Here is a 234,625-nt window from a genome sequence, read left to right on the forward strand (position 1 = left end):
CACAGACACAACACTAACCGTTTATTAACAGCCTTTCAGCAGGAGTTCAATTCCAATTTCTTCCTCTGGCTCGTTGTCAGTGTGGGACGTGGTATTGTAGCTCTCTGGGGTCTCTGGGGAGAGGACGGAGCCACACAAAGTGAAACAATGGTTTCCTTTTACCCACAAGCAATTTCGGTATTTTGGCTTTTGTTGCCGTGCCTGTCAAAAGCTATAAAAGCAGCTGGCTGGCTGGCGAAAACTGGTGTCGCTGTCACTGCTTCTGACATTTGTAGACCCCGTCTTTTGTTTCCTCCTTTTAGACGGTGCTTCTTACATTTCCCTGTTGTGTCTCCATTGAGTCTCTGCGTGTTTGTCTTCCTCTTGTGACTAAAACTCACTTGTGTCTCTATTCTAGTGCTGCACCTCAATGTCTCCTTGGGTCCCCCCTGAGCTCCACAAGTCCCTTAATTGACTTCTCCAGGATTATGAAAAATGAGCCAGGCTTTCAAATGGCTCATTTAGCACAACTGCTATCACAGTGCCTGTTACTTTATCTTCAACATATTAAAAAGGGCTAGGTGCTCTTGATTAGGAGCGATGGGCTGCAAAAGCCCAAGCTACCGGCATTTGACAGCTGGCCACTAATTTGCCAATTCATCACTGGTGAATTTGAGCTATTTGGCCGCTCCTGTGGGAAAACACAACATATATTAAGATATAAATGCTCCACCAGCATTAATAAAAACCGAGAGATGGAGTTATGGGAGATGTAAGGAAGACACACACATGCCTGCAGGCTCACAGCGGGTTGATTTAGTGCTAACAAAGCATTTTGGTCACAGGTTTATGGGCTGTGACAGTTACTGGGAGACAGCCATGTGTCCCAAGCAACATATCAAACTCAAACATGCTCATTAACTGCAGGTTGCTCTGTCTGAAAGCATCAGCATCCACACAGCACACGTAAGAGCAGCAAACTAAACACTCGCTCTCGCACACAACAGGTGTTAAGGCTCATTATGCCATTTTCACTCAAAGACACTTATAGATCATCGTTGAACAACTAGTAAACTAAATTAGTGTGCACCCGCCAGGTGACCATCGTCATGGTCAGTAAAAGTCAGTAAAATACTGCATATGGTAGTGAGTGAGATACTATGCTGGATGGATTTAAACATCTTTTCAGTGTATTGTAGGAATGTTTTAATTTATGGTTCACACTATGCAGGTGGCATCCTTTATACATTATATTACGTTATATGCTCTGTATTCTATATTTTCATGGGAGATTTTTTGTATTTCAAACTCAGACTGTCCAGAAGGAGAATTTCATTGTGTAGATTCCTGCTGCTCCTATAGATGACCTTACAAACTTGAACTTGAACTTGGTCAAAAGAAGTCAGGGCATCTAAGACTTTAAACTAAGACTAATTTGGCTGAATTTGCTGTAAAAGTGAAAATATTGACGATTATTGTTAAGTTTTTCACCAAACCAGTGCTTTCTGGTTGCTGCTGCTTCTGCCACATGAACGTGGACGCATGGACACAGACTTCATAAACTGGACAATGCCTTGAGCACAGCTTGGGTCCACTTACACCCACCGAAGGAAAAGCCTGAACATTACCCATAATATTTTCAATTACTTTCATATCCTCCTGACTACCAGGAAAAAATATTGTCCAATCACATTTTTTTTGAAATTCCCCAGTCTTTGTAAGGTAATTAGAATACTGAAAACATTTTTTAAACACTTAAATACTATGCTAAAAATACAGTTAAAATAATTCAGACAATGTTTTAATGTGTTGTTAAGAGACTTATCTAAAATATGCCAACATTTCAAGCCAAAATTTGGTCAATAAAAAGTATTATGTGCTTACTTTTCCTGTTCCCATAAAATGCACTTGTACTGATGGACGCCATTTTCCTGAATGAGAAAGAGAAAGGTACCAAAGCCCCACCCCTTCACATTTTGTATCATCGAAAAGCCCTAAATGTTCTCTGTAGATAGCAAAAGGAGTTAATTCAGTAATATGCAGTGGGTGGGAGATATTCAGGTTTACAAATGTCCTCCGCAGAGGACAAATTTGAACTACTGGAGGTCAGGAGGCTATATGAGGACTTCACCATGTATTATCTCATAAAGTGTTGTATTTGACACGTCCTACCAACAGCCAACATGACACATGACAGCTCTTAAGTGACTCTTCACTCACAGTTTTCTGAGTATCAAACACTTTCGGGCCTAAATGATAGCTTTGCTCCCTCATGATGGATCACAGCTGCATTTAGTCAGCTATGGATTTAAATGCTGACAGGTTTTCACTGAGGAAGAGTAGCATCCATCCCAAGATATGTCTAAATTCATTACTGTGAGTTTTTTCTATGGACATTTTCATTTTCATTTAAAATCTTGTCACCTTTGGAATCCTCATGTGATTGACCACAGCCTCTTCTCTCAGTCTATTTTGAAACTACAGTTTGACAGCTTTTAAACCTACCTGATACTCAGGAGATAAAATGGGATTTCAAAGGTCAATGACAACATGTCAGAAGGTCAAGTAAGAATCGGCTGACTAAAGCTGATGAGCTATGATGCTGTCACAGATTTAGTACCCTCTTATTATTCCTAAAGCTAGCAGTGTCAAACTTCCTGAGATGTTCTGAGGAGAGAGAGAAAAAAAAAAAGCATCTACCTGTGAAGCCAAGTTCTGCTTGGCTGAGGCTCCTCGGCTCTAATGCAGGAGGACATGGCCCTGACGGAAGCAGCATGTCCTCTGAGCAAGAGCAATTATGATAACCATGCAAGCGGAAAGGCAGTAGCCAGAAGAACAGCGATACAGGCTTTGATCCGGCAGGCTGCCTATTTAAATCACAGCTCACCTCCACTACAGACGCCGTCCTCAGCTAATGTAGATGGGCCTTCAAAAAGGAGTCCGAGACCTGGGCAGGCTCCTGTGGGCTCCTCTGTCATGATATGCAGCTGTTTAAAACATCGTTTGTTTCTCCTGTCCTTCCTCCTCATCAAAGGTGAATGGAGGCGCTTTTGTTTTAGGGCAGACTGCTGAGTGATGTCTGCTTTCATGGTCATTTAGACGGTACGCCTCAGAAGCTCAGCCTGTGGAGGCACATTGAAGCACCATGAAGGCGCTGAGGGAACAGTTAGCTCGATTAAGTTTTTATCAGAACACAATCCAAGTCTTTCCAAAACTGAGCTTTGGATCTACACTGCACCGACAGTGCTGGACTAGCGAGCAAAAATGTTTTTAAACAGGAAAGGACTGAAAAAAGAAGGACGGCACTCTGTTTGACCCATGTCTAAGGACACCAGAGTGTAGCGCTGAGGGGAGGAATTAATGAACTGAGGCACATCGACTTGTCAGATGAGAGTAAAACGCACAGATTGCACAAATTTGATTAAAGCTCTTTCCAACTTAATTCACACATGTAGCTAAGAATAAAAAACAGCAGTTTACAATGTGAAAATTGAAAATTTCATCAAAGTCTTCATCTGTCAGTTATGCAGATGTTGCAGTTTCTAACATGCTTCATGTGCTGCCAGGCTCTTTGTTGAACGTGTAGTTACTTTCAGCCAATTTTGTTTGGTTTTAGGTTGTATTAAACAAATATCCCACTATATCTGTATATTTTAAGTAGCAACACTCATTGTCTGTATACACACACATACATATATAGTGTACATAAACTGTATCAAAAACACATCAGTTAGCTACACCATTGTACTGAATGACATTTTCCTTCATTATTTTGAACATGACCACTGAATTTTGTCTGAGTCAATCCCTCATACAACGTCCTGTTACCAGAAATATTCACTGCAGCGCCCAGTGTGTATTAATCCGCAGTAAAAGGCAAATTAGTCAGAGGTACACTAATTATCTTTCAAAGTTCATTGCTTTCTCCTTCATAGAAAACATATGCATGACATGTATGTCAGGGCTTTTGGCAGCTTTCTGTTTGGAGAGGGGAGTAATGTATGTGTAAACACCATCTTCAAATATTGTGGCCGTGGATGTTAGGAGCAGTTAATAAAGGTTCACGTGACAAGTGATTACGTTACTTGTGCAAAAATCATTGGTTGGTTAAAGGAGCGACAACAAGTGAAGAACGCTTTCCTCTGAAATCCACATGAGCAATAATGCTGCATGAATGGTTCCAAGATGAAGGAGCAGTTCGTGATGGATTCTGGTTCTGGCACAGGTAAGTGACGTCCTCGTTTTTAATACCGCCTACAAAGCTCTGATTGGCTTGGAGTTTCAAACTGGGGAAACAGCCGTCAGTATAATCCACTCAGTCTTGGTTTGGCTAATGAACACAGAGGTTTATTCCACTCATTCAGTCCATTTAATCTGTCTGATTTTGGTGAAAATATGAGTGCTGCATCTCCTTAAATTAAAGTAGAATTTAAGCGTTAGATTAAATTTTATTTAATTTAAGCATATTGAAACATAGGGATACACCTGCATAATCCTTTCTAAATGAATCATATCAGTAACAGGGGATTGCAGTAAAAAAAAAAATTTAATGTGCGAAAACAGTCAGAGTGTGACAGAAAACCTCTGGCCTGAAGCGGTGGTTTAAGTTATGATGAGGGTGTTTTGAGTGCTGGCTGCAGGAAGAAGCTCTGCTGGTACTTGCTTTCCTCCTGCTCATGCTGGGACATCTCTTATTAGCAGGGTAATGGCCACTTGGTGGTTGCTGCTGCTGCCAGCCCACGCAGAGCAGATTCCACATAACTATTATGTTAGTTTATTCAATATTAAGCTGATCCTAAGAATTGGTTTCAGGGCCAGTTTGAGCATATTTTAATGGATTAGTATGGACAGCGGTAAACCAGATGAACAGCACATCGTTTCTTTACTGTACTCTACAATGTGTGATCCTCCTCAGCCAGTGAGTGCTGCAAAGCTGCTCTCCTTTATGACAGCAGGGTTCTACTTACACATGCATGTCAATGCATATAAGTGAGTATTAGAGTGTGTGAGTGAGAGTCTGTCTGACCTCTCTCTGTCATAGAAGCAAACGGCTGTGTCCAGTACATGGAAGGAGCTTGACTGACAATGGAGTCAGCTGTCACTAATTAAAATAAAACCTTGATGAAAGGCCAAATCTAAACTTGGTTATTGTTGGGTTTGTGTGTTTTCTGCGACCTGGTGTCACAGAGTGATACGTCTTCTTAAGTAAAACAGTCTAGGTGATCATGTCACGTCAGTTTTAAGAGTCACGTTCTCTTACAGTTAAGCTGATCAGCCAAATGGGTTTGAACTAAGAGCAGCTTGTGAAAAACAAGGTGTGCCAGTCAGTAGGCTACCCCTGTAATTTCAATGTGTCACATATATAATTACATAACATAATTAGCCAACTTTGCAATTTGCTGCTGTATATAGGGATGGGAATCCAGAACTGGATCCAGTTGAGAACTGCTTCCAAAGTGTCCAATCCATCTGAACCATATGCCTCTGAGCTTATCAGCTCCTTTTCTGGATGCTGACATGTTTTTCTGACAGTTCCACTTTGCAACACAGTGGTGTCAAACTCATGCTGCAAACTTGCGAGGAAGTAACAGTCCAAAGCTTAATTTCTCACAGAAGGAAGCCAACATTGCTAGTTGTAATGTTGTAATATTACACATAAATTCCAGGGTCATGCATTTGACACTGTATGCATGAGTGCACTGCACGTCATTACCAAGGATAACCATCCTGTGTTATAATAACATTAGTGCTACACAGGAAGGTTTAGCAGATTTTGTCTTTCACTCAGAGAACCTAAATGAAAACGAATGCTGGGCAAATACTGTTTCACTTCAGATGACAGAGTGTTGCTACAGCTAGCTCTCAGGCTACAGAACAGATTGACTTGTCCATCAGCTCCCAGCCAGCAAAACTGTTTGATGCTTGCCTGCCTTTTCCGTACTGCATTTCTACACAATAAAACAGCAGCGTTGATGCTAACAACCTGTGCATGCCTACTTGTTTTCCATTGGAATCAATAAAATCTCACCAATTCCTATGCATATGTTATTTTTTACTGTACATACATACTGAACATTAAGGTCTATCTGATGTCTGTCTGACATTTTTATGTTTTAGTGTGTGTTGGGAAATTGTATCATTCAAGTAAATACACGTACATAACAACAAACAATACTTTTGTCAGCACAACGGTGACAGACCATGTGAGTTGGCAGACTGAATTATGAGGATCTGTGTCAGTGCCAAAAGCAAAATCAACCAAAAATCACAGTGATAGTCACCTCTCCGTGGTTGTCCTGAAACCTGTGAGTTTTGCCTCTGTGACCCCACTGGGCAGAAAATTAGAGGTGCAACCTGTTGTGTGTCCAGGCTTGTTCTGTGGTTTCATTAACCATCCCTGAGCCTGCGGTGCGCACAACAGCACCCCATTTGATGCTGACAGATGCCATCGACAATCAGCAGTCTGAGAAGTCTGTGACGTCAGAGAGCTGCAGCAAGATGCCAAACAGCCACATGGCAGAGAGATGTGTGGCGTGTTGGTGAGAAATAGATAACAGTGTGAACGTGTGTGTGGGTGATGAATGCTGAAGGGAAAAAAAAGAGAAGAAAAGAAAATTAAGGTTCAGTTTAGAGCCAAGTGACCCACCCAAAATACACTCCACTGAGTCTTAAGAACTGGAAATGCTGGAAAGAAGAAAATGGCTGCATAAAATTGGCTTTTTTCCTTAATTTTTTCTTTTGGTGTGAGAAGTGAATGAAACATTTCATTGCATACACATTACTGTTTCAAGCACATTGCTTCTAGAAATGTAGAGGTATAAGGAGAAGATCTTTAAGGACAGAATAATGGAAACATATCACAACCTTTGGGCTTTAAAATTACCAGAGCTGCAGTGAGTTGACTATTTTGATAACTGATGCAAAAGCATTAAATTTTCTGTGCTTTCAGCTTCTCAAACAATTCAGTGTGTTGTCATGTATGATGTAAGTTGTACATCTTAAGCTTTGAACTGTTGCTCAGACAAAGAAAAAGAAGACACCATTGTTTTTTTCTCCAGTATTTGTTTTCACATTTCATAGACTGCACAATTAATGGAGAAAACAACTGACAGATTAATCTGTAATGGAAGTAATTGTTAGTTGCAGCCCACAAGTCTTCCCTAAACCTGAACGTGATTTTTATTAGAACCCTAAGATTGAGCCCTAATCCACAAAAAGCCCTTTTGAAGTCCTCACTTTTCAAAAGTCTTCAGTCTAAAACTTGAAGTGGTCCTCAGAAAGATAGCGGTGCCAGAGAACAGACACACAGCAGACAGTGTGCATTGGTCTAAATTCATTTCAGTGGTGCAGCTCTTCATTTTCACACCCTCTGCGCTGACTTCACCACAGTGTTCAGTCTGTTCCTGTGAAGGTGCTGTAAACCTGTAAACCTCCTGATCCCTGCACCAACAGGCAACTAGAGCAGAGCATAAACATGACGAGAGACCTTGTAACAATGAACCTGTTCGTCGTGTTTGGGGTAAACACAGTGGAGCCCCGGTTTGCCTCCGCCGCGAGTGCCACAGGCTCAGGGAGGGCTTTACCTGGGATGGAGGCGGGGGTGCAGAGATGAAAGTTGTTGCCAAATCTTCCCCAAAAGCTTGCAGCTATTTTCCGGATTGACTGATTTCACAGCTGGGATGCAGAGCAAAAGTGCGCTCAGCCAGACTGTAATTCTACGCATTCCTGGCTTCAACGCCCACACGCAGCGCTGATCTCACAGGAGCGCTCATGAACAAGACCAAAAAATAAATCTGGTTTTTGTGCACTTTCCTCCGCAACACCCAGTTCGCTCTGCAGCAGGTACGGAGATGCACCATGACTCATTTCAACTGATTACTGTACTGAACATTTGAGTTATTGGTTTGGAGAGGCGGCGGAGGAGGGACGCTAAAGTAGCACTGGAAGTAATGATGCCCTGAGGCTGGAAGGAAAGAGAGATGTTGAAAAATTACCTGCTAGTGCATTCATTAACCCGTCTATACGCAATGTTGTGTCGCATTAACACAAGCCATCCTATGTTCCTGTTTTTAGGGTTAGGGTTTGGACAGGATATTCAACCAGGGAACATCAGGCCTGGGTAACGCAGATTCACTTACATCAGAGGTCAGTACAAGCGCTGCTTTCCGCGAAGACTCAAAAAAAAAAAAATTTCCTTTCTTTCTTTCTTTCTTTTTTTTGTTTTTGTCCTTGTGGACTCAGTATGATTAAAATGTGCCTTTAATCGGTTGTTGTCTGCCGTGGTAATGTCTGAGTTTTGAGGGCACAGACGAGAGAAAAGTTTTCTAACCCTCTTACGGCGGCTTTTCTTTGAAATAAATTGTGTGCTAATGGAACACAATGGCTTTGATGCACGTGTGTGTGCTTGCGTTTCAATGACATTGCAGGCAAAAGGCATCAAACAAGCACAAGGACAGGGAAATTGCTTAAAAGCCTGTCGGAGCGTGTGGCGAACGAGCGGCCTGAAACTGCTTTGCAGTTACCTTGTCACTTTCTCTTTTTTTTTTTTTAATTTTAATACCCATGTTACCTTTTTTTGTTATTTAGGCACTTTTAAATTCCCATGCTTCAGATGCGGCCCTACATACAGACCCCGTGATACAGCTCAGACTGTATTGTAAAAAGCGAAGCCCCGGGCTGTATAAATGATTCATGCTGAACAACTTGATCTGGAAAGCAAATGTGAGTGTAAATGGCTAATCTCGGAGTGTATTGTGTTAACCCTGCTGCAAGGAGAGTGGGCCAGTGGTCCACATTGCACCACAAACCTGCCACGGTATTGGTTCAAATATAAATCAAGGAGCATTTACTGACGACTGCAGTGTGTTTTTGGAGCACATGTCAGATGGCATAAAGAGACCACTAAGCCTTATGGGCTTATAAGAGCAGGCAGGGTGTAATCTTAATGTTTTAGTGTGACGATGAAAAGGCGGTGGTCTCCTCCTTTACATGACTCTGACACTTCCGTAAGCTGCAGGAGGAGCTGCGATGTTATGTTACCTTGCTTCACACTCAGAGGTTACCCATGTCCCCATCAATATTTCCGTGCCATCAGCAGTTTTATTTACGACACTGTCATCAATATTGCTTCCACTCAGTGCGGCTGCCAGCCTTTACAGTCTCCGTCAGCTGGTTAAGTAGATTGAATAAAAATTAAATGGCTCACTCAAAGCTCTGCGCTGCACAACTACCATAAACCCCAATGGTCGTCAATGAGCTTCTTGGAGACAGCCCCCCAACTCTGTAGCGGCTACTTTAACAGCCAAATGTGGAGGCTTGGCTCTGTGTGAGAGGGAGGTGTTGGAGGTGATTTAACATCGTTTGGTCTCTCCTCTCTGCTTTATTAGGAGGAGGAGAGGACCCTCCATCACTGCCGGCTCCATCGCTCCCTCTCATCTCTCTCTGTCAGCCGGGGTTAACTAGTGGCACCATTAACCCACCCTGTTCTCTTACAGGGAAATTCAAGGAGAGCATTCCAACTTCTCCTTCAACTACATGACCTCATGCCTGGTTTCACCTCATATACTCCTTCTGACAGTGGAGGCAGAATTAGTTTTGTTGTTGCAGCTTGTTATATGTCAAAAAAGCCAGTGTCCTATTCAGAAACTGACTACTGCACTCAAGATGGGATGCATTCATTCCACTGAAAGTTGCTCACCACATGTACATGGCAAAAAAGTTTCACTCTGCATTGTGTGGCACAGGCGCATTAAGTGCAGCACACAGTTCAGCTGCGTCATGTAGCTCTCCGTTATTTCATACCCGTAGACACACCGGACAGACACAGCTGAACTGGTGCTTTTCTCATGAGTTGACATGTGGGAAATTGGCATTCATACGCTGCCAATGTGTGGTGCCCTAAGGGCTCTATTTTCGTGAACTCTTGCAGCTCATTAGATATCATTAGATATCATGCGCTCCATTCAGCATGTCTACAGTGTTTGGTGGACAGGCTCACCTGGTGCACCTGTGGCACAATGCATACAGAGCAGAACACAGTGAAGTATAAGTATAAAGTAGCACAAGTACTTACATCAAAACTGTTCTTAATTACAACACTTGAGTAAATGTACTTAGGTGCTTTCCACACCCACCCATTGTTCATGCTACGAACTGTGTTTCCATAGTAACAGTTAATGCCACCTGCTGAGCACAACAGCCCAAATTGTAGCTTGCAGACATTGTGGAATAACAATTTGTAACAGCAAATTTTAGCTGGAAACAGTTTGCTGGAGTCAGCTGTGTTAGTGCTGTTAATACAGCTTTTTCTTTCTCTTATGCACGAATGCTGTTTTCTGAAGTCTGACTCTTTTCTGAGTCACACAGTACTGCCTTTGTAAAACATCCCCAGCCTGAAGAGAGAAGATAGAGAAATAAGGAAGGTGTGGTGTCTGTGTGGCTGCTTGTTTTGTTGGTCAGTGAATGAAACATCAACAGTATCAGATTAGAGGGACAGACCTGAATGGACAGCTTGATTTTGCTCTACAACAGGCTGCACTTTGGTGCCTTCTTGACTCCTTTGATTACATTTCCAATACAACCAATTCCCTTGGAGTTCCTCCCAGGCAGGCTTTGCCCAGACCACACTTATACAGACAGAAGAACTGGCCAGTGGATTAATACTAAGCTGATGAATCATATCAAACAATTACCCTGTTTTCCCATTGAAGAGGATGGAGCGCTGGGATGGCGGAGGCGACAAAGTCTCAGTCCCTGCAGACGATGAGAGCATTTTCTGGCTGCAGCTTCAGACGCCGTGTGATCTGCCCATCCTGCCTCGTTGTGCGAGAACACAGACAGTCTGTCTGCCGGACGCCTCCTGGGACGCTGCACAACACACAGCAAAAACACCCGGCCGCTCCATCTGTAAACACGAAAACAGGGAATAAACATCAGCTGGTCGTATTATGTAACTGTGATCAATGCTGGGTGCTGGTAGTGGTTGACGTTTCTCAGATCAGCGCTGGGCTGCTGCTGTGCTGGCCGTTAAACATCAATGACCTTGATGAAGACCACAAACCGAAACACGCTGCTCTGACAATAAAGTTGTTTTTATACTACGCATGCTGCTGGAGTTTCAACCTCTTCAGGCTTGCTTTCCCCATGCAGCTTCTAGGCAGGTGAAATTGATCAAGCACATTCATGCTTGATCAGCCAATATCTGGCCACAGTTGAACGAAGGCGAAGTCTGACTTGTGAGTCCGCTGGAACCGAATGGAGCTCACAGGGTGCAGTAGAAGTGAATGAGAAATGGAGCGAATATTCAGAGGACAGAAGTGTAAGGTGGTGTGGATGCTCCCATTAGAAAACCCATTATAAAGTATCAGTTCTGTTAAAAATGCACATAAACTTCCATCCTCGAAATGTTAGCAGATTTGTAAACAATGGCATTCAGGCATCCAATAATTTCCCAGATAATTCATGATAAATGTGAATCTCAGTGCAGTGCCCTCTTTGAGATGCTGACTCATTTTTCACGTAGCTGCTATCTCTGTTTTAACAAAACTCTCACTAATATCAGTGATCATCACAAAGACGAAGCCGGCGTTTTCTTCAGCGTTATTCTCATTCCTCACTGTCTCACAGAGGGTGAATTATAAAGCCGAGCGTGCGTCCTTCCCAATCCGTCTCCTCCCTGACTCCTCTACCATTTTATCTGAGCGGCCTCCTCCAGCCCACAGCCTCCTCCTGGTGACCTCCTCTTGGCTGCCTGCCAGATTGCCGATCGCTGCATCTGTCCGTCAGCAGAATACCAACTGATTAATGCTTTCACTGCGACCATTAATAAAACTGCCGAGAGGCTGCGCTCTCTAATTGAGAGGTACAGCTCGAGCTGCATTGAACCAAATGCGAAGGACACGTACAGTGGGAACATGTGAAATCAAGGGTGGGTGCTTGTGTTTTAGGGGATGAAGAGTGGGCTGCTCTCGCTTCTGACAACCAATGATGTAGTTGCATCAGTGTGAAATACAAACAGTGCGCTCGGTTATTTATGTGAGCACACACTGAATGTTTTATCACATTTTATTAACTGTCTTTTCCTGTCCTGCGTGACAGCAGCTTTTCTCGGGCTTTGATCTTGATTTTCCGCACAGCAGCAGAATCATTGTGGTGTAGTGATAAAGCACTGGTGTCTAGCCCACTGGCACCAGCAGTGATCCACGGGCACTCTGCTGGACACACCCTGACTACTTGGCTCGTTTGCCCCATCCATCTCCCCCGTTCTCATACAGCCAAAGATTCTAGCGCCGCAATCATTCGTCTTGGGGATGAAGGGAGAGGATGCACTTCTCTGACAAGTGTCCAACTCAAAGTGTGACTCTCCTGGCCAGGTGTGTAGTATGGGATGTACACAGGGTAGCTTCTTTTTTAGGAGTACAATGAATTTATCCTCTGTGCAAGTATTGTCTGTAAAGCTATAATGTGAACTCCAGTGGTCTAAAAATTCCTAAAAACACATGAAGCCATCCTGTTGCACTGAATTATCACTTCACTGTGATAACCATGGTGTTGATTGTTCTTCTCAGCTCGTTCATCTAGCAAAGCTTCGATGAGCATGCTCAGTTCTGAGTGCGCCGGCCCAACGCTGACCTACTCTCCACAGATTAAAACTACTGAAACAGTGCTGTTTCAGAGCAGTCGACTAGTTTATATGGCAATGACAATAAAGAAATACATCACCCAATGCAGCAGTGGCTCATTCATGAGTTTCAAAAGCTGGCATGAAGGCATAAGCTACAACAGTCCATCACTACTCAGATACTTTGCAGCAAGATAATTTAATTGTTGGTCTCATTAAAGTGTTGAACACCAGCCTTAGCCTTCATTTCTCAACTGGTATTGATGCATATGCCGTAGCTGCCAACAAATGTAATGTAGGCTCTCACTCTTATCATTGCGGTGTTAAGAAGGTAGCATGTGGCTCAGATGAAGTAGCGACTAAAGAAGGAGAGTAAAGAGAAGTTGTCTTGTATCTTTACTAGATATTCTCTGTTGACTTGCAGTGGCATCAACTTTAAACACTCCTGTGCAGCTGAAGGATTTCTTCCATAGGCTACTGGCAGAGTGTAGGACACATCACTTCAAGAAATATGAGTCTCACCACACACCAGCTCCTTATTTACATATTTTCTGGAGTGAACAGAGCTTTTTCATCCAGCAAATCTGTCGTAGCTGGATGAAAAACACACGGTTTATTCCCCTGAAAACTCTGTTAATAAACCTGTCTTTAAGAAAAACTTGTAGAGATCTGGAGAGAGGTGACCTGAGCATCTTTCACTCAATTTAAGAACATCATGAATCTCTCAAAAACCTCAAATCCTCCCCAGGAGTGTATTTCAGATAGAGCCCATTGGCCATACTGTTGTGTTGGCATCAAGGTTTATTATCCTTTATAATGTACAATATACAAAAATATAGGGTACCAAAAAATTCACAGTGTCTAAAAGGCAGTGATTACAGTCTACATGACAGGTCTAACAGTACACCTGGTAAGTTGCATAGAAGGGCACAGAGCCTCACATCGCAGGGGACAGAGCTCAAAATTGACCAATCAGATGACTGGCTTTCAGATCAGGCCAATAGAAGCTTAGTTAGATCAAAACAACTTCTTTTAAATTCATTCCTCCATAATATGTGACTATTTGCAGTTTATAATATTTGATATGATCAGTGCTACGCTTGGTTATTTTCATTCTTGATTCATGTGTCTCTGGAAATGTTTGAGCAGCTGGGAAAGGTCATAAGCCACAGGCGGTCGGTCTCATTGTGGAGCTCTGTCCCCAAACAAACCTCATGGTTGGTGTGTACTTAGCTGCTGCACTTTTTTTAAACAACTATAAGGCTTTTTTTTAAACAAACAGTGTTAGCTATACAATATACAGATACATTTACACGATCCTCTGCAGGGTCATTAAATGGGCTGCAGAAGGCTGCTGCTCCTATATACAGATAGAGCTCTCATCTCGTGCATGTACAGTAGCTGAACTGAAAAGCATTGCTGGGTTAGCATTCATTGATCAGGCAATAATAATAAAATATATGTGTGAAAATGCCCTTTATAAACCAAGCTTTGACTATAAATAGTGTCCGTCCCAACTCCGCAGGAACCAGAGGCGCAATGCTTTAACTTACAATGATTAACATCTCATACATGAAATATAGAAAAAACGCCTGGAGTGTCAGCGACAGAATGTGGAAAAAAAAAAATAACACACACACGCACGCACACACACACACACACTCACACACACACAAATTGCCTTTACAGACCTCCTCATATATAGTCATATGTATGAAAGCATTTACATTGTACAAAATACAGCAATCCCCCTTTATCCATTCAGGCATACTGACACACAGAGATCGAGTACATGTGTTCGCATGTACGCACATCCACACACACATGCACTCATTTTGATCTTCACACAGGCAAACCTCTAAGCAAGCATAATTTAAGGTTTGTTCTTTTCTCTTCAAGCAGGGCCAAGTGGTTTTGTGACAGTCATTCTTTGTAGAAACCATATCATTCATTTTTATTGTTTTATATTTGTGTTAACATTTCATGTAGTGAAGATGCAACGGTTACCAAACTTCTGAAATTTCAAGAAAACAAAGGAAGGTGTGAAATTAGAGAAACAAGAATTAATCAGCTATATCTTATTTAACAAAATATTTCCTCCTATGCTACGGCTCATCTGAGAATAAAACAAATATCATCTTAAAAAACAAACATTAAAAAAAGTACAAGTGCCAGTCTACTAGCTTATTCTACCATCATAGAAAACCCAATCCAGTTGTTCAGCACACTGGCCATATTTGATATGACCACCGAGCTATTTAGCACTCAGTAGAATCGATGCATCCATTGGAGAATCAATTGGAGAATCAATCAATTCCCTTTCAGAAGTCTTTATTGTTCTTGGAAAATGAAATCAAACAGAAGAAATGGAAAGAAAACAAATCTCGCCCTTGCCCTCTATTGCATACAGGCACCCAAGGCATTCTCAAAGCTTTATGTACAGTTCAGACCGCTTCCCATGACCCCCCCTCACTCGGACGTTATGAGTGAATGCCCTTATCCACAAAATGTGTGTGAATCATGAGCAGATTTAGAATATATTTCTCCAACTCTGATGTTAATGTTGTGACTTCCAAACACGGAATCGACTCTGAAGTTCTTATCTGTTCTGTCACATGAAATATGAACAATGGAGGCTGTGCGTCCCCTCCTAACAACCAAGCTGATTTTGATCTCTAATTTACTTCATCGTCGACTTCAATGAGTTAACTCTTTTGTTGTTGTTCTCTCACTCTGCGCCAGTCTTTGCCAGACATAACAACATGCACCATTTGTTCCCAGTGCTTTTGCTGTGGAGGGACTCAAAGTTCATTACAGGCTGAGAATGTGGTTAGTAATGGAAAGGCGTGAAATGGTGACCCAAATCCAGAGGAATGTAACACATATTTTTAGAATGTTCGGTTCATGTTCGTCTCCGGAATTGCGGATTCTCGACTCGGCACGTGTGCCGAGGTGTTCTGGTCATAGCAATCTGTCCGAAGCCATAACTCGTCCTGCTAGAGTTCCCCGCTTGATCCCCACATGAGGCTCTGACGTGACACTGCTGTATCCGGCCAGGCCCTTGCAATAACGCACCCCCAGCTGGTTGCCCCTGATTGCACCAGAACACGGGCCTTGTCGTCCAAACCCACATCTCCTGATGGAAAGTTCCAGAAAGGCCCTTGAAGACACAAACCCTACCATTCAGAAGAGACTATGGGAGCGAGGAGAGGGGCAGTGGTGGACAGAGGAACCTGGCCGAGCTCTGAGAAGTGATTCAGTTCATGTCGGTTCAGTTATGTCCCCGTGGCATTGGGGTGGTGTCTGTTTGGGGCAGTGGCAGGAGGGTTTGGAGAGCCAGTCGTGGGGCGTGTCTCAGCTGTTGTTGCTGTGGTTGTAGGTCCTGCACGGTGAAGGGGAGGAATTGGGCTGGTAGTCATATTTGCCAAGCGCTGTGGGATAGTAGGTGGTTGTGTAGACGTTGGTCTGCTGGAGCGGCGTGGGGTAGAAGTTGGATCTTTCATCTGGCAGCAGGTTGTTCTTGTTCAGCGTCTGGAAGGACAGCAGAGAAAAGAGGGAAGACTGAAACTTTCTGCTCTTACAGTTTACAGAATATTTTCAAAAAAGTGATTTCTTCTGACAAGGAACTCTGTACTGTGAAGATGTTATTTTTGTTTGTCGAATTTAATTTTTTAAGTTTTTCTTTAAGGATTAATTGAACATTTTGAGAAATATGCTTTTACCACCACGAGGTTACGAGGTCAGCAGCACAGACTACAGGAATTCACTCCTCTGAGCCAAAAAAGAGTCCAGATATAAAGAGTTAATTAGTGACCTTTGGAGAGGCTGGTGGACAGATATGTCTTTAACTTTGGACATAGCCAGGCTAGCTGTTTCCCTCTGCGACCAGTCTATGCTAAGCTAAGCTAGTTTAAGTTTTTTTCTGCTTATTCTGTTTTTATGATACATAGACTCATTTCTAGGAAATCCCTTTAACAAGGAGATTCTCACCAAAAATAACTCCTCTACATTGGAAGATGTTTTTAGTTATTTTGAGGACTCAATTATAGACAGAATAGACTCATTAAGTAGATTTTCTTTGCAGGTGGACACCATGTCCTGTGTTTTCTCTAAGAGGTACAATTAATATCAGTAATTCTTGCCTGCAGGTGAAAAAAATGCGTCCACTAGCCTCAAGGTTATAGCTTGTGTGCTCTATGTGTATTCATAAACCAAGCAAACCAATTTAACAAATTTAATTTAGTTCATGTCAAGCATAGTCAATACAGTAATATATGAGGTGGTGGGAAATCACTGCAGCTCTGTTAAATAAAAACAAATCTAAAACCCACATTTTATTCTAATGCAATTGCTGAGTCTCTGGTAAAAGCCGGCCATAAGGTGAAACACTTTCCAGGGGAAGCATTAGACTAATGTAATCCATCTGAACAGCTCTGGGGACAGAGGCAGGAAGATAATCAGGTTAGAGTCGGTGAAATGCACAACGCTGGGCATCATAAATTGGCCTGGAGGAGAGGGAACCTGCTAGATAAACAGAGATGTAGTGGTACATTGACATCAGCTGCACATCCAGCAGAGTCTGGCTCCTTCTGGTTATTAAAGCTAATGAGTTCAGGCTCTCAGCACCACAATGGCTGTCAGCACAGTGTCCACACAGCAACAACAATAACAGCAAGGACAACAGGTGTCAGGAGGCTGGCCCGATCAAAAACACAGGGATGGGTCACTGTGGTTAGACCCCAATGTTCCTGCCCGGCTTTGGCAGGCTCTTAGATACTGTCAGGTTGACAAGAAAGGTTAAAGTGAATCACTGCTGAAGTCAGACAAAGGCCATGTTCAGACCCACACACACACACACACACACACACACACACACTGAATTTATCCTCCGCCTTGATGATCGTGAGGTCTACCACTGTCAAAAGTAGTCTACTTGCCTAATCTATGCGTAAACATGAGCGGGAAGATTCAGTCAATAAGAGCTGTAGACAGTTGTTCAACAGGAAGCTCACACAGGCCAGTGAGCTGTGAAAGGGAATGTAGACATGAGGTGGGACACAGCAGCAGGAGCAGTTTGCTGCTTTACCAACTGTATGGTGATTAAAGGGATAGTTTTCACACTGTACTTTCATAAAGTTGGGGGGACTCACAGGCTTTGAAAATGAATGGACAGACTAAGTAGACTAAGTAGATCAGACCCTTCCTGTTCATCACTCTTTTGTATGTACTTGTTTTTAATTTGCATGCACTTGTTATACTACTCTATCCGCTTTATTGGTGCTGCTGTAATTTGGAATTTCCCCTCACGGGACTAATAAAGGAATACTGAATTGAAGTGAATCTTTCTAACTCCGCACCTCCATTTTTGAACTTTCTGTCAAACGTGAAGTCCCATCAGAGACATCGACTGTGATGGGAGCTGAAGTAAGCTTGGACCCTCGAAAGAAAACTGCCTTTTGGGCGGAAATGTTTTTTTTTTTTTTTTGATGTATCGCAACTTCATGTTTCCCATGATTAAGCCAATGTGTTGGAATCACAGTTTAAGCAACGACTATGTTAGGTCTGATGTGCTAGTGTCAACAGGAAATGTGATGTCGTCTCCTGATTGCCAAGTTAACTATGTGTCTAAAAGAGATGTAAAAATCCCACTTTGTATTATCATTTAATAATCTGAGCTGCTCTGTGATCACTCGGAGAGGCAGCAGGGGAGGGAGAGCAGTTACTGGCTTTGTTGGATGTGACTGAATATAACAGGATGAAATGAATCACTGTGCTGTTTCTAAAAAGCGCAATATTATATTTGGGAGAATCAAATTCCACCTGGGAAAATGACATGCTTCAGAGCCATGACACAAAAAGTGGCTGGTGTCAGATCAGCCAGTTAATGAACTTATATCAGTGGTGGAGATGTGTCCTAAAAAGCCCGATTGGAGCTTCTGTGGTGAAAAAAGATGACAAGAATCAAAGTCAGCCCTTTGATTCAGCGTGGGTTGGTTCAAGTTCGTTTATCTACAGCTGATTATCACAATCATGCTTCAGGGCACTTTACAGAGAGAGAAAAAGCAATAGCAAATTATAAGTTGAATTATCAACAATCACTTAGTGAGCAGAAAATAAAAGTCGTAGAGAATCGGGCGCAAAATTGCAGTAAAAGTTTATGAACCTCCGGTGAAAATAGTTTCTAGACTTGCTGTAAATGTGAATGCACAGTAGGCCCATAGTGGTGGGAGGTCGAGGGCTAAGTAATGCTTTAGAAAGCTAATGGGGCCCATTAACAAGGATTTGGTTTGTGGGCAGGTTGGAAGGCTTAAAGCCTATAGGTTCTGTATAAGAGTAAGGAGGAATAAAAATGAACAGTAATTCATCTTCTGTGGTTAGTGCTCTATTGAGATAAATGCATGAATCAGGGCTCTAAATAAAACATGAATCACATTCATTGCCCTTGAATCTTCCAACATTTACATTGTGTGTGTTTGTGCATGAGAGCCACCTGGTAAATACGACTTCAATTTCCATTTTTATGACTTTAATCTATATAATATTTAAAAAAAGCGCAGCTACAAAGCCCTTCGATGATCACGTACCTTGAACTCCATGGGCGTGTACTTCTCATTCTTTGGCGTGGTGTTGCCCTTGTAGTTGAGGTGGTTTGGGGTGGTGGGGTGAATGATGGCAGACTCCTGCGAAGGCTTGTGGACACGTTGACAGTAGACGTAGATCAGGAAGGACAGCAGCCCCGCCCCGAGGAAGCAGGAAACTCCGGTGGCGATGAGGTGGATGGAGGTGAATGCTGGGAAATGAAGAGGATTAGTGAAGTGTTATTCAAGTCTCAGCCTACATTAGTGCATCCTATTTTAGAAAACACCTCACACCCCTGGCTTTGTGCACATGCTGAATTTAGTTTTCCAGCAGACACGTCGTTGATTCTTGGATTCTTTCAGAGGTGCGTCAAAGAGCAGAAATATAACTATACAACACTTTGCTCTATATGTTTTTCACCTTAGTGTCTCTGCTCATGAAATGTTGTCTGGCTGTGCATGGCTGCTATAAGAGACTTGTTAACTTGGGGTAGGTCTGTCTTGTCTTTATGTCAAGAGTTATTGAAGGTGTTTTGGGCTGTCTCTCTCTATCTTTTCAAGGACAGTAATATGCACTTAGTTTTGTGTTTTTGGTTTTGTATTTCCTATTGGTAAATTCAAAATGTTATGAAAAAAGTCTTCTGTTTTGATGTGCCTCAGCCATTTCTTGGCACATGAAGCCAAATTGCCGCCTTGAATGTGTCTCAATTTGCAGTTATCCAGTAGTTGGTGGAAAACTTGTGTTCCAGTTTCATCACAGTGCACATCATTTTCTTCTTCCTGTTAGAACTGGTGTTAGACCTTTGCACAGACTGAAAGGAACGGGCACATGAAAATGCACATATAATGTATGAAAGCACACATCATGGACAGACATTTGTGGAAACACGGGGGAAAACCTTCACATGCAGACAAAGAGAAGGCAGCTGTTTATCCACTTACCTCCACAGTGCTGGTCCTTATCAAAACCAGATGCAGGGAGAATGACTGCAGAGAGGAGAGGAACACAGGGTCAGACACATACATGCATGCACACATACACAGGCATGCACAGACACACACAGACACACACACACACACACACACACACACACACACACACACACACACACGCACTCCCCCTGGAGAAACCACTGACTGGAACATCAGGGAAGTCGACACATGCAGAAACAAAACAATGAATGAGAATTTGAAATGTCGTTTAAAATGTTGCATAAACGGTCCGTGGAGAGCTTTTTTGCATCAGCGAATTCCAAAACTTTCCAGAGAAAAATGGACTGTTGCATGAAAGAACAGCTCTGCTCCGTCAGTCCGAACCTCCCTCGCTGCTGTTAGAGACACTTGACGGCAGGACAATAATTTACAGCTACAACACGTGTGGTTCCCCACAAATCCTATGAAGGGAGCAGGGAGGGTTGATGTGTGTGTGAGCGGACTTAATTGCAGTGCCACGTCTCTTGATTAATTTTTTGGCCTAATTTTTTAGCTTCCTCACAGCCGCCTCCCCTCTGCGAGTGACCTTAACAAATCTATCCATCGCCTCGTTGAAATTTGCAATAAAATTAGATGTGATTTGGTGTTGTGACAACCCATTAATATTAATCACCATCGTCTGGATTCATTAAGGATTCTGAGCATGGAGAGGCCAATGCTGGCAGGCCATGAAAGATCATTTTAGGAGAAACTTTCTGAGATCGTCATCAGCATAACAAGGCGCGCTGAGGCCAGAGGGGTCAACCGCTAACTTGTTGGATTCACGTAGACTTAATTATGGTTAATTAACAGAAGCAGATGACTGTAACGTGCAAAGAGGATGTCGGCTATGCACACACAAATACGCTTGTGTGTATGGACGATGGTGAGGATGATGAGTGATGATGCTGAATGATTGTGATTCTGCATATTTGATGATGACAGACGAGCTGCGTCCCAAAATCCCAAGCTGCTGCTTTCGAATGATGCTGCCAACAAATACTTGGCCTAAAGAAGAACTGCAGGATTGTGAGCTGAACCTAAAGCTCCCTCTAAAATTGGATGGTCTGACCTTGCAGAGGCCAAAGCTAAAAGCGTGTTTGGGTAAAGCTTGTCAACCCTCAAATGGATGACGAAGCAGTAAAAAAGCTTGATGATAAGTGGATGTAGTTTCCATGTTTACGCCTTCTTTTCCTTTCTTTGCACAGTTAAAGCATCATGGGAAAAAGCAGTGCTGAAATGATCAGTCAATAATTACTTGATTGTGGGGCTGGGAGATAAACCAATATACATTTTATCTTCAATTTCAGGGGAATTACATTGTGATGCCATGATACAAGTCAGAATCGTCAGAACTGATGTTACAGATTCACGCACAGATCCATATCCCTCAGTCCACTTATGTTCGGGGTTTTTCAGTGTAAATATTTACTTCTCTGCACAGTCCATTTGAATTCAAATATTAACTTTGAAATCCTTATGAAGCGGTTGCTAATTTGCCATTACACATTATACTATCTCTTATTACTTTTGAACTCACATACAGAAATATGCTTCACAGTATTTGATGATGCATTGCTGTGCACTTCATTTGTTCAAGTTTTTTAATGTATTAAAGGAATTGCTCGAGCAATTGGGCAATTTGCAGACCCCCAGCTGTTTATATGTGAAAACTACTTAACCTACAGTTCAAATAAACTGCTGTGGAATACATTTAAAATGAAGGTATCTTTGTAGATTTTTTTTGCTCTTTAAATAAATTGTACTTATTAGAAGAGCAATACTACTACTACTACTACTACTAATAATAATAATAATAATAATAGATTAGTTCGCACTTTATTGATCCCCTTGGGAGGACCCCTAAGGGAAATTGGAGTGTGTGTGTGTGTGTGTGTGTGTGTGTGTGTGTGTGTGTATATATATATATATATATAATAACATTTAAGACAGATGTCCAAATTCAAATTCACAGAATGACCCTATTCATGATAGTAAGTGATTATTTTCAGACTGTTCAGGCAAACCAAATGATTTTTTCCAGTTGCTGACTTCTTTTGAAAGTTTAACCACTACAACGGCAAGCACATCGTGTACACTGCTTTCTATATCAAAAAATATAAACTTGCACGTTTCCATTTGAAGCTGCAACACCATTCTTCTTTACATAGGCGACCCAGAAGCATGATAAAACAAGTGAAAAGCACGCAGGGCGTTCTGCTATATTCACGGGTGCAAAAGAAACAGGGTGTCTCCTGGCAAAAGGACATAGCACACGAGGAACCTTGGACCGGCCAGCCTCAACAATGTGCATCTTAGAGCTGACTGACTCACCAGGTATTTCATTGCAGTCTCTGCGCTGAGTGCTGTTCCCCACACAGGGGGTGTTGCCCTGAGCTCCACACACCCGACTCCTCATCTGCAAGCCTGAATCATCACAGGCTGACCACAGCGACCAGGCCATCCATCCACCTAAACACAGAAAAAAGAGCAATCAATAGAAACCGGGATAAACACAAGACCGCATCAAACTCAGACGGCCTGGAAACCAGCGCGCCCACCCAAGCTGTCACCACCCGCGGCCACTAACCTTCCCGGCCAGCCAAACAGTCCAAACACACCAAAAGTGTTTGTGATGTAAACAGGATTGGAAGAGTAAACCCGTGGAGAGTTTGTTTAGTGCATAGCGGAGATGTTTGTCTCCCCAGCCAAGCTTTAGTGCTGTTTCCCCGCAGCAGGCGACCGAGCAGTAAACAAAGGCTCCTACCCAAGAGGAAAGAGAAAATTCCCAACTCTCAGCTCCTCCCTTTGTACCATGCACTTGCTGCACTCTTTCACCCTGTATTTAAGAGCACCGGAGTGGAGGGAGCACAGGCTACTGCAATGAAAGGCTGATGAAAAAGCTGGTTTGTTATTCAGGGTGCTCTCAAGTGTGCAGTTTTGGCAGAGAGGGCCTGAGTAGAGGCAGAGGACAGGCCGCTTTTACCTTTCCTATCAGTCTGGTGCTCACCAACAGGCTGCTCAGACTCCACCATCTGCTCCCTTCTTGCCGCACAACCATCTAGACACACAAAACACACCGACCACCTCAAATGTGTTTAATAACCGTGCATCACTACAGCCTGCTTTAATTGCTTCATTTATTCCCATTTATTTTTGTCGCCCAGACACCCTGCGTGATCGTACTGTTGAGTCAGAAGGAACGCCATCAGGCCTGAGGCTGCTCGTTAGTATGCCGTCCCAACAGTCCTTCCTGCTGTCCTCTATTACTGGTGGAGACTTTAATCAAATGACCTGCGACAGGGGCATCAAATATCCCAGTGACTGACAACCAGCTAGCTTCTAATTACGCATGCAGAGAGGATGGCGGCACCAGGAGGACCCTGATAGATGACTGATATTGCGCCTGTCAATAAACGAATGGACGAGGAGAGGGATCGGGGCTGGAGAGGTTGTTAGCAGACAGTCGATCGGCACAGGTCCAACGGGACGTGTCGGTCCACGTCAAACAGGAAAACATTAACCTGATAAAGAGGCTGATTAGCATCTCGGCAAAGGGAGAAAAGACAAAGAGCCATTTACCTTTCATTGTCTGTAATTACCAGGGAGCCTGACTGTAAGCGTAACTCTCCTTGTGAATGACAGCTGGGCTGATTCAAAATGAAAAGCAGCTGAGGAAGATGACAGTTAAGCGGAAACAAGTATTTAATTCAGGCAGAATTCATCTGCACTTCAAGGCACCACTGTACACACACACACACAGAAGTGGACACACATACTTAGCACACGCAGGCTCCGACAATATTCGTCCTGGCCATTTTTGTTTTCCACTGAATAATGAAAATATGGAAATGGCACTGTGGCGACAAAACGTTGAAGGCGGTTTGATATTAAACTCCAGAATCAGAATCAGGCTGGACCCTTATTGTGAGTTTCGATGCCGGACTTTTTTTCTCCTCCTGGATTAGCAGGCAGATCTCTCATGAATATTTCAGTGTCCTTGTGGAAGCAGAATGGGAGTCGAGGGAACGAGGGGGGGTACAGAGGGTGTTGTTATACACTCACATCTCATCATCACATGGTGTGAGACTTGGGGGAAGCAAGGCTAACCTCCAAATCAAAGACAAAACTTGAACTCTGTAAGAGCACCTCCCAACTTTTTAGAGTTATTAAAGGTCCACAAAGCTGATTTTTTTCTTTGCAGACGTCGAGAATGAGGTCTTGCAGCATTAGCGATAATGTATGTGCATCACTCACTGACATTAACTAACATTAACTAAAGTCACAGTAACAACGTCCCGATTCTCCATTTGCAGGTCGGCCTGGAGAAGTCTCCAACCTGGACTAAGTGGGACTCTTTCTTACAGGAAGGAGTTTTCGTTTTGAAAATTTCAAAATTAAAAATGTCAGCGCTTGGGGCAGCACAAACAAAATACCATTTACCTACACAGTAAGATTGGTGAAAGCAAAAATTGCTTTTATCCAATGCATGCCTGGAAGTACAGGTGTACTGTGTAGGAATATTAAATGTGCTGGAGGAGGATGGACCTCCGTCGAGCATCCTCGTGTCCTGGACCAAAAGGTCCACGACTGAAACAACACTGGTGGAAGTATCAGAAATAAATATCCTGATTGTTAAATGTTTCCATGTTTTGCACTAAAAGCTAAACTTTTGTAATTGTTGCGTTGATGAATCCACTGTCGGGACGCAGACAAACACACATACACTTGATACTGTGTTACTGTGTTGTTTCAGTACAACACAAGTCGATCTCGTTTCAAACCGTTCCAGCGACGTTGCCATGGCACAGCGGGAAATGATACGATGGGAGGACGGGCTGCTTTGTCATTATGATTCTGTTTATCGTTTCACATATCTAACACCTGCTTTATTCATTATGATGAAAGATGTAATTTAGCAAAGAGGATGAGACAAAAATAAAACGGGGATGTTAGATGATTGCCTGACTAGAGATGAGATGAAAGGGCCTCAAGTGCTGCTGGCATGACAGTGTTAGATTGTGAATTTATGTGTGACCTTACCGTCACAAGTGTGTGTGTTACACAGGGCCTCTTCAGTGTGGAGTCCTATGCAGATGTCCCCTGCATTGGCGGGCGCAGGGCTGTTACAGGAGCGTGTGCGTTGGTAGTGACCGCCGCCGCAACCCACTGAGCACTGAGACCAGGACGACCAGCACGACCATGCACCCTTTACTGTAACACACACACACACACACACACACGCACACACACACAAATAAGTACAAATAATAAATACAGCAGGCATGTCTTTAATCAATTTAAATATTATTTCATATCTGTCTATAATATTTACTTATGAATACTATTATACTATTATAATACTATTATATATATACTATTATAATAATACAATTAATACAACTGAAATTTTAATGGTCAGAATTTAGAGACTTGCAGTTTTCTCATGAAGACTTGTGACAGGACTTGCCTCTAAAAGACTAAGACATGTCCTAAAAAGCATTTCTTTTTCTTTTGGGTTATTTGTGTGTATTTGTGGAGCCTTTACTTATACTTTTCATATTATACACATTTTCCATTACTGCTATATTTCGTATATTTCCTTTCTATTCTCTTACTTTCGATGTTCTACTGTTGTAATAAAAGTTTATTTGGGCTGTAAGTGTCTTCCGGATCGTGTCCTTTGTCATCTTTGCTTTGTCCTGCCTTACTGCTGCATTGAGTTAGTCTTCCCACGGGGACTGTTAATGTTTCATCTGATCTAATTAGAAGATCGTGGCTGACTAACTGACTGGCTGGTTGACTGGCTGATGTCCGTCTGACTGACGGAGAGAGGCGGCGTTGCCAGGTAACGTCACAGTGCTGCAGAAACTCCATTAGCTGAGTGGATTAGTGTGACACTGAGTGAAGCAGGCTGTGACCACTTAACTCTGACTAGCTCTTACAGCCAGCCAGCGCTCTGCCCGACTGACTCTCTGACTAACTGGCTGTTTACCTGGCTGACTGGCTGAGTGTGCGACTCACTCAATTACTGAACGGCACACTGACCACCTGACTGACGTACTGTTTTTATGACTCTCTTAATGTCTGCCTCCCGTGTGACTGACTTCATTTGTGTTCACAAACATGAAGTCAGAGAGTGGAACGTGCCATTCTCGCTCTCCATGTGTTTGTTTGTCTGAACTCCAGAAACTTTGGCTGAACCAAGTCTATTGGCAGAGCTGTAGACTTGAGGCTGACTTGAGACATACTTGAGTCACCTGAAAGACTTGACTCAAGACTAGCTTTGACAAATCTTGAGATTGGACTTGGATTTTGCTGAATAACCTGTGCGTTGATTGGTCAAATAAATTACTTATCTCATCTGACTAGAAGCTTGACTTGAACTTTCTTGCCTGAGGTGAGGCTTGGCTTACACTGACCTGTGCCTTAAAAGATTTTAAAAACAACTCTGTGTCAAGATGTTGCTGAAGTACTTTTTAATTGTCACACCTGAAGACTTGCAGTTTGCTAATGAAGACATTTGGCTTGAGACTCGCTTCGATAATATTTCATACTGGACTTGGACTTGTCTCACCTGACTTGAGTGGTGACTTGAACTTTGATAAAGACTTGCTAACAGCTCTGTGCTACAGTGACTGATTCAAAACTTGCATGAAAGAACTTGAATCCAGAGTGAATTACTATTTCAAGGCCTTATAAAAGCTGCATGTTTCCATACATGTTTGTTTGACATCATGTCAGAAACCAAGGCGTCAGATTCAGAAGTTGAAATAACATATCTGCAGTCAGACTAACTGTGAATTACCGGCTTACTCAAGGACCTGCTTTGCCTCACACACATGCACGCACACGCTCCTATTTCCTCTGCACACACTAGCACACTATTCATTTCCATCTCCTCTGGAATCTATACTGCCTCCATCCTTCTCTAATCTCATCATCAATTACTATTTTGCACTCATTCTCCCTTTTGTCACTGGCCTTGTCCTTCTCACCTGCGTGTCTACCCGGGACAGACGTAGTGAAACCAGCTGTGCACGTGACGCTCATGGCAAAAGGCTTCCTTATTGGCTACGTCCCCGTGAGAGGTAACCAAGGCTGTCTCTTCTGAGCTTCCTTAAGTTACTGTGTTGCTAAGATAATCGCGAAGGACGTCGCGTGAATACCAACAACTGATATTTAAATACTCTACAGGAATTTGATCTGCTTTGCACCAACTAATCATAATTCCTTAAATCATAAGGCACAAGTCATGAATATTTAAGCTGAGCTCTTAAGAGGAGTTCGGACCTTTTTCTAATCCCAGCCACTGTGTGTGTGTCTCTATGTACACACCTGTCCTCAGTCTGGTTTAATAAGTGTAGCCTGTCAGTCTGTGGCCGGCAGAGTTCTAGGTCAGCTGATTATGGTTTGATGAGGAGTCTGAAATAGAGAACTTCATTTGTCCAAGGACTCTCCTTGCACTGCTGCGGCTGTTGGTAACCATTAGCTAATGAAGCTAATGATCCACTCAGCAGTATTTTACTACCACCATTGACCTCCCTCGCTCTCTGTCTTCATCTCTGTCTCTCAGTGTGCCCGTCCTTTCTTTATGAAGCCATATATACTTAAGAAGTTAGAAAAGGACCAACAACTGGCTTTATCTGCACTCTATGTGAGTGTTTCGAACTTCCTGCATTCAAGTTGTTTTGGAGAGACTGTTGGAACACCTTGACACCATGATATCATCTGCTCTCAGAGCACCGATCCCAGTTTACAGTAAACAAGGTCATCCTGCATAAGGAATGTACTTAACTCAACAGAAAGTGAAGTGTTTGCTGTGCAAGTGGTATTTTTAAAATCAGATTTTTTTTTTTTTGTATTTTGAACAAGAATAAACACCAATTAATTCCTAGTTATATTTGTGCTGTTTGTAAAGTGATGAGCTCTAAGTTAAGCTTGACTACAGTCAGTCACGTGGACATGGTTTTTGGTGTGTCTTCACTCACCTGGACATGCCTGCACGTTGCAGTCCTGGTACTCTACAGGCGAGCCACGGCATGCTACAGGGGCGCTCTTCCCCTCCGGTCCGGCGCAGGTTCGCCGACGGGTGCGGTAACCTTTGGCACAGCTCTGTGAGCAGGTCGACCAGGTCTCCCATGATGACCAGCCGGCACCCGCCACTCTCACCACCGGCGTTTTCAGGAGCTCCTCGACCAGGGCTACAGTGAGAAGAGAGAGTGGTAAAAGAGCGAAAACACAGCTCCAGGTTAGATTAAAGTCACAGAAATACATGGAAAACTGTCAGACTGAGCGTTTAAAGAATTTAAAGAGCGATATGAAGCGTGCAGATTCTTTCAGTGTGGAAGTCACACACTGTATATGACTTTGCCAGCAGGCATATTTCTCTGCCTGTCCTTCTCTCAAACTCTGTGTCTCTCATGCATCCCACAGTTCCATGCTGTCGGTGTTTCATCTGTTTGTCAGAGTTGATGCGGCCCCCCCCAGGAGGCTGACAGGGGGAGACAGGTAATCGATTCAGGAGAGGGGAGCATGGAAAAGCCACCAGTGGGGAGCAGTGGACTGTGACCCTATGTAGCTTTCTCCGTGTCAGTGTGTATGTGGAAGTGCTGGACTGTGACCCCGTCACTAACAGCATGTAGAGGAGCTAACAGCTCTAACAGGGGGGCCCTTTCAACATGTCAGGCTCTTACTGGAAGAAATGTTAGCACGCTGCTGCCTCCTCTCTGTGTTCATATACAGGAGTGAGTATTTCTGTGTGTCCTCACTGTGCGGTCCTGTATGTGTCTCTGTGTGTACACGCAGATACAGATAACAGATTATTATCCTGTTGACATTTCCACAAGCGTTCGCTAAAGAAACCTGCTCAGATTTTGCTTCTTGACTCTCTGCACATGTTTTCTTTCAACCCACAACAAACTTTAAACTCAGTTAATTATAGTTTAGGGAAAAATCCACACAGAATTGAAACTATCACTATTTATTCACATATATATTAATTCACACAGCTGTGTCCCTAAGGTGGAAATTGGAGCATTAAACTTGAACTGACAATGTCATCAAGTGACTTTTCCCTTTAACATCAGTTTATTTACTCTGCAGCATCGCCCCAAGGAGTCTCTGCACAGATGACAGAACAAATGAAAACATCAGACACACACCACAGCCGCTGAAACACACACACAAACACACACAGACAGAATCACATAAAAATAATAATTAATGGAGGCAACAGAGACAAGGTAATTTCAGTTTATAAGTGAAGGTTACTAGCTGTCAGGTAGACGTCTTCAGAAGGTTTACCCAGTCAGTGAAACAAGGAGGGTTCTAACACCGAGAAAAGACACAAGCTTTGAGCCTCCATTTGATCATGTAAGAGCCCACCTGCCAAACTCACAGTGGGAGCTTATTCCACAGAAGGAGAGCTCGGAAAGCAAATGTTCTATCTGTACGAACAGTTGGATAACCAGCACAGGAAGAGCATAAAGAGTGCACTGGAGTATCAGGTGAAACATAGCACCCAAGGGAGATTTGTGAGTCATCCATGGATGTATTATTGAACCATGTTGACCAAACAGTTGTACAATGAGGATCAAAGATGTTGGAGGGGGACAGTCTGGTTCAGGTTAACACTGAGCAGTACAAATTCTTAGATGTCATGCCAATATGTGAATTCTATTTTAGTAGCGTAGTGAGTATTGAGTAGGTTTTCCACATCACTGTATCTGTTAACTCACTGTCTGTCTCGCAGGCTGCTGTACCATCGTTGGGACAGAAGCGCGTCTCCACCTTCCTGCGTCCGATCTGCAGCTCGTGGGGATCAGACAGGTGGGCTCGGCACATGTAACGCATCCTCTGCTCCTGACGCGCTCCGCCCTGAGTCACATTGACGGGCATCCAGGGGGTCCAAGGCGTGTTCCTCTTTACCTCTGGACACGCCTCCAGGTTACAGGCCTTGTACTCCTGAAGGAGAAGGTGGCAGAAGGGGTGCAGTTTATTCATCATTTAAAGAGATTAAATGTGTGGAGCCCTGCTAGGAGAACGATGTGCGAAACATTTTGCTCCTCAGAGTGGCACCTGAGAAACGGTCATGGGGTTACTAAAACCTAAAGGGTTCATCCTCTGGTCATCTGAGCTCTGCATTTCGAAATTTCTTGTGGCCAAATGAACATGCAAAACAAAAGTTGGAGACATCTGTCAACAAGTTTTGACTGTGAGGACATTTTCATATCAATCATTTCTCTGGGTAAGATGGTAAACAAGAATATCTCCTGTGCTGGCTCTATAAAAAGCAGAGCTGTATGTAATATCTGTATGGAGATACTAAAATATTGATAACTGCTCCAAACTGAACTCCAGGCGGTCCTCAGAGACATTTAAGAGACATTTTTTTGGAAGCATGCTGTGACTATACTGACTCCAACTGAGCCATTCAAGGTCAGGAGAGAAAATCAATAACGCGTCTATCTCTGCTGTCATCATCACCTGCTCACCTCTACAATGATTTTGCCCTCACTTAGTGTCGCTGTTCAGCAACACACAGAGTTACACGTATGGATCAACATTTTCGGACAAAGCTACAGCAACAGCATGTGTGTTCAAAATACTTTTCATTTGTCCATTGGCTAAAAAATGTCTGCATACAAGCCTAAAGGCTCTGTCATAGAGACAGATTCCATTAAGGCGGACAGATCTATGCCTTTTTTTGGTTATCTTGATTGATGGTTAAGACTTGGTTTTAAGGGTTAGGTTAGAATTAAGTTTAGGCTGGGGTTATGGTAAAGGTTGGGGTTGGGCATTTAGGCATTTAGTTGTGATGGTTAAGGTTAGTTTAATGGGTTCAGGAATGTGTGTTGATAAGGACCCTCAGTATAAATGAGTGCCTGTGTATGTGTGTGTGTGTGTGTGTGTGTGTGTGTGTGTGTGTGTGTGTGTGTGTGTGTGTGTGTGTGTGTGTTTCCTACCAGTGCACAACCTGGGCAGCTGTTGCCATTCTCACAGGTGCGGACCCTGGAGTGGACGCCGCCCCCGCATTCAGTGCTGCACTTGGTCCAGGAGCCCCACGGGGACCAGAAGATTGGCTGAGGACAGGACACCCCTTCATTACAGAACCTGTGGACGTGGCAGTGGCGGGAAATTTTACGAGGATTGATTGAAACAAAAATACAGTCGCTGTGAGAGCTGCAGATTGATGACTTGGACTAGAATCTGACAAGTCACAAAAATGATGAACTGAGACTTCATTTGAACTTGACCTACTTAAGATTTGATTGGCTAAATACTGAAACAGTCTCACATTTTTTTTTTCATCCCTAATCAGAGCAATGATGTTGGTCATTTGTTGACTTCAGTGACTTTGCTTCCCTTGTCTGACATGCAGCCTCTCATTGCAGTGCACATAATGAGTGTTGTCTTATAAAAGGCTTCTGTCTTCTGGAGCGTGGTGGGTGGTTGGGCACACAGACATCAGACCTGGCAGCCCATCCCTTATCAATAGTGAGTAATGGTTTCTTTTAACCATGGCTACAGCCTCTTCCCAACATTAACCAAGTCATTTCACTTGCCTATGCAGACTCATCCCGCTGATAGCGGTGCCACATGAGAAAATGCTTAAATGGCTTATGTGTTAACACTTACCTGGAGGCAATGACAAATAACCTACTCTGGTATTTAGATTAAACTCCAGCCCAAAAGACACAAAATCAAACCAAGACTTTAGTATCAATTGAGTAATACGGTTGAGTAAAGACGGGATTAATCTAATTTCTACTGCATTATACTATAGCACAGATAGGTTGAGTGTGACTGACACATTTATCATTTGCACCATGTTTGCATACTTTCTGAGCACAGGTGGTCTCAGTGGAAGATGATATTATAAGCCTGAGTTCATTATTTGATTGGAAAGACTGATCATTGCAGTCCTCAGAGCATCAAAGTGACTTTATCAGCATGTCTGTTTATCCTCACCTCTCATCCCTGCTCGGTCCCACACACACACGGCCACCGTGTCGGGGTGAGGGGTTGTTACAAGAACGCTGGCGCAGCTCGAAGCCCGTACCACAGGTTGTGCTACACTGTCCCCATGACGACCAGGGCGTCCAGCCTCCATTTCTATGGCAACAGATACATGGAAAAGTATTAGCAACCTATTTCACAATGCCAAAACCTGCATAATTATTCCCCAGTGCTTTTAGTGTTATTCTTTCACAGGGTGTTCTCTAATGCTAAAGCGAAAATATATATATTGCTTTTAGCTTTGTCTAATCATTACTCTGATTCTGGGCTCCTGGAAACAGAAATGCAAACACACAGGGAGCTCACTCTGACTGGGAAACATTCATTCAATTTGCTAAAGTGCTTTGTTCCTGGGTAGCACTTCTCATGATTTAATTGCCACTTTCTGCAAAAGCACAATTCAATTTCGACACCGAGGATGAAATCTGGCATAGCAATGCGGCGGGATGAAGGTGCCTAAGCTCTGTCTCTACTCTATTCTCTGTAATGCTGATTGGCCAATTCCCCTGCAGACAGAGGCGGTGAGAGGTGTCACAAGGAGAGCCTGGATGTCACCTACGTTTGCTAATAAGATTTCTCATGTTCATGATCTTTCTCATGTTCTGTCAGCGTGTAAATTGTGCCCCGTGGTGGATGCTTCAAAGTCAATCAGGACATTGCTGCTAGAGTAGCAGAGTTTAAGAAAAGATGTTAGAGTTCTCCTGATCCTGGACCAGACTCATTTTCAAGATGACAGGCTTAATGTTCTCAGTCATAGCATTGTTATAATTTCAACTTCACAGTATCATAATGTGCTGGGCCAGAATGCATTATAAGCTCAGCAAACCGCACTTTGCACTATATTTTTTATTTATGATATACTGCTGATCTTATGGTCATGTGTTATCTTTAACCAGTATGCTGTAAATCCACAGCGTCAGCTTTGTTTTACGCAAAGTAAACTCATTTGCAAAGCACCTTTCAAACACAGAGAAGCCCAGAAATGCCTTATGCCTTTTAAAACAGAAGGCAGCAAAAAATACAATTCAAGTAAAATAAAAAAAAAAAAAACAAATAGACAAAAAGTAACAGGCAAGGATTACAGTTTAAGCACAGTTACAGTACAGTATTAAAATTCCCAAAAATTGAATAGTGAATGAATCTGCACAGTCACTAAAAGCAGCTTCACCATCTTTTGGTTCCAACGTGAGGTTCTACAGACCGACTGCTTCTTATATTCTTCAAGAATATCAGAAATGTATTTTTCCCAGAGGCTGCTAAGCAATTTAGAAACCAGAAACAGCACTTTAGAATCTCTTCTATGAAGACTTAGGAGCAGGATTTAATGTGCTCTTTGCTCCTGGTTCTTGTTAGAAGTCTGGCATTTCTGAATGTCCTGCAGTTTTTCTCATTGTTATTTTAAGAACACAGGACATAACACTTGTTGCAATAATTCACCATGCTGGAGACAACAGAATGAGCATCTCTATCTGGGTGGAATATGTTGACTTCTTGGTTTTTTGTGATGATAAAAGGCAGATTTAGATACTGCCTTGATGTGAAGTGGAGATCTAGCTCAGTAATAATACCAAGGGGTTAGGGTCCTTCCAACTTGGTCTTTACTTTTTTTTAATTTAAACCTTTATTGTATTAAATATCAATAATCAATCAATCTTTTTCATTACCTCGAGCAGTTGGAGACTTCAATGGTGGGGCCCTCGCAGTTCTTGCCTCCACATCGAGGGGCGGGGCTGTCACAAGACCTGGAGCGGCACAAACAGGAGCTCACGCCATCCACACCGTCATCATTGTTGCACGGTTGCCAGGGCGCCCACGGTCCGAAGCCACCGTTGGTGGTTTGGTTCCGCAGCTGGAAAAACAAGCCATGAGGAGAGGGAGCTCAGGTGAGCCAGCATCTGTGTGGGTTATTCGACCATCCAGCACGTGTGTCAGTGACGGCTCAGGGTGCAGCAGAGGAAGTGAAGTAGATTTAAAGTGCTGCACGACTTGTGCTGCCAGACAGGTCTTTTCCTTCTAAGATGGAGGGTTTGCTTTTTCAGAGGATTACTGGGGAATACATTTGCTGCAATTCACTTCACTTCAGCCAAATTCAATCCAGCTGATCTCAGTGTAATCTAATCCATTTCACTTCAGTCCAATTCACCTATCTTTCTTGCTCTACTACTCCTACACCCTGTCCTGTCCTGTGCCACACACACTGAGAGGTCGTTAGTCATGGATGACACCAACCACTGTGATATGCTAGAGATGACATCAACAGGGTGCCTGAGTCTTACAGCCCCATGAGGACAGATGTGACGCCACGTCAGCCCTTCTTACGGTAAATGCTACAGTGACGTTCCTCTTACCGGACAAACAGTGATGTTCTGCTTCCACTGACTCATGTTGGAGCTGTCCTCCAGTGTGGTGCATCTGCGCTGCCTGAAGTCCCAGCCACAGTAGGGGTCCCTTGCCTCCAAGCACAGCCTGCAGGGGCCAAGAGAGAGGAGGAGGAGGAGGAGGAGGACAGTGTTGTCAGCAAAATGAGTAGTGTAATTATTCACTGAAGACAGTGCACATTAACACTACGGTGAATGTACCAGATTTAACATCTGTATTCCCTGGACAGATTTAACATAGTTACCCTAAAATAGTTAAAATAAACTTAATAAGCAAATATTTTAACACAGAGTTTTAATGTGCCCCATGCCAGACCTAAAGTAGAAAAAGGTGAACTGCTGTTGCAATGAACACCGTAGACTAGGACCAAAATTAACTGGCATATGCATTATTTATTATAATATATTTATTATAATATATTTACTATGACAAAAAAGTGTTAAGTATTGAGTTTCTTTTGAAATAAATATTGATAGGAACACATAACATAAAGAAAAAATAAGAAACCCGTGAAATGAGATACGAGAATGCAAGTTAATAAAGACTGTGAGTTAAAAACCAGGCCACCCGGATGACTAAGCCTCATCCAAACACGCTGGTCTCAGACCTGCTGTACTGTACATGCATTCTAAATAACGGAAAGATGACAAAATCAGACATTTGCGAGCATCATTCCTCCCCCAGCTCTCACACAAACAACACGGTACATCACCCAAACAGTGATTAAATATTTGTAAGCTCCTCCAGTAAAACAAAGGCTTAATGATGGCTAATTAAATCTAAAGCTGTTAATGACGAGGCTAAGCCACCAGAGCTGATCTGGATGCCTCAGGAATGCAGGATAAAGGCATCAACTGAATACCCCCCTCTCTCTCAAAGACCCCCCTTCACTTTCTGCCTCCTTTCCTCTCCTTCATATCCTTCTTTTGTCTCTCTCTTTCTTCCACTATCCTCCCTCACTCTCATCCTCCCTCTCCGTCTCGACTCCTTCATCGCAGCCCTGTAGGTTCTCGTCCTCCTCCTCTCTTTCCGTTCGGATGAAAGGAGAGATTCTTGTTGTTGTTGTGCTTTCTTTGCTGGCACAGACCTCCATGGTTTATTTGAAGAGCCCTGTAGTGTTTTAGCCTGGAGGTTGAGGAATCTCACAGTGTTGATACAGCTCTCTGTGCCAGGTCTGGGGCTCCATGGTGAACCCGAGGTCGGCTTAGATCCAATAAAGACATTACTGCGTAGCCAGCACATCAGAGGTGACCCCGCAGACAAAGAGAGAGAGAGAGAGAGAGAGGCCGTGGTCTCAGGTGATCTGCGGCGCGGCGGGAAGAGGACGACTTCCTTCATGAGCGTGAGACTTTCACGGCTAACCTTCTTGCGTGCCACTTTAATTAAGCGGCACCATTACAGCGACACCGGATGCAATCTCCAGTACAGATGGAACAATAATCATAACGAGGTCGGCCACATAGTCACAGTTCAGTGAACCTAATAGTTCATTTAAAAGGGCGGAGGGAGGAGCGTGTTGCCATTTTGGATCAAGGTCAACTGTATTGTATCCGTGACAGTTTGATGTGTGGCTTTGCATCGTCATCGAGGCTTCTCATTTGGCTCTCTGATTACCAACGCACTCACCTTCAACACTCACACACACGATTACAGAGATCAGGAAAGCGGAACAATTAATAAGAGTGTATTTCAAGGGTGGAATAGGTAATCTTATACGAAAGGGAGAGGAGTGAGAGATTTGCGGCCTAATTAGCTCGAGGTAAAGTGCGCTGAGACGCAGGCTGGAAGGTTTCTGAGGTGTCTGACCTCAGGGAAAGACAAGTTTAGTTCTGGATTCACCCGGGTTGCATTCATTTAGAGCAAAATGTTGGTTGAAATATGAAAAAAGACACCTACAGCGCGACTGAGCAGTTCACGCTGAAAGCTCTTGAGACCAGAAAAAATGTATCAGCTGTAAAGAAATGCTGACAAATTGGCAATTGATGGCAGTGCAGGTAAGGATGGAGGTTAATGCTGTGGGATATATAGTTTTGTGTATATCTGGAGCTGTTTCTCCTAAGTTAACCTCCCATAGTTCAAATTTAGGCAAATATTAATGCCACAGCGTGTGAACCTTAGTTCATCAGGTAGTCTTGTTGAGATTAAGATCTCTAATTTAAGAGAATCCTGAGAACAAGGAACAGCCAACCACACAACCAGCAACAACACAAATATCAGTAGAAACGTCCTCAGATGATCCTAAGTATTGATATCAGGGCTGATCTATGCATATCTCTCTGTAATGGATTGTGCTGGCCCATCAAAATCCAGTGCTTTCTTTGCTGTGCTCTGCTGAGCTTTGTCCACCCCAGCCGGGCTCTACACTGAGTGTGAATGTGAAAAATTATTTCATTGCCCCAGTCATAGCAGTCACTGGGGCAATGTTTGGCAAGTGGCAACGTTTGCTGAGCTTTGATGGTAACAAATCCGTTACTTCTCTTCTTATTAGCAAAGAGCAGCGTACAAAACATCGAGCAAGCCGCTGAATCAGCTGTTGCCAGTTAATGTTAATTCTGAGAGTAAGTTGAAGACAGGCCAAAAATAAAACTTGGCCGTTTTGGAATTTGTGTGCTCTCTGCTAACCAGAACTCAGCCAAAAAAATGTTTGTGAGATAAAAAAAGAATGTTTGAAGCCTGAAACCAGAAGAGTGAAGGCTGTTATAGCAGCAGAATAGTCCCCATGGGCTTTGGAACGAGGTGTTTGCTTTCACAGTGTGTAATGAGTAAACTCAGGTGTCCACATACTTTTGGCCACGTAGAGTAATTCTAATCAGGTTTCAGGTATGTGCTGTATAGTTGTGTGGTCACACTGGAGGAGACACCAAAAACGACAAAGTGAACTATACCCCAAAAAGTTGGGATGCATACCAAAAGAGCTTGATTGTTTTAGTGCACTTTAGAGACCGCTGTCCCACAATGCCATGCACAAAGGAAGCAAAGGAAGTGCAAAAAATTAAAAAATTGTGGATGATGGTGAGACAGTTGTATTCCATATCGCATTTTGATTGACATCTATACATATTATCATTTTCTGTTGGTGCAAAACAGTAAAGTGCATTGATTTTCTCCAAATGGCAAAAACAGTATATTATGTTATACACAGCATACATAATGTACTCTACTGGTATAATATGTTGAACTAGGACACAGCACGAAGTTGCAGTCTCAGTATTTTTTCCAATAATTTCCTTCACACGGGGCCATTTAATAAAGGAGGATTTACTATTGGTGGGAAAGAAAGAGGGCATACCAAGGCGTTTATCTCCCACTCTGACCTTTCTGCAGCTGCATAAAACACCAGCCAAGCGCTCTCTGCCTTCCTGTCCTGACGGCTCACCGTTTTTTAAAAACAGAGCTGCTGTAAAAGTCAATTAGAGGCAGTGTGGGTGGAGAGAGGGCCGTGTGATGGGAATAGAAAAAGCTAATTTCTGTAACAAGCAGCGCAGAGGGATGTCAGCCCCAACAGGAGGCTGACTCTGCAGATACACAGGAATGTGAGGCATCTAAACCGTATGAGAGTGTGTGAGTGAGAGAGTGTGTACATAATCAAGTGTGTTTTCTGAATATCCCTCTTCCTGTGTGCACTGTAAAGGCGTGTCTTTGTACTGTGGGTGTGCCACCATGTGTGAGAGCATCGCTTTGACAACTCTGCAGGGCACCGGCTGATATTTAATTCAGCAGCATGCATGCCCGGTGGCACACTATATCAAAACAGAGAAGCTATGGAACATGGCCTGTTAAATTTTAAACAGACCGAGCTGCAAAACCCACCAGCCTATATAACAATATGTCTGGACAAGTGGCATTGGAAGATAAATCTGCTGGATTCTCTCTGTGGGGGTGTAATTGGCATTTTAAATCGTTTGTGAACGCTGTAAAAACCAGCGTCTCCTTTTATTACAGGCCCTTTAACAACTAGACATAAAAACAATAGTTCACCTCGCCTTTAATGGCAGGCCGTCAGTGTATAATTGCAAATATGATCACCAGTGCTGATAAATTATGGATTGGAATCAGCCATTATTAGTTGTAGCACTGACACTCTGGGAATACGTTAGCAAAAACTGTCTTGAGGGTCTGATTCAGTAAAACATATGTCTGCACACGCAGGCCTCTCTCCATCTCTCAACATAAGCTATGTCATTTTTTGCAGCCGCTCTCAGGAGACCACCGCTGACAGGCGCTTGCTTCTCATCCTCTCTCCAGGGGAGAGAGTCCGTCCCTGGGGCTTTTTTCCCCGCTGTGCTGGGCTGAGCTGGCCATTCAGGAAGTCTGCTCATGATGAATTGGAAACACAGAGAACTCCTGCTAGCACTCAGCGCTAATACATCCAATTAGGCTCAGTTGGAGCCAGGCTGAAGACTGATGGTGCCGTGTCCAAAAAAAAATCAGGAAAACAAAAGTGAGGTGGCTGTCTGCCAAAAACTGCCTACTGTCCTCCATGTACAATTTTAGCCCCTGGTGAATAAAAAGGAGCTGCATAATCAGAGAGAACCAATGAGGAGGCAGAAACAGGCTACGAGACAGAGAGATGACAAGAACATGTAAGAATATTCACAGGCAAGGTAATAGATGGCAGACAGATGGTTAACTGATGAGGCAAAGAGACAGGGAAAGACGCAAAGTAATACAAGAGAAGGTGAAGAGGCAGCACTGAACTGCTGTCACTTCACAACTGCACGTGGAGTTTGACAGGATCAATGTAATCAAGTCACCTGGATCCAGTGCTGAACCTGCTTATGCAATCCTTTGCAGGGTCACATTAGGCAGAGGCAGGTTACACTCCCAACAAAAGGGCAGACATTTCCAAACAGAGAACCATTCACACTCCTGCTCATACCTATGAGCAATTTAGAGTCACCGCTGAACCTGCATGTCTGTGGATTGTGGAAAGAAAGCTGAGCAGGCACCGGGAGAACATGCAGACCTTTGGCAAATTTGAATTCAGAACCTTCTTGCGGCAGTGACAGTGCTAACCTCTGCCTCGTCACGCCACCCTTCTTTCTGAATCCCTCATCAACTATCTTTCAAGATATGTAACCAACTCAAGTTACAAGTAACTAAAACTGAACGATTGAGTTGAGATAATAAGAATAATGATCTATTGTTGTCTGAGGTGATGGAAGCATTATGGTTTGGAGTGGCAGCCTAATCAATATTCACAACCTGTAGATAGAACCTGAAACTATATATTTCAGAAATTACTTTCACCAAACACTGGAGGTCCTGATAATCACCTACGTTATTGATATGATGCGTATGAACCTCAGAGATTCCACCGATTGAAACCGGGGTGACACAATCCTTGTTTCTCTGGATAAGACTCGTCACTCACTGCAAAAACACACAGTCCACCTACATTGAGCCATCAAAATCTTTTTAAATTATTATTATTTTGTGAGCACATGGTAAAAAAATATAATCTTTTGGAACTTAGAGGTTTCATTTTCCAGGTTAGAGGTTTCATTTTCGTCTTTAATCATCTCAACCACACAATTAACATTTCCACCCATGAATGAAGGAATCACTGATAAAAATGAACACGTTGAATGTTTGCTTACAGAAAAGATTACTAGGTTCACTAAGATATTCACATCCTCTGAGCTTTGTAAATCCAGGTGGACATCATACCCACTTGCTTATTTTTATTCTGTGTTTTGCATCCAGCCACCCGAAAAGGGATCAGAGCAGTTTGACACCGTCAGCATCAGGGGATTTAAAAGGTGGCTACCCAGAGGTTACGGCATAGTGCCAGTCCAAGTCAAGGCTGAAAGAAGAGGGTGGGAAAGCAATATAGACCGAAATGGAAGGAGAGAGAAAGGGACAGAGAGCAAAATGATTACACTGAGCTGTGGCCAGAACAAAGCCTGTAATAAAAGTAACAGCATTCTGGAGCAGTAATAAATACATCCACTGTGTGAACACCATCTCTCTCTTTCTCTCTCAGTCCTTGGCTGGTGAAGTGTTCCTCTGATTGGTCATACAGGCTTAGCAGCAGTGAGCTCCAGAGGCCTGCTGACAGGCTGGCAGCCACGGCCGGCAGTAAATTGGGTTTGTTGGGGATGGGCCTGTAAGCTCCCCTCACACAGAGACAGACAGGGAAGTCCACATTACTGTATAGGGCCCTATAGGGACTAATGCTGAAGTACAACGAAAGCTGGACCGCAACATGTCATATACATTGGTTTTAACAAGTAGCCATACACACACACACACACACACACACACTGTGGCAGGGATGCTGATGGTCAGTGGTTTTCCTCAATGCCTGTTTATGTGTTTCCTGATGTTGTTTTAAACTCCTGCTGCAGGCAGGGTGAGCAGCCTCGGCCGCATGACTGCTGCCAGGTCACTGTTAATCACACATACGCAACCGCACACTCATACACACACAGCAAATTGAGCCGAAGCCCCTCAGGCAGAAATGCAACTATCACCAGCAGGACAATTGTACTTCTTGTAATAAAACGTAATGTTTATGTAAGCAGATGTGTGAGCGGTGGTTTGGCTGCAGGAGTAGAGCTGCTACAGAAAGCCTGATTTGTTCCGTTTCATCCTCCTCACCATTATCCTCATCATTTATTCAGCGTTTCCTCCTTTGCCTCCTTCTTGTAGTTATTTCTGTTTCCATATTTTTTCTTATCTTTTTTCTCTTTCCTCTTTCTCCTCATCACCAACTGTGGAAAAAAAAAAACACTGAGAAAAGCTTCCAACATTCACTTGAAACACTTCCCCATCTGACACTCTGACACCTTCAGTTTGAACAAATGCAGACTTGTCAATCCTTCTGTTTTCCCGGGACCCCCACCCCCTCCCATTTTTCCTTTTTCCCCCATTGTCCCCTTGTTAATATATTTTCCCGTAAATCTCTCATATTTTTAACCTTTCTACACAAACATGAAAAAGCTGGCTGTAATGTTGACAGGAAGTCATCACTCAAATTACACCTGCCAATGGAAGAAGAAGAAGATGATGGATGAATGTGAAAGGGATGGAGTACCTGCCAGAAAGGCTAAAAGTTTTTGCAACTATCTCACCAAGCAGGAGGAGGCTTACTTGTACTTAATGAAGAGCAACGTCAGTCAAAGTGCTTTTTGTTCAGTATGCCACACATATTTCAGTGGATCACGGGGAGGTGAGCCAGCATGACAAATGTGCCAAGCATACGCGCCCAAGAGGTGCAGAAACATGCTCCATCAATGACTGCAGGGATGTTCACTCTGACCACCTAATCTAGTTAGCCCAACTGTTGGTACTCTGATCTTTTGAAGCAAGTTCAAAAGATTCACTGTGTGTAGGCTTGTCTCAATGTAAGGAGGTGGGGGGTGGGGGGTGCAGGAAACTTCCCTTACTCCAAATGCCAGTGTCGACAGGTATGCAAATCTGTAAACCAAGAGTAAAAAAAAAAAATAGTGCACCATCAATTACGTACTTTCAATGTAGTGCTTTCTGTGGGGGGTGTAAGCTCTATGCCACTGTTCTGTGAGACCAATAGTTTCATCGTCTATTTGGCAGCGTGGACTACCTTAATTCCCTCAGTGAAAGGAAAAAAAAGCTCTGATGGATGCAACACTGCAGCCGGGCTAGCATGCTTCTGTAGCCAAAAATAAATCACTGCACTAACAGAGCAAGATAGAGAGATAGGTGTTGGGTGGAGGACAGAGTGGTGCAGTTAGCCAGAGGTGCCAGTTGGCCAGGTCAAATATAATTACCACAAGTAGAGGACAAACACACACGAGCATCTGCACACACACAACAGCAAAAGCTGCAGCATTTGTCTGCGAGCTATCGCTAAGAGGCTACAAATCACCAGCCGCTGCGAAGGTTTAGCATTGTAACAAAAAAAGCACTTCAGATGATGCAAATATTATTCTTCTCTCAGAGTTGCAAGAGTTGCCAGAGATGCCAATACTGATCAATAACAAAGGAAACCTTAACATTAAAAGCACTTAAACCTAATTGAATTCTCAGACTGCAACGACTGCATGCATTCATTCAGACACACTGCCTGCCTTTTAACTCTTACAAACGTGCACACTTACATACATTTTTGCATTACAGCTACAGCCACAGTCCATGTTATTCAATTAAAAGCTGGATAGTCTCGAATTATAAGTTTGGACTCGTCATAAATCATGTCTCACCTTCTCTGGGTTGCTGTGATGCCCATCACGGCACAGTCAATACCTCTATTCTCCACTGTTTATATGAATGTGTATAATGGCAAAAAGCAGCATGTGTGGCTGCAGATGAGCTGCTGTCAGCTATAAAACCATCGGAGCATATTCAGCTGTTATCAGTGTGTGAATGGATGTATGGCTGCATGTGAATGACGACCACACACAATGCAGAGGCGATGAGAAGAATGGCTCATTCAGTCTGCTGTACAATGACAGGGAGTGTGTTCAGACAAAGAGAAGGACGGCAGGTGGGTGTTTTTCACCGAGTCTGAGCAGAACTCCCAGACAGACAGGAAAAGAAAGAAAAGGGTAAGAGCAGCACCAGAGCTGGGTGGTAATGTGGTACAAAGTTACGGCAGTGGCAGTGCTTTTCTCAGTGATGCATTATCCAATCCTTTGAAGCAGGGCAGTGATAGTAACAAAGTGTATCCTGTCAAATTCTTGCTTTGGAAACTTTTGTTTACATCAGCTGTACTCTAAAGAAAAAAAATACTCAGTTTTCAACTGGCAGAGTTTGTGACATACAAAGATCGACAAAGTGTTGTATGAAAAGGTTCAAAGTCAGAATGTACCTCTACAACCAAACGAGAAAGCTGCTTTCAAGCCTCTATCTATCGGATGTATGCCTTCACAAACCAGTCAAGTTGCAGTTTACATTCATCTGTCCAGACTTACATGCAGTGAAGACTTTGAAGGAATTTGCATTTCCTGGTAAAATGGAAGTTATCACTATATTGACATGCATGAATCCAGTGAATAAATTCCAGTGAGAAACGATTTTTACAGCAGACTGATGGAGAGCTTCATCACATGGAGCAACAACAATCACCTGAAGCTCAACATCAGCAGAACCAATGAGCCTGTGGTGACCTACAATGATGCAAAGATGGATGCTGCTGCAAAGAAGCTACAAACTGTAAAACGTGGATGCTTCACACACATTTTCAACCCAGCAGCACAGAAGATCTCTACAATCAGCACAGTTTGAAGGTGGACACCCAAGATTAGAGTCAACAATTCAGTATCTGACCAAATGTGAAACGTGGTCACAATCTGCTCTTCTGTTCCTGAGTTAAGGTGTTGAATAATGACCTAAGAAGTGTTTTTACAGAACATTATGATGTCACAGTCAAGTTGACTTTTGACCTTTTGGATATAAAATGTCATCACTTCATCATTTCGTCCTATCAGACTGAGACATTTGAGTGTGAAATGTTATCATCATTAACATATGAATTCTTGAGTTATGGCGAAAAACATTTCTGGATCGTCACTGTGACCAAACTCTAATCAGTTCATCCTTGAGTATTTGCCAATTTGAAGAAATTCCCTAAAGTTGCTCCTGAGAGCATTCAGAAGAATAAGAATAAGACAACCCAGAAACATAACGCCTACAGCTACAGCTATCGCACAAGTGGAGGCATAATGTTTCCTTAATGGCTAATTGCGTCTTCTGCTGAGAGAATGTGTATGTGATTACATGTGAGTAGAGCACACAACAGTAAAACAAGCGCCTCTCCGAAAACCGTCTTATGCTTTTCTCTGTTTTTCATCAGTGTAAACTGAATACATTTGAGTTTTGAACTGTTCTACTTTTAATTGTCACCTTTGGCAATGGGAAATTGCAATTGGCATTTTCCACTCATCAACAGATTAACTGTTAATGTAAATATTAGCTGAAGTCATATTCTCATGCATTAATTCATTACCTGGCCTCCTTTTTTTTCCTAATCTCGTCATCCATCTGCCCTTTTCTGCTTGCCTGAGTCCCTCCAGAGGAGTTCACGTGTCACGCAGACGGACAGGTTGACATCTGTCGTGTACTGTGGCTCACTTTGCCTTCGGCTGCAGCGCATTTGAAAGGGTGAGCAAACCTCAGAGGTGAGCAGAATATCGCAGACTGGATTAAAGATGGCCCGTCTTACCTCACCCCTCCACCCCTCCCTCTGGTGCCCTTGGAGGCCTCTCCTCTTTCCGTTTCACCCCACCATGGCTGCTCACTCTGCTTTTCCCTCCTGATCTGTATATCTCCTTTGACTTTTCTCTCTCTTCCTCTTACTGTCTGTGTCTCTCTCTCTCTCATCTCGGCTATCGCACTCGCATCTTATTAAATGCAATAGTTTTCCTACCTGTGTGTGTGTGTGTGTGTGTGTGTGTGTGTGTATGTGTGTCTGCACCTATGTGTCTAGAACTTTGGATTTACTAGAAATAGCGAGCTGACTCATCAGGCAGTGCGCATATGAGAACTCGTCCAAGCACCAACCCACACACAAATCACTCTGTGTACAGACACACACACACACACACACACACACACACACACACACACACACACACACACCAAGACTGAAAAAAGCATCAAGCCATTTGTATGCTAAAATGAAGTTGACTTTGAAGGGCTGAGGTGGCCGGCTGAGGATCTGATTGGGAGCGCTGATGAGATACAGAAGGTTGGACAAACAGCCAGTGAGCTTTTCTCCCCTTGCTCACCCTTGAGACGAAGATTTTCACATGAATAACACTGAAACTGGAGATGGCAGAGCAAAAGGCCTCTCCCTCACTCCCACTCTCTCTCTCTCTTTGTCTTCGTAGCTCTCTCACACACAAACGTGCCTTCAGAGAAACTTCTCTGGCGGTGTACGAGGTCGCTTAACATACACTTTTTGTTTACCCTCTGATTCAGACAAACAAAAGCCAGAACAGTGCTCCCTCTCTCTATTATGCAGAAGTCCATAACTACAAAAAAAAAAGAAGAAAAAAAAGCACAACAAATTGATTTCCTCCTCGGAGCAGATACCGCCCCAGTCATTTGTCTGGTTCCATAAGGACGTTAATGATTATAGGCGAGATCTTCCAGACATTAATCCTAGTTGAGGACAGATAATTACCTTCAACAGAAGACCAACCAGGTTAAAATGAATCTCCTGCCAAAATGCATAAAATGATCAATTAAATATACACTGTTTATACCGCATGGCTGCTTTCCACAAAGTACGACAACTGTCCCTTTAACAAAGGAGATTAACGTGATGACATGAAAACAAAGGTTTCAGAATCAAACCACAATGTTGCACCCACATTATGTCCCATGATGCCTCATTAAAGCTAGCCCTGGTCAGCAGTCCTGATCCAGGACCATGAATCTACTTATCAGGGGTGCAGCATTGTGCTCAGTGCTGCCACTGGTGGCTAGAAGCTACACTGCAACAAAACAAATTGTGCTCGTATAGTGATTTGATAGGATTTGCTGGATGCTTGGATTAAGAATGGCTGACGGTGTGGAGATTTCGTGCAACACTCACGTCTCTGTTTTGTAGGTGGAGCACCTCTCCAGTGGGATCTTCAGGACTCGGTTATTCAGCCCAACGAAGAGCGACCTGTCACTGTGCAGAATCTGCAGGCTCAGGACTGGTTCTCGCACCCCCAGTGGGAGAAGCTCCATCTCCTCTAAGTAACAACCTTGTAGGTTCTTATTGGGCGTAGCCAGTGCCTTTAAGATGGTGCCATACTCTGATTGGACAAAAAGGACAAGATGAAATCTGAGATGATTTTCTCTACAGGTAAATTAAAATGAACTATGTGTGAGATGTTTGAAAATACTTTCCTTCCTTTCTCCTCCTTTACTAACCTGTGCTGATGTACATAACATGGTAGAGGGTGTCCATGCCCTGAACAATATCTACGACCAGGTTGGAGAAGCGAACGTCATCCTGCATGACCAGCGGATCCACAGACTCCGGTTGGACCACGTCGTTCATCAGGTAGAGCCGCTGGGCGTCCTGCAGGCTGCGCTCCGTCAAACCCTCATTGGGACCCTCATCATCTATGGTACCACACTGGAGAGGAAGATGCCAGAAGAGGATGTGAAAATGTGGTATGGATGTAGGCGTATGACAAAGGAAGGCAGAAAGAATGCCAGAAATAAAGAAAAAGCAACAATGGAGAAGTCCCTCACACGCCCTCTTTGTAATGACCAAATCAATACACCGTGTCTGGCTAGATTGCTTCGGTTCTTAATTCTATTCTCAGTAACTGCAACTTTTTCGAGGGATCAAAACTACAGTGTGATTGTGATGTGACCACAGGAACAACAATTTAATGAGACAGTGCAGGAGAATAAATCTGAAATGACAGCCCTCTGAAGGCTTTGTCTGGGTTGCAGAGCTTAGCTGTGGATTGCAGCTTCTGCTCGTTCTTTGGGGCTTGAGATGAGAGATTGATTTGTTCGTGGATTCCATTTTTGGGTGATGTTCAGAGCGGTAGATGGTTTTGGAAGTCTAACGAATTTTCAATTTTAGAACATATCTCATAACTATATTATTATATTACAATCACTTTTTTCACCCCATATTTTCCCCTTCAGGGTTAATTTGCCGCAGCTTTTCCATAAACTGTACTACACTGTGATTTGTGACCATTTGTCTGTTATTTATTAATAATCACAGCATGTAATAAGTTCCAAAGAGTAAAAATGAGTTCAGGAGTCTCTTATTGTCTCAGATACGTCCTATTGTGGCCATTTCTGATCATAGTTGCCAACCTGTGCAGTTAGCTAGACATGAACTAACTAATAACTTTTTTTAATTCAGTCACTAAGGTAACCTTAATGCTTCCCGCCATGCTTTGTAGCACCACCAGCAAGTTCAAGACACTAAGAGGTTTTAAATAGGAGATTAGAGATGGTTCAGTTTACTCATTGACATGTCACTTTGAGAGTTTTCATTGGAGTGACAGCCTGTGCAAACTGCTTTCCACTGTAATTAGAAGGAAAGTTATTGGTTGGGACTTGATTTTGACTTGTTTCTGAATTGGATTATGGTTATATGTTTTTATGTTTATAAAGCTTTGTTACAGTTTGAGAATTTTTTTGTGGAAAAACTGCAGGAAGCAGAAACTAAAGACATACTGTATCATAGTGCTTCGCTGTATTTTCTGTTTCTTACAGTGCAGGCAACATCAGTGCAAAATAAGAGTTTTTGAGCTGTGTTAAGACTAACGTGGATCGGTTTGATATTAGTCTGGATGAGTTTCAGTGGTGAACTAACCTGGAAGTTGTGGATGGGGTTGGCCGTGGGAAGCCAGGTGGAGCGAGGGTTCTCCTGGGAACGGAAGGGCCCGTTGAAAGCCTGGGTGATGGCGCTCAGGTTGAAGGCACACACCGCAGATGCTGCAATACTGTTGCTTTATAGAGAGATGGACAGGGAGGACAAGACAGAAAGCGGAAGATAGCAGGGAGCAGAAAGGGGAGAGAATGACAAGAAGGGGTGGAGGGGGGGGTAAAAAAAATGTAAAGATATTATTTCAACAATAATATTCAGAATCGTTTACATGTTGGCAGTAAACATGCGGCCATATCAGAAATCAGCAGTGGCAAGCTGTGTTATTAGGCCATTCTGTAACGTGTTTCATCCTCTTGATGGAAGTCCTATCATTTATACCTGCACTAAACAGGCACTACGTCGCTGGCTTGCTTTAGCTGGAGGCTAAGCTATGCTATCAGTGCTGCACAGTGAATGGGGACAGTATTAAGCTGAGGATATGGGAGGCAGTTGTTAGATTATGTGCAAACACACGCACACACACACACACACACACACACACACACACACACACACACACAGACACACACACACGCACAGCCGCCTCACAGGTGTCACATAGGAGAGTAAACCCCAGCTAAACTGGCAGTGTGAGTAAAGTTATTATCGCGACGCTCTTCAGCCATAATGTGCTGCAAGGTAATGAGTTTCTTAACTGCCTGCTACTGCTGACTATTTTTTTCCTCCTTTCCCATACACCCTGCACCACACTCTGACTTTTTACTACACAGTAAACAGCATGTCGCCTTGGCATGGCTTGTGGGATGCTGATAAACCATCAGTTAGAAGATAGTGAGTGATAACATTATAGTGAGAGAGCGAGAATGAAACAGAGACAGAACCGCAGAGACTCAGACAGCGAAGCAGAGAAAGAAAGACTATTGTACTTCTTCACGGTGCATCGTGAGCTGTTTCGGTTCCCTGGGTAAATAATAAATCAGTGAAGGCAGCTGCTTGCTGAAAAGGCAGTGTCTCAGGGTTTGGTAAATGGTTTTGGTGAGGCCTAAGTGCGGGGTTCTCAACCCTCGACCTGCTCTTGTTCGGTTTTCATTCTCTTTATTTTAATTTTCTTATGACAGTCACTCATCTATCAACAAGGCATGCCATACTGTACATTTCATTACAGTTTCTGCAGTTACAAGCTACTCAGAAATGCCATCATTTACAGGTCAGTGGCTCTATGCATGTATTTATGAAAGAAAGTCTTAAGCAATTTGAAATGGAGTGGCAGTTTCACCTGTGCACTCATGGATTTTCACCCCTCAGCATGTGTCCGTATACAATCGGTGATTTGTTCATTTTTATATATCATATATATAATAATAAATATATATATAGATATAGATAGATATATAGATATGTGTGTGTGTGTGTGTGTGTGTGTGTGTATATATATATATATATATATACACTGATAATTCTTTGATTTTACACTCATCAGGTCCCAATCAGCCCAAATAGCAAAAAGAAATTAAAAATGCATGGCATGCAAGAGTTCAGGTCTTGGGAGGTTAATCTTGGTGTGAGGGTGTATTTTCAGCTGCACAGATGCTACTGACAGATCATGGAAATGTAGGGATACTACAGACAGCAGTGTGTCTCTATGATCCTCCCACTGTTCTGCAACTTCATGTTGCTACTTGTCACTTCACTGATCATGAAGGAGACACTACTCCACAGGCTAGAAGGCTCTATAGGCTAGAATACAGTATAGAATTGATTATTTCCAGTATAGAGTTTATAATAGATCTGAGATGAAAGTGACAAAAGGGTGGGGCACCATAACAAATCTGTCTTCAGCACCACGGACAGTGCCATGGATTTATCAACGCACAGCACAGTTAGGCTGCTGATATTTCCCAGACTTCAAACTTCAGTCAGATTAAGGATCAAAGAGTCACACAGATTGGACTAACATGTTCAGCTAAACAACCCCTCTGCCCCTGCACTCTCTGCTACTGCAAGGTGGAGAATGGGGATGGCAGTTTAACAAGGGGGAAGCATTTTGGTCATTTTGCTAACATGGGGGAAGGTATCCTCCCTATCGTCTACAGACTGCATATGAATGGACAGGGCAGAGTGTCAGTGTTCTGGGTATATGAGAACATTATGGGCTCTGGTAATGGCAAAAAATGTCAAACAAAACATTGTTGTTTTCATTTTGTCATTCCTATTGTTTTCCTCTTATTTATTGCCATGCAAACAGGAAGTGCAATTGTGCCATGGAGACTACACCATGAAAAGTCATGTTGAATTAGCTTCTAGCTGTTTCTGTTTGCACCGTACCCAACACTCACTGGGTTACTTTTCAAGCAGAGGTATGAATTTGATGAGCATGAGGGAAGATCTGAAGTTCCAGGGAGCACCTCCTTATATGAGTTTAGATCAGAGTTTTACAGACTGCATGGATGTTCATTCTTGACCTTTTAATAATAAATAATTAAGGGAAGTTGGAAGTTGCACTGATCCAACTGCATACTGCAGAAGCTTTCACTGCACAAAATAAGATATTTATCTCCTGAGTGCTGACTCATGATAAAAATGAATATGATGCTGATTTAGACTTGTGGCAGGATGTGTTTTTTTATGACTTGGATGTTTGCTATTGTGTTATCGGTGTGTAAATATGCTTGGTTGGTTGTGTTTGAATTTTAGTGTTGGATCAGATGGGTTAATCTCAAAATGTGCATTTCAATATGTGCACGTTCAACATGTGTGTAGATGCGGTGATGTGTGGTGTCGTGTTATGCAATGTTCAACAATACAGGTCTTGCATGCTCTTGCATAGAAAACTAAAGTGTTCTGCAGGGCTGCAAAGTGCTGTGTAGCTCCAGATGAGCTCTGGCTAAACATTAGGGGATGCCAAACAGGTGTCTCACTGACTGACTTGCAGGCTGCTGAAGAGAACAGCCTCTGGACTGCTGTAAAAGGACATTTTCTCTTGTTCTTCCAAAGGCTCTGGTGTAGACAATTGTGACAGGGAGCCAGAGACAAAGTGTGTGATGTAGAGGGAGTGCTGTGGTGAACCGGCAGTAACCAAACCCCAACTGTAGGAAACCACAGGCAAATCAGCTGCAATACGTGAGTGGCAGCCACAGGAGTTTTCACACTCTCACACACAGACGCACACAGTTTGACATAACAGGCAGCTAAACTGTGGGTTTGTGGTTGTACTGTAGCTACAGTTTGCATTGAAGACAAGCTGTACCACAGAAGGCCTGATGCTGTCCAGATTCTTTGAGATCTCCACTCTGACAGTGGGTTGCTGCAATAATGCCAAGAGAACAGAGTGAAAGCGAGCACTGAAAGTCTATTGCACTAATGGATGCAACCCATATGTTTTGAGTCTGCCTAAAAGCCCAGGAAAGTGATTGAAAAGCTGTTTGACATCTGCTATGCTGTTTGCTGCTGCTCTCGGAGGCCCAGCACCACGATGATCACTTTCATTATGAGTGAAGCTCCTTCAAGTGATTCATCTCATCCCAACAGCCTGATCCTGTCACTGGTTGTCCTCTGAAATACTGCTTGATTTCCTGTCTTGTTTTACAGAACTCATCCTGGTTCACCTCTCTGGTGTTCTCTCCTTTTCCTTTTCAGTGCTCTGAACTGATTAGTTCAGACCCTTTTATGAAATCTTCATATCCTGTGTTCCTATCCAGCGGCAGATAAGCAGTTAAAATCAGTTCCAGATACAACAGTAAAATGCTGCTTACTCATGAATGCAGCTGTAATAACAATCCTACAATATGCCTATTTACATAACACTTTGAAATGGACGAGGTAGGTTTTCCTGAGTATGTTTACACTGTGGTGAAGAACAAGGCTGATGATATACATTTTCTTGAACTGATCCTGCTGACAAGTATTGTGTGTGTCCCCACAGTCTGATACATCTTATTTCTCTGTGCAATAACACATTGTTGGTTTTGGTCTTCTCACAAGATTTGTTGACCATAAGAACGATATAGAATAATGGCAAGCTTATCCTTCAAGTAAAGGACCTGAACGCCTTTTTCACTACTGTCAGCCGTCCTCATACCCACAATACATCGCTCCAGTGACTCCAGGTGTAGCTCAGTTCAACCCCAAAAAGAGGTGTTAGAAAGTTAATGAACTCCTCAGTCAGCCTGGCTGTTCGGCTGTCTGCAAGCTGCAATCTGTACAGATCTGTACAGCAGGCAGTCTCTCTGGTAAACACAAGTGTCTGATATGCATCTTACTCAGTAACCTTCTCTATTTAGGCTGGATGCTGGTTTAGCTGCTACAGCATGTTTTAAACCAGATCCCCCAGTGTTTGTGTTCATGATCTTCCTTGTTCATTTTTACTTAAAACTTTTCTTATTTTCTCAATTGTTGTTATGACTGCATGATCTGTCATATAATGTCTTTATTATTCAGTGGTTTTCTGTGCAATATGGTTATTTTATCTCTCTTGAAAAGCACTTGAGTCAACATTTGTTCATAATGTCTTATATATATACAATATCTTATATAAACTCATTTGACAATAAAATAGACCTTTGCTCATGCATTGTATGCACGCACATCAATGCAAAGAGAGCCCTGTGGAGTCCACCTGAAAGCCCAGGTTTTTATCTAAAGCACCTAACCATATTTTATGTGAAAAAAAGAAACAGCTAAAACTACATTAAAGCCAATGTTTCAACCTCAGTGAATACCTGCATCGCAGCAGAAAAGGAAAAGGGCCCACTCAGCAGAGCTACATGACTGCAGGGACCAGAAATTGAACCGAGGTTGCCAGGATTATCCATACATATTTTTATACTGCACAACAATACGCCAGCAAAAGCAACAGCTTTGGCCCAAAACAGTCACATTTAGAGGCAGACTGAGTCAGCAACACCCACACTAAACAATAAAGCAACACCACAGGTTCAGTAGGCTGCACAAAAAGCCAGATGTTAGCTGCTACTGTAAAGAAGGGCACAGTTCATCTGATTATAATGGCACTGTTTACCACCTGAGCGATAAAATGTAATCGCTCTAGTATTTTTTGAGTCCAAGCTTGGCTTGAACTATTTTCACAGTATTTCTAATCAAATGCAAATTGGCCCTAAGTAAGGAAAACCAAACAGAGTGCATACAGTGGGTTCAATTTAAATAATATCTGTGAAAGGAATGATAAAGCTGCTGGTACACAAGCAGCACATTCTGTCAAACTGTATTCAGATCAGGCCCGCACTTCCGCTGGGGGCCCGCAGTTCATTTCAAGGTAGATTTGATGTCAGCAAGTTGATAACGACGGGAAGAGAACGTAAAATCAGAAATATTGTACAGTTATGTGGCTTGCTTCACTCGGCTGGCTAACCAGTATATCAGTTCTCACGCATGTCAAATCTCATCTCACTTAGAGTAAGTCACATATTTTCTATGGATAAGAGGGACATTAGGATCCCTAAGAAGCGCTCGGAGCATATGTGAGGTTGCACATACAGTACATGCATATGTCCCTGTGAGCTTGAAATGCATGAAAAGTTTAACAACACTGAATGATCATAAGGTTACTGAATAGGGCTTTTAGGGCAACAACTACCCTATTGACAACTGACATCAGGGGCTCATGAGGTAGAGCAGACCTCCGCTTATCAGAAGGTTGGTTGTTAGATCCCTGGCCTCTGCAGTCTACACGTCAAACTAACCTTGGGCAAGACACTGAACCCCTAATTGCTCGCGATGCTGTGACAATGAATTTAATGTTTTTCAGAGAGTTTTTTTCTGTAAATTGACTCAAGCTGTCAGTGTACTACATAAGAGGCGCTTGTAAACACACATACAACACACACATGCACACACAACTTTCTGACATCAGATTAGGGTTGGATCAGCATAACTTGGCCCTTAAAGCAGCCTGTATAGCCACAACAATCTCATCCACGCTTGTCAGAGAGAAGATGGCGTCCCCATTCATAATCCTGCCTAGAAGCTTCCAGAGCCCAGTCTTCAAATTGCTTGTTTTGTCAGACCAACAGTTAGAAACTCAAATATGTTCCATTTACAGTGATATAATTCAAAGCCAAGCAGAAAATCCTCACATTTGAGCGACTAGCAAATGACAAATGGCAGTTCTCATAAAGGACTTAAATAAATCACTTAATGGTGACTTATAATTTCATGTCAATCTACTAATCAATTAATGTGCCCATTGTTTTAGCACGCCTCCTTATCCCACCCACAACTTCTCCGATGTGAGATCTTATAAGAACTAGTGAAGTGGAGGGGGTCAGTGAAGTCACCCAGAAATAGATAAGGAGGCTCATAATTAGTTGGTAATGGCAGGTTAGACACCTCTGTAGGAGATTCTCGCTGCTGCTCCGAGCCCACGACAGAAGGACCTTGCCAATAAGGGCCTGGAGTTAATTAAAAGACCTGGCCGTGCTCTGAGGTCTTAAGAGCCCTTATTCTGATGGAATGCTAAAACCTCCACTACATAACGGCTCGACAGGCTCCGATGGCTGGTGCACCTCTCAATAAAATTACAGCTGAATCATTTCCTTCCTTTTTCCATTCCCTCCGCTCCTCTGAACTAGGGCCAGAATGATTACTTCTACTATTGATTTATCTGTTGTATGCTATTTTTTCCACTGATTGACTGAAGGGGCACGCCACCATTTTACACATCAAGATCAGTCACTATACAGCAAGTGAAAACAGTTGTATAGTATCCTCTGCAGCTGTCTGGGCTCTCCAAAGCCAGAAAAGATTTTTTTTTTTCTTTTTAAGAGAAAGCCTGTGTTACAAACTGGGGGCTGGGCGTGAAAACATGGGTGTTCATCAGGCAGAATCGGTCTAACTAAGATTAACTAAGATATACTTTTTTCATGGTGTGATACTAAATTTGCTGGAGTGGTTCTTCAATTGTTTGTAAGATATGCTCTTCACAGTTTCCCAGAACCTGAGGTGACATCTTCAAATTGCTTTTGAGTTTTGGGTTTTGTCCAACTAAAAGCCAAAGATCTTTAATTTACAGTGAACTAACACATCAAACCAGCAAACCCTCACATTCGACACGCTGGAATCGTTCTCGCATGTTGCTCGAAGTGACTTGAAACATTTGATTAAAACTTGTTTTCTAAGTTGATTAATTGTCAGGTCACTTCACCAATAATCTGAAGGCAATGGATGGATGGAAACACATGCATAGAATTTGAATTGAAATCCTGCCCATTTATCATGGGATATGTCGAAAGAGTAGCGAGGGTGAGAGGAGATCACTGCACAGAGACCTGGCCCAAATCGTGAGCAGACAGAGAGGATAAGCACTCTGATCCAACTCTTCCTGCTCTGTTTTACAGCCCCGAACTCCTGGGAGCAGCTGTGAGCCTGTTCAATTTAGGCCAGACAGATGGAGACAGTGTTTGTGGTGATTGCATTAACATATCCAACCCCGATGAGGAAGGCGGTTTTGGAGGGAGGACCGACGAGTTGCTTCAGAAAGGAAGGGCAAGGAAGGAGGAGACAAAGGATGACAGACAAAAGCTTGGGCCATGTGGAGTTTTCTCATTACCTCTTCTCATGTCCTTCCCCCCTCTCTCCCTTTATCCCTGTGGCTTCTTCTTTTTTTTTGTTTTGTCTCTTTACCACCCCTCGCCCTGTCTTTCCCTCTTTCAGTAAAGATGGCTGCAGGCTGATGGAAAGCAGCCATGTGGTGGCGAACACCGGCAGCTTAACAGGTGAGAAAGCAGAAGGTGAGCGGCAGGATTCAACGTCTCCCCTGACAGAACACATCTGAACACCAACAACCGCGCTTGCTCCTACACACACACGAAACCATACGCCAATGCCCACACAAACACGCACCATACATGCGCGCACACACAGTACAGTCCGAGGGTTCACCAGCATGTGCTTCTGCTACAGCCCCAAAAATCAAACATGCAAATTGCATTTCAGTAAGTAAGTCTTCTTACTTGACTTCAATGCCCTGCTAATAGACGGAGGCAACATTTGTATTATTTTGCTAATTGTCTCGGACCAAAGAGTTACTCAGGGGGAAACTTTAATCCGATGGCGTGTCCGGATAAAAGGTCATGAGACTGAGCAAAAATGTGATGCAATGTGATGACACTTTTACTAAACATAAAAAAGCGGAACAAGAGCTCCGGTCTGCACACTTTGGCTCTGAGTGTTTCCTCTCTGTAATGAAGTGTGTGACACCCCCACCTGGAGCAATCACAAACCAGAGGGAGTGTGTGTCAGTCTCCACATCCAGCTTGGCTGAGAGCTGCATGCATCCACACTGATCATTAGCAGCAGCAGGGAGGCTCTAAATTCTGGGAAATTGTCTCTGTCTGCATAGGTGAGAAAGCGTCGGAGTACCAAACCTTATGAAGTGATGAAATGTGAGGACTAGATGATAAGAAGCTGGAGCTGAAGTGTTTTGGTGTGTATGTCACTGTTCCCCCATTAATATTCTTGTTGGTGTTGACAGGACTCTTCAGCACAGCTGCAGCTTGTTTTGGTGAGGTTGTTCATCTTTTCTATTCAACAGTGAGGACAATGTTGAGTAATGCATGGAGAAGGGTAACATTACAACAAGTTTCATTTCAACAATACACGTGCTTCAGGACTGCCTTGTTCTCTGTTAGCTCTGTGCAGTGTACAAAAGAACGCGTGAAGTTATTCAGATTTTATATACATGTCAGTGGATACATGGCAGACTCTAAACTATTCTAAAAATATTCAGACCTCCATTTCCCAATTAGTTTCATCATCCACACACTGGGCTAATTTAGATGATAAATGTCAGAAAAGTTCAAAACATTTTTTTCTTGCTGTAAGTATTCCCTCTGCTGTATTCTACTGAGTTTGAATTATACCATAAATACTGGAGATAGACACAGGATCAGGTTACCACTGTTATTCAGCCTTATTGAGATTAATTATCTAATCAAGCCCTTTAAGGATGTATGTAATTGCAAATTTGGGGACTGTAATGGAGATAATGAGTTTTAAGTGCAAATTAGAGGAGCAATAATAAAGGTGGCAGTACACCTTTTTAAAGAGCGATACCTTTGAGTGATGAACAAGGTGTTGACTGATTATCTGAGTACGCATATGTCCCTTTACAGAGAGAATAAACTGTGAATGATCTGTACTACCAGGAATTCTACTCAAAGTCTACTCCATTTTAGCACGGCTAATTGTTTTTGAGAGTAAATATATATAGATATTTAAATAGATGTGATTCAACAAGTGACTGAATCGGCCATGCAAGCCTCCACCAAGAGGAGCACTGAGTGCAGAGGAGCCCTAATGTTAAAACTGAACATCCAGCGACAATTCTCCCATTTGAAGGATGTTCCTTTGCTGCCCCTGCATGCAACAATATCCACAGGTCAGCACTATAAAGATGGTCTCACATGCTTCCTTATATGTATGACCATTTGGAAACTAGTCAGAGGATATGATGAATGAATGAATTTGTATGGTTGGCACTGTGCACATTTGAGGGGAATTGTTCTACTTAAAGATATTACCACATGATCATTTACGTGTAAAAGATATCAAGTGAGAGATAATCATTTATTTCCCTCCATCAGAGGCTTCGTCAGTAGAAATCCTGCCTGTGCATGTGTAAATGTAATGCACGTTGAGCTGCGTTCACTCACACATTGGTGGTGAAGATTCCGTAGATGAGGTCTTGCTCGGGCAGGTAGAAGGTGCTCTGCAGCTCGTTGTAGTAGAAGGGGATTTCTCCGGAGCGGGAGCAGTTGAGCCTGGCCTTCATGAACGTGGTCCAGGTGTCCTCCAGGAGAAACCGCCCGCCGATGTCGTTCTTGCAGACTCGTGCCACGCGGGAATAGACCGTCTTACCGCAGTCGTGCTCCACTGCGTTTTCCCTCAGGAAGAAGAAGGTGAAGAGGCCGATGTCGTAGGCTGAGATGAAGTGGGGCTCTGCCAGCAGGAAGTAGAGGGGAGGGAGGGAGAGGATCATTACACAGCGACTCCAGGGAAACAGAAATATTTGCAGCATTTATCTTCTAAGTGTTGTTGCTTTGACCCCTGTACTCCCTCTTATTGATTGCTATAAGAACTTCAAAATTCTACTGTTGCACGCCTGTGTAAGATGTTCTGGAAAAAAGCCTTCAAAGTCAAATGTGTAAATAAATGAGAGGAGAAGGTGCAGACGGAGGAGGAGGGGGGAGGAAAAAAATGGTTACTAATAAATCCGTCTGATGTTTTGATGGTAAATCCATGGAGCTATGTCTGTTTAACTGGGTGCCCGTGGTGCTTTTACTGCCCTGGGTGACACAGGGAATGATTAATAGCCCTCCCTGTTGGGTGCGTTATCACGTAAAGCAGACTGAATAACAGTTTGAAAGGGACGTTAGTGTCATCCTTTGTAAACACATGACTCATCACAGAATACTAATTCATCCCTGGGAGCTTCGGGGAGCTTAAACTTGTAAGTCCATGCAGTCAAGGCTGATTGAACATGTACATTTTTGGAAGGTTCACATAAAAGTTTTTGTCATGGCTTAAAGGACCAGTTCACCCAAATTCATCAAATCACATTTCCTCTCTTACCTTTTTTTTAGTGTCTAATCATCCAGACAGCTTTGGCTAATAGTTTGCAGACACCTCGGTACAATCGAGGCGAGTGGACTTTTGTTTGTGAAGCTCACAGTGTTTACAAATTACATTTGAAAAACTCAAAAGCAGTGAGTCTTCCCAGATATAGCTGCTCGGTTACTCTTGATAATCCACAAACATTTTCATGGAAACAATTTTCTATTAAAAAAAATTGTTTAAAATAAAATTCTGAATGTCCACAGTGAGAACCTACTGCAATCTGGGGAACCTGTATTTGTAATACTAATGAGTTTACTCTTTAATATCAAATTATATAACTATACAGCATCACTGTCACTGATTCATTGTTGTAAATGGAGCAGTTTTCAGGTGCTGATGAAAAGCTGCATGTGATATGATGTGACACTGTTATTGTCAGAAGTTCTTGAGAAAGATACTGAATTTGTGAATATCAAGCTGATGCGTGTAAACCAAGAATTCTATGTCAGAGCATAAAATAATTGAAATAAATCAGGTTAATAATTGTCACTAGATAAAGCTAGATATCCATTGGCTCTCACAATGATTTTCAAGTTGTAGTTTGAAACTTTCTAAAAAAAGAAAGATCCATGTTGCTGCTTTGACACTGAGCTGACTGTGACTTCCGCACACTCAAGCTTTCTTCCTACTGTTTTCTGATGCTGTGTTTTCTTTTATCAGGCAAGCACTACTCATACTACTGTGCAGGAACAATGAAACAGAAAATACTCCCGTGCTTCTGCAGCTCCGGTTTCCCTCTGGGACCCATTTATCGCCAATGATATCACACACACTCACACACTTGCACACGAGCACAAAAACGAATGGAGGAATAAACCTTAATTTGCACTGATGCATGCGCACCCATAAACTAAAAAAGGAGAAAAAAATGAGAGAGATGCTGATGTTATAAACAATCACACACAAACACACTTTCACACACACACACACACACACACACACACACACACACACACACACACAGCGGACATGACCTGTTAACAGTCATGATGGAATGTGCCTCAGGGGCTAGCGAGGCTTTTTATAAGAGAATAAGATTTTGAAATGGAGCAGGAAGAGACAAAACGGCTGTCCACACAGCTACAGCAGCCTCCTAATTCCATTTCACATCTATGATGGAAAACAACCCGTGGTTTGAACAGACCGCAGGTGAAAAAGACAATTTTATGAAAGAGACTTTCAGCTGGGGGACTCTTCCAAACTTTTTGAAGCTTAAATCATGTTATATATTAAAGGGGCATCCAGTGCAGGAGTCCTCACAGTCTGAGAAACTTAGCTTTTCTGCAGGAATGTGGAGTGAGCATGTTAGAAGTGGGATGGCAGTTACTATTATTATTGTTATCATTATGCATGACACCCAAGAGCATCATTGAATGTTTGTATTTGTGATGAAAAACAACTTGCCAAACTGTAACGTACAGAAAATGAACTGGTGTTAACGAACACGCAGATGAAGAAGTGAGTTGGGTCATTGCCAATTAGTGCAACTGAGGCTGAGAAGACAGCCATCACAATATGTTAGTGCTACCTTCCCTCCAGCTAAAAGGCCATATGAAGGAGCTAATTGTGTTTACACATGTATCAGCTATGTAATGTAAGGGATAATGAGTGTGTATACAGCATGCCTGGGCTGCCGTGTGGACGTACACCAGTCTTTCTGTGTTTGCGTACCTGTGTTTATGCATACTGTACGAGTGTCAGGCAAAGGGCAGGTGGAGCTGACAGATTCTGCATAATATTACTGAAGCTGCGTGGGTGCAAATGTGATGGATCGAGTTTCTCCAGCATCCTGCTGAGCGGTAAACAGATTGTTCAATCTGCAGGCTGGTTGGGTGCTGGAACTGTAAACTGCCATCACCAACATCACATGACGCTTTAGATCAAGCACAGCTACAGTATGAGGACGAGGCTATTTAATATTCAAATAAACACATCCTGCAGGAATGCAGAAACAATCCACTAATAATAAAGGGCTGCCTTATAGCTTGGTTATGTCTAAACAGGACAGATGGACTCTTTTTATTTAGTCTATACTTTGTGAGTTCCTCTCACTGTACTTGTTGCACTTTGTTATAGTCGTCGGGTTCGTTATGTGTACGTCTGTCTGCTGGGTGAGGGTGGGAGGGTTGAGTGTTTAAAAAAGAATGCAAGAATGAATAAGTAAACAAACAAAATGTGTATACTACTAATTGGCTTTGCTAAATTTCTTTGGAGGAAACACACTTTCTGACGGGATTATGTTGAGTGTCAACTCTTTTTCTTTGCACCACACAAAGGCCATGGGCGTAGAAAGCACAGCACTTCACTACCAAAGGCTGAGGTTCACTCTCTGTATCCAAGGTTTCTTGGTTTAAGCTACTCAAAACTGGTTATCACCAGGAAAAAAAGGCATGGTTCTGATTATTGAAAAAGTTAATTCATCCTCCCCTTGCCTTAACCAGGTACTCTAAGTTGCCAAAAACAGAGCCATTAAAACAGGAACCATTCCAGTCACATGACATATGAACGCATGAATATGACAGGATGTTAGTAGTTCTTTCATCAGCAGGGGATCAGATGAAATGAAACACGCTGCAGCTCCATTCAGTGTGAATAGGTTGTGTAGGCAGTGAATGTTTCAAAAATGCAACATTTCCTTGTTATGTTGATACACGCATTCAAATGCAGTGCACTAATGCAAATTAGATGTAGAAAAAATGTCTGAGACAGGCTGACATGTCACCTGTTTGTATATATATGGTTAAATAGAGTGATTATGATATGTCTTGACACACAATAAAACACACTTTGCACCAAAGCTGACAGAGGAGTGAAAGTGAACAACAGAAACATAAAAACATTTGTTACATACAAAATCTTCAGAGGATTGAGGGAAGAATAAAGAAATTGTTTCGATTATTTCACAGCAAACTGTATAGCTCCCCTTGTCATCCAGATGCATGATGGGAAACTGTTTGTCGGTGCCTGGCAGGCAACCAATCCAATAAGGGAACAGATTGATTAGATCCAGGACCCCCTCCATGCCTTCGCTTCTCCTGAACTGGAGAGGCTTAGAGCTGGAAATGAGATTTTCATTCACACCCAAATCCACCGGGAACACAACTCCATAACCCTCACAGAAGCCATGAAGCAAAGCGGACTTTGTCTGTGATGGCACGGATTTGTGTGTGTGTGTGTGTGTGTGCGCGTGTGCAGCTCGAGTGGAGTGCAACACGTGTGTTTGACGGTGTGTGCAGCCAGCGGTGATTATGCTGATGAGGACACTACAGTATCTACTTTGCTACTCATCTTTTTCCCTCCCACATACCCTTTTTTTGTGCGTGTGTGCTGCTCTCAAACACACACACACGCACACACACAGACACTCTGACACACATGGAAGCACATGCAGCTTGCATACAGTCTAAATACATATACACACAAGCACACAGTGGCATGCGCGCACAGGCAGAGTCGCTGCGTGGTGTGAAGCATGCTGTGTGTTGTAATTTCACCCTCTCCCTGCCGTGAGGAATAATTACATCGCTCACTGACTCCTCAGTCTATCTTCTGTGCTTCCCTCTCATCCTCATCTTCTTCCCTGCGCTGCAACACTCTCTCATCCCTCCTATCTCACCACCAACACACACACGCACACACACCTCCATACTCTCCAGCCTACCATCTTTACTTGGTTTCGATCTTCCCATTTTGACTCCTCCACTCGTGTCTCTGCTTTATTCTGGTCATCTCTCCAGAGTCTCTTTCGCTAGTTCTCATCATAATGCGGCTGGACTGACATATGGGAATATTTATTTGTTACATTTTGTGCTGGTTGATTAATGCATTAGTCATGTGACAGAAAACTAATAATCAACTCCTCTGATGATGGATTAACTGATAAAGTCTTTTAACAAGCAGAAAGCGTCAACTATTTGATGAGGCTTTGCTGCTTTTCTCAGTTTCATTTCACTGTCATTTGAATATTTTTGTGTTTTTGTCTGCTGATCAGACAGGACAAGCAATCTGAAGACGTTACCTTGTGAGTTTACAGACTAAACATTCAATTGATAAAATGAGAGAAACTAATAAAATAATAGAAAATAAATAATAATAATAATAGAAAATAATCATTCATTGCAGCCCTACTTACACTAATATTCACATTTTCAAGCCAATATCATTTGTATTTTATTATATTTTTTATCCTTGTCTCATCTCCTCACACACACACACACACACACACACACACACACACACACACACACACACACACACGCACAGCTCACTGCTGTCCCATCGTTTTGTTGGCTTCTGGCTTGCGAGGAGTTTAATTATTTTCAGATATTAGTAAAAAAATTGCTCATCAGCCTGACCAATTAATGATCAGCAAAGGATGAAATAAAGAAACGCAGCCTCGGGTCAAGTTTGGGGCTCGAATGTAACAGTTCAGCAGAAACCACTGGTTCTGAATGGATTTGTCAGTTTTGGTAACTCTGTGAATTAACTAACACCCAAAACATGAAGGTGGACTGGTTTAAACAGCTTGAGTATAACCGTTAGCTTCAGCTATGCTTTAACCACAGAACATTAGCCTCTGTGATTGGATGCTATTATTCAAAATGCAGGTGGACCTTCTTTAAATAAAAGATATTTTCACAGTTATTGTTGTTTCGAATTCAACCAGGAGAGCTTCACGTCCTTTCCAAGAGCTCCAACTGTCGCTCACCTTCACCTCCATCCTTCCAGTAATCTAATGGTTTCTGCATATCAAAGTCGCTATATGACAGCTCTTCCAGTGGAAGGTCCATCTCCATTTCTGCTGGAGTCAGGATGTGTGTGAATGGATTTCTGCTGCGGCGCGTTACGAGGAAAAGGCACAGCGTCAGCAGCAGGGAGATTATTGACACCGACACCGGCGGGATTGACAGCATTTCATGTCTCCACCATTCCATAAATCCTACCAATTCCTATGTCTAACCTGTACTGTGTGTTCTACACACAACTTCAAATCCAAACAGTCTCTGTAATCCTTTGAAAACACCTCTGTCAGATTGATCTGTCTTGGCTGTAACAAAAGAGCCGATTTTGTTGGAAGCAAAAGTGCACAGTTGCTTCATCTGCCACTCTAGGCAGGCCTAGGAAAATGTTTAAAGCAACAGAAGGAATATCCAGAGACTGTTTCACACAAGTGTTTACCCTACAATCTGACCTGGAGTGGATTATTTTGAAATCCAACCAGAGTTTAGACTTGCTTAGATTACTAATCCTATTTGATTAGATCTCTCACGCCTGAGACAAAACAGTGACCCTGTGAAACAACAAAGCTGTAACTCAAACCAGAGAACTCCATAAACTTTGTGTTTTAAATGCTCGATGATGAACTGCAGTCAATCAATGAAAATTAATGGAATCTTAATAATCAATTAATTGTCATTAAAGAGCAAGAATGCTGCTGGTTTGAGCTTCTCCAACAAGAGTATCGGCTGCTTTCCTCTGTTTAATGTCTGAAGGCAACAAATTTTTTCAACATAAACACTAACATGAATTATGCTGAAATTAATGTTTGAGTGTGAGCCAAGTGACGTCATATGTGCTCGTTCTGGTCGTCCTACTGTACCATTGAGCCACTTCGAGTTGTACTGAGCAGTCCGCAGAGGTGGCATGCCGCCCAGGCTGCGATATATGACGGGGTCACGGCCTGAGAAGTCGATGACGGTGGCGGCATACAGCTCTCCGCTCTCTGTCACCACCGCTGTGGAGTTGTGACGGGGGTCGTACGGGCAGCGAGCCACGCCGTTCACCCGCTCCAGCACGCTGCTCATGTTGCCCACCTGCGAGGCACGGGGAGAAAGAGAGAGTGGCAGGTTAAGCCCACAGTGATTTCACTGAATTTCTACAATCCCACACACACAAACACACACCGATGCATACCTCTCTGGTAATACATAGAGGCTGGAAAGCGTTGGTTCCACAGGTCATGACCTCAGTCTTGTTCACCAACAGGACTCTGATGTAGTTCTGACATTCAATCTGCAGAGAAGTGGGTGAAGAAGAAAGCTTTGAAAAAGTTCCAGTTGAGCAGGAGCGGCTGAGGTGACAGGCTAAATATTCTTTGACGTGTTGCTGATAAGAACAATGGACCAAGTCCTCCGGTATCAGACTGGCATGGAACCAAAAGCACAGCAATTCAGCGTCTGCATGCTCTCGCTTCTGTAAGTTCATTGTTCAGGAATAAGAACAATCATTTGCAGCTGAATGGAAGCCTATTTAGCATCGACAGATGCTCTACAATAAGTCAAGTATGCGCTTCAGTAAAAAGAGTCAAATCTGTTTTAACAAAGGCGTGAAATAGATTTATTGGTAATGAAACATTTTATGTAAGTATCATTTATTTTTTTTGTAAATGCTGGTGCTTTGTGTTATGGCCAAGAACTGAGGTAATTGAAGAGATGCAGTTTTTGCAGAGAATTGATTGTCTGTTTTGTGTATCAGGTATCAGCCATCACACTGTAGGCACTGTGGGAGATAAAAGTGACGCTGCAATCAGTTCTCACAAAATAATGGAAATAAGACAGCTGATCGCAGTGTTGCTTATCAGACAGATTTGAAAGGAAGTCCTTTTGTGTCTCACTATCTTGCAGGCTGTCTTGTGTGCATTTTCCCTCGCTTCACTTTGCCCTTTCTCTTCACTGCAGGAAAAACAACTCCTGATTGAAGGGTCTGAAATAGCTGCTCTGTACAGAGCCCTCCCGTGAGGCCCATAAGGCCCTCGCCGCAACAGCCAGGAGATATCAAGATGGCCTCTCTGTAAGCCAGGCGGCGCTGACATGAAGTGTTGTAATTGGGGGCGGGATTGAGGTTACCTCTGTTTTGCCTTTGCTCTGACAGGACCTCCTGGTTTCCTCGTCCGGTGCCCATTCTGTCGCCTAGGAGACAAAAACAAGAAAAAGCCCAGGGATGACAAAAAGGCCGAAAAAGCAGTCAGCTGAGTCCTTCAGATACTACAAAACAGTTACGCAACGACTGACTGTTGCTAATACTGTAGGCACGCACAAAAAGATGCATGAAAAGACTTTAACCTCATTGCTGTTTGTTTATTGTGTAAACATGGCGACCAGCTTGCCAGCCAAGAGCTTATTCGAGGGTAGCGGGCAAGGTACCCAACGAGGCAGCTGAAGGGCTGAGGACGGCATTAGCATGTAAATGGGTTTCTCTCCGCCTTCTTCTTCTTTCTTCCCCTCTCTATCTCTCGCTCAGAAAGTTTGCCGCACTCGCCTCCGCTCCACTGCCCCCCAACACCCCCCGCCCTCCCCCACCACCCCCCTTTTCACTTCTACCGGCCAATTATATTCCTGTTGATGGTTGTGACTTGGGTTTAATTATGGATGCAGGCAGCGGCACTGCACGGCTGCACTGCAAACACACTAATGCATGTACATACACACATGCTGCTTGGCCACCAAGCTGCACTGGCTCTTGTTAAGAGGGATGAGAGATGTCCTTCTCTTGGCATGAACTGTAGATGTGCAAGGTGCCAGAGGACCTCCTGTTGTGTGTCATTGGCCTGATTTTACTCATCCTCCTCCATCTCCTCCTCTTCTCTGATCCCATTGCCCAAGTAGGAAGGCTGCCTAAATGTCTGCCACTATGTAACATCAATCTATCTGATTCTCCATCTTTCTGCCTGTTTTCTCTCCTCTCCAAGAGGGATTATTGTGATGAAGCTCAGTAGATAATTATCTAGGTCTTATGAGTTACCTTCCCAGGACAATTGGCCAATGGGACAAAGCTGTGACCCCACATTCAGCGGAGTTCGCAACTGAGGCCAACCAAGAGTCAACAGCAAAGTGGGTCAGTGTTCCAGGAGCCAACTGGAGGATTCAAACAAACAGTACACATCAGGGGAATAAACTGAGGGGGATTCGACTATGTAGCTCATCTTAAACACCTATACGCAATTTTGGACAGTTTCATTTTTTAGCTATGAATTTATCCTGCGGTACTATAACTCCAGCTTTTTTGGATCCTCATTATGCTTTAATTAAAGCTCAGCAGAAGGGTCTAAACACTATATAGCCCCAAGACTCAGTGAGGAATTCTGCTGGGAAAATGTAGTTTTGAGTTAATCCATTTTTTTTTTCCAGCCTTGGTGCAGAGAATATAGCTCTTTAGGAATCTAAATGGAAATAAAACAGTATAAGCACATTTAATGAGAACTTCAGCGAACTGCCAAAATCTTTCTGGGAACAAAATGTTGAGTTAAAATTCACTGAGTGCTCCTTTCTCTTTAAAGTATATAAATAGATCTCTTATTTCACAGCTCATGGACTATATCGACTATGCTTGAAGGAGTGGAAGTTCATGATTTTGGATGATTAGCCTCGGCATAAATTCTTGCTAATGAGAGAAAACACCAGACTGAACAGTACTAACCACAGCCTAATGAGCTAGTCAAACATCTGCACATTGTCCTGGGATTGCTTTTATTGCTTAATAAGCTTATATTCATAGACATTAATCAGCGTGTGATTGTTATTTCATTGTTCACACTGCCAACTATTTGTGCTGCCCACACACTGGCAAGGAAATCCACATTTTTGATGCCATGTTTGATTGTTTGAGACAACTTCAAGCTCCACTAATCAACAAACTCACCCAGTGTACACTCGCTGTCCAGCACAAAGTGGCAGACTGACAAAGTTAGTAACTGGAACATTCAGCAGCTAAAAAGCCATGTGCTTTTCTCATGAGATTGTGGAGACGAAACCAGACCTAAAAGGAGACCTACATTCATCAGATGGACACAAACACACTATTAAGCCAACTGTATATTAGCCAAAACAACTTTAGAAACTGTTTATATGGTAGCACTGTGTGTATGTCAGTTTGTTTTGGAGTCTTCTGCCCCCTAGTGGCCAAAAAAATCAATTAATGCATCTTTTCTCTCGCATAAATGTATTTTTTTTTAGCCACTTCAGGGAGATCACAACACGGAACATCCCAACATTGACCTCTTAAAACATTAGAAATGCAGAGTCACCTGATGAACGTATGTCCAACACTCGCTCTGCTGTAGTTCCGCTTTTGTCTCCACCAACTCCGGAGGGGAAACATCTGCTTCTTTAGCTGCTAGATGTTCCTCTATGGTCACTATGATAACTTTGCTGCTGCAGCTGGAAACCAGATTGATGTGAGTGGTGAGAGTGAACCTAAACAGTCAAGCCACAGGCCGCGAGACCAAAAATTCTGAAATTTTACACGCTCCACACTGCTGAGGGGAACTGCAGAGTCCAGTTTGTTACTGCCCCTAGCTGTTTGATCATTTATTAACATAAAACTACTGATCAGAGTAGCTTCAACCAGGCTAAACTACGCACAAAAACCAGACAAAGCCTCTATACTCTGCAATTATGTTCAGGATAGAGACAGAGATTGAGACAAATTCATTAGAGTTATGAAGCTATGTTTAGCTCCTGCAGCCAGCAGAGCACCGGTAAGTGGGCTCTGGCCCATATTGATAGTTACAGCTCATCTCCCTGTCTCCCACAGCAGCTCCCTTCAATTAACCTGCTTCAGACCGCACTGGGGAGAGAGACAGCAGCAGGGGACAGCTATATAAAGTAAACTGTGATTAAAATGAAACTTGAGCTCCAGACACTGAACACGAAGTCGGCGAAGAAATAAAAATACCACAAGTAGCTAATGTGCTCTGCTGGAACTCGACTTTGTAGCCATGCTGCTCGTGCTGAGGCCAAGCAGTACACAGACAGCCAACAACAAACTCAAATCCACTTCCCATGAGTGCAGCGAACAGCATGGCACCTGCCATTCAGAGAGCAGCCCCGCCCCCCCGCACCGCAGTCCATCACTCTGCCTGTTGAAATGAAAACACTGCTCCTCCACAGCCCCTGCCTGTCAGCCCCTGACAGCCTGGGGACTGATGGGATGACGTCATTGTAAACACACACGTACACACACACACACACACACACACAGGGTGATGGATGCCTTCGCGATGAATCATGGCTACGGGCATTACCATCTTTTCGGCAGGGCCCCGTCTCCAAGGATCCCCATCGGCTTAACCTGCTGACCTTCACCAGAAAGTGCCCCCTTCCCCTCCCTCCCCCTCCCCCCCTCTCTCTGTCCATCTCCTCTTCTTCACGCCACTTTGGAACAAAGCCACACTCACACAGAGCCTGTGAGAATACCAATTCTGCCTCAACATCCTCTCCCTCAAATACCTTCCCTCTGTGCTGGACCCTGAATGGCCTGGCTGCCATCAACAGGATGAATTAAAGCTGTATAATGTGTGGGCACGATTTTCACTGGCAAGCATTCGTGTTAACAACAATCCAACATAAAGGAAGGTAAGAAATGACGAGGGAAAATAATATTTTCACACATTTCATCTCGGTATTGACGTTCTCATTTGCATTATTTTTATCAATTTGTAATGCAGCTCAGTGCACAGGTTCACCCACTGTCTGACCTCTGCTATTGTTATTGAAAACATCCAACAAAATGAAACCAAATTAAATAATAAGTTAAGTGGCAAATGTAAAAAGAGAAAACAAACTGAAAAAACATTAAAAACTGAAAAAAATATATTTAAAATATCCTCTTCACCTTTTGTTATTGCCTTCCAAAATGACCCACTTTGACCTGCAGCACTATGGTTAAGGTTTGAATAGATTTAGACACAACACTAACTGGCTAAAAGGATGAGTGAAGCATCTCATGCAGCTCAGCTGCAGCTCTTTTCTCACACCATCTTTACACGTCAGGTATATTTTTTGGCAAAACAGCTTGCAGCTGTGAAGAGTGACCACCTGCTTTGATTTTGTAATTAGTTTTTCTTGTTTGTTTTTATCACTTCTCCTCTAAAGCCCATGAAGCAGGAGAAGGAATGCTACAGTTTTCCTTTTCTAATATGCAATATTCAGGAAATGAATGAAGACAGTATGCCACACACAACAGGACGCTCAAAGACACTCTGCTTCTGAAACACTTCCAGCATTCAGTGGGGTGAGGGGTTACGAGGGGTGAAAGGTTTTCCGGCGCTACAACGACAACAATACTTTCTTTGCCTGTCAGTGACAGACATCATTGGCAGCGCCTCCAGAGGTCTTTTTCAGGTAAACACCAACACAGGATGATGTTTTAGACATCTGAACAAGCAAGCGGCACTGCTCTTTTCCTGTTCACACTAGGTAAATATCATTATCACTTTTATAGATTTCCGAGACATAAGCATAAATATGGAGGAAAGAAGAAAAACAAACACTTGAAATGTAATTTAAATCATTGTCCCTGATGCACAAAACACCAGACAATTAAAGGGGCATCTGCCTCTCTGAGACAACAACTTACAGACATTTTTCATGCACAAACGGACCCAAGGCCACAGAAACTGTTTGTTATTTGTGCCTGTAGCCTCGGATGCATGTTAGAGTTCATTTCCATTTATTAGCAAGGCCAACAGCCATGTGCTCTCCCTGCCATCAATTCCCAATCCAAACTGGAGCCTGACACCTAATTTCTCCCAATTTCGCCACTCATTAGACACAATAAGAATATCTTGCCCCCGGCATCTTTCTTAAAGCAGGGAAGGCGGGGAAACATGAATTTTTTATAGGCAAATAAAATAGCAAAAAAACACAATTAGTAGCAGGAAAGAAGATTCATCACTTTTACTGCATTTTTACTGGCTGGACTCGAAAATGAATTCTATTTTTACCAGAAACAGAAAGAAAGAGGGGGGGAGGAGGAAAGAGAGACGAGAGCAGGAAACACTGATGAAGTAAAAGAGAGATTGTGAGCAGCAGCGTCTGTTAATGTGGTCGTTCCTGAAATGTGGCACTGTGTTGATAAGGCTGCTGACACACTGCTAACATCATGTGTGACAACTAATTATAACTCATGAATATTGTAAATAAGTGTGTCAGGGGAGTAATGGCTGTTTGAATAGAAGCTGTCTGGCACTTGTTACAGTCAAGATAGATTTGTATACCAATGCAATGGGACTGGACTGGTGCGAGTTCAATGTTAAGTATGAAAAACATGACAAATATTTAACAATTTTCAAACATAAAACCTATACAGTTAAGAATTTTATCGGGGCTAACATTAAGAGTTAAGCTGTTACTTGACATGTAAGGCTAACATGATGTCTTTAAATGCAGTTGAATGACATTTGAAAACAAACATCGTGATTCAGCGATTGTGAACGCTTTCTCCAAATAGGACATTTAGGAGGAACATTTCCTTTAAACAAGTATTTTTTCAACATGCTCTGGGTCATGAAAAAAACATATAAAAGGCTTATTTATCATTCACAGAGACAGGTAATTTGCATATCACAAAATTGAAAGATATTCGAAGAAGAAGGGGAAAATACTCTGTCATCAATGTCCCATAAACTGCCTCCTCGTAGGCTCCTCGTGTTTTCATCCTCAGTCATCACCGCAGGCTTTTTCCTCTACCATCGAGACAGGGGAACGAAAATCTGCATATGCACCCACCACCTCACCCAGAGACAGACCATCTATCTACAGTATCTGCTCTCTTCAAGGTGTCCTCACTTCCAGGCATCCTACACTTCCAGACTGTTGATTCTTCCTTCTCATTTCCAGCCCGTCGCTCCTCTACTCCATCTATGTCATCCGCTATTTTAAGCAACAACCCGCACCCAACATAAATACACACACTCGCAACTTGACAATACGGCTAATTTTGGCACAAATTGCTGCAAGAGGAGAAACACTCAGCCACCAAAGGAGGCACGCAGCAGTGAACACCGCTGGCAGTGTTCACGGGAGGGAAACCAGTGAGGCAGCATGTGCTTGTCTAACCCACATGTCAGACAGACTGTTGATATGCCATGGTTCTGTGAAGTCCAGGTTATGTTCTGTTTCTATTATTGGTGTCAAAGGCAAAACACCTTAGTCACCTATTCAACACTTTTACTCTTTACGCTCTGAAGAAAGCTGGTAAACTACCCTCTGCTGGAGCGCAGGACTTGCTGTGCTGTGACGTTCCCACGATGAGGCCCTGGTAGTGATGTGTTTGATGTCAACCAGCAATGATTGCCTTGCCAGAGCTGAAGGGGAGAGCAACTGTAGCGACGGTATAGTGCACAGCAACTAGGAGAATGGCGGGGCCTATGGCATCATAAGCATGTCGACAGTGTTTGTGTAATCACTCTCGCTGCCAGGCGGGGGAGACAAAAGTTTCCCACGGCAGGTTTAAAGGTACAGCAAACTCAAAAATGTAAATGTGTGGCTTGTAGGCGTTGATTATGTGTGCTGTCATGCAATCGGCTTTTACACATGCTAACAGTTGCCAATAATAGCTCCCATGCTGTATCTTTACCAAAACTCTGTCTTTATTTCCTGTTTTAGGTGCAGGGTTTTAAACACAGTTTGACAGCAACCGATTAGGAAACACAGGATTCACCTCTTGAGTTAGTAGTTTAATTAATGATGACAGAAGGTGACTTCTGGGCAGATTTGAAAAGTGCAGGACTGTGAGTGGAGAAACATTTGGCAGATATTTCACCAGAGAACGCCCAAGGAGTGTATTCCAAGTGACGAAGGAAACCGGCGTTTGTGTGCAGCACTTTCAGACAGACCTGCATACAAAGCAAGCTGAGCTGGTATACAAGTGAGTGCAGGAGGCAGCTCTGGAGGAATTTAGTTTAATCGACTGAGGAGCGGCAGATATAAATTTGTTACCTACGTATGCTATTGTCACAGCTATTGTGGCTGCATCGTTAAGTCATCCCTGAGTGCAATGTGGATAGTTTTGTTACTTTTGAGGGTTTGAAGTCCATTTGTGTGTTGACATTCACAAACAAACTTTTCATCTGTTGTTTGCTGGGCTGAACTTGATGAAGCTGCTCTGCAGTATTTGTGTTTCTTATGGCAATGGGATTCCTCTCTTTTCTCTTCCTCACTTTTACCTTGCACGCCATGCTGTTTGTAGGTTGTCATAGCAACCCATGTCACAAGGCTTTGTTGTTTGGAGCGTGCTGGTAGCTGAGTAGTTTACAGTGCCAATGCAACATGCATGGTTCAGGCTGGGGGCCTGTGCCGCATGTCATACCTCCCTCCCCTCTGGTTTCCTCTTTGTCTCTTCACTGCCAACTCTAAGATCCTGGCGTCTGGACTTGCATGAGAAAAATCAGCATTTTATCATGAAATCATTATTTTTAGTTGTAACTGTGAGTGAGAACTTGAGGCTTGAAATTGCATGTGTGTTATGCTCAACAGCAGAAGCTATTGGCTGGTAAATCCAGGCAAACAGTGGGAGTGAGCACTGTCGAGAGGTGCAGCGAACCTCCAGAAGTGAAAGTTTGGACAGAATGGTCTTTTGGCAATATTGTTATTACTGGAGAAATCTCTCTGCATAGCCTGGGGGAATGCGTTTTCTTGAGCGGTGTTTTTTGGACCTGAATATGCAGAGTCATTAAGATTGTCTTCAATATAATTAAGGAAGAATCACCCCTTCAATACTGACTATGAGTATGGATCTGTTGTGGCAGAGGGTCTGGACCCCAGCACGGACAAAATACTAAAATGCTTTTTTGAACTTTCCTACTATGATTTCATTTTTTAAAACTGCTGACTGCTGTTAATTTACTTTGTGAGCTCTGTGTGCATTTGCTTTGCTCACACAACACTGTCAAATTTCAATGTTTTAATGAAGCTCAATGAGGCATTATTATTGGATGTACAACGCTGCAGTATTGGAAACAGAAATTGGGGCTTCATAGAGTTGACACGGATTCAAAAACAATAATTAGATTTTAAAAAAAAATGCCTACACTGACTCTGATCTGCATCCTGTGGAATGACTCAACTTTTTTGTTCTGTCATGTGAAATCTGAAAACTTTTTCAGTCACAATATTAAGGTATGCTTTGATAGGAAAATGCACCAGAATCATGCTTTGGAGCAATTTTCAGGCCATTTTCAGCAGCGCATGGGGAGCTAGTCACTGGCAAAATAAACAAACGAATGCATGACTGACTGAATAAACAGATACATAATTACATGAATAAACACCCATAGGTTCACATTCACTGCTTTAAACACACACATATAGGGTTTCCAAAGCCACATACAAAACCACACACGGATGAAACATGACTTTCACCAACCCTTTGTCTTGCAGCTCATTGTTTCTGAACACTGATCCATGGACACACCCACATCCTCTCCTTTGTGTTTCTTTCTCTGTCTGTCTCTTTCACACACTCTCTCTCTCTCTCTCTCACACACACACACACACACACATACACACACACTCCTCTGCTCATAGCTCTCTCCCTGTCAAACACGACTCTCTGACAGACTGAATCAGTGCAGCATGAGGTCACTAGCCTACACCTTCATCTACACACCGCTGCAGACATGGAGAGAGGCAGCCTGGGGGAGTATTCAGTGTGTGTGTGTGTGTCTGCAGTTCAACACACAGAGCATCTGAAAAGTTCTGACTAAATGTTCACATTGTTGAGAAATACAGTAGGTTCAGAGACCAAGAGACAGAGAGAGACAGCAAACAGCACATAGTCACTGAGCCATGAACGCAAAGCTACAAACCCTCCTGACAACTTGTACCATTTCAGCCCGTCTTCAGGGGCTGAAAGCAGCATTTAGACAAACACCTCATCCTAAAACACCATGTTTCCAGTGAGTCCGGTTCAACAAATACGCCTGACTGCCCTCTTCAAAGTGATTCAGTTTCAGCCTTAGGATGAGACTTGTTTTGAATTTTGCAATATATATACAATGTGATCCTGACAGAGATGGAGTGCAGACAGGAAAACACCTGAAATGTTGGGTGGATTTCTTGTTTCTTTGTATGTTCTTTGATCACGTACTAATTAAATCAAAGCTAATTTTAGGCAAAGTTCTTGCATTAGCGATTTTGTTGAGAAAACACTGAACACCGACATATTTGGAACATTTGGTGTCATGAAAATGAAGGGTAGAAAACCCGGCTTATGTTCCTCAAACTGGAATATGTCAAGTGGCACCAGTTTCTAATATTTTCTAACAATACCCAGCTGCCAAAGTTCAGGTACGAGCAGCAGGGAAGAGGATCCACATGCGGGCAGGGAGAGCAGGTTGAATCAAAGACACTCAATGACATACAGGCAATGGGTGTAAATACAGATAGAAAATACTGACAGCGCTTCAGGGACAAGAAATGGTGGAAACACCAGCACAAAGAAGCAACAAAGGGAGTGTGGCCGCTAAATATACACCAGGGGCTTCATGAGAGAACAAGGGACAGGCGTGCAGAGAGGCGAGAGTGGGGTTCACACCATGCATTAAATGTGTTTGGGGGACTGGACTACGATCAGATAGTGCTTGACTACATGAAAGTAGAGGCGTAAACACACCCAGGACTGTGGATGGATTGTGAAAACACACCAATGCTGCCATCTTTTTATTTCTCTCTTTTTTTTTTTTTTTGCTTGTTTGTTTTTTGGACCCTTGTAAACAAGAGGAAGGTGCATAAAGGAAGAAGAAGAATTGATAGCAGGTGTAAATATAGTCAGGTTAAGTCTTTTTTAGGTGCAATCTGGATATGAGGCTCATTGTAATGCATGGTGTAAAGGGGGTCTGAGGGCATGCGGAGGACAGGTGGGGAATGACCAGGTCTGGATATATCCAAGAAGCAGAGCTACGAATTAAAACAAAGAGGACATGCCTGAGCCAACAATGTGACCCTGTACTCAGTGCCAGTGCTTGACATTTTTTGATACTGTTTGATAATCAGTGCAGCACAGAGCCAGACTTTAAGCAAAATCAAGTAAAAAAAAAAAACCTGCTATAAAATGGTCACATGTACGCATGGTCCTCTATGATAACTATGACAAAATCTTGAAGACATAATATTCAACTGCACGCCTTATGAAGAATTGCAGAGCTGTTCAGAACTGCTTTAATGCTTAAGAAGACATTAAAAAAAAGAAAGATAAGATAGGACAAGATAAGATAACACTTTATTAATCCTCCGAAGCAGAAATTAGGGAGGAAATTGAAAAGAAATTCTATAGTAACTACATATATATGATTCTTACATTAGAAATATGGAAGAAATATAGAAATATTCTTGTATGAGTGATGATTTTTAGGTGATTTAATATGTAAAGTGACTGTTTTACAGTCACAAAATGGATTCAAACAGTCACAGCTGGGAATGGGAAGCTGTTTTCTCCTCCTCTGATCTAAAATGTTGAGTTGAATACATTGTATGGTTCAGTACTGTATGTACTAACAGCCTGTATGTGGTTGCCCACTCACCCTGCTGCTGCCTCCCACTCACTGTAATTCCACATTAGGGAGGCTGACAGGTGAAAGCAGACAGTCTCTCCATGACAAACCAACCAGCACAGTGGATTATTTCTTCTCTTCCTCAAACACTTACTGTACTGTTTGCACCCACACATGTACAGCTAAAGACACAGGTAACACAGATGAATGTGCGCACTAACACGGCGTATAACATAGAGCTCATAATTTTCATTAAAAGAACAGTCATCACTTATTGTTTGGAATATGAAATATGAATAATAATATGAACAAAAATACATTTACTAAATGCCAGCGCAAATGCATTGTGTTTTAATCCTTAAAGAATATATTATCACACTGAGGGACGCTGGTGCACCATCAGCAGCTTTTTTCTTGATTCTCCGGGATACAACACAGCAAGCAGACAGGTGGCGCTTTTCAGCCGCGTGCGGCCAACCACCGTCTGTAGACTTTGAGTTGTGTCCTACATCTCATCAGTGGCCATTTGGCTAATTCAACATGAGAGTCTCCATCGAAGTCTGAGGCAGCAAGTGTGAGACAGCTGATTGGCTGTTCATCCTACTGAATCTCAGCGATTTCACCCATTTGGTTCATTTTGTTTTTCTCTGTCTTTTCTTCCTCCACAGTCCAAACACCACAGGCTGACAACACTGACAAAGCAAAGCAAAGCTAAAATTTGTGGTGCCAGTGTGCGTTTTTCTTTGTAATGTTCATGAATGAGGCTTTTAAAACCATTTCACAGTGCAGTGAACATATGCCCATGCTTATTTGTCTTTCCATTGTTGTTTATGGATGACAAAGGCAGACTACATGCTCGTCATTTCCACTCACGCAGCAGTAGTCTCGGAATCTGTAGTGGTGCGTTCAGGTGCAATTTTAAACAGGAGACATGAGGCAACATATCTGTCAGCCTTTGTCTGCATCCAGGTTTGGGGTTAATCTTTGATTTTAGTGATTTCATCCTGTGTATACATGCTGCGGTGGATAACATAAATGCAGACATGTGATAAATATTGGCTGATGTGCAAGTACAGCATGTATATCTTGCTTTATGATGGAATAGAACTAAACCATTCTTCTCTGGCAGTGGCCAACACAACAACTTTCTGCTGAGTGGAGACGCAAATCCTCACAAAAACCAATCGCAAAAACCTTGATGAGCCGGATGTATACAAGCAGGTACTGCTGCAAAGACATTCTGTATGTCATCATCGTCGTTACTCTTTCTCAGCTGCCTCGCCAAGCTGCAGCACATTACAGGGTGACAAGTAGGCCCCTCTTGCTCTCAGCTCTGTAGCTCACAGATTATCCCTTCATTCTGACAAAGACCACATCAATAATTAAATCGCCGGCCAACTTGCTGCACAGAAATTAACAAAGAGTGTGAATGAAATCAGGCATGAGTCATCAAACTGCAGGGCAGAGAGAGGGGCTTGATACTGTGGGCGAATCAAGGGTATGAATATCTGAGGGGGTCAGCTTAATGTCCGTCCCGTGGCCTTTCATTCAGTTTGATCTTCTGCTTCCTCCATGAATCCACGGTGCCCTTCAGCGCTGTGACGACTGTAGGTGTATGAGACATGTATAATGTAGATGGGAAATCATATATATATATATGGAACATATCCCACTAATACTACCTGCATGAGAAAAGGTCAGTGTGTCTCCAGCATAACCAAATGCAAATTCTTCCTTTCCCGAAGGAATGTGAAATGTCACAGAGAAACACCTACAATAACATGCATGTATTTTTCTTCTGGTGCACTGGGACGTTCCCAACAATCTCTGCTGATGAGGGAGTTTGCACAAGGCATTTCCTGTTTAAAGGAGCAAACAGTGACACTTGACCATGTGACCCTTCAGGTCAGCTCTGCTCTCCTGACTCCTGACCTTGATCCACCGCAGGGAGACCATACACACTGGGACTAAACAACAGCAAACAGGCAAAGCAGCTGCTCGAGCCGGCAGTAGATGTCCTTGGACTTAATGGTTCCACTTCACGTGCAGATACCCCTGTTACTATCAGCTTTCACCATCTGTAGCTTTGTGACAGAATTTTAAGCTCTGTGATTGACTGTTTCTTGTCCGTGTTGTGAAAACTCTTCTGCTAATCTGCAGTTTACATCAGTCCAACAACGCACTTCTGACTGTATTCTTGCCAAAATTGCAGAAAGCTAATACTCTCATAAATTGATAATAAGATCGATAACCCTCCAACAAATATTCAGGTGATCCACTGCAGTGCAAAAGTAATAATGATAATAATCTACAGAAAGATGTTTTCTCCTTTCACATTAGCAGGCAACATACTCGTCTTCCACTTGTCTTCTGTATTTTCCCCATTCAACGTATTCAGACAGGCACTATCTTGTGTCCAGTTTGTCACAGGTTACAAATGACTCCTCCTTTGACCAATCACGATCTGCCATTTGAATTCTAGCTACGAGAGATGCCAATAACAGTCTGAGTTGAACAGAAGGGCCTCCCAGTCACAACTGATTTTACAGACGACTGACATTTTGAATAACCAGTTCTGGAAACGCCGACATGTCACTTCAGTGTGTTATTTAAAGCTCCAGACACCTCATAACAACACGATTTCCCAGAAACAATGTTGAAATAACTGAAATCAGTGGTCCAATGTGCCTACAATGGTTTCACTGTCCAGGAGAGTTCTGCGTTTCTGTGTTTCTGTGTTGTAGGATACTGTTGAAAGAAAAATTTAAGATGGGAGCACAGAATGAAGAACAATTAAGCAGCAGCCTATCCCACTTTGCAACTCTATCTAGAATCAGTGAAGGAAATGTGGCACGGTGGTTTATGATGCCTGTCACACTTGTGCAAGTAGGGAACAGGGAAACAAGAGGTGGGACCCAAATGCAGACAATAGAGGCGGAGCTGGTGCGGTTAAAATGATTCATTACAAAATGGCAATGAACAAAAAGGCTTACGGGATGGTGAGACAGGCAAGGATCAAAACCAGAGAAAACAGTCCAAACACGCAAAGAAATCCAACAGGGAGCAGGCAAGAATCCAAAAGTCCAAAAACAGGCAAGGTCCAGGAAAAACAAAACAATGGTTGAAAAACACTGGAATGGGCTGAACCACTAAACACACAACGAACTCAGACTAACTGTCAAGGACTGAGGAAAAAACACAGACTTCAATACACGAGGGAGGGAAGGCTGATGGGGGACAGGTGATGCTAATCAACGATCACTGCTGGAAAACACATAAAGACCGGAAGTGAAATAATACATGGCACATGAGGAGAGTAACCTTCAAAATAAAACAGGAAACAAACTAAGCAACCCCATAGGTGTAACAAAGCCAACAAGGTGAAAGAGTCAGAGCATTAACCAGACTAATGATGTACATAACATAAAGGTAACACTGCTCAGAGAACACTCAGTAAGAGCAACAAAGGGAAGTGTATTGTTACTTTCACCTCTGCTTTCCTGCATGTTAAAACCACAGATTACAGTGTAGCACCATAGGACAGTACAGTACAGAGTACCACTGTCAGCCTGCAGGCAGCCTCGCATCTGGCAAAGCGGTCTTTAGTTCTGAGGAGACAGACCATCATGTCGCACAGTGGGACAGCCACCTGGGGGCTGCTCATCATCAGCCGGCTGTGGGAGCCAGAGACCACAGCTCAACTCAAACAACCCCAAACACAAACACCACGTCAAGGACAAATCCCAGGCCCCGATCACAAGGGGGAACGCTCCTGTCTCACAACTTCTGACATGTTCTCAGCAAGGAAAGGAATAACAAACAAAAAGAAAAGTCTCTCACATGGAAAATAAGGAGAAGGTGACCTCAAGAGCAAGTGCGTCTTACTCTGAAAAAAAAAAAAAAAAAAAAAAAAGGCCAATAAAAAAACTAGACCCTGCTTTGGGTCTGTTCATATCAGGGATAATGGCTCTTGAAATTGGGTATAACCAAGATCTGTATTTTTAGAAACAGTGAAATCACAAAAAAAAAAAAAAAATCATTCCTTTCCACAACCCCATTAACCCCCACACATTTACAAAAAGGGCAAAACCAATGAGAAAGAAACGTCTGACTGTGCTCTGCCACATGGAACACTGCAACTCAACAGCAGCACACCTACAGGATCACAGCGAGGATGTGTGTGTTGGAGCTTAAAGAGACAAAAATCAGAAGTCAAGCTGAACTTCTTTCACTGGTCTGCACATGTTTTCCGGTCCTCGCCCCCCACGTCTTGGTTGTACTGTGATGCATGATGCCGGTCTGGATGAATGAGCAGCTTTGCCTTGGCATGTGCGTCCATTATCGTCTGCAACACTGAGCTACACGCATGCAACGCCGTCTGGAGTAAAGGTGTGCATATTGATGTACAACCTGATTGTTCCATACAATGGAAAAGGAGTAGAGCGACATAATGAATGGGCACAGAGAGAAGGATTCATTGGAGAAACAAACCTGATAGAAATGCAACAGCGGTTCCACGTCAGGAGCAAATCTAATGTTCTCCTGAGGAAAAAGAGGCCTTGTGATTTTTCAGTAGCTGGGATTTAGATGATGCACAATGGAAGGGGAAGAGACAGAGACAACAAGTAAGACTGGGGATAGTAGAGCAGTGGGTTAAGGCAGTTGGATGGATGGAGACAGATATGAGAGGATCCAGACAGCAATATGGTGTTTGCGTTCCACCTCCATGTTGCTGCTGTCTTATCTATGCAGGGATTATCTGATGGAATGACAAAGACCTCCCTGCTCCCCCTCCCATCGCCTCCCTCTACTTCTCTATACTAGCACTATTGCTCAGGGAGCAACAAACAAATTGTTTTTACTCCTGCTGCTGCCGTTAAAGAGCCTTTTAGTGCAAGTGTACTTTTAACTATCCACTTGATTCAACTGGCCACACTTTGCTTAATGTGAGAGCAGTTTCGAGTAAGACCTTGATTTTGACTGAGTTCACCACGTCTTTGTTCGTTTTCTCGTAACTGATATTTGTTCTTGGGCTTATCTTGAGATGTCCCCGGACTTAAAGTGTTACAACATTCCTCAGGATGGAATAACAGAATAACAGAAGCACAAAAATGAAAAATATCTTAACATTGCACGTGTGTGCCCGGCTTTCCTCTGCCATTGTTGCTGAAATCCGCTGTGTTGGCTGCAGTGGTCTGTGTGAGCGTGGGTAAGCAGGGTCTGTGAGTGTGACTGGCTCTCTAGCTAGAGCCACCTCGCAGGTGCTTGTAGAACCTCTCAACTCCAAAAACGCACAATTTATGTGAAACTGCCAGTATTGGAAATCTACACAGTTGATTTCTCACCTCAAAAAATCTAAGAAGTGAATTTAATGATAAATAGCACTTGAATGCCTCAGTGAATGCTGGGATATTTGTGCATCCTCTGTAAAATGGCTGTCAGGGAGAAAGGCCTTTTATCGTTCTCTTACATCTATTTCTTACTTGTTTAGAGTGAGTGTGTTTTATGCTTTTCATCTATGTTGCACAGTTTGCTGCTTGAGTTATTTCATGCTGCTGTGTTCACGTCATTCAGTTTTCCTACTGATAAAACCGTCATAGCACAAACTGCATCTGCGTCACTAGTTCACTGAACATCTTTTGACAGACAGTTTTTGGTTCATTTCAATCATAGGTCACCGTTCTGAATGAAAACAAAGCAGAAAACCTGTGTTCTGACTATCAAAACCACCCTCGCAGCAAACAAAAGCTGCATACTCAGTCATATTTTCATGATAATATGGGTGTTTGGACGACACCGAGCACAAAAATAGACCATCGAGAAAAATTTAATGCTGCAGGAGTGGTTTGAAAAGTTTCAGTGGACGTTTTAAAACCTTTTTGTTGCTGGCATGAAGCTTTGTCACTGCTGGAATCTGTCCAACCAACTGCTGTGAATGCAGGCCGACTACAGCTGCTGTCCTCCCTGAGCAAGCTGCAAACTTCTCAAAGCCACCTGCAGCGCATTCATGCTTGATAAGCAAAAGTAATTGGTGTTATATTTGTTATATTCTGATTCTGAGAATTCCTTTAAACCTATGATAACATAATCTTTAAACTACCTGCTGTACACCGCCCTCCTATTCTTATTCCTTCTGCTGTGCTTATTCCCACCAATCTTGGTCAATGCTGGTACTTAGGCTCAGTAAAAAGTAAGGTCAGCATATCTGTGACCCCGTACTGGCTGAGAGGCTGATACCAGGAGTTACATTCTTCACCATCTTCTCACATAAGTTTACCGCTGGAGCCTTTGATGCCTTGACCTTGTCAAAAAACTGCACATCTGTGAGTGCACGTGAAAAAAAGGAGACAAGACAGAAAGAGGGAGAGCGCAGACACTTTGTGGTCGCAGTAATTATGTGAATGCATGTGTGTGTATCTGAAGAATGGGCTTCGAGCGGCGGTGTGACGACATTTCTTGGCATTCCTGACTGAAAGAAACAAACTACACAAACTACCTGACACAAAAACCCGGGGAACAAAACAATCCAGCCAAAGACATAAAGTACAATTCTCTAGCTCCGTGATCTTGTACAAATATGTTAGCGGGAGACAAATCAATATTCTATCTCCTGTTAGTACCTCGCAACATGCGGAAGAAAGAAAGACCTATCTAAACAGGGCTCTGCTTGTGTTGTTTTCTATTACTTTGCAACTACAAAAGAAAGGGAGAGAAAAGGAAGGAGGTGAAAGAAAGACGGAGATCGCCGCGCACTTATCCCCATCTCAGACATGTGAATTTTGCCTGTCAAAAGTTGTTGTTACTTCTTCATCTTTTTCTTTCCAACAGTGGAATTAGTCATAGCACATCTGGCAGATCTGCGTCCCAGCACAAAGAAACACCAACAGAGAGACCAATGACAGAAACAGAGCTCTTACTTCAGCTCTCCTTCCTCTCCCACCCATCCAATACTTGAGCTTTTCTATACCTCCACTGTTTTTACCACTCTCCCACTCCTCTGTTTTATCCCCTACCACACACACACACACACACACACACACACACACACACACACACACACACACCTCCCACCACCTTCCTGCTGCTGTTCTGATTGCAGTGGAGATCAGGCCGACCAGCACAATAGAGAGAAGGAGCTCAGTGGGTGCAGCTAGGACAGAGCATGTGGGTGGATTGCAGTCAGACCCACCACCAGCACTAATACGAGCACTACATCCCACGAAAAAAGACAGACACAGGGAGAAAGAGGAGTTTAAAAAGGAAAGGAGAGGGAGGGTGGAAACGCAAAGCTCTAAGAATATGCAGCAGAGGATGGACGGTGAAATGGTGTGAAGTACAGTATGTGGATAAAGTGCAGGGTACTTTGTACTTGTACACATATTATAATCTCCAGGTGATGACAAAAGACGTGATTTATCTCTGAAATGTTCAGGGTGTGTGTTCAGATTCAGACTTTAATACTCCAGTGTAATACAGAAATTTTAAGCAATATTTTGTGTTTATTACAATTTACCTTTTATAGTTTTGGCCATCATCATCTATCAGTTATGATGACATGGGTATGATAACACTTTTAGGTAAAAGGTGACATTGCTAAACAAAGTTTGACAAAATTGACAATAGTCAGATGGTCAGGTAATAGTTTAACCAGATTAGCTAAACTGCTTAATCTGAAGAGAAAACTGAAAGTGAGGAAAAACCTGAAATGCCTTTGCAATGTTACAAACAACCACAGTAAGCACTGCAGAGATCTGCCTGTAAACTGGGATGGATGTTTATAACAGACAGTAATAATGGGTTTAATTTCACTGTTGGCTAACCTGGGAGGTTTTTTAACAATCTGTCTGATCTTCTTGTAAGTAAATAATCTAAATCTTAGCAATTAACTTCGTATCATATCAGGACTGATAGTTGAGATAGAGATACTTCCATCCAGAAAGTGGCAATTTATAACATGTGGTTGTGCAGTTCGATTTGACAGCAAAGGTTCATTCCCCGCTGACAGACACAGAGTTGACCATTACACTGTAATGAATTGTTGTAAAAATACAGGAAATTTTGTACAGTCATGTACTGTAAATACAGTCTAATACTGTGAATGTTGATGACTCTGAGGAACCAAATATTAACGTTCGGCTAATGTAAAATCTAGCATCTCTTTTTTAGCTGCTGAGTGGCCAACATGTGATATCTTTCTGTTCAACCTTGCTACCAGTAACATGTCAATTTATTTGATTTTCATAGCCACAGGATCGGATTTCTACACAATCAACAAACTAAGTTGAGTAAGCTAGCTCTGTCATTCACATTTAACTTGTTAAATTGTAATCTAGTCAAACGTCTGAGGTGAGATGTGATCCTCCAGTGATTTGCTGTTAAATTGACATGAAGGACCAGCTGTTCTATTTTACCATTTGTTGTCGAGCTGTTTCATATTTTGCTCTTCTTCCCATCTGGGCTGGGGAAAAGTTTTGTTTCTCATAATGATAAAATATCTTATAAAAATGAGATCATTGTTTCATAATGGTGACACAGAGGTGATTATCCTGAGAAAACATCCCAGAATTTTTATTTGGTGACTGCATTATGTGTAGACCTCTTTACATGCCACACCAAATTTATGCTTTCTCTGTTATTACACATTCAGGCGCTTTATTAGTATCAACCCCAAGAGAGGAACAAAGTCCAGCGAGGGGACGATGGCGTCCAGGAAGCAGCTGTTGATCTCCGTGTGACTGTCCTCAGAAAAAAACCTCATGGACTCTGAGTGGAGCTTTAGGCCACAACACATCTCCACACAGGAACTCACTTTCACAAAAGAACAGCCCACACTGCAGCCAGATGGTCTTGTTATTTCAAGGTAACATGTCTCACTATTATGGTCTATTCAGTTCAGTATAGTTCACTTAAGTTGTCTCTTATGCAGTTCCAGGCTTCTTCTTTCACTTGCTTTCTACCGTGAACAGGATCATTACTAATGAAAGATGGATACTGAAGGCAGGGTGCATTAAGTTTGATAAGTAAGTTGTACACAAATTGTTGAGAACCTGTTTGACATGATTAATTGTTCTCATGGATTGTATTCTATAATGATTTTATTATCTGAAGTGCATTGGCTACTATATGTAATAAATCTAATGTGATATATGCATCTTATGTCATAGTTCAAGGAAAAATAAAATGAATTAAGGGCACATGGACGAGGACATGCAGACTGAGAACCCGTTCAGCGCGAGGAAAGATGGCTTCATGGATCGTGTTTTACGCAATCTACAGAGACTATTTTCAATTTGTCAGTTACTGAATGTGTTGGATACTGCCTTGACTTTAATAAAAGACCAATTTTGTAAGGCATTCACTTGTCCATGTCATCTCTGTGCGAGTAATTTTCAGGGTTTTCATTCTACAGTTTTCTAATACATTTTACAGTAATAATAAAATGTCAAGAAAATAAACTGGAGATTATAGTAGAAACACTAAAATAACCATCATGTAACCAACCAGCTGAATACTGTAAAGCTAAAAATTATACAGCACAGCACTGTATTTCTTTACAGTAATAAACGGTTATTATAAATTATCAGGGAATTTTCTTACATCGTAGATTTTACTTAAGTCAACAACATCAAAAACAAAGCACATAAGGCAACAGCATAAAGGTGTCAGCAGTGCAGACAGTGGGAGGTGTTGGGTTATAGAGGGAATCCTATGCACCTGTGTGAATATGATTGGATGTAAAAAGTCCGCTGGTAGCCAAGTAGGCGATGAATGAACCACTGATGGTGACACAAATGTAGCAGTTGATGCTAATCAACTAATGCAAGCCTGACGATAGCTCTCGGCCTTAAGTAGTGCTGTGCTCCATAATTGACTTCCAAAATTCAAATCCTAGAAATAAACAGAAATTATCCTTCAAGTGAAAAATATCAGGCAGAAAACAATATTCCTTACACAGCATGCATATTACCAAACGACACGGTCATGTTCAATCAAACAGTTAATTCAGGCTTTAGTTTTACTTCACGTCCTTTGTTCGTGCTCATTTTATCTCTTCTTTGTCATATAATCATTGTGCATAGATGTTTTTATCTGGCAGCAGGGAAATGTTCCAATTACTTATTGAAAAGCTCCAGCTACTTTGTCAAAGTCTGCTTTTCTTCTACAAAAACACAACAACAGGCTTTGAAGGCTTTGAAAGCTCTCTGCAGACATGTCCTGTGCAGGTACCGAGGAAACTGTTTTGTATGACTCCACAGACACACACAAGCTCACTTGAGAAAACGTCCGCAGAGAGAATGCTGAACTGGAGCAGACTGAAAGCTTGTCACCTCCCTCACACTCTCTCTCATATTCGCTCCTCTTTTCTTTCTCATTTGTCTTCATCTCAGCTCTGTATGTGTGATTTTCAGTGTTGTTCTCTTGATGTTTGCTTCAGTTTCTTGTTCCTTTTCTTCCTGTTATCTTCTCTGTCTTTCATTCTCCAGCTCCTGCCCACCTCTTTTGAGGCCAGTTCTCCTTGTCTGGCTCCTCTCCCTCCCTCTCATTCTCCTTCTCCACTGATTGCCTACGCATTCATTCCTCTACGCTTGCCTGCTCACTAATGGCCGTGGCAGGTGTTCTCCCAGGTGCTTGAAGAGAACGGCTCAGGCTGAGCCTTTAAAAGCCCTGGAATCAGCACCTTGGTGGCCCTCCCTCCTCTGGCGTGGTCTGCCTTCAAAACCCTCAGCCGCCAAAGGACTGCAAATCTGGCATGTACGCGCTCATTCTGCCACCACACACACACACACACACACACACACACACACACACACACACACACACATAGATATGCAGCAATAAAAATATGTCCAGCCCTTCATTTCCTCTACTTGCATCAAGTCAGTGGTTGTGTTGGCTTCAGGTGCGAGGCAGATTGGTCTGGGCCGGCTCTCTAAATTGCTGTCACGGATAGCCCTTTGGATGACACACAAAAACAAACCACACACACCAGTACATACACTCTCTAATAGCTTCACACTGCAGAGGAAAGCGGACACTAAAAGTGGGGAGGGATGGTGATGGTGACAGCGGTGTGTGGTTACAGGCCATGATAATGGCCCACTTGGAAAGCCCAGGCCAACCAGTCCCGGCAGATGAATGGGAGAGCAGAGAATGCAGCATTGTGATCAGACTGTGAGTGGGGCACCCTCTTTGGTTTGCTTTACAATCAATCAGCAAGTCGTTTCTAAATAGCATCAGTATGACTTTCACCCACTTTCTATGGGTGACCTTTATTTTAAGGTAAAGCCAGCCATGCTTTGTGTCCCTCGGGGCTGGGTCCATTTGTACAGGTTGACTTGGTTCCTGAGTGTAGCTGCTGCACTTAACTTTCACATTGGTGGTTGATGAGGTTGAATCTTGGACTTTAGAAGTAAAGAACACGGTGTGCTTAGCTTTGAACTGGTTTAAGTCGCAAGAACAAAGAGACAATACAAAGGTGGTTTTGTCTTCTACGTTTCAATATCGTGCTGGGTACAAGAAAGGCCAGAACACAGGGGTTGAAAAATTGTAAACATGGAGTACAATATTTTTAAGAATATCACAATGCACCACAACATTCAGAAGATTTCCATATGCAAAGTCCTAAATACCATATACTGCATTAGTGGGTCAATCCAAGTGGACTCATCGACATAGCAAACATGGCATCATTAATCTGAATACATGAGTGGTCTGGCTGAAAATATGGTTTCATAAATCCTTTTAACTAATGAAGACCGGGAAACCCTACCAGAATCCACCTGAACAATGTGGTCTGTGATTGAGTCAAACTCTGCGTCTGTTTGTGCACATTAAGAACAGAGTCAGTACCCCAATAGGATAGATAATGCTTAGCGTCTTGGCCCTGACCTCATCACTCCCTGCAGCATACACTAAAACCTCCACAGAGAAAGTTTGGGGAGTGATGATAACAGACATCTTCTTCCCAGAGACTCGAGTAGATTAAAGCTCAGAGGGAGCAGTGATGGTTGTGGTGACTCTTGCAGAGTAATGAAGCAGCTGCAGCATCGGCAGAACAGAGAATGGAAATAGGTCTGGTTTTGCAACGAACCAGACTAAGGTCACCTTCACTCCTAAAGGTCTGTTTCCTAAATCGAACCAGTGCAAGGATGATATGCTGTTTCAGTTTTCTAATTGCTCCAATTTATGTTCACAAAGGCCAAACTTAAATGGTCCAGAACAGTAAACATAACACCCTAGATCGGTGGGTGGTAGTAATGCACCTGAAAGCTGTCTGCCAACCGCCAATAAATCCCCAAGAAGAAGCCTGTAAACAAAAGCCATGTTCTTTGAAATGTCATAAGATTATTGGTAAAGACAACTAACCCCTCGCAATTTCTGCCGGGCCTACGATACATCATGGAAAGCTGTCAAGTCATGTTTATGTTCATGCTGATTATGATCTGGAGATTATATGAGCAGACTTTACAGCATCATGAATGTCTGGCATGACAGCGGGGATGGAAAAATATAACAATATGGGCATTCCAAAGAAGACGCTCCGCCATCGGACAAGCTTATCACAGAAAATGGTTCTGATCTGATCCTACCACGACTCGTTTGCATTTGCCATAAAACAATGACTGGTTGGAGCGGTGTTCACACCAGAAATGAGCCACTCCTCAGCGGATTGAGTCCACCCCTTTGACACGGACCAGGGAGCGGTTATTTGTTCCAAATCAGGGTTCGATTCCTGCATTCATACTAACCCAAACAAATCGCACCGGGGGGGGTAAACCAGGGTTCGGTCTTACTGCACTAAACAAGGCCAGTGTAAACGTATGTGTAAAGAATCCAATGCAAAACTGAGGACAATCAGAAGCAGTAGCTCAGTGTCATGACATTGTGAACTGTTATGCGACTGCTTAATGATGCGAGTACTGATTTCCTTGTTCTGCAGTCGTTCAGCTTAATAAAGAAACAACACACCAGGACTTGCACTTTACCTCTGTGCAGCATGGTGTACTTTATCAACTCAGCTGCATTGTTAGTGAGACGGTGCATTTTTCTCCAGGGGATTAAAGAAAAGTCCCCAACTGTATTACAGTGATACAGAGAAATAAACAAGGTCATTCTGATGGAAAGTTTCAGCGGTAATTTAAAGCAAGTAAACAATTTCGTGATACCTGGCAACCAGCCGAAAGTCGATATCTTAGACTTCATCCTGCAGAGAAACCCAACAGTTCACAGCCTTTCTTCACGTCACGACACTAAAACAGATGATAAGTATTGATATCTAGGATCAGGACGATTACTGCTGCCCCACTGTGATATTTATAATTAACTTTTTTCATATTCTTATATATTTTCTTCTATTTTTCCTTTCCTAACTTATTTTGTTGTTCACCTACTTGCAGGATAGTTTTAATTTTGACGCTTTCACATTTTGTCATGGTTCAGATTGTAATTGAAAAATGAATAAAATTACCATAAAAACAAACAGCTTCGTCAGTAAATCCATATCTTTGCAGTGAACTGAACGAAATGCATCAATTGATAAGCCAGTCAATGATTCATAATTCCTACTCCCTCCCTATGAGGGGGACCCAGCTACCAATCCACTAAATCCTGACTGTTTGCTGCTTCACACGTCTCCTGTAGCAGCCTGGAAACTCATCTGCTCAGATTCCACCTCGGCCCATAATAAGAAAAACTCTCTCTCTTATTGTTTCTCAATGTAGCACTTGAAGCAGTTCATCATATTTGATGAGGTTGACGTACTTCTGGCAATTCCAGCTGTACCCACATGGTTGAATGCTTTTACTGTAAGTCGCTCTGGATAAAAAAGCCCCATGTAGTTTCCTCCTCCATCATTTTTTTTACAGCCGGCACAGGCGATCACACTCTTTCAGTCCACGTGTCCTTGCACTGTACATTCGACATGTTTCCTATGTAAATGGGTGCTGGCGTCATTTCTTGGTGATGCTATCAAAGAGCTACACTTTGAGGAGGAAAGCCGAGGGTCATGAGGGAGTGCAGAGACTTGAACGTTTGAACAGAAACAAACAAACCCAGTGTGAAAACAGCCTGAGCCTCTGACAGGTGGTTTGGATATTTAAGCAACATATCACTGGTGCAGGAATCTAAACTATATGCCTTGGAGAAATGAGCCTTTGATGTTGAAGCAGAGGCTTGGACTGGCAAGCGGGAGATCTGGGTTTGTTTTCCACTCGGTTATACAACAAAAGAAAGGGAGTATTTTAAGATGCCGCCCTCCTCCGTCTCTTTGGACAGCTTTCGTTTACTGGCAAATGAGCATGGGGGTACAGACCCTCCTCTCTGCTTCACTGGGCAGTTTTGTATAATGTTCTCATTGATTTCAGCCTTGGCATCACGGATGACACCTCCACACTGGCCAGTGAAGAAGGATCTACCTCATTTATCCCTATAGCTCACAATAAGCTGAGGATGTGTGTGTAGGCGTGTGAGTGAGGGAGAAAGACAAATTTAGAGAATTTAGGTAGCATGTAGTAGGTTTGAGTGCATGTGTGTGGGTATTTGTGTGTGCATGCACTCTATATGATGTATATGTGTGTGCTTCCTACGTATCATGAGGATGTTCGGATGGCAGATCAGGACAAAGAGATCAGCTTCATAGAGCTGGGAGAACGCAGCCAGGGTGAAAACAAATGAAAACCCTCATAAGTCAACTTCTCTCCTCCAAAACTAGACAACTAGGACATGCAGACAAAAGGCGCATTGATATCGGCAGTGACACACGGGTGGCAGCTGTACACATCATGTCATTCAGCCGTGGCTGCTGTGAAAGGGGACTTTGTCAGACGAAGTCGACTCTGGTGATGCGCTTTCATCCTGTGGGGAAATGTTGTGTAAAATAATGCCTGTCGTCCTTGAAATAATAATGTAAGCAATGCCGCAAATTGATTTCTTAAGCTACTCTTGGTGACTTGAAAAAAAAAAAAAAAAAGATTGAGAAAATTGAAAAAGGGTTACACAAGCCGGTGAACAAAAGGCCAGTGTTGGTGATCTGGAGAGAATAATTGTATTTCTTGCCCATTAAACAAGAATGTAGCGAGTATGGGTTAACATGTTTCAACTGATTATCTGCGAATCACGTATATGTCTGCCAACCGCTGCTGAGATCACAAGGTACATTTTTTGATTGATTTCCTGTCCTCTCTTGCTTTATTTCACTACCCCATCAGCACACTATCACACACAGCCTCGCAGTGAACCTTTAGTCTTAGTCTTTTAGTTTTCTTTTGGTAAGATTATGAAGTTATTGCCAAAAACAAACAAACAAAACAAACTCTTTGTGGGCGCATTTGTGGAAAATCATTAGCTATTAGGGAATTATTGAACGTTTTTCATGCAAGAATCTAACAAATTCACTTTATCCATGCTGTTTGACTTGACCGTGTTATTTTTACCAATAACACAGCTTGCATGTGTTTCAGCAGCCAATTCTCAAATCTCAAATGTCGGCGCTCCAAAAAATGTCAAAAACTAAAGCACAGTTAATGATCAGAGTGACGGAGGGATGGATTACAGCAAGTTTCCTATCTCCATGATTGCGCTGGCATCAGCTGAAACCAGTGTTTGCATGTAAAGTGGAAAATCAGTCTCATAACATGGTGCCTGCAGTGCAAAGATATACACAATCGCAGAGGTGCACAAGTCAACATGCAAAACCAACACTATGGTCCTTTAAACTCCAACTACAACTGTGGATTTGATGTATTGCTGCTTTTTATTGAAAGAGACTACATAGTGTTATTGTGCTTTACTCCTACCCTTGCATACTGTACAGAGTTGAAAGAAATGACATTAGCCTTAATTTACTTTGCCTGCAGCGGTAGAAAACTTTGGCGAACTGAAACAAAGATAACCCGCAGTCATTTGAAGCATGAAAACTGCGCACTGTGCTCTGGGTTCTATAAAGACTGCTTTTCTTTACTCCGTGACAGTCATATACCAGTTTAGACACACAGTCCCATAGAGAGGCGGAGGCTTGTCACTTGTGACGCCTGATGCAATCATACAGCAACACTGCGCCCCAGAGCTAACACTCGCAGCTATACCAATCCGCACGACACTCACATCACCACAGGCCTTTTAGGGAACACATACATTACACCCACAGGCAGAGGACACACAGTAATGCAAGAGTTTATGTGCATCCATTCAATGCAACCCTACAATTTAATTATACCCTCAGCAACATGGAAGATAATACAAAAATATTTATGTTGGTTCCTCCCTCAGCGTGCACTCTTCTGCAGACGGTAATTCAAACTGTCATGTAAATAAATATCCCTATCATTAACTTTGAGAACACAGTAGGGGTTTGGCCATACACCTGATCTGGGAGTGTTTTTCACATTTCTAGTTAGCAGCAGTTTGGAATAAATAGAAGAATAAGTCTGCAGTTAGATGGTCACTGTGGCTGAGTAGACATGCTGGAAATCACCACATCAACATTACTGAAAGAAAGTCAAAGGACAGAGATGTCACATCACCTCCACACATGTCAACAACGTCAATAAAATCAGTCAACAGGATGCTCAAAAATGAAAAGTTTCAACTTTCAACTACCACATATGTGCACAAGTTCAAAGCCAGCAAACTGATCTGATTCCATTGTTGTCATTTCTTATTGAATTGAACACCTCATCCAACTATTACATAACATACTGCACTCATGTTAGATTTTCCCAAAGGACCAGACTACAAGATGTACAATCCAAGATGTGAAGTGACAAGCCAAGACAATAATAACTTAATATGCAATATAAAAAGACTAGAAACTATATTATACATGTTATCAAATGACATTCATGAAATGGGCAAACTGGATTTCTTACACCTCACATCTTTGGTTGGAACCTTGCAGAGTGACAAACTCTAATAAAACTTTCGATGACACGAAATGAAGTGATCGGGTCCGACCGACAGGACAGTTGTGAGGAAGCTCTTTACAGATTCAGGGAACTGGATGAAAGTACAAGTCAACAGACGGAAGGACTGCTCGCCCGCTGTTTTGTTGCTCCTAGTGTTTGTCTCATTAACAGAAAACTCTTTGTAATGTCAGAAAACATGTTTAATAGTTCATCAAAGCAGTGACACACAACTGTGTTTGGAGGGTTCTGGATGATTCTCTCGTAACTCTTTCTGTTAGATTCCTGTGATGAAGTTCTCCCAAAGCATCGGATCAGATGATGCCCACCATAAGTCATCAAGTTGGTACAAACTTTTAATGAATGAATGAGATCTGCGGCTCTGCGCTTTTATTTACCAGGACATGAGATATACGACAAGTGATATATTCTCAAACAATTCTGACTTTAAAATGACTAGAAAACATTCATCCTCAACAGAAAAACAGACACCAGCAGGCCTACCTGTATCAGCGACATGTTACTGAGATCCAGTCTGAACAGATAGTTTCTGGGTTGAGGAGAGAAGAGAAGGAGGAAAAGGAGATACATGAGTATGTGCATGATATGATGAGCCTTTATTCAGAACAAATGGGTTTAATAATGCAAATTAAGTGTCATTGAAGAGCCATTTTAGCTGCTGTCGACTTCAAGCAAAGCTGATTAAAGGCCATACGGTCACTGTCCGTCAGTCTTAAGTCATTGTTTTCAGCTTTGTGTAAGGGCTCAGCTGTTTGGCATTCGTGCGGACATGTGTTTTTAACAGGGTCGACCCAGGCAAAAGCTGAAATCATGTCAGCTCACAAGAACACGCACCCACACACACAGAGGCATGACGTATTTCTTCCAAATTTATCCCTTCTGCCAAATCCAAAGCTTGACTTGGTCCAACAAGGCCTCAGCAGAGCACTTTAGAAGTACCATTATCCGAAAACCGCACTGTATGAGTGAGTCAGAAAGGGTATCACGTTCTCAGTAATGTGCTCTGTGGTCTGAAAAGCTGAGTGGATTTACAGTTTCTTACCTGGCACCCACAATAAGCTCATTTCTAGTCAGGTCAAGGGTGAGCTGGGAGTAGTCTCTCACGCCGGGGTGGGAAAATGTGGAGATCCACGGACTGAGAGCTGAAAGAAAGAAAGAAAGAGGTGAGAAAAAGCTATATCGTGATCGACCATGAGATAAAAGCAGGGACATTTATGAACAATACTCACAGAACAAGTCATCGTTTTCCAGAAGAAACCTATTACACTTGGTATTTTATGTACAAGATTAGGAATACTGTATGTTTATGAGCAACTGCAACAATTAGTCGATGAACAACAGTTATGATGATCAAGTGTTTGAATTATTTATTTTGGCAAAAAAACGCTAAAGCCATTTGCTGGTTCCCGTCTTCTATAAGTGAGATTTTTTTTCCCCTTGAAACTTATGTCAGCCCGGCGCTCTGGGAACTTGAGGTGTAACAGGCATTTCATTATTATAATTATTATTATTGACATTTTCTGGACTAAACAGTTAATCAATTATTAAAATAATTCTCAGCACACTAATCCATAATAATGAAAAATGACTCGTTGCAGCTGCAGTGGTAAAAAGTGCAGCGAACAGTAGCAGGAAAGCTTCCTGCATTGTGATAGTGTCTCCTGCAGAGAGGGACAAAGCTGTCCAGGCATATCAGCTGCAACAATCCTGATACAACCCGACACTGGGACAAACACAGCTGTGCGTGGTGTCCGAGGCTGAAACCTCGCCTCTGTTTGAGACTGGTTTGTACCAATCAAAATTTCTAAGCGTCAGAGCAGAGGGGCCGCCTGGCGGGGCTTTTAATGTGACACTGAAAACTGCAGGAAAAGAGTATTTTCTCTTCGATCTTTGTGCGACCCGAAGTGCAAACCTTTAACCGGATTTCACCACATGGGAGGTTTGCCCAGCATAAAGGGATTTAGCATATTTCCTGTGCTGTACACAGTATCGCAGTGGTTAGTGGGCATTCAGATTCCCTTAACCAATCTTGAAAAGCTGTGTTAAATCGCTTTCCGCAAAGCTTTGGGAAACAAGAAAGAACTGGTTGTGGATACCTTGTATGCCTGTAAATTAATATAAACAAAAGTGTGAAGTCTTCACTTTATAGGGTTTTCAGAACATGAACAAGTGACACCAAGACCTGGTGATCATGGGTGAAACATTAGGCCACACTGCTGATAACCCTATTCATCAGGGAAGCAGTCATAAAACATTCAAAACCTTAAACCTTCTTTTTCTTTAAACATTAAAGTAGCCTGTATAAGCTGGAGGCGACGGGTGCCAGACGACATCAAAGTGCTGGAAAAAGTCACAGCAATCAGGGAAACAACTCTCCATCATGCAAAGGGATGGGTTTTAGGATTGACGGCTCCCATATGGCTCTGTCATCGCAAACATAACTAGAGATATGGGTGATACAAAGAAAAAAGGCTGCGGCTACACTGCAGTGTGGTGCTCTTGATTTGAGATACAGATACGAGACGCACACATGCATAGGAAGAGAAATACACAGAAACACACACATCCTGTAATTAAGGGCGCCTGCATTGACGGGGGGGGCTTCAGCGAAATGAGAAATACCCACTACAATCTGTTTTTTCCAGATGTTGACTAGGAACAGATAGTTTTCACTGAGCTGCTGTCAGACTGAACTTGACTCAAAGTTTTGTAGTTATGAGGCGTGAGCAGGACTGAATTAATAACGAAATTAATATTCAAAAGACTACAGTTTTCAAACTGCAATACAAGTGGAATTATAATTTAAAGGATAAGACTGTTATCACTCTTTATTTTTCTAATTGTCAACAAATCCCATGACACAGACAAAAACAGTGTGTTGGTACATCTCTTAATACTTTCCAATCTCTCTACCCAAACGCATGGCCTTTGATACAGCTGTACTACCTACGACAATAACCCAAAAACATACAATCCCGTCTCACATCTTTAATGAAGCTGCAGTCACATTTTCCAGCTACTTCTCTCATCTGGCCAATTACCCTGCTCACTTCACTAATATTAGTGACCAAGTTAATTGGGTTAATGATCTGTGTGCATCGGCCATTGACTTTTCCGCTCCATACACTTCCGCAGCTGTCCCAGTTATTAATGCAACCCCCTGGATCAACAGCAACATCAGACAACAAAGGAGAGGATATAGGAGGGCTGAAGGTAGGAGCTATAGCTTAAATGAACCAGACTAATAAAGATGTGCAAGCTGCCTGTTTTCTGGCTTAATTAACAGCAACAAACACAACTCGAGGTTCCTGTTCAGCACTATTAACCAGCTTGTAAAAAACTGCCACAGACCAACTCCTGAAGTTTGTTGAGGGTCATAAAAATGACAATCTGGCTTTGGTCACAAGCACAGCGCTGAGACTGCCCTACTCACAGTAACCAGTGATATTCTTATGCATGCAGACAAACGGGAATACTCCATTCTGATCCTTCTAGATTTGACTGCTGCTTCTGACACCATGAATCATGCCATTTACTTGACTGTGTGAGCATTTCTGGTACAGCTTTAAATGCTTTCATCCCTGTCTGAAAAATAGATATTTTAAGGTCTAAATCAACAATCATGTCTCCCCCTCAGCTGCCCTGCTGTGTGGTGTCCCTCAGGGGTCACTCCTTAGACCAATCTTTTTTTCATTGAACATGTTTCCTCTGGGTCACTTTAGCCGCTTTCAGGACTTGTCATTTCACTTTTAAGCCGATGATACATAGATCTATTTCTCTGCTAAACCCAATAATCTGAATCGACTGTCCTCCCTCCATGAGTCCTGGCAGAACAGCAATTGTTTTAAATGGTCCTGATAACTTTTCCTCTGCAGCTGATCAGTTTGTTGGTCAATTTCGCTGAAATATCAAATCCACCTCTAAGCCTCTTAGTATCATCTTTGATCAGTTTCTGACTTTTGACTAACATGTTACTGAGCTTGTTCAGTCCTGTTTCCTTCAGCTAAGAAACATCACAAAAGTCAGATGTATGTTTCCTCCAGCCTTGATTATTGTAATTCCCTTTACACATGTCGTTTACATTTGGCTCAGAAAGAAGCTCCCAGGCTGTTAACTGAACTAGCTGATGGTCCCACATTACCCCTGTTCTTATTTTCCTCCATTGGTTTCCTGTAAAATTCTGAATAAACTACAAAATCCTGTTGATTACATATTAGGCTCTGCATGACTTCACCCCCAGTTACATTTCTGATCTCTTCTCTCTGTGTTCCACTTCTCTGTCACTCCGATCCTCTAATCTCAGTGAAGGTGTCTTTGTTGTTTTAGCCCCGACCCTCTGGAATAATTTTCTCCATCTATCAGATTTACTGAATCTTTGGACTGTTTCAAGTAGGTCTAAAAATGCATTTTTATGGGCAAACCTTTTATAGATCTCCACTCTGGGCTTTCATTTTTTATTATCTTTATTGTCTGGTCATCTCTCATTTTGCTGTGTTTCATATTGTAATATATTTTTACCTCATTTGTTCATTCATTTTCATCTTTTATGTGTGTGTGATGCACTTTGTAACTAGGGTTTTTGAAAAGTGTTATATAAATAAAGCTTTACTTCTGTACTCAAATCCCAAACCTACTTGCTCCAACTGACATAAATCTTTAAACACTGGTAAAATGCTTCTCAAACAGTAGTAAATAGTACATTTATCTCCTATTTTTTCACACTAGACAGCAAACTGAATGCCTGGTCAATTAAGACTGGAGTTCTGGCGGTAAATGACCCACCAAATCCTGTAAGAACGCCAACTGTCGGATGTTCTTGTACCAAAACAAACATTGACGGCAACCGGCTGTTTGCACTGTTTACATAGTGCAATCTGCTGTGAAAAGGCCAAAATAGGAGGAAAAAAGTTTGGGTGAGATCCTGGATGGAGAGGCATGGGGGCCTAAGGAGGGAATTGGGGGTGAGGGAACTTTGTAAAATTAAAATTGAAATTACATTTGCATCTTTCACACTACTGCATATGATTTTATTTCAGCACCAGCTGACCCAGACTAGAACATTCCCAGTCCAACTTGGTCCAATCACTCATCGCTCCCAAAACATATTCATGATTGACTCAACAGTGTGTGTGTGTGTGTGTGTGTGTGTGTGTGTGTGTGTGTGTGTGTTTTTCTCTAAAAGTAGCTGAGATTACTTACACACTGACACTTTTCCCTGGGAAGAATTCGACAAGAGGCAACTGCATCATTTCTTACAATGTGACAGAAGTCATTATAAACCCATCACATATAAACATTATGTAAACCACAAAAACAGGCACAGATTTCAATTTACAGACAATAATTACAATTCTAATAATGTTTACAATATTAAAACGTGATGTTCTCAGCAAATTGCTCAGCCCTCAGTGGAACTGATGTACTATGTGCTACACTTAGTGCCCAGCAGCACAGAAATGTCATACCACCGTTTGCGCTGCCTGAAGCAACAAAATGATACGTGCTTAATTACATAACAACAGCTCTCATCTCATTGAGAACATAATTCGACAAAAACAAAGAATGTACTAAAATGAGTGTTATCAAGCAGCCAGATCAGAGAATTAATGTAACCTTTAAAAATGAATAATAGACTGCAAGAATTTTCTATATACACAGTATTCAATCACTGATAACCTCAGCACACACAATAAATCACTGGACGTCCCAGCGTAATTCGAACACCACGCAAATTCTGCAAGACACCATCCCTTACCCTCTCTATAAATATTTATATTACGCACAGTACATGCACCTAGATTGTTTCCATTTCTCACATTCTAGAATGCATCTATGGACTGACCATTGTTGACATGCAGGGTGGGTGTAAAAACCATACAAGGCCGGTGCGAGGAGGCGAGCGGGACCATCTGTACATCAGTCTCTGATTAATGGCTGCAGAGGCCGAAGCTGGGAGAGCAGAGGGGAGTGTGGGCCATCTTAAGCCTCACGAGCTTACGTAAACAGACCTGAAGCCGTCTCAAAGAATCCAACACGATCACTGGTTTGCACAAAGCTGCAGCGTGTGTGAACAGTTTGCATGTGTGTGTATGTCCTTTAAAAACCGACTGCTTTAACATGAACAGCTTATTATTGCTGCACAGACACTAAATGTCTGAAATGTTGAAGACATAATTTCTGGGCACTTTTAGTATTATGAAAATCTAACTTTCACATGTAACCTGACAATCACAACTTTCCAGGTACGGTACAAAGTACACTGCTTTATGTTCCGGCTGCTGGCAGAATAAATTTTACAAGTCCAATCAGTGACCCTCATTATAACCTAAACGTCTTGTTTTAACAGAAACATGGCATCACTGCACTCCAGCTGCTGCTGCCGCCTGGGTGACATGAACCCAAGTCTCATGTTCTTAGCTCTTAGTTTTTCTCTCTCCTGCGTCCATACTTAGTTGGATAACAAGGTCACATGATCACATGAGATCACACGAGCCAAGAATCCGTCTTGCCAGGCTTCAATTCAAGTGCTTGTGGTCAAACCACATTCATTTCAGACCTATCCTATGAGGAACTAGTGGCAGCTAAGGGCACGATTTAGGTGTGACAGCAGCAAGAGAAGACAACGAAAAGCACAATGGTGGCTCCCGAAGAGGTTAGCGTAGATGCTTTGATTGAAATGGGGAACACCTGGGTTTGATTCTGATGGTTATACAGCAGAATACTAACTATGCAAAGAACACATTGCTCATATGGTTATCATGTGTTTTCTCCTTGACTTCTCAAGTCAGGTCATGTTCAGAAGGGAGAAGCTAGAGGTGAAAGCAGAGAGAAGTGGCGAGATTATACAGCTGGAGAAATGTTGTGACAACAACAGAGAACAGAGACAGCACTGTCCTTCATAAAAAGTAGAAGGCAACCTGAGACAACCTCAGTCAAGTCTGTAGGAGTAATATACAGCAGCCATCAAACCAAACTCAAGCCCCGCCCCCAACGTTACACACTAAATATATTCTGGAAAGCATCCAGAAATAGACAATGATGCCGTTTAGACAAATGACAGACTGTTAAAGTGACTTATTCTCGCCATAAAATAAGCCCATTAAAACAGAGCACATGACATGATCCATAAAATAAGAAAGTGCAGTGGAGAAATAGACAACAGGAGAATTATTCCCACAGAAGCATTATGCACCTAACAGTAAAAACAGGAGCTGTTAGCGTTCAGTTCAGAGAGTTTAATGTGGGGCATAAATCATTCGAAATCCGAACTGAGAGGCATTATGTGCATATAAACATTTCCCCCCCATCATGAATATCTCTTCAAGAGCTTGTAAAAAAAAAAGAAAGGAAAAGAAAAAAAACTGATTCAGAAGCGTGCAGCGTGCTCGTGAACCCTGAGCTTGTTTACCCTCTTAGAGAGGCCTTCCTGACAGTGAGGGGTCTTTCATTGACTGACGTTTATCCTCCTGCTTACAAGTGGTTTTATATGTGCTGCTCATTCGCTCCCTCATAACTGTCTGGTCGGGTGGTGGTGCAAAGAAGGGACAATAAAGCAGGATGAATATGAAAGCCCCCTCCCTCATGGTTGACTTGTGGGCCCCAAGCTGGACTTGATGAATGATTATGGCGTTTTTTTTTTTCCCCTCTGCAATCGGCGGGCAGACGGATTAATGCATTAGCCTGTGGCTGCCAGAGGGACGAGGAGACGGATGGGGACAGTGGCTGAGACATTCGTCTCACACAGACATAAATCATAACCTTTCTATCTGCTTCCAACTAACAGTTTTTAAACATTCGGCTTCTTCCCACACAGCCAGCATGTGGGCAGAGTCAAGTGGCACCCCGACTGATCTGAGCTGCCATTAGACCGCCTCTGAATGGAGAGCAGTCAAAGCTGGAAAATGCCAACATGTTATGGAGCTGAGGGAATGAATGCATAACATATTGTGGATCCAAAAACAAACCTTGTGTTTGCACACACACACACACACACACACACACACTCACACACAGAGCTACAGCACAATCAGATCCATTTATCGCTTAAAACCTGATGGAATGTGAGATTCCCTCAAGTTGGAGCCCAGAGGAAAGGTTATTTGATGAACATCTAATCTCACCTTCATCTAATCCTCCCAAAATTTTAGCCACTGGGCTCGATTGCTAGCAAACCTATCCAACTTTCTCCATCTCTGAGCTGAGAGGATGGTGTCAGCCATTAAGAGTGTGGTTCAAACTCAAATATAATTTCTATAATTTTCATTATATTTGAACTGAAGAAACACTTAGATGTGTTGCACCCATATGGAGCCATCCAAGCAATGTACATTCATGCTCCCCTCAGGATGAATCCTTATAACCATGGTAATCTCTTGCTTTTTCATAAAGCGCCATCATCAGGTCAAAATTTCAACAATACTTTAGTTTCTGATTAAACAATTGCAAAAATAATGATATCTGCATATCTTCAGTTCAAATATAAGCATGCTAACATGCTAAACAACGATGGTAAACATCGTAAACATTACACCTGCTTTGCATTAGCATATTAGCGTTCAGCTCAAAGCACAGTGTCACAGAGATGCTAGCATGACCCTTTCCAAACAGGAGCCAAGGTTCAGTCTCTGCCTCTTCCTGAGCAGCACTGAAAAACTGATTTGGATGGGAAGCCGGTGATGGATCAGCTGCTTGTGGTCTGTGCACTCTGTCCCTTAACACCATGGATGTGTTAAGAGAAATGGATACTGTGTTTCACAATAGAGCCATTCTTTCCAGGTTATTCATATCCTAAAAAAGTTTTGTGATTTTGGGGCCGTAGGGAATCCTCCTGAGCCAGCAGACTCCCTGAATGGAACAAAAATATGTTTGCTGAAAAAGGTTTTACTTCCAAGTTGACCAATGGCTCAAGAGAGTATTTTGGAGTAAGTTACTGTAGATCAGAAACAATCATTTATGTTTTAACGGCTATTTCTTTTGTGATGACTGCATGTGGGAAAGTGCGTTATGGAATGTGCAATTCCATGTTTGCCTGACCAAAGACAGCTTTCAGACAGCCATAAGCAGGGACGGAAATATAGACTAAGAGAGTGAGATGGCCTAGCACAAATTGAGAGAGCCAGTGCCATTAAAGGCATTGATTGGGTGAGTGGGATTAAAAGATTCTGATCATTAAAACCAAACTGTGTCTTTCAGTAAACGTGCGTTTGTCTTTTCTTCTGCTTTTTCAGCTCACAATTTGACAGCAAACGTTCACCTAATAATATCCGGCACAATATCATATTTTTTTTTATCATTAGCATTATAATCAGGCATCGAGTTGATTTCTCCCCTCAAGCACTGCACTGTTTAATGAGCTATGAATGACACATATTGTACCAAAGGTAGCTGTCTGTCATCATCTTCCTTCAGGGAGATGCACAGGAACACAATGTCTTGTTAATGGGAATAAGACTGGGTGAAAAGAGGCAATATTGAAAATGGTTATCTTCAGGGCAAGGTGGTCCATCCAATATTATTAACGAAACAGGTCACACGAAGCCTCGCTGCTATTTGCCACATGGCAAATGATTCTGTGAATGAAGGATCACCTCCAGTGTCAATTAGCTCGTATATGATTGCATTCTAAATACATTTAGCCGTCCAACAGTGAGAAATATGAAAATAACAGTTGTGGCCAAATAATGGCACAGAAATGGATCCAGCGATGTACAAATTTACATACAATATCCATTTGCTGTAAGCACTTTTTTGTGCAAATAAAGCTGAAGCTACACCATGTAGCCACATTTCCGCAAATTTGCTATTGTTGTTCAGCACTGAAAGCCCAAAACTTTGCCTCCAGTGCCACATCTCTTCACACCTCAGCCTTATCTGGTCAAAATACCCTGAAATATGTTTTGTTTGGTCTTCTTCATATCTCTCTTCGCCCATCCTCGCACTCCAGCCTCCACCCCGTCTTGCCTGTCCCGTTCTTCCCTATCTCTTGTACTCAAACTTCAGATTTTCACTGTAGCTGACTTGCGGAGGGTGAGGGTTTGAGAGAGGCTGCCGTGCCTCAGTGGAGCACAACTCTCCCTCTATCCCTCCGTCCTTTCATCCCTCTGCCGCTCCATCCTCCTCCCCCCCCCCCTCCCACTTGACTGAACTCAGATAGAGGGGTCTGCGGGTTGCGAGCAGCCCTGAGAAAGAGCCTGGAGAGACTGGGGACTGAGCAGCCACAGGAGGAATGGTGCTGGGGCCAGGAGGCTAATAGCCTCTCAGTCAGCAACCGGTAAAGATGTCTGTCTGCTTCGCACAAAACCAATGGTGAAACAACATCCAGAGCTGCTGACAATTTGCCAGAGTCCAGTGCGCCGTTGTTGTCTTAGAAAACTGACAGAAATGTGGCCAATATTCTCAGCCAGTGTGACAGCCCAAAGTAAGGGCAATATCATAAGAACCACTCAGTATCTGTTAAACTGCTGGCTTCATCTAGCTGTTAAAGTGATACCTTTCTGGTATCTGTTCCATAAATGTTCAGCAATGGCCTTATTCAAATAACTGTGTGTCCAATATTTGAAGGACGAGCTGTGGTACCCCTGGAGGGGAGGAGCTGTATGAGTGATGGATTTTGAAACTTCTTTTACATGTGATTGACTGTATACAGTCATGGATCAGTTAATGACCATCATGAGGGTAGTTAGTCTAAGACGAAGCTCTGGAGAAGGCACACCGATTCAGAAATGTCAGCCCATGGAATAAAGTCTACGCTGCACATTTATCATTCTAAAGTGCTCCTGCTTCCGTTGCAAGTTATTATACTTGTTTTCAACCCTGTAGATCCTCTAATCTTTCTCATCATCATTTATTAAAGATCCACTGTGTGGGATTTAGGCGGATCGGCAAGCAGAAATGGAATACAATATTCATCGTTAAGTTTTCATTAGTGTGTAGTCACCTGAAAATAAGAATCGTGCTTTTGCCACCTTAGAATGAGCCGGAGTGTGCCGTGTCTCTACAGTAGCCCAGGATGGACAAAACAAACACTGGCTCTAGAGAGGTCGTGTCACATCTTTCATGTTTTTAGCGGCCATTGTAGCTTCTCTTACACGCTTAGAAGGGGAGGGTCCAAGTAGGTCTATCGGCAGACACACAGCGGCTACAGGAAACAGCTACCACAATATACACCCTTACTTGGTTAGGTTCCGGTATTTTTCTAGTGTGTGTGTACTGCAGTATATTAAGATTACAGTACATTCAGGAAGGCAGAGCGGTTTTCTGTTTTTGCTGCTCAGAAATGCCATCGACATGATTTACATATCCTGTATAAACACTGAACATACTGCTAAAGATATTATGACTGGAAAGAGAAAGTCGTGCTGATTCAGTAGTACGTGAGAAGAAAAGGGCACGAGAGAGGGTTAACATCACTTATTTAACCTCATGCTAATGCAGCCTTTATGTTAAAGTGATAGCATTCAATTCAGACTTGAGCTGTTTTGGAAGTGTTAAAGAAATGTTACCAGTTCCAACCTAGCAAATCTGTGGCCTTGATTTTTGAGGAAAAGAAACGCAGGGGTTTATTCAAACATGAGGATGCCATGCGAAATCACCAATGCACTTACACAATGAGGCACATGTCTGAAAGGGGCTATCCGACAGGACGGGAGACAGCATGGACAGAGAAAAGCAAAGAGAGCAATTTTCCTGCTGCCTCTCTCCTTTTCAGTTAAAGTGGCAATAAAACCTTTAAATGTTTTCTATTCACTGATCCTCTTTGCTATCTCTCAGGCCTGCATCAGATATCCTGACATACCATCAGTGGGTGAGAGGCTGGCCCCAGCAGCATTCTAAACTCAGCGCTATTCAGCTGCCTGATTGATGGCTGCAAACACACCGCGGCTCTGATAGCACCACTCCAATTAAGTTTGCCACTGTAATCATGAACGGGGGAAACACAAGCAGGTGGCAAAGTAAGACAAGAATGTAAAAGAAATTCCTGGTGAATACTTTTTCTTTTAAGTTAACTGTTATGTCTTACAGGGACATCGCTCTCGTGCTGCTCAAGAGCCCTTCAGATGGTGACACGGCAGCGCCATTACCCAAACGATGAAAGAGATAGAAGGACTCATACAAAGTGTGCAATACATTTTTCTGACTATTACAGAACATAAAAAGAGCAGGCTGAGAGAGGACAAAATGATGGAAAGAGAGAAATGAAGAGAAAGTGAAGGAGGAAGGCGAGAAAGGAAAGATAAGTGGAGGAACATGGGGAGGAGAAGGACGGTGAATGAGAGAGGAGGAGAGATAAGATGGGTAGAGAGAACAGTACAGGCAGGCAGGGCGTAAAAAGAAAATGGAAAAAGACAAGATTTGCAAGGAATTGGAGAGGAAATGAGCAGTGACACTAGTTGTTTCTGTCCTCCTTTGTCGCTCATCAGAGTGATTTGAGCAGAGCAGATGACCCAGGCTGTGAAGCCATCTCATCTGTCAGACAGCTCCTCATCTACTTTCAAGGGGGTAGTGCAACGTGAGCCAAAGGTCTTATTATCGACCATTACTTTCCTACACATCCTCCCTTATGAAACATCTCGTTGCCTTGATGGATATTGTAGCACTGGGTGTGATAGAGGTGCAGAGTTTATCTGTTTCTCTCACCAGGCTGACCCCTTACACGCACTCCAAAACCAGTTTTCTGGATCTCATAGCATAATGCACGGCTGACTCCATAAATTCCCAAAAACAGTCTCCATATCTAGATTCAGAGTGTTCCACTTTGTACCCTCATACCATGCTCTTATCAGACCCACGGTCTTCTGCTGAGAGCCGGTATCATCCATCTAAATCATGAGCTGGCGGCTTGTACAGTGTGTGCCTGTGGGTGGAGGTTAAAGCGCTGGCACGTCTTCTGGAGCGGCGGACATACAAACATACGGTCTCAAGTGTTTATGGTGTGTTCCAGCAGAATGGAAAAACAGTATGTGTCACGGCCAGAGCGAAGCTGACGGACAGGGTTGAGGCTCTATGTGGTAGATGTTTGTCACGTGCATCTTCTTCTGATGATATTACTGCTGTCAATGACAGCATCTTTATGCCGTTACATCTCCAGACAGTGTTCCTCTAATGTTCTGTAACATTGCTGAAAAATGACGTGTGTACATTTGTTTCAGTATTAGACATTTAAATATATATATTTAAGTATACATCTGCATAAACCACATAAGCTTCTTCGCAGGGATGTGGTATGGATGGTCTCTCAATGAATGCAGAAAATGTAAAACTCATACTAATGAAATATTCTGAATTCTAATATGTTTTCAATATTAATTCCACAGCATGTAGTCTGGACTAAATTACACAATTTAATCATTATTTTATCTCATTTATTTGGTTTTACTCTTTACTATAAAATTTCATTATTGTCACTCGTGTTGTTTAAGCTCACTAGCTTAACTATGTTAAGAAGAGTGTGACACAAATGCAAACATTACTACTCAGGCAGCAATCAATACTTTTAGAATAACATTGTAAAAATGTGAAAACAATGGGACAATGTGAAAGTGGATGCTCGCAGTGATGAACGAATGAATCTGCACTCAGCAGGTTCAGCTCATTTAGTTGCCCAGCTCACAGCTTTTGGTTCACTCTCTGTCTCGTTTTCAGCTCTTTTCAGAGAAAAAGCTCTAAAAACAAGACATAACAATGATAATGTTGCTCTGTATCTGCAGGATGAGAAAATAAACTGTTTGCTTACAAGTCAAGCAAAGTTAAAAGGTGATAATATGTCAGTGTGTTCAAAACTTGTTTCCTCTGGCCCCAAGTGGCAAAAAAAAAATCCATTATTGCAGGTTTAATGGTTATTTGAAAATGAAGGCGACCAAACTATCAGTTGTAAACAAGTTGTGATAAAGTTTTACTTCAGGAAAATGCATCAAGGGCCCAGAAGCGACTCAGGATTAATCGTCTGTCCACAGACCTAAAACAGTTGATAGATGTATCAACAACAAACATGACAAATTCAGGTCGGCCTAAATCATCAACTGCTCAGTGTCTCTGGAACCAAAGCAGAGGAAATGCTTAAAACCAGAGGATGGAGCAGGCTTCACTGCAGATAGCATGCTCCAGTGGAGGGACTGTCTCTGGGGCCAGAGGACGACCGATCCCTTCACCCCGCAGGATTAAATCTCACACAGAGACACCAACTGCCACACAAAAGCCCACTTAGAGAGGCAGTCGAACATACAAACACAAACAAAAACAATTACTTGTATTAAAGGCACATTCACTTAAAGCATGGGTACACACTCCTGCATTCCAATAGTGAAATCGTCTTAGCTGGCTCCCTGGTCTTCTCCCAGGTGACTGAGGTAGCGCTTCAACAAGCTGCTATAAAACGCTCATCAATCACGGAGGCTAATCTCAGGTTCTCGCTGACACTTTCATTGTGAAGGCCTTTTCTATATGGCTGCCTCCACATAATGTCCCGCTCTGCCTGCTTTGACAGGCCGGCAGCCCTGCAGCTCCCTGCCATGAGAGCCATTCTCAAGCGGCGCGCCTTTGAAGTGAAGCACCGGTGGAGCTCGGGCTAATCTGGACATCTGGAGGCCTGGTGGGTGGAGCAGGACAGAGGCAAGGACTCAGAATATAGGTGACATCAGCTCAGCTTTGTGGGGAATGAAATAGCCATTTCACCGGTTCTATGGATTGAAAATCCAATAGAAAGAGCTTCCAGTTTCCAACCTTAAAACTGTTATTTCACGGAAAGTCCAGCAAAAAAAGGACCAAATGGCACAGCGCCTTATGTCCATCTTCAGTTCCATTAGCCAGAGTTCAGAGCGACAACATGGGTGAGCTGGCCCTGGAACAATACTGCTGTGCAAAAAAAAAGACAGAAAAAGACTGGAGGAAATGTCTGAAATATGGTTTGGAGGGGGCAGAGTATATTTCTAATCACAAGAAAACCTTGAGGCCACCTCTTCAATTTTTGTGTTTCTGTCCTCGATCCCCACCAGCGATTTTTCGGTCCTCCAATCTTAGTCACCGCTCTTGGCAGAGAGAACACAAACAACCCTATTCAAAAATAAACACAGCAATTTTGTGCGTGTTTACCTTTCATTCTGCCATATCTGTCTGTGATTCTGTGCCCCAAACTGTTCTGTTCCATTTCACGCCGTGAGGAAGACCTTGTTTCTTGGCCCACTGTACAGATGAACGGGCTCGATAGTGAGCGCCATTATTCTACACAATCATTTCTATCTTGTCCCCTCTCGCTTTCTGTTGTTCTTTTATAGCTGCTTGCTGACCTGCCTGAATGCCAAGCTGTGAGGCTTTATTGCAGCTGGCACAGGGATATGTTTATGAAAACACTTCATTTTGTTGCTGTGAAAAGTGGCATGTATATGTTCCTGCACATAGAAAACACATGTACGACACGCAGTGTTACAATCAATGATATTAAAGTCTCTCAGGCAGTATATACAGAGAAGTGTCCCCCTTTAAGATACATGATAGCAATAATTTGCTGCTTTGAACCTCATTCAAAAGACATAAAGCTGACACAAACCATTTCACCGCCTGTGTTTACAGGTGATGAGAGACCTTTTAAACCACAACAGCAATCACGGCAGATCCCACCCTCACTTCTACTCTTACACTTTTATGCCTCACCCTGTGATGCTGAATGCACTCTTATGGCTTATTTTGAAATCAATTCCATAACTTCTGCATCCGCGTCAGTTACTTCCTGTGACTTCCCTCTGGAAACACACAGAAATGTTTTCTGCTTCAGGGTTTATGTATAAGCATGGAGCACGACCAGAGAAGAAGATGAGACCCTTCTGGCATCATTATATAATTGTTCAACCAGTAAACTGTTAAAAGAGAATTTCCTCCTCCCTGTATAATTGCTGAGCCTTGGTTCATTGGGTCTACAAAGAAGCCCTGACACCAAAATCTGGAATTTACTATGGACTGTTTCAGATATTAATTCAACCTTTTTCCCCTGATGTTATATGGGCACCTCAACATTAAGGATACCTCAGTCTGAATACATATTTTCATAGCTTTGACATTCTTATCAACTACGATAACATTTTACTCGCCAAAGTAATTGCTGAGATCTGGGGACACAGCAGCACAGCCAAAAGTGTATCCAAATAATCTAAACCACTTTATTTGTAGGTAAACCTTAAAGCAAGCCCATGTGAAATGTCAGCAATAGTCCCTCATTGAAAGAAAACTGTGTTTGCACAACTTCAGTAAGTCCAGTAGGTCAAAGTCAAAGCAGAAAGTCTGGCTAACCTTGGTTTTATTAACAGTCTGTCCTAACGTCTTCTCAATGATTTCACGATGAGGGAGAGAGTCCCACATAAGATAAGAGCAAAGTTATAAATATTGAATTATGCTTTAAAACGGAACTGTCCTTTAAAATTATACTGGGGAGAAACATGATGAATTCTCCGTCCTGTGTACGCCAGATTTCTAACAGAGTTTTTACCAGAGTGCATGAATTTGACAGACAAAGTACAGCAGTGGCAGCCGTGCGACGGGATGAAAGTCAACATCATTATCGAGAGCTGTGGGTCTCTGTATCCCAAAGATTACATCCAAAGTCTGACAAAAACTGAAACTGACACTAAAAGAAAGAATAGCAGTTTCTTTCGGTCTAAAAAAGTTGCTATGAACAGCTGAACATTTGCCTATTTCATGAAATTCAGACACATTTGCACTGTAAGGAAGAGCCTGTTCTCTCAGTGTGCTCTCAGCCCAAATGCTCTTGTAAACTAGAACTGCAACCTCGCACTTGTATGCCTCCGCCAACCAATCGAGTTACAGTTTCACCCATATCTGTCCACACTCATATATAATATGTAGTGAAGACTTTAAAGGGACTCAATAAAAGGTATTAAGTGTATTTTTTTTTGGTGAAATGGAAGTATGAATAGTGAATAATAGGGAATGATTTCCAGTGGGAAACATGCTGCCTTCACTTAGAGACTATTTTTACAGAGGACTGTTAGAGAGCTCCATCACATGGTGCAGAGACAATCACCTGAAGCTCAATATCAGCTGAACCAGTGAAGCTTGTGTTGGACTACAATACTTCAAATATGAAGGTGGACACCCAAGATTAGTGTCAACAATTCACTATCTGACTAAATGTGAAATATGGCCACAATCTGCCCTTCTGTTCCTGAGTTATGGTGTTGAATAATGGCCAGAGAAGTGTTTGGCTGTCAAGGGCATGCAGGCATAAAAAGTTGAATAAATCTAAAACCTTAAAACAAGCCACCTCAACAGCGCAGAAAATAAAATCTGATTGCTTGCAATATGTACATAAAAAAAGGTTTTAGAGAAACCATAACCTGCATCCTCCGTGTAACCAGCTGGTCCATGTAAACATAGTAGGTACGGCATTATCAGAGGTTTGCATAAAACAAGTGGCTATCGATGATGTCTGACCTTGGACGGAAACCTTTGGATGTTCTTTCTTCATGCACTCTGGTTGGGTCAGCGGGTCAAACGACGACGCGGTCGGGGTCGTCGGGGCAGCAGAGTTCTGCGTGACGACAGTCGGGAGGAGGAGGAGCAGGAAGAGGCCGGCCATAGACGAGGGGGTGGAGTCCCGCAAGGACGCTGTCATGGTGATGACCTCTCCTCTAACTGCCAAGGTGGGCCTCTGGGATACAGCTGGAGAAGAGAAGAGACAACTTCAGCACCTCAATGCAACATTTTTACACCTGGCTTCAAAAAGAAAAGAAGCTCTCTCTGAGTCACTTCAAAATCATTTCTTCTCTCCAACTTTCAATTCCTGGGGGCTTCCAGCTCTGAATCCAGCAGAAAGAGAATGAAAAAATAATGCAAAGGTATAAAATTTTTGGTAAAAAGGACATAACCGTGGGATGAAAGCAAGGATGTTAGGTAACTAGAAGGTGGCTGGAAAGACGAGATATAAAGCTGAGCAAAGTAAAATCCAGAGAGGGAGAGATAGAGGGTGTGAAGGACGCGGAGTGGAAAAAGTGCTGGGAAAACTCTAACGCTTCAGCAATGAGCCATCTCAAAGAAATACCTAACCTCTGACCTCCAGATAATTATTTAAGATGTGCAATTAAACTTTGGGAGTTAATTTAATGGCTGATTAAAATGAGAAAATTGAATGCAGTGGTGGACTGTTCAATGAGGCAGAAGTTTCCACAAGTCAATGAAGCAGAAATTAACTCACTTAAAATGTGTGCCTCTCATAGATGTGCTGGAAAAATGTTTGCACCACTGCTTACTTTGGTTTCCGCACGCTCAACCGGCATTTTCACTGCACTTGTGTGATGCACTGCAACATGAATAATATCCAGTCATTGTTTGACCTCCATATTCAAGTATGATTTAAGCAGATCCAGCTAGCAGACAGAGAGGGAAACACACACAATGTTCCCACACAAAACACACATACAGACACTCTCATGCTTCCTGAGTAAATGTAATCTCCTCCAGTCATAACATATGAGTCTACAGTGCTGAGCTGAAACCAGCAGTTCATCATGTCCCGCTCTGCGCTCCTTACGATGTTAGCTTAGCGAGGTGTAATATCATTTAAGTAGATTAAAAACTGAGAGCATCAACTTTCTGCAGCACTTTGGCTGGGTTACATCTCTCTGTAGTGTTTTCCTTGCTAATGCTTCAATCAATAACAAATTATTAGCTTGGTTGAGTTGCAAATCAACCATATTGCCCTGCAATCAATTATCCCTCTCACTACAGCTGGTAACTAATTAGGCAAATGCACAGAGTGCCCATGTTTGTCATTACAAACAGTGGAGTCAACAGGCCCCCAGCTACTGCCAACAAACACACTGTTGATGGAACAGGTGGAAGTATTCAATGTACTCTGCACTAGACTTGACTTAGCCAGGCTGGATGCATCTCAAGTCTTAGAGCTCACTGTGAGGCCACATTCAGACTGAACATAGTGCTACATTGGTCTCACCTGTAACACACCAGTGTTACAGGTGAGACCATGAAAAACAACTCAAAATTACATTTCTCGGTCTAAAAAGTTTCAGAACATTGGCTGAGACGTCATAACAACAGGAAAAAAAGCTTAGATCTCCTCTGTAGGGTACACAGGCCTTTTGAGCCAGCAGCTTTTACGCCACAAAGTCTCCCCCTCATGTCTCTGACTCTACCCCCTCCTCATTTTATGTGCGTCCAGTCTTTGTTTTCTAAACCCAGTAGTTCTGAATCCTGTCCCTGGATGACCTCCAGCACTGCATATTTTTCCATATATTCCTGCTTTACCCTTATTTGATCAACTAAATCAATGTATGTGCACTTAGCTGATCAAGAGTTGGTGTCTTCTAGTGTGGCATGATTAAGAAACCAGAAGTGCACCTGTGCACTGGGTTCCCTTGCTAATTTTCCTGCTTTTGCATCCCACCTGACCACGCAGCTACCTGCTAACATAGCTGCTGATCATTTAGCTGTGAGGTTCTTTGAAAAACACTGCATGTGAGGTCTCTGGTTCTCCTCAGAGACTTGATCATTGCTGTCTTAGTTTTCAAACCAACCCAGTTACCTTTGAATGGCTGATCTTGTCTTCCATTTGCAGACTGTAATCCAGCCCAACAAGCACGTAAACTGCCTTTCAGCCACCTGCCATTTGCTGCTTGTCTGTATTTGGGTTCTGTTACCAAAACCATGGCGAGATCACATGACCGTGTGTTCTGTGAGATCAAATGACTTAAAAGTCAAGCTCAGTTTTTCTGTCTTCACTACAAAGTGAGACATGAGGGGTTTTTTCATGTCTGGAAGTTCAAAGCCACTCACTACAGTGGATCAAAAAAGAAGAAAAAATGGTGGACATGATTTCAGTGTGGTTTCCATTTGCTGGACAGAACTGAAAATACACTTGAATGCAGATGACAGTGACTTATGTTGGCATTGCTTGACCCCAGCTTGCTTGAGTCCAGCATTTGACATTGTAGGACATAAATGGGCCACTATGATGTCCTTATTAGTATATTCAGACATTGGGTGGGAACCTGCAGGGACCACATTAGATTGGCCCTCATCATATTTGAATGACATGAAACGGTCTGAATAGGCTTGTCTCCTTGATTAAATGTGGTGTCCCTCAAGGTTGAGTCCTAGGATAATTTTAGTTTCCTTGCCTATAATTATCTGAGGCACAACATCACCAATTGATAGGCTAATGATACATATCTAGATCTTTGAGACTGTACTCCCACATTTAATTTTAATCGGACTGAATCTGCTCCAGATAATTAGCTGGTGTCAAGGTTTAGGCATCTTATAATTTCTAACAACTAAATTCTGACAAAGCAAAACGGTTAGTCAGTATTTGCACTGTGCATGTATTTAATGATATTCCACCTTCATTTAGACCTTATGACTCATATTTAACTATTCATTTTGAGTGAATTGCCAAAAAGCCCTGCAGTTAGATGTTTTTCTATTTAAATAGCACTGACACCTGCTTCAACCAAAGAGAAACAGAGGAACTTCTGTTGTGCAAAATGTTGCAGCAATGCTTTTAATTAAAACTACAAAGTGGGACCATATGTTCCCAATTTTAGTCCCTCTGATTGGTTGTCTGTTTGTTTCATAATTTGTTTGGTTAATTGGAAGACTTTGGTGATTACTTTTGAGGCTTTACACAGTGGCACCTGGTTATCTTTCTAAACTCTTCATTTCCTTACTCGTCCCATTATGTTTTTTGGCTAATCATGCAGGTCCAGTATTGGCACAAAGTAGTATCATATAACCAGATATATTAGAGAGAGAGCTACCTCACTTTATGAAAGTCATTCCTTTAGCAGTCTCTACCTTCATTTATTATTTTTCTGACAATTTCTCTTTTAGATACCCGACAGTGACACGAAACACTGGCAGAGAGATAGTGCATAATGAGATATACTAAAGGTTCCTGGGTGGAATCAAACTGAGAACATTATACTTACAGGATACGAGTTTTCCCTTCTAGGACACCCCCATTTCTTTATTCCTATCATCTGTAGGAGTGGAGCTGGCAGCTGCTTAATTCACATTAAATCACTGAGTCCTGAAAGTCAAAGGCTGACTCTACAAATCCTCTCATTAGTCTAAAAGCTGGACTGAGAGCAGACAGGGCAGGAGATCATGACAGATGACCAGGACTCTGCTGTAAGTTCAGAGTTTGGTGGATGAGCTACCTTGGCATGGACATACACAAAGGGAACAGACTGTCAGACGCAGGATGAGTTTGGTATGTGGATGTCAAAAATATCTGTAGAAAGTCATGTCACACACTCACACAAACCCAGATGTGCGCGTGCGCAAACACACACACAGACACACACACACACAGACACACACACACACACACACACACACAGTCTCAGCTCTGAAAACTGGCAAAATCCAGCCATGGACAGCTGGTCACACACCATATTGGGTCACAGCAAGTGGGCAGAACTGACACATGCTGTGTGCCAACATCCACTCCTGAGTGTGTGTGTGTGTGTGTGTGTGTGTGTCTTCTTGTATGCAAGTATGTGTGTTTATACCAACTATGGCTCTTCAAGGCCACTCCAAAGAGGCCTGATAGAGTCCATCCAATTTCCCTTCCTGCTGTGTTCTGGATTACCAACAGTTTGTCAGCAAGGAACCAGGACAATCCATACCATTGGGTGGGCTGTCTCCATAAACACTTACACACATGCACTCATACACACAGTGGATTCTTGTGAGAAGACTCACTGGGCCACTGTTTGCCTGTCAGTCAGTCATTCAGACATCCTGCCAGATACGATGAGTCAATTAAAGGTGTACCATATGCCGAGGACTCACAGGGTACTTGTGTGGATTGGACTAATAGATGTCCAGGCACGGCTCTTGTCAATAACTTTGTGATCAGTGAGGAGGTAGATTTACTGCCTAAATGCTGTGTAAACAGTGTTTGCACAGGAAGAGGACATTTTCTTTGCTAATAACAAGTACGACTACGATGTAACAGTACACCAAATAAAAGTCAGTGAAAGTGTGTGATGAGGGGGTATTGTGAAATTGTGTGTGTTACAAGCTGCTGCTGGAGCAGCTCAACATCATATATAAAGATACAAAATTTATGGTTTTCAGATACTTGTAGATCTTGTTAGTGCTGTCTCCCAGACTGAGCTGAAATAAAAGACAATGTAATTTCAGGCACCTTAATCTTGGATTTATGAGCTTTCTTCGCTCATATGAAGTATCTTTTCACTAGTTTTAAAGAACAACTGAAATTAAATTAGATTTTTTTGCTCTGCTGCAGCATGCATATCAGCTCTGTAAATCACATGTTCTGTGTTCTCCTTTGGGGCTATCGTCAGAAACCCAATCAGAGAAATTTATATTTTACAATTTTTTTGTTTTAACCACCATTTGCATTTCTGTTGGAATTCTGTTACTTCTCCTTCTACAAAGACAGAGAACTGGTTTCCATACAGCCAATTAAATTGCTGCATTCCAAACCATATTAGCGCTGCTGCATCACAGACAGCCACACTGACTGACAGACAAACAAACCACATTAGCTGTCCTGCTAAAGTCTCCTTCTTTTTAACCCACAAACATGAACACGTCTGGCTATTAGCTCGTTGAAGGTGCCACCACACAAACCTTCGCTAGGGAAAAGGGCACAGCTAACGTCAGTTTGCAGGATAAACAGTTAATTAGCTGCTCAGCTGCCGCACATTATAGCATGTAAACGTACCTGCAAATGTCATTTGGGTCCGATTCGAGGCTGCTGTAGTCGATACTCTTCTATACCACTGCTAAAAAGACACTGCCTGCCCCGTGGTCTGTAAGCTTAAGTACAGGTTTGTTTGCTTTGTCTTGTTCCGGGGCTCATCCTGCCAGCTGCTGTCAATCAGACACTGACACAGCAGCAAAGGAACATTTCTGATATCCGCAATGTAGCTATTAACTGCAGCTGTCAGGTAGATTTTGTGTACTTCCTTTGACATGTTGTGGGGTAAAATTCTGGAAATAAAAAATAAAAACACTCAATAGATAAAGTGCAAACAAAAAACTGTAACGAAGTGTATTCTCTCACCTCTGGCTGTGAACTCTGACAGTTTACAGTAGACGCACAATTTGATCTAAATGTTTAAAAGCTAGAGGCAGTGTATTTCCTGTTAAGGTGTACTGCATTAATATCACGCCGGGATGCTTCAGCAAGTTGCAGCTTGTCGTAAACAACCCAGAGCGGTACAACAACATTTTTCCCCCAGTGGCTCATAATAGAACAGACCACAGTGGCTTGGTGTTAAGATCATTTTGGAAGGCTCAACCCAGATAAACAAGATAGGCTCTCCTTTTTTAAAAAAATCATTTCCACTCTTCATCCAGATTGCAGCCAGTATAGCTCAACCTTTCCTGAGCGCAGGCTCTCATAAGTCCCTGCCAATGCCAATGTGTATCTATGGCAACAGAGAGGGAAGTTGGTAGTCAAGCAGCGGGAACCAGGTTGAGTGTATTTCGGCACAGACCTCAACAGTCTCCCGGGGAGAGCTGGATGGCAGACTGCCCACTGATGCAACACGGTATGAGGAAGTGAAGTGCTTAGGACAACGAACGCTTGAAGTAGGCAAATGTGAACAATATGTGTGAGACTTAGGTGATAGTAGTATATGCACATACTGTATATGACATATGTATTTGGCAAAAAAAGAGGTGGCAAAGAAAACTGTTGCTTGGCTGTAAGGAGTCATGAATTGGTCATAGAGAGCAGATGTTTGGGCTGAGGCTGAAACAGGCCTCAGGATCTAAAAATGGTCTTTCAATACAATAAACCTGACTCCCTTCTCCCTCATTCATTTCGCTAAAAGTGTGTTGTCAGGAGATGGTTCAGCTTGACAACCTTGCCTCCAAATGCTCCTGTTCGCTTTCAGCTACAGCAAAGAAGGAACGAGGCCGGCAGGGGGGCCATAACTGTTGCTTATCAAAATGCATCCCTGTGGCTGGCAGAGCACATCACATTCCTCTAGCCAGCAGGGCCTTTCGGCAGGTGAGGTGATCCTCCTCATACCAGTTATAAAACCCTCTCCCCTATTCTCATTTTGAGCCCCCTTCTCCTCTTATCACTCCTTATTTGCTTTGCACTCTGCTGCCTCATTTCTTCCACCTCTCTCCAGAGACAGTTATGGACCAAGAGTTTCCAGAGTCCACTGCACCTTTGCTGGCCGTTTGCTTCCACATTTTAACCCAGCCTGCAAGGGCAGCTCCTCTAATTACAGCTCGACGCTAACTGCCTGAGCCCAATCTCATCAGAATCTGTTACACCACTGATTGCATTGCTTCTGGCCCACTGGGAAGCAGTCGCCACCTAAATAAAAGGACTGCCTATTTTATGCCTTTTGAAACGGAACGAGGAGGGAAGCCTGAGTGACCAGCGGGTGGAAAAAAAAAAAATCAATGTTTTTGCTTTTAGAAAAATCTGTCATCAGGGATAGCAGATAAGAAATGTAATTGGTAATTTCTGTAACGAAGCTCCCGCAGGAGGAATCTTTTCACTTTTTCTTTGATTTGTTAGAAGTGATTAGACATCATTGTTAAGCATCTTTTAGCGGGATTTCAAGCTAAGCCCCTCCAGAGCTTTAAGTGCATGAAAAATGTGTTGTTCCTATGGAGCCTGCCTACCACAGTGCTCCCCACGCTCATCATTAGCATGTATGGCACAGGAATATCAATACCTCCTCATCCAAAAGCTCACCGGAATTCTCCCGCACACACACACACACACACACACACACACACACACAAAAAAGAATTACAACAGAAGGAAATAACACCTGTTTCCTCAAGGAACTAAACACAAGATCGATGCCTCCAATTCTGAGTGTGAATCAAACAGCTTTTTAAAGTGAACAAAAAGCAGCAGAGCTCATTTTCTCACACTGTCGTTTCAATTGAAGAAATTCATGATAAAAAGAGGTATAGTACAGTTTGTGTGTTTACATGTGTCTCTGTTTAATCAAACCAACAAATCAAACCAGCCTTACAACACGGTGATCAACGCCGACAACCACCCCGCGGACGCATATTGCCACCATATTCCCATCCTATTCAACCTCTCCCTCAGGGGGTTTGGTCCAGCCAAGGCTACATTGACCATGTCTAATTCAACTCAATAGCTCAACCCCACCAATCTCTTTAATGCCTGCACTGCAACGGCGGGGTGGGCAGGGGCAGCGGGGCCTCATGAAAGTCTCAAGGGAACAGGGACCGAACATGTAGGCAACACACTTGGGGGAAGGACACAGGAATGCACGATGAAGATGGGCCCAGGGAGAGACAGAAGATCTTTTTTCTTTCTTCGCTCAGAAAGGAAGGGTGACGGGGGGGTCACGGCGAGCATCTCTTGTTATTGAGTCCCTTCACTTATGCTTGAGAAGGCAGGCACAACCGGAGAAAGGGTCTTCTAAAGGAATGAGGGAGGGTTGACCTCAGATTGGAGAAAACAGTGTGTGTGTGTGTGTGTGTGTGGGTGTGTGTGTGTGTGTGTGTGTGTGTGCGTGTGTGTGTGTGTGTGTAAGGACAACATTGAGTGACAGGGCTGATGAGGTGGTGAGGTTGGCAGGTGCTGTCTGGATTACGTCCGATATCAAATCAGAGGCTGTGCTGGAATCAGGGCATTATGGTGCCTGAGGGAAGGTGCCATCTGATATACTCATATAGCTGTGGGACTGTCAGCTGAGCTGTGATGTGAGGGACAGCAAACACAGGGACGCAGAGAAAAAGGCACTGGATGTGTGTGCACATTTTGTTCATTTTACCCCCTGAGCATGTGTGTATCTGTGTGCAATCTGTGGGATTGTGGGAGGGATAAACAGGCTCCGTATAATACCTGCCTGTCTGTATGCCTTTCCACTGCATTATGTTGCTTCTATCTGGGGGATCTTTTTCTTTCCTTTTAATTATTTACCAATACATCATCCGCAGATATCTGCATAACAAAGGAATAATAAAAATTGAATCATCTTTCATTCAAAAACGACGACGACTGGAGCTTCACGGTTCATTCTTGACTTTGTACACAGCAGCTGACAAAACAAGCTCCGTTCCAAAAAAATCACAGCAGATGAAGTTTGTCCTTTGGCGTGGAACTGTCGATGTTGTGATCACTTTTGATAGCACTATACCATGGATACATTTTACAGTGAGATTTCGCACATTGACAAATAATGGCGGAAAGTAGATCTAGTAAATAAGGCATGATTCCTGACATGGATGTCTACAGATCTATGACAACTAAGAAAACATCATCTGCTGATGAAGATGTGATTTAACCTGATCACATTTACACCAGGTATTAATGTGATCCAATCGCACTGTCAAGCTTCTTCTTCTTCTTCCTTTTCCTACCCTCCTCTCATTCGCACGGGTCCAAAAAATAAAAACAAGAGGCAGCCCTCCGTGAAGCTGCACTATTGTATTGTGACTTGCTTTTCGAAGCAGGGAAAGAAGTCTTCTTCGACAATGCCGAAGACGAGAGCAGAGGAGGATGCTGTTCTGTGCAGCTACTATGCCGTCTTCAGTGCCACCAGTGTCCAGAAGACGATCTGGGTGTGGGGACACAGTTCACACTGATTGGAGGATCGTGATGGGGACCTTTACGGATGAAGACAGGATGTGAGATTGTTTTGTCAAAATATAGTAATGTCTCTAAAAAGTAAGGCAGGGATCGAGTCGAGGGTGGGACTTTTGCACACAAATTAGTCAATTTAATATCCTCCAATTAATAATCTGAGTGTGCTAATTAGTAATTTGTTCCATCAAATTTATAACTAGTGCCCTTGATTTACTAAATCATGTCCTCAGATTACATAATTAACTCTCTGAAATTAGGCTAATAGCATTAAGTTACTCTAGCAGTTGTATGTTGTGTCACCAGCAGACTAACAGCAGGGTTTAATGTAGAGGTGTCCTCAAACTACTGAAATGGTTCCCTGAAGTGAACCGGTTAGGACTATTGAGATTGCTTTGACAGGGATTTTGCTGGTAAGAGAAAATAAGCGATATTTCACAATCTGTGCAGTGTTTCTTCTGTTCTGCATTAGCATGACGGAGGATGTGCTTTTGAATTTGGACATGAAACGCTAAAAGCAAATGGACATAATTCAATTTTCACTATTTTCATGTAATGAAAATCTGAAAATGTAAAAGCCTTCCTGACAACACATTCAACAATGTGAGTAGTTGAAGCATTTGACAGATTTCAGCAGATTACATTAACAAACACTCGGTCTATTTAAAGAGAACGGTAAAGTCCACCAAGCAGCACCGGCTCTGATAAACAACTCTTTATTTCCAGGAAAGTACAGAAGCGATGTTGAGACTTAAAAAGCTCCTGATCCCATCTGTTACCTGTTTCATCTTCCAGATTTGAACAGCCAGCTTTTTGTATGACTTCAGCTGAACCACACTGACGAGATGACCAAACAAAAGCCGACCTCTTGTCAAAATGGATTCCAATTACATGCCACTTGTAGTAACAGTACCAATCAGGAGAAGAGTATGATTTGGCCAGGAGTGATTGGGGAAGAGTTTGATTGAAGGATAATGGACTGAGGCCAAAGAGACGGCTATTAATGGTCAGTAAATTGCAAATCAAGACTGCAGTATTATTACATGGCTTGAGTGACAGAGTGCTGAGGGTCGCCGTGTGTCAGCATCTCTCCATCTTTCTTCTTTTACACACACACACACAGAGCAACACGTCTCATGTGTGCACCTACATGTGATCCCACTTCAAACACACACCTGTAACAACCAGCCATTTTATACCTTTCCACATCCCCCGTCTGTAATAACACACTCTGGCCCTCAGAAAACTCCATTATGATTTCACTTGGCACTGTCAACCACGGTCTCACACCTTCATTCACACACACTGAAACCATAATGTAATATTATCGACTGCATTTCTCTCTATGTCTACCTGATACTGTTTTCATTGTGTGACCTGGGTGCCTATGGGCATGTATTGATTTGGACTCACCCAACTAGTTCAGAGAACTCAGTGAGTGAGAGATTTCAATTTTGGCCACCAGTTTCACATTACGGAGTTGCCACTCTCAGGTGAGCTAAGGTGCATTATAGAGTTGCAGCGTGCCTCACGGGCAAACCAATCCCAAAGTAGTCTCACAACACCATGTAAATGCCAGTGGTGAAGCATGAAACACTGCTGTGAGCGAGGAACTGAAAAAAACCATTCACTTAAAAAGTAAGTCTAATTACTGTTGACAGTGTCTTACTATATTCATTGGAAGCAATCAGGATTTTAATGCATTTTTCATCAGATCATCAACATGACTGTAGCTCAGCTCTCTTCCTTTGGAATATACTAATTCTCCAGTCATTTCATTATCAACTGTATTCTTTTGAAGTTCTGTGTAATGGGCAGAGTTTTCCATATAAGATATGACATCCAGCTTCTTTTGAAACATAAAGAGTAGGAATAGATATTTCAGCTAAACTCTTAATGAATTCATTATTTAATCTGACATTTAAGAAAAAAAAGGTGAAAAATGTCCATTGCAGGGTCAAAGAACCCAAGGTGACATCATTTTGCTTTTTTTCCTCAACCAATCATGAGATCGAGTCTGTTTTGAGCAGGAAATCCTCACATTTGACAAACTGAAAGCAGGCATTCTTGTTTTATTAATGGCAAACAATCTTTTCCAAGGGGACGCAAGACACCCTGAGGGGTCTCAAGATGTTTCACAGGACAGGAAAGACACAAAACCATATATATTTTCTATGTTTCTCGAGTTTGTTTCTTTTGGGATAAAATGTTTGCTTTTACCTCCTCTGGCCTCAACAACAGAAGACAGGAACATTTCTCTTGGTGGGATTAGTCATAACTCACTGACATACCATATGCAACACATGAAGAGGGGTCACAGGCTGTGCTCCATTTTCAGAGGTTCAAAGGGAAGGAGACACTGGTATAATTGGTTAATGACAACAAATCGATCAAACCAGTCAGTGAAATTCAACACAACCTATTAATGCATTCAGTGCATTTAGTGTTCAGATCTAATTTCTTGTACATTTCCAGTCTTCAGAGCTGTGGCCTTTTCCTGTTGTGTAGCAGAGCAATGTGTCAGAGGCTCGAGGTCAGAGGTACAGGGCCCAGATGATGGGCTATTAGGGAACAAAAAGTGCAGAGACATGAGTAACCACTCAAACAAAAGGTCTGTCCAACACATTTCTGGCTTGACACAGCCACAAAAGAGAGGCGTCCCATGCTCTGAGTGGAGGTTGTTAATTGGAGAGCCAAAGGTCACAAAGAAAAGGCGGGGCGGGGGGGGCAATGTGAGCTTTTATCCAAGCTTCTGTGCTTGTGTTCTTTGCTCAAAAATAAGAACTGATTCAGTGTGTATAGGACAGACTGCAAAGGTGAACAATATTTTAGCGTTGAACCAAAGATTTAATATGTTTTCCAGGGGACAATTTGAACTTTTGAACAAGCCGCATGCACTTTAAACCACAAGTGCTGAAATAACTAGCTGATTGATTCACAGCAAATCAATTATTTTTATCACTGATTTATCATTTTTAGTAATTTATCAAATATAAATGCCAAATCTGTTGGAGGATGACATCTTAGGAAGCTTGCAGTGGGCACATGTCCTTCTAGGATGACATCTTTTAAGCTATTATTCTAATAATTCTAACAAACAATTAACTGATAAACAAAAGTAATAATCAGTTGCAGCCTATCAGCAGACAGAGACCAAGTTCCACCAGTCAGATTTTTTTCATTTGGCTTTGTCTTTATTGTTGATGGTGAAGTAAATGCAATTAAAAAATCCTGCAGTCATTCTTAGGGACTAAAGTTTTACATTGTTGTACAGAGTAACCAGTGAAATGAATAGGGATGGATGTTAGACTGTATCTGTTGCCAATATAATTAGTCCAATAATGCAATAATATAATTATTGAATGCGCGTAAATAGCCAAATGCAGCTATTCTGTGACTGAACACTGCAAGTATAATTATGTCACTGGCAGATAGAGGGCTTCAAATTAATTGCATTGCTGTCTGTCAGCACTTTAAAGCAGAACATAATAAAGCAGAGTAGAAATCGTATTGATGGTCGCAAAATAAACTGGGCAATCTCAATGTTTGCTTTTACTGTCCCTCTCCCATTTTCTCAGGTATGACTATATTGTTATAAACCACAACAAACAGACAATTATCAGCTGTTGTTATTGGTCAGAAATTCCACAAGTGCCAAATGAGCTAGAGTACCCTGGTGGACCCCAGTGGCACCTAGCATGCTTTCAGATCTTTCAGGGTTTGGTATTTGAGCAGCTAAATATTTTAAACATGTCTCTGTGATGAGTTGCAGACACAACAGGGCAATGGTGACTGCGCTGATAACAGCTGATAACATAAGATAGAGGCGTAAGACTATCTCTTCACTTCAAACATCAAGGAGCTGGAATGTCACAAACCACGGGAGGAATCCTAAACCAGCTCACACATCAACACAACAGTGTGTTAATGTGAGGTCTGAGAGCCCTGCAGGACCTCTCCGTGAGGCTGCCCTCACAACGCACAGATGACCTGCAGAGTGCAGGAGTACTGCCTGTGCATTATTAGCAAGACACACTGGGTTTCCCTTCCATTCTGCATGCTGTTCCTTCCTACGAGGAGAGCAAAGCAGGCATTACGAAGCAGTGATTCAGACAGCTCGCACTTATTAGCTGCTATCTCAAGGACGACACGACACGTTCTGTTCTAATTAACTGGAGCGGACACCAAACAAAACACGCGCAGAAGGCCGAGCCAGACAGTATAATTGATGAGCAAATTTATTACATCCGACTTCAAAAAGGGCACGGATCAAAACATATCACTTGATATGATGAGCAAAGCTGCAGAGACACATGGTGTGTGGCTGAAGCATGTACAGTAGGACGAACAAACACAAATACAAAACCACACAAAACTTTTCTGCAGCTAATTATCAAGGTGCAGCTGCCGATGTGCGCTTGTACTAACACTGCTTGCATGTGTGTAATGATTATTATGATTGAAGAAAAATTCATGGTCATAACATGGAGTAAAAAGCACCAACAAAATCTCTGAGCACCACATGTTTCTAATTTCATGTCTAATATATAAATTTCTGTCTAAATTGATAAGTATCTATAACGGAGATTTATGCAAACATAACTAAAAAAATGACCATTTGAGAAATGCACGTGCTGTCTGATAGCTAATGTAGTCAACCACTGGTCAGAAGGTCGGCGGTTCGATCCCCTGCAGTCTTCATGTCGAAGCATCCTTGGTGAAAGATACTGAAACCCAAATTGCTCCTGACGCTGTGCCATTGGAGTGAGAGTGTCTGTGAATGGTAATCACTCCTGATGAGCAGGTGGCACCTTGCATGCTAGCCCCTGCCACCATTGTGTGAATGTTTGTGTGAATGGGTGAATGCTGGCTTGTGTTGGAAAGCGCTTTGAGTGTTTGGTAAGACTAGAAAAGCGCTATAGAAACGCAGTCCATTTACCATTTACCATATCAACGTAATAGCTGAAGGGCACTTTTCAGTACAGAGATAGGTTGAGGTCATGTATAGCGCGGCTTTAAAGACAACTCAATCGCCTATTTCAGCTAGAACCCCTTCACATAATCAAACAAATTCATTCAAACCCACAGCTTTTCACATCCAGGCAAGGGTGACATTGGGCTACTTAGGTGGCTCGGAGAACAAGGCAACATCACAGTGTTTTCATCACTGGCTTTGGTCTACAGGACAGGAAAACACAGCAACTAAACTACTGCTGCAATAAACAGCATACAGAATCAATTGATACTATGCTAGAACTATAGATATTTCTTGAAGTCACCATTGGTGCACACAGTCACAACTCAAACCAAGGTGACATTTGGATGTATTGGGTAGAGCTTTGGAGTTACAAGACCTATTTTGCTGCTTTGATAGAGGCTAAACTGGGATTAAGACTGAAATCAGCCCTGCATTAAAAGAAACCTGCACAGCACAGGAGTTCACAACTCTGGAAAGTTTTCACTGGAGCAATTATTTTATCTTTCATCGCAACAATGACAAAGTAGAAAGATGGCGTTCATTTTACACAGTAATGCACCAAGAATGTGTGCTTGTATTTGATTGGTCAACGCAGCAGGTTCTTCTTATTTTTTTGCTGGATGACCCTGCAATTTTCTGCTGCAGCTCCCTCTGTTGACACCCCCTGCTGTGACTCCAGACTGGCCTCATTCAAATGAAGGAGAGGGCTGTGTTTTTTCACACAGGGTTACTGTTGACATCGTCGATTCCCAGTGTCTCCAGAGGTTCACAGCTATAGGCTAAATGAAAACGTCTGCGTGCCAAGCTCTCATAGCTGCTGTATTTTTAGACGGCACACACATCAGTCAATCAAACAGTGGCTGTTGTTACATTTTGAACAGAAAGTTTAACTGAAAGAGCAATTTTCACTGAGCGTCAAACGTTTAAGGCCAGCATTCGCGTGAAGTGTATTCGGATTGACCCAGTTTGACGTTTTTACCTGAGGTATTTTCACTGTTTAAGTACTGTGACTTGATGTTCCTCCTCGTATTTTGCATCGATGGTCTTTTGCGTTTATGTGATGCTCTTTTCTTTGTCCATACAGCCATGGCAACAACTGCTGTTCATGACAATGGCCCAGTTCCTCCATTTAATCCGACTGCTGCTGCCGCTGGAATTATAAACGCATCGTTCAATAAACTCCTGCCTGACATCAGATGCTTGGAAAAGCTACAGCTTTGTAAAAGCTTTCATTTTGTTTTCAGGTTTCACTTATTTTCTGAGAATGTCTTATATTTCTGAATTTGTTTTTGCATCTCTTCTCAGGTTGCTGGAAAGAGAACAGATCTCTCTTCCACAGCGGTATCGCTCGTCTGTTCTCTGTTCTATTTCTGTGGCAGCGAGCAGAGAGGAGAGCACTAATAAACCCTTCTGCTCCTTGTCAGCTCCCTTCCTCTCTCCGCTGATAGATCTGAATTGTAACTCTGCAACACCACACTTCCCCTTCCCTACCGAAACACACACAAGCAGCTTTAATCACCAGGAAGCCAGGAAGAATTGGAGCTCATTGGAATTTAATGCACCATGAACTCTTATGAAGTTTTCTGGCCAGGCTCGGGGTTTCGTCCACTTGTTTCTAGAGTGCTATTTCCGAGAGCGAGAGGGCTCGGTAAGAATTCACTGCAGTTGAGATGGTGATGATAACTGCAGCCTTTTCGCAAGTGAGTCTCATTATTAATTCTATTATGGATATTCTCGTCGCATGGAGCCCCATTAGACGGAGTCAGTCTGCTAGAGCACAGCAGACCTCAGGTTTAATTGACACCACGGTGCACACAGCAACGTGGAAGAGGACATGATCTGAGTGCATGACTGATCAACGCAAATGCCAGCCTTCCCTCACAGGAGTATCAGGTTTTAAGGACGAAAGAAGCAAATGTTTGAATTAGCATTCCAGCAGGAAAGATGCTAAATTAGAGGTGGAAAAGCAGAACACCTTAGTAGCTTTAAACAGCACAAAGATTTAACGGCAGTGACACAAATTCTGTGTCATTTTCCGAGCATCTTTCTCGAGCTTCAGCTGATCTACTGTAGTCCACAGAAATATTTTATTAGGAATGACAGCTCATCTAAAAGAGACACATTTTCAAGGCTTCTCACAATAATGACACACTACTGAACTGTGCCGAAGTGATCAATCACAGGCAGCCGGATGACAGGCTGGTGGCTGGTGTTTAAAGAGCTCTTTGTGTCTGTGATGTGTCTGTGTTATGAGTGACACGGCTGGGACGGACGCTGAGCTCAGGCTCAGCTTCGGTCATCCAGTCACAACACAGACCACTTGTCCAGCGCTTTACATGCTGTTGGTGTGCCAGCTGTGTTCCTGTCAGGGAACACTGTGATAAAGAGTGCCGAATGGAAAACAACGTGTAAATGAAATGTCACAGTTTGGAATAGCTTTTAGAGGCAATTTGTATGGACACTGTGTACCTAGACTGGACACTGTGACCGATCACATCTCTGGAAGAAGTACTTGATGAAAATAACAGCTAAACAACAATCAAACAAAACAGCCCATCCCGGAAGAGAGAAAGGCACCAATCATTCAAAACACAGCATTAGAGGGCAAGCTGGACTGTTTGTTTATTATCTGTTTAAGTGTTTCTCCACTTTTACTCCGCTCCTTACATGGCATCCTAAAATGACAATCTGAATGCTGATATTTTGGAGTTGGGACCTCTGCCGGCGATCGCATGGATTATTCAAAATCTTACAAGTGGCAGAAAATTTCACATTACCTATGGGAAAGAGGAGCAGCTGGTACTGTAATGGCTATGACAACCTTGGAGCCCCATACCTGATATCCCTGTGGAACGCTAATGGGCAGCAGAGCAACTCAGGATGTCTACAAGCAGCCAGAAAGCATGAATCCACAAGAGGAATCTGGCACTGCTGAGAAAAAGCTAAAACACCTGCTCTGCCTGATTCTGGTTTTACTCCACAACACTGATGGAAGCCAACCTTCTTAAACTAGGACTGGGTATTGTGTGAAATTCTAGAACAATTGCAGCACCTGTGTCTCTGCACCAATGACGTAACAATATCTGCCATCTTTGGGCAAAGATGCGATTATCTTTAGCACTAAAGGTTCGGTTCAAAGACAGATTGTCCTTGGGACGCAAACTGATCTTCAGTGTCAAAGTCGCACCTGACAATTCACCCCAACTTCACGGCTGAGATATAAGGCGGTATAACATCATGATACATCCACCTTTGCGACTGACAGATCAGTCATCATCAGAGTGGCTGCTTGCTCAGGAAAACATACATATAGGTTGTTCAAGCGTACCAACAACAAGCAATGTTGTCGAGTTGTCAGACGAGTTGGGTAAAAAGGCACAGAAACTGGGTGCGCAGTGCCAATGACATTTTATTCATGAGCTTGCTCATAAAATCAACGCAAATCCATCAGAGCGTTTGTTGAGTGAAGATACAGTTTTACCCGCTGGGGTGGAGATACATCATGTCCAGGAAGAAAACAACAACAGTTATCACAGCCTTTGTCACCTGCAGCGTCCAAATAACTTGACTTGGCACCAGAACTTTCTTTAAATTATGTCTTGAAGTCAGAGTTTGGTGTATTGCTTCTAGGACTTTTTTTTTTTTTTTTTTCATGCTGCCGTGAAGTGTTTTCTATGATGTTGTAAAGGCTAATCATGCAAGTCAAATTCCCTGCAGGGCAACAAAAATTCCATTCATTCATTTAAGCTTTCATAATTCTTCCAGTTAAAGTGCAAACATAATAAGGGACATGTTTAACTGTACAGTAAGTCAGCACAGTTCGCCCTGACTGCCAGGCAGCAACGCTGGAATCCAACACAAATCTTGTGTGAACGTAATTAAGTGCAGGCTTATTGCATTCATGCTGCCGTTTCTCAAATGCTTCAAAGTGGTCCGGACAGCGGGCTGTAATCTTTCAGCACCGAATGGTCACGCACAATGGAGACGACTGCAGACAGCTAACGTGTCTGTCGCTGCTGATCACCAACCGCTTCGGTGAATCCACTTCAGACTCAGCAAGACAGGCAGCCCAGGTAGGAGGCATTCCATTAAAGGCCAGCAATGCACCTCCCCTGTTGATTACAGAGCACTGATCTGGCACGAACAAATGACTGATTTGGAACCCCCGCTGGTGGATGAGCGACTGGGCGTGTGTGATGGAGCGAGGTATGAGGGAGTATGAGACAGAAAGAGAGAGAGAGGAAGGGAGATGGTGTGTGAGTGAGGGAGCGAGAGCTGCTGTTCCCACCAAATCCATCTTATTGGATTTCAGCTGTGGGCATTCATCACTCTCTACCATTGTGCTACTTGGGGATTGGCTGCAAAACTTTAATAAAAGCTCACCTGCCAACCACACACAAAAACACGGTCTGCGCAGAGCACCTTTGCGATTCTAAAATGAGGTATTTTAGCAGCAGCATTAATTTTGTTGTTGACAGTTATATAACAATCGGCCAAGCAACTGCTTTCAAACGCCTCCAATTACACACACATACTCTACTCATAAAAAGACCGAAATAAAGACGCTATTTGACACTGAGCAGGCTGACAACTGAGCGTGTGCGTGTCTGTGAGGAAGTACAGTGTGTGTGTGTGTGTGTGTGTGTGTGTGTGTGTGTGTGTGTGTGTGTGTGTGTGTGTGTGTGTGCATGTTCAGGTCCCTGTATTGTCCAGAGAAAAATCAATTGGCGTTGATGCAGCAGCCTGAACGAAGCAGCTCATTGCTTCTTAACAAGTCTCCTCAGACTCTCGGTGGTCTCTGCTCTGCCGCCACAACAGATGCAACAGGTCAGTGTCGTCGGCGGCACCGCCTCAGGAAAACCTAAACACTGCCACCTTGGCGTTAATTGGTCTGATCTGTGATATAATAAGCATCCTTCCCATTTTCGGTGAGTCACATTCACCCACAGCTTCTCCACGGTGTTGACCGAGACACAGCTCATTATTTTCACATAGGAAAGTTTCCTATTGAAAATATCAATTCAAAATTCAGGTGAAACTGATTCTAAATATGCCCCTTTCAGTACAAACAGCAGAGTTTAACCATCATTTTTAAAACACTTCTTAGAGGGAGTCTGGTGCATAATCAGCAGCTCATTTGCATCTCCCCTCTATGTTTGTCTTCACCTCCTATTAGCAGAATGGTTTTCTGAGCTGTGCTTGTCACAAGAGGAGCTTATATGCTGTAAACTGCAGGGAACAGAGGCTTCCTCGCTGAATATATACAACTACTGAAGGCATGAAGGTATAAAGTCCAAATGAAAATCACTTTATACTGATCTCCCTGACAAAATACTGGATTTAATTGATAACAACAGATCAAATGCTCGTTGTATCTGTTATATCTGCTAACCTGTGCATGTTTGCTTTTGTCCACTCAGGTTTAATTGACCCCGTGAGCTTATTTCTTTCTTTTAAGTATTTGAAGTAAAATTCTGGTTGGCCACATTTACAGCTGATATGACTTTAACGTTTCAACTTTTTGGAAAGGGTTTTTTTCCCCGTTCACCTGTCTTCAGCTCCTCAGCGCTGTCGTTCTTTTGTTGAGCTCAGCTCCTGTTCAATAACACACTTGCATCATTACAGACACGCAAACACGCAAATTCAGGTCAAGACTCTTACGGGTGACATCAGCTCAGGTTTGTAAAAAATGAAAGAAGGCTGTCATACTCACACTTGAGAAACAATCACTGAGGAAAAGTATATTTATAACATCACTTTGGATTTTCTGTGCCTGTCAGGTTGGCACTTTGGGCTGGATTTGAAAAGGCCTGTGACACAGATACACATCATGTGATCTGATGAGAACTAAACAGGTACAAATACAACTGTGAACTCAGGTGACACACTCTGAACCTGCTCTGCCACACTGTGCCGCTCGCTGGTCTGAGTTTGAGGTGAATAAGAAAGTAGTGTGTAGAGGGAACACTTCTTAACCACACTGGACCAACTCCATCTCAAAGAAATATTCAACCCAAGGTCTATAAAAAATGTGTCCTGTGTGCACTTTTATCTATTAAAAAAAAAAATTCTCCACTTCCATGCAGGATTTTGCACTGATGCAGCAACAGGTATGTGACAAATTAAAGGTAACACCAACATAAATGTGATTAAACCACCAGAACCACTTTTCATTGTCCTTGGCATAGATTCTTCCAGCGATAATTCCTCATTGGTGCTCCATATGTAACCTACCTCCAGTAGGCTGGTCAGTGACTGTGGTGGCCATTGAGTATGACTCGTCTCTTTTTCTTGCTCATAAAGCCATTCAGTGACCCCTTGTATCCTGTATGGAAGCATCTACATTTATTATGTCTCTACAATCAATGACGCATGGTTTTCGTCAGTTGGACAACTTTTTGAACATTGTAACAATACTGATGCTGGCAGTTTTGCTTCTGCAACATGGGGGCCAAACAGGACATAATGTGTGCTGAAGGGAAACAAGGCAATATTTGTCTACCATCACAATGGCTCATGTCCTGCACTGTCCTGGGTGGGGGGGGGTTCTGCCACTCTGCAGAAATGTTATGGAACTGAAGTTCTTGGTTATTTGCATACAGAGCAGGAAAGCAAAATGCGATCACCCGGTGACGGCGGAGATGGATTCTCACACAAACTCAGTGAATCACACAATCTGGACACATGTAGCTACAGCTGATGTCTCTCTGTCTCTCTCACACACACACGCACACACACAAGCGCACACACCTTAAAAGATAAAGTGGTCAGACGTTTATGAGTAACCACAAAGCCCATTTCCATTTCACAATCTTCGCAGCGTTCGGCTGGGGGCTGTCAGACCCTGCTGTTCTCACAAAGACTGAAAGCAAAAGAGGAAGAGGAAGTGTTGGGGAGAGGATTTAAGATTGCAGGAGCCCAATAAGCTGTCAGAGTACAATGCTTTTGAACTCTCTCAGGTTCAGCTTTTAAGAAAACGCCTCCTCAGAGTGTGTTCTTCTATTTGAAGCATCCAAACTTTGTGGAGTTGAAACGCTCTGAACTGGCCGGCCACCTCTGCAAGAAAGCTCATCAGAGGTCTCTGATCATTAAGCTATCGTTTAAAAGATCATTAAATGTAAATTACTTTCATTCTTTTGAGACAGATTCATGTTATCTAGATGGACAAACGGGCTGCAGTGGATCACTCGCTCCATTTCTCAGACTCCTCCATATCTCCCACATGGTGCCAGTGTTTGGTTCCCATATCATAGTGTCGTTTCCAGCACTGATTACAGTCCAGAGAGCGATGGGAACATCCTGTCACAAACAAAAGACAGATGATCAAGCCTGACACGATTTCCAACACTGTTGCTTTGCAAAACATGCAGCTATAATTAAATCCATTGTGATGTAATTAGAAAAAAAAACATCTTGTATCCTGTTTTAATTGCAATGTGGTCTCACAACACAATTTCTCGTTACGACCGTCTTGATGCGTGACCCAGGCATTATGCCAGGAAATTTGGTGATGAAAATGAAAACAAGCCTGATCACTGGTGGCATTGTTTACCGCCCTGATACGCAACACGCCTCCAACGCTATGTTTATGATTCCAAAAGGGAGCCGTCGCCCTCACCGAAGAGACCGCGTTCTGTTGTAATTGTGATATAATCAGCCGCAGCAGAAACAGAAATGCAGCTTCTTTTCTTGATGAAATCCAACAACCAAATGATTCTTTAATTTTTGTTCATTTTCTCATTAGTTCTGTAAATGAGCAGTTTGATCAAGCTGAGCTGTAAATTAGAGGCTGCAGTGCGGATATCTTCATCAAAGAGTGTGTGAATGGTTTTATAATGTGCCAGAATCCAAGCATCCAAGAAATCTCCTGGAGAACAACATGAACAATTCTCCAGCTCCAACTATCAGTCACCTGTACAAAGAGGGATTTCCAGCAATTAATACTCTTTTGTGTATTTGTGTGTATGTTTTTTTTTTGTTTGTTTGTTTTTTTTCTGTTCTCCACTTCAATATTCACAGAGAGCAGAACTAATAAGACCTTCTCTTTCGATTCAGCGCCCCAATATTGGTGTGGGGGAACACAAGAGATTTAAAATACAAGATTTAAAGATACAAAGAAAACTCCTCAGCCCCAAACCTCAGAGTAATTAATTCTGTAAAGAAGCCTAATTCTACCAAAAAGACGAGGTCATCCTGTACAAGAACAAGATTACAAGTAATCCCATTTTGATATGTTGAAGTATCTTTTCAAAGACAGAACAACTAGGTGAGAGGAATGAAATAAAAACCCAGACGCTCTGAAGAGAGCGCATGCAAAGTCAGCTGAAAGCCATAACATGGACGAGAAAAAAGCAGGTTTGCTGTACATCAAGATGTGTCAGTGTGATGTAACTCAATGAACAGATGAACAGGCAAAAAAATGGAGGAGAAACCACTTTGGCCCTAGAGCTAAAATCTGTACATGTTGTTGAACACTCAATTATTTCCTGTTGCTTTCAGTACTTGCTTTCAAGTTGCTTTTAACAATTTCAATGCAAATTCTGTGCTTTGCCAGCATTCACACCAAACACTCCACTCTGTATGAACTCTGGAGTTGCTGGATAGCGTCATAGTTCATGTTTGGTGGAACTTGATTTTAGGCCCCATGCAGAGCTGGTGTTCACATACAGTCTGTATCTGGATGTCTTTTCTGGATAAAAAAGAACTCACTTTGATGTCAGGTGTAAATGCACGCAGAACACATTGTGACCGGACTGTAATGGGATCAGGGAGACCACATCTGGAGGGGGTCAAGCACGCGCTGTGATTGGATCTTAGCCAGGTTTAACTGCAATCCATACAGAAATGTCTGCCCTGCCCTGCTCCTCCTCTTTCTGCTAACTTAAGCAAAAGATGCAAGTGATAGCAGCAGCTGTGAGTCTTCTCTTAAAAAAAAATGAGCCACAGCCAGAGCTAACTCATTTGCATATAGAGATGAATGCAAAGTGTTGATGTCATTTTCCAGATAATGTGTCAAGATACTGATCACGTGTTAAAGCCAGGTGAAAAGAAAACCAAGCTAAAGGCAGCTTGAACTGATCTCTGAGTTCATGTCATATAAACTTTGTCATCTGCCCATGTCCACAACGAATAAAATGTGTTTATATGCCCCTTTAAGTTGACAACAGATGGAGCCAATCCGTGTGCACGTCCACCGTCGTGTGCACTGGAACACGTGCGGTCATTAAAACAGCAAACAAGCATATTCCCCTAAATGTCAGTGCTGATTAAATCTTTTGCATCATCACACATTTCATGATGTAAATAAATTATTTTCAGGTTATTTCAGAGAACGTAAGTTATCTTCACAACCTCCATGCCGTTCCACATCACAGGCTCGTCAAATGACTGGTGGGAAAATAGACACACTAATCTGATTTGAACTCCTGCTTAATAAGGTGCTTTGATTAAAAATGGATTGAACCATTTCCTGGGTGTCCCTTGAAGAAGTGAAATTGATTCGGCTTAACAATGGAACCCCCAAAAGGGTCTAACAGGGACCGATAATAAAAATAAACTCAGAAATAAATAATTCAAGCCCCACTGTTGCGGCTCACTTCATCTAGGAAGTGAAGGGAGGCATAAGAAAACATTTTAATGTCAGTGGGCATCAGAGGAGACAACAGCAGAGAAAAACACACTCAGATCTCAAACTTCTGCATCTGTCATCTCACATTCTGCTTTTCTGCTTCACGTTCATAGACTGGACACAGAGCAGTCCCGATGATTAAAAACACATTACTGACATCAGCTATGCAGGATGCACATCTGGCCTGTTGTTAAGCCGGATGCTTAAGCTGTGACTGGCAGCCATCATTTTTCTATTATTGTTTTTCAGAGCTCATGGCTTTCAATATATTCCTTTGATCTGCTTTTTTTTTTGCTCAGGCGTTTCAAATCCAAGTGTCTTACAAACACCTTTGTAATGGAAATGGATAATGAGCTTTCCCAGAGGGGTTAATCAAACCGATTGTTCTCCACGAATGAAAAGGTGTGAAAAGACGTGAAATGGAACTGATTGATTGTGTGGAAAAGAAAAAAAAAAAAAAAAGAATTGGTGTCCTTTTCTTTCAGGCTCTTCCTTGTTTCCTCCTTGATACAAGAAGTGATTTATTTTGACAGCTACCTCAATGAGTTTTATTTTATCCAAATGAAAAGTCTTTGTTGTGAGCTCAACGAGAGCCAGAGAGAAAGAGGAACCGGCAGAAAAGAGAGCATGGAGTGATAAAAAGAACAATAAAGAACAACAATAAAAAGATGGCAAGTTAACGGCTCTGAAATAAACGTGTGAAAGCAGCAGTTGAGTGTAGCTGTGAGTAAGCCGCTGGCTGAGGGCCTGGTGGGCTAGAATTGACCCCACAGAGGAGGAGAGCGCACAGTCCAGGTCTATAATTAGAAAACACACAGTGCCACTAATCCTTACTGAATGATTAAGCAGCAAACAGCAAGTTTACAGCCAGGAACCCACAACCGAGCGGCTGTAGAGAGTCAAAGTGGTTTTCCCCCTCAGTGAAAAATGTGACGGTGGAGATGGTTAAGTTCTGCTTTGTCAGGTGAGGCTGGTTTAGCTCACAATAAATCAAAGCTTTCTAATAGGATTTTAGAGATGTTAACACATTAAAGCTGGATTTATACTTGCGCGTTAGAGGGTTAAAGGCTCCATATGTAACCACACGTCAGGGCTAATACAGCTATAGGAATACAATGAGTAGACCAGGAGAACTGTGGCTGATCAGCTTGGACTGCTTGGGTTTATATTTCTTTTGACAGCAAAATCTAAGAGCAGGAGCAAGTTTAAGACAGGCTCAGTCAACTTTTTAGCAGCACTACACACATGTCGTGATCTCTGAATGCAGCCCAGATATCCCTAACAATTCTGTTCACTGTTAACGTATGTTGTGCAGCTGAGATAAGGTCAGACTGGTGGAGGGGCATGTTGCATGTCAGACTTTGATGGCCAAGACTGGACTTTGTATCAGGAAGAGGATCCCTCTCACAGGATGCACAGAGATGAAATAATTGTCCAACAGTATCAAAGTTCTTCCCTAATGTTTGAAGAAAGCCATTTTCGACAAACCTTTTCCTCGTGGCCATTATTACAAAAAAATATCATACGTAAATGCAATCAATTTGGTTATCACATAGCAATCTTATTTCCCTGGACAAGACAAACCTTCCCACAGTGACGCGGTGGTGCTACGATCAATGGACAAACCCTGCACTGGACTGTGGATCAGTTTCCAGGCCGAGTGAATCTGTGGTGGCTCGATGGGAGCACCTCACACAGAATTCCAGCCTAGGCTGATCTCTGTGTCCTCACAAAGCTCGACCTTGGATGCTCACTCTTCAGACTCACTTTGCAAGTGAAGAGATGATGAGTTTTATTTTCTATCTTTGCTCCAGAGCCCGACATGTATCACATTCACACACGTCCATAGTTCCAAAATACCCAGAGAAAATAAAGGATTTTTGAAAGAAAAAGTGATCATTATCCAAAACACTGCCTCTCAGTCTTTATTTCCAAGAATCCAATCATCTTCCTCTCTGCTCCATAAACCTAGAGACTGTTTCAAGACAAGGCAATCAGCTCAGCAGCAGCACTAAGAGGAGGTGAATGCTGTTTGTCAAATCCACAAGCACATGAACACAAACCACTACACCTTCTGGGCTAGTTACATGAACAGCTTTACAGCCTGTCAGGGCCACGAGCGGCTTAGAACACACGAATCAACAACATCTCATTTTCTGGCATGCTCCCCTTCAGGAGTCAAGAAAAATTCATGCTGCCACTGCCCACCCTTCAATTTTTAGCAATCATCAAAAATCATAGCAACTAATAAAAAAAAAGGATCCAAGTTGAATTTTAGTGAAAAAAATGTCAGCAAAATTGCACAAGCAAACTGTTTGAATAATTTCCTTTGCATGTATCATATTCATTCAACTTAGTTCCATATTTTTTCCCGTGGTCATACACGTCCCCCCTGCAGTGCCCCACCCCCCCAAGTCTGAGAACCACTGGTTTACATCAGCATCACTTTACACAACCATAAGCCATTGACATAACACACTAAGATTTTGAGCCAGGAATAGTTTCCGACATGAAGACAGTAAGTCGGACAGATAAACAGAAAGCATTTGAGGGCAGATTTATGTGTTTTCATAGCCTCCTCCCGTTCAGACAGGCACCTGCAGCAGCAGCCAGCTCTGGAGTAACTGCAGAAGACAGCTAATCATTAGCCAGTTAGCCTCCATTATGGCCTGGGATCCAGGCCGGGTGATAAAGAACCAAAGGACTCAGGGCTCACAGTTTAATGATCCAAAGATCAGTGCAGGATTTACGGGCTCCGGGTTTCCACCACAGCCCCTGGACAAAAGCCTCCTCCCTTCCTTCACCTACTTCAGCGGAGGGATTGAGTTCATAAAACCGGGGAACAATGTCGGAAAGTAATGAAATATCCCACCTATCGTGGAAAAACAAAATGAAGGAGACATCAATCGTTGAGGAAAAGCTTCCAGTTGATTAGATGATAAATAAAGGCAAGGCGCCAAGAACAAACATTTCACACACTAGGAGTTTTACAGTACATTCAGCAGTCCTTAGTTTTCCTTGAAGAATTTGATACTACAGCTCATGGTGCGCTCAGAATTTATGGGCGTTTGGCAGAAACTTGATTCAACCGTTTCAGGCCCAGAGGATCAGCTCTGATCGCTCTGTATTGAGTCTGAGCTACCTGCTGATGTCTGAAACGAAGACTAAACTTCCACCAAAGCTTGTAGCGGATGCCATCCATAACTGACAGACTTTTATATGTTGCAAGCACCCTGCAACGCCTGAAATCCTTCACACGGACTCAGACAGTGTCTGCTCTTCCGTCTCAGACCAGCTCCTATACAACTTTTCTGAGAGTTCCTCTCAGTGGTGGAGAGATAAAAACCACTGTTCACTTCTTTCTTCCTGCGTGGACTGTGAACCTGCTCATTACTTTAAACAAGACCAGTGTTCCCAACGTGTTTAGGAGCATTAAGAAAATTAACCTGCAATTTCTCCTTCTGTTCCTGCGTTAAGGCCTGTAAGATGTTTGTGCAGAAAATGACTTTGACTTTTTGCATATAAAATGTTGTTACTTGTTCATGTGTCATCATTGACATTTGTGTGAAATTTTGTCATAATTGGCATATGAATTTCTTAATGAGTTATTGTCAAAAATGTGTTTTGTGAGATCACCGTGACCTTTAACCTCTGACCACCAAATTCTAAGCAGTTCATCCATGTTTGTGCCAAATTCGAAGAAAGTCAATACATATAACATATAACAGGTAAAAGTAACAAATGCTCACATTTGAGAACCAGAGAGACAGTTTAACGTTTGCGTTATAGTGAATAAACATTTAACAGCTGATCAGTTTTCAAAACTGTTGTTGATTAATTTTCTGTTCAGCGAGTAAAAGTCTGATTGACTAACTTGTCGACATAAATCATTGAAGCGAATAAACAAAAGCATCCAGGAAGAGGGCAGTCTGTCCCCCATCAGTCTGCCTCTGTTGCTTTGACAGAAATCTTGCTCTGTATCTGTTCGTTCAGCAGTGACTGCTGGTGTGCCGTCCTCAGGTTACACACAAAGATTAACTGTGCACACGTGATGTTCACGAGAGTTCGCGTCTGAAAGCAGCTGTAGTTACTCAAGGACGCCTCTGAAAATACTGAAAGTCAAAGGAAAAACATCCTAATTTGTACTGAGCTGATTATTTGTTGCTACATGGCTAATTAGCAATTAGTCTACTGAAAGACTGGCTCCAAATCCTGATATGGTTAATGGATGAATGCATGCGGGTCAACAGAACTGGCTTGGAAACCATATTCATGAGTCTCCTTATCAGATCCAGGATCTCCACGGCTGATCAAACTCTAGCTGAAGCCAAGTGATGACATCATCTGGCATGTGTTTAAGGACTATGTCACAGCAGCCTTGGCCCGAGTGATTTTTACTCATCTCAGAAGACCCTCTCCATCACCGTCACCATCCCCCCGTTGTGGTGTGAATGCCTCTTCTGTGAGCCAGGCCAGGGATCTGCCAGCGGCCCCTCTCTTTGTGAGCTGAATGGGCACGGCTCGGCCACGTTTTAAGGCACCCTAATGTACCATGGCTGGACCACAAAGGCAGCGTGGTAATTTGCCAAGGATAATGACGCTCACTTAATTCGGCCCCAGGGGCCACAAACAGAGAGCTTTAAAGAGAATCCGCATCCAGGGATGAGTCCCCTGTCCCCCCATTTTTCCTAGGTCTCTCTCTCCCTCTGAGTCCACCCCTTCTCTCTCTCTTATTGGCCTGAAAGAAGCTTGTTTTCTTCCGGCTTATTGTCATCCTGAACTAAATATCAGCAAACAACAGCGGGGCCGGAGGAGACAACATGCCAACCACGACTGGAGACCCTGATCTCTTCGCTGAGGAGCAGAGAGGACCAAGACAAACACAGAGGAGCTTCCTCAAAGCAGCCGGAGAGGGAGCAGCGCCGCTCTGCTCCAATGACACATATTAGGGAAAGACATTTAGGCCACAAATTGAATTGAGCAGAGTAAGTGAGAAGGAGGTGAGCGCTCAGCACGGGGAGTACAACAACAGAACGTAAGCAAATGCCAGGCCTGGCCTTCAGGGATATTAAATACAGGGAGCGAGAGGAGGGTGAGATTGGAGCAGAAGTGGTCTGTGCTTTTCATGATAAATTGGCCTGTGTTCTTCTGAGAGATTCTTGTTTTTGGCAGTAAAGAGTTCTTTGATGAGTTTGACGCTCAATCTCAGTTTGCCTTTTAAAAGAGATGATAACATTTGATTATCTTATTTGCGGAGGTCGGGGGCTTTGTAAGAATCCACTTTAAAGCTTCTTTTGTAATCTGACGCTGCTGCAATTCACGAATGGAGATTTTTTTACTCTCAAGAATAATTTTTCAGCTGATCAGTAGACAAGCAACAACAACAGACAGGCTTAAGGCAATATGTTGGCTCAGTATTCTCATATTCACGGGGTAATTCTCATAATCTCTTATTATGCCTGAAGGAAGGCAACAGAATGTGTATGATCTATTCATCTGCATAAAGTCTTAATCATGCCATTTCAATGCAAACAAAGCAGAGTTTGATTACCGTGACTACCAGACTGAATTCATAGATTGATGATGCTTACAGCATTTAGATGTTTCACAGTAAACAATTATGCAAAAGCCAAAATATTTTCATGAGCTTCAGAGTTGATAGTCAAGTGCTGATGTGGTGCTCTGCTGAACAGGTTTAAGATGCTGACCGTGTAACTGCAACTTCCAACGTCTGGGTCCAGTTAGTGACCTTTGTTGCATGTCTGGCAAAACGCCAGAAATATAGCGTAAAATAATGAACCTCGGGGGTTGAGGGATGTAATTGCCGTTGTAATAATCAAATTAATAGCAGTCATGTAAATATGCTGACACTCTGCTCTGGTGGAGGTGATGTCACAAGGTGATTGTGTCACAATTGGGGGGGGGGGGCATTAGCAGCTGGTATAAAGCCCTTCACCCATCGTCCCACATCTCCAGCACTTCTTTCGTCTCCACCGCCACACTCTCGCCACTGCTTTTCAAACCACTTCACTCGGTCAGAATAAAGGACTTTCACCAAAAAAAAGGCTGTCTTACCTTTGCTACAGAGGCCACAGAGTTTTGGGAGGAGGGAAGAAAGACGTTCAGAGAAAATGGGAATGCGAGAAAAAAGAACTGTAGCAATCCCTCATCGTAGAGATATCCACAGGACCAGAGAGAAGTTTGGTGTTTGCCAACAAAATTGAGCGCACAGGGGAAAAAAACTAACTGAGTTGTGGAACAAAGGTGAAGCAGAAATCCAGGTAAAAGATTCAGAAACTAATCGAAAGAAACGCGTGAAAGTGGCATGAAAGATTCTGAATGAAAAAAGTGTACTCACCAGCTAAGCATCACTGGGGTGTGGGGAGGGGGCGGAGAGGGCCGTCTGTCCTTTTCAAACTTCTTCTGGAGGGAGAGAGAGAGAGAGGGGAGGGGGGAGGGGTGAGTCTTTCACTCGCTGCTCGCCTCCTTCTCATAAGCAGAGTGCAGAGCCACAAAGAAGTGCTGGCGCTCTCGTAAACAAACCGCCAACTTCTCAATGGAGCAGAGAAGGCGGTGCAGGAATGGCATTTAAAGGGAGACTTCTTGGGGTTGCGGGCTGGAGCAAAAGAGGGACCTGCACGATCAACTGAAGGCCCGAGTGGACAACAACAAACTTCAAAGTTCAATACAGTTCAAACACATAAAGGCCATATCGCATAAGAAGCCCTGCATTGCATAGAAAACACAGCCCAAATATGGTCGACTGTAAATTACAATATAGATGTAAATCAGGTGAACAGATGCCTGATTGTCTTGAATCAAACACGGATGCTAATATGCAGAGAGCACTTTGGGCTCAAAGCTTTTTGATCTCAACGCCACAAAGCAAATTGGAACAAATAGCCCTGGCTGGTTTCTAAGGCAACCTGAGAGGCCAGCTCAGACTTGCCACCCCTCTTGCGGCGTCACGGGCCGTAATATGGCTGCTGTTGCCTTCACTTCCACACGCAGAATGGCAAAAATGAATGATAGAGGGATTATTGCCATCTGATTGATTAGTAGTTTTTTCAACAAACTTATTAAAGCATTTTTTTTTAATTCAATTCAAATTCCAATGATATAAAACAATGAAAACTTTGAGAAGCTGGAACTAGAGAGTACTTTCCATTACATTTACATGCATGTGTGTACAAATACAATCATTTTTGCTTCATTAGTGACAATTAATCGGCTATCAAAATGATCAATTACTCAAAACCCCGTTCAAAGACAGCTCAATGCTAAGACTCTGAACAGCCACAAAGACAGGTAGACAAATGCAGTAAAGGGGATTTTCTATGGAGCTAAGCTGAGAATTTAGCAGTGAGCAGCGGGAAGTGTCCGCTCAAACAAAAAAAGTCCCCATAATCTCCAGTGTCAGTGTGGGATCAGGCTTTATTCACTGCAACAAGTGAGGAGGAAGAATTCTCATAAACTGCTTAGTCTGTGACCTATCGGCCTACTCTCTTTCAAACACACACACACAAACACACACATAAACACACACACACACACCAAGCTCCTGCCTCTGCAGCAGACAGTCAGACAAATATAGTCTGGGACTACTCAGCCCCGGTCAAATTCAGTAAAATGTATTAACCAGATCACTGACAGGCATGTGACATTCAGCGTAATGCAAATCACACTGCAGGCATGTGGTCTGATAAACATCACACACAAGCTGATAATAACAGATAACATCAGAGCCGAGCCGTGAGCAGTTCTTCATATGAGATCAATGTTGATGACGCTCTTCAAAGCTGCATGAAATTCATCTGGAACTGCTGTCAGAGCAACAAGTCCTTAAGGCCAAACCTGCAAATGTGCAGCTTATGACGGTTAGGTGCTTTAGGGTGCAGCCCATACATGAACATTTTCATTATCAAACACAAATGTGTTGATGTAATTATGATTTTAGATGAGAACATAAAGGTTCTCCTGGTGGAAAAAGTCAGAGATCACGAAGTCACTGGGATTTGTCAGCTGGGAAACATGAATGTCTGTACCAAAATTCATGCCAATTAATCCAACAGCTCAATCCAAGAGCTCACTTAGCTATAAGCTAACTGAGAAAAACAGGAAAAGCACATGCACATTCGATGACATTAATGAAGACTGTATTCCATTTAGGTGAAGTACTACAGAGTCCTGGTATCAACCATGCTGGCTCACTGTCATGACTTACTGAGACATTTACTGGAGCTGAAGCACCGTTAAAGAAATTTGCTTCACCTGTGCCTTTCCTGCCATTACAAGTCAAAATGTCTGCCATGAAAAAGGTCTAAAGGTACGCTCAAACTCAGTCTTACCCACATACTTCTCTGCTCCACTGAATGGCCTCACAAGGTTTCAATTAAAGCTGAACTGTTAATGATCGCAACTGGTCAGAATCTAGACTGAAAGGCAAGCGACATCACTGATATTTAATAGCAGAGCTGAAAAGTCATCAGGAGCTTAAGTTTTACTTGTTTGATGTTTTTCTCTAATTACGTCTCCCTGAAGAGTGAGCACACACACACAGAAAGAGAGAGTCATGGTGGACATTACATTCATTTCCTATGGGGACTTATGTTTCGTCCCCATAAGGAAGGTGAGTCCCCACAATGTGACTGTATGAACAGCTTTATGTCCCCAGACACAAGCACACACACACAAGCACATACACACACCATGGAGGCAGAGAAGATGGGGGAAGACAGCTAGATGGCTATGCTGTATATAGCAGCAATCTACTTTCTGTCTCCTCCTCTTCTAATCTTGAATTAGTCCTTGAAAGTCATCTGCCAGTGTGTGTGTGTGTGTGTGTGTGTGTGTGTGTGTGTGTGTGTGTGTGTGTGTGGGGAGAACTCGAGATGCTCTCTAACCAGCAGCTCTGATAACAGCATGAGGCCAACAAAGCAGCCAGGAGGTTCAGATCACACTCTTGTGCTCCAATCTGGAACTTTCTTTTGTTCCGTCAAAACTTTGGCACCTCACCGCAGCGCATCTCCCTCGTTTCTGTCCACAAGAAGTGGTTATCAATGGTCCCTATCGGATCCAGCAGTGCAAATCAAATTCCTCCTCATTAAACTGCAGTTGCTGGTAACTAAATCAGACAGTTTAATGAAGACTTAGCGGGAAGCAGGTGAAGAGGCGAGTTATGAGGCAGTAGGAGTTCAACAACTCATGGAGTCTATTACACACACATGCAAACATGCACACACACACACACGCAAACATGTGCAAACACACACACACTCACACCCACATGCACACCTCCTTCAGGGCAGTAAAGGAAATATGTCTAATTAGGACTGAATTACTGCCTGCAGCTCTCCACTTACATCACACTGTAGCAGGGTGCTGCTGCTAAACAAACTTTTTCTGAAGCCACCCAAAGTCTAACACACCACATCCTTGTTTTTGTTGAACAAGGACACACTGCATGATATAAACTGAGCCAGTGGCACTCCAAAAACTCTCTCAATACTTTGTTGCAGAGTCATAGATGCTTCTAGATTCATCTTATATTGTCACTGCAGCATCTTCTGGTGTTATCACCTGTGACACTAACTGAACTCACAATTGTCTTCACAATCTACAAGGACAACATTGGCACAGCTCTGTGCGGCTGCGGTTCAAATGGCTGTGTTCAAACTAGAAGTTGATTATAAAAAGGACAACAATGAATGTTTTCCAAGCCAAGTCATGATCAGCTAACTGAGCAACTAGCACTAATGCCATCTGTAACCTGAGGGAGATGTTTAGTAATATCATACACGCTACAATTCAATGAAAGCACCTGGCAGTTAGGTTCTCATTAGCTATGTTTCTATGCAAGCGTGAGTTTTAGAAAAACTCTGTAGAATAATTAGCATTACATGTTTTTGTCAACTACCATTACAGAAATAGGCTCAAGAATATGTGACAAGATGACATTATCAATTGAACCCTAGTATCTCTCATACATTATGGAATTTCATCGCTGCTTCCTACCACAGCAGATTCATGTGACGTTTTTGACAGCCACAGCGGGGACAGAGACGAGGTGACATGCGACAGGGGTCCCCAGCTGCGCACAAACCAAACAGCAGTAGTTCCTCAGCTGAGCCGGGGCAGCTAATATGCATGCAAACCGAAAAATCTCTCAAAAAAGATTCTAGTCTTGTTTTGGTAAAGTCCATAATATGAATGTACACAAGTGTAGCTCCATCACCACTAATCAAAACACGGGCAGTTTTTCTGATGTTGTTGAACATTATGTCAATACACTTCACATTCAAGTAGTCAAAAATGTACAGATTGGATAAGATGCACTAAGCATTTCAAAGGTGTAATTACTTGGGTCTAAAATGCAGCAAATTTCCACCGAGCAATGAGAATCGGAGGAAAAGCACACAGGACTTCTCTCTGCTCAGCTGTGCTGTTTCTCTTTCCACTCACATTGAGCAAACAATGAGTCTGCCAGATAAACCATGTCATGACACTGTTTTTCAACTACCTCAAGCACTGTTGGTGCATTATGTGCTGTCACATTTTTTCATACTGACCAACACAAACAGCAGTAGGTTGGCAGGCCAACATGGCTGATAACACTGCCCCTCTAATTTATGGGTCTAGTTGTAGTTTTGGTGTCATAGAATGTAACACATTTGCAAATATTTAAAACAGAATATGGGAGAAATCTTTAGTCCGTTCCTCAGGTTTAATTAGAAATCAAGAATGCAGAAGGTAAGAGAGCATCCAGTTTGAAAGGATGTCTGCAGAGATCTGCAGGAAACTGATCAAACCACAGAACGGGGCAAATCACATTCTGTCAACAAATCTGAAAAACAATGACCTCCACTTAAACTACTAAAAGTGCCAGCATGGGGGAAAAACAGCACTCCCCTAACACTTAAACTGAATCTTTACAGGATAGCCTAAGGACAAATCCAGACGAAAGCAAACACAACATAAACAAACAGAGAGGCATCACGTCCAGGAGCAGTCTCAGAGAGAACAGAGAAGATGCTGGGAAAAGACTGACGGGAAATATGACTCTTCAAAGAGGTGAGGCACTATTTACATTGTGATATTGGACTTGTAGAGACTATTATCTGCCTCAGATGTAATCACAGAAATCACTTACACACAAAAAAGACATTGAAGACTACACAGCCCCCAAAAACAAAGCTTTCCTGACATTAACTAATTCCCTGTCTGATATTCTATAATGCAGTTCATCGTCTTCTGTACTTGATTCAGATGAGGAAAAACAACGACACCAAAAAAAGCAAAAGGAAAAAGTGTGAATTTTACTGTTAAACACAACAAATGAAATCAATTTGGCTTGAAAGACAGAGACAGAGGGAGTGAGACAGTGGCAATTACACTGCTTTAATAATATAACACATGCAAGTGGCTGGAGGCTGGGGTAGACAGCCAAGTGGCCGAGGTCACATGGGAGTGCATACAACAGCACATGCACACACATACACACACACTGCTTCCAAAAGGTCGACTCTTACAGATGAGACGCTTTGACTTGCACAACCTGAAACCATGGCATCACGTTGACAGGAAAGTCATCCATTACCCTTCTTATCCTTCTCCATCCCCGTACGCCTCCACAGCAGCGACGGCAGTAGGCTGCCTGGGTTTCCAGCCCAGTTTCATATGTCCTTGGCTTTCCATCATAGCACTTGACACGTGTTTATATATACGGTGTGACCTCTGACCCCGCACTCCCTGTTCTCAGAAACAACCCCTCCGCATTAGAGGAGAGGTCACTTGCGTTATTGCAAGAGTGGTGACAAATGGCTCATACAGCCCGAGATGTAAACAAGGTCTGAGCGTAAAGACTACAGAGGGCATAAATGCACCGCTGATGTAAGTGAGAACATGCACCCACACATCCACACCTCCACATATACACAGTTAGTGTTATATACGTGTGCTGTTGTACATCCGTCTTCATGAAAACCAGTTTCAGACTTTGTGTCATGTGTATGTGTTTCTAGCTGATTGCCCACTAAGCTCAAATGGGCCCTAATTAAAGAAGCCTGATGCTCCAAATACATCAGTGTTAGCTTTAATGCTACAAACTGCACGGCTGACCAGCTGGCTTAAGGTGGTTGCGATGATGGATGTCAAGTAGACAGATGCAATTCATTTCTAAGGCAAGCAGGAGATCTGGAAGGCGAGTTGAAGGACCGGTTTGATCGATTTGAATTTACATAATCACGACGCTTCCTCAACAATATGCAAATGAGTTGGTAACACATGAATCTGTTCCTGCATGGCCTATTTCCGGACTAAAATCTTTTCAGAAACATACTTTGATGGAGTGTTTGACTCTTATATGAGAAACTCTGTGACCCAGTTAATGAAGTGAGTCATTGGCAATAACTTTTAACTTGGTAAAAGCTAAGCTAGCGTGGCTTGCTATAGCTAATATAGCTAAATAGCTTGTGCTAGCAACTAGCGGGGCCTAGCAGATACAGGGGCTGGACTAGCTAACTTTATAACAGGCATGCTCAAGAAAAACTTCTATGTTGTTTCTATATTTTTTTGCCTGCCTCACTGCCTCTCTGTTATCTGAACTCAAACCTGCACCGTGCAGCAGCGACTAACATTTACACACTTGTCTCGTGTTGATGGCAAAATGTATTTCACATACACATGACGGTCCAGGGTCCTAGTACTGTGCAGCAGTAGAGCTTGCTGGGTCATCTAGCTTTAGATTTGACTAAGCCACCATTAATGTTAATTACACCTGGATTTTGACAAAAAGTCACAATGTCTGCTGTGGAAAAAGGTCATTTCTCTTCCTTATCTCCCCAGTCCAGCTGCAGGGGCCTCGTCTCGTCAGCGAGGACGAGTCAGTGGACTAACATAGCTGGCATTCAGGAGTAAAGCTCCATGAAATAGCAGCTGCTAATGAGAGCAAGCTAACACCTGAAAGAGGACAGGAGAACTGATGGAGTTCACGATGAGCGAGCTGGTTAAATTTACATTTAGAATTTATTATTTTAATGTATTGACTTCGTTCGCAGACTGGATTTTCTGAAAATTGTTTTCATGCTGTGCCATTAGCCTAATTGTTACCTTGTAGGAGACAGTGAAACAGCCGGGTTTACATATTGTATAGCTATGAATGCAGGATGTCCTTCTGCATCGTGTTTATTTCATAAAACAAACCTTCATCAATATTTATCTATTGCATTAACACTCTCGTGGTGTAAACTAATTCTTCTGCATTTACAATCAGGGAAAATTTGAGTTCATTAAGAGTTTAATGCCTTTAATTTGACTTTATTCTTATTTTGATTTCTATATCTTACCTTTCTATATCTTATATATTACCAGTAATTAGATTGTGACCCACAACACTGTAGTTTTAAAACAGACCAGTCAATTCTAATTCAGTTCTGTTGTTTGTTGTTGTATTTTAGGCCTTATATTATTTATTAGCTAAAATTCAAAAGATGTTTGTATAATGCATTCATCCCGTACACATTTTCAGCCCAGGCAGGATTTCTTTTATTTACTTAATGTTATGAAATTCTATAATATTGGATTTGGAAAAAAAAAAAAAGGTGTTTTGATAAAATTTGACTGGCACTCGTTTGAAATTCAGTTTCAGTAAACAATGCAGCAAAGAAGTGAAATAAGAAAAGCATGGCCATGAAAGCAGTAAGACAGGCATCAGGGAGAGGAGATACAAAAGACCTGCAGCACGGTGGACATTCTTTTTGAACTAATCTGTGCTGCTTCTGCAGCTCTAGTGGTGCAATCCTGCTGTGTGTCTGTGTGTGTGGATTGTGTAAGTGCATTTACACCAGGTGTTTGCCGTGGGATAAAGTCTTTCCAACAGAGTCTGCATGCGGTCCCCGGGCTGTTGATTAGTCTGCTACTGGAGTAAATGTGGTTGCACTACTGGGTGTTTCTGTGTGTGTGTGTGTGTGTGTGTGTGTGTGTGTGTGTGTGTGTGTGATGGAGCATTTTACAGGATATATGCGTGTATCTGTGCTGTTTTAGGTGTGCACTTCTCTGTTTCTGTGTCCTTGAGTGCTTGTTTGTGGGAAATGCTACTCTCATGCATGTGTATGTAACTGAACTTGATGGTTCCAAGTACGGTTTGTTGTGCTGGTGCAGAGTGAAGTGCACAGCGAGGGGATTGAATTGTCTGCAGGCAGCCAGCAGCAGCGACCTCAGCTTCAGACCGACATTATACTTATCGAGCTGAATATTGATCCGCACGTCCAAATTGTGCAGCAGCCAAATGGCCGCGCCAGTCTTGCCAAGCTGGCAGAACAAGACCTGGATCCATTTTGCAGCACTTGACAAAAACATGACGAACATGCGATACACTGTGGTGGTCGAGCGATGGATCCTTTTGTGACGCTGCTGAAGAGTGTCGCACACAACACACTGTTTTTATCACATTGGTGTAGCTTAATCTGCCTCTGTGTCCTTTAACCCTAATTAGCTAAAAAAGCAGACATGATGTGAGTGTGGTTTCAATGACTGACTGCATCTATACTCACATTCTGCTTTACATTCAAACAGCATATTCATTACCATTAATTTGCATAATGGTACAGCCAGGCTGGTCATAAACTGTATAAGAATAAAAAGCAAAGTATAAGGGAACATCAGTGAAACGGCAGTCTTCAAACTGTTTAAGAGTCTAATCCTCACAGCTGCTGGAGGAGCACTGATCATCACTGATCATTCCTTTACATTTCTTTTCTTGATTATACATGAACAACTGAGACACCACAACAGTCACACAGGATTGCGAGGTTTAGGTCCAGTTCCATGCTGGGAAAAAAAATCCATATTTGTTGATATCTTTTATCTTTATTTTTCAGAAGCACATTGCAGGTATGAAACATGTAGATCATTTTACGAAAGCTAATACGAATCTATCTGACACTTTGCAGTTTTCTTTTGATACATTTTCATGTTTTAGTTTTTTAAATATTAAGTTATTCATAAAAAAAAAAAAATGCTAAAAGCTAAACCTAGGATGGGGTTGGGATAGTCACTTTCATTTTAGATCCAGTTCCCTGCTGGCAATGTGCCTACAACTGTCAAGCACTGATGCATCACATGACCTTTACTGTATTTGGCTGATGCTTTATCAAAAAGCCACTTACAACCATACAATTGCAAGAATCATACAAGTGCATCAACTTCATCAAATATGCTCAGGTACTGCATTTGTTTCAGTTATTTATAACTTAATAACAAAAGTTTGGTAAAAGCAAAACTTCATTTCATTCAAAACTGGATCCAGATTCAATGAAACGTTTTTGAACCTCAGCTCCAAATAATCTCAATAGACGCTGGATTTGAAAGGAGTTGGATTCAATAACAGATTCTATACTGGATGCAGAATCGATACAATGCTGTTGAAACACCACCCTTAGATCACAGTCGTCAAATCAATGAACCAGGTAAGGTAAATGTACAGTATTCATACAAGAGTTGGCTGCTCCAGAGCGTGCAGTATGTGCTCCACATCTCTAATCCTGAAACTTGAACCTTCCTATCAAAGCTTTGTGGGAATATCCCCAACAGCGCACACTCGAACCCTCCGTCCCTCATTATCCCAAACACTTGATCTCCGTTTCCCTCTCACTTTTTCTTCTAACTCACATCTCAACCGAGAAAAACTCTGACAGTAGCTGCATCATTAAAACATGCACAACGATACGATCCAGCTAAATCCCCTGACTTTGTGGGTGGAGAGCAGCTCCACTCAAAAACACAGAAAGACAGAGCTGATTCCTTCATGCAGTCTTGAAGTGGTTACTTCTAGGAACTGCATGTGGCATTGAAAGGAGAAGAAAACCATTTGCACCTGCAGTTCACATGCATATTTACTCCAACAGACACTGGGCTCTGAGGCGTGGGGCCCTGAGGATAAAGAACAGAAGGACTGGGGCGAGGAAGGACACCAGCTTCCAGAGGGAAAGAAGAGAAAGGATAACTCTCCGTCTTTTCCCTGTTGGTCGGACGCCATCAAGGGAAGAAGTGAGCTGAGCCGAGCAGAGCAGCAGTAAGTATCACCCCGACTGAGGAAGAAAGAAAGAGAGTGGGCGATGAGGAGGAGGAAACAGGAGGGATGAGAGGGGATGGGCGCATTGCACCACCACACAAATCCAGAGAAAAACGCACCTTCGGGGTGAGCTTGCCTGCAGAAGTCTTACTCAGACCTAGAACTAAATTATGTTTCCTGCTGTATGCAGCTGCATCAAAGCAAATTCAAACAGAGAGGGAATCAGCTGTATTATGGCAATCAGCAGTCTTCTCAGCTGCTGAAGCTGCACAGCTCATATGCTTTTATACCCACCACTATGTAAATTACTGGTAGAAAATTGAGTGAGATGTTTCCATCAGCCTAATGTATTATGTGCATTAAGCTAACACAGCTTTCTGCCAACAGCGCTGAAACACAGCTCCAACTCCTAATGTGAGAAAGAAACTCTTCCCATATGCACACGTATAGAGAATTACAATTAACCCTGCCAGGGATGAATCAAACATGAGGTGGTCTGGCCTTTTAACCCTTGATGTCTTGGGACTCCATCCACTCCAACTCTACATGCCGACAAGCCATCTTTACACCAGTGCAGTATGTGATAGTTGAACATATCATTCCAAAGCCATGGTTATTAATTAGCTTCTATAACAGCCTCCAGTCTTCTGGTTTCAGGCTTTATTTATTTATACTTTCAGGCTTCAGGGTTTAAACCTGGCTGGAGTGAATTCCTGTTGCTCCCATTCAGCTGCAAGAGCATTAGTGAAGTAAGCCACTGATGTTTGGTGATAAGGTCACAGTGAGTCTTCCACTTCATTCCAAAAGTGCTGGTTTTGAAGTCGGGGTGTTGTGCAGGCCTGAATGTGTGTTTTGGGACTTTGGAACATTGAAAAAGGAAAGGGCCTTCCCCAAACTGCTGCCACAAAGTTAAAAGTACACCATTGTCTAGAAAATCACTGTATGCTGCAACATTCAGATTTCCCTTTATTGGAAGTGAGGGGCCTTGGCCAGACCATTAAAAAGAGCCCCAGACTGAAAGTGCACTTTTGTTGCATTTATTTTTTATATATATCTACTTTTTTTTTTTTACCTTTTGAACATCAAACACTTCTATACTGTGGGCTTGAAAGGTGCCCCTGACATGTTTGTAGCTTGCTCCTTTGTGGAGGATGGTAACTGTGGATTCATAAGACTCAAAGACTCAGAGTCAGGGTGACCGTGTGTCACAGGAAAACATCTCAAACCACTCCTGCAGCATTATTCACTTCTACACTGTTGATCCATACCTTCAGCATGGTCCACACATTCATCACTGCACTAATAAATTAGTAAATGTGTTCCAGAGGAGCACTGGAGCTGTGAAGACCCAGTGGTGTACCAAGGACGTAGCGTTTTATGCTATGGCGAAACTATGAGCGTGTTCAGCATGTTCTAGCAACTTTCTCACATTTGTTGCTTCGAAACTCCACTAGAAGAAGAAAATTGTGAGCATGTTAGTGATTTAATGGAAAAACTACAAATTCTTGTACTGATCTTATGGACAATGGTACACAAGTGGATGATGCAGTGAAGTTTCTGTGGATCTTTTGACACTTTTTTGGCCTTGATCTTAGGCCACAGTTGGAATCCATCGCAAGTGCTGTGAATCCAAGCTGACTGCAACTGCTGTGCTCTGCAAAGGACCGTTTTAAAAAACTTTCAAGATGTACCTTTCAAGCCTGCATGCCGTGAAAATTTGACATTCAAAAGTTTGATTGTCCATATTCTTTTACCAAAACTCTTTTGGGAGTAAAGCAGAAAACACGCTCAGACCCAAACTGAGAGAACCTAAAGCACCAGTGCTTACCCAAAGTGAACCCTCCATGCAAACACTTCACCTGACAACAAAAATAAAAAAGCTCACCAACTTATCGTGTCCTAAACCTACACACAATCAGTCTGGGGCTCATTTCGTTTTGGAGTCGACAGCTAGGAGAGAGGGATGGATGTGGAAAGAGAGTGGACTGATAGAGAAGGACTGCAAGTGATTCATCTTCCTGAGCCAGCCTTGGTCAGGTGAACACAGGAGTGCAGGCCACGTCTGGTTTTAATCAATGGAAATTCCACCAGGAGCGGAGGCTGAAAGAGCCAAAAAATTGAAAAAGCAGCTCAGTGAAGAGCAGAAAATTTGTAAGAGAGAGACATCAAGTGAGGAATGATAAGAGTGCCACAAGAGAGCCCAAAAATGAGAGATGTCAGGAATTAAAAAGCAGCTTCTGGTGATACAGATGATACAGAGTAAATAGGAGAGAATAAAAGACAGAGATAAATTTTGAAAGTGTGACAAGAAGAGGTGCAGGAGACAGCAAGAATTAGACCATTTAACATATGAGTGGCTGGGAATCAGGCTCCCAATCCATCTTTTAAAGTGCAGGAATGAAACCCCCATTCATCATTGTGGTGTGAGGATATAACTAAAGAAAAGAAAGTGGCAGGTTACAATGCCCCTGTCTTTTATCTAACTCCACTCCTGGGGAAACGGCAAAGAGTTCCTGACTTTGTGAAAGGCAGCAGGAAGATAGAGAGAGCGTTTGATTAAGTAATTTGGTGTTTACTGCCACAGACTCATCCGTCATACGCGCTGTTTGCTTAACAACTCTTGAAATGGAAGTACTTAGCAATTAAGATTGAATTGCAGAACGGAGAGACAGGTTCAAATTATATGTGACGCAGTAAAGGAGGCTATTAATTTGGGTTCAAAGAGAGCATGGCCAGAAGGCGGGAAATAAAAGGAAGCACTAAAGCGTGTTACACTGCCTGAGTCTGTATGTGCATGGATATCAGCGTGCATTCTCAATCTGAATGTCAGCTTCCAACTGATTTCCAACTCACCCAGAAGAGATGTTCGAGCCAACACAGCATAATTAGCTTACTTCTGACAACACCTTAAATAAACTTAAGACGCTCCCAGCAGAACCTGCATAAGTCAACAGGAGACAGTTTGCAAGTGATACATCATTAATTCATGTTTCATCAGCCAAGTGAGGAAAGTGAGGAAATGTTTCCTCGCAAAACTCTATGACCAAATCAAAGTGGTGATTCAAGCTCCCCTCTTCTCTCAGCCTCTCAAAGCAGCAGATCAAAGCTTGCTGGAATTCAGTCTTGCATGAATGAGACCTGAGACCTCTCTGAAGATATATCCAACCTCAACAACACCTTTATTCAATTTCTGCTTCATTTCACTCCACAGTGTCCCGGAGCCCACAAAGAACAATTCTGGCTTTTTGAGGACACAAGGCATAAACTCAGCTAGTTAATTATTATCAACTAAATGAGTGCTGGTGTCTCTGGCGAGACCGTGTGATGTGGTTAGAAGCTCTGGAATACAGCAGAAAGAGGAGCTTGAGGTAAGAATTTTTAGTTTTGGTTGTGTGGAAGCTTTGTTAGAACTTTGACAAAATAGATTTTTTTTAAAAAATTCTAAATTCAAATCATGTGCGTTTCCACAAACTAGTTTGGAACGAACAAACTAGGCTGAACAAAGCATAGTTTCATCACAAGTTGGTGGCATAAGATAAACACTTGCAATAAAAAGAGTAGAAGAAGAAACAACATGAGTTGCTTTAGCCACCTGAGAGAAGAATGGAGAGAGGTCTGCAGGAATTAGGTTTGGGCAAGTTGTAATTGTTCTTTCATGTCAGCTACTATTGACTATGTTTCACTGTTGTTAGTGCTACCAGCCATGTTTTCGCAAAGACGACAGCAGAAATGGCTTCTTCTTCTTTCTCTTCTTCTTCTTCTTCTTCTGCTTCTTCTTCTTCTTCTTCGGGTGTTGTGGCAGCCGATCGGTCGTGAGTTTTGTTCACTCTGTCAGAACTTATTCAGAAAAGGTGTTTCCATCTCCTATTTAAACTTTTTCAAAAAGGGAAAAAAGCACCTCTAGCAAGTGTAAAGACATACTGATATTTCAAATCCACATTAAAAAACCTTGATGGAAACACGGTCACTGATGGCAGCTTTCAGTTGCTTACAAATTGTCCACTCTCTCATTCCCTCACTCTCAGTGCTGCATTTCAGCTGATACTAAAAAAACGTAACCTCATCTAAATCAAAGGGCACAGAGGGAGTTGTATGTTGCATAGATGGGAAAACCCTCTGAGGCTAATTCGTGATTTTAGGCAAAATCAAAACCTGATTTGACTGAACTTGATGCAAAGCCTTAATTAGGTAGCTGATAAAGGAAATACATTTTCAGGGCCTTTTGAATTAAGAAATTACATAGAAGCCGTTCCAGTAAGTAACTAAGCCACAAACAAGCGCGGAGGCAGAATGAGGTGCTCTTAATCCTGATAGATGCACCACAATTAACGCACCCTTGTGAATCGTTTATAGGAAAAACAGTAAGCCTGAAAGCGGTTGGACTCAGTCAGCATGAGGCGCCATAAAAGAGAAGCAATTTGTTAAGAATGTGGTCATTCAGACATAAAAAACTAAAACAAGGTATACGAAAGCTTTTCAGCCACGACATCGATTACAAAAAACCGAGCACCAGAATGCATTTTTTGAATCAGTCCACTCAGTGGTGCTTACAGGTACGTCTGATTGAGCGGAAAGTAATGCTTTCATCGTCAGCCAAAAAAAAATCCCCCTTCGCTCTTGTCAGTTTCGCACATCTTCAATTCTTGTCTCGTAGCCTTGGGTTTACAGCAGGCTTTGAAATCGTCCACCTGTGGTGCGTATGACTCTGGCACAGAAAGAGAGACAGGAGGAGTGGCGCTGGATGAAGAGGAGGATGGCTTGAGGTGGCTTAAGTCTTTTAGTCTTCGTCACATTCCTGTGCCAGCCAGCTGTCTGGGCGTCCCTGGAGGCCAGAGCCACCACACTACATCACAGGGAGTGTCAAAAACACACAAACACACACACGTATACAGTAGCACAGAGGACTTGTCCTGTCCTCTGTCCTCAGTATCAAATGGCTGTTGTCAGCAGAGGCAGGGCCACTGTGCTGGATCCGGGCCAGGTCATTTCATTTCAGAATATTTCATAGCAGCGAGGTCGTTCTGCTGCATCAGAGAGCTTAGCAGCCTTAGTCATCACAAAGTCACCATTCTGGTTTTTAATGCTGATCTAAAACTACACTGCCTCCAAATCATAAAAGCTCACCGGGTTTCTTGTTCCACTACATGCAGAACAGAAAGACGTTTTTATTATAATTCCTACTTAGCTTTCGTATCCGGAGCTTCTGGAAAGTTCAAACACGACACTGCGGGTTTCTATCCATATTCTATTTTTAATGGTGTCTGTTACTATAGAGGACAGTCATTCTAGCAAAGATAAAGGATTGATTATTTTGTTAGCCTTCAACAACTATCTCTCAGACACTCTGACAGCACTGCTGAGACTAAGATGGATGGGATATGTAGCTGTTAAAAACTAATAAAATTCTATTTAGTTTTGTTAATATGAAGCATTGCTTAATTTCTCTGAGCCATTCATTCAGAAATGGACAGACAACAAGTGTCATGTCCCAGCATTTAAGTAAAACTGATGATGTTAGATATTACGTCGTTTAACAGCAGTGAAACTGAGGTTAGCTTGACTATATATCCTTTCGTCAAATATATCACTCCTAAAGACAAATAATGCCACAAAAATTACTGATTTTCACGGTACCACAATTAAGACCATTAAGGAGATTGAAATTATAAAATGACAAAAAAAAGAACCATAAAACCAACTCACAACCAACTATTTCTCTGTGTTTTCCAAAAGGTTTGATGTGTCTGATAAGTGGCTTGTTAGCTCTAGAAGTGCTGAGCAAATGTTGGTTTTAATTCTAACAGCTGGATTGTTACGACGGTACATTCACTGAAAAGCTCGTAAAACCACTGATATCATACATGGCTGTATGACTTCATAGAGCAGGCGGGTTGCTGCGCATACAGAATACTAAGAGCTGATATATTGTGTTGGTAACACCTGCTCCTGCAGAGCAGAGAAACCTCAGCAACAAGACGAAACAAAAAGTTCAAACTTCTTTCAGGTCTTGCAGAGTGCCATGATTCCAAATGCATTACCTGTTGGAGATTATAAGAATCGTTTTTAGTGTTTGATGAAAGTAATCCAAGGCACACAACTCATGAAAGAACAAAGACCTGAGTTCCCTGCTAACACAAATCTCTCACAGAAATATGCAGCCACTGGAAAACACTCATTTACATCGCTGGCAGGTTACCTTTTTGATACAAAAACAAATCACAACACAAGAGAAAGACAATCAGAGAGACAGAGAGAAAAGGAGGGCGACAGAGTGAGGACACCTGAAGTTAAACACAGTCTAACCACCACAAATTGGCTGTCCCCGACCAACAGCTGCGTGTTTTATGTCTTGTTTATCCCTCTCGCCGCAGAATACAAGCAGCTCTCTGTCATTTGTGCCACCTTGATGAATAGGAGCACATCTTCAGCAAAGTCAAAGACGCGTGGGCACCGCCGCCATCACCGCAGGTTTGTAAATCGCCAAGGGTGTCTGGGCAGCGTGCCAGCAGTGGCACGCTGTCGAAGCAGCAAGGGGCATCGAGGGTGAGTGAGGCGGGTTACTGTGGGAGACACAGGGCAGTCAGAAGGGTTTCTGGGCATAGAACTAAAGCTAAGAGTGACGGCTATAAGAGAAACAACTTCCACCGTCTATGCTGACTGGAGGTCTCTGCACTTACACAACCCTGTTCACATGCAGAGCTCTGTATTCTTTTCCGTCTCCCATGGCTGGGGCTAGGGCCAAGTAAGGTAAATGGTTGTGTGAGTTCCAAATTTGTGGCAATGCTTTGGGGAACCCCCTCTGCTGCTGCAACATGAGAATGTGCACAAAGCCAGCTCTGTAGAGAAATAGTTCTCCCAGTTTGGAGTGAAGGAGCTTGACTGGGCTGCACAGAGATCTGACCTCAACCCCATTCAGCACCTGGAATGTCAACTGCACTGACCCTGCATCAGTGCCAGACGTCGCTAATGGTCCAGTGGCTGAGTGGAAGCAAATCCCTGCAGCCAGGGTCCAAAATTAAAGTCTTACCAGGAGAGTGGAGGCTGTTGTAGCAGCTCATTAATGCCAATTGCCATATATTGCCACATATAAATATATATATATATCAAACTTATTTATTTATTTTCATGCAACTCAGCTTCAGCATTGTGTCTTTCTGATTAAAATACAAAATAAGAGAGCACAGCGTAGCCGCAGGCCTTTCCACACATAACCTGAGACATGTGCATGTAATAAAAGCCTTTCAGTTGTGCCAGCCTGCTGTCTGAGCTCCTGACCTTCAGTCAAAGTCTTCACCTTCCAAAACATTCAGTACCAATGTCTGTAACCTGAAAGTTGCTGAGCAGTGTTTGAGGGAGCTGTGAGAAGAGTATTTCTCTCCTGTTGTCTCCTCACTGCCCCCCGAGGACGTCATAATTCACTGGAGCCGAAATGAGAAGCGAAACCGAGAGAGACGCAGAAAATGAGAGAGCAGCAAGTGTCTTAATAACACACACATCTGCCAGTCTGACCCTGTGGTAATTGCTAGTGCTGTTGCAATGACGTAACTATTCATCTATTTACCGTCATCATACAACCATACAACCAGCCAGGTGCTTTGAACAGACCAAACCACCACAGTGTTAGTCAGTGAGGTAAATAAAGCCTTGTGGGTTCCATGTAAATTGGATTTAGTGCAGAGTGGAGGCAAAGAAACAAGGTCAGATCTCTGGACACTGAAGCAGTTACAGCATAAGAGACTGCAAGGATGTCTTAGAGTAACAGGGGACAGACCAGGCGATGCTGCTGTGAAAACTGTACCTCACGGTGTATTTACTTTTTAATGATTTTTTTAATCCATGAAGATATGCATATTGCTGTAATTACTACATTTAATGTGAATGGGGTCCCTCGTGGTGACAAGCCCAGCGGGAATTATCATCGACTGTGCAGAGCTATGGCGCTTTAAAGCTTCTTCTAGCTCCTTGTTTTGGATTTACTGCACAAACTGTGTAGTTTAGTGCTCTCATCAACCTTGTTTACAGCAGCTGCCCAGCCAACTTTTATAAGGTCAGAATATATTGTTTTGGAGTTCTTCGACTCTCAAGTAGTAAAAAAAATAAAAATAAAAGAACATTAAATGCAGCTTTGAATAAAACTAGATTGTGCTTATTTATTTATTTATTCAAGTGATCAATCCTTGAGTTCTGAGCGTGTTCACTTGCTATTTCCTGACAGACGTTCTACACCTCAGGTGTGACTGTGAAATGTGACCCTGTGACCTTGGAGCTTATATTATTTTGCTATATCATTTTAAAAGTACTATTGAAAATGTTAAGTTGGGTGTTTCCAACACACCATGGGCTGCACTGTGTTTAAACATGCATATATTAGTCATTTGGAGAAACACTGTACGTTCAGGAACGCTATTGGGACCTCAGCCACAGTTTAAGAAGGGTTTGACTAAAGCTGCTATCGTGGTGGTTGATGAATGGGGCTGCTGGCCAAGACCAGCAACAGCAATCTGCTGTGAGCGGACGCCGACATTTACTCAGCCATCAAACATCCAGCAGCTGATTTACACATGGCTAGAAAGTGCTCCACTTCCTTCTTGTTGAAACTACCTGTGGTCCTTCAGCATTTTGTGAGCACAAATATGATGAGGCTCGCACGTTTATTCCATTGAGGTCAAGTGAAGAAGACAGATAGGTGAGGAAAGAATGACAAGGTAGCCTTGCTTCTTGCAGTTGAATGAATACACAAAGGAATGCAAGTGTGTCTGGAGCTCATTCATCGTGTCTTTACTAAGTCTTACACCAGCATTACATTGTGTGTGAGCTCTGAGCTACCAACCAGACGAGAGGGGAAGGGGGTCAAGGCACAGAGAGCAAAGAGTGTTTGAAGGTGGTGGACAGGGTTGGCAGGTGCAGAGGTCACCGAAAAGGAAGAAGAAGAGGCTTTTCTTCTTTCCGAGGACGAGATTTAACTGCTCACATGCACGCTATGTACTACAGCAGCCCTACAAAGGCTTTTTTGAGCTGCGGTGTTACGGAGGAGCAGCGAAGTAGCAGGGGTGGGAAAGTACGGTGAAGTGCGAAGACCAGGCACCAAAATCATCAAAAGGAGGTCTAATGGACCTTGAGATCCAGGTGGGGGACATGAAAGAGGAACAGGTACCACAGCAAAGCTTTGAGGCCATTTCTTTACACAAAGGTGTGTCCAACAGGAAGGGAGAATAAGGTGTGTGTGTGTGCGTGTGTGTATGTCTATCCATATAACGCACTGGGTGACGCTTATAAGGCACATACTGTAAGCTTTCCACCATGTCTGCTTCAACACGCACCCAGACGCAGTGTTTCTGGAGCGTTTCTTGTTGAGGGAGACAGTGGAACGAGGAAGCACGGCCGGCTACTTATCTCTATCATACAGGCATTTGTCCTCTGGTCTTCCATCACTTCACTTCCTTGTTAACAGGCTGCACGGTAACCACAGCACCCCGTGACTCTGCCCACGCCACCTGGGAAAGGCCACCTCGGCTTGTTTGATGTTTGAGAGTAAGAGGCGAGTGGCAGACGGGGACGCTGAGACAAATGTTTCTCCATTAATCAGTCGGATAGCGAGGATTGATTTTAGGAGACACACAGGTGAATCTCATTTCCTTCTTGGCTTAATCCAACATTTCAATTTACTCCAGCTTTCATCCACCAAGTCGAAAAAGTAATAGATTTTTGTACAATAAATAATTCAGATGATTGTGATTAAGCTTCTGCCCGCCCCCGTGCCAGTGAGACGCTGTGTTTGTTGGGGGCCGGCGTGCCTCTTGACACTCTGATGGTGACGACGGGGCCCTGAGAGTCGACTGTCTCTGTTTCTGCCAGGACATTAATCACTGTCACACTCCTCTCTTTCTCTGTCTGCCTCAGTCTGAAGCAGACCCTCCTGCCCCTGCGGAGAGCCGCCTCTATCGCCATAGTAACAAGAGCCAACCGCGAACCAAACTCAGCAGTGCTGTCGAGGTAGCGGGAGACAAAAAATGTGTTTACGATTGGACATTTGAAGCTGGAGAGGGTCAAACTTCTATGCGTTGTACTTTTTTGTTCCGCTTTGCTGACTTAAACATTTGCTTCACCCCAGTTTGTCAGACTGACGCTTGTATAAAACATCAAATGAGGACTGGGGTCATATTCTGAAGGGTCTACACTCAAAGTTACACTCATTACATAGACATGTGGTTGTATATGTTCTCCATGTTCAGCACCAGTTAGCTAATGAGCTCTTGATTAAAGCTACTCTCGCAGCACCATCCTCCCCTGCAAGTCTCAACTTCAGAAATGAGCCTTAAAGCTCACACGCAACATGAATCACAAATCAGCCACTTTGGTGGAGAAAAACTCCAGTCTGTCTGTTGGCTTCAGACCAAGAGATTTCTGGCAAGAGCCAAACAAAAAGGTCAAAAGATTGGAGCAGAATAATTTCTCCTGAACGTCTGGCAGGTTAAGCTGGAGTACAGCTAGGTGCTCATTGCTACCCAGGTCAAATAGGAAAAGCTATCAAACGCAGACACTGAATAATAGCCCAGTCTGCTTCTCTGTGAGAATGTTGAGATGTTTTGGCATCTGAGGTGAGAAACAGGCCTATAGGTGCCACACAAAAGAGTATGTGGGCTCTGTTATTGCATGCCTTTGTCACTCATTCCTCAATTCAGAAGCAGGCCATGTCTTACACACATACAAACTCAAAACGCTGATTTCCCACAGAACATTGACCAGAGGCATTGAAAGCAGATTGTGGGGGAAATCGTCGCTGGAATGAGAAGGATGAAGAACTATGAATGACATATGAAAGATATTATCATGTCAGCGTGATAGTGTGTTTCACTGTGAGGATGTAGAATACACTGAAGGCAGCGAACAGATAATCAGATCAGGTAACAAAAGGTTTTTCAGATTTCAGCTGAGGAGATATGTAATTATCTAACATGCAGGCTTTGTGTCTTTGGGTCAGGGACAGCAATAACACACGCAGCATAAAATATTTGTAGGCTCTCAGATGAACAAAATGATAAAATCAGAAGCCATAAAAACAGCAGCAGCAACGTCTGTGTATGTGTGTGCTGCATTTGATTTTCCAGCTGCTACACCTGTCACTGGTCCCGTCCATGTTGTGTTCCTCAGTAGCTCAAAGACTATTTGCGATGCATCCGCTGCTCTGCTGTTTACTGTAGGGTGACATCTAAATGGGGCAGTCATACTCTTGTGTCAGGAGCAAGATGAGATGTGGGAAAATAAGTATCGGTTAGAAATTTGCAGTGAAAAGACGTTTCACAAATACAGGAAGAAGGCAAAGGTCACGTTCTTTTTTGACTACAGCCGACAAACAAAGCTCAGCCACCATCAATGTGAGTCTTTCATCCATCTTAATTTATTCTGATTCCAATTTTTTAATAATCCAATATGATTAAACTGGGAAGAGCTATAAGCAACAAAGACATATACAAGCATTAAGATGTTCATTCACAGGGTCAAAAAAAATCAGAACTGAGCTGATATGAGGAATAAAACACCATGCACCAATGTATTTTCTTCAAAAACATTGTTCCATTCATTATCAAGGTTAAGCTGAGAATTCACCTGCTGGGACAAACCCTCTCAGGAGTCCAGGGGAACGTGGAAACGAGCCACAGCGGGTTTTCCCTCCCCAGTTACTCTCTGCTCTCCAGTGAATTTAGCCATTACATTCCATTTCCAGCCAACATGTGACAAAGGGACAACTGCTCTCATCATATTTAGTGCTGCAGAATCATTAGGCTCATACTGCAAATCACAGCTTGACATGTGGTTGTCCAATTATACGTGCTACAGGGATGGAGGGTTGCGGGTAGCAGCGAAAGTGGAGACCAGCTGCCGGCAATCGCTAACTGCTGATTTCCTGGCCATTACTGCAAATATAGAAAACACACATATGCACGCATGGAGCACATGGATATACAAACAAACAAACACATCCACAAACACCACACTGCTGACCAGCGCAGATGTATGTGCTGTGCTCTCTAATGAGCCAGTTATACGACCTACCAGACGCAGTTAATCAAAATCTGATACTGGAAATGAACCAATGCTAATAAAACTTTAGGTAAAGACATCAGGAACTCTGATCTGCTTTAGCTAATAGCCTCCAAACCTGCTGGAACTGTTGACAATGCAAAGTGATTCATGACAGCCTCTCACAATGGCAAATAATACCAAACACAATAGAAAAATTGGTAAAAATGTGTTATAAAGTCCCCTTTTTCCTGTCAGTGTGTAAATACATAGCTAGATAAATAGCACAGGAGTTGCCAATATGTCCTAATCCAAGCCTTGTTTGAAGGGCTTACTGCAAACCTATTACTTCACTGAGCACAGACTCAAGAAAGGACTTCAGCTCTCACTCTGTGACTCCATTTGGACAAGATACAACCATTTTAGAGGGTACAGCAGGGTAAAAATGAGCCTTATTCCATTATGACGGGTTCTCAAAGCAGTGCACAATGGGGCTTTTCAAAGTAAAATACCTGAAATCCAGAGATTGTTGAGAGAAATGCTGAGGATTCAAAGCAAAGGCAAGGGTTTGCTGAAGGCACTTGACAGAACTTGTGCATTTCACACAGGAGTTTTATTTATGGAGTATTATCACTTGAATCTCATGTTTACAGTGTGTATGACAGAGATACGCCATACAATAAAGGTATGTATTTAGAATACTTAGTTTGTTTCTGTTGTTTGCAGCAAATGAATATATAACTATGTGTCAAGGTATTTTTTCTCCGAATTCCTGAATTTCTTGATCGTTGGCAGCCAAATTAGACAAGAACCCTGACTATATGGAAGGAAAAACAAGAGGGATCATTCCTATATACCACCATCATGAGGGACTATGTTTTGGAAGAACTGAGGAGTTCAGAGACGTGGAGAATCTATCACACGGAGAATCAAAGTTTTTCTGGAGGTTTGTGGTGTTCCAACGCATTACTAAAACACATTGTTGTTGTTGTTGTTGTTGTTTTAACTTGATGATATGACAGGCAGATAGGACAACACAAAAGAAAAAAGAGAAAGAAAAACAGAATAAAAGCATTAAAAGGGATATGATAATTCAACAGGAGGAGGCACTTGTAGTTCATCACACTTTGCAAGTAATGTCAGGTAAAATTTCAAATAATGGTTCAAAGGTTGAAGTCTGGTTAAAACCACTTGGCTGAGTTAAGGTTAAAAACCAGCGCTGACTGGTGGTGGGAGATTGAAGCAAAGCACTGACCCAAGAGTTTTTGTGGCCATATAACAACAGCACGCTATAAATGACCGATGTGGCCAGGATGGTCATGGGATTTGACAGCAACACAAAACTATTTCACAGTCTTATAAGATTTGAGAGGATGTCAGCTCTCATATTGATATTATATTGACCCAGTTCAACTCTTCCAAATAGTTCAGTCAGAGGAGATTCTCTGATGGGAGCCTCCTGGGAAGTGTTTCTCAGCTCAATTCATGAGACCTCTAACATAAGAGACCTCTCCAGTGTCTTGTAAAGCAAAAACTGACAACCTGAGAGCCCATCCAGCTCCCAGAGCCAGTGGTTCAGAGTGGTATTAAAGCAGCGGAGCGGGGACAATGTTCCCACCGTCCCTACAATGGGCTCAACACCCATCTTCCAACCCAGTCCTCCGGGTCACATCAAGCCTTGAATAAGCTCCCTTCCTAAAGCTTCTGGGGGTTTCAGCCATGCGTCCAGAGCATCAATGGGAATAGTGTTCCTCCCCCCACAATGGCCAAATCAACTGTGGGAGCACTTTCTCCTCCTCTCGCGCCCCTTTTATTCTCGCCCTGCTCAGACCTTGCCGGGGCTGAACAGAGCCGGGACGGGAGAGAAAAGGCACATGCCTTCACGTCCGCTTCGCACGCATACAAAAAGAAAAATCAAATTGCTCAGACATGCACGCATGCGCACATGCACGAATGAGCGCATGCTTGCACACAGCACACACTCACACACACCTCATCTAATACCAAGAGGGATAACAATGAGGCTGAGTGAAAAGAGGGAAAAACGCTGAATATCTCACGCTGTAAGGAAAATACCTTTGGTTTAAAAGCTGTCCTTCAAATGGCAAATAGAGGAGAAACGCAGTGTAACTGGATATTCTCATGACGGTTTCCAAGCAGTCGGTGCAAGTTGGAGAATTATGTGTAATTACAAAACACTAAACCACGTCTGCAGCACATAATTAGTTTCATTATTGATTAATCTGTCAATTGTTTTTTTTTAAGTAAGTGAATTAATCATTCAGTCCTTAAAATCTCACAAAATAATGAAAACTGTCTGTCAAATATTCCCAGTTCAGTCTGATGGTCCAAAAATGTTCAATTTAAAATAATTTAAAACAGAGAGAAGCGGCAAATCGTCGCATGTAAGAACCTGGAAACAGCAAGAGTTTGACATTGTTGCATAATAAACGCCCTCAGTGATAAACAGATCCACTAACTGATCAATCAAATTAGCATTTTCCAATTGCATTAAACACCACTTAAAAAACAACACAGTCAACCTTTGTCTCTGCAGCTTATTTTTCTGCTTGACAGACTGCCTGCTCTTTTCATGTCTGCTCACTACATTCGTAAAGGTACGGTAATAACGACACAGGGAAAGGGAGGGACAGCAATGATGATAATGTTCCGGAGACAAATTGAGTCTGTTGGGTGGCATCAAGCATAAATTAGCAGGGTTGCAGACAGAGTGCAGAGACGCTGCAGCTGTATCAGATTTCACAGGCGGCGAGGTTGTGTGTTGAGGCAGAGAGAGGCCAGGTTACAAACAGACAGACACTGCGAGAGAAGGCCACGCCAAGTGCACTCTGCATTCAGAAACAATGAGATCCTGGGAGGCTGAGGGGACCCAGACAGACATCGTGGAATTATTCATTTCCACCCACCGGCTCAGACTGCACCACGCAGACCGCTGGCTCAAACTGTCTGCTTATCACAACTACACGTTCTCATCACCTGAGAACAAAGGGCTGAACTAACGTCAGATTCTCATCAGGGTGCTGTTGGAGTAATGCAAAGTGCATCTGTCAAGCTGCAGTTCGGGGCTGACAGCAAAATTGGCCACAGAACGCTCACGTCAACCTCCAAAAAAAAACCCAGCCAAAATCTGCATGTTTCTGCACAAGTCGACAAATAGCTGAGACGCAATGAGCAGTACTCAGGCGCGGGACCTCAATCCGGCTTCGGAGAGTGTGTAAATGGAAAATGGCAACATTTGTGTCAGCACTGTGGGACAGCATAATCACACTCAGGTGACAAGGCAGCAGAGTGTTGTATTCTGGGTATAAAGACCGCAGTGAATATTGCATCCAGGGCCGCCACCACAAGTCACAGCGTCTGAAACTGTGATTTCAAATCTGTCATTATATTTACATAACAGAGAGCAACGGACTCCCCAGTGTGGCTGCAGCTTTCTGACTATATAGAGCCACTTTAAGGAAGCATCTCTCTGTGTCTCTCTTCACTCTCCTTGAAAGATCTTGACAAAAACACGCTATGTTTTCTGCTCTCCCTGCATGCGGACAGCTTTGTTTTTCCTCAGTGTGCCCTGACCTAATTACCATGTGAATCCTGCTCGAGAAGGCCACTTTAAAAGTCTACAATCTCCCTGCTTCACTTTCACATACCAGGTTCAGGGAGTGTGAAAAGGGAGCAAAATCAAGATCAACGGTCTGCAGAGCATGTCTCAGCCAGGCACTCACCGCCTCGCAGCAGTTCTTAGAGCGTCCTTCCTGGGTTTTAAAGCGTGGAAATGCATCTTTGTCATGGCCGCTCTCAAGTCAGGATTCATAAAAAGAGCATGAGGTGTTAGAGTGCATAAATAAACTGAGGTCTGGTGCATATGAGAGGCGACAGATGTCCTGGAGTGCTTGTTTGACGTGCATGAAAAGCCAAACTGCTGAATGAACAGCAGAAATATCGTGGTGTAGAGGCTGTCACTTTCCACTTTGGTTTTGGTCGGTGAAAAAAACTGCAGTTTTCATCAATGCAGTATGTCAACTCCAGCACGACATATTATTTTTCCTTAAAATGTGTCTCCTAGCTTTATAGACTTGAAGATATCTGAGGGGTAACTGTATGAGGAGCGTTACCTCAGACCAGACCAAATCATACTCGTTATCTGGATTTGTCTGTTATCTCTTTAGACAGACAGACAGACAGACACACACACACACACACACACACACACACACATCAACCCTCACACACTTGGAGGTCAGACTACACTGAACAGGGCATCAGGTTTTTTTTTTTCTTGGAGAGGTAATATCGGATGAAGGAGAGAACTGATCGAGTTCTCCAGACATTAAACTTTCATATCCATTTGTCCCCTCTCAAATGATGCCCGACAACAGAAATAACCCGCACGGCTCAGTCTAAATATGCATCATTAAAAATTTGATGAAGAGGCTGCCAGCTCATCTACTCACACCTACCATATTTGTTAATGAAAATGAATTATTTATGTCGACATCAGATGCCACGAAGATATAGACCTCTACATAATCTGAAACAAAAGACTTTCCACACTGTAACTCCAAGGACATCGAGGAGAGACGGAGAAGTAGAAAGAAGGGGAAAGTGAACATAGAGGTGGTCTGAGAGGAGTTTGGGAGGGGGGTGTCCATCTAGTTTGTGTTTTGTTTCGGCTCTCTTTTGCTCTGCAGCTCTGGTCCCCGCCAGGACCTGTCAAGAGCCCTCATAAGTTCATCAAAGATGAAAACCTGTTTTCCATTTGAAAGGACTGAACCAGGATACTCAAACTGCTCTTCATATAACAAAGGCGTTAATCATCCATAAGACAAGCATGTGGGCCCAACAAAACCTGGAAGAATATATGAATATCAATCAAAAGACGGGGGAGATATGGGACTTTTCACACGTGTTGATGAATGAACAAAATAAAATCAGAGTTATGCCGACTGTTGTTTTGAATTCCAGACAGGGAGAGCTGGGTTGTTAAGATATGAAACAGGGCCGAATAAAACAGGGTTGTGAGCAATTATTGGTCCACTGAGAGGCTAATTATATTTGAATATTGTTTAATGGGCTCACTAATTATAGTTATCAAATGATTTCAGAACAACAATATAACTATTTGCTGTCCATGGCATAATTTACAGAGAAGCTAAGAGGTTTAAAAACAGCTAAACTGCAACACAAACTTATTTGCCATCTAACACGTTTCCCAAAACTCCGAGCCATGCTCAGTTGCATTTGAGAGCCATTTGAGTGTTAATGAATAATACAGTGGCCTTCATTGATGCTGTTGAAGTGACTGAACAACTGAAGCTCAATGAAATTACAGATGAGAAAAGAGTGCGGCTCTAAAAATGCCTCTCAAGGCCCAGCAGTGGTAGTTACTGGTTGTGGAAAACAGCTTTCAAGCGAGTAAGTTGTTTGATTAATTTAGTCGAGTGCATGCGATATTTTAAGCTTCGAAAAATGCCAGCTATGGACTAAATGTCTCTGAAAGCTGTTCCTGGTGGAACGCCTGCAGATAAAAGCCTGTTCAGAAGCGCTTGACATTTAATCAGCAGAAGAAAAAAAAAAAAATCACACAAGCAAAAATCCATTAAAGCAACGTCCCTATATGTTTTCATCTGTCCGGGCTTGGATGAGTGCTGCACCTTTCCTCCAGCGCACAGGCCAGCTGGTCTGCAGAAGTCACTTGTGGAGAGCACAGCAGACAGTCCAGCGCATGATGCAGCAAACTTCACCTGGCAAGGTGCTGTCACAGCTGTACAGCGCTGCTCAACACTGCCCTCTGTTGCCCTGCAAGACAGCCCGTCTCCCGCTCCAACAATGCATTTCAGCATTATCAACTTAAATACAGGCAAGGAGGAAATGTCCTATTTTATAGCGCTGCCGTCCTTTGTTCGATATCCCCGCACTGGGAAGCTTTCTGCTGGACACTTATCCCTCTTTACAATTTTAAACAAGACAGATCTGGGATGTCTGTATGTATCGGGGGAGAAATGGAGAAGCAATTGAAGCAAGTGACAAGCTCATGAATAATGACTCTCTGAGCTGATTTTGAATGTTTTCATGCAGAATTAGTGCGACGAACGTTCGCTGGGATTTGGGGAGAATAAAAGAATCTAAAAAACACTCGGGATGTGCGCAAAGGCTGCGCAATCCGCGCGTAAAAGCCAATTTGTTAATTGGAATTTGAAAAGCAATGAGGTCATTATCGGCTGTGTTTGCTCAGACGACAAAATACACACGCAAAGTTGGAAAAAGGACAACAAAATGGTGAATTTAAGCCACACGCTTGTCCAATTTAGGTTACCACGTTTGAATATAGACAGTTTGTGCGGGGCATTTAATTGAGACGCACAACACTTAGAAAATCCACTTTCCAGAGAGCTCATATGAGTGAAGTTTCCCCTGAGGATCATGTTTAAAGTTCACATCTCGCGTGGATCGGGACTACAGGGCAGCGTGCAGCACAAAGTAAGTTTGAGACGGTGCTAATGTGGCAGGCACAGGCAGCTCCTGCAGCCCACAAACGCTCCTCTGATCCTGGGATGAAACGTGAGTGGAAAGTAAAACTGGCGTGGCATAAAGGAGCTGCTAACTGCTCTGAATAACACATGCTATCAACGGACAACTCACCTCGCCCCAAACAAAGTGGGCAAAAGCGCAGGAAAGTGTTGGACATTTGGAATCAAAACGCCACATTGCTCAAATCCTGCTCTGATAGAAAAATGGTCCAGAGGAAAAACGGACCCCACAGCGTGGCTGAATAAAGCTTACGAGTGGTCAATCCACTAACGATGGAGGGGGGATTTTTTTTTTCTAACCAGGCAGGTTACTCCTCACGCTAAAGCAGGCTATTGTGTTGATTTCACCTCAATCAAAAGTCGAGCTACATCCATTTCGCCCGTGACGGCAAATCTAAAGCGAGGTACAAGCTGGAAACTGGTGCACAACACACCTAAAAAGTGCTTTTGCATCAGTCATTTCAGGTATTATGCCAAAGAAAAGACAGAAAAAGTGATTTTCCTTTTACCTTCGAAGGTGTTTGTATTCCCCAAGTTGATGGCAATGCCCGGCAGAGATGAGGAGAGAATCAGACTCGCACTCTTAGCAGTGGGGACAGATTATAGACGGGTTCTAGAGCTGTGTCCTCAGCCGCTGTGTGCGCCGTGTGCGTCACTCTCCAAGCGACCTGCAGCCAGCAGCAGCTCGCACTCTCTCTCTCTCTCTCTCTCTCCCCTCGAGCGTCAGTCTGTACCACGGTCTGAGGAGGGACCGGGGTGGGTGGGATTGTGTGTGTGTGTGTGTGTGTGTGTGTGTGTGTGTGTGTGTAGTAGTAGGCAAAGATGGGGCAGATTTGCAAGCAGTTTGGAGGTGGTAGCGCATGCACGGACACCACCCGGAGAGGTGGTGGAGTGTCGCAACAGCGCGTCTGTCCACAGCAAAAGCAGGCAGTGTTTGAGAGTGAATCACAGCGTGGACCTGAGGGAGACAAAAAGGCTTCTGGGAAAGGTTTGGCCCCGCATGTTGTTGTCTGGGACTCCACAGACCCTGCTGTGTGTCTGAGTGTGGGGGTAACCTGGCAATAGAAGTCCACTGGGCGTCTGGTCGGTGTGTTTTCTTTGCTGCTTTGCCGTCTCGTCCAAGGTAGACAGTGAAGCTGAAACAGTAAACACACACACAAGTGATGGACCGTTTTATTCTGTCATCCAGGTGTAGGGCGTGGAATATAGCGGGAGACAAGTTCCATTCAGAAAAGAAATTTCACTGTTTTATTTAGTCTGCATCATATCATGCAATTAAACCTGACGGGCAAAGTGAACTGAAAAATAAATTCTATTCTACTCTATTCTATTCTAGTGACTATGTCTGATTTAAGCAGACGTAGAAATGATTACCTCTTGTCCAACACAACTACGCTTGATGGGCTAACTGAATTGAAAAATAACGTTGATTTAAGTGAATCCTCCACGTTTTCTGCTTCCAAACCAAACTCCATAGGAAAAAAGCATTCATTTCTGCAGCTGTACATATTCCGATACAGCACGAACTCCCACGTCTTTTCTATTCTAGTGACTACCCTGATTTAAACAGGCGTGTAAATTATTACCTCTTGTGTGACATCGGGATAAGGAAAGCAATCAGTATAAACCAAATTCCATTTAAAAAACCCATTCATTTATGCAGCTGTAGTCTACATCATGTTGATACAGCACAAAGCCCCACGTCTATTCTATTCTATTCTATTCTATTCTATCCTATTAGTGCCTATCGTCATTAGAAACAGGTGGACATTACTTATATTAGGAAGTCGTTTTCTTTGCAAACTGAAGTGAAAAAGAAAGTTCATTCATGTCGAAGCTCCACGTATTCTATTCTATTATCCATTTTATTTCTGAAGGTTTCAAGGGTGAATTTATTTACTTCAGTACATGTTAGAATATGTATATATATGTATATATATATAATATAAAACCTTTTTGTTGTTGTTGTCCGTGAAAATTCATAGTCATCCACGTCATAGTTACCCAAGAAGGCTTGAATGAAGGACAACTGGACTTGGTTGCATCTCACTCAAGGGCGTTCCTCAGCTCGTGTGTGTGTGTGTGTGTGTGTGTGTGTGTGTGTGTGTGTGTGTGTGTGTGTGTGTGTGTGTGTGTGTGTGTTGCCCGTCAGTTTCTATGCATTACGTTACACAGGCTTATTGTCCCAAGCCCTGCATAAATCCGATGCTGTGCAGCACGTTTCACAGCTATCATCAAACCAAATTTTCAAACGGAACAGAAGTCAAATTGAGAAAGATCTAATTAAGAGTCATTCAATCACAAGCCAATTCACTAATTGCCCTCTTGCGTAATTAATTGTCTTGCAGTACGGCTGCTTTATGCTGATTAAAAACAAAATCGTGCTGACTATCGCACTTACGCTCACTGCTATCCAAATAACACGAAAGTGTTATCTCGCTGGTTAGAGGACACAGGTGCAACACCTACCCACCGCATGTGCCTCAAAACTACATTTCCCATGGAGCCTTGCGCCGTGGCCAACAATCCGTGGAAAAGCGATTGCGCCTGCGTATCCAGACGTGGCAACGGCATCATGGCCTCTTGGAACCGCTACGGGAGTCGGATGAGAGAGGCGAAAATGTTCATGTTGGTGTTGCTGGTGAGTGAAACGAAGCTCCTCTGTGTGTCGTGGAAACTGTAATGGCTCCCTGTGACATTGCTGGAGGGCGTTTGTGACCGCTCGGGAATTCAGTAGAAAAATGAACCCAAATAGCTCCTCGCCCGCGTCTCCTAGCCTGTCCGTGCAGGAGGTAAAGTTGACAGCCCTTGACTGAACTTGGAGCCCAGATTTAGTTAACTAGCTTCTACGAATGTGGACGGACTGCGGTTTTTGTGGCGCAGGTAAAATCAGATATTTGGTGGTGGAAGTGGGCGCGCGGGGCGGCTTTCTGACCCACGGTCGCCTGTGCTCACGGGGTCTCCTCCCCTGTGTCTGAGCCTGACCGCCGTCCAGTGCAAGCGGCCGTCCTGAGGAGCTAACCTGCCTCTCTTACCTCAAGATTAATGCCACGCACATGTTTAAACACTCTGCTGTTCTCGGTTTCGTCTCTGCGGTAGATTTGGTTATTGTTATTAGTGCAGGAGGAACCAAAGTCTCAGAAACACATCTGTTCAGCCATTTGAGTTTGAAACGGGAATTGAAAGTTGGCAACTTTGTGACTTGCATAACAGTGATGGCCACTCACAGGTGGGTGTGAGCTAGCTGCTGTGTGTCCGTGTACAACAGGAGCTCTGCAAAGACCTGCAGTGTCCATCCATGTCCTCTCAGCATCTTCTCAGCACAATATTTGTGTTGTGTTTTTGCTTGATGAGTGGCTTAATTTGCTGTGTATGTCTGGGAAATATTCTAACACAAGGTCCACCCATGGAGCTTTTCCTGCCCCGTATCCATCAACCTCCTTCCAGAAAGAATATCTCCAGTTCATGTTCAAACTTATTGATAGAGTCGACCCAGTTGCTGGTTAATTAGGCACACTGAGCTAAAACTGGTGCAGTCTGATACCACAGTCCTGCAGTCCGCCCTTCATGGAGGTTATCATGTTCAGTTTAGCTGAAACTTTTGGAGAGGAGTTGCTTCATCATGTGATTGTTCTGGAGGATGTGGTTTGTGGAGCTGTGCTGTGTTATGTTGACAAGTGTTTCTATTATTCTGTCCACTCCATCTATATTAATGAGGATAGTCTGAGTAGCTCTCTGTATAATGCGATGCAGCTCAACACCACAAACTACATCCTCCAAACTGATCGTAAATCAGCTCCTCTCTAAACATTATCTCCTTCATGCAGGTAAGATTCATCACAGGGCTGTTGTTTTAGACTATATTAGTTTTAACTAGGCGTGCTGAACAAACAGTTGAGTATAAACGAACCGTTGTTGTGGGCATCCATTGGCTCCCATTTGTTTCAGTACGTTGTGGAAATAAATTAGCCGCCTCTTGAAATTGTCTCCGTGTAATCTATCACAGTGAGCATCCGGTCCGCATTCATTTTTGTCCATTATTTCTGCGTGGTAAAACAGTGCAGACTTTTCTCATCGTGTCCGGCTTAAACTGCTCTACCACAGAACGATGATATAACTTCACTGTACAGAAATAAATGGAAGACAATGGCTACCTGGAAGTGTTGGAAAAATTCATCCTAAAATCTAAAATGAAAATGGTCTGTAAATGTAGAAAGTATGCATGATCTGGAGCGAGGGAGCTAAAGGCTGCAAACACTGCGGTATGGTCCTTTTAAACAGTCATTCAACCAACTGTTTCAGCTCCATTGGAGCGCTCAGAAGGGTGGAGCTTGGGTGTGTACTTACAGTGGACTCTGAATGCATCTGGACAGTGGCACTGTTTGATATTTTGGCACTGTGCCACAGCTCACTGGATCTGAAATTAAATCATGACTATGAGGTTAAAGTGCTGACTCACTGCTTTGACTTGGCAGTGTTTGCATCCACAACAGATGTAGGAGTTGTAGCCCTTTGATACATTTATACTATGTGTATGCATATATATCTTCAAACAAATACATGTTAGGTATGCAGCATTTGTGTCGGACAAAACAAGCAATTTCAAGATGTCACCTTGGCCTTGAGGCTATTGTGATTGGCACTTTTTAAAGACATTTTATACACCGAATGTAGAACATTTGAAAATCCACTGACAGCTTAATTGATGATGGCAAATAACTATTAGCTGCAGCCCTCGTCATGACACGTCAGTATTGCTATTATGCTGTGACTAATTTTGTCCTCATCAGCCACGACTGGTCACCTGTGTTGTCTATGTTGGATGCGTGTTTGATGTTTGGCGAGTGTGAGTGAGAGAGTGTGTGTACTGGTACAGTAGCTAGCACTGTGAGGTGTAAGGAGGTGATTCTTTAAGGGCGGAGATAAACCACTGCAGCACTTCGTTAGAGGGTACTGCTGGGTAGTAGAGGTCTGCCTGTCAAAGCAATTTAATTCTCTCTCTCTCTCTCTCTCTCTCTCTCACACACACACACACACACACACATACATAATGAACTTTTTGTTTCACTTGTCCATGGCCTGTAAACTCTGTAAGTGTCGTCTCTCTGTCAGTGATATTGTTTCTTTTGTCAGAGCAGAATAATCGATGCGTGTGAGCCGACCTGTTTTAGGTGACATTTTGTTTACAGATTGACAGGATAAAGCAGTGTTAGCCGCCATGAGAGGACAGGCTCTTATTGATTTGTCCCACTAAAAAAAAAAGGTTTTACTGGCATTTGGTCCTCAGCATGTGTTTCAGACACTGCGCTCATACACACTGTAATAATCACACTTAAACAAAGGTTAGCCATTGTCTGCTTCTTTTGTGAATGCAAAAAAATCATCTGTTTCATTTCTGATCGCTGAAATTGAACTTATGTTTTTTTTCCTGCATACACACTGACTGGGAAGCTGATGAATGCCTTTTTCATGTCTGCTGGCAGTTTGTAGGTATGCTGGTGTTCAGGGCCACAGCTTATTTTCATTGATTAATGTGTTGATTATTTTAATAATTGAGTTTAGGGTTGCAACAGTATGAGGGGTTGTAAATGCAAGAGGAGGCGTAAACTTTGACCCATTCGGTCATTATTTCTACATCTACTGGAAGCATCCGGGTAACAATTAGGACAGGTACAACGAGTGTCACATATAGTCATTTTATTTCCATAGTTATTTATTCTACAAGGAGCAGGCTTGGCTGTGTTGGCTGCATTAAACAGGCTGCTTTAACACCAGATCTGGGATTAGCACATTCCCGTAATTAGCACCGAGGATAATATCATGACAGCGCAGCCAGCTACTCACCTAGCTGATGAAGAGCTTCTGCTCTTTCTCATGAACATTTGTTTGTTTTGACTCAGTCCTCTATCCTCGAGGAAACGTCAAACAGGCAGGGGTACTGTTTCCACAGCTCAATGAACTTTTCCTCTCTTTCATTGTCCTTCCCAACAGCAGCAACCTCAGCATCCCTCCTCCTCTTTGCCATGGTTGCCTGATTGGTCAGGAACATGTCGTGGGAGATGTTACACTAGGTGTGTCATGACAAAAACATTCTGTACTTCAATATCAGCGAAGAAATTTGATTGTGCCAAATAGATCAAGTCTTTCTTATGCATCTGTCAACAACCAGTGGCAGAAATCTCACACTTGTTAACAAGTACAAAGTATAAATACTGCTTTTCCCGGTGAGCTGCTGAGCCCACAGAAATGCAGTAATTGAGCTAAACTAGGTCAATCTCAACACCCAGGATTACCATCAAACTGCACACAGCAACACAGAAAGTCACCCAAACAGTCGTGAAGAATGAAACAGCAAAAGCAGTTGCATTGGGTTGGACGATATGGCGACTTGTGCCATGCGACGGTGGACACGGTGGAGATTTGGCTGTACCGCATCCCTTAGTGTCTCTGCTGTATATTCAGAGCAGGCGATGTAGCAAATCAGGGCTGGAGGCTCAAGTGATCTCGCAAATCCAGCTGTCTCATAAGGTAGTGTGATTTGGGGAGCAGAACTGGTTACCATGTGCCCACATGTCACGAGAGCAACAGTTGGTGGCGGTAATGCACCTCTAAGGTTACAGAGCAATTACTGTATTATGATACACATTTACAGTGACTTAAGATTTTGGCCTTACTACCTACTCTCAGTAATCTGGAATTCCCTCAAAATTGATCTACCGTATACAGTTGTCATTCCTGGCAATGACTATATCCTCAAAAGTTGACATTGTGCCTACATTTAGAGATAATTTTGAAATAACCTTTTATTTAACAAATGAAGTCACACTTCTCAAATGTTAAATGCCACCTGAACACAAGCAGTTGTACCTTAATGAGCAAAATTATGATTTTAAACCACTGAATAGCTGATTGAAGAATGAGTAAACAACACTATGAATCTGACTAGACATTCAATGACACCTTTAAGTACTTGGCCCTTTTTTTGTTGGTAGCAAAAAGGTATTGAAGTTCAGTAACCAGTGTCATTGCCACAACAGAGGCTTGGTAGCACGATAGTGGGCTGAGCCTCTCCCCTGACTGCCAGCGCTGATAGCCGAAATGTGATAGTTGTTAAACCCGCTAATTGATTGCTCCTCTGCTCATTTGAGAGCCAAGAAGCCTCTAAATCAGTGCTCCGCATGTGTTATTGGATGCTGCGTAGCGTCCATTACAATGAGCCAGTCCACACACGCTAACACACACCTGACTGGCTCATTAGTCACACGAAACTCAAGGCAAGTGCTTGACAAACACTGGTGTGATTTGTGCTGATTCAGTACTGCCCCTAGAACTGGATGCCATTTATTAAGCAGATTTGTCACAGCAGATGGAGGGTGTGGGCTCGCAGGCAGGGGCTGAGTACCTGCTGCTTAGTAAGCGGCACATTCTTCACAGCAACGTGACGGGACATACCTTTATGGCAGATAAGGACGGTCAGTGTTCGGTGTGAAGCACGAATGGGTTTCCTCTGAGTCCTGAGTTTGTCCAGCAGTGAATTATGTAATCACCAAATTCCAGTTTAGCCATGCAGGTATCACGTGCATAGCTGTGGTATGACTGATGATGAAAGGATTTCAGGAGGATTACAAGTATGAGATTTTCTTCTTTTTTTTTTGAGAGGTCACTTGGTAAGCACAAGCTGACATTTAAAATGTTGTCTTATTGTGACCGCCGTCAGAGAGCTGGCTGCTTATGTGGCATTTGAACGGAGCTCTGGTTTTGTTGCAAAACTGCTACGGATGGACAACGTTATTATTTCACTGATAATACTGCTCTAAGTGATACTCTTACCAGTTCATTTTCATTCCTAAATGATTGCTTTTTTGAAAATATATTATGGTAGGAATATATTTAGAACAGGATTAGAATAGTTTCTTTTTTTTAAAATATGAATAAATGTTTCAAGAGGAGCAACAGTAAAGTGTACAACAGCAAAGTCACCCTGTAATCTGAATAACATTTCACTGCAAACAAATTGAAACTGTATAAAATAAATTACATTCCCGACATCACAATACTGAGTGAAGTTTAAAAAGAATGAAGACCACAGTCATGAGTCAGTATCAGTCCCTCCTCCTGTCCTCTGTCTCCCGTCCTCTGCTGATGTGAATCACTGCCTGCAGGTCCCTGGTGAAGGGAGGAGGGTCTGCTTTGTCTCAGCCAGCAGTTAGGTTTACAAAAATGTGCCAAATATTTAGATTTGTGGCAGACTGAGCTGAACAGGCAGAGCCCTTTTCCATACACATGCGCTGGCTACCTGCGTGAAGGTGTGTCTTTAACTGATGACGCACTTGTCTTGACATTTAAAGGCAGTGCCCTCTTTAGCACTCTTTACTCTTGCACCATGCAGTAGATTGATGGATTTTCAGGCTGTTCAGCAGTACCACTCACCATTCTCTTTTATCTGCTTGTTTTGAGATGCAGTTGAAGTATATGCTATGTCTGGCAACAGCAGCAGAGGCTGTTTAAACATGTCACTGAATCATCCCTTAACGATGACAAAGCTGACATCAACGCTACACACTTGGAGGCGATTGGGTGCACTTAGACCTGACTCCAGAGATGGCCCGTCTGGGGTGCAACTGGGCACAACTCGGCACGTTTAAACTGGTGTATGTACAGACAGCTTTCGATTCAGCTTGTGTGTAACAATTCACAATTAGCAGGTTAATGCTGGGTTTTGATACCATCCCTAGATTTGACGGTGTCATTTTCAGTTAACTCCAGCCTTCAATGAAATCTGAAAATAAAAAAAAAAGAAGAAACTGAAAATAAGCGAAGTGTGTCTAGAAATAATAAATGAACGGTGTAACATTAAGTTACACACAGGACTCAAACCCCAGTCTCCTGTGTGAAAGTGCTGTGCTTGACCTATGCATCCACCATGACCTGCTCTCTACGTGGACGTTGTAGCAATGACGGTCCTGGAGCAACATTAATTACGGTGTCGAAGGAACAACACCAACACAGTGATATCAGATAAAGCGTGTATATGCCCAGTTTAGTATGTGCACAGAGATAAAACCGAGGCAGTGTCTGTAAACCCTGCAATGAATCTTCCCGTCATGAAGGTTATAATCTGTTTATGTTTAAACTGTATTAGAGGCGATGACGTTACTGTGTGGGCATTTTAATAGCCGTTATCTTGGCGGTGCTGTTGAAATGTATTGCGTCATCAGAGCTTGGTGTCATATCATTACATGGTAAAATCATAGAAACCTTACCTTGTTGCAGCAGAGGGACATTTTCACATCACTGTACACATGTTAATTCAGTGAAAATCTAATACTGGCTAATTATTACACAATCAGTGTCCAAAATCAAATCGATACAGAAAAACAATGATTGCTTTTGAATGGGATCACCGCCTTGAAAAATGGAATTGTTGCCAGTGAGTCACCATTCTAGTGTCGTGAGGTGAAAAGTGCCTGTTTTCTCTTTCTGCTTTGTGTTCCTCATTCTCCCATAGCAGTCCTCATGGAGCCCCATACCTGTGTAAATGAGTGAAAAACGCGTGTGTGACACCAAATCATACTGATCTCCGTGTGTGTGTCCTTTTCTTCGATCAGCTTTGTACCAATGAGGCTGTCCCCCTGTAGTGTGTATTGAGGAGGAAGTGATAACGGGGGAAAGACGGTTTTGGGAAGGCATGAATGAACGCAGCACCATTTTCTTGCCCTCTCACAGGCATGGCAGAGTGAAGGCAGCATCTGGAGCTGTTCTCCTGCTCAGTAATTGGTAGTCATTGGCAGGGTTTCTGTCTGTCACCTGCCAGCTGTGGAGCAAAGATGTTGTCCTCAAGTTAACAGGTCTGTGCAAAGCTAAAACACATGAGCATGAGCAGCATTTACATCTTTTATACTGCAGATTTAGTAACCCTTATCTCTATATATAGTTTCTTATTGTTGTTTATTTTGTTGTATTGCCAGTCGCACTCTTTATGGCAATATTTTTCAGCATTTGGACAATGCTTTACATTTTTTGATGTGGCACGAGTGCAGGCAGAGAATTTGCATGAAGGCAACACAAACAATCACAGAGAACAGTGAATGTGGCACAGAATGGGCTAATTTGGGAGAACGACTCTGACCTGCCAAGACAAACTGAGGAGCTTGTTCTTTGCAAACGATGCAGAAGGCCACATGATAGCCTCGTATTTATTTTTGTTTGCTGCTACAATTTAAACCGTTCTAATGTTATGATATGTTTGGTTTTGATATTTTGGACCATTTTCACATTTGAGCTTATATTTGTTTTGTTTACATCTTGTTTACCCTTTTATATTTAATACATTGATATGGTATATTTATATATATGTGCTGCTCACTGGCTGGAGCTCTATCTTGTATTGAGGTAAGGGTAGGTTCTGCTTGTTTACCCAACAGGTCTTTATAGTGGACCACAGTGGAGTGATGGTCCATAACAGATTCAGTCCAAGAAACCATGCACATATTCATGAACTTGGCATCCCACTTAATGATGTTGAGGAGGGTCAGTTGTAAGAAATTCAAGGGAAAAATAGACCATCATGCCCTCATTGGTATACATTAAGATGCATGCATGCATTTCAGTCAGACGCTATCATCCCTGATTGTACTGTGGGGGTAATGGATGTGAGAAACTTCAATCAAAAAGCGCCATTTGAGTGTTGTTTTTTTCATGAAGAGGGGACGATGAACTCTTTTTTCCCTTGAATCCATAGAAACAGACCCTCATTACCATCACTAAGTGAAAGACTGGATCCAGGAATATTATATACTCAATCCTTTGTGCCCCCTCCACTCCATTTCCATTCACTGTGCAGGCTTCATGAGTTACAAGGGCTTCAAGTGGAGCACAATATACAACGAGGCCCCAGAGCTGCAACCTATAAATGGCATTGAAAATGAGGTTTTCAACACATATTCATCAGTGACAAAAATGTACACAAAAGGAGAGGGTCTTTTGGGTTTGTTTAATGTATTCAGATTTCATAACTTCAACACAAAGAATCAAAAATGTACATTTTTCAAAAGAATTTGTTTCAGAAAAAAAAAGTTCAGTACATGTCCTGGGCGCAAAGTTATGAATCCCGTTGTCTTCATAAGAGAGGAAGTGCCAAAAGAAGTGGATGTGATGCAACTGCATGGGAACTGAACTATTGAGAGATAAGTGTTTTGATTAAGACGGCTGTGATGTGATAAAACTGGAGTCATGCTCTGTAGTTTATCATGACTCGCTCACATTTATCATTTGCAGTTCAAGTTGAAAAATTGCCTTTTAGTGTACAAGGCGAGCCAGAAAAGAAGGGAGTACCAACACTTTACAGATAATCCACAGACCGTGGAAATGAATTGGATTCTCATCACAACAGTTTTTTTTAGTAGGATTTAATTTTTGTTACTTCCACTTTTCATATCTTGTGAACGTACTCTGCGTAAAACTGATCTGCTGCATTCAAGTTTTTCAATTGAGCTGCCTCTGCCTGTGATTCATTGTAATAAAACTCAGTGTTAAATCGTCGGCAAGGCAGTAACGCTGCTCCTGAATGGGCCTGTCACTTCCGACGGCCTGTGTGGAAACTGTCAGCAGTCTAGTTATTTCCATTACTGTATGTCTGTCACCGAAAGATGACGCATGCTAAAGTTGGTGGAAGAATCACATTGTGTCACAGCCATCAGCAGCGTTGGCGTGACGACAGCACCATTGTTGTTCCCAGCTGCCTCGACTGTAGGTGTAGGTATCTGCTGGTACATTTCAGTCTCCAGGAAGTACCCAGAAATGCATTTGTTTCCATGTTAATGGCACCGCATGCGGTCTCTCAATCAGCATGATTAGTGCAAAAACAGCATTTTACAGAAATGAGTCAGCAGTGTGGGAAGCAGGTTTTCACCCATGTTAAAGTAGATAATAGAAGTTGCTGGGACTAACATTCTCCACAGTTTGTGCCTGAAAGGTGGCTCTAGAAAGCTTCACTTGATCCTTCACAGAAGAATGCAGATGTGTGTATGTTGAGAAAGGATTTCAGAGTTTTACCAAAAACTTGTCAAAATGTCCATAGAAACTTTTCAAAACACTCCACATAGCTCCAAAGCTCCCCTGAAGGAAGCCGACAGATAATCCTGAACATGGATGCATCGGTGGTAGACGTGGATTATACTGGTGGAGTTGTTTGAGACGTTCTGTTTTTAGAGGTTTTTTTGTGTGATTGTGGGTCACCTTTAGGTTCCTTTGTAACTTCTGTGATTCAGCAAGCTGCACATTTTTTCAGAGGCTCCTTTCAAGCCTGCAGGATGGGAGTTTTCGATACATATCAGTGGAGTATCCCTTCAGGCGTCCTCGGAGAAACTGACTGTGCTTATATGTGTAGCCCAGAAAGAGGTCTTGAGTGCAATGAAAGTTTATGTAATTGTGCTTAAACAAAAACAGCATCATTTATCCAACTTCAGCTCCGTGATGCACCTCATACGTTCCTGTTTGAAAATAATAAATGTGCAGAGTCTCTGATGTGTCAGCAGACATTTTTTGTGTAGCGCAGGCATCGGCTGATGACGATTATCTTTAATTGACCTGATTAATCAGCCAACCGATTAATGTGTCTGGAGTTATTTTCAATATTAAGGCGAGAGTGAGCGATTAATGAAGAATCCTGTTCGCTTTGCGTCACGTAAATCTTTCTAGGCAGCCGTCAAGCATCGCATTTCCCATCTCACTTGGATAAGTAAAACAGCTTACCATGTCTACTCATCGCTTTCTCGTCTTGCCCCCGGCCCTCCACTCACCTCTGAACGCCCACCTATGCAGACAAGTGTCACCTAGCCAGCCTCTAATTAGCCCACCCTTCACAATATGACTGGTGTGTATGTGTGTGTGTGTGTGTGCCTGTGTGTATGTAAGGGGGCTTTTAAGTTTCTCCTTTTCTAAACCCTTTAGCTTGTCTATGTTCCTTTGGAGATATATTGATGTGCAAAGTGTTTCGTCTGAAGATTCCCATCAGACTCACCTCAGAAGAGCATCCAGTTGGGAATTGAAATTAGAAAATGAGCCTGACAGGTGCTTGTTTTCATTCCAGGTGATATCGCTCATCAGGCAGGATCCGCTGAGTGAGCAGACGATGTTTGGTGTCTAATTTAGTTCTCCATAGGCAGAAAGGCAGGGCTTTTTAATGAATGGTGATGGAACAGCAACGATTAGAATGCACAGAATTAACTTCATATGGCTCGAGTGTAATCAGTCTTGTTTTTTTTTTTCTTCGTCATCTTTGATTAAAGTGCAAGCCTCTCTGGGCTTTTGTTTTTCCATATTCGGTGTTTCACACCATTAGCCCAACAACGCGTGTTTGCAAAGTGGAAGGAACTATTCAGACAAATGATATAGATGTACCCACCTATTCTCAACTTGAAGCCACCTTTCAGTACAAGTTCCTGTTAGAAGCAGCATCCTGTCCTGCTTATGCCATATTAGCTGAAAAGAAGTGACTCATTTTATAGTGTGTAACTGTAAATATCAAGTTAAACCTGTTGATTTTCTTTATGGCAATTATGAGTCACAGTAAAGAGATAAGACAAACAACCAGTGCCGTCAGCCTCTGCTTCCACACTGACAGCCTGATTCAGACAGCTATGCACTGTTCCAGTGTTAGAAGATTGTAGCTCTGCCTCTCTGCATCAAACTGATTTCATTTATATTAAACTGACACATTTATTCACCGAATAGCTTGCCACATTAATTTTATAACAAGCCAAAGCCTGGCAGTGGCCCCTAATGGTTCATTACAACCAACAGTACGAATGTGTCGGGCAGAATAAGCAGCATACTGACAATAGTGTCTCTATTAGAGCTTCATCGGGATTGCAGCGAAACATTTAAAGCTTGTCCTGAGGATGGCGCTACAGTAAAGTTCCTAGTGTAAATAAACACAGGTTAAAGTCTGGGCAGCAGGAATGTGCTCAGTGGATGTCATGGCAGTCTGCATGTTGGATTTTCATATTTCACATTTCACATTCTGTTTTACAGATTTTTTTGGAATCAGGGTTGAATGTCATCAAAGTAAACAAAAGTACAGTATAGGAATCTGACATTCAGTGGCAGCTTTCAGTACTTTTTCTTTTGCTATGTATTGGCACTCTGACTGATTTGGTAACCTTTTTGATTTTATCGGTGTTTCACCAGGTGTGGCTGCTGCCGGTGCTGGAGGCAGTGAAGGTTTCTCCTCTCATAGAGAAGGTCAGCGACCACAAAGACTTCAAGAAGCTGCTCAGAACAAGAACCAACGTTCTGGTGCTCTACACCAAGACAGGTGAGTGGATATTTTTTGGATTGGGGGTTGATTTTAGCAGAAAATACACCCGGTTACAGGGGATGATATCAGAGGTGCTACGTTCTTACTGCATATGGTCTCATATTGTTTCTGTCGAGGGAGGAAGCAGGGACAGTGGTCCTGCCAGACAGTTATAGTAATGGGTCATGGATAGTGCTTGTGTTATCTCAATGACTCTCAAGCAGCTTGTCACTGAAGAAGAACACTGGAAAACCAAATAACATTTGGTGTTCTGTCTAATATCACTGATGTTTCATAGGTGCACAGTCGGTTAGCCAATATATACAACTTAACTATACGTTTTATGCTATTTTATTCTTAGATCTAAATTGTTTGTTTTGTTGTTACACTTACACTAGGGAAAATTGTTATATTGTACTTAGAATTTAAAGTTTCATTTTAATTTCATTACGAGGTAGGTATACTTTTAGTGTTGATGTCAATATGTACTTGTAAAAGTGCATAATTTCATACAGTTATGAATTTTCTGATCAGAGAAGGTGAATGACAGTTGCATCCCAGCAGCTAAGGTTTTCATGGAATAGATGATTTGTGGTGACAAAACAAAACCTTTGTGACTGTCACATAATATGTGTTGCTCCAACATCCTGGCTTAGGGAACAGAAACAGTATCATATTATAGATGTAAGATGACATTTAAGTCGCATTTCCTTCAAGTGGCACACTCGCATAGCCAGTGTAAGAGAACAGCCCTGCATCAGTGCAGTTTATTGTCTTCATTGGTATGTCACAAGTGTTGCTTTCATAATTGAAAATTCTGTAATTGCGGAACATTAAAACACCAAATTAATTCAGATTCCTTTGGTTACCCTCTTTAATAAGAAAATGCAATCACACAGCGGCACTTTGCCCAAATCTGATATAATTGATTAAAAAAACAGTTTGCCACAGTATCTCAAGAACATATTTAGAATGAATGTTTTGTGCAGCTTTAGCCTGCAGCCTGCTTTAAAGGGATCACTGTGGTGCTCAGTAATGAACTTGAAAATACTTATCTTATAGAATTAGAGAGTAGTCGTAAAATCGAAAACAAACCAGCTTATGCAGTCAAAGGGAGTTATCAAGCAGCGTTTTCCTCCAACCATTAGGGAACCCCAAATGTACCCCAGTAGATTTTATTTCTGTTTTCATTAGCATATTTCTGAGGAGAGGAATACACACTGCAGGCTTGTGGAAGGAGCTGCATGATATTACTAATTTTTTCATTCAGAGGATCCTCCTACCGGCCAATAAGCAGCGGAGGACCCTCAGAGCCCCACAGCCACAGATTTATTTGTTTTATTATTCATGGCTCATATCAGCCCTTGTAAGGGCTTTGGACAAGGCTTCCACACATTTAGCAGCGGGGTCTGATTGAGAAGGCACCAAAGGTTCCCCTCGTCATGCAGGAATGTGCTCTACACCAACCAATTATCTGAGTAAAGACAGTCTTGCACTGGTCCTTACTCATCACCAGCCTCTGACGCACAGCTGTCAGTCACATCCCCGTTGAGTTTTGCTCTGGTCAGTGTCCATCAATTAGAAAATCTACCAGCCGGTCATCTGCTCTCCTCCTGCACCATACATGCTGATAAACTGACACCGAATGCCAGATGTTTGTGTTAGCAACCCGGTGTGAGGTGGGACCCTGGGGAGTCATGGCAGTACCCCTAAATCTAAATATAGCCTTGGCCTGGAGCGCTGAGGGAGTTTTTCTCTTTCTGCAGTGAATAAAACACATTTGGTTTTGGGGGAGTATAAAAATGATGTATTGTGTTACACAACGACTAGAATATTACACTTCGTTTACTTTATTCGCAGGATTCTATTTTACTTGCCATATCTGATGAAAATCAGTAATATTACTGTGTGTATTGTTGTAGCTGGTACAGTTTATTGCACACTAGTTTCTCCTCTTTGCTAACAGACAGCAAACTGCACAGCTCAGCCATATTTTCTCTCTGACACAGTAGATTGTGCAAGTCTCCAGTGGTCATGAACTCTGCAGGTCATCGTTAAATGAGCTCACACTTGATGTTCATCACGGCTCAGAATATGATAGTGAGCCACATGCAGCAGGTACAGACTATAGTTTGCCAGAACATACCTGCTGTGCTTCCTCCGTTTTGCAGGAAAGTTGGTCTGTTTTAGCAGTCTTTGTGTCACCATATAATCCTCCCATCCCCTGCTTAGTCACACTATTGTAAGATGTTGAAAGCTAACGTAACTTAAACCCCCTCCCTGAACCCATCCAGTGAAAGGTATTAGAAAACCCTCTTCCCTCGCCCCTCCATTCCAAACTCACTGATCTCTTTCTTCAGCACTTGGTGCTTTAGTAAGACACTGAGCTCCGCTGTAACTCAATTCCTCTTCGCTGTGTTTGACATGACAGTGTCCTCTGTGTCTCGAGGCTCTGGGATGTTGTGAGCTATTGAAGGGTTTCGGTAACGAGGCTGACTGTGGTTTATTCTCTGTGTCTCTAGCTACATCAGGGGACTCCCACCTCAAACTGCTATCAGATGTTGCCCAGACAGTAAAGGGCCAAGGGACTATTGCCTGGGTCAACTGTGGGTAAGTAATGGGAAGATTTTTTAAAAAAACACATTGTAGGACTTCCTCTACCTCCATCACATCCATTGACTCCCTGTCTCTTTCGACATTACGGCCTCTTTTGTCCAACGGATTTTCTGACAGCAGTTGTAAAGGCAGAGCAATTTGCTCCTCCCAAGAATGTCTCCGCTGCCTTCCATCTGCACAATTTATGGCTTTTCCACTGAGGTGTAAAGGGCCTTGTTCCACTGGCTCTATTGTACAGGAACAATTTGACAGGAGTCCACTCACTTATTGGTGCAATTGAAGCTTTCGATCTAAAATGTTACATCTCTTTTATACCATTTCACTTTTCCCTTTTTTGGGTTTTTCATTGTACGTTTTATCCTAAAATGCTAAACGAGTGATAGTGAAGGCCCTTGCATAATGCTGTGTGCCGTCTCTCTAACATGATAATGCTGCATGAAGTGCTGCAATGATTGTCTGTTGAAAAATTTGCATGTTTTGTGCCAATACAGTACCACTTTGGCACTAACGCTGCTTTGTTGATACCTTGTTTTGAGAAATCTAAAAATGTTTCCACAAAAAACATTCCTCATTTGAAACAAACCATCTGATTTGTAAATGTTGTCTAAACACAAGAAGCCACACCAGAACACAGCCTAAAACTGGCAAAAGTAGTGTTTACATTAGGAGCTCTAAGATAAAAGACTAAGTAAGCAAGATTGTGGATGTGATGGGTAGAAACTTGATTAAACAAGCAATTTGAAAATCTCTCATTGAAATTGTGTTTGTGATATTTTGTTCCTGAGTAATTCTCTGACACTTTATAGACCAAACCATTAAGCAGTTAATCAATAATCAAAATATAAATCAATTGCAGCCCACAGTCAACAGACACCATTCGGTTGGTACCAAAGTCACACACTGAGGTTCAGTATCTATTGTGCGACAGTCGAGTGATGGAAAATAATGTCCAAAAAAAAAAAAAAAAACACTTGCTGGCTCATAATTCTGCTGTTTTTCTGTTTTATATTATTGTAAATAGAATATTTTGGGGGAGTTTGGACTGTTGCTTTGACAAAACAAGCAATTTCAAGACGTCAACAGCAGAACAATATATATGTCATCTTTCACTTTGGAGCACATCTATCTCCAGCCCACACTGTGGAAGTGTTTACATTAAGTAAATGCGAGATACTCCCAAGACACTGGCAACAACAGTCTCCCCAAAGCACATGAACACTGTCTTTACTCCCCGATGATCTGCTTTGACTTGTTGTTCTTTCTGCCCTTCCCAGTGTTCAGTTCCACTTACTTTATTTCTTTTTTTTTAATCACCTGTCAACCCATCAACCGCATGAACCGTCTCCTTCAGAGAGGAAAGATTGTATCATAACAGGAAACTGTGAGGAAGCCAGTAACTCCCCTTTGACACACAGAGCTCATTGCAACATTCACAGTCTCTCAAGGTTATCCAGGATCGATCACCAGGTGGAGGGAAAGAAAGAGAAACCAAACTCAAAACACTCTGAAGGAATTTCCAGAACTGTTGGTGTCCACCTGTCTCTTCAAATGCTCTCCATGATACGTGTCCTTTTTTTTTACTCTTAACTTTTTGACTCTGTTCCCTTTTTTTGTCTGGGAGAGAATGGTATCAGCACTGTCTCCCCTCTCCAGAAACTCCAGCATGCTAGAGTGTACTAACGCTAAGCCGAGATTTACACTGGGCCAGATTCTTGCCACGGGAGCTAGAACGAGCCGGGTTCATCACTGCAGGACACATAGGTCCGGTGCCAGGCTCTGTAGCGAAGCATTGTGCTATTTGGCATATTTCTCCACCATCACAAATGGACTGGTTCCAAATCGAAGCTCCAGCTGCGAGCTCATGGTGGACAGAGGGGGAGAGAGAGTAAAGCGCACATCACAGCGTGAGAACGGTCAGACCTGCCAAGGAAGAGGGCCACCAAGGCCAGAATGACACACTTTGAACAGATGACAGGGACCTGAGCGTTGGCCAACAGGGATCCGCCAGAGGGATGGATGATCTCATACAGGAAGGAGCACAGGACAGTCGTGCCCTGCTCCCATTCTTCTGGGAATTCAGAACAGACATAGAACATGGCAAGAAACATGGTCTTGTCTAGATGAATGGGAATAGTGGAGCATAAACAAGCACAGCACGGATTAGGATTTGTGTTTTGGTTTAGAGTAATAATTAAATGGCATGCAGGGCTTCATCCTCTTTGCATGATGAATCCATTATTAATCCTTTACAAAAGGGACTCTGTTGACTTTGGCCTAATGCAAAGGTTTGGCTCCAACTTTGTTTTATGTTAATGATTCTTCAGTGTTAAAGGTGCAGCTCACTCAACCACCTCGTTGCGTCAGGTATTTTTTGTGAGCTACATCTAACCGCATGATATGTCACAAAAGTAGAAGAGAATGTACGCACTCACTTCCCAGTCTTGAAGACATTTTTGTTAATAAATGGGTCACAAAAAGAGCACAAATGTTTTGGCTTTAAACGTTCTTAAGTGTGCTGTAATTCTGGTTTATTGATACTTTCATAGGTTTGGTCAACATTTCTGTTGGTTATGATTATCAACTAATTGCTGAGATCTGGAAACACAAGGACATCATTCCCCAGGGACAGGACGCAATCCCAATTAAACACTCATTCTACCACCATCACGCCAAATTCAGAATTTAACACCTTAAAGTCTCTTTCAAAAAACAGTGAGGAACACCAGTAGCAAATGCCAGGAGTTCAGTTTTCATTAAAGCAATATTACGACTGGTGTGTTAACTGCATGGCAAGTCCATCAGAGCACACAGGGCCTAAATTAACATATGATCGGTTTCTGACAAGCCATGTAGCATTTTAAAGGCTATTTTTGTGGAGGCACTGGGGTTACATTACCTCACTTATGGCAAACTTCACAGAGAACGGTATAGGGAAAACAGCATCGCTGATCTGCTTTGGCCAAATTCTCTCTGGTCTGAAAACAGAATCCGTCAGCATGTCAGTTTGTCACTCACTTCCAAGCCCGTTTGTAACCTGTAGCGACATTATCTTCACTTCACCTGTCTCTCCTCTGCTCTCCTTCATGTGCATGGAAACACGAGATTGAAGGATATTAATGATCATGTAAAAGTTCAGCAGCGGTGCTGATGCAACTGCAGAAAGAGTGTAGGGAAGAAACTGGTATTGGCACTGTCACCACGTCAAAAGTTTCCCAGGCAACATCACAGAAGTTGATTCATGTATCGGTGCAGCAGTTGTCAGAACTCCCAACAAACACAAATCATTTTTGAATGAATGGTACTTGCTCTTATTTTTACCATTGATTATAGCAGAATACCAGGCCAGTACAATTACAGAGAAAGCACTGGACAACAGTATCATCTCCTTGAATTTACCTCATCAGGGAAAACATCATAAATGGAGATCAAGAAACAAGTTACTTGTTCATTCAGTGAATCATACAGCATGTGAACTTAATTACTGACTAGCATGTGATGCTGTATAAACCCAGTGAATGCACGGCTATACTGTAGGTGACCAACTAGAAGTTGTAGTTTTCATTTAAGAGAATTTTTTATTGAAACAAACATGGCCAATATGGGCCAGTTCTTCTACTTTTGTGAAGAAAAATGTGTTCCCTGCTTTTCATTGTCCTCTGTGAGCCTTGAGTCTTAATCTTAACAAACATGGGCCATAGTTTCGCTGGCATTTATGGTACTGTCACAGTTCATGTCCTCACCACGTGTTTGTTAGCACTTTGTAACTTCTCATCATGCTTGTGCCCCCACTCAGCCTCTACTCATCCCTTCTTACTTCACAGCCACAGACCTCGTGCTCACTGCAGCATTGGAGCTGTGGCACTGACGCATGTACTGATGTTACCCATGAGATGAATGCACAGCAGGTGTGCTCATCCGGTGGACGGGCCATTCAAGACCTTTGTTCTTTCTGTATTGAACATTAGCTAGTGAGTCATTCTAACGTCTCTGGGCTTCTGTTTGTTGTGTGATTGAAGAGTACTGCTGTTTCATTGGTTGATTCAAATGGCAGCCTTTTCTCTCTGAGTCAGTTTTACTGTATGAGTAAGAGGTTGAAAGCTCTTGGCCATTGTTCTGCTGGCCCATACCCAGGTGTGTGGCCTATTCACATTCCTCCAAAAAGGGACAATTAACAATACCTGGTTGTATTTTGTGCCAGCAGTAAGGATGTTCCCAACAACTAATTTTCCTGACAGTTGAGTCAACGTTAAAAGTTTTCACTAGTTTCAAAGTAAGCAAACACTCAGAATTGAGCACAACTTGATCTGTGAGGTCAAACCTTGTCTGAAAAAATGCTGTGTATCTTCTGAGAGCCATTTTAAACCTTTACTCCATTCTTCAAATCACGTCTTAAACCTCTCTGAAATGTGTGGCACTTTGCACCGTGCATCTGCGTTTTGGTGCCGGCCAGTGTGTCTGTTCACATGTGGAAGATTTCAGTGTCACGTACAAATGGGAAAAGTTCCTGTGAAATATTACATGTGTTTCTGGGCCTTTCCCCTATGTTTTTGTGTGTTAGTGACTAATGGGTAGAACAATTTTTGAAATTGCTCTAATGTTGAACAAGAGCCCCGCAGCTGACAGTCAACTAACTGCGCAAATCCCCAGTCAGCACCATAACTCAAAATTGCTTCTTCTGTTTGTCCCGCCCAGCTTTGGACTTCTATACTAGATTAACTGACTTTTGTTGATGCTTGTGGACTGATACCATCGCCTTTACTCCTTTGCTGCCTGGCACTGACTCTAGGATAGTCTGATTTCTTCATGAAGAGTTGATTCTGTACTAGCGAGTGACTGCACCTTTGCTTGACTATCTTAGCTAGCCTGGTTGCTATTGCTATTGCTAGCTGGTCTCTGAAATAGCAAAATTTCATCATGGCTGTTTGTGGACTCTGCCAGCCAGGAAACTCACGCTTACAAGATGATCTCAAAGACAAGGATGAGCTAATCCTGGGGTTTTCATCTGTTGCTACTGCCCAAGCCAGACATCTCACCACACTGGGCTCCTCCTGCAGTGGCAACAGATCTGGCCACCTGTTCATAGAATGCTCAGCCTCTGTTGCACTTAATGATGTCACTCTTCCCTGGTCTGGTTCTGCCAGCTCAGGACGGCAGCCGATTCTTTCAGTTGAGGCCGTGGCTTTGGGTGATGACACCTCCTTGGGGCTAAAGTCTTGCTCTGCTCCCTGCAACTCAGAGCTGTGGGGCCTGAGGGGCAGGGGTCATGCTAAATGCTCTCTCATCTGAACTTCTTCAGCTGAACAGTAAATTCCAAGCAGGAGAATGGGGATGGACCATGCTCTCCAGTTAGGCACCAGGTGGCCGACCTTGAACTGACTGTTTTTGTTGTCTGGTCTGTCTCTCATTGTGCTGTGTTTTATATTGTATTTTTACCTTATTTGCTTATCTTTTTGTGTGTGTGAAGCGCTTTGTGTGTTGTCGAAAGTGCTATATAAATAAGGCTTTACTCTCTTATTTACTTACCATTATATCACTTCTCCAAACCATTTGGTATGATTTGTTCATCTGTTCTGCGAATTCCAACTGTCAAACCGCCCCATCACACACCTGTTAAAAGCACTGAAATTAGCAATTCAATTAATGACATGCATGCATGTCAGTGAGCACCGCAAGCAGAGCTGTGTGAAGTTTGACATTGTGATGGTCCAACACACCTTTAAAGCTGCTGCTGCCGTTGTTGGTGTTTGGATTCAAAATTGCATTTGAACTAAGCTGTTTTGCTCATCAAGAGAGGCCTTCAGTACTGAGTCCAAACCTTCTTGCCACATTCGGCCCACACTTGCCCTCCACTCCACTGATATTATGCTAAATTCCACTGTAGAAAATATTATAGGAAATTAAAATAAAGGATATGACGTAGGCTGTATTTTTAGTGAATAGCCGTACACTTGTCAAAAAAATTTATATTGCTTTACTAACTTTTTATGTAGGTCTATTGTATGGTGCACTGTAAGCTGTAATATGGAGGAAGAATTTTGCAGAGTACTCGATCAGACTGTTTGTCAGTAGATGGTGATCACTATGCCAGGTGGCAATTTATGGTTACCTGTCAGGAAAATAGAAATGATGAAAAATCACTTCCCATTGCACTGTCCCAGAGTCCAAGGCGATGTAATTTACAGTTATATAACAAAGAAAAGCAGCAAATATCACATTTGAGAGGCTGGAAACAGGAAGTGATGGCATATTTCACAATAAATGTCCTAAGTCAAGTGACATTTCAAGTGATATTTTAGTTTGAATGAGGGTCCCTTGTCTACATTTTATGTTTGGGGGTTCCTTGCCTTTGTCACTTGTGGCAGTGTTTCAGGGAGCTGGAAGCAGCAGACTGGTTTTGAATCGGGTGACTGCGCATCATCTTCAGATACATGTCGAGGTCACATCTGCTCCTGGTGTGCCCCGACTGGTGCCATCTGCCTTCATGAGTCAGCAGAATATGGCACTAAGCACACAGTCATTACCTGAAATACTGTCTGTCACTTCATGCACACACAGACTGACCCTTTCTCATACAATTCAAACGTGCTCTGGACATATATTTGGCTCACTGTGGGCCTTGGAGCCATACTGCAATTGAATTCCACCTCTATGACTTTGTTAACATCAGGCTTTTTCTCCTGCAAAGATTTCTCTCCCTCCTTCTCTCTCTAAATTGATGCAAATTTTCCTTACTCTTTATTCCAGAAGAGGAAGAGTGCTTCATGCTAATAATGCCTCACTGCAGCAAGTCTGAGTTATGTGTAGGTGGCTGGATGCATCTTTTTTCCTTCCAAATATCGCCTTGTTTCAATTACAGAAATAAGCCTGCATGCATTTTATACATTTTATACATTGTACACAATTTCTGTATGCTGACATGCTGTACAGTATACGTCCTAATCAGCATTGCAGATGTTTGCGTGTGCAGGCATACCAGACCAGCTCATGAATTGAGCAGGGAGCCTTGTTTTTATGCTCTGTGGCAGCTACAGCCATGGCCAGAAGCATTATGTTTTGGGGTTGTCTGTCCATCCATCTGTCCCATTTCTCATGAACTCAGGAAAGCCTTTAGGGAATTTCTTCAAGTTTGGCACAAACATCCACTTGGACTCAAAGGTCACACATTTTTGACCATAACTCAAAAATTCATACACAAATGATGACAAAATTTCACTCTCAAATGTCTGATAGGACAAAATGAAGAAATGATGCCATTTTATATCCAAAATGTCAAAGGTCAACTTCACTGTGACATCATAATGTTCTGCGAGAACACTTTTCTGGTCCTTATTCAACACCATAACTCAGGAACAGAAGAGCAGATTGTGACCATATTTCACATTTGGTCAGATACTAAATTGGTGACACTAATTTTGGGTGTCCACCTTCAAACTTTTGGGTTGAAGATGTGTGTGAAGCATACATGTTTTACAGTTTGTAGCTTCTTTGCAGCAGCATCCTTATTTGAATCATTGTATTTCACCACAGGCTCATTGGTTCTGCTAATGTTGAGCTTCAGGTGATTGTTGTTGCACCATGTGATGAAGCTCTCCATCAGTCCTCTCACTACATATATGAGTCTGGACAGACATGGATGTAAACTACAACGTGACTGGTTGGCAGGGATACAACCATGTCGTGATAATTCTAGTTCAACACTGTACATATGATTAGAGTCATCTGATGAAATGTTAATGTAGTTATGTCTTCATGCAGTATCTTCTGTCCTCCATTCGTAATTCAGCTTCAATAGAAAGACATTTTGACCAAAAATATGTTGACAACGCATATTCTTAAGCAGCCATCTTGCAAACAATGATTAATGGTGACAGTATAGGGAATTCATGTAGTTGCTGAACAGAAGGGGAAAGATGTGTATCATTATTTAAAGAAGAAAGAAAAATGATGACCCACATGAAAAGATGCTGAGACAGATGATGAGCTTTCGGCAGATATATATTCTCCTCATAGTTCTGTCTCACCAATAGTTTCACCAGGGCGAGTTTAAATGAGCTTGTCGGAAGGAACTGAAGAATTAAATCTGGGGAGAAATTCCAGTCTGCTGAACCATTTCAATCACTGATTGGTGATTACTAAGTCTGTGTCTCGTTCAAATTTGTCTGTTCATAAGGTTTTGATGAAACAGAGAGCTATTTGAACCCTTTAAAGTGATGCTAACGTTCAAGTGTTTTACCCTGCAAAATTGTCAAGTTCACAAATTTTGTACAGTTGACTCTTTGCTAAACTCTCCTGTGAGCAGCAATGGTCCAATCAGAGCTTAGTAACTGTAACTAGTCACTGACGGGCCTGTCAAGTCTGTTCTCTGTTCTCATTTTATAATGTGTCACATGGAACCGTCCGCTGGAGACGGACTTCTCAGCTGACTCACAGAGTTTAAGCATTAGCATTAGCTTACGTTAGCTACTTACATGTATAAAATCTGCTTGCAGGAGTCATCATCTTAGCTGACCGTGTTTTGTATTTTAATCGCTCTCTGTCTCTCTCTCACCCTCTCAGGGATTCAGAGGGCCGTAAGCTCTGTAAGAAAGTAAAGGTGGACCCGAGCTCCAAACGTGGAGGGACAGAGCTGTTGCATTACAAGTGAGTAACCAGAAACTCAGCTGGCTGTCAGACACTTTTCCACACCTCAGTGCTCTCTGGAAAGTGATACCGTGTTCCCACCTTAAGAAGCATGTTGTTCACCGTTTACTCCCGGTGTTGTGAGCACTGTGCCTGGTGTGTCTTGCAGAGATGGGACGTTCCACACAGAGTACAACAGGCCCGCTACCTCTAAGGTGAGTGTGCAGCTGAAACTCTGCATGCTGGTTTCAGCTCAAGTGCAGCATTATGTGACTTTTGTTTGGAGCCCAGTGTGTCCTTATTCACTCTCCCTGTTTTTTTAAGATCATGGATAAACAATGTCGAGACAATATATAATGTGATGCGTCATATCTTAAGTAATCATGGTTGGTTTTCTATGGAAAATACCAATGTAGGTCACACTTAACAGGATATTCATATGTTTGTAATGCCGAATGATATGAAAACAGTGTTAAAGGTGGTCACTGTAGTGATGACTGATGAACTTGCATAGAATCATCACCTGAATTTGTAACTCTGTAGCTTCATGGAGCTTTACAGCGAGTTTCACTCTCTGTATTGCTGTCTGGGCCACAACTTCACTGTTTTGGCTCTCTATCACCCCCTGTGCTGTGTGCCATCCCAAGATTTTCCGTGGCCAGTCAGTCCTATACACAATTTCCGGGTGTGCCACGGCTAGCTGGTGAACATAGTGGAGCATGTAGCAGCTAAAGAGGCACTTACTTCCCTAAGGAGTTGGTGGAGACTGCAAACAGAGCTAAAAGAAAGGGAATATTGGACTTTCTGTTGGCATGCAGTCATTTAAGTCTGAGAAATCGATGGTCACCAACTAAAACTTTCTCCTTTCACCACAAGACACAAAATCCTCAGGTCTTTGTTATTTGAAATGTTTTAAAATTAAACTGTGATTTAGACACAGAGTGAAAACGATAAACTGCTCAACCCTAATGAAGATTCTCTAAAATATGTTGGTTTCAGCTAATGAGAAACCCATTGTAAGGAAATCTGGCAGTTATTGCTGCTTTCTTTTTGATTTTATTATTCTGCTTGCTCATGTTTTGCTGACATTTCTTTCCCTGACAGATGGAAAGCCCTCTGAAACAATAAAACACCAAAAAGTTTCAGTTTAAACCATTACCAAGTAATCCCGATAATAACATTGTTATCATTAAATATTCCGCTCGTGTCCACGCTGTCATTGTTATAGTGCTGCTAAATGAAATATTTCCTGCTGTTGCCTCCGCAGACATATGGTTCATTATATTTACAGGGAGCTTTACCAAGCCCATTACCAGACACTTAAAGGTATTGAAATAGCTTTTACACCTCTTGGATGCACGAACATGTTGGTCTATATGAGCTTCCACCTGGCACAGCCTGCAGTGTTGCCGGCACTAAATTTAGGTGTGACTTCTACAACACTCAAGTAAATCCTTACCTGTCACCGTTGTTTACAGGGTAATGTGCAAGCGACAAGTTGTTGCATTTTGTAAGTGTTGCCTTTGTTCTGGCTCTCGCTAATTCATCATTCTTTTCTGTTTTTTTGTCCATTCAGTCCATGGTAGCGTTCTTAAAAGACCCCTCAGGACCCCCGCTGTGGGAGGAGAACCCTGAAGCGAAGGACGTTGTCCACATAGAGACAGAAAAAGTGAGTAGTGACCTAAACAACCTTTTGAGCTTTGAAGAAATTCTAAAGAAGCTTTCGCTGCAAACTTAATTGAACACATCCAGAACACTGATGGTGACATACAGTGACTGTGATTACAAGAAGTATTTAATGTGATGCGGGGTCCTCCTCTCCTCCCCTGTCCTGTCTTGTCCTGTCGAGGGTTTGATCAGCTTTTGAAGCTGACATGCAGCATGTCCGCACTCTGCAACACAGAATCCCACTCATAAAAGCAACATATTTGAGCTTACCATCTAACGTTTCCAGACAGCTTCTATCCAGCCAGGTCAGGCAGCACTCTTATCAAAAAAAAAGTCCAGCACATCCACCCACGGCCTGACAACCTAAGACACTGTAGATATATACAGCATTTTGAAAGGCCTTTGATTTAATGAACAGCAGTCCTGTCGGTCTTTCGCCTGCTCGTCCATTCATGCCTGGAGGCTTGTTGAAGGTGTCAACAAAAGATTGTGCTGAATGGGGTTTTTTCAGGAAGTAGCTGAGCTCATGAAGGTGATGACGAGGAAGAGAAACTGGTACGGGGCCCGATCTGCTGGGTTCCAAAGAAGAAAGTCCTTTTTGTCTTTCTTTGCTGATGCCATGACTCTGTGTGATATACACAGAGTAACAAATTGCTGAAAAAGCAAAGTTGACAGTGTGCGGAGTTATTTTAAAGCTCTGTGCGCTAAACAGAGAGATGCTTTGGGAAACCTACCCTGGAGCAAGCTGTCGAAGGAACCAAGGTGTTGTATTTGATCGCTGCCTAAAGCTTTAATCATTATTAGCGATGTTTGTGTTGTACTTATTTAGCATGTACACTTCGACCTGTTTTATGTTCTATACATATCTTTGGTCTATGATTAATAAAGCTTCATCTTCTTGCCCCTCCTGTCTTCTTAAGGACTTCAGGAAGCTGCTGAAGAAAGAGGAGAGGCCTGTCCTCCTGATGTTCTATGCTCCTTGTGAGTCCTTTCATTATCACAGCGTTCAGTAGCTCACAGTCACTGGGACAAGCGGTGCTCTCCTTGATAGACTGCTTAAACATATTGTGATTGGAAGACAGTGTGCAGGGGGAGCTGACAGCAGCTATTATAGTTCAGAACATGTGAAAAATGTACCTATAAGATGCCTCATTTGAAGAGAAAATACAGTACAGTGCAGTCATAATCAATACTGAGATGAGTTTTTCTACATACATCATTTCTCATCTTTGAATAGACTGAATATAATCAAAAATGGTGCTGAACCATTCTTGATTACACAGGTATATTTAATATAAAACAGAAAAAAGCAGCAGAACATGACAACTTAGGAACTGGAAACACGGAGTGTTTGGCTGGCATCTCTCCTCAATAAATGGCGTTAACAATTAATCAGTTAGCAAAATTGTTGGCAAATTCTGTAGATTGGCTAAATGAATAACCCACTGATCACTTCAACACCAGTTTAATCGTGTTAAGTCGGTGAGCAATGGATTGTCTCCCTGTTGTTGCGCAATCCGACGTATAAGCTTTTCCATATGTTGTGCTCAGATTTTATGGTCAGTGGTTTTCATACATTATATCTTCCACAGCAGATAACACACTGCAAGCTGCTATTGACAAAAAAACAATTCCCCCGGCACATGATGGGAAATCTTTTGACAGTTGTATCGACGCTGTCAGAGCGATGGTTCCTATTGAGTTCTCTATAATAACTTCTGTTATTCCGTGTTGCCTTTTGGTTGCAGGGTGTGGAGTTTGTAAGAGAATGCAGCCCATCTTCCAGCAAGCGGCCACAGAGACCAAGGGGAAATATGTAAGTCTACTAATACCCCCCTCACACCACCACCACCACACACACACGCACACTTGGTCCACTGTCTTATTGCATTAACAGTCTCTGATCTGCCGCCACACATCTCTGATGTTTGCAGATTAGATGAGATGTGTCAGCAGTGAATGTCTGGATGGTTAGCAATCTGCAAGAGGTACAGTCTGTCAGTCTGGCCTAAATGAAAGCTTTCCTTACTTGTAGTTCCTGCAAAACTTCTTGCAAGTACAATACCTCAGCAGGTTTTTCTGCATAGATTTTGATTCAGCAGGATAATAACCCAGATGGCCTTTAAAGGCGATTCAGAAGCCCTGATCCCCTCTCTGCTAGACTTGATATATACTTCATCTGTGTTTTGGTTTGCTTCAACCCACCAGGCCAATTACGGTAGCTCCCTCAAAAGTCTACCAATCATGCGTTCATTCTGTTTTTAATGTTTTTAGTGCTTTATATATGTATATCACATACAGGTATATAATCAGTGACTGTATTAACTGTGTGTCTTTCTCTGTTTTAGCTGACACTTGCAGCCACAATTAAAGGCTAATGTCCTTCCAGATGAAGCTTACAACCTCTATATAGATTAAATGTCAATTAAGTCTGCCTAGTCTTTGTGTTTACTACTTAAATTTTCCTCTCCCTCCTATTTTCTCCTTGTTTTCTTCTCCTCCCTGGTCTCATGGGCCCCCTAAAGACCCATGTTGTCTGTTTGCAGACAGGCACTATTACAATAGTAAGCAATAGTAAGGGGAGGGGAGGCGGGGTCGGTGCTCTGTTCCCAGCTGTTGAAATGTTTAACTGCGGCGGAGAAATGCACACACAAAAGCAACCAGAGGCCTAAGTGATCAGCAGGGGAAACTTCTCCTCAAGTGCCAGAAGAAGAAGAAGAAGAATCTTGGAGAGAATGTGCTGTACATTGAGAGCAGAGAGAGGCAAGCTGCCTCAGGAAACCGTGAAGTAGAGTAGCAAGTCGTGTTTGCCTCACACAAAGCAGGAAATGAATGAAAGGATAATTAACTGCATGTTTGTTTGATTATCAAGCTTATGAGAAGCGAAAATGTAAGCCTCTCAACTGGAAATGAACATTGTGCATACGAGCTCCCTGTACAGAACACAGAGGGGTTTGTGTGTGTGTGAGAGGCTAAGATAGGTTTCTGGGAGCGCGCGTGTTATTGCAAGAGACTAATGACGCTGCTGAGAAGGGAAAGGTTTGAATACTGAGTTGGTGGTCAGCCAAGTTGTACAACACGTTTCTCGTCTCTGTGTCATGGACACAGGAAGGACGTCTGAAGTGTTGCATCTCGTCAAGCTGAAATAACTGAAAAAACTGACAGATTAATGTGGGAGTTGTTTTGATTGTATCATTTCTGTATTTTAGGTTTCAGCGTTGTCTCTTCCCAGTGCCAGTTTTGATACACACTACATAACAGTGATTGTTGAAGAACACTGCCAACTTGAAATAGGTGGAGAAGGCATAGCGAGCTTGCCATGACTCATGGACATTCTTCAAGCTATTTCTGTCATGAGCAGTGTGTTGTATAATACTTCCTCTAAGGGAACCTGGGAAGTCAAAGCTGTTTGATTTTCTTTCAAAAATACATTTCAGGCTGTATTTTGAAGACTACTTTCACTCATTCACAGTTTATTTACCTATAAGAAGTGGTGTAGGGGTAACTGTACCTGAGGCTTACTCTTACACAGGGTATAATTTTAGGACTGGGAGACCACATCCCATTGAAAAACACAGTATCCTGTCAAATCACAGGGCATTGAAGCAAATGAGAGGGGTTCTTGTCTTACTAAATTCTTAAACTTACTACTAACATACCATGTTTACAGCAAACATGCTCAACCATCTACACTGTAATGCAGAAATGTACACATGGTAACATGGAATATGCTAACTGCACACATTAACGTGCTATTTTCAGAGTGTCAACAAACATTACACATGGAAAGTTAGCTGTCTATGAGTGTTTTAACATACATTACTTTAGCATGAAAACCAACAAAAAGTCAAAATGTTAAATGCTATGCATTTTAGCATCTTGTCACTGGCATACTCATGTTAGCACATTAGCATGCTAACATCAGAAGTGCATTGATCTGAACATTAACATTCAAAGTGCAGATTAGGCTAATGGAATCCAGGTTATATTAGGAGTCTGCCGATGTAGATCTTAGCATGAACCTTTCTAATATGGCCACTGTAGTGTGGATACATGTTTTGTACGTAGGCAACGTACTTTAGCTGTTTTGCTATTTTGGCTGCAGAATTGTAGTCCTCATGTAAAAGCAAAAGCATTTACTTCTCAAATATGAAAGGTGGTTCTTGTGAGTGTTAACCATGTTGTTATTTTGATTAAAATGTCAATAAAAGTTCTGTGCTGAGTGTTTGATTACAGCCTCCTCATCAACAGTAGACTCATGTTGTTTCACAGAGCAGTGTGTTTTCAGACTGCAAGTAATCCTTTTTGGGGTTTTTTGTTCTGGAGCCCTCTGATGATGACTAACCTGTTTTCATGTTTCGTGTTCTTTCCCATTCTTGTCTCTCTGCCTTCACTTTTCTTCTACTCCGTAACAACCCACGCCTCATTTTCCTCTTTATTTTGCCTTGTTTTAAGGTACTAGCAGGGATGAATGTGCACCCAGCTGAGTTTGATGGCCTCAAGCAGGAGTACAACGTCAAAGGCTACCCGACCTTCTGCTACTTTGAGTGAGTCGAGTCCTGTCATCCGTCTCACTTTAGGCTCAGCCCTCACTTCCAAGGCTCAAAACATCAGAGTAGGGCCACTTCAAACAGAAAGTCCAGTCCAGACCTCTTTAGCACCAACAGACATGATGGCGACAGACTTAGAGCTTGCAATGGAGGCCCTTGAGGTTCAGAACTTACTTCTACCAGGTGTAAAGGAGAAAGTTACTGACAAGCTTTGGGATCTTCTGCTATTCCCTTTGAAAAAAGTAAACTCACAGGAGGATGCTTGATGTCCCCATCAGGGAGAAAGGAGGGCACACAGGTGGAGTTGTATTGTTAGTTAGGAAGTAGAGCTGATATAATTATTTGACAGCCCCCAAAAAACAATTTAGATAATAGACTCGTTGATGAAGTCATTTTTTCAAACAAAAATGTAAAAGTCAGCTGAGTATCGTGAAGCTGCAGAAGACAACAATTAAACCACTTGTTGATATAAACGCCATGGCACAGAACATAATGAGCCCAAGGCTCTGTGTGGAGCTATACGCCGTTGCAGACAAAGGAGGTATTGGAAATTTATCACAAGTTGCAGGATTGTCTGCAGTATTTTCCAGCACTGAATCAGGCTTTTACTTCCTCCAGCACTGGCACAGGGCTAAAACAAAGTGTGGAGGTCTGGTTATGCAAGACCAGGCTTTCAATCTGAGGGGATGTGCACGCTAGGGATGGGCAATATGTCCCAAGATTTATATCACTGTGTTTTTGTCTTTGCTGTTATATTTTACAGTGACAGTATTATTTCAGACTAGAACAAAATTAAAAGGGATACTGCACGGAAAACACGATTCTCCCTATTTTCACTGTATTAGCAATGCAAGGGAATATGTCTTGAGTAAGAAAAAATGAGTAAAAAATGGATTTGTTTATTGGCTCCAAATAGGAATGAAAATGAGGTAATGAGGTAACATGCCCCTAATTTAGGTTAATTAGTAATGTGACTCATTGTCAGATTTAGGCAAGGGGTAGGATTAGGCATCTCAACTGCAATTATTAAGGAGAAAACCCAAAGTATATTATGGTACATGGACTTCATGTACTGCTTTCCTAGTCTTACTGACCACTGAAAGCACTTAACAACACAAGCCAGCATTCCCCCATTCGCACACACATTCATACACTGGTGGCAGAGGCTACCATGCAAGGTACCACCTGTTCATCAGGAGCAAGGAAAATAACAGTGGTTGTAACTCCAGTTCTGTGAGTGTGTGCATAGCCCTCCACAGTAAAGCACATTGTTTTTAATATGCTTAGAATTTCATCACAGTAATGACAGTCATGAAACCACCCTGCCCTTCGTGCGCACACATCTGCATTTGTAGAACAGCCAATAGGAATGCACTCTCTCTGAAATGACCTGTGATTGGCCTTCACAGACTAGATTTTCTAAAGCTTGAAAACAGAGCAGATAGGAGGGGCAGAAGTCCAGTTTTCTCTCAGACGGCTTGAAATAAAGTATGTTTTGCCCGGTGACGGCAAAAATAAACTGCCTGTCACAGCTATAAGGCTTTTGAGTTTTGGTCGGACAAAATGAGCAGTTTGGACTGGCTGGTTTGAATTTTTAGTAAGCCGTCATCGGTGTGTTTAGCTGTTTTCACATGCATTGCATCCTGGGCTTTTTGACTAAAACCCGCATAGTTAACACAAATCATGGTGCTGCTTTGGGGGAGGGGTTGTTCTGTCAGGTACTAGTGTGACAGTAAAATATGATCCAGGAAAGCCAGTTTGAGTAATAGATCTATGGGTTTGAAGGCACATTAGACCCCAAGGTACTGACAAGATTTTATAATTCCAGAAAATTGTGTTGACAGGATTGATTGAGTCTTTTGTCACATCAGGAATGTTCCCCTGCTCATATATCATTGGCTGGGGGAAAGTTGCGGCAGAAGTTGAGCACTTTTAAACTTTCTTACCGGCGAGCCATGCATTTTCCACCACAGCGTTGTGCTTAAGGAACCACACTGTGCAAACACAGTCGCCCCATTGTCAGGGCTGCTTTCACGCAGTGCTGTTGTCTGCTTGCAGACTCAAAACAAGTCAGAGCGATTTTAATAATTAATAGGACAGACTAAGTAAAGGCTTTTAATATACTTTACCAAAGTATTTTCATCCTCAAGAACACCTTAAGGCCACATGTGACATTGATGTAGCACTTGGCCTCCGTATTTCTTTGTGGTGTTTGGATGAAATTTAAGCTGTTGGTAATCTGATCATTTCAGTTTACTGTTAAGTCCTGTGTCTAAATATGCATGCACACACACACACACACACACACACACTCTGCGGACTGAGTGTGTTTGTTAATGACCCCCCCCCCCCCCCCAAGCCTGAGCATCCCTGCACTGTCCTCATATTTACAGTGTTGTTAACTGTATGCTGGTGCTTCGTAGCTCCCGCTTTGTTCTCCACTTCTTATTCCTCCTGCACTAGCTTTATCATCCCCACATTAAACACTCTCTCATTCCAGTCTGGCCTTTTAATTAGACCGGGACTGATTAAGTGTCTCTGTGGTTAGGCAGTGTGTGTATTGGAAATTTATCACAAGTTGCAGGATTGTCTGCAGTATTTTCCAGCACTGAATCAGGCTTTTACTTCCTCCAGCACTGGCACAGGGCTAAAACAAAGTGTGGAGGTCTGGTTATGCAAGACCAGGCTTTCAATCTGAGGGGATGTGCACGCTAGGGATGGGCAATATGTCCCAAGATTTATATCACTGTGTTTTTGTCTTTGCTGTTATATTTTACAGTGACAGTATTATTTCAGACTAGAACAAAATTAAAAGGGATACTGCACGGAAAACACGATTCTCCCTATTTTCACTGTATTAGCAATGCAAGGGAATATGTCTTGAGTAAGAAAAAATGAGTAAAAAATGGATTTGTTTATTGGCTCCAAATAGGAATGAAAATGAGGTAATGAGGTAACATGCCCCTAATTTAGGTTAATTAGTAATGTGACTCATTGTCAGATTTAGGCAAGGGGTAGGATTAGGCATCTCAACTGCAATTATTAAGGAGAAAACCCAAAGTATATTATGGTACATGGACTTCATGTACTGCTTTCCTAGTCTTACTGACCACTGAAAGCACTTAACAACACAAGCCAGCATTCCCCCATTCGCACACACATTCATACACTGGTGGCAGAGGCTACCATGCAAGGTACCACCTGTTCATCAGGAGCAAGGAAAATAACAGTGGTTGTAACTCCAGTTCTGTGAGTGTGTGCATAGCCCTCCACAGTAAAGCACATTGTTTTTAATATGCTTAGAATTTCATCACAGTAATGACAGTCATGAAACCACCCTGCCCTTCGTGCGCACACATCTGCATTTGTAGAACAGCCAATAGGAATGCACTCTCTCTGAAATGACCTGTGATTGGCCTTCACAGACTAGATTTTCTAAAGCTTGAAAACAGAGCAGATAGGAGGGGCAGAAGTCCAGTTTTCTCTCAGACGGCTTGAAATAAAGTATGTTTTGCCCGGTGACGGCAAAAATAAACTGCCTGTCACAGCTATAAGGCTTTTGAGTTTTGGTCGGACAAAATGAGCAGTTTGGACTGGCTGGTTTGAATTTTTAGTAAGCCGTCATCGGTGTGTTTAGCTGTTTTCACATGCATTGCATCCTGGGCTTTTTGACTAAAACCCGCATAGTTAACACAAATCATGGTGCTGCTTTGGGGGAGGGGTTGTTCTGTCAGGTACTAGTGTGACAGTAAAATATGATCCAGGAAAGCCAGTTTGAGTAATAGATCTATGGGTTTGAAGGCACATTAGACCCCAAGGTACTGACAAGATTTTATAATTCCAGAAAATTGTGTTGACAGGATTGATTGAGTCTTTTGTCACATCAGGAATGTTCCCCTGCTCATATATCATTGGCTGGGGGAAAGTTGCGGCAGAAGTTGAGCACTTTTAAACTTTCTTACCGGCGAGCCATGCATTTTCCACCACAGCGTTGTGCTTAAGGAACCACACTGTGCAAACACAGTCGCCCCATTGTCAGGGCTGCTTTCACGCAGTGCTGTTGTCTGCTTGCAGACTCAAAACAAGTCAGAGCGATTTTAATAATTAATAGGACAGACTAAGTAAAGGCTTTTAATATACTTTACCAAAGTATTTTCATCCTCAAGAACACCTTAAGGCCACATGTGACATTGATGTAGCACTTGGCCTCCGTATTTCTTTGTGGTGTTTGGATGAAATTTAAGCTGTTGGTAATCTGATCATTTCAGTTTACTGTTAAGTCCTGTGTCTAAATATGCATGCACACACACACACACACACACACACACTCTGCGGACTGAGTGTGTTTGTTAATGACCCCCCCCCCCCCCCCAAGCCTGAGCATCCCTGCACTGTCCTCATATTTACAGTGTTGTTAACTGTATGCTGGTGCTTCGTAGCTCCCGCTTTGTTCTCCACTTCTTATTCCTCCTGCACTAGCTTTATCATCCCCACATTAAACACTCTCTCATTCCAGTCTGGCCTTTTAATTAGACCGGGACTGATTAAGTGTCTCTGTGGTTAGGCAGTGTGTGTATGTGCGCTTGCCTTCTTCCTTTACGTGTGCACTGCTATCTTGTGAAAGTGTGTGCGGAGGTGCACGTCCATGCACTCGTGTGTAGCTGAGCCAGAGCCAGTCTGTTAGCTGGGAGCACATTAGTGTCAGCGCAGGGCTAGCTAACGACCATCCGGGCCCATTGGCTTCAGTAATGAGCCCCTCTCTGATAAACAGCAGCTAATCACTGCAGGGTAAATCGGCATCAACACCACTGGAGTTATCTCACCGTTGCACCCGCTGTAACTGTGCTCAAGGTCTTTTACCTTTTCCTGTCTGCAGATTAAGAAAGCTGCCTACCCAACACCGCAGCACACCTCAACTTTCTATCAATTACACAAACAATAAAAGTGAAACTATTTCTTTGCTTCTTTGTCCTTGCCGTGTCCTTTAACCAAGAAAAACACCAGAGACTGTCGGGCAAATGACATTTATTTCACATTTCCTCGACTTGATTTTACAAGGTTTCGGTCTATTTTACAGCAGCAGAGATAAAGCAAGCGAATATAGAGTTGGTCATAAATCTCACTGATTGAATTCCAAGCAGCCGCTCTCCGCCACGGTAGTCGGTTCACTTAAAATGCAAGTTTTAAGCTCCAAATCCAGTGTGTGCAATCGTGTATCACCTTTAATAGTGTCCGCTCTGTGTCTTGGGAGCTTTAACTGTGATCGTCACCACCCTCTGTGTTTGCAGACTCACACTGCCCACAGCCAGTTACGATAGACACTGATCCTTCAGCACTGGGCTGAGCTACTGGATCCGCTTCCCAGCCTTCATTTAGTCACAGCGGATAGCAGAGGAGATATACTCATTCCTATGAAGGAAACTTGCTTACGTTACAAATCTTTTCAGGCAGGTCACTGGCGCTTCTCCTGTGCACTCTTAACATAATAAATTCAGACAGAGGAGAGAGTATCAGTCGTTGTAGAGCTTTTCATCGCAGCCTTGTGTCATAAAACATTTCCTTTGCCTTTGAGCTTTCCATTTCCGATGGTCTGACCCAGCTCTTTGTCTGTGAAACTGGGTTCTGTTAGAGTTGTCACAAAGTCTTTGGTTTAGCCAAATTCGAGGGTTTGCTTGTTTATGTTTTTTTCAGATATGTCCTGATTTGAATTGTTACTTTGTTGAAGTCAGTCTACATTTTATTTATTCTCATTTTGCTAATATTACTAAAAAAAATGCTCATGTTGCAATGTTGCCCCCTTATAGCTAAAAATATGCCTTTTCTAAATTTTGGTGGGATATTCATTTGAATTTAATGCAAAACTGATTGCTTTCTATCACATGACAAATATCATAGTGGCAGTGGACAAAGCTGTCCACTGATTGTGTCCAGCTTTTGAGATCATATTGTTCTTGTGCTCTGTTGTCTTTTAGGAAGGGGAAGTTCCTTCACCACTATGAAAACTACGGAGCCACAGCCAAGGATATCGCTGACTGGATGAAGAAGTGAGTACGCTTTTAATCGCTTTATCCTCTGAAGATGCATTTGTTAAGGTGCAGACTTCTTGTGTCCTCAGTTGTTTTAGCTTGTAAAAAGACAGAACGGAGCCAAACTGCTTTCTGCCTTCTGTCTCCTACAATAAGTAAACGGCTTCTACCCCTCACGTTAAATGTCTGGCATCACCTTTTCCTTCTACTGTGGTCTTCATCACACCTCTTCTTCCCTCTCCTCACCCTGACTCACCTTGTCATCAGTCTACACCTGCTGCGTTCTTGTCTCATTTTTCTTTCTCACCTTGGCTCACACTCTCTGGCCATAACCTCCTGTCTTCCACCACAGCTTGGCTCTCCTGCCTCCTTTTCTCCTTCGTCTCCTTTTTCCGCTCGCGTTAAGGGCCGGTCCGCAGGGCTGCAGCCAGAGGCCACAGAGCAGGGCTTTCACAGCTATCACAGGAAACGGAGCGAAACAGGCAGAGGATGTGTTCCAGCAAAACAACTCCCTCCCCAGTCCTGAGCTTTTTCTACACTGCTTATTCAAGACCAAGAAGTAAAATCTAAAAGCGGTCGGCAGGTTCGCAATCAAGTTGACAGAATGGTTACCATGCTTTAAATTGAGTGATAATTACATTAAGAGGTGATAAACGGTGGTTAAACAGAGTCTTAAATTCTTTTTATTTTCTCGGTTTCTCCCCTTCTCTCTGGCACAAAACAAAGAGAATTCAACGTGAATGGACGGATCTCAGACGGCCACTTTAGATTGTTCATTTGCACATAAATATGTTCCGTAAAAAGGTGGAAGCCTGGCCTCCTGCAAGCCTCATCACACCTGCAGTTTGTCGTGTCAGAGCCTTTTTTCATGTGGAGATGCTGCAGATGAGGAAAAGCTGAAAAGGGGTTGTGCAGTTAATGATGTTGAAAGGTTTTTCCAGAAGAGTCTGATTTGCTGCGTTCATGTTTTGAGACTGCTCTGTTTCTAGCACTCTTTATCTCCTCTCCCTCGTTTATCTCCCCTACTTCGCCTCCCAAGATTTGATGAAGTTTCTCTTATGTCTCAGGGTTTTTTTTTTTTTTTTTTTTACTCCCCACTCAATTTCACTTGTTTCTCCGTTTTTCACTGGAGAAACTGCTCTTTGCTATTTGCACTGACAGGAAATTCTACAGCAATGGCAAAAAATAATTTATTTTTTTTTCTTTTTTTTAGCCAACAGGAGCAGTAGAGGTCAGAAGCTGACAGTTGCTCCTGAGCCACACTTTTAAAATAGTGCAGTCCCCTGTTTTTGAGTGTTGCACATCGTCACATCTCTTGACATGACTTACTTACTCTAAAGTCGAGTTCCAAGGCAATATGTGGACACAGAAGTAGAGTTAGGAGTCAGTATCCTTGGTGATCATATCAGTCCTCTGCAGCAGTGGTACACCAATGATGCAGTAGGGCACAATTGCTATAGCTGTATAGAGGCAGCCCAGCAGGAAACTGCACCTTATGTTTCAGATGAGCGACCAAACATGTCATCTGATAAAGCCTAAGTGTAGCTTCACTCCCTGATAAACCCTGATCCTGAGCTTTTTATGTATCAAAGAGGTTTCTATTAGACAGATGACATTCTGGATAAAAGATCAGTGTCTGGAGGAGATGCAGAATTTTTTTGCACCACGGTTGCACAATCTTAACGTTTTTAAAGATGTCCAGTCTTGTGTGGCTTCAGCATGTTGGCTCAGGCCATAGTGTGAGATGAGAAAAGATTGCGGAAGGGGAATGTGTGCGCTTGTGTGTGTGTGTGTGTGTGTGTGTGTGTGTGTGTGTGTGTGTGTGTGTGTGTGTGTGTGTGTGTGTGTGTGTCTTCTCACATGATTTGTGCATGTATGTGTGCACAAGCGCAGGGAGTGAGCACTTGTTTATATCTGTATCCACTCTTTCTTGGCATTGCAGTACTGAGCTCTGTCATCAAGGCGGGGCCGCTTCAGTCCAGATGTGTGTGTATGAGTGTGTGTGTGTGTGTGTGTGTTTGTGTGCGTGCGCATGTGTGCACATGTGTGTATGTGACATATTGGGTGGAGAGTGGACTACAGCTGTGTCTGATTTTTGTTCCATAAAGATTACATGTCAGCTGCAATGCGTCTTCTTTTTAAAATGTCCTTCACCTATGTTGCCCTTGCTGTCTCCCCTTCCTGTTTCAGCCCTCAGCCCCCCCAGCCGAAGACCCCTGAGGTGCCGTGGTCAGAAACAGACTCCCCGGTATTCCACCTCACCGATGAGTCCTTTGACAGCTTCCTGGAGGAACATCCTGCAGCCCTGGTCATGTTCTACGCCCCCTGTGAGTAAAAAAGCAGGCTGAAAAAGTGCAGGACTGCAACTAATGGTTATTTTCATGTATATCACTCAATTATTTGATTTATATTACATTCCCATAATTGTGAAAATGAACATCACAAATGCACAGAGCCAAAATGATGTCTTTAAATTACTGTTTTTCCAACCAAAAAACCCAAAGATATTCAGAGAAAAGTGGCAAATTGTCACATTTTAGAACTTGAAAGCAGCAAATATTTCCATTTTTGAGGAATAACTTCAGTTGTGAATTAACTGTCACAATTGTTGATGATTTATTTTCAGTTGATTGGCTAATACAGTATTCAGCTAATCATGTATGCACCAATAAAGCCATGTTGGTTCAATGCAGGATCAGTATTTGAGGGGCTGTGGTAATGAAAACCCCATTTTCCTCGAACAGTTTGTCGCTCTAGTTGATACTCAAACAGGAGGAAATAGTAGATTTTGGGGGGACTGGTATCAGCTGCAGATTAAAACACATTCGGTGTTCTTGTGTGCGTGTATATACATCTGCAGGATGGCATTGACTCAAAATAAACTATGGTGGCCGTGTTCATCACAATGAAGTAACACGTCATGTCACCCAGTGCAACTGTGTGGCTCACTGACATGTTTTTAATAGTTTTTGGGCAACAGTGGAGCTCTATGGCACAGAGGAATAAGGTAGATCAGACTTTGGATACACAGACAAGACTTATGAGAAGGATCAGGTCATTGTTAGTTTTGGTCTTTCCAGTGGATTTATAGTCCATAAATAAAAAGAGAGAGTCTCACCAGCCTTGTCCTTTAACAACTCCTTTTCACTGTCAGAAATGCACAGATAGTCTTCAGTAGTCTCAGTTGTAAAATATGTGCAGCGGTGTTTGAGAAGAGACTCACATTCCATCCTGCTGTGTAAAACATTGTCTCGCAGATTCTCTCGGGTATAACTGTTGTTTAGTCACACAAATATCATCGCCGTTTCACTGTCATGCTCGGTGTTAACAGGCAGCTGGAGAAAGTAACCGAAAGAACATGAAGAAATGAAAAACAAAGACAAGCTGGCTGCAGTAACTTTAGCTTTTTGTATCACACAGTCACACACAAGCTCATCCTCGCAACAGAATTCTTCATTGTTGCCATATGGTTCACATAAGCCTGCTTGTCATTTTTATTCACGCGCCATACTGCCGTTGTTACGCAGAACTTTGTAAACATGCCAGATTTTGTCAGTGGGTTAGGTTTTTTTTCAGGTCCAGATTGCTTTGCTTTGGTCCAGCCCTCCTGTGTGCGGGGGAGCTGTCCAAGGGAGATTTTGCATGTTGATAAATGCGACCCATAGCTCTAAAAGCATGCAAATAGATTCACCCCATTTAGTAACACACTCTGAGTGCAGCAGCCACAAACACGGTCTGAAGGACCTTTTTTTTTTTCTCCTCGCTACCTCTTTACTTGTGACTACATCACCCTCTGTGGTCATCTCAGCATCTCAACAATAGGGGTTTTTTCCCTGTATATGTCACCATAATGACGATTCATTGTTTCCAGAATTTAAGCACGTATGGTGCTGCAGAGCTTTCGTACCTCCAGGTTGCCAGGAGCACCTCACTCCACCCAGAGGGCAGACACACTCTCCAGCTGCTGAAGTGATGAAAACACATGCTTCACACTCGCACACTGCACTGGGACCTGTTACATGCACTACCTCATTCTTCCCTGCCTCACAATTATTTTTGAGCTAATATTTAAAGTAACTTCTGCCAGTTGGCAAGAAAGAATTTGTGAATTTCTGTGGATATCATCCGCCAAATAGGAAAAAATTAGCGACATAATAATTACCAGCTGCAACAGCACGGCTGGTATTGTTTTCACCTTGTGAGTTTCTGTGTGTGTCATCATGGCAAATGTAGCGGGAACTACTACAGAAGCTTTGAGTTGAGATCAAAATCAAGGCCGAGTTCAAAGATGGATGTGGTCCAGAAGTAGGAGGGCAAGATGTGGGGAAGGGGCCATTGCCCCTGAACAGCCATCACTGCTGTGAGATCATGGTTGGAGTGGTAGTAGGTGTTGACAGCATCTGTGAGGATTTCAGGACACTCTGTTCAAATAGGCGTCAGAATTCCATTGTCTGCAGTTGCTTCTTGTTATGTCTTTGGGACCTTTTCCGGGATAAACCCTAACCTTGCTGGGACCAGTAGTCATCATAGGGACCAAAGCCTGGTCCTAATGAGGCTAAACATCAGCAGGTCCTTGTTAATCAAGATTAAGGGTAAGGTGTGAATTGAGGTTAGGTTAAGATTAGCCTATCCAGGGGGACTTGCCTTGCTTATGAGGAGAAAACGCAGGTCCCCATAGTGTAAATCATTCAAATTTGTGGTGAAAACCTTGGTTAAGCTGAGTGTTAGGAGTAGGCAGGTGGTGGTTACGGTTATGGTAAGTCTTCAGGAAATGAATGTAAGTCTATGTTATGTCCCCAAAAGTGATGAAAACTTAATGTGTGTGTGTGTGTGTGTGTGTGTGTGTGTGTGTGTGTGTGTGTGTGTGTGTGTGTGTGTGTGTGTGTGTGCACACGCGTGCGTGCGTGCGTGCGTGCGTGCGTGCGTGCGTGCGTGCGTGCGTGCGTGCGTGTGCATTTCAGATTCTCAGTCATCCAGGTCATGGTTATCCAAGGAGGGTTGAATCTAGGGCGGCTGGACTTGGTTGTAGGAACATGAAAATGTTTTGCTCCTGATCCAGAGGGCTTCTTCATGTCTTAGCAAATGTAACGTTCTCAAGACCCCTTTAGCATTTTTTCTTCTTTTTTTTTTCGAAAAAAAGCACAAAATTTTCTTTTTTATAGCTACTCTCCCTTGAAGACATACACCAATATTGAATATTGGTGTATGGGTGGTCGTTTATAGATCCATATAGATGAATACAGGCACATATATGACATCATTGCTTAATGCAAATAATGACCAATGGTATCATATAGTGTACTACATGTATGACTTTAGTTAACAGGCTGACTTTACCTGATTTCCAGTGAAAAGAGCTGATAGCACTGCTGGGTCATAACTCTGGAAATCTGGAGCAAATGTGCAGAGATGATTTTAATGTCACTAATGACATTAAAGTCATCAGTTAGTTGTCATGACTGAGTAACTCAGGATCAACTTTTTTCACCATCCTTACGCTGAACCAAGAGAAAATGCTTGAGTGGACGTCTGTTTGAACAGTACGGGAAGCAGACTTGTCCCCTCTGTCCTCATGTGGCGTCACACCTTCACAGAAACTTGTCCTGCACTTGACCCACCCTGCGGACAGCAGCCAGTCACCCACACACACTCGAATGAAGAGGAGGCAGCTAAAATAAGCAGCATCAACACAGATATCCTCATACCAGTGACACATACCAAACACATATTTCACACCATGACACCACATTTATTGCACACAATTCCACCACCGCTCTCCCTGTCTGTCTCACGCACGCACACTGATGCCCAGTCTTGCTGCTTCAGTGCAGTTTCTTAATGGCCCTGCTGTCAGAGTGAGATTAATGGTCTCCCGACTACCACCATCAGCTTGCATTTCTGTCCACCTCTGCGCAGCCTTTCTCGCCGTCCTCTGAGCAGCACTCAGCAGGGGTTGTTTGCGTGCAGTTCCTTACGGCGGCAAACCCTCCAGCTGAACGCTCCGTTTCCCAGAATCTGATTATGTCTCAGACCAAAACAAAAGTTTCTCTCTGCCAACGTTGTTTGAAGAAAGCACAGCAAAATATCGAATAGAGAGTGTTGCTCCAGTCTTTTTCCTTTTTAGCATGTGGTCTTTTTATTGCAGCTACAGTGATGTGTGGCCAGTTTGTTTGTTCTTTTGACTCGGAGCTCTTTGCTCCACTCTCAGTCTGAATCAGCAATATTTGAGTGTGTCTCTATAAGGCCCCTGCCCACACACACACGCACACACACACTGACCGTGCCCCTCATGCACCACTTGTTCTGAATGTGAAGCAGGGCTGATGCATAGCACAGGACAGATGTTGGGTTTTGTCTCTTACTCATCAGTTTGAAGGGTCAGACAAAGGCCTTTCCCTCCATTTCTCCGGTAAGCCAAAACACAATCTGATGATCACACACTACAGTGACTGAGTTGAAAAAGAAGCAGCTTTTTCTTTTTCTTTTTTTTTTTTACACGAGTCATATCACACTTGATTTATAGCCTGTGCCAGCCCTGCATTGTGTATTGAAGAAAGGAATTCCTGAACTGTTTTGACAAGGGCAATTTACCAGGTTTGGAAATATACCAAGTTTGTTTCATGCATCCGTGCACAACAGCACTGTGAGCACACACACACACACACTGCTCATCCCTGATCAAACGGCATATTCATTATGTGTTAAGACAAAAAAAAAAAAAAAAAAACCTAGTACATTGTTTGAGACAAATATTGCGTTATGTATTTGAAATTCCTTTTAGATCCCAAAATAAAATGTTTGCCAGTTCGCACACTGCTCATGCAATATTAAACACACCTCCACCAAGCAGGGAGTTTATTCATGATGCTTGAAGCTGCAACACATTTCCTGAAAAGAACAGTTGCACACACATGTGCTCACACACATGCATACAGACAGCAGACTTAAGCAGAGCAAACACATCACCAGTGCTGTTCTGCTTCTTTATGGAAGGACACAGAGGTACAGGATTTGGCTGATGGGGAACTTTGGTCATGAAACAAAATGCATTCTCTGAATTTTTGCACTCCACAACCCAGCCTAGAGCTGGGAGGTAATTGATATTATTATTAAGTGACTCTCAGTGGAATCAGATTTAAAAAAAAAAAAAAGATGTTTAACAAGTGTTTGTTTTACACGTATTGTGAAATCAATGCTGAACATCTGTCTGGTTATTGTCATAATAGATATTGATACAGGAAAAATATTGTTATGAAGTAACAGATTTAGTTTAGTTTTCCTTAGAATCGAGTCTCAATGCTTCAGGGTTCTTTTGCAATAATCGCTTTAATGACAGTATGACAAAATACTGAAGAATGTTCAATCATGAACTGCTCCAGCAGAGAAGCATATGTCTGGTTGAGACATAGTAGTCTGATGAAGATGATGTAGGAGCTGTGTTATCAGGAGGGAGTGCTGTCTTTGAAAAACATTGCTTTTGGGGATGTTGGTGTATTAACGCTCCAAGCTTGAAGCCTCACTTTCGAATCATTTGGATTGCCATCATACCTGTAACCAAACAAACCAGCTTCAGTGGTTTCTGTCAAGGAGTACGAGCTGCAAACCAGTCCTTATGCTAGGCTGAGCCAGTGCAGTTTGTCTGGTGATGGTGAACTGGTTTTCTTTTGCGTAGCCGCCTTGTCTGTCACAGAGCCCTTACACTGCGTCCATATTGTTGTGTTTTGATGCAGATCTGAGGGTTTTTTTAAGGTCAGATTACATATATTATTAAAACCAACTCATTTTCACACTATCACATTCACTAACTTTTTTTTCTTGAACTAACTCCTCCACAGCAGAGTGTGCAGCAACATTTCTTTCAACACTTCTGTGCTTGTGAGTGCCAAACAAGTCATGATGTAAATGAATCCAAACATTGTTAATGCCAACACATGACACATCGTGAACGATATAGCGATGTTGATTTTGACCACATCGCCCAGCTCTACCCACACCTCCACCTCTGTCTTCTTCTTCTCTTATTTCGCCGCTGAACTCATCACTCATTCATACCCAGTTTGTCTCTAACATGCTTAGTCAGACACGGACACACAGCCGTGCCTGAGAATGAAACATGTAGGAAGTAATGAGACATGACTGAAGTCTCCTGGTGAACATGAGAGACTCTTGTCATTTCATTTATAGTTTCACCCTCAGCATGCCAGCAGTAAACCCACTGACAAACCAGGGTGAAGCAGCAAGACACCAGAGAATTACAGCTGCTGATGCATTGATTCAACAAGACAGCTCTGAGGGCGTAATGTTGGGCAAAGATTGCACCATCAAAGCTCTCACTGATGGTTTTCTGGAAGTTATTTCTTCAGGAACATACAGTTATTTCTTGTTTATATTTCTGGAGGATTAAGAGGTGGATCCCTCATCTGTCTGATTTACCCTCTCTGATGTGACTGCTTTGGATGGTAGGCTCATGTTATTGGCTGGTACTGGCTTATCATAGATTTGTTGGTACTGATGTATATGTTGGCCACACATAAAAAAGTTGTACACAAGTGTTTTATAGCTTTTATGTTCACGTTTTTCTTGTCCTCTTTTTACTATATTCAAGTTTTAAACGTTTTACTGTTTAAGTTCACTGTTTAAAATGTTTAAGTTGACTGTTTAAAATGTACCGTACTGAACTGTGAGACGTCCTGCCTCAGTGCATTTCTTTGTCTCAACATTTTAATAACCTCCTTTAATACCAGCAATGTTTGTTTAGTGTAGAGTTTTTAATAAGAACTGAAAATTGACTGTAGGATTAGTTATCAGTGTTTTTTGACTCTCAAGTATCAGAAATCCATCACTGGTCAGGCTCTAATGTGTGATTTGAATCCTTTAGGGTGTGGACACTGCAAGAAGATGAAGCCAGAGTATGATGAAGCTGCTGAAATACTCAACCACGGCGCAGATGTAAGTTCCATGACCTTTGCTTGTGTTTACATGTGCACAGCATGCGTCTCTGCAGACCTGCGTGTTTTCTTCACTTTTCATATCTCACACTCGGATGAGCATACACGACTGCACGGGTGTAGCGGCACCTCATTAACGGATCATAATAATCCCCTCTCTTGGCGTGAAGGCTTTTGGCCGATGCAGCTGACGCACTGGTCGGCCTGTCCTGCAGCCCGGCTCTCGATGTGTTTCTGATTAGTCGGGTGTGTTCCTCTCCTCTCCTCTTCGCCGTTCTGTCCTCTGTGGTAATCTAACACTCCCCGGCCAGGGGCAGGGCCTATAAAACTCCTGCCTGGTGACTGTAGCAATTATCTCATCTGCGCGCGTCCCCCCGGCCCAATGCTTGGACCTTCTCCTTGTGGCTCTCTGCCCGGCACTGGAGGTCAATGGGAAAAGCTAGGCCATTATCTAATATGGATGGACTGGACTCTCTCTCACCATGAGCCCTTAAGACCCAGCATATCATTTATTTTTTCTCCTCCCTGCTTCGCTGCTAGTTTTACTAATGCAGTGCCTTCATATACACAATGTGTGCTCCTTTGAAAAGGTTGAGCTTGGATTGTTTCTAAAGTAGTTGGTGTTAATTGGGGTCATGTAACAGCTTAGTCTAAGGGACCTTCATTGGTCTAATTGGACAGATTATTCTGTAGTTATTATTTTAATAAAGACCCACGTGACTAAGGGTTTCTGTTGTTACTGTATTTCTCCACAGAGTCCGGGCGTGTTGGCGGCAGTGGATGCCACAGTACACAAGGCTGCGGGGGACCGTTTCAAGATCTCTGGCTTCCCAACTCTTAAGTATTTTGAGAAAGGTGAGGAGAAGTACACGCTGCCGCAGCTCCGAAGCAAAGAGAAGATCATCGAGTTCATGCACAAGTGAGTCACACACTTAACAGGCAACTTGATCACTACTTCAAACAGTTAACGCACTCACACACAAACTCATTTAGTCCTGAGCTTAAACATTCCAGCTGCGCTCTTTTGACCTGCATGAGAGTTAACTTTGATTTATCTTTTGTAAAACATAAATGAAACAGTATGTGATCATTTGCTAATGACATTCAACTGAGAACAGTACAAAGACAATATGTTTAATGTCTGACCTCATCAGCGTCATTGATTTCTGTAAATATATTCTGAATTTGATGCAGCAACATGTTTCTAACACGTTGGGACAGGAGCAACTAAAGACTGGGAAAGACGTGGAATGCTCCAAAAACACCTGTTTGGAACATTCCACAGGTAAACAGGTTGATTGGTAACAGGTGATAGTATCATGATTGGGTATGAAAGGAGCATCCTGGAAAGACTCAGTCGTTCACAAGCGAGGATGGAGCGACGTTCACCACTTTGTGAACACATGATTGGATAAAGAATATTACTACATGGACTCAGGAACACTTTGTAAAACACAGTTCATTTCCAAATGATGCATTCTGTTTTTATTTATGTTTTACACAACGATTGGTGAAGTACGGCATTGACTCGTAAAGTCTCTCTCTTTGAGGCGGGTAAATACTATATATGCTTGCTCTGTATCTCTACTTACCGTACTTTTACCACTTACAATAAATGCAAAAGCAGTGTTTTTCCCTCCTTATAACCTACATAATGAATTCTGATTTGTTCTCATGTCTGCAGTCCCCAGGCACCTCCTCCACCAGAGCAATCTTGGGAGGACAAGCCCTCCAGCGTCAGCCATCTTGGATCAGAGGACTTTCGAGAGGCACTGAAGAAGAAAAAACACGCGCTTGTTATGTTCTACGCTCCCTGTAAGAGCCCACACTAATTCATATCATCTCTACTTAACACCTGTTCACAAAATCGTTTGGAAGTTACCCCCTGCACAGAGGTCTGGAGTCACTCCTGAGGGCCTGCTCTGTCATTGGCACTAGATACTTTTCACAAACTGCTGAAATTCATGTGGTCGGCTATTTTGATTCAGATTTGAAGTGTGTGTGAAGTTGTTGATCACAGCGCTGCATGGTTGGACCCGGTGCAGTCACATCCTGGGTTTAAACCAGTGAGCATATGCTGCTCAGAGCTGCCTGTCAAACTCTTAATAGTGCAGTATATGAACCCCACCTAAGCCATGGGGAGACGAGGAATGATTCAGATGACTGAGAATAGATTTGTGTAAGTTAAAAAAAGAGAACAATTCACTGTTCAGCCTCATGTTTAATGGTTCCTGTAATGCAGCTTTTAATTGAATCCTGAGAAAAAGCAAAAGTGTCCAGAATGTGTCCTGGAAAAAAATAATCTCCGCTGCCAAACGTTAGCAACAAAATGACCTTTGAAATGCTGCAGTGCTGAGTATGAGCTGCTGTAGTCTGACCTGTCAGAATGTCTCTGCAACATCTGACAGTTTAAATTACAGCAGGGTCAGGGACATGTTACAGCTACAGCTGATAATGGCTTTTAAAGTTCCACTAATAAATCATCTTAACAATGATAATGAATCTAATGATTGCAAGTAATGAGAGGTTTTCAAAGTAATGAACCCACAGAGAATTACCACTAACTCTACATCTCTACTGAGCTTTTAGCTTCTTTTAGCTAATGTTTTAGTTTTACGGCACATTTGCTGTCTCTTCAACGTGCCCAGCTCTGATAAACCCACTGTACATTACCTGCCCAGCACCAAACCACAGACAGACCAAATTAATTGCTGGCTGGTGTGGAAAGTGCAAAATCAAGCAGCTAAAGAGCCAGATATTTTTTTTCTCAGGAGTTTGCAGAGACCAAAACTGACCTAATTAGACTTATATTCACCAGGTTGTCACAAACACGACTCCAAATGAATACTGGATGTGTAAATGGGCAATTCCTTGCAACATGTTGGCCATAAAGCATTAACGAGACATAACATGTCAGATGTGGTTGTTTTCGAGTTCGTTGGTAGCTTTAATGAATGCACACACTGACACACACACACAAACAATTCACAGATTTTGTGGCCTGCATTTCTGAAATTGAATTCTTCTGTTCTCTGACTAACTGAAGTCAGACTTCAGTTTTAAGTGTAGAATAAATTGAGCCAACCCTCTAGAGTCTCCATCACAGTGCTTATCTTTGAAAAATGTCTTTAAAAATGCAGTGTTGTGACACTCTTCACCTGAGTTCTCAAACACAACACACACACAGAAGGAATACAGAGTGGCTAACTTGCTTAATTTTCAGCTCACTCATAGACGCACACTTGCACCTCTGTCCCTGTTTTTTTGCCCTTTGTGTCTGATGAGGGCTTCAAAGGCAGACGGGTCACAGCAGTGAGGCTGCTGCCTCTGTTGGGCCCTTTGGTGCTTCTCGCTACAAAGAGCCTCTCCAGATGCACATCAGGCAGCAACAACCTGCTGCCCTCGCACCCCCGCCTTCCCCATCTGCACCCTGCTCGCTGGCTCCGGCGCACTGAGGAAGCTGGCGTTAAATAGAGCATTTGATGAGATACAGCTGCTCGCTAAGACATTGGTGCTGGAGATGCTTCAGACAGAACCATCAGTTTTTTAGACAGAGGTTTGGGTTGGTAACTTTAAGCCTCAAATCTGCTTTACTGAACCTAAACTAAAGCTGAATTGCATCACATCGTCTCTCTTGCCAGCTCTTTCCTGACCTCAGGCGATGCTCAGTTAATAATCCCTTTGTATACATACAGCGTTAAATTTAAAATTAAATCGTCAAACTGACTAAATACCCAGTTTGAGTCATCTGTCTAAGTACTGTTAAGTGATGCTCAGTTCCAAACAAAACAGTGTGGTGTATTTAATGCTCTATCTATATTGCTGTGCTCACTTCTCTCATATACACATTTTTATTGATTAGCGACGGTGAAAAGTCAGAAGAATCAAGGCTGTTTACGTACATCAGTCTCTTTGTGTTCATCTGTCTGTTTCCTCTCCTCCTCCCTGTCTGTCTCTGTCAGTACTCATGAGAAAGGCCAGTGGAAATGCAGGTGGAGGAGAGAAATGATCGTGGCAGGTCTCATTATCAACAGCAGACCTACCTTTTAGGTGCTTTTAGCAGCTTGCGTGACAGAAGCATACAGTATGTGAGATGAGACTCACACGCTGTACTGTCTGAAATCTTCCTGTGCTTAGCATGCGGTGTGACGCTACCTGCTCTCTATTCATTTATCTGCTCTCATTTCCCCTCTTTGGAAAACTCAGAGCAGCTACAGTGGCCCGCCAGGTCAATCTGCTCTTTTTTTGTGAGGACAAAACGCAGCACATGGCACACTGCTGTGTTTTTTGATATCCCACTTTCAGAATTGTGACAGAACCTTTAAAGGCCATTTAATGTTGCAGTTAAAAGGCTACTTCAGCAGGAAATGGATTCCTGAGCGCTGCTGAATGCTGACTTAGAGAGGCAGCTCTGAATAGGAAGCCAAATGAACATTTGCAGAGTTCATGCATAAGTGAGTTGAAGATGGACTTATCGGTGTGTTTGTGGACGCTTGTGGGCATGCACGCAACCGCGAAAATATCATTAATGCTCTTAATGACTTGTGGAAACAAATCGTGTGATCTGGGTTGAAACAGGCCAGTGTCAACAGTGGATAACTGGATATATTTTGGTTGATACATTTTGATAATGATGCCATTTGTAAGATGAAACTTAGCTTTAATAATCTGTTATGCTAAAAAGCCTGAAACTACAATAGTAGAGGCTGTTATAGCAGCAGATTAACGCCCATGTTTGAATGCCACGTTTGGGTACTCACATATTAGCTAACCCGTCCAGACAGTCAATAAACTCTGTACCTACTGTACAGTTAGTTAGAAAATGTAAATCCCAACCCCTCCGTCAGAATTGGTATCGGAGAGCTGTCACACATGGGGAGAAAAAGGAAAAAGATAATCCACAGGCTTTCTTAGAAATGTATTTGTGACTCTCTGTCGCAGGCTGATTGACTGGTGATTTAACCCTTACTCTGCTTTGATCCCTGCTGTCAAGCTGCTTTTTTTTCTTCTAAGAAAATCTATTTGTCAGCACAAAAGGTGTTCTTGCCTCTTTCACCTTTCCCATCTCCAACAGTGACAACAACAGGTGATTGTCATGGACAGAAAAGCACAAGACCAGCCTCCGCAGGAAGTCCAGCTTCAACAGAAATTCAAAAGAATAAGACGTCATCACTGTTATTACGCTTGGCTCCAAATGCAGTGCAACAGCGCACACAGCAAAATGGAGCTGGAGTCAGAAAGTCTTCATAGCTATCAGATGACCTGGTCAGCTCTCGTGTAGTTGAATCATCTTGCTTCCACCCACCAGGACTGCGCCTGCCGTCTGTAAATGTTGTGGTACCTAGAGGTGTATTTGTGTAGGTATTGACGTACTGCATGTGGATGGCAGCCGGAGCGGAGAGAGCCAGGGAGGTTGTATTTATGACAGCAATAAAGAGATTTATAGTCTCTCATAACATGCTAGTGAACCATCTCTAATGTGGCGTAAACCTCTGAATAACTGCAGGATTGTGAAAAAGCCACATACTTTATGGACGTGTTTGAGGCTGAGTGAATGATGTATGGACGTAATTGTGTTTGTATCTGTGAATGTGTACATGTTAGTACCTGTGTTTGGAGCTGTTTAGGACGGGGTGGACTGGGATATTGCAGGCTGGGAGTCTAGCATCAATCCAGTCTGACAGTCTGAGGGACTGTAGCTGCTCGTATTTTTGTTTTCTCTTTGATTCACTCATTTCGTTCAGCATTTTGAACACTGATGGACAGTGCGGCTCTGGTTTAGGAAATGAAGCTAAACCTTTATGAGTAATAACGTCCCTTCTTTCTGCTCTCCTCTTCCAGGGTGTCCACACTGTAAAAGCTCTATTCCCCACTTCACCACAGCGGCAGAGCTCTTCAAAGAGGACCGCAAGGTTAGTGTTGCTTGTTCACACTATCAATGACATACACACATTTGCACCACGCAGTATTGTGTAGCAAGGATCCGCCAAACTCAAGCTGGCACTTAAAGTAATGATACTAGTTTTCTGTCATGACCCACAGTTAGAAGAGAGGTTCAATATTGATTTCATCTCTGTCCGGTGAAATGTCGGGAGCGGGACGTGTTTGGCCTAGCTTAGCACAAAAAGACTGGATGAAGGGAGAAACTGTTAAAAGTGGAAAAAAAAAGACATGCTTCGAACTATTCCAAGCTGTCCTACAACTGTGTTCTAATATTGTGTTATATTCTGTGTTTAACAACCTACACACATCATTCAATCTAACATGTCTGCAATATGGACTGTACACTGTCAGTCATGGACTGTAATGGTCAGATATGACGACACTTTATGATCAGTTCCTGTATCTTTTGTTCTCAGCACACAGGCTTTTTGGCCTTTGCTGACAGCTCAATAGGTGTCAGATAAGAGTTTCGGCTATTGTGAAATTAGCACGGAGGCCTGCAGAGTGATCGTAGCCTCATATTGCATCCTCAGAATGGCTGATAAGACCTTTAAACAGAGGTATCCTGAAGGCTCACGCTCCAACTTCACCAACCCCTTCCACCTCATTCCTATTATTTGTCTCGGCGTGTCACTTAGGAATTTGACCACTTAGCTAAGGTCCACACAGTCTCATCAAATTTTCGGCACACTTGGGGCTCAGGGGTTATTGGAGGTTCTTGCAATCATAACAGGACACACTCCTCCTCATCCTCCATCATCTCTACTCCCTCTCATTACTTTTCCCTCAGGACCCATGTCCCGACATACTCCCACTCCTGCTCTTCCTCTTAATACCCTCTGACTGCAAGCCTCAGTATTTCCAAACCTCCATAATTGTGTGACTCACTCTCTCTCTCTCTCTCACACACACACACACACACACACACACACACTGAAAAAACTTGGTCACTTGCACAACTCTGAGCTATGATTTATCATATCACCTTAAAGAAATGTCGTATTTTAACATTTCGATTCGTTCACGATGCTTACTGTGAACGCTGCTTTGTTCCAGTAGTGCTCAGGCAACGTTGCTCTCTCATTTGTGTGGAATTTTTCAAAATCATTGTCAGATGGTGTGAAACTGTGACGCGTCCTCGACAATTTATTCATCCACTTTCCTGACGCAATCATTTGTAACATTTCTCGATTACATAAAACCTCAACAGATGAGCTAAAAATGTTTTTGTACACAGCGTTGAGTGTTGCCCTTCGGCTGCAACTTCAAGAACTTCTCCATGTCCGTGTCGATTCCTGAAATGCAGGCATACATCATCAGCAAAAAAAAAAATAACTGTCTGTCTTCCACAACATGAAATAAATGTTGTTAATCTTGTGAAGAAATGATATTTGTAACATAGGCTGTTTGACTCATGAGCCTCTGTCACACACAGTTCCTGGTAAATTACTAGCTTAACCCCCACAGTGTTACTACTTTTATTCACAACACAGCCACACCAGCATTTTCCCTGAAATGTTACGAGGTCGTGAGGTGGAAACTTGCCAGTACCCCTGACCTCATGCTGGAAATGTTCCTTAACATTTCACGGATAGACTGCGTGTGAAAATGGGGATACATGAGACACTGGTCAGTCAAACAAACATAAGTTTTGATAAATCCTTAATGGAGCAACGAGTCTCAAAACGGTCACAAAGAAACAAAAAACTACTGAGACCTTGACCACCTAATGGAAGAAATATCGACTTTGTATTTTTAGAGAAAAGTTAGAACTTTCAGAACAGCCGGAGATTGGTTTTTTTTTTTAGATCCAGCATCTAGCGGCCACAACAGCTTAAGGCACTTTGGCATTGCTTCACCATTCAGCTGTGATGTTTGGATCAGGATCCTCATGATGAAACCCTCACAAGCTGCCAAACCGGGGGACCCTCATATCTGTGAAGGTTATATAAATGCAGAAGTTTAAGATCTCCTCCCTCTCGTCGTCCCTCCAGTGGCCAGTGGAGGTGTGAAGTTGTGTTTGAACAGAGTAAATCTGAGAACTGGGCATGTGTTTACTTGGCAATCCTCTCTATTTATAAAGCCGAGCCCCAGTGTATTGTACCAGGCCGGTGTTGATCACAGTCTATTAGCTGCCCTCGCCTCATTTACCAAAGACAAACACAAGCTTAGCTCCAGCTTTGAAGATGCAAACAATTAAAACTGCACATTCTGTGCTGTATAGACAGCGGGGGAGCCGTGTACAGGCCTTGTCCTGAGCTGTTTGTTTTTTCCCCAAATTCTAATCAATAGCAGCATTAAAGGGCCACATTGGCTGGAACTGCTTGTTTCCAAAAACTGTCTGTTGCCACTGTAATAAGAACACTGTTTCATCAGAGGATTCTATTTATTTGAAGGATTTACCCAATATGACCTGGCTCCGTACTGCTACAGTACCTGGGAAGCTGAAGTACTGTACCGAAATATACTGACCTGTCACGGTGGCCATAAGGCTATCATGAAAAAATAGTCTTTTCATTCCCATCCTGACCTAAATGAAAGTTATGTTACTGAGCATGTACTGTAGGGATATAGTGTCATCCATCACATTTTGTACATAATGCTCCGCAGTGCACACTTAAACTCCCTGTTAAACAGACACTTTAACTTCCTGGAACATTGTCACGTCCTGGAAAACAATGAATGTTTAATGTGACACAGTAGGACAGCGGGTTTAAACAAAAAGTTTCCTTTTCTTCCCCGCTGATATGCCAGTAAAGCTAAAAAATCCCTTGTTTTATTACCTCCGTCAAGGACATTGTGTTTTTAGCTTGGCAGAATTATGGGGGGGGGGGGGTCTAGCATAGGCCAAAGAGGAACCCATTCAGTGTTGGAGCGGATCTGAATCACAGGGCAGATACATGAATTGTTTTTCATTTTTGTTATTGGCGTGAGATGGCGTAATACACGGCACACATCTTAAAATCCAGTTTAGGATGTAGTAGAGTTCTGTAGTGACAAAGCAAAGCCTCTTGTAGGTTATTTCAGTGGACTACTACTAGCCGTGACTGTGGATTGTGATGCGGAGTCGTCATATTTCTGACACATGTAGCGACTTAGGCTCATCCAGGAAGCGGTCGTTATGGGGCACCCGGGGCGGCAGTTTCCTGTGTCTGATGGATGATGTTCATGTGTGTTGATACAGCTTTGTTCTGTTGATTCAGCGTTTGATGTTTCTTTAGTTTTATCTGTAGCTTAACGTAATGTTTTCTGATTTCAACACTGTGTGGAAATATTCAGTTTCTGTTATTGATTAGAAACTGCCATGTTCATGATGTTATTTCAGTCCAAATGTACGTATTAGTAGCATATGAATTCTTTCCAATTTAGAAGCACATAGTAAATGCACAGCTGAGATGACGAGGCTTCAGCGAGGCACAACCATATTTTGACATGATTCTAATAGTTTTGGAAATATATCCAGACATATGCAGTAAAATTATTACCCAAACCGTCTGTTGCATAAACATCCGCAACACTTTCCAGACGGACTTCCTGTTTCAGGTCTGACTGACCGTACTTGCTGTAGACGTGTGTTTGTTTGTTGTTGTTTTTACCTCCATGTGCAATGGGTAGAATGTTTTGGCTAAACTGTCGGCTTGTTCAGTCAGAACAGCCAAGTTCCTCACGTCATCTTTGTTAATACATTTACTGCGTTCCACATTTCAGCAATTATTTTAATGAGTGCACAGTGCGATCATAACTAGTGCAAAGGATGGCCAAAGCTATGAAATCGGTCCCCATTCTTAAAAACAAATTGTAATTATCCACCCCAACATCCCGTTCCAACAGGAACTGTGTCACATGAAACACACAATCATATCACACACATTACTCATTCACCATTTTTAAGGCCATATATTTTTTGTTTTCTGTTCAGCAGAAATTTTCTGTGGTCTTTTGAAAGTAATGTTGGGTTTTAATTGAGCGCGGAGGGGCCTGTATGGCAACTTCGATGCGTGTTAGAATACATAAATGAAAGCAGAAGGAGAGTCAGAACCAATCCTGAGTTGAACAGTACAGTTCGATTACTCCTCTGCTCTTCAGTGTGACGCCGGTGGATTGAGAGGAAGCCAGCTGGTAATATGCTGCTCCTCAGAAATTCTTTGAGAAAATTATTGAATCAATGACATGATGTGGGGTCCCCTTTCACTCGAAAATGGATCGATAATGGAATTGGCTGCAGACCTTTGAAGAACAATGACTCTATGGCTTCATTTTCTCCCGTCAATTCACAGCAGCTCTGATTGATTACACGCAGGGATGAGCGGTCGGATGGAGCTGGTAGTTACATTACATCCCTCATGCAGCTACTGTTCCTGCTGCTGCTTAAGTACTCTGTTTCTCAAGATGTCCTAACTTAGAGGTGGTCAAATAAAAAAAAACAAAACAATCACTGATCTGAACAGGCCAGGACCATGAAGAATGGGATGATTTTATGCAGTGTTGTCAGCTAAATTTCTGTCGACTCTTCTGGTTTTTCAGAGGTGAAACACCTCAGTCCTGCTGAATATACAAGCTTGCAGCAAGTCCGTGAAATCCTCTTGTTGTGGGAGTACACTGAGGCCTACTTTAAGACACCTGATTAACAGACCATAGAAGAAGAATATCCCTTTATAGGCTCTGTCCCTAACCTCCCTTTGTGTTGGCTGATTTTCAGAATTTGTGTTTGCCTGTGACGAAAAACAAGATTTGCTTGTATTTTGTAATTATGTCGAGAAGTTTTGAGCGTTGCGTCACGATTGGACAAGCAGAAAAGGCGTGTGATGTGTTCTCCTTCTGCAGCAGATCTGTCATTTCCACATTCGGCTCCAGCAGACAGATGGACGGGCAGCGATTATTTGATAGTGACAAGTTCAATGTGCAGCGCTCAGCACCCCGAGAGAGGGTGACATTTCAGCTGTCCAAAAGGACACGCTGAGTGAGTCATGTATCAGTGAGGCGGCATTTACGCCTCATTGGGGCTGCTTGTCACTAATCGATGCAAGACCCTCGCAACATAAATCTCCCTTGTTTTTATGTGGGAATGATTGTTGTGCCCACCCACCCCCCCACCGCTGCCACCACCACCACCACCACCCACTCCAAATGTTTTAGCTGAAGAGAAATGCATCCGTCATTTTTTATAACCTGGAAAGAGGAACTAGTAATCTAAATGTGGACAAGGAGAATGTGTTGCGCCTCTTTATTGCCAGAACAGCTGAATACATGAACGCACACATTGTAAATGGCCATTTTACACTTAATAAATATTGAGTTCTCTGTTAACGTTATCTTGTTGTATCCTGTGTGTACAGTTTCTGTGGTGTTGATCTACAATTATAATAAAGTTCATTTGTTCCAAAAATATAGTGAGTGCTGAAGAGGCAGTGAAACGATAACTAATTGAACCCAAACAATAAAAGTGCCAGGTGTGAATTAAAATCATTGTTACGGAACAATTAAACAGGGAAATGTGATAATAGAATATGAGCTAAATCCTCTATAAAACTGCTTTCAGTAGGTTTTAGGAGGCGTAAGATGTTGCAGATCATCCTCAGACAGGGCAAATGAGTACCTACATTACACTTCGTCATGGTTAGCATTGTGTTCATCAGAGTAAATAACCACCAAGTTTCCGTTGTGTAACTTTTCCTTAAACATAGATTAAAGGAGTCTGGTGTGGCAGCGTGTGAGCTCCTTCGCTCCACGTTGCATATATGCTTGTATATGTGCTGTATGAATCCGACTGAGGGTGGCTGCTCTGTGTTTCCTCAGATTGTGTACGCTGCTGTGGACTGTACAAAAGGACAGAACCACGAGCTCTGTAAGCAGGAAGGCGTGGAAGGCTACCCAACATTTAACTACTACAACTATGGCAAGTTTGTGGAAAAATACAATGGAGACCGTGGGGTAAGTGGCACTGCACATCTCACCTGCTTTCACACTCTGTTTACGCATGTGTCACTTACAGTGTCTGAAACTGTTAACACACTCAGCACATACGAAGAATCTAAACTGGTTTAGTTACTCAAAACAAACAACATACAGCATCAGTGTGTATGCTAAAGTAAGTGGCTAGCATACATAGCTCCCTGTTCACCCCAGGGATTCCCCAAAGCCTAATTAAAACACCAATTTGGCCAATTTATTTCAAGGATCATGGAGAGTCTGTCAGTTAAAAAAAACGAGGGAGTGTGTGTGTGGGCTCAGAATTGAAATGTTTTTGCCTCTTAACTGAGCCTCAAAAGTCAGAGCAGATGGAGGTGGCACACATTTGATTTTTAAATCAGTCCTTCAATGTGTGAAGCCAGTCTCTCCACAGGTGTTTTTTAATATTTTTTTTTTTTTTTTGCAATGCAAGTGAACGTAGAACAAAGTTACACAGGAAGTGTCTGTCCCTGAAATGTATGATGTTGCAGAATCATACAGGATGTTAACATGGACGATGGAAGTAAGTCACATGTGCAAGTCTGAAGTTACTGTGGTGAGAGTCAAGCAAGTCGAGTCCCTGCTCTAAATCAATCAAGTAAAGTCGTATGAAATTCTGATTATCTTCTCCCAGTGTCCACACTTAAAGCTGCAGTAGGTAAGATGGAGAAGAGAGCAGACAGCCTGAAAATTTGAACCAACACAAGTTCACGTCACTCCTCCTCCCTCTCCGCTGCACTCATGCCCTGCCTCCAAGCCCCTCCTCCCTGCAGCGTCTGTGCGGCCGCCATGACAACCAGTAACATTATCCTTAGCATCGGAAACAAGCTAACTCTGCCCAGCCGCTACATCACAGTCGCTCACATACCGTACACGCTGTGGAGTGTCACTGTAACAATCACCATATTAGCTTTCTGGTTATTTGTTGTCTTAGCCGTATATGCTGTTGTTGGCAGCGGCGGTTTGGGCAGTTTCTCCTTTGCGGGTGGCTGTTGCTCCGCCATACTTACTACAACTTTAAGTCAGTTAAAAGACAACGGTTATAAAAGGTTGAGTTTTATTTCCAGCATTAATGGAACTGTTTGGCCGTGTAAATGTGAGTGATGTTTGTGTCCAGCCTCCTAAATGAAGAGTGGGATTGTGAGAGCTGCTCAGAGGAGCCAGATTCATCATGAGGACTCACTATTACTTCTCATGTAAACAAACAAACAAAAGCATTACAAGTGGAGGAATGTAACTAAGTGCATTTAATCAAGTACTGTACTTAAGTGTAAATTCAAAGTACTTGTACTTTACTTGAGTATTTCCATTGTAAGCAACTTTACACTTCTACTCCACTACATAGTTACTTTTCAGATGACATTTTTTCATACCTCCAATGAAAACCATGTAGCTCCAAGCATGTTGGGTTTGAATGTTTGTGATAAAGTGAAGGTTTAAGTGTTCTGTGTTTTAAAAGCCTCTTGGGTCAGCTGGAAAGCGCATCGTCCCAAAGTTGAATCCTTATTCTGAGCTCATGAAACGTTGATTTTTTAGAGATACTATGAGCAGTGAAACGCAGCACACACATTAATGCAGCAGTAATGTTAATCCAGCATTGACAGGGACCATTTTTCTGCATTAGGAGCACTTTTATTTTCATCCTTTAAGTCAATTCTTTTGATTATACATCCATATTTTTACTTAAGTAAAACTTAAATAAAAACTTAAATAAAGCTTTGACAGCTCAACTTTCACTTAAGTAAAGGATCTGAGTACTTCTTCCACCCCTGAGTATTACTAAGACCAAATCACAGATATACAGTTTGTCAACCAAAACCACAGAAACTGCCATAAACTCAGAGTAGTTCACCAGAAAAGTGGATTACATCACCAACTACAAGACCTTGATCAACCACTGCTACTTACAGTGCAACATATGGGCTTATCATCCTCCAAAACAATGGAGAGTTGGGCATTGAGAATATAATATAGCCATTTTGGATATCCGTGGTCTAATACGGTGGAGGCCATGATGCATTATCAGCATATGCTAACATTAGGTGTGAAGTAGATCGGTGTGCACAGCTGTTACAACACTGGCAGCCCAGGGTGAACTGGGTGTATGACTAAGTGTGTGTGGGGTGACATTTTGGCTCATTTTGGACTTTGAGATACTTAAAAAACTCTTCTGACAGCTCTGATGCAAGTCATCAATCATCCATAAAGGCTGCTTTAATACAAACAACTCCACAGTGTAAGCCAGGAATCTGTGTGTACCAGCTGACCTGTGTGGATGTGCAGCAGACCAAAGCTTTGGCTGCTGTGCCACATGCATAAAGGCGCGCATCGCTCTCTCAGTTTAAAGGTGGACTTCTCGTTTCAGCTGCTGTGTAATGCTGCAGGTGTTCAATAAACTCAAAGGAAAGAATCTGACACGCAGCCAGCTGTGCACAACAAACAAAAACAGTGCTGAATCCTGCAAGATCCGAGACTCAGGCATTAATCGTGTTCCAGTCGTGCCTGAGTCGCACTCATAGCTGTATTTTGATGGACATTTCAGTGGATTATGCTATAGATGCAGTACTATAGAAAAGTATAAGACGTAAAATCCATGAGTGTTGGTTTTCTTCGTTGGAGCCGTGTGCACACCTCTGCTGAGTGCAGCACTATCACCACCTGTCTCTGACACTGTGTTACATTAAAACACCAGTTCTGGGCTCAGAACATTCAGGGCTGAAACAGCGGCAGCCCGCCGGACCTGCAGGACGGACCCAAAGCTTTGGCACCGCGCTCACAGCTGCTGTGTTCACTGTTGCTGTTGACAGAAATCCAGACGAGACACAGGAGGTTTTCTGTGAATGATACACATCCAGAGCCTTTTGGAGTGGGTTTAACTCTGAACACTGAGGGCAACAAGTCAGCTTTCTTTCAGCTTTACAGGGGTACGTGACGCCCCAGCCCACAGTGGTGATTATGAGCATGCTGGAGTGATTGTGACACAGTTATGTGAATCAGTCCCTGATTGTGTTTTATATTTATGATATGTCTCATATATTCATATATATTCAGAATCAGCTTTCTGTGTGTTCCACTGAAGCATCATATCCTGAAAATGAATCAAAGTGACGTATTATCAGTGACCAGGTTAACATCCTCACTGTTGTTTTCACTGTCTGTGTGAACTCATGAGGTACACTTCTTCATTGTGTAGAGCCAGCATTCACGTAGATGGATGTTGGCTGTACTTTTTCATAACAAGAATATTTCTCTGGAGGAGTGATAGTACAAGCAGACAAAAATACTGAATAACTGAATTATTTATGGCAAAGAGGGCCAGGGTCATGTCCACTGCTTACCCCAACTTCAAGTGGAGCAACAGACAATTGGCAGCAGAGAATAATGCGGGCAGATCTTGATATATTGGATCGGACTAAGCACGCTGACCTTGAACAGAGCAACAGTGTTTGCATTCTGTGTTTACTTCTCTTATCTCCACGCTGTCAGGCAAAGTTGAGATAATGTTTGATGACGGGAGTGTGATCTCTGTGAGATTAGAAAGACATTTCAAGACTGATTAATTGCTTCAAGTTGTGAAATGATCAGTAAAAACCTGATTCTGGAACTGTCCTCCCCTCTCCACAGGAGGCGGGCTTCACGGGCTTCATGCGCAGCCTAAGAGGACGAGATCAGGAAAAGGTTGTCAAGAAGAAGGAGGAGCTCTGAGGGCGGCGTGCAGGGAGGGGGCGTTGCACTGCACAGTTTGTCATTGCACTGTGACCCTTGACCCTGGCAAGGGCCCAATCAGCACTGACGTGGGAGACTTGATGACCTCAGCGAAAGGCTATTTTTTTATACCATGGTGATCACATTTGTAATAATACCAACAGAGTACCTACAGTTAGACCGACCACTTGAGACTTCTTTTTCATGGATATTCTGATGGGCAGAAAATACGCAGACAAAAAAAAAAAAAAGAGGGTTTTTGTTTGTTTTTTTGTTTGTTTGTTTGTTTGTTTTTTTTCCAGACACTGTGACTGCATATGTGAAAAGCTACACCCTATACTGTATCTATGCAATACTGACCCCTGCTTAGCCCTGTGGGGGTCTGTGTGACTGATTAACACCCGTGGTGGTGGGCGGGGGTGGACATCATCAGTTAAAAGTGGAGGCTGCACTGTCAATCACTCCACAGGGGGGTCCGAATCCAGTCCCATCAACCCTGCTCTGTTTCTAGAAGAGACGCATTGTGATTATTGACACACACCTGTTGGTTCCAGTGTTTTTGAACAGAACCTTCACGTCTAAAGCCCAGAAGCATCCAGAATGTCTCGTTCTCCTCACAGATCAGTTCGACAGTGGAATTTGAGGCGCTACGGTCGGTAATAAGGTGCTGTAGCAGTTTGTGAAATCCTGGCCAAAGGGTCAAAGTTCTGGATGCCTCTGGGCTCTCATGATTAGTTTTGCTTTATGAAAGGACTTGCAAATATTCGTTTGCTTAAAACTGTGGCCTTAACAATATGAAGATTAAAAATAGCTGGAATTGCAGAAATAGGAAACGTTCCGTGGAGGAGAATCAGAGGCCTGGTGCCCTTGCGAGTCATGGACCAGAACAGGTCCAAGGAGAAGAAAAACAACAACAACATGAAATGCCAAATATTCTTGCGCGTCGCCCTTGATATTTTCACGTTCCGTACATTTTCACATATTAACAGCATCCACAGCTGGAGTGATGTTTTCCACGTCCGTCCTCCTCTGTTGTCCATTCAGAATCTGATTTGCATCAATGTTTTAACAGGGGTCGGGCTCATTTACATAAGCATGGGACATGCTCGCGTCGGGTGGCTAAATATTGCATGTTGATGATAAAATGTCCGAAACATTCACCTTCCCTCCGTGCACTGAAGTAATCATGGATTCCACCCAATCTCCCACATTCCCCTGTGCGTTCACACCTTGTTCAGGGACAGTCCTCCGGTGTACGCTTTGTACACTCAAGGTTTTTGGTTAACGGTACCCAGTCTGTTTTATACCTATGAGTTTCTGCCACTCTCTGCTGAACTGAATGACACCAAGGAGCCAAAACGACAGCACTCTGGACAGTCTGCTCTCAGTCTGTGTCTGCCTTTCCTTGGCCTGCAGCTGCTCAGCTTGGACAGTGCTCTTCCATGGCCTCCATCAAATTCCCAGGGATGACTTCATAGTACATCCGAGGAGTAATTTGTGAGTGAAGGCTCTGGCCCGCTTCCCACCTCTGGCAGCATATCATCGATTTGGAGCCATCATCATTACTTTTGTGGCAATTTGTTTTTTTTTTTTTGTTTTTTTTTTAACGCTGTGTGTTTTCAGCTCCCACGCTTCGGCCATTATAAATATTTAAAGGCTTATCTGTAGCTGAACTTGTGTTTTATTATTCAAGACTTTGGTTTCTTTCATTATGAATAAGGTTCTCAGGGATAGCGAAACACAATTAAAGGGAACTAGTTTGTTTGTAATTTAGCATTCCAGCTGAATAATTTTGAGCCCTTAGGTCACCAAATTAAATATTGTTTACATTTGTATCCCGAAAAAAAAAAAAGAAAAGAAAAGAATTTTCCTTCTTCTGTGCTTTATCATGACAACATGTATTGAATAAGATGTAGTCAGTAGATGTTACTGAAGCGTTTCTCATCAAGCGTCATGGTGATTCTGAACGGACTCATTCCAGGTAAACCGGTCTCACATGTTGGCTGGCACCAAACACTTCTTTGTGTTCAGTGTTCAATGTAACTTTACATTTCATGGTATGCAGGAGCATTTTGAAAGAGTGCTCTTCAGTTACTTGTAGACATATCGCTGTAATTAGGTGTTCATTGTCCATTCGAGGGGACCCAATGAGCTTTTGTTAACTGTGTCCATTTGCTTTTGTTTAGGAGCCTCTGCAGGGACATCACATGTTTGCCGAATAGTAGAAAGACCACCTCTGTCTTATCCCAAAGGTATCCATGTTGTGTGGGAGTTTGTCACACTTATGCCAAGAAGTCATTGTTGCCTTTGTTGATTCTTCTGTGCCCAGCCATACATACATACAGTTTTGCCCCATGCAGTAAGGACCTTGCAAGATAAAAAAAGAAAATAAAGTCAAACATTTCCAAAACATTTTGTCGCTTGTTATTATAAAATGTGCACGTCTCTGCCTGTTTTATTTTCCAACCAGGTTTTTTATTGAATCATTTTTGAGGCACATTAGGGCTGTGGCTCCAGGGATGACGATGTCGATCCACAGTTAAATGTCACATATTGGAGCAGTTGCCATGAAGTTCGTCCCCCACAGGGTGAATTGTAACTGATCCTGTGACGTCTCATTAGTACCTCGATCAGGTCAAAATTTGAATTTGTCCAAGACTTGTTTATGGCCAAATTCATACATGCAAAACTAATGACATTCCCATCAGCCTCAGGTCCTTGTGTTGAGTGCCAGTAAAAGTTAGCATGCGCACATAAACTAAGATGGTAAACACTGCAGACTAAACATGTTACTGTCATTAAGAACATGTCAACATGCTGATGTCCACACGTCATCTCCAGGCTTAGTCCTGTTGGTTTACAGAGACGGAGGAGAAGCACTAAACAACGTTCATGTTACTGAGAATAAACAACTCCAGTAAAGCTGATTATAAAGTGAACAACATAAAGGTGAAAAAGAATAATAAAAGAAGAGTTTCAACACATTATTACTGTTACAATCGTCACCACTCATTGTCAGTGCCACCATTACCGCCATGATTACTTTAACGGCTGGTGTTTACTGCCCTGTCCATATCCACAAATCTTTGTGCTGTTCTGAATAATGAGCCTCTTTCTGTCTTGAAAGTCAGAAAAACATTGTTCAAACTCCACAAAGCAAAACTAGACACTGTAGACACATATCTGACCATTTGTTCAGCTCTGAAGAATATCCAGGGAACATGTTTAGTTATTTTCAAACACGCCAGCATCAGCGGCGTCACTGTCAGCACAATGAAACAACTAGAAGTTGACCTTGTCGGGTCGCTGGGCTGACGGACAGTCCTGGTGAAAGCAGTTTTTGTGCCTGTTTATTTTGACACATTTCTCAGTCCTGCCTCTCAGAAGGGAAACAAATGGGCCATGAGCGGCCCTCAGCAGATCTGACACTGATGGCTTTATTATGAGAAATGGCTGGAAAATGGCACTGGACCTAAAAGTGACCCTGCTCAGCGACGTCAGTGAACGTCTTGTCACGCCTCCACTGCCTGAACCTCTTGTTTCCAAGATGACAAGCACGATGAATATTCTAGGTCATTACTTTTAGGATCAAGGTCCTGGGTGTGCGTGGAGTTCAGCCCTCACAGTGCCACCTCGAGGCTCGCTCTTAGCCGGGGGGGGGGGTGACTTTTAGACTGAAGTTTCTTCAGTGTTTGCAGGTCGTGCAGCTCTGAGTGCTGTTGTTGGGATGCGTGCAGCTTTGAGCCATAGCAGGCTGATTAATGCCTGTGAGCACAGGCAGAAATACCCTCTCTGTCTGCCACTGCTTCATTGCT

At 42.7% G+C, this 234,625-nt stretch overlaps 2 protein-coding genes across 7 annotated transcripts; one reads left to right on the forward strand and one right to left on the reverse strand.

Annotated features, from left to right (window-relative positions):
- Positions 1–13,378: 13,378 nt before the first annotated feature.
- Positions 13,379–169,152, reverse strand: sema5ba (sema domain, seven thrombospondin repeats (type 1 and type 1-like), transmembrane domain (TM) and short cytoplasmic domain, (semaphorin) 5Ba). 6 transcript variants are annotated; one of them, XM_076746600.1, is made up of 24 exons: positions 168,997–169,152; positions 140,208–140,269; positions 110,087–110,314; positions 93,690–93,789; positions 93,131–93,176; positions 65,305–65,367; positions 64,373–64,471; positions 64,059–64,272; positions 57,496–57,781; positions 47,813–47,948; positions 46,396–46,603; positions 46,070–46,277; positions 34,518–34,635; positions 33,834–34,018; positions 32,122–32,265; positions 31,116–31,263; positions 29,889–30,114; positions 28,140–28,352; positions 25,192–25,362; positions 23,135–23,209; positions 22,483–22,620; positions 20,119–20,163; positions 19,183–19,388; positions 13,379–16,129 (listed from the first exon to the last, which is right to left on the reverse strand). In XM_076746600.1, the coding sequence occupies exons 3-24, from the start codon at positions 110,265–110,267 to the stop codon at positions 15,953–15,955; spliced, it is 3,387 nt and encodes a 1,128-aa protein (XP_076602715.1). In that variant the 5' UTR covers positions 110,268–110,314; positions 140,208–140,269; positions 168,997–169,152; the 3' UTR covers positions 13,379–15,952. The 6 variants fall into 6 exon arrangements, with proteins under 6 accessions (XP_076602715.1, XP_076602714.1, XP_076602717.1 ...); XM_076746599.1 differs by having other exon boundaries at positions 140,208–140,272; positions 168,997–169,141; XM_076746602.1 differs by lacking the exon at positions 23,135–23,209 and having other exon boundaries at positions 140,208–140,272; positions 168,997–169,141.
- Positions 169,153–171,044: 1,892 nt separating this feature from the next.
- pdia5 (protein disulfide isomerase family A, member 5) lies at positions 171,045–232,650 on the forward strand. The gene is made up of 17 exons (XM_076747222.1): positions 171,045–171,128; positions 182,678–182,804; positions 185,309–185,396; positions 193,959–194,042; positions 194,191–194,236; positions 195,598–195,690; positions 196,610–196,670; positions 197,438–197,505; positions 200,145–200,236; positions 206,212–206,283; positions 208,456–208,592; positions 215,144–215,214; positions 215,969–216,132; positions 216,898–217,028; positions 221,055–221,125; positions 226,953–227,087; positions 230,730–232,650. Exons 1-17 carry the CDS (start codon positions 171,063–171,065, stop codon positions 230,808–230,810), a joined length of 1,587 nt encoding a protein of 528 aa, XP_076603337.1. The 5' UTR covers positions 171,045–171,062; the 3' UTR covers positions 230,811–232,650.
- The last annotated feature ends 1,975 nt before the right edge of the window (positions 232,651–234,625 follow it).

The sequence above is a fragment of the Chaetodon auriga genome, chromosome 13 (assembly GCF_051107435.1).
Source record: "Chaetodon auriga isolate fChaAug3 chromosome 13, fChaAug3.hap1, whole genome shotgun sequence".
NCBI classification, from domain to species: Eukaryota; Metazoa; Chordata; class Actinopteri; order Chaetodontiformes; family Chaetodontidae; genus Chaetodon; species Chaetodon auriga.

Coding starts and splice junctions, on each gene's coding strand:
- sema5ba (XM_076746600.1), bottom strand. CDS start 110,267: ATGACAGCGTCCTTGCGGGACTCCACCCCCTCGTCTATGGCCGGCCTC. Junction 22,621..23,134: donor GCACCAGACTGATAGGAAAG/GTAAAAGCGGCC, acceptor TTCTGTGTTTAG/GTGGATGGATGGCCTGGTCG. Junction 20,164..22,482: donor AGACTGCAATGAAATACCTG/GTGAGTCAGTCA, acceptor TCCTCTCTGCAG/TCATTCTCCCTGCATCTGGT.
- pdia5 (XM_076747222.1), top strand. CDS start 171,063: ATGGCCTCTTGGAACCGCTACGGGAGTCGGATGAGAGAGGCGAAAATG. Junction 208,593..215,143: donor GGTCATGTTCTACGCCCCCT/GTGAGTAAAAAA, acceptor TGAATCCTTTAG/GGTGTGGACACTGCAAGAAG. Junction 227,088..230,729: donor AATACAATGGAGACCGTGGG/GTAAGTGGCACT, acceptor CCCTCTCCACAG/GAGGCGGGCTTCACGGGCTT.